General features: G+C 32.8%; 8 protein-coding genes and 1 long non-coding RNA gene across 20 annotated transcripts; 4 read left to right on the top strand and 5 right to left on the bottom strand.

Moving 5' to 3' along the window:
- The first annotated feature begins 18,237 nt into the window (after window positions 1-18,237).
- Window positions 18,238-32,846, top strand: LOC148615201 (uncharacterized). Of its 2 annotated transcripts, XM_088589873.1 has the most exons (7): window positions 18,275-19,155; window positions 19,843-19,931; window positions 25,952-26,003; window positions 28,029-28,161; window positions 28,711-28,846; window positions 29,060-29,191; window positions 32,634-32,846. In XM_088589873.1, exons 1-7 carry the CDS (start codon window positions 18,393-18,395, stop codon window positions 32,748-32,750), a joined length of 1,422 nt encoding a protein of 473 aa, XP_088445999.1. In that variant the 5' UTR covers window positions 18,275-18,392; the 3' UTR covers window positions 32,751-32,846. The 2 variants fall into 2 exon arrangements, with proteins under 2 accessions (XP_088445998.1, XP_088445999.1); XM_088589872.1 differs by having other exon boundaries at window positions 18,238-19,931.
- A 6,688-nt stretch (window positions 32,847-39,534) lies between these two features.
- LOC148615200 (large ribosomal subunit protein bL19m-like) lies at window positions 39,535-46,717 on the bottom strand. Its single transcript, XM_088589874.1, has 6 exons — window positions 46,595-46,717; window positions 45,238-45,409; window positions 43,467-43,591; window positions 42,024-42,158; window positions 41,517-41,704; window positions 39,535-39,828 (listed from the first exon to the last, which is right to left on the bottom strand). The coding sequence occupies exons 1-6, from the start codon at window positions 46,647-46,649 to the stop codon at window positions 39,562-39,564; spliced, it is 942 nt and encodes a 313-aa protein (XP_088446000.1). The 5' UTR covers window positions 46,650-46,717; the 3' UTR covers window positions 39,535-39,561.
- A 4,378-nt stretch (window positions 46,718-51,095) lies between these two features.
- LOC148615198 (serine/threonine-protein kinase 40-like) lies at window positions 51,096-69,542 on the top strand. The gene is made up of 9 exons (XM_088589870.1): window positions 51,096-51,183; window positions 54,347-54,522; window positions 55,513-55,598; window positions 56,009-56,143; window positions 57,644-57,877; window positions 58,537-58,705; window positions 64,656-64,800; window positions 65,515-65,634; window positions 67,400-69,542. The coding sequence occupies exons 2-9, from the start codon at window positions 54,420-54,422 to the stop codon at window positions 67,737-67,739; spliced, it is 1,332 nt and encodes a 443-aa protein (XP_088445996.1). The 5' UTR covers window positions 51,096-51,183; window positions 54,347-54,419; the 3' UTR covers window positions 67,740-69,542.
- On the bottom strand, window positions 63,085-63,711 carry LOC148615199 (uncharacterized). Its single transcript, XM_088589871.1, has 2 exons — window positions 63,621-63,711; window positions 63,085-63,406 (listed from the first exon to the last, which is right to left on the bottom strand). The coding sequence occupies exons 1-2, from the start codon at window positions 63,709-63,711 to the stop codon at window positions 63,108-63,110; spliced, it is 390 nt and encodes a 129-aa protein (XP_088445997.1). The 3' UTR covers window positions 63,085-63,107.
- Window positions 69,543-78,759: 9,217 nt separating the features above from the next.
- Window positions 78,760-125,988, top strand: LOC148615196 (uncharacterized). Of its 2 annotated transcripts, XM_088589867.1 has the most exons (8): window positions 78,760-78,983; window positions 94,579-94,790; window positions 107,442-107,565; window positions 110,977-111,126; window positions 112,645-112,788; window positions 120,545-120,733; window positions 121,421-121,618; window positions 122,465-125,988. In XM_088589867.1, exons 1-8 carry the CDS (start codon window positions 78,893-78,895, stop codon window positions 122,866-122,868), a joined length of 1,512 nt encoding a protein of 503 aa, XP_088445993.1. In that variant the 5' UTR covers window positions 78,760-78,892; the 3' UTR covers window positions 122,869-125,988. The 2 variants fall into 2 exon arrangements, with proteins under 2 accessions (XP_088445993.1, XP_088445994.1); XM_088589868.1 differs by lacking the exons at window positions 78,760-78,983; window positions 94,579-94,790 and adding an exon at window positions 102,527-103,360.
- On the bottom strand, window positions 107,601-109,120 carry LOC148615197 (uncharacterized). The gene is made up of 3 exons (XR_015923217.1): window positions 109,063-109,120; window positions 108,357-108,714; window positions 107,601-107,868 (listed from the first exon to the last, which is right to left on the bottom strand). It is a non-coding gene; the product is annotated as an uncharacterized LOC148615197 (long non-coding RNA).
- Window positions 125,989-126,594: 606 nt separating the features above from the next.
- LOC148615195 (cilia- and flagella-associated protein 298-like) lies at window positions 126,595-132,506 on the bottom strand. The gene is made up of 8 exons (XM_088589869.1): window positions 132,374-132,506; window positions 130,469-130,621; window positions 129,960-130,127; window positions 129,537-129,604; window positions 129,086-129,244; window positions 128,458-128,589; window positions 128,085-128,180; window positions 126,595-127,917 (listed from the first exon to the last, which is right to left on the bottom strand). The coding sequence occupies exons 2-8, from the start codon at window positions 130,605-130,607 to the stop codon at window positions 127,807-127,809; spliced, it is 873 nt and encodes a 290-aa protein (XP_088445995.1). The 5' UTR covers window positions 130,608-130,621; window positions 132,374-132,506; the 3' UTR covers window positions 126,595-127,806.
- A 116-nt stretch (window positions 132,507-132,622) lies between these two features.
- On the top strand, window positions 132,623-166,879 carry LOC148615194 (DNA helicase B-like). Its single transcript, XM_088589866.1, has 14 exons — window positions 132,623-132,742; window positions 146,015-146,234; window positions 146,442-146,724; window positions 147,057-147,184; window positions 147,917-148,086; window positions 151,475-151,860; window positions 152,618-152,758; window positions 153,947-154,629; window positions 155,086-155,158; window positions 155,597-155,842; window positions 156,187-156,292; window positions 158,548-158,706; window positions 161,455-161,655; window positions 165,790-166,879. The coding sequence occupies exons 2-14, from the start codon at window positions 146,018-146,020 to the stop codon at window positions 166,708-166,710; spliced, it is 3,714 nt and encodes a 1,237-aa protein (XP_088445992.1). The 5' UTR covers window positions 132,623-132,742; window positions 146,015-146,017; the 3' UTR covers window positions 166,711-166,879.
- Window positions 166,880-172,406: 5,527 nt separating this feature from the next.
- On the bottom strand, window positions 172,407-211,951 carry LOC148615193 (AT-rich interactive domain-containing protein 1A-like). Of its 10 annotated transcripts, XM_088589860.1 has the most exons (19): window positions 211,640-211,950; window positions 210,745-211,113; window positions 205,184-205,342; window positions 204,325-204,621; window positions 203,604-203,684; window positions 197,365-197,488; window positions 193,009-193,104; window positions 191,135-191,272; window positions 189,191-190,243; window positions 188,197-188,384; window positions 187,323-187,430; window positions 184,823-185,017; window positions 183,359-183,578; window positions 181,598-182,750; window positions 180,642-181,180; window positions 179,993-180,055; window positions 179,235-179,407; window positions 177,543-177,666; window positions 172,407-175,234 (listed from the first exon to the last, which is right to left on the bottom strand). In XM_088589860.1, the coding sequence occupies exons 2-19, from the start codon at window positions 211,102-211,104 to the stop codon at window positions 173,232-173,234; spliced, it is 7,074 nt and encodes a 2,357-aa protein (XP_088445986.1). In that variant the 5' UTR covers window positions 211,105-211,113; window positions 211,640-211,950; the 3' UTR covers window positions 172,407-173,231. The 10 variants fall into 10 exon arrangements, with proteins under 10 accessions (XP_088445986.1, XP_088445981.1, XP_088445984.1 ...); XM_088589855.1 differs by having other exon boundaries at window positions 210,745-211,951; XM_088589858.1 differs by having other exon boundaries at window positions 204,325-204,498; window positions 210,745-211,951.
- Window positions 211,952-216,890: the final 4,939 nt, after the last annotated feature.

The following is a 216,890-nucleotide window of genomic DNA, read 5'->3' as shown; positions in this document are numbered from 1 at the left end:
AATGTTCAAAGAAAATCAATGCAGCTTCCGCAAACGATATTCAACTGTTGATTGTATTTTTACATTACATTCTTTTTTTTTCAAATACTGAAATTTAAGAGAAAGAAATTGTTCTGTCCATTCGTCGATTTTGAAAGAGTAATCAAGGGAACCAAGGTTATAGTGGTAATCAAAAGAATGTAATCCAGGGACAAAGACCAGACATGGAAAACAGACATACACAACAAAGAACATAAAGTAACTAAAATCATACATACAAAGTAACAAAAGCAAATGAGCATCTCGGACTCCACTAAAAACTGGGAGTATGGACCAGGTGCACCGGTAGGGTAAGCGTCCTCTGTTTTTCTAGAAACACTTTTGAGTTTGAGACTTATATGATCGCTTAATGTTTGCCTTTTGTTATTACATATGGAGATTGAACTTTTTACTGTTATAGTGTTTTCGATATTTGCATGTCGCGTACACCCAAACTTGCTTTGAATGTGTTATGAGGATCTATCGTTTAAACCGGTTTCTTTTTCGTACTTTCAATGTTTACATGTCGCATGCACTAGATTTGACTCGTTATGGGGTAAACCATTGAACTGTATACGAAATTTTGTTTTTCTTTCCATATTTTCATTCGTGGTTTGTTTCCTTCGCCCCCTTTTTTTTTGTTTAAGTATTGTATGATGGGTTCTTTATAAGAAGAATGAACTTTTTCCTATGTTTTCAAGTTACTTACACCCAAACTTTAAGCCGTGTTATGAGGCTCTGATAGTAAATATGTTTGTTATGCTGTCGCTTACGTTTTTTGTACTCCCCCACCCTCTTTTTTGTAAGGAGGGAGTCTATTTTTTTCTTTTCTTTAGTGTAGTTGTACTATACAACTAGATACACCTATTTTTTTTCTATTTTATTTACGATTTCGTCGTTCTACGTTCTTGATGTTATTCCAAAACACATCTGGGTACCCTTAATCGGAAGTGGCCACCAACCCTTTGGACTTTGACCATTTTAACCACTGATTTTGTTTACCCTTTCCACCCCTTGCTAAAGTGTATTAGTCCGAAGCCGACGAGTTCAAGATGAGATCCGCCTCCTCATTAGCGTCGTCCTATGGATTCAAATGATTTTAATTGCAACCGATGAACCGAAACAAGTACATGAATCTTACCCTTACCCGATAAGTAACTCTAGATATAACTTTAATCAAAGGCCTCAAGCTAGACCATCAAGACCAACACCATACACAAGACCTAAGTTCAGATCTAACTTAAACCGAAACCCAACCTAGACTTATCTCTAGACCCAATCCTAACCCTAACCCTAACTTAACCATGACCATAGACAAACATCAACATCTGATCCCAACCTTAAACATAACCCTAAGCCTAACCCAACACTTAACCATAAACTTAACCTTTGCCATAGACCTGAGCCTATAACTAACGGTTGACTCTAACAATTTTCTTGACACTAGACCTTATCTGAAACTCTAACCTCAACCTGACCTGAACACTATATATAAAACCATGTGAAACCCTATACTTAATCAAACACTTTACCATATACTTAATTATAACCCTTACCCTAACCTAACACTAACCCTAACCCTTACCACTACCCCTAACCCCTAACCCTAACCCGAACATAATCACAACACTGGACAAACATCAACATCTTACCCCAACCTTAGACATAACCCAACACTTTACCATAAACTAAACCTTTGCCATAGACTTGAGCCTATAACTAACGGTTGACTCTAACAATTTTCTTGACACTAGACCTTATCTGAAACTCTAACCTCAACCTGACCTGAACACTATATATAAAACCATGTGAAACCCTATACTTAATCAAACACTTTACCATATACTTAATCATAACCCTTACCCTAACCTAACCCTAACCCTTACCACTAATCCTAACCCGAACATAATCATAACCCTGGACAAACATCAACATCTTACCCCAACCTTAAACATAACCCTAAGCCTAACCCAACACTTTACCATAAACTAAACCCTTGTCATAGACCTAAGTCTAGATCTAACTTTAACCGATACCTAACCTAGACCTATCTGTAGACCTAATCCTAACCCTAGACATTACCTTATCCCTAGACAAATACTAAGACCTGGTCCCAACCCTACACTTAATCATAAGTGTAGACATAACCCTACACCGAACTATAGATTTAAATGTAACCAAGTGAAGACCTAACCCTAGATCTATCCGTATCCTAGACGAAGACCTAACCCTAGATCTAACCGTATCCAAGACGAAGACCTAACCCTAGATCTAACCGTATCCAAGACGAAGACCTAACTCTAGATCTAACCGTATCCTAGACGAAGACCTAACCCTAGATCTAACCGTATCCAAGACGAAGACCTAACCCTAGATCTAACCGTATCCAAGACGAAGACCTAACCCTAGATCTAACCGTATCCAGGACGAAGACCTAACCCTAGATCTAACCGTATCCAAGACGAAGACCTAACCCTAGATCTAACCGTATCCAAGACGAAGACCTAACCCTAGATCTAACCGTATCCAGGACGAAGACCTAACCCTAGATCTAACCGTATCCAAGACGAAGACCTACCCTAGATCTAACCGTATCCTAGACGAAGACCTAACCCTAGATCTAACCGTATCCTAGACGAAGACCTAACCCTAGATCTAACCGTATCCAGGACGAAGACCTAACCCTAGATCTAACCGTATCCAGGACGAAGACCTAACCCTAGATCTAACCGTATCCAAGACGAAGACCTAACTCTAGATCTAACCGTATCCTAGACGAAGACCTAGCCCTAGATCTAACCGTATCCAAGACGAAGACCTAACCCTAGATCTAACCGTATCCAAGACGAAGACCTAACCCTAGATCTAACCGTATCCAGGACGAAGACCTAACCCTAGATCTAACCGTATCCAAGACGAAGACCTACCCTAGATCTAACCGTATCCTAGACGAAGACCTAACCCTAGATCTAACCGTATCCTAGACGAAGACCTAACCCTAGATCTAACCGTATCCAGGACGAAGACCTAACCCTAGATCTAACCGTATCCAGGACGAAGACCTAACCCTAGATCTAACCGTATCCAAGACGAAGACCTAGCCCTAGATCTAACCGCATCCAGGACGAAGACCTAGCCCTAGATCTAACCGTATCCAAGACGAAGACCTAACCCTAGATCTAACCGTATCCAAGACGAAGACCTTACCCTAGATCTAACCGTATCCTAGACGAAGACCTCTCTAGATCTAACCGTATCCAAGACGAAGACCTACCCTAGATCTAACCGTATCCAGGACGAAGACCTAACCCTAGATCTAACCGTATCCAGGACGAAGACCTTACCCTAGATCTAACCGTATCCAGGACGAAGACCTTACCCTAGATCTAACCGTATCCAGGACGAAGACCTAACCCTAGATCTAACCGTATCCAAGACGAAGACCTACCCTAGATCTAACCGTATCCAAGACGAAGACCTAACCCTAGATCTAACCGTATCCAGGACGAAGACCTAACCCTAGATCTAACCGTATCCAGGACGAAGACCTAACCCTAGATCTAACCGTATCCTAGACGAAGACCTATCCCTAGATCTAACCGTATCCAGGACGAAGACCTTACCCTAGATCTAACGGTATCCAGGACGAAGACCTTACCCTAGATCTAACCGTATCCAGGACGAAGACCTAACCCTAGATCTAACCGTATCCAAGACGAAGACCTAACCCTAGATCTAACCGTATCCAGGACGAAGACCTAACCCTAGATCTAACCGTATCCAAGACGAAGACCTAACCCTAGATCTAACCGTATCCAGGACGAAGACCTAACTCTAGATCTAACCGTATCCAAGACGAAGACCTAACCCTAGATCTAACCGTATCCAGGACGAAGACCTTACCCTAGATCTAACGGTATCCAGGACGAAGACCTTACCCTAGATCTAACCGTATCCAGGACGAAGACCTAACCCTAGATCTAACCGTATCCAAGACGAAGACCTAACCCTAGATCTAACCGTATCCAGGACGAAGACCTAACCCTAGATCTAACCGTATCCAAGACGAAGACCTAACCCTAGATCTAACCGTATCCAGGACGAAGACCTAACCCTAGATCTAACCGTATCCAAGACGAAGATCTAGCCCTAGATCTAACCGTATCCAGGACGAAGACCTAACCCTAGATCTAACCGTATCCTTGACGAAGACCTAACCCTAGATCTAACCGTATCCAGGACGAAGACCTAACCCTAGATCTAACCGTATCCAAGACGAAGATCTAGCCCTAGATCTAACCGTATCCAGGACGAAGACCTAACCCTAGATCTAACCGTATCCTTGACGAAGACCTAACCCTAGATCTAACCGTATCCAGGACGAAGACCTAACCCTAGATCTAACCGTATCCAAGACGAAGACCTAACCCTAGATCTAACCGTATCCAAGACGAAGATCTAGCCCTAGATCTAACCGTATCCAGGACGAAGACCTAACCCTAGATCTAACCGTATCCAGGACGAAGACCTAACCCTAGATCTAACCGTATCCTGGACGAAGACCTAACCCTAGATCTAACCGTATCCAAGACGAAGACCTAACTCTAGATCTAACCGTATCCTAGACGAAGAACTTACCCGAGATCTAACACTAAATCTTACCCTATCCCGTAACTTATAACCCTTACTATAATACTTATCCTAGCTTTTACCCTAACTCTCTTTCGTCTGGTCTTTTTATGTTTACTCAACACTAACTTTACCATAACACTATCCTAACACATTATCTAGCTTAAAACTGTGACCGTTTGTAGTTTGTTTTTTAGACTTTTGTTCTGACAATTTTTCTATTGCAAACCCTAATCTTCATCAGTCATGTCTGTTCTATGTTCTATTATCTAATTCTAACCCTTGACCCTAACTCCAATCCTAATCTTTGCTGTGGTTATTTTTGACTTTTTTATTCGATATTTTATCGATGCGTAACTAATACTTTTTATTTTTCAAATGTTTATGAGAAGTAAGATAAATAACGGAGTGTACTAGATGTACCAAAAACAATAAAGAGTAAAAGGAAAAAAATCAAGAGACTTGGGATTAGGTTAGGGTTAGAATTTCGGATAAGGTCCAGTGTCAAGAAAGTTGTTATAGTCAACCGTTAGATCTACGGTCAGGTGTATGGTAAGGATTGCGTTTATGGTTATGTGTAGATTTAGGTCTATGTTAGGTCTAGACTTTATGAAAGTCAGACCTAGAGTTTGTTGTGGGGGTTAGGGTCAGGTCTTGTTACTTGTTTAGATTCAGGGTTTGACATGGATCAGTGTTAGGAAAACAATTAGAGAGTTAGCGTACGGGTCAAAGAACTAGGGTTAGTGTTAGAGTATCGGATAAGGTCCAGTGTCAAGAAAGTTGTTAAGAGTTTAACGTTAGATCTAGGTTCGCGTTAGGCTTAGGAGTATGGGCTGCTTCTGCTCGTATTCGGGGTCATCCTTCTTGCTGCTGGTGGTTGTATATTGGAGGTATCTTTGATGCTGCTTCTATCCGCAGCTGCTCGAATATGGGCGAAAGCTTTTTGTTGTAGCTGCTAGTTTGTGTGTTATTCGCGAGGTTTATTGAGGTTTTCCAGTAACTTGTGGTATTTATCGAGAGATGTTTTTTAAGTAAAATGAATGTTTTCTCTTAGTTGTAGATATTCCTGCTTTAAAATAAAGGCTTCCTTTGTTTTCTCGGGGTTTGTTCATTTTGTTATGATGTTGCACTTTGTTATTCTTAATCAGTTTGTATGATGTTAAGAAACAAGAAGAAATATGTTTCCATATCTTTTATTACAAATAACATACAACACAAAAGAAAAGTTTGTACATAGTCACAAGTATAGTCTACATCAAATGTGTTGTACAAAATGACTTTTATGACCAAAATCGAAGGGCTGGACCTAAAAACAAGGACATAAAGTACAAGACACCCTAATAAAGTTACAAAAGATGATATTGTAAAACTTTAAATTCAATTCAAAACACTTAATTTTTTTCATATGAGAAGCCTTATTTCCCTGATAACGACCAAAGCCAAGGTTGATCAACATGGATTTCCTCAGATGAAGGAGCCCCATGGAGCCGGTTATAACTGTCGTTTGGAACTATGAAACATTGATCAAACTTGCGTGTCGCACAAAATAGTACAGTATGCCAAGAGTAAGACGGCAATCCAGAGAGTCACTGTGACAACTGTGAAAAACTAAAGTAAATTTTAAGGGAGAAGATACAATAGAAGATTTATTAAGTTGCGGTATCGAAAAACATTGTTGTGCCATGACTTTAAATGATACAATTCATTTCCCATCCGACATTACTTGCACAGAAATGGTCGATTGATTGTTGATTGTTGGGGTTTAACGTCCGAGCAGCAATATTTCAGCTATATTCAGACGATGAACATGAAATGGATGATAAAATGAATATGAAATGATGATGAAATAAAAAAGGGATGGGACACAAGGGCAACAGGGTCGACAAATTTAGATTGCCACTAGAAAAGGGAGGGATGAGTAGGGTCGGGCAATTTAGCCTCCTGTGGCGGAGCACAAAGGTTCCTACTCCTATCGAATACCACAGCAGGGTTCTTTAACGTGCAATGAACGTGGCATTTTTGCCAACTCGGTGCACCACTATGGTTTGCGGTCAGGTTTTCCGTATTATAGCCTGACAACCCCAGCATGTAACACGCCAGGGGTACCCCATTCCATCACCTGGGGCACACATCCCAGTTGCTCTGTGGGCAGAGCGCCTAGCGCCCGGCTAGGTTTCTGAGCACTATTTAGTCACCTTTTACGACAAGCTTAGCGCTGCTGCAGGCCTATTCTTTTGACACCCGGACCTGCACAGGGTCACAGAATTGGAGTGAAATTAACGATTTTAGCCGATAACAGAGGGAACATGTCAATAGAGGTGCCAAGATGTAAGTTACGCATGATTGATTCGCAGAACTCCATAAGGGGCACTGTCATACTAAAGGACTACATAGAAAGAACACCAATATATCAAGCTGAACAATTAATCCATCATTTATCATTGCACAACACGTCCTTACACCTGTAATGTATTCATAAAGCAGAATAAAAACGGTTAAAATACATTGGCTATTGAAATCACCAGTAAAATGAAAAGTTTCAAACATGTGTCTAATCCGTGAGACATCTATTCAAATTACACAATAAATTGAACATCGCAAGGAGAAAATCAAATCAAAATTTAAAATCTATTCGAACTGCCCATTCAATTTGACATTACTACACAAAGACAATGAAATTACAATTAATTTACAAAAATAATTAAAAAAAAAAACAATGAACGATAATGAAAATGCAAAAATAAAAAAAAAGCAATATAAACAAAGAAAGACAATTCTTGTCATAATACACTCCCTTTTTTATACTTACCTGTTTACAGTATACTATATAATGACACTAATTAGGACACTTAATGAGGATACATATGGAATTGGTTTCCCCCTCCCAACCTATAGGTCCCCCTTTCCTACATCAAAAGATCCCCATGTTCCCTTTATTGGTCACCCACCTCAGTCCCTTTCCGGTCACCCAAGGTCAACTTCCGGTTCCCTCCCTCTACCAGTCATTTCCGGTCCACAACCACCGGATATGACGTCATGCGCATGTGCCTTGAGGTGCACCTTCCGAGAAATACGACCTGAAATGTGCATCTATACTACTAAAGTATCTACACCTTCGATAAAATCCTGGAAGTCTGCACATCGACTATTCCAATCACCACAGAGGTAAAACATAAGTCCGTTTGGAATAGTGTAAATTTGAGACTTTACAGTCTCTAAGAATTCGTGTATATTTATAACACGGGTAGAGTTTTCTGGCGGTAGATAAACTACGCATATAAGGAAAGTGTTAAAACATATTGTTTCTTTTTTAATTGTATCCATATTATTCCGCCTGTGCTGTCCTCCACTATATGAATATCGAACTGGTCGCATATATTATCTCGTAACAAGCCCGACACCTCCTGATTCACATTTTGCTCGAACATGAATATTTCTCCGGTTATGCCCGAACCACTGTATTCGTCAACGGAAATACCATTTGCACCGGTTAAATGGGATTCAGCTATACCCACTACATCTAAATCACAATCATTTATTTACAAGATGTTAACAGGTTATATTTATCACTCATTATATCCCCATTCCAACAATTTACGTTCCAAAAGCTGCATCTTCCCTAAAAATGCCTTTCGCCTTAACCGCGGAAATTTCTGTTTCTGTTATACAAGTAATTTCATCATTGGAAAGCAATTGAAATGTAAAGATGATGTGTTTATAAAAAATAATACAATTAAGGTTATTTCCGACACAAGTTCAGGTCAATGACGGAAGACTGAGCATATTTTTGGATATATGGCACTTCATATTTTCAAACTCTTCTAAATGAATCTGATATATGCCTTTTGACTGAGCATTGCTTTAATGAAACAAATGTATCATTTTTAGATAATTTTGCAAAAGATTTTCATTTGGTATTTAGTATTGGGTCAAATCATATCAGTCATACTAAAGCTCTGATGGTACTGCAATATTGATTCGTAAGTCAATTCAAATGAAAATGTCTGATTTAAATATTGACAATGAGAGAATTTGTGGTGTAAAACTAACGTCAGAAAAGTACCAAACAGTTTGTATTTCCTGTGTCTTATTACCATCGACGAATTACAACACAGATGTGTACTTACGTTGTATAGATGAAATGTGTAAATACTATGATATGTATAGTGATGAGTGTGTTACAATTATAGGAGGTGATTGTAATATTGACTTAACTAGTAGTATTGCTAGCGCTAAGCTTAATGAGTTTTCCTTATTTTTGAAAAGTCGTAATTTGTCCTACCCCTTTACTAGAAACTAGAAAGGGGCCACTATATACCTTTAGATCAAAAGATTATAGTAAGAGAACGTTACTTGACTATATATGTTTGCCTGAGTTTATGATTAATAATGTTTTGTCTGTAGAAGTTAATTTATTTAAACTGTCCTTATGGTGTATCTGACCATTATCTTATTATTGCCTGTTGTGATATTGATCTACAAAGTAGTGCATCTGGATCAACTAAGTGTATAATCGGACATTAAAACGGTCGAAAGCAGATGACTTTGAGAGAAAAATGTATCAAACCGAAATAGACAAATTATTAAATGTTGATGTGGATAGCACAAATGTAACAGATAATGATGTAGAACAATATTCTCAAATATTTTCACAAGTACGTTACATATATCTGCGAATGCTTATATTCCTGTTGGAAAATATAAACCGTATCTATAGCCCTACTGGGAAGTAAATCGACTCAAAGATTTTCATTGCGAATAGAGAAAGGCTAGACGAATCTGGAAAGAACAAAACAAACCTCGTGATAAAAACAATCAATGTTATATGGAATGTAAAGACAAAAAGATAGAGTTTAGGAAAAGGAAACGGGCAGTAGAAAGATCGTGGCAAGAGGAGAAGTATGAAGACTTTAAGAGCACAGCCGAAATCGACATAGGAGAATTTTTCCGTACAGTACGTAAAACAAGAAAAACTAACTCTTCAACGACAAAAAATATCGTATAAGGAAAAACTGGCAACGACAGTTAATAATATTTGTACTTCTTCAGTGATTTGTATACACCTAATGATAACAATAATGATAGCGAAGATTTTTCACATTGTATAGTCTCTGAAGTGCAATCTTATATTAACAATTGCAGTAACAACTCAATTCCGGAACTAGAAACGAATATCACAACCCATGAAATTTTGAACAAGTGAACTCCCTGAAAGAGTAATTAAGGGAACCAAGGTTATAGCGGTAATCAAAAGAATGTAATCCAGGGACAAAGACCAGACATGGAAAACAGACATACACAACAAAGAACATAAAGTAACTAAAATCATACATACAAAGTAACAAAAGTAAATGAGCAACTCGGACTCCACTAAAAACTGGGAGCATGGACCAGGTGCACCGGTAGGGTAAGCGTCCTCTGCTTTTCTAGAAACACCCCCGCCGAGTTGCTCATAAAAAGTCAAGTCCGGGGTAGACAAACGAGGAAAAGAAAACTATGACCCGTTGAATAAATCAGTTTTCATGGTGCTGATGGATACACCATAATGATCCAAGAGTTCATGATGACGACCATTAAACTTCTGTAGTGATGACTTCAATCTTGTAGCAACATAACCCTCTTCCAGAAGCCTATTTGTTAGAGTTCTAGCGCGATACAAAAAGTCTGCGCAGTTTCGGCAAGCTCTGGCATAACGTATGAGTTACAAAGCCCGAACTTTTAAAGTATGGAGGGAAACAGGTGATAAAATACCTACAAACTCTTTACAATATAATACTCAAGACCGGTTACCTACCATCATATTTTCGACATGGAATGATAATATCAATTTATAAAGGAAATAACAAAGACAAAACCGTTCCTTACAGTTAGAGAGCAGTTACTCTAACATCAACTCTTGGAAAACTATTCGAAAAAATAATTCTTTCACGATTTCAAAAGCACTTAGAAACTCAGAATTGTATCATGCCTCATTTTCTTCAGTTTGGAGATGTCAAAAACCATGGCTCTATATCTGCAATATATTCTCTTACAGAATCTATTCGATATTATATTGAACGTCAGAGTACAGTCTATGCAATTTTCCTCGATAACGAAAAAGCCTTTGACCGCATTTGGCAGAACGGACTATTGTACAAATTATGGCAATTGGGAATTACAGGAAAAGTATGGAAAATAATCTTCCTTTCGTATAAAACAGCTACTGCTCATGTCCAAGCTAATGGCCTTAATGTAAAGATGATGTGTTTATAAAAATAATACAATTCAGGTAATTTCCGACACAAGTTCAGGTCAATTAAGGAAGACTTAGCATATTTTGGATATCTTGAAAATTCCCGTGGAAAGCAGTATATGGTGCTTGATATGATAAATAAATTTTGTACATTATTTTCAAATAATTTATATGGAAATTACAAATATTTAAAATAAAGACTCTTTCCTAGCAGGAGAATTGACGGTTTTAAATGTTCCATGAAATGTGACAGGAATTTGTAATTAATGGAAATGACACGAAAAAGTTCGATGTCAGTGTATCGGACACGTAATCACTATACAAATTTTATAAAAATTATAAAGACATATCTTTAATTGTGTTCAAAATAAGCAAGAATTCGCATTGATCTATATAAAATGATAAAAAAAAATCCAATATTAAAACAGTAAACCCACTATCTTATCACTAGAGAAATATGTCCATTAAAATGGTTGCATTTTTAATGGTACACTTGGATTATTATAGTGTATATCAAAATATTCTGTACTCAAACAAACAAAGAAAAACCAACTATATCGTTTCGACTTTCTATTTATCTTTGCAAAAATCTTTGCTCGAAATTGCGACCACATATTTTAACCAAAATTACGCCACCAATAAGTTAACACTGTTAAAACTAGCTAACTCAGTAATACAAATATGACAAGTACTTTGGTTTAGTTTAAACATATTTTATTTGCGTAATTATGCAAATGGGATTAGACACAAGTTAGACAAACTTATTAAGTCTTCTCCCATATACAGTGTGTAACAATACATATTGAAAGCATGCAAAAACAATACAATAAATATATAAACATAATATTGACGTGATATAAATAGCAAATATTGTGATGATGTGATGATGTATGTGGTTGTTTTAAATATACTTACAGTATCAATGATACTGATTATACAATATGGAACCTCTTAGATCCTTTTATATAATTATATACATGACTAAAAATTATTGTATTTTGCTCATCGGTAAGAGCCGGGTGACCACACGTTAAGGTACTTAAATTTACTCGACAATTTTCCGGTAACCAATTTAAATTAATAAGGTGTCTATTTCTAATATCAGAATAGTGAGGACATTCAAAGAAAAAATGATTTGAATCTTCAATGCTAGCACCACATCGGCAGGATGGATCAGTTATAATGTTAACTCTCGAGAGATCATAATTTAAAAAGGAGGCCGAACATCGTATTTGTGTTAAAATAATGTTTAATTTACGATTTCCAAACTCGAAATATTTAGGAACTCACTCTGTTGGATTTGATTTACTCCTCTTCAATTCATTTTTAAATTTACCTATAGATTCAATGTTACGAGTAGACAAATTGAGTTTATTCCATAACCGTATAGTTGATGGTAAAAACGAGTCTTGTGTCAAAGACGGTCGACAAAAAGGATGTATCAAGTCATTTCCATTACGTAAGGGGTAAACTGTTGTACTCTGAATTGTTGGTGGGATCAAATTGTATAAATATTCTGGAGCATTATTATGTTGAATACTATAGAACAACTGTAGTTTTCTTCTTTCACGTCTTTCTGCTAGAGTTTCCCATCCGATTTCACTATAAATGATTCGTGCACAAGTAAAGATTGGAAGTCCAGTTACTATTCGAGCAGCCTCTAGCTGCAATTGTTCAAGTTTATTGCAATAACCCACGCCCATATTGTCCCAAACTTCACATGCATATTCAAATAACGGTCGAATAAAAGTAAGATATAGTGATTCAAGATTCTTTCTTCCTAAACTATACTTAAGTTTCCGTAATACATTTAAATGTTTCGATACATTTTTGATTATACATTCAACATGATTATTCCATTTTGCATCGTTACTAAATGTTACACCTAAATGTTTATGCATATCTGTAACTAGTATATTTTTATCATTAAATACAAAGTTTATTTCGGGAGTTTCAATATTAGAAAACAACATAATTTCCGTTTAAAAGACATGAGCCATTTTTTGGACCAATCACTTAGCTCTCTGAGGTCATGACCAATCACTGTCTCTATGTGTGATAAGTCACAATCAGAGTAGCTCAGAGACGTGTCGTCTGCAAATAGTCTACATAAGGACAAAAGATTTTCAGCAATATCATTGATCTATATTATGAATAACAGAGGACCTAAAACTGAGCCTTCAGGCACATCAGTTGTAACGTTGCAAGGTTGTGAAGACGATTGTTTGATTACTACCCTTTGTTTTCTATTGTCTAAATAACTTTGAAACCAATTCAATAAATTTCCACATATACCATATGACTTCATTTTATGTAATAACCCATGATGCCATACTTTATCAAAAGCTTTTGAAAAATCGCAAAACACAAAACAACTTACCTCCTTATTTTCTAAAGAATTTAATATACAATTATAAATTTCTATTAGTTGATGAACTGTTGAACATTGTGGAAGAAAACCAGACTGATATTCATAAATGAGCTTATTTCTTTGTAAATGGTTAAACACATGTTTATAAGCAATGCGTTCCATCACTTTTCCAACACAACTTATCAGGGATATTGGCCTATAATTAGATGGAAGAGAATTGTCTCCTTTTTTGAAGATCGCAATTACATCTGCAATTTTCCAGCTGGTGGGAAACTTACATTGTTCTAGGGATTTCTTAAATATAATTCTTAAAGGAATTGCTACTTTTTCGGGGCATATTTTCAACATTCTATGACTTATCATGTCAGGGCCAGATGCTTTATGGGGATCTAATATTTTTATTATATCTACGATTTCAGATTCATTTATTTCAAGTTCTGTTAAGAAAATATTTGTGTTTTCTTCAAAATCAGGAAGAGGAACATTCTCGTCCTCCAGAGAGGAAATTAGACTGAAGTATTTATTATGCAAATTACTTTTATCGTCGTCTCCGTATGCGATATCACCAATATTTTCGTCATTAATAATATTTTTAAGTGGGGGTATTTCACCAGAGCCCTTATGAGATTTTATAAGCATCTTCATTATTTTCCAATAAGTTTTTGAGTTAGCAGCATTATTGAGTACAATATTATCCAAACTTTTTTCGAATTTTTCTTTTAAGTATTTTTTAAGATTATTTACTTTGTTTCTTTGCTTTTTGTATTTATTAATGTCAGTTTCTCTTTTAGTTTTTAGGGCCTTTTTACGAAATCGGTCCCTTTTTCGAATTTCCTTTCTCAGCTGACTATCAAACCACGGTTTATCATTATTGCGTATCTGAACTAATTTTGTTGGGATACTCTCCCTTGCAATACCAATAAACCTTTGGAAAAAGGTTTTACACATATCATCGACATCCTCGGTGGTAGACAAAAGTTCGTCCCAATCAACATTGTCAAGTTGTGACGAAAAATGTTCGAAATTAATATTATCATATTTTATTTTTTTTTAATGATTTTTGTACATATCTTGGACATTTTAGAAATATTATTGGGGCATCATGATCACTTATTTCTGATGGTACTTTAAGTACATCTGTTAATGAATATTGAATTGTATCACTTATTAATACTGGGTCTAGCAGTGTGCTACTGTGATCAGTCACCCTTGTCGGTTTATCAATTACATTTTTAAATTGAAGAGATTCATTGTGTCATATAATCTATTATTGTGGAGCTTAAATAAATTCGAGAAAGATCACCAGTTATCACAATATTTTCGTTAAATTGGTAACTGTGCTCTATTGAGTTGTTTAGCCTTGTCCAAAAGTCAGCGTCCGTCCATTCTGGTCGATAAATACAACAGAGTAGAAAACATTGACCTTTACCTTTTATCTCTACCCATAATATTTCGTCAATGGGGTTTTCGAGTTCACCTTTTCGAATCATCGATATACCATTCTTTACAAAGATCAGTATACCGCCACCGGTATTGTTACGATCCTTACGGGTAATATTATTAGAAAAAGAATGGAGCTGCAAGTCATCATTATTGACACTTGGATCTAAGTGAGTTTCAGTAACTGTTACTATATCAAATTCATCTGTGAAATTTTCTAGAAAGTTGACCTTATTTCACAGACTACGGATATTGTTATTGCATATGGAGAATATGGATTCGTAAACACTAGAGGTAGATCCACTTTCCGAATTTGGACCCGGGTTTGTTTCAATATTGCCAATGATAAGGACGGGTTCTAAAACAAACAACAGGAAAATAATATTAATGTTGGGACTTAAGCTTTGGAGAATGCAAAGAGAGACGACGAGAAATGAACACCTAAAATTTGTAAGTAATATTTCTGTCATAGAATAATCATTACTTTTAGAGGTATAACAAACTGTCTTAAATGAATAATCACGAAGATTGAATATGCCAATAGCCGCCCTATATTGTTCAATACAATTACCCATTTGGTCTCAGTTTAAGAAAAATACACACAAGGAGGCGGCTAAACGGCAAAAAAAAAACAATATTATGCAACCACACACATCATCAGATTTCACGAAAGTAAAATTCAAAAAAGAAATACAAATTATAACTAAACAAAAATGAAAAAACACGGTTTGCATTGTAAATAAGTGTCGTGAAGCGTTCTTGGGAATTTGGATAATATTCTAATAACATCGTCGAAAAATAAATATACTTAACTTTTACTTTTACTACGGTTTTTGTGAAGGTACATACTATGATACTTTACAGTATTAGGTCTGACTTTAAATTATTATAAGTTGTTCAAATATAAATGAAAGACGCAGTTAATGTACAATGATTAATAAATTCAAAAGAACGAAAACAAACTTTTTCTTAAATCAAAGCCACTTGATAACTATAATATATTATTCTAGTAGTTCTTTTATTTTGATATAAATATTATATATATATACTTTACACTTCACAATTGGTTATTCAACTGACCACTATTTTTTTCAAATACCCGTAACATTGTGAGACGCCCCCTAATTTGACTAAAAGAGGCCATCTAAAGGATTGAAATAAACAATATTAAACCATAAATGATAAGTTTGTTTTTGTAAGATTGAAAGCATATTATTTAGTTGAAAATTTCATAAGTAGTTGATAAGCCTAACGATAATATATGAGATTGAAGAGATTAAAAAGAGCGAGGGAGAAATACCAACTGCCATTCTCAATGTCGATTAATTGTACACGTACATTTTTGATAGGTATTCAATGACACTACTTTCGATTGTGTATTGAAATCGATCAGTATTGTACGTCTAGTCATGTAACATTGAAAAAGGGTCAAGGTCTATACTTAAAGAGAACAAAAAGAGAGAAATAAAAATAAAGTGTGCTTAAATTGTTTTATGCGAAAATTTAGTTTTGACATGCTTAATAAAATGTGTTGAAATACAAACAAACACAGATAAGATGTTCGACCTACCACTATATTTGACTATATATATAAATGTTACCCTCCACTCCCTCAGTTGTATTGACCTTCATTGACTGAAATATTTTTACTTGTTGTTAGTGCATGCATTTCAATCATGGCAGTGAGATTGTTTTATTTCGATGGTAGAGGCCGTAGTGAAATCATTAGGATTGTCCTAGCTTATGCTGGAATAGAGGTCAGTTTAACTTAAACAGTATTCAAATAGAGTGCATGTGTGTTAGCTACACAGGTAAACATACACACATTTATGTTGCGCGCAATTAATTTCCTACCGTATTCCGTATGTCGTCGTCGTCGTCCTAGGACCGGTCATTATTTATAGGCGGCGGCGGGGACTGGTGCATTTCATATTCCCATAACTGTGTTTTATCCGATATATTTATACATTTGTTACGTTTGTAATTAACAAAAAGTTGGTGTTCTATCCGAGTCAGATATAAAAAAAAACATTTGTATTCCTATCAGTATGTAAGTGTGTATCAGTGGCCGTTCATGTCAAAATAGGGATATTTCTATCGGCTTACTTTCAACACTCCACCACCACGCTTTGATCCCCCAAGATATCATGGGCCTGTCAACAACGGACAGCAAAATATTCCACCTTTCCGTGGACCGCCGAACTTCGTACCACAATTTAACACTCCTAACGGACCAAATAACCGGCCTCTGCGTCCTCAAAATGGCAGATAGGATGGCGCTCACAGGAGACGAGCTGTTCCCCCCTCTGAAGAAAAGAATGATATTAACATTTTGTTCCTGAACGTATGTGGACTGAAGTCGAAACTCAATTGTCCAGAGTTTATCGAACTAGTTAAGTCTCATGATGTAAACATTTTTGTAGAGTCAAAAACAGACGAACTTGATGTATTAAATTTGCCAAATGGCTATTTATGTAATTCAAAAATAAGAACAAATTGTAAAAGAAAATCAGGTGGAATTGTGGTGATTTATCGAGAATATCTCAAACATTTTTTGAAATTCATTAAGTCTAGTTCTAATTTTGTTCAATGGGTAATTTTTTCATCTGATATTATGAAGTTGGATAAAGATCTTCTTCTTGGTTGTATATATTTACCACCGGAAAATTCCAAATATGCATCTAGTGAAGCATTTAATGAAATTGAGGATGAGATGCTTGACATCTTAAGCAAAAATAGTTGCTGTGTTTGTACGGTTGGTGATTTTAATGCAAAAACTAGACATTTGAATGAAGTAGTAATTCCTGATGATTCTCTCTTTGATATTTTGGATGACATAGGAGATGATGATGATTTTAGATCATATATCTATGATTTTGAAGAATTGAAAAAATTATATTTTCCTCTTTCGAGATTCTCAGAAGATATTTCACCTGCTAATAATTATGGTTACAAGCTAATTGATTTTTGTAAGAGAAACAACCTCTATATTGGTAATGGTAGATTAATGGGTAATGACTATATGATTGGTCAAAAAACATGTAAAAATGTGTCTTTAATTGATTATGTTTTATTGTCCTCAAGCGCTATTCCAATTGTAAAAATGTTTAATGTATTAGAGTTCAACCCCCTTTTCTCTGATGTACACAATGCTTTAGCCCCGTGCAGGTCCGGGTGTTAAAAGAATAGGCCTGCAGTAGCGCTAAGCTTGTCGTAAAAGGCGACTAAATAGTGCTCAGAAACCTAGCCGGGGGCTAGGCGCTCTGCCCACAGAGCAACTGGGATGTGTGCCCCAGGTGGTGGAATGGGGTACCCCTGGCGTGTTACATGCTGGGGTTGTCAGGCTATAATACGGAAAACCTGACCGCAAACCATAGTGGTGCACCGTGTTGGGAAAGATGCCACGTTCCTCGCACGTTAAAGAACCCTGCTGTGGTATTCGATAGGAGTAGGAACCTTTGCGCTCCGCCACAGGAGGCTAAATTGCCCGACCTTACCCATCCCCCCCTTTTTCCATTGGCAATCAAAATTTGTCGACCCTATTGTCCTTGTGTCCCATCCTTTTTTTTTCATTTCATGTTCATTTTATCATCCATTTCATGTTCATCGTCTGAATATAGCTGAAATATTGCTGCTCGGACGTTAAACCCCAACAAACAAACAAACAAACACAATGCTTTACAATTTACTTTCCACGCAACAATGAATAATTTTACTACACATTCCAACGATACACACCACGAACAAGCTACACGAATTCTTAGGTGGAAAACAAACAAAGAAAACCGGTTTGTTGAAGTAGTGCAAGATGACATTGAGACAATCAACGAAATCAATAAAAAATTAAATGACCTGAATGACGCTGGTCAAGATGGAAAAAACATAGTCAATGATATTGTTAACTCCATTGGTGGCCTGTTCAAAAAGGCAGCGACTCATGCATTTAGCAAGAAACACAACCACAAAAAATATGCAACACACAAAACATTTCAGGTTTGGTTCAATGGAGAATGTCATGAATCACGTCAAAAATTTCACAAGGCTCGCAATCGCTACAGCTTCATCAAAAACCTACACAACAGAAATGAGCTTAAAAAAGCGAGCAAGGAATACAAGCAAAACATGAATAAAGCATACAATAACTACAAACATAAAATGGAGGCTGAACTTAGAAAAACCTCCAAAACAAATCCTAAAGGTCTGTGGAAAATATTGAATAAATTAAAGCATAACAAAACATCAGACGAGGCTAATATTTCAGTTGATACTTTGTACAATTATTTTAAATCGTTAAATGAAAATCCAAATGATGATGATGAGTTTGACATTGATCAAATGATCGATCCAAGTATTGTAAATATGTTAGATTTTGATATAACTGATGACGAGATTATTTCTGCTGTAAAAAGTTTGAAAAATTCTAAAGCAGCTGCTGAAGATGGCATTGTTAATGAATACATTAAGAGTACGTTAAATTTGATGTTACCGACTTACAATAAGCTTTTTAACTATGTATTTGATACTGGTACAATTCCTAATGCCTGGCTCACAGGAATTATTAAACCTGTCTATAAAAACAAGGGTGATAAGAATGACCTAGATAATTATAGAGCAATTTGTTTAACGTCAAACCTTGGTAAAGTTTTTACCTCTATTATGAACACTAGACTTAATACATTTGCTGATGAGTTAGAACTTATAACTCGAGCACAAGGTGGATTTCGAAAGGGATTCTCTGTTCAAGACAACACTTTTGTTTTACACTCTCTTATATCTTTGTATCTTTCTTCTGGCAGAAAACTTTTTTGTGCCTTCATAGATTTCAAGAAGGCTTTTGATACAGTTTGGAGGGTAGGATTATATCAAAAACTATTAAAATCGGGTATAGATGGGAAGATGTTCAGATTGATATATAATATGTACTCAGATATTAAGTCATGTGTTCACTATGGAGAATCAAAAACTGATTATTTTACAAGTGAAATTGGTGTACGGCAAGGGGAGAAATTATCTCCCTTTCTTTTTTCCGTTTATCTCAACGACTTAGAAAGTTATCTAGATGATAATTCTTGTTCCAATTTACAATTCCTAGATTCTGTATTTTTTGATAGACTTGGTGAATATTTGAAACTTTTCATTTTACTTTATGCAGACGATACAGTTATTTTTGCTGATACGGAAGAAGAATTACAAAACTCACTTCGAGTGTTTGAATCCTATTGTACTTCCTGGAAACTTAAGGTTAATACTAATAAAACTAAAATTGTAATTTTTTGTAATAGAAGATGTCAATGTAATTTTCATTTTACCTTATTTAATGATAATGTAGAAAAGTGTGATTCGTACACTTATCTTGGGCTATTATTCAATTTTAATGGTCGTTTTTGTAAAGCCCGGGATAAACTTATTAATCAAGCTCAAAAGGCGATGTATGCTTTATACCATAAAATACGCAACTGGCACATTCCAACAGACCTTCAACTTAGATTATTTGATGCTCTAGTTACTCCTATTCTTACTTATTCTTCGGAAGTATGGGGCTTCGAAAATCTTTCAAGCATTGAGAAAATCCATTTGCAATTTTGCAAAAAGATACTTGGGTGCGGTCTTCAACGCCAAATATTATGATATATGGAGAACTTGGAAGATACCCTCTAGAAACTAATATCAAGTTGCGTATGGTTTGTTTTTGGTATAAGCTTATGATCAATAAAAATAAGCTTTCTGGAAAATTATGTGACCTATTATATAGTTTATACGCAAACGGTAATCGTTCTTTGAAGTGGATTAGCTTCGTAAAATCTATTTTTGACAATATTGGCATGAGTGAGATATGGGATAATGTAAACTTTTATACATTGAATGCTTTAAAAGATATTGTAAAACAGCGTCTTCAAGACCAGTTTATTCAGAAGTGGTTCTCTGATACTGATAATTCCTCGAGAGGGAAATATTATTCCAATTTCAAGACTGAATTTTGTTTTGAGCCATACCTTATACGTCTTAATGAAGCAAGTAGATTATATATATGTAAGGCAAGAACTTGTAATTTAAAAATCCCTATTGAGACAGGGAGATGGAATAGAATTCCAGAAAATGAACGAATGTGTACACTCTGTGGCTCAGATATTGGAAATGAACTCCATTACATTGCTCATTGCTCAAACAACTCAGTCACTGAAATACGAAATGAGTATATACCCTCCTATTACAGAACGAATCCTACCCCACATAAGTTCTACGGTATGTTGAAGTATTGTAACATTAAAGTTTTGACTCACCTTTCTATCTTTTTGCGAAAGGTTGAAAAGATATTGTCCACATCCAGGTAATTTTCATGAATACACTGTTCCAAAACACTGACCAAAATGTTACACAAATAAATTTTCGAGAATAATATCCTTTTTTATGTAAACCCATATATATATATATACAATGCACATCATAATATTAAATTTCATGAATTCCGTTAATTTCACTGTTATACACTTCTTTCTGTGGTACTTACGCATGTACCTGTATAACGTACGGTAATAAAGCTCATTAATTAATTCATCCATTAAAGGTGTGGTACCGCCCATCATACCCCTCTAGGTCACATGACTGATGGATAAGTAATTGATAAATTAAAAAGTAGTTTAATTTTTTTTTTTACTTTTTTTATTTTTTTGTAATCGGCGTGTTGTACTCATTTCGCTTCCTTGACTAAAATACTATAGGACTTCTAATCTGATAAATATCATACTAATCAATCATGTACTTTATTGTATTGTAAATTTGTGTGAATTCATTATTTCATTTTCGCTCCTGTAGCGCTGATCAAGCGCCTGAGTGTTTTCTTGAATAAAGTTTCTGAAAGTTTCTGAAAAACAAGTACTGGCTTACTTTTCAAAAGTATCGGCTTACTTATCAAAAGTATCGGCATACTTTTCAAAAGTAAGCCGATACAAAAACTTTATGCATAGTGAAAAAAGTAACGGCATACTTTTCAAAAGTATGCCGATACTTTTGACAGAGTTTACAGAGATGTGTAGCCAATCAAATCGATCGTATCTAATGCATTTGCATTTGCGAAAGTTTACAACAAAATTCTTGATTTGCACTGTGAATGCTCATTAACTTAGTTGTTGATATAATTATTTGCTGCAACGTTTTGTATAGAATTCTTTAGTATGATTTTTCATCACGTTCAATAATCGTATTCTCCCATCTATATCTCTGTTACTTGACACTATATCTGTTGCCCGACACGTTAAAGATGACCGATACAAGACATTTTGTATACACTTTTGGCATATTACTCAAGCTCAAAACTGCATTGCACATCACAGCTTTGAACACCATTAAAACAGACACATTCTGTCATTAAAACTGCATACACATATTAAGCAAACTTTAAAATTACAAGCAGTCCATTACCTATGGACTTTTAATTTTTCGTTCCACAAACCCCCCTGGTCATATACTTTGGTTTTATTATTTTTCTTTCCATATCAATAACGCGCATCTACAGTTTATTTTTTTCTTTTCCCAAAACGACCCCCTATCAACCTTTGGCGTATTTTTTTTTAATTTCCAAATTTCTCACTTGGTTTACTGCACCTGGTCTTGCTTTTCCTCGTACGTTAAACATTTATTTTTCTTTAACTTTTTTATGATTTTTGTATATTTTGTATTATCACTTAGTTCGTTATAGTTTCATTAGTATACATATTTTTTTCTTCCTTTATTTTGTTAGGTTATCAATTTCAATCTTCTAAATTATATAATATATTTAAACTATAAATTACAATATTAAAGCGGGATAAAGGGTCGACCATACAGAGTCACTGGGGTATACACAGGTCTTTAAACTCCTATCGTCGTCATCTCTGCTACTTGAATTTGAACGAAAGCCTCGCATAGATCATTTGTGTTGGTTTTCAGAGAAAGAAGAAATTTGCGGTGACTATGTTAAGACTTTTGGATAAGGATATAAACACGATAATAGATTAAATAAAGGAGACAACATTTTATACCATTATGGTTAATTGAATTAATGCAATACATCATACATGTAGGCACCAATTATTATAGCCCTTATTGCTACTAATAAAATGAGTTAATTATTACATGTCAGCCTTACTTGACTGATTCATAATTATACAATTAATTGTTTATTGTTTGCTATTGCTTCTTTAATTTGATCTTTTTAATTATTTATAGCTGAATTTTTAACTGTCACAAGCCCAAAGTGGGCAATCGATTTTATGTACAATATATAGAGAGATTGTTTATTTAATAAAAGGAAACGCTACTAATTTTAAAGTCTTCACTAAGCATCATTAATGACCTCCTGATGGGACAGACAGTTTATAGGCAGATCCCTGGCGTTCAAGCTATCGCGTGGTTTAGGTGAGAAAATGCTCAGATGTAACGGAACATTGGATTGGTTAATATCTAAAACAAAATGTAAGGCGTTACTTTTGAAAAGTAAGCCGATACTTTTGAAAAGTGTGCCGATACTTTTTTCACTATGCATAAAGTTTTTGTATCGGCTTACTTTTGAAAAGTATGCCGATACTTTTAACAAGTAAGCCGATACTTTTGAAAAGTAAGCCGGTACTTGTTGAAAGTAAGCCGATAGAAATATGTAAGCCGATAGAAATATGTAAGCCGATAGAAATATGTAAGCCGATAGAAATATCCCTATTTTGACATGAACGGCCACTGATACCAGCCACCATATACATTTTAACCGGTCCCTAGAAGAAATGCACAAATGGCATCGATCGACCACCATCTCTTTATAATAAATTAGCAAGGCATGTGCAATTGGGGTGTGTTCCCTGAACGCCTACTGGATTAAAACAACATCTCATTAGGTATAGGGATTAAGAGGCCTCTCAAGGGGTGTGTAATTATTAATTTACCTGTAAAATTACCTGTAATTGAAAAGTAGACATTCATAATTTAATAATGTGTAGTGATGGACTCTTCATTTTAGTATAACATTTATATAATTTTCTATATCTATATATAAAATAAGAATAAAATTGTAGATTTGCAATAAACTATAATTCATAATTTCATATAAATAAATAAAAGCTAACAACATTATTCATGATGTTTAAAAAATAAAAGAAAATTTAATATTTTGCAATAATTATTTTCTGGAACTTAACAAGCTGCCTGTAATTGCTGTCTAGTGATTCGTGTTCATCATGTCAGCTTATGTGAACAGCACAAGCTCTAAAGTTGTATAAAGGGGACTGAAAAACAGCTGCTCACAATGCGATCAAAGATGTGTTTCCAGGCGTACATACTAAGGGATGTTTCTTTCATTACGCACAGGCCATCTGGAAAAAGACACAAGCCAGTGGACTACAAATACCGTACCGAGACAACAATGATGTGAAAACGTTAGTGAGACGTGCTGCTATTCTTCCTCTTATACCCATGGACGCCATTGAGGATGTTTGGTTCCAGGTTCTTGAAGACCGTGACGATGCCAACATCACACAAATAACTCAGACTTTTACAGATTATGTCACAGGGCAGTGGGTGGAAGGAGACCGAACACGTTGGAACCACTTTGGAACACAAGGACCCAGAACCAACAACAACATCGAAGGGTGGCACAGCAAAATAAAGAAGATGACGCAACAAGCCCACCCCAACATATTTACTGCAATTAAGATGTTTAAAGATGTTCAAAATGCCAACGACATCAACAGAATACAGAGAGCAGCCGGTGGAACTACCAGACCACGCGCCAAGAAATACATGAACATCGACCGCCGTCTCGCCACATTGAAGAACCGTTACCAAACAGGAATCATAGATTTAATGACATATTCTGACTCTGCTTCCGAACTTCTTCACCTTGCTTGAACATTTCTAAGAACTTAAAAAAATGTGATTCATGTTTTCATTTGTGACATTAGTGCTGTACTGTGATATCTGCTTAGAATAATTATGTTGTTACTTGTTGGAAATTCATGTTTTATATTGATATTTATATTAAATTACTTATAACATTTGGATAACATGAAATTGAAAACAGTGGAATAGTGCTGTACTGATAATGTATGTCTGTATGTCATTTATTGTTATAACTTTATGTTGTATGCTTATTTATATTTCATATGACATTTAATGAAATAAAATTGAAATCTTACATTTAGTCTTTTATAATTATAATAAAAATATATTTCATAGGTGAAAACAACAAATGTAAAATTGAAAAAATATAGCCATATTATCATCAATAAATTAATAATATTTTATTATTTATTTTATTATTTTTATATATAATTATAAAATAAATAAATTTTAATCTTTGATGATAATATTTGTATATTTTATATTTGTATATTTTATATTTGTATATTTTATATTTTTTTGGTTGTCATCTATTAGATATAGATGTGTAGAATTTGACATAAATTCACAAAAAATACATGTAACTTTAATTGTATGCCCCTTTAGATGGCCTCTTGATCCATAAAATTAATGACATGTTGTTTTATTCCAGTAGGCGTTCGGGGAATAAATCGCAATTGGCTTCATTACGTAATCGTTACAGTACACAAGTCATAACTTTTTCCCAAATGAACAACTGTTACAAATAAAGAGGACAGAGAAATCAGGAAGAAATTAACTAATCTATATTACAATCAGTATAGAGTACGTAAGTATTTTCAACTTGTTTTGTCCGTTGTTCTTCATTTTCGTTATAAAAGAGAAGGACGATTCAAATATAATTATTCCCTACTTGCGGAGCTCGGGATGCAGCCATATTTTATCCTGGTTTTGCAGAGTTACCTCCTGTAAGAGCAGGTGTAATTTCGAAGTGTCTCTTATTGATGTTCGGATTCGGATGCAGAAAAAAGAGATAACTCGAATGAAAATGGAATCCCCAGCAGACAAACACAATGGTGTTTCTAAAATTTACAGGGTGTTTTGTTGGTATGTTACATAAGGATGATTTTCATTTGTATCCCGGGTAAAGAAAATTTATGGCAGGGTCAGTAGAACGAGAAATTCCCTTTTGACATTCGAGATTTTCTAAAGTATCGTCGATATCGGATGGAAAACCTTACGTGTTCCGAATAGACACCTGCTCCAAAGGGAGATAAATGTTGACAAACTGTTGGTCCGCAAGTCGGGAATAGTAATTACTTGCATTGAAATCCTTAGACTAAAGCGGGTAAAATACAACTCTTCAATGCCGCCTATGTTTATAGGAAGTGGATGATAAAAGACGACTTTTTTTTTAGTTTGAAGAGACAGATTTTACATCAAGAGAACAATGGGAGACATTCAAGAAAGGTAAAATCAATTCATGTATAAGCGTAATTTATATGACAATCACACTCTGCGTGTTTCAACCATCCATTTGCTATAGTCTACTTTTGTATTTGCTTTTGGTCTCTCTACCAAGGACGATGATTGTGATTTACCGTCTATGTACTGGATTCCTAAACTTCACAAGAATCCATACAAACAACGTTTCATAGCTGGATCTGCAAACCTCTTTCAAAACTTTTAACTTCTATACTCACTACTGTCAAAGAGGGTCTACAGTCCTACCACAACACTTGTTACTCCCGTGGTGGTATTAATTCAATGTGGATCCTGAAAAATTCGAAAATCTTTTGGAGACAATCAGTTCAAGACTATTATCTAAATATAATAGCATTAAAACCTATGATTTTTCAACACTGTATACTTCTATTCCCCATACTCAGTTAAAATCCCGACTTAAAAACATTATACATCATTGTTTTTCCAAAAAGATGGTACACCTAGATACAAATATATAGTTCTTGGTAGAGATTCCTCATACTTTGTAAGATATAATTCCAAATCATCTTCCAAATATACAGAGGAAGATGTTTACAAAATGCTGGAATTTTTAATCCACAACATATTTGTCCAGTGTGGTGGACGTGTTTTTCAACAAACGGTCGGCATTCCAATGGGAACAAATTGTGCTCCTTTACTTGCTGACCTATTCCTTCACTCTTATGAGGCTGACTTATAGCTGATCTGATCATAAAGAAATAATAACAGCGGTACGAGTTCGAGTCCCGCGGAAGGAAGGAAAAAAAATTTGCATTGCAAATTTGGCAGTTCTAACATCGTTGGGAATATTTCAGACCTTTATATATATATATATATATATAGAGAGAGAGAGAGAGAGAGAGAGAGAAAGAGAGAGAGAATTCATGTTTCATTTATATATATATATATAGAAAGGTTTGAAAAATTCCCAACGATGTTAGAACTGTCAAATTTACGATGCAAATTTTTGGTCGTTCCCTCCGCGGGACTCGAACTCGTACCGCTGTGACATCTATGGCAACACCGCCTGCACAAAGTCCATCGCCCTAGACCACTCGGCCAGCTAGGCTATATAAAAACATAGCTTTCGCTGGCCGGGTCAGGTTTCCCTTAAATATGCCAAATGAATGACCTCAGCTTTTTTAAAAAGTTAATCTTGTCGAGATATGATCGATTGAAAGAATTGTTTTAAAGAGACATACATTGATAACTTACAACCTTGGTTCCCTTGATTACTCTTAAAGAAAAGGATGAAATCCTTAGCAGGGTTATCTGCGTATAGAACATCATGATGTCTACATATTAATTAAGTATGGTTATGATGTCCTAAAAAATGAATAGGGAGCCATGTTGGCCTATGAAGGGGAGATAAATTCTATAACAGATAATGAAATCATTAATAGAGTCATCCAGTAAAAGTTCCAAGTGAGGTCTATCGATTGTCCAAATTTGGTAATGAAATCTTGAAAGATGACGAAACAGGGCCATGACAAATAAATGTTGGAAGAAGACAAAAACAGACGAAAAACAACGTCTTTCCCAAATATTATAAGAGCATTTTACAGACTAGTCTAAATAGCGACTGGAAGAACTAGCAACTTAAAGGAATAAAATATAAAAAAAAGAAAACATGTAGAAAACATAGTAAATTCATAAACAATCGTAGTTCCACCAATAACTTGTAGCATGGGCCATGTTTACCTGCAAACAAATGTTTTCTGCAAGAACCCACCTTTCTGGCATAGTGGAAGAAAACTTAATATTTTGTACACGAGTATATTCACTCTTTGTAAAGCTATTACGCTGTACTGATTAAATCAGATTTAGACTAACCTGTACTTGAGGTGGAGATTGATACATATCATAATCGGCAACAGGTCCTAATCGACATTGTTGACTTGGCTATTGTAAGTTACTTAAACTATGATAAACTGGAATCTGTGAATATGTAAAATGTTCGCAAATGATTTCAGTGATCACGTTACAATTGTGGTCTAATCTATATTTCAGAGGGAAAGGCAACATTTAACCAGGTCCCACTACTAGAAATCGATGGTATGAACCTGTCTCAAGCCAGCGCTATAGTTAGATACATTGGAAGGAAATGCAACCTGTTTGGGAGCAATGAGAAAGAGTCAGCTATGTAAGTGGGGAAAACATAAGGTAGAAAAGTACCCAAGTTCTTTTGACTTATTTTTTTTTATTTAAGAAGGGTACGAGGGCACTTTCAGAGTTCAACATGATCTGTTAATTGACATAATCTTATCTGAATATGTTGCTACTATGAGAATCCGCAAGCGTGTCAATCGGATCCAATCGGAACTACTCGGCCATTTCCGCTGCACTAGAAAATAACGTTTTTCTTTTGTGTAACCCGTCTACCCCGGACTTGACATTTTATGAGCAACTCGGCGGTTGTTTCTAGAAAAGCAAAGGACGCTTACCCTACCGGTGCACTTGGTCCATGCTCCCAGTTTTTAGTGGATTCGAGTTGCTCATTTGCTTTTGTTACTTTGTATGTATGATTTTAGTTACTTTATGTTCTTTGTTGTGAATGTCTGTTTTCCATGTCTGGTCTTTGTCCCTGGATTACATTCTTTTGATTACCACTATAACCTTGGTTCTCTTGATTACTCTTTATATATATATATATATATATATGATATAAGTTTTTATTTTGTTTTTCTAAAAGAATTGATAGTTACTATGAGGGAACAAGAGATTTCTATAATGCAGCTTTCCTGGGCATGGGGTTTGTAGATGAAAGTGAGTGTTTACAAAACGCAAAGAACGTGTTGTTACCGAAATACTTACCAGCTTTTGAAAAGGTTTGTAAACATGTGCAGAATATGTGCACTAATATAATTCAGACAATGCTTAAAAAGCTTCAGTGTGTTCTATTTTTAACATATTTGCCTAATACCATAATTTAAAGTAGCACAGAAGACAATCACATGTTTTGTCAGTTTTTTCGTTTTTTTATTCATTATTATGATACTTATTAAACAAACCCTAATCCTCTACTTCAATATACATTGTAGATTTTACAGTCACCCTGCAAATTCCTGACCAGTGATGTGATTAATATTGCAGATTTAGGGCTCCTAGAAGCTCTGCTGGCTATTGAAGAGTTTTTAGGAATAGAATCACTGGATAGATACCCAAAATTAAAGGTAAAACAAATCTTTCAAATAGCCAATTATCAGTAAACTTCAAGAAACTCTATATGTCATACTTCAGACTCAAGTTACACATATAATGAAGTGATATATATATATATCACTACCTGTGACCTATTAAAATTTCATGGATAGTAAATAAAGATCTTGAACATTGTGTTATAGAGACACATGTTTTTTTGCTGATCTTGAACTTTGTTTTAAAAATATTAAACTAAAAGTATTTACAATCACTGTAATGAAAAGAAACTATACAATACAGGAAGAACTTGATGTTTGATGATTTCTACGACATGCAAATTCAAGTCGTGGAACAAAACACGATCTGGTGCGATCTACAGAGAATGAAGCGGAAGGGATTTTGGATAAGAGAACTCCATGTTTTACATACAAACAGAATGAATATCAAAGTACTCATATACTGGATCAATTTATATCGATCGTTTGAGTTTTTACGCCTCTATTATTCGTCATATTGCAAAAGCATGGAATGAAAGGAAGTACGGGAATTGAATTCAAACTATCTTAACAAAAGCTTATTGTTATAAATGGTTATATTAAACTTTTTGTTTTATGATTTAAATTCGCCATTCTGATTACGAAGGACATTTAAAAAACACACGCACTAAAATTTATAATGCATTGTAGCAGTGCGCCAGTTTGCGTAACATTCAGATTCGATATCGGTTTACATTGAACATCTAGATAAATGAACACGAAACTCTCCAACATAGTGCATAATTGAACTACAAACTACTTGCTGGTCATTTCCAGTTTTTTTTATATTTTCAGGTGAAATTCAATTTATCGACCCCAGGTCGAAACTTTTAAATCATTCAATATCAAGCCATAAATAATTGAAAAATGATATCCTTCGAAAGGTGTTCCTCTCAACTATCTGCATTTCTCAGTTGATAAGCTTCATAGCTCAAGTGCTACAGGCTATGTCATAGGCACCCATGTGTCATGTGAAAGCAGTTAGTTTCTGGGCAATTAGTCCAGACACACATACATTCACATAAATGATAAAGTATTCCAATATAATCACATGGGCTTGCTTCCACTATCAAATATACAGCCCGACTAATATATAACACGAAAAGGGGGATCCCAGATTTTGGGGGTAACTCGCTTCAACCCTCCCCCTAAAGAAAAAAAAACTAGAACATAGTTATTACTATTTACTGCTCTGCAACCAATCTAATAATAAACACAGGTATCACCACCAAATACTTCTTATTATATACAGCGGGCTGATAGTAGGAGCAAGCCCCTGTAATATAAATTCACCAATCATGCCTGGTGCAGAAAACATTAGTCATGCACATTTAGGGTCTTGAACACCTACTGTTCTATAACAATAACATACTCATGGCCAAAATAGCCAAATATAATGATTATTGCAAAAAGCAATAACACCAGACCAAAAATGACACAATTCCCGAGAAATGCATTGTCGAAATTCCTATGGCATCTTCTATGCAGTTTCATTTTTATTTGCCATCTCCAGTCTTCCGATTTCACGAGGCGGTAACCGTAATAAAAATTAACGATATTGTGGATGATACGCCAGGATGGTTTCGGAAGTTATGCAATCCTTTTGTAACAAAATGGTCAAAAGATGAGCGGCAAATAAAAGCCCGAAACCCCTTTCTTTATACATGTTTCTTGATCGGAACCACTGCCCTTTTTATTCGTCGGAGCCTGCATGAGATATCTGAAGACAGTGCCAGTTCTTCCAATTGGTACTCAGCATTCCTCTTTATATTCCAATTCTATTATTGAAAACTACAATCTTGCAGGGTTTCCATTCCTAGATAAACATCAAATGGTTTATTATGCGTTTGGAAATAAATATGCAACTTGAATATATCAACACTGAACGACTTGTTAATTGGCGCCAATAACTACAAATTGAAATTCATATATTAGAAATAACTACTAAGTGGACCTTACTATCTGCATGTGAACCTTAATTGGGTATACCAGTGGGACTACTTCCCTGCGGCTGTGTAAGATAATTACAGATGCTATCAGGCTTTACAAATCTAAAAGCTCTGGCGACTGCTATATAAATACTAATCTTCGATTAAATTCTTCCTGTTTTGTATAGTTTCTTTTCATCCCAGTGTTTGTAAATATTTTTTAGTTTTATATTTTACACACAAAGTGCAAGATCAGCACAAAACATGTGTCTCTATAACAATGTTCAAGATCTTTGTTTACTGTCGATAAAATTTTAATACGTCACAGGTACTCACCTAACAGGGTAGAGAGTTGTGTTCACTGATCATTTACTTTAAGGTTCAACTAAAGTCAATATCTAGGACATTCCTTAATGAAATGTTTTCATTCATAGTTTTAATAATACATTAAATTTAACACTGAAGCATTGCTAAATGCTTCTTTATATGTATATAACATACAAGCACAAATCAAACTTAGGGAAAAATATTTTATATCTTCTATATAACATTAACAACAAAAAATGTAAACAACATATTTTGAATAAATCTATAGCTGTCAAAAACAATATTTGAATTTTGAAATTCATATAGTTCTGTTCCTAAATGTATAATGCAGTGTAAGCTAGCAATAATTTGTGACAAATTGCTAGATTTGAATGAAAACTTCAATATTTTATGTTTATTGGTGTTGGTGTTAAGCTGCATCATGGTATAAAATATTGCAATTCATCAAAATTTACAGAAATGACATTTTTTTAAAGAAAATTAATGCTAGCTTGCACTGCATTATTTATTTGTAGGAACAGAACTTAATGAATTTCAGGCTTCAATTCTTGTTTTTCACAGCTGTAGGTTTATTCTAAAACATGTTGTTAACATTGTTGTTGTTTATATGATATAAGAAGTAATAACACATTCTTTCCCAAGTTTGACTTGTGTTTATGCGTTATATACATATAAGGATGTATTAAGCAATGTTTTAGTGATAAATTTAATGTATTGTCAAAACTATGAATGAAAACATTGAACATATTTTATTGCATAATGAGCAAAGGGATTGGACAGAAGTTATTTCAACTCTCCCATATTACATGAATAAGTAACTACATTAATATGTAGCATGCATCAACGATAATAACTACGCAATGTACAATTGAACAAAAAACAAAACAAACAAGTAATACAAACATACATAATAGAAAGTGTTGGATTACGGCTTCCCATTTGACATTACTTATACTCTGTAAAAATAGTATGTTCAATATTGAAATGATGGTTTCAATTTTATCGGCAGAACTAATTTTTTCAGTTTGATGAATGAAACGATATTTTCAAATGAAACGAAGGAGTATTTGTATTAGAGGTATAACCTCTGTGTTTTAATATTCTTCATCAATTTTATTCCATAGTAGTGGATAATTTGCCTACATATATAGTCAGAAATATTTAAGTGCAATATTTATTTACAGGAATATTACCAGCAGCTTAAATCAACAGATAAGATAGCATCATTTCTGAAAGGTCCAATTAGGAAAAAGAAAAATGATGAAGCTTACGTGGCTAATGTTAAAAAGATTTTGTATTAGTAGAATTTTCTTTACATTTCCCTAAAAACTCTTTTTAAATATAATACAAGCTTGGTACAAACATTCGTTTTGATCTTGTATAAACATAGCATGTGAGTATTTGTATTCTTTTTAAGTCGATAATATTGTTAGCGACTTCTTGCATTCGTAATTTCAGTACTTAATACTCGCATATGATTTGCATAAATATGTATTAATTCGCCACGTAATGCTGCAGATCCTTGCCGTGTTTACCACCATAGCGCCATAGTTCTAGCTTCATACGAGATAAAAATGTACCTCTTAAGTATCATACACGTGTGTTCTACGCTTGTACAAGACTGGGAAGTTTACATGAAATGATCGGTTAGCTTTCCAATTCAGGGGCTGAGGCTAGTTACAAGATTATATAGGTAATGTACACTAGCACGCCCCGATATTTATTAATATTCATTGCCCGCACCTTAATCTGGTTCCTAGATTGGTTCCCTGGTCAATTCCCAAAGATCGCTACAACGTGCCTTTTTTTTTTAAACATATCATACACATGTCTAATTTATGTAATATTACCCAGTTTCCGATGTAAACACGTTCGTTCGTTACAATTGATTATGTTAAGATTATATATATTATCAGGACACCGATATCTAAATATAGCCATTGCTAGTTGGTTAAATCTTGTTCCGGAGGATTGAAAACATTCGGGTCGTATCAGTTACGAAAGAGAACGCAAGAATATCAAAGGAACCAAGATTTTAGCGGAAGTCACTCGATTTTAGAGTATACCGCATTTGTACCATTTCGGATGTTGAAAGTAAGCCAAAATCAGTGACAGTGAATATTTCACGATTAGCGACTTTGAAGACTTCAGTCATTGATTTATTCCTACACTTGGCTTCCTCCATTAATGAAATCAAAGCAAATAAACAAGTAAAAAAAGAACAATAAAAAATACATTGAAAAATGGTATTTCATATGCACCCCGTACTCTAAATTCAGCAAAGTGTTAAGATAGGATCAGGATTCTCTGCTTTATAGAAACAAGCACCGAATTGCTGATGTAATAATTTCCTATGGGAAATTTTGATAGGTAGTATATGTCCATATTCGTGGTGCAAATTGACCATGCAACCATAGCGATTGAAAATTTCGTTGTGTCGGTGTCAGACTAATATCCGAAAAAGCCTTTTGGGAGATCAATAATTAGTGCTTAAATTGCTAAGTTTTTTAATTGAAATGGGTTTTAAGTAATAAAATGAGCGAAATGACAGTGTTGAATAACAAGGGAGCATATTCAGTAGTAAGTGAGTGGGTAAGTAAGTAATTTTCATTATATATACAATATAAAATGAGTAACATAAGCTTTGTAGAGCTCCTATAACTGACTGGATATTTAAAACAAAAAAGAAGAACTCTTACAAGGAGTCATCTGACAACTTTAGCCCAATACAGACTTTTGTAGGCTTTTTAATGATGATCATACCGACAATTGATATAATTCGGCTTAACCTAACGGTTTTGGAGATATATGCGCAAAACATCTGTTCTATTTTAGTAACGGCGGACATGTTTTGACGGATAAAAATACCCACATCAGTTCTATGCAGAACACCATTAGGAACATTCATACCAAGTTTGGTTCTGATTGGACTAGTAATTTCAGAGGAGAATATTGTTGAAAGAAATAACATTAAAAATAGGGAAAAAAAGTTCAGAAAGGGCAATAACTCCAACATGGCTTACTAGATTAAAACGAATATTTGGTCTGAGATAGAACACTTTAACCCTATGTCAGAATCTGGCTAAAACATAAGGTTTATGTGCGAAAAACTTCTGTCTGAACCCTATGTTCTACTTTTAGTAACAACTGCCTTATTTTTCGATGGATAAAAACACCCACGTCAACTCTATTTAGAACACCCTAAGGAACATTCATACCAAGTTTTAATTGGTCTAGTAGTTTCAGAGGAGAAGAGTTTTGAAAAATTGTTAACGACGATTGATGACGACGACGACGAATACTAAGTGGTGAAAATAGCTCACCTGGCCTGTGAGCTAACAAGATAATACAAAAATTACAACTAGACAAGTGAAATAGACACTCACAACAAAGAACGTGAAATAAACGAAGAAAAACTGAAAAAAACGGGGAACCTGGAGCATGGATCACTGGCAGGTAAACATCCTCAGCTTTTCTTAGAAACATCGGCCGAGTTGCTCATAAAATGACAAGAAAATCCAGTGTGCATCGTATGATAAATTTTACAACACTATACACTTTCTTGCAACTCTAACAGGGATAAAAACTGCTAAATATGTCCTTTACATAATTTTGTCAGTTGACAATAGCTGGTAAAAAGTTCCAACTTCCATGTTTTATATTTACTCACCAACGGTGAATGCAGACTTACCTAGTAGCCAATCGGCTTCGTCTGTCCGTCCGTCACACCTACTTGTGTAATATTTTAACTCAAAACTATTTACTCAATAATATGGAAATTTTGCAGTGTTCATATACATATTGAACACGTGTACCTCCTATTGTGGAGAAATTATTTTAGTAATCTGTAACTCAAATTGAATTCTACCAACGTAAAGTTAACTTTGCAAAAACTTTACATACATATTGAGGATGTACACCTCCTACTAAGGAGAAATTGATTAATGTATTCCTACATTTTCCAGCAGTAAATGTTATCATTGATGTATTACTTTTGGAATTTGGAAATTTGTAACCCACACTGTGTTTATTTGCTATTAGTGTTTACATACATATCGAAGATGCTTATGTGCAGACGAATATATGCCACAGGTCCAGACATGTATGTGTCTTGTTTTTATTTTATTTTATGTTATCAATCTTCGATTATTTGCCCAGGGTTATTTGATTTATTTTAACTGCACATCCCAGCAGATATTTCATTTCATTGATCTGCAGTTATTGTTTGCACAAGATTATTTGTCATCCTAGCTGTCAAGAAGATGTTTTATCAGTTGAACTGACCCTGAACTTTTTTATTAGTTCAACATTCTGAGCACGATTTTTCGTGTGCTAAGTATATGTTCCTACTCGTAGCCAACCAATCTGGACGTTTTATTATATATGTCGTGAGTGTAGTGGAAAGCATTTACTGGATTGATGTCACGTGCAACAAATATCAAAATGGGTGTCTTCTAAGATCAATTATGAACACTTAATTCAAACATTCAAGTTACATATATCAATAAATACAAGTTACATGAAAAAAAAATCATTCAAAAAACATTTTGACGAGATTCAATACTTGAAATCTTTGATTTTTCAACAAAACAAGGGACTCCAAGGAGTTGTCCAACAATTTTGACTCAAGAAGACTGGTAGGTATCATCATAAGGACCATTTCAGCGATTGAACGTTTCTTTTTATCTCTCATTGTTTTCAAGATATTGACTTAAAAAAAAGAAGTCGTATATCACATTTTTAGGGCACTAACTCTTACAAGGAGTCGACTGGCAACTTTGGTCCCTGGATACATTTGTAGGTCTTATAATAAGGATCATTTCAGCAAATGAAAGAATTTGGCTGAACTTAACGGTTCTAGAGATATAAGCGAAAAACTACTGTCTGACCCCTACGATCCATTTTAGTAACAGTACTCTTGTTTTTCGATGGATCAAAAATCCCCACATCAGATCTATGCAGGATACCCCAAGGAACATACATACCAAGTTTGGTTTCAATTGGTCGAGTAGTGTCAAAGGAGAAATTTTGAAAGAGATAACATAAAAAAATTGCCAAAAAAAGTCGAACACGTTATTAATTCCAGACTCTAATATTATTATACTTTTTAAAAAAATGCATTATATATTTTTTTTAAAACCATTAAATATAATTAATATTATGATTTTTTTTTTAAATATGTGCCTTTCGCAGGAAAAGGGGGAATTCTGACCCCAACATCATTTGCATAAAAAACAAAGAAACGAGACTATGCTCACATTTTCAGTTAGGAAAATGAAGATATGACTGGGAAAATATCAGTTTATAGCTCTTCCATTGTTATAAAGGGGAGGGATTTTGCAAAAGTTTACTCTTGTCGCCTGTGGGAAATAAATTGTACCGTTCTACCTATTCGGCAAGTTCTAACCTAATGGGAGTACGTATTTATCAATTCGGTATCGTTTTCAGTTCCAGATCTGACGTTTCTGTACTGCTGTACCATATTTTCTCTATGTGTTAAAGTTTGGGCAAAAAATTTCCAAAAATAAAGGGTTGGGGCTGTTTTATACTTTAAACAAGCGACAAAATCACTGACATGGTCTCCTGATATGAATGGTGATGATGAAAATGTTGGATAGCCATGGTTTAACTTCATTGTATGTTCCTTTACAGCAAATGTACACTAGTGGGAAAAACAGGGCATAGGGGGACCCATGCCCAAATTTTTCCCAGAGGTTCTGAAAATACTTTGAAGGCATTTCCAACATTTTACAATGCCTTAGGTACTTTTTTTAACTTGCAGCATTCATCAATATATGCTATTTTTCAGAATTTTTTTTTTTAAACAAGGTAATAAAGAAGGGTACCTTTACTTACATATAGGGCATGTTTTGCAAGGTGAGCGATTCAGGCTCTTTGAGAACACCAAAAAAATAGAGATGTCAAATGAAACAAAGTCTGCCTAAAAATTTGGGACACACTGTAAAATATAACAATCATGTAACAAGAATAAAGAGTTCCAGACTTATAAAATATCATGGCAATTCAGAACTGTCCACTTTAGTCACAGCTAAATCAAAGTGATGAGTTTTGTAGTGGTTGGTTTTCAAAGTGGGATGCAACCTGAACCCCGTGTGTGTGCGGGCCTGCAATTGCACTGTCCTGAACGAGCCCGGTTTAGAATTTTTTTTTACCTGGTTTCGATAATATGCAAGATGGTAGATAGGCACTTTGACGAAAGGTAGGTGTCTTATAAATCTTTCTGGTACAACCTTATGCAAACTTGTAAATGCTTAAAATTGTAACACACAAACAATAATGATATTCTATTTTATTAACAATACTAACATACGAACAAAAATGCCTTTAATCTCAACAGAACATCGATTGAAATCTTGTTCATTGTGAAAAAAAAAAACGAAATCAAGCGGAGGGTCGAGTATTCTTTCCATCATTTCATCTTTAAAGCGCCTTTATTTTTAACGAAACATTTGTCTACAATAATTTTATTCAGGCAAAACTAATGCCCGTATGAAAAATTAACAGTTAATTAATTACAGCTGCAGATTTATGGTGTTTACAAAATAGCCAAAGACCTGGTTTAGATTACTCAACCATTCAGTGACCTTCAGCACATTTCATTCGATATGTTCCCAGTTTAGATAAACAAAAAAGAGAGAGACCTGGTTTAGACCTTCCAGGTTCTGAGAACTTTGAAAACTTTGAAAACTTTCATTTAACTTTTTACAATGTACTGAAAGTGCAATTAATAGGGAAGAAACTGATAAAGATTCCAGCTCTATTTTAGTGGTGGAAATTGTTACACTAGACTCTGTGCGACGACAATAGATCAATTGGAAACTTCTGTTATGATTCTTATTTCCACCATATTAATTTTTGTTGTCGTGCCGATTTAGAAAACATGTTGTCACACTTAAAACCTTGAAACACTGAAATATATTTATGTGCTTTCGCGTGTAATTTTCAGTTGCGTAGTTTATATTGTCTATATTGGGAAAGAACCGGTTTGAATTTCGCGGGTAGTATATAAAGGAGATGATCACGTTTTTTCAGTTTTCGAGGTTGGGCGGTGACCACGTACATACATAGTGTAGACATATTTAAAGTATTGTGAATTATGTAATAAAGAGGTCAATTCCATTTTTATTAATCATGATATATGTTTATTTTTAGATATTTTGTAATGCCAGTGTATTTATTGGGCAGGACTATAACTTATTGTTTCTTTATTGGACGTTTTGTGGATAGATTCCGATTTTTCAGTGATGTAGTTATGGACAGTATTTCTATTCTGAATATGTTTTGTTTATGTAATTAAAATATTAAATCGACATGGTCACCGTGCCTGACGAAATCAGAAATGTGTTTTATTATTTAATTAAAAAGTGATAGAGACGTCGTAGCTTGGGTTTGGATAGTAGATTGCAGAAAATTAGCAGTTTTTCACATTAATAATTTATGTTCGGTTGAAGAAGTGAATTTAGAACATAACAGAAATTCAGTGATCTGTCTATTTTAGGCACCTACAGTACCTTTCGTCAAAATGCCCGTCCGCCATCTTGTGTTATCGAAACCAGGACAAAAAAATCTAAACCGGGTTGTTCAGGACAGTGAATTGAGGAAATGTTCTTACCTTCTTTTAGTAGATATCCATGCAAAAACCAGGCAGTAGGTTGCACATGACAAATTTTGTTATAAAAATTTTTTCATCCATTTCATATCACAGATGTCTCCTTTCTCAAAGTTGAATATTGAGTTTTGATTGACTGCAATGGTGAAGGACTATTACATAGGAAGCATTGATATTGGTTGAAAAAGATAGCTCATTAATTTTGTGAAAAATTTGGTTGCTTTGTTAAGGATTTTAAAAAGTGTTTTCTGAGCCATCCATCTTCGCTTTAAAAAAATCCTTTTACAATTTGACATACAAATGATTCAAACATTACATTGATACAAAAAAATCAGTGGGATAAAATTTACTCTGTGCCAGCCATATCATAGGATCTGCCTGATTTTTACATGGATAGTCTCTTAAGTGTTTTGATTTCTCAAACTCCATGGTTTAGCTGTTGAAAAGGAAATGAATAAAAGTTACATCTTTTATTTAATCAACTAAACTTTTTTCACTTGTCTATGTTTTGCTTCCATAGCTTTGTCTATTTTCTGTTTATTCACAAAAACTTCTTTCATGACGTCTTCCTCTTCAATGTCATTTAAAGTTTCCCGATATTGTTTCATTAAGTCATATTTCTCCCATAGTTTGGCACTTCTTTCTATTCTCTTTGCCTCTTTCTTGTTAATAAATCTTTTGATTTCTTGAAGACCTTTCACATTTTGTCTATCCCACTTTCTTTCCCATGGCCGTGGACCAAGAGGAACCTTAAATTAAACAAGAATTAATGATGATAATATTAAAGAACTCAATAGGCACAGGGCCCAAGACATCATTTCATATAAATATGGACTGGTGATTAATATGCTAACTTTAATGCCAGATTTTGCATACTATTCCAGACTGGAAAATCTGTAAAAAATAATGGCAAATAGATCCAGTTTTTTTAATCAACTGAAACACCAAGTTAGATTTAATGTGCTAGGTAAAAAAAAGATGCATTCTAAAGGAACCATGCTGATTCAACAATCATTTAAAAACTAGAAGATATGGTCCATAGGACAAAATTAACTAGACATCTCTACAGTGCAAAGGACACAAATTAACTGGCCATCTCTAAAGTGCAAAGGACACAAATTATCTGGCCATCTCTAAAGTGCAAAGGACACAAATTAACTGGCCATCTCTAAAGCGTGAAAGAACATTAAACAGGATATGGATTGGCAATGAGAAATAGAAAACTAAACAGGAAATAGGAAGAGCTGTAGCCCAACTTCGTCAAAATTTTCATGGTGGTGTGTGAGCGATTGTTTCTTTGAATATCAGTCCCAATGAGTAACTGTTACAGATACAACTTTAGATGGTTGATTGTAATTGTTATTGTTGTGCTTTCATGTAACATGAATACCACATGAATTATTCTATGAAATAAGGGACAATGTACTAGTAGAACTGTATAATGTAGCCAGCCATAGTAAGACAACTACAAACAAAAGGTCCTGATTCACCAATAAATATACTCTTTCTTATTATATCACAGACATGAACATTACTTAAAAATTTGGGATCGCCAAGTCTCTGGCTTTTGGTGACTGTTTTTCAGTATACTTGAGAAAAGCATTAATTGAAAATATCACATATTTATTGTATAAAAATACTAGTAACATGAATTAATGTTTTCACAATAAACAATGTTTCATAAATATCTGTTTCTAGTTTCTTTCGACCATATATATACACAAATTGTCTTTAATATAAACTTCAGATTATCTATTATAATCTGACTGTTACTTTCTTTCTCACCTCCCAAAAATCATGATGAGAGTTTCCCTGAGCGGCTATTCATATTATTTGTCTGTATTGTCTGTTACCCACACTATTACCATTGAGTTTTGTACAAGTGCATGTCCAACTTGTACAAAATTATCATTATGTGTTCTAAGATACATCTTAACTCATATGGAGCCTTAGATCCTTGTATCCTACTTGTTTCCCTTAACTTTCTGTTCTAAATTACCATGGAATTCCTTGTGAATCCCCTTTTGTAATTTTAAACCATGCTTCCGAGAAATGAAAGCACCTGCTATCTATGACAATGTTGTTTTTCATTTGTTTTGTGAACATATACCATTATTTTGTTTATGTTCTGTGTTTAGTGGTTAATAATAGAACACACAATAAATTGTAAACTTTGTACCGAGAAGGTATACCACCTGTTTTTGAAATTTGTATTTTCATGTCTCATGTCTTTCTATAAAATTTACTATTGAGTAGACAATGGTTTACAACCATATTTATGGACAATAGTTAAAGTTATGCCTAAAGGTGGGTTATGAAAATACAAGACCACTCCTGTTGTAATGGTAAAAGGCTTTTTTAGTTCTTGTTTTTTGTGGTCAGAAATAAGTTCATATATAAAGTGAAATGTTTCTAATAATTCTGTGATAAGAAATACCTTGATTTTATTCAGTGGTACCACACTGCCTTTAGGTAGATGTATTGGTTCCATATCAAATGGTATTGTACTGTATTCTGCAGGACAATCTCGCAGATAAAATAATTCATCATCTAATCTCTTCTCTAACTTTAAAACCTCAATGTTCTGTAATAGTGGGTTGTACATTTCATACCGTATTTCTACACCTAAAACAATAATAACAGACTTGTATATATTTACAATCAAAGCTCATAAAAGGTTTTATACATCATAAAAAATGTTGGACTGATGTACATGATAATCTCATTTCCTTATATTGGCATTTAAAGTCCCGTAACTCTGAAAGAAAATTGGAAAATGATAATTGTAATTATTTGTGCAGAGTACGCTTGGATATTACATTCCTGTACAGAGCAAGTTCTACACACTTGTAAACCCTGTATTCTTCTGCATTATTGATCATATTTTTGGTTATTCACCTTTTTCTAATTACTTATTCTGTAAACAATTAATCATAATCAGTACCATTTCCAACAATATGATTCCTAAGTGTGAAACTGGTCCTCAGTCCATCATTTTCTCTGTGTATACATATACCAACAAATCTGGTGGATCTAGCCGGCGCATTTTGATCAGCCACTGTTACAGCTAATATACTACCTACAAACAAATCAGTCAGTTCAGTGGCAGTTGTAGCATTTTATTGTGTGTTATAATAAGCCAAGTGCTTTAGGTCTAAATTGGCATATTACATGTACCTGCATTACAAATCTGTAGTCCTTTTCACAAAAGTTTATAAGTGTAAAGTAAAATCAGTTGTAAGTCATGACTCTACAATACTTTAATCTATTATGACGTTATAAGTATAAAATGAGTTGTAAGTTACAATACTTTAATCTTTTATGATGTCAGAACTGACTACTAGTTTTACAGGCGCGTAGCTGCCGCTTTTTTGCCTGCACTTAATTTTGCCAATTTTTATTTTTTTTGGAGATAAAATACATCCAGGAGAGGCATAAATGATGCTCTAAAACGCTATCTCTGCGGAGCTTCAGGGGAGGGGGGGCTTCGTCCCCCTGGACCCCCTACCAGGGCTCTGCCCTGGACCTGTTGGGGGCCTTAAGCGGCCCCCAGACTCCCTGCGGTAATTTTGCCTACACTTCAATTTGGCCTCAGCTATGCGCCTGTTTTACAATTACAAACTTTTGTGGAAAGGACTGCTGGATGATAATGAGAAAGCACAAAGATATAAAAGATCAGTTAATTATACCTCCAATCAATGAGCTGGTGGTATTTTGGAATCACCTTACCTTTTCATAATTTCTGCCTATAGTAAGCGTAGACAGAAGGTGGAAAATAAATACTTCCTTTACCACAACAACTGCTCCACCAAATCTGAAAAAATCTAATTTCTGTTTTTGGAAAGGTTTGTTTCAGGTTAATGCCCGGTATTTCAGATTTTGAATTCAACTAAGACAGAACATTTTAATTTAAAATTTGTTTTTAACAATGGTTTCAATCTTTTTTACCTTCTAGGTTTTATTCTAATTTAATGTACTTCAGGTCTTTGAAAAAATAATAAGCAAATGATCAATGTTAGACATATGACGAGGTAATTTAGGATGTCTCAGATAAATTTTTTTCTATTTACCAACATCACAGTAACATTTCACTCCACAATGCTCGCCATTTCGTGCAACATGTAGGCTACATCATGTCATAAACATGAAGAAACTGGTCTGATTACAATCAAAATAGTTCAATGAGACTCCATTTTATCATTGTTTTACTACAGGCAGGCCATTTGTCATTATTTTACCCTGCTCTTTCATTTTGGGTAAAATAAGGCAACATAAATGGCCAACCCATGGTAAAACAGCAATAAATGACCAACCCATGGTAAAACAGCAATAAAATGAAGACTATAAAGATGTCAGACAACAAGTTTGAATGGTACACGTAACTTACCAACATAAAACTCGGGTATTTCCAAAACAGATCTTCTCTTGTACATATCTTTTCTTTCTAACAACTCCCTAATTCTGTCTCTGTGTTCATATGTTGTGGTTGGTAAAAATTCTGGGTAAACATACCTACATAATATCCATGATAACTTCATGGGTTAATCAATAGATCTTCAACAATAAGACTTAGTTTCAAACTATACAATTTTTCATGAGTAACTCCATTACACACCTATCAATCTATATGTACATGTATTACTAATTAGTTACACAAATTTTACAATTTCTGTGGGCATTTAAATTCATGATTTGACTGACACAAAAAGAGAACAAAAATTGGTACAACAGGCCACATAAAATTTTATTTGTTTTTACAAAATCTACAAAAAGACTGGATTGTCAGCATTTTAATTGCAATTACAGACAATTGATCAAGGAATCACACTTTTTTGGTAAGAGATAAAAGACAATAACACATGGACAGTAAATGTGAACTGCACCACAATGACCCTTGACCTGCATATCCACATTATTGTACTTAAATTTGACTACATATCTAGAAACTGAGGCCAAATAAAACAAGAGGCTCCCAGGAGCCTGAATCACTCATCTTGTTAAATTTAAATTTTTGCCTTTCAAGAGCAATAACTCCAACAAGTTGTCAGACAACTTTGACTCCATTTGATTAATTGGAGACTTTTGTAAGCCTTATAATAAGGATAATTTCAGCAATTGAAAGCTATTGGCTAAACATAACAGATTTGGAGATGTATGCAAAATCTGCTGTCTGACCCTATTGTTCTATTTTTAGAAACAGCAGCCATGCTATTTCAGCGATCAAAAATCACCATTTCGCTAAGGATACCCTATAAAACAAAAATGTCAACTTTCATTGAATTTTGCAGAATAGTTTCCGAGGAGAAGATTTTTTAAAGTAATAACATCAAAAACAGCAAAAAAATGTCCAAATGGGCAATAAGTGATGGCAATAGCTCACCTAGCCGTAGGCCAGGTGAGCTAAAAAATTAATATGTGTGGTTCCGGTCACCTCATTGAATTAAATAGGGTTAGTAGGTTGGAAAATTAATTTATTTCTATCTTATTTTTTTGAACAGTTCAAGAAGTTGGCTTGAAATGACACTAAATCCTGCATGAGTGTTCAATGAGAACCTTACTTACAACAACTGATCACTAGACAATCATCACAAACAGGAATGAAACATTTTACAGCTTTCAGTCATCTCATGGCTGCAGCTAGCCATTGTTTTATGTTGTTTACTATTGTAACTACCCAGCCCGGTCCTGAGAAGTTACAAAAAAATATCAGGATTACCTGAAGTGGGTATGGTCAGTCATCTTTTAATTGATTTATTATTTTTTTCCATTTTGGAAAAACAAGTCTTGGGTTGGGGTAAAAACTAGGGTTAGTCAGGTGACTGGAACCACTAATTTTTTTTAATTTGCCTAAGTGTGTATAACAGTGACATGCCAAGTTGGGGTATAGCAATTTAGTTTATCCCCAGAAAAAAGTCCAGTTTTTAAATGAATTATTTATTTCATGGGAGAAAATTAACTTCAACCTTATCCCATACTAAAATATTTTAGTGGTGAGGGTGATTTTCTGTGTCATACAAATCTCTATAATAAAATATTTATTTCTTCTATGAGATACTTTTTTCATAAATACATTGTTACTTTGATATTAAAATATTAAAATATTTCAGCAAATTTGTCTTTTTTGATATGAGGTTCAATAACCTTACAAAAACATTTACTTGTAATCTCTTGGAACCATTACTGTATCATCCTCACTAGTATGGATTTGTTCCGGTTGCTGTGACAAGACTGATGTTCTGTGTTTATCTATTAACCAGCCCCATATAGCATTCTGTTGATTTTTCAGTTTCTTGGCCGGCCTTATTGATGATGTATGTACAGAACATTTTGCTGTAAAATATCCAATGGATGTAGTTTTACAGTAGGTTAGTCAATGCCTTAAATATAAACATGTATATATTTTGACAAAATTGTTATTATCATTTCACAATAAGGTACATTACATCTTGCAATAATAAATCCCTCATTTAAAGCAACTTGGACTGATTTTTTTTTATAGTACTGCATTTTCTATAGTTCAAACTGCTGGACCAACTGCTAAGATATTAGTAACCAAAAAATGTCAACTCCAGGAGCAAAACTCATTTTTTTAATGTATGTAAATTGACCACATCATACTATTCCAATAGGATTTTTATGATTTTTTTTTAGAAAACATAGTGCACTTTTCAAATTCAAAATATTTCAAACTGACTAAAAATATGATTGTGTTTGGCTCAGGCATTGATGCCAAAAAAGTAATCAACCTTGAGTAACCCATGGTTTAATGTCATGAACATCTGGAGGTACCTTTCAGTAGTATAGAAGGGTAAAGTACCTGGTACCGCCTCTTAATGAAAGGCCTGCAGACAAATGTATCTGTTCTTAATCATAGTTCAATTATGGATTCATTTTTCTGTATACTGAAGCCATATTTGTTACAAACATTTCATTTTTTTAAGTGAAAAACCTTGTTTTGTTGACATTTTTAGGTGTTATATATTGTCAGTGACCGTACATATGTATCATCAATAAATATACTGTCTGTACATTTTAATTGGTCATACATTGTTGAAGTCACACAAGTCGCCAAAATCTATAAAGACTTTAGGCATCATTGCTCTTATAATTAGAGGCTTAATTATTGACAATGCCTCTCTAACTAAGATTATCCTGCCTCATATTAGGTAATGATCCAGTCATAATGATGCAGAAAAAGTGCAAGCAGTTATATGTTTTGAAGTGATATACTACAGACTCAAATAGATGTAGTGAATTAGAGTTCTTATTAAAGAAGACACACTGTACAGTCCCTATCCCCAAATGCAAAATCCAACCAAGATTGCACGGTTTGAGAAAATACGAACTAAACCTTGATCAGAATTAAGATCGGCTCATACAAATGTATTTTGCAATGCAAGGTGACCTGACCCTGGGTAGCAGATCTCTTTTGAACGCTCTTATCACAAGAGAGTGTGCCAAGAGCAGCAAGACAAGTCAATGTTTAAACAATTTGGATAAAATAAAAGTCATTACATGTTTTAAGCTGGTTTACAATGCATCTACAAAGAGTTCCAGGGACAAAATTCATGCTTGCTTTTTACTTTTTCAGGAAATCTTTGTTAACTGGACGCTTATTGATAGTATAAATTAACTCACTGAGGTCTCGAACTCATGCCCAAAAGTTGACATTCGCATTATGATACAATAAATAAAATAAAATAAAATAAAATAAAATAAAATAAAATAAATATCTGTGTAATTATGAAAATCCTTGCCAATATGGACAAAAACAAAGTAGTCAAAACGAACAGACATCTGCACATGTGACACTTTTTTTGTGTAATTATGAAAATCTGATACACTTTATTAATAAGTGAATTGATGGGCAAATATGAACAAATTATAACCTGGACAGTGGAGGATCCAGATGGGTGCAAGGGGTTGGCACGACCCTTTTAATGGAAGAGTAATCAAGGGAACCGAGGTTATAGCGGTAATCAAAAGAATGTAATCCAGGGACAAAGACCAGACATGGAAAACAGACATACACAACAAAGAACATGAAGTAAATAAAATCATACATACAAAGTAACAAAAGCAAATGAGCAGCTCGGACTCTACTAAAAAGTTTGTCATTTTCGTGTGTAAAATTGACAAAAATGGCAAATAATGTCCTAGCAGACCCCCCCCCCCTCTGAGAAACCTCGGCTGGCACCCTTCTTTTCAAAGTGTCTGGATCCGGCCCTGCTGGAACCCCTTTTTATCAATTTAGATCGAAGATCAGAATTGATATAGCAGTCGCCAGAGCCTTTAGATTTGTAAAGCCTGATAGCATCTGCAGTTATCGTACACTACCACAGGAAAATAGTCCCATTGGCATACCCCACTTATGTTCAAATGCAGATAGTTAGGCCCATTTTATAGGTATTTCTAATACATAAAATTCAATTTTATGTTATTTACGCCCATAAACAAACCCAATAAACAACTTTATCTGCGAATTAAATATGCTGATTACTTTGGTTTGTATTAACCATGATCCAATTAAAAATAGTTGACCTCTATCCTCTTTTTAGTACCTGTTCATTTCTATGCATTTACCCGAATAAACCAGTCGTTCAGTGTCGATATATTCAAGTTGCTTATTTATTTTTAGAAGCATAAAAACATATTATGCTTTGCTAGAAATGAAAACCCTGCGAGATTATAAATAGTTATCAATCATATAATTGAAATATAAAGAGCAATGCTGAGCTGAGTACCAATTGGAAGAGCTGTATTCATGTATTTCATGCAGGCCCTGGCGGATAAAAGGGGCAGTGGTTATGATGAAGAAACTTATATAAAGATAGGGGTTTCACAAAAAGGTAGCATAACCCCCAAAACTATCCTGACGTATTTTATTACGATTACCGCCTCGTGACATCAGAAGCCCTGATCTGACAAGTGAAAATAAAAATTTGCACAGGCGATGCCATAGAAATTTCGATTGTGCATTTCTTCGGAATTGTGTCATTTTTTTTGTCTAGTTTATTGGTATTTGCAAAAAAACATTCTATCTGGCTATTTTAGCCATGTGCATGCTATTATAATACAGCTATAGGTGCTCCAGGGCCTTAAAAGTGCATGGCAAATGTTTCCGGCACCAGACACGATTGGTGAAATATATTCTAAAACTTTATCGTTAATGTTAAAGTATGTGATTCTGGAACTAAATGTCCAGTGCTTTTACATGACACACATGCGTCTATTGAATAACTTGTAGCACTAGAGCTATAAAGCTTATCAACTGAGAAATGTAGCTAGTTTAGGGGAACATGTATTTAAGGATATGATTTATTTCAGTGATTGTGGCTTAATTTTGAATGATTTAACAGTTTCGATCTGGAGGTCGATAAATTTAATTTTTGTCATCTTTCCTCCTTGAATAACTTCTGCTTCGTTTGATTTTCATAAAAGGACACGACACAATATATGAATTGAAAAAGGCCATTTATTATAAAATGACAAAAACTATACTCGGCGTCACATAAATAACATACTGTTAAAATTTGAATAAAAATATTTTCTACGACTTTATTGACACCTACCGTCGTTTAAATTGTCTTAATTGACTTGCTCATTCGTTTAGCCAAACGGCTTCTCCCTAAACAAGTCGCTTACTAGCTTAAATCATGCGTAACAAATCCTTACGGGAAAATCCCATACTAATATCCGCCATGTTGGTTCTACGGGACGTTTTGTTTACAAACAACGTTCGTAAGTTCCCGTCGAACTCCGGTAACAATCGTCTTCTTGATCAACTTCTCGGTATTGTACGTTGTTCGCGTAAAATAAATCCGAGATATCCGAAATAACGCCGAAATGCATTCTTGGTTCTTCGGTTTTTGGACAAACCATTTAAACGTAAACAACATCTCCTAGCAACCCGATCACTGTAAACATGGCCGACTTTTTACAATGTAAATATTGGCACCGAGAATTAAAATCTGACCGGAATTTAACGATTCAATGTTTAGGGAGAAGCCGTTTGGCTAAACGAATGAGCAAGTCATTTATGACAATTTAAACGACGGTAGGTGTCAATAAAGTCGTAGAAAATATTTTTATTCAAATTTTAACAGTATGTTATTTATGTGACGCCGAGTATAAGTATTAACAGGACATCAGCAAAACACAACTATATATACGGCGATTTACAATAAGTCTAGAATAACCTGAATTGTAAAAATACTGAAAGTACATAACTAACCCATGAATAATATCTGAGCAGAAAATCAAAGGTGAGGGGCAGATAAATTGAATATCGACCTGAAAATAAAAAAAAAAACTGGAAATTGCCAACTAGTAGTTTGTACTTCAAATATGCACCATGTCGGAGAGTTTTGTGTTTATTCGTCTAGGTGTTCCATGGAAACCGATATCGAACTTGAATATTACGCAAACTGGCGCACTGCTACGATGCATCAAGAATTTTGGTGTGTGTGTGTGGTTTTTAAATGTACTTCGTAATCAGAATGGTGAAATTAGAGTTCAATATTAACTATTTATAACAATAAGCATGTGTCACGTTTGAATTCGATCCCCGCACTATCCATTTATCTCATATTTTTGCAATTTGACGATTATTTTAGGCGTAAAAATTCAAACGATCGATATAAATTGATTCAGTACATGAGTACTTTGATTAATTGTCTGGATCGGTACCCCTTTTTCTTAAATTTCTAGATATGCCCCTTATCTATTTAGTCATTTGAAATTAAACCAGGGATTAATCTGATAAACACTCAACCAGTGGCGGATCCAGGTGGGGTCGGGGTCGCCCCTCCCCCCCCTTAGAGAAAAATTGTAATGCTAGTTAGACTAAAAAGTACAATATTTGAAGGGCATTTTTATAAATTCCATAACTTTGATTGAACTTACCACGCCTTCAGAAGTCATATCCCATACATCTATTGACTTGTACCAACTCAACTTTTCATAACAAAATATAGATGAGATAAAACCTTTCTGCAAAAGATTCTAAAGTACTTTGAACATTGTCTCGATCATGTCCCACGTTGACAAACCAGTAAATTCCAATGCAAAGAAAGAATCTCCTATCTTCAGCCGACGAATATTATTATTGAAGCTAAGTGAGAATTAAAATTCAATTCTATTTCTATTAAGAGATCGCGTTCCACATCCAAATACATGACAATTTTAGTGTTTTATCTGATAATGAAAAAACAAATATTTTGCTCAACAGAGGGGCTGATCCAGACACTTTGAAAAGGAGGAATGCCAGCCACGGTTCCTTAGAAAATGAGGTAGTTACGATAACGTAACCCTCCATCCACATGTGATGCCGCGAGGGAACGCATGTGGATGGAGGGCTACGTTTATCTTAACTAAAAAAGGTGTACTAGGACATTATTTGCCATTTTCAGTGTCGATTTTACACATGAAAATGACAAAAGTTTCAATAAAAAGGAGGCCTGCCAACCCCCTGCACCCCCGGATCAGCCACAGCAACAACTCAGAATTTCATGATATGGTTGCCAAAACCTGCTTTGATATTTTAAGTTGGAAAACCTTTTGATATTCTTAAATATAGAAGTTTGTTTGTTGTCGTGATAAATGTATATATAATTCTAAAGTCTCTTGTATTTCTTAATATATTGGCACTTGTAATTTTTGTTAATATAATTGTATATGTCATGTTTTACATGCGATAAAAAGATTGAATGTGAATGAAAATTTCTATTGAGCTATTCCAGTTCAATAAGGTCAGAATATTATCCTTATTTCCTTATTTCCAATGCAGTGTTCTAGGATTCCCCTATGGAAATAACCATTTTAAAGTCAACAAAACAAACTATATTAAGTTGGAAATCCCAACATTCAAACTGGTATTTCAAACTTTAAAGATGACAATGGGCAAATTTAATATACAAAGAGGGCAAGAAAACACAAATAAGTTTTCATTAGTTATCGGGAACGCGGAAAGGTGTGCAATACCTTATCTAGTACTACCTTTGATTAGAAGAAAACACTTTCGTGACTGAGACTAACAATTTACTTCCGGTTAAAAAAATTAGCAGTCAATCGACATGGGCTTAATATTGTAACATCAAATACTGGTATGAGAAGAAAAAAATATAACACTGAAATATCCTTCGTCAATAACTAGTTTGATTATAATTTTATAATTATTTTATATATGGATAAGATTTCTATATAAACCGTCTTTTCACTAGCCGTGACAAGGTCCGGTAGTCAGAATTTCCTCTGACCCTGCAACACTCCTCTTTTTTATTTGGATATTGATATGTCGGGTTGGGGTCAATACCATGTGCCATACAAAAAGTTGGAGATTCAGCGGTACCACAAAGTACCGCCCTTCAACCGCTTGTAACGACTTTCAAGTTTAAATTGTGCATGTCACACCTACCTAGTTCAAATCCGGAATCATTTTCCTGTATGCTGATACCAATTTTGCAACAAAATTTACATTTTTTTATTGAAGTTTCAATCAATTTCCACGAGAGACCCTGTTTTGTTGAAATTCAGACTAAACGTCTGGGTGCACCAACTTTATATACAATGTACACTGGTCAAGGAGTAGTTCTCGCCAGAAAGTAAATTTTGCCACCCAAATTTTTGTCCTCTCCTGTGAAACAAGGTTCATGTCCAAAATTTGAGACAAAACTTCTAACAGATTGCTGATGTTTTGCTTAAAAAAATGAGGTATTATACAACAGTTTTCAATGCGGAATAAAATTCACATTTGCGAGAAGTGCTTCTCTCTTTAAAATGGCAAGATCTACTCTTACCAGTAGTGTAGTCCAAATACTTATGCAGTCTTGGGAGGTGATTTTTTTTTGCTTAGTTGCCTCCCTTTGTGAGACATAAACATAAGTTTAAATACTGTAAATGCCTCACTGAACATCATGATTACATTGTATTTGGACTACAACTAGTGTTGACTGTCATAAGATACATGTACATTGTAACATGTTTTGCTTTTTCTACTTGTAAGCAGTGTGTAAAATTATCCTTCAAGCTGATTCAGACTCGCTGAAATTTATATTATTTGCCCCAGATTTTATTAGTTGTATAGATGAGACAGGTGCATATTCATTTCTTGAAAATTTTGCCTGGCCTTAGAAGATGACTGTTTTCAAACTACAATGAAACCTAAATGACCACACTTAAAGTTGGTATGGCCTGGAATCTATATATATTTTCACTTTCATTTTTTGAAAATTGTTTTTACTGCCTTGATTCAGTAGAATGAGCCAAATTATGCTTCCTTTCAAATTGAAACTGACATTTTTGTGTTTGTTAAAAAGTTTAGTAGATTGCTTAATGTGATGCGTCAAAGACTATCGGTTTAATTAATTTTTTCATTAAGGTTTTCTAGGCTCAAGGATTAAAATTAAAGAGAGTTTGAGGTTTATGCCTTACTTAATCATGAAAATGAACTTAAAGCTTGTACATGCTTGATTTTGTAGACAAAATGACATGTTCTTAAAAAGTTTGCACCTTTCAGACTGCATTTGATATATTGTAATTACTAAGTATTATCTTGAATTACCAAAAAAAATTAAAAAAGATTGAAAAAGGAAGTAAATATAGCTATTCTTAGTTCAAACATAGCGTAAATAGTCAAATATACTGCACTCATGTTGGAATGGTTCTTTAACACTTAAGTCTGACCTGAGTGAAACTCGGGTGTTACAGTGACAAAGTGTTCAACATCCAGCTTTCAGCTAGCCAATACTGATCAATTGTATCATGTAATGGTTGTAAAATTCAACAATGTATAATCTGTTACTGTTTCTCAGGTGTACATTTTGTATATCCTCTCTTAATTTGAAGCACTCCTGTTAGGATAAGAATTTAGTCATTGTATACTCATAAAAATTTGGCATCTATTTTTTTTTATTCGTACATGTTTATCATTTGTTGATGTGTTATTTTTTATGTAATATGTACTTAAGAATTTCAGACAAGCCCTTAATCGGGACTGCCAACAATGTCGGTAATGGTCCAAACAAGAACGAGATGTCGATCTTGTTCAGTTGTGTTTTACTACTAATATGCTTCCAGTTAACTCTGAGACATTTTTTGTTTTAAGTATGTTTCAAGTACAACCTATATATATCTTTATTTTAATGATAACTTTTGTCAGATGATTTAATTGATGCTGATTGATGTTTCAGGGATGATTTTTTCCACTCTTTAGTGGAATTTTGCTATTTCAAATCAGGATTTTACCGTTATGATTCTTTTTTTAACTGTATGTTTACTTCTGATTTTGCCAATTTCTGCTTTGTTTGTAGACCTCGTATAATCATCCCTGATGTTTACTCCCATATAAAAACAATCCCTTGACGAACGTCGCACATGGTGATCTATTTTAAGAAATTTTAATAAACACATTGTATACAATGTTGCAGATGTGTGTCTGGTCATCAAATGCACTTTAATTAATTGTAATATATACATGTATCTCAATACGGTACAGCTATGAAGTATATTAATCAACAATCAGTATCTATTTTACGACTTTCTTATCACGTTATATTTGTCAATTGTTAATACCACTGCTTATCATCATAAGCGCTGTTTTATTGTGCCAACGGCTTGGATTCAAATATTGACTTGTATCACGAGTGTATAATTTGGCAATTGGATTAAGAATTTTTACAAATCCCCTGGACATCCTGTTGTGATTTTTTCAGGGGTCCCCAATGAATTTTGGAGATCAGGGACCCGGGAGCTCAGGTCCTTGAGAACAATACCAACGTTCATATTGTCAGCAGAAATCATTGAAATTTACTTCACCATGCTGGGTAAATTTGACACCCAGGTCAGTGATTTTCCTTGTACAATTAACAACCGGAAAATATGATGTCCCAGCTGGGTGGGTGTAACATTCATATTTCACCAAGAAAAAATCACTGACAAGGTCTTTCACCGACTAACATGTATTTAAAAATTCTGACTTGAGTGTTAGAGAAACAAATGTCTCTGAGTGTACTGTATATATTCAGGTTACATTTCAGAAATAATGATGCTAGTATTTGATATATGATTCAGGTAGAATTTGTAGAATGTTTTAATGAAAGAACTTTTTTCTTTAGAAATGAACTTGTTCTGGGCCTTTCATTCTTAAGAGCAATGTGTAATTAAGACTCCTGAGACCAGGAATAGTTTGCAGTAACATACAGATTGTAAATACATGTAAATGTACATGAAACATTATGACCTTACACTAATTATAAGTTCCTTTTTCAGGATTGACCTAATGAAACAAATTCTGATCACAATGATGAACACAACCATAATTCAAATATGATGGCATCAAATAATGAAAAGGTCCTTAGGACTCTCCTCCTTAAACCAGCCAAACAAGGTGCCTAGAGTTACTGCACCAATCAGTGAAGTTAGAAAAGCTGGACCTTATTTACTGGGTAAAATATTATAACTGAGTAGAAGTTCTGACTCCAATTTATTTTAGTATTGGCCCTTTTCCATGAATATTAAAATATGGTCGAAGAATGATACAGACTGGAATTTATTCATAGAATATGTTTAAATGTTTGAGCTACATGTAAGGTTTATCAACTTACATGTAAATGCTCGTTTCTTTTTTCCTGCTATTAAATTATCTTATTTTACGATTTTTTAGATTGCTACTGGTTGATTTAAACCTGTTTTATTGTCAATCAGACTCAATATAGAAAACAACACTTAAATATGATGTTATTACAAATACAAAGTAATTTTAGAAAATTTATAATCAAAACCATGTTTTATAACCAAATGCATGTACATGTAAATATTGAAAAGGAAAATATTTTTTGTTGTTGAAGCTGAATATAAGCTAAAACCATAAAAACAGATTTACGAAATTCTAAAATGTGTGAAGAACTTCAATTAGATACTGGTACTATGAACATAGAATATAAGTTGATTTTCCCCACCCTTGAATTTTTGTCTGTGGTGATCCCTGCATTTATCACTATCCCAAGTCCTTAGCCATGATGCTGCTTGGTTTAGTTTAGGTCATGTTTTACTCATTTTTTAAAATTCACAAAACAATACATGTACCTAATGATTATCAATAGTGATACATTTTTGCATTTGTATCTAAAGTATTTTTCACTCACATGGTTTAGAAGTTGTTTGATTATTACATTAGTAGGCTCTTTTTAACAAAAGATCAAGAATATACCATGATAAAGCAATTTTTTTACCTTCCAAATTCAAGGAATTTAAATATAAAGCATGAATATCTAAGAAACTTTGAAGTAATTCAACTTGAATAAGTTAAATCATTTTCTAGCTTTTCCACCCTGACTGATAAATCAACATGTTAGGCAGTTGTGTATGATTTGTAGGTTGGATTGTTCTATGGCTACAAGTTAAAAAGTTTATATTTTATTTACATATCTTTATAGGACCAAGACAAGGATCTTCCCCAGTTAGAAGTATTGTACAGTGTCTAGCAAGGAAAGATGGAACTGACAAGTTTTATACTATTAAGGTATTAAATTATAGCTTTTTCAATTGACCTTGTTGTTCAAAACTTTGGATATTTTCTTGCAACTTTTGTTTTATACTTTGCTTTGTTAAAAAGCTAATAAGCTGTGTTTATACATATGTATATATATATGACTATTCTAAATATCTTTTTTTTTATTGGTAATATAAATATTAGCATTACATGCATTTTGAACATTTTTACAGATTGTTAAGGGAGATACTGAATTGTTTAGTTCATATAACAAGATACACAAAATACTTACATATACCACATGGTCTTCAACTTTGAACCCAGACATGTTACATAGATTGATATATTGAGATCACCAACCCAACAGTTCATCAATTCTTAACCTGTAAATACCTTGTATTATGAAAAATTAATATAAGATCTGTTTATTTTTGTTCTAGATTTTGACTCTGTCTGATCCTGGTGAAGAGACACAAGATGACCGACAAGGAAAGATGTTATTACATACAGAGTACTCCCTCCTGTCCTTACTTCATAATCAAGATGGCGTAGTACACCATCATGGACTGTTCAAGGTCAAATATATTAACTGTTTATATAGAAATGTTTTCTTGTCATTTGTTTATAAGGTTTTTATATGCCTGGCTGTCTAGACAGGACATATTATGGTATGCAGATGTCTGTCCAACCATCCTTCACACTTGGCACAATAACTCTAAAAACTGCAATCAATTTTTGTTTAACTTTGGTGAATTGTTTCTGTCTATGGCTGCAGAGTCTCTTTCAATTTTATAAATTTCAGCCTTTTTGTTTTTGAGTTTGGCATTATTTTGTACAAAATTGAGGTGATTTTATTTTTGCAAACTATAACTCAAAAACCCTTGCAGCAACATGTGAATTTTTTATTTGTATTGATGTATATTTTTGTTAATTTACGATTTCATGATTTTAGAGTAATGGCACATTGTTCATATAAAGAGGGTTTAACATTTTTTGAACTATAAAATAGTGGTTGCACCCATTTTCACGAACCTTTAGAAAATATTTTATTACTATTTACATGCAGGAAAATAGAGGAAATCCTTACACCACTGCAGGCTCACAGGCTGCAACTGGCCTGAAAACAACATTGTATACAGGTAGAGCAAAATAGTTGCCCCTATATGCTCCAGCAACATAAAAGAGAATTGAAAGTAAAAACAAAACAATACATAAGAAACAATAAATTTCTAACTTTGGACAGATGCAAATAAAACCTGTTTAATCCCTTCTTCCCACCCTATACGTAAGTGTTGTTTTGGACATTAACAGCAGTATGAAGTTAACAAAAAGTATTACGATATTTCATACCAGTTATACCAAGGCCTTGGGTGATTACTTCTATTGAAACTTTAACATTATTCAGTATGACACTGTTGACATTGACAATCAGTTATTTTTTAGAATCACAAAAAGAGATAGAAACACAATATTAATATTAATAGGATAATTAATCGGAAAGAGTGAATAACCAAAGTATTATCATAAGTGTCAAAGAACTCCTAGATTTAATGAATGTGCAGAACTTGTTCTTCGCACAAGTTAAATCCTCAAGTATTTTTGGCACAAGTGGTCATATTTTGGTTATTCCTGATAACCAATTGATTATCCTATTTATTACATGTATATAGATTTTCTTCATAATTTATCGATGTTTTCAACATGAATCTCAAATTTTGTGATTGGCAGATTGATATCAAAGTTGTGACGTTTTGGCAGGAGAAAGTCCGAGAGTGAAATTACCAAATTTATTTCACAGTGTCAGGCCTTTCATTAAGAGGTGGTACCAGGTACTTTTACCCTTCTAAACTAATGAAAGGTACCTCCAGAATTTTAAAATTTCATACATTTTTATTAAACAAAATGATGAAAAGTACCTCCTACAAAACCAAAGGTACCTGCATTGCAAAAAAATAATGAAACCCCTGCAGTGTGAATTATCAAAGTTCATTACACTGGGGACATTCAATAAAACACTGCTATCCATATAATAAATGTATATCATAAGTCATGAATATTTCCCCTTTATTTCCCAGGATGAAGCATTAGAAGACAGAGAAGTGTCTCGTCATTACCCAGGTCAGTCAGTACCAAGGACACGGAAACGACTCTGTCTTGTTTTGGATTGCCTCGTTCATCATGACTTTAGTTCAGATAATCAAGATCTGGTCAATCTACAACATTATGTGATTAAAGAGAAGAAGCTGTCAGAGAAAGAAGCCATTGTTATATTCCTTGACATAGTCAGGGTGGTTGATTGTTTACATAAGGTAAGGATTAGCTGTATTGTAAAGAGTTAAATGACAAGGACTCACTTGTGCAAAAACCTTGATAAAGCAAGTATTATAAAATGTAATGTTTGTTTTACACATCAGAAACATTGAAGAAAAGTATTGCTATCTTAATATTAGGTATAAACTATTTTTTTTCTTAAAGAACAAAAACAAAAAACAAACACAAAATCATCGATGATAATTATACTCAGTGGGCAGACAATATACAAAACAAAAGTACCATAGAGGCAACACAAGGGTAAAAATTGAAACACACATCAGGAACATTAAAGAAAATTATTGCTATCTAAATATCGGGTATAAACTATTTTTTTTCTTAAAAAACAAAAACGAAATCATCGATGGGGTAAATTCGTTACATAGTGATGGAGTGGTCGTGTACGGAATTTACTCTGGTCAATAGATTCCATACCTGGCTTGGCTACGCCTCACCGGGTATGAGATATACTGACCAGGGTAAATTCCATACACAGTCACTAAATCACTATGTAACTAATAATACTTAACAATGCAAAAACACCTAGTATGCATTTAACATCTTAACAGCTTCTTATATCCATTTAATATCTTACCAGCTTATAATAATATCCATTTAGTTTCTTAGCAGCTGAGATATGAGTTGTTTTATCATTCAGAAAAATCTGGTACATCGTGATCTGAAGCTAGGGAATATGGTACTTAATAAAAGAACTAAAAGAATTACTATAACAAATTTCTGTTTGGGGAAGCTGTTAGTGTCAGAAAGTGACCCCCTGAAAGACCAAAGAGGTAGCCCAGCCTACATCAGTCCAGATGTTCTAAGTGGTAGGTTTATATTTCTGTAAGTGTCAGATAGTGACCCCCTCAAAGACTAAAGAGGTAGTCCAGCCTACATCAGTCCAGATGTTCTAAGTGGTAGGTTTATATATCTGTTAGTGTCAGAAAGCAACCCCCTCAAAGACCAAAGAGGTAGCCCAGCCTACATCAGTCCAGACGTTCAAAGTGGTAGGTTTACATTTCTGTTAGTGTCAGAAAGTGACCCTCTCAAATACCAAAGAGGTAGCCCAGCCTGGATCAGTGGAAGGCTTAAGCAGTACAATACAGTTAGGTCATTCCTGAAAATTTGGTCTGATTTTGTTGAAATAAAGCTGTTTTGAGGAAGTCCACACAGAAATTTCTAGTGTTTTGTCATAAAAAAGTGCATATTTTTGAAATCTTTGGTGTGTGGAGGTTCAAGTCATTTATAAGTAATTTAGTGATTATTGTTATCCAGTAGCCATGGTAACATACTGAAAAAAAATATTACTGAGTTTTAGTACAAATCAGGGGTGCCTTTCCAAAACTAAAAGCCAATTACTATGTTTTATAAAATATCAGGCACTTAGACACTACCACAGGATGAAAGCATGCATGGAGCAGGTGGAAAAAGGGTAAAAATAATATGACCTTTTTTGATTCATTCTGTCACAATTTTAGTTCCAAATGTTCGTGAGAAATAAGGTATTTTGAAAATCAGCCATCTAATGCAGAGGAGAGAACCTAATATGGCAGGACACTGAAAAGTTCCAAATACCATTCTTCCTTTAAATTACACCTTTTTACCATTACACATATTAAATCTGTCTATATATAAATGCTTAACTACATTCAAACAATATATCCACCAAAATTCAACTTTTAATTTTAGGTTTTACAAAATTTGACGGGGGTAATTTAGTGTGCGAAACAGTGCGCCTTAATGTAACTGTATAGTACACCCATAGTTTTTAAAAATATATTAATTTGTATTTTTCACGGTTTCTGAAAAGTCAACATGTTGACGGGTATTAATTTTCGTGGTTCTCATGCAGGGTTGAAGAAATGAAGTTTTTTTATAGTCTCCACCTACATATTTTATAATAGACTTTGCTTATGATAACCGCACATGGATTTATTATTATTATAAATTCATACTTGATTGCATTGAATGATACAACCCTTACACAAAACTATGTTTCTATTCAAAATTGTGGAAACCTTGATTAGAACAGTCAAAAGACTTGGTAATGTGAATATATTTTCACTGGTACTTATTTTCACATTCTTGAGGCAACCGTGGAAATAGCGAAAATTAATACATTTACAGTATATAGGTTACATCTGTTGTCTGAACTATTTTCTTCGCAGCATGCAGCATTTTTATGAAACTTTGTGGGATGTAATATAACCACGTGGAGATGTGCATTCTGGCAGGAGTTAATGTTTGGACAAAAATTGTAGAAATGACGGCTGTTGAAATTAGGCATTTTTCAGCTAAACTTGATATCATTAATGTCTTGTCTGCAACTCCTCCTCAACTACTTGTAGGATTGTAATTAAACTTTCTGTGGTGTGAGAATACCATATTGGAATGTGCATATTGTCCAGGAAGTTTTGCTTCAGCAAAAGTTGTAGAAATGACAGCCATTTGAACGTAGGCATTTTTCAGTAAAACTTGGTCTGATCATTGTCCACAACTCCTCCTTTATGACTTGCTGGGTTGTTATGAAAGTCAATGAAGGTTAGATTACCATATTTGGATGTGCATGTTGTCAGGAATTTATGCTTTGGCAAAAATTGAAAAAAGACGGTTGTTGGCATTTTTCAGCAAAACTTGGTCTCGTGTTGTCCACAACTCTTCCTTAACAACTTGCAGGAAACAAAGTAAGGTGTTAAACAACAATTTTTGGATGTGCATATTATCAGGAATTTATGTTTAAAGTAAATTTGCAGTCACATTCTGTCATTGTGTTGTTAAAAAAAAAATTGTACTGATTGTGGTTTGGTGTTTTAGAAACGGTGGCAAAATTGTGTGTCAAAAGTACTTAGTTTGTCCCTCATAAAAATTGTGTCCAATATGAATTGTGCATCCACATTGGTCCCTTAATGTACAGGGTTTAAAAGACTGTGGGGGGTATTAATCTTGTTAGGGGCAATATCTAGTGATAGTAACATTCAAATTAGATGTACTTAAAACTGCAATGCTAATGTTTCAATAAATTAAGTTAGAAGTATTATGATAATAATAATAAAACTTCATTTCTAGAGGATAACACAATTAGTCTACAACTAGTCTTCCCTGAGACTCTTATACAAAACAAAATTATTTATAAGTAAATTACAATTCTACAATATGAGTATATAGTCGTAAGTGCTTGCAACCCAAGTTTTCATTTAATATCATGGTACGTGTAAATACAGCTGAATTATTTATAATATTATTTAATATATTCCTAAAAAGACTTATTTTGCACTTTTTATTAGCTCACCTAGTCAAATGCCATATGAGCTATTGCCATCACTTTGCGTCTGTCGTCATCAGTCGTCATTAACAATTATACAAAACTCTTCTCCTCTGAAACTACTTGACTGATTAGAACTAAACTTGGTATAAATGTTCCTTGGGGTATCCTGCATAGAACTGATGTTGGGATTTTTTATTTGTCAAAAGACACGGCCGCCGTTACTAAAAATAGAACATAGGGGTCAGACAGTAGGTTTTGCATATATCTCCAAAACTGTTAGGTTTAGCTAAATTCTGACAAAGTAAAAGTGTTTAGTATGATGAGATCTATTTCTTGTCAAATTTTAGTTTTAATCCGTTTAGCCATGTTGGAATTATTGCCGTTTTTCAACGATTTTTGCAATTTTTAATGTTATTTCTTTTGAAAAATCTCCTCCTCTGATACTACTTAACCAATTGAAACCAAACTTGGTATGAATGTGCCTAGGGGTATCCTGCATAGAACTGATGTTGAGATTTTTGATTCGTCAAAAAACATGGCCGCATTACTAAAAGTAGAACATAGTGGTCAGACAGTAGTTTTTCGCATATATCTCCAAAACCGTTAGGTTTAGGCAAATTCTTTCAATAGCTGAAACGATCCTTATTATTAGGTCTACAAAAGTCTTCAGGGATAAAAATTGTCTGATGACTCCTTGTAAGAGTTATTGCCCTTGAAAGGGGAAAAATAACTTTTTTTAGCAGTTTTCTGTCAGTATCTTAAAAACTATGATAGATTAAAAGAAATTTCCAATCGTTGTAATGATCCTTGTGATAAGCTTTATACCAAAGACTTCTTGAGTCAAAATTGTTGGACAATTTCTTGTTAAATTCATTGCCTTTGAAAGGCAAAATTCAACCAGGTGGGCAATAAAGAAGTTTCATTTGGGGAGGTATTCTAAAAAGAAGGACCAGAGTAAATAAAAGTATGTCTAAATAGTTTTGTCTTAGGTTTAGGAATAAAAACAGCATTTCACTGCATTTCATGAATAGTATGGAATAAATTTAAAAATAATACATCGCATAAAATTTGGATATTTTTTAAATAGCTCTCTTCAGTTATTTTATGGATAAGTGATGGAAACCTGCTACTATTCAATTTAGTTTCATAATGATAACTGTATGTTAGATATTCCCTAAAAATAAAAGAAATTAACATCTTCAATGCCCATAATCAAAATGATTATAAATGTAATTATTGTTTGGTTGGGAGAATTATTGTAAGTATTTACAGCTTGTCAACAGTGTTCACTTTGATCTTTCAATCAATTAATTATTATAATTATTAATATTAATTGTAATGTGATTGGTCTTAAGTTAAGTACTAAGGGAAATAATTAGTGATTAATATATTAGTTTTTATTGCCCATAATTAGTTATAATATCTAATTACTACTATATACAACAAATTTAGGTGATCTGATTCTGATATGCCATGTAAACTTTAGATTGTCTCATATTTAATATATAATGATTCTTTACAAAAGAGAGGATGAGGCGAGGATGTGAAAAACTAAGAAATGCATTATTCAAAAGTATATCAATATCAAGTTTATGTATATATTTTTATATATATCTACAATTGAGACTTATTTCATGTATATGTTTGTGGAATTTACAAAGGCATAACACAATCAGTGGAGTTGTACTACATTATGTGGAATCGTTGTGTTGTATGACATACATATAGTTTATGTTGTAGTATGTCACATTCCTTGATGATTGTAGTATGTCACATTCCTTGATGATGCATTGGTACTGTGATGTGATTTTGGTCTTTTTTGGGTGATTACTCTTTGATACATCAGAATAAAACAGTAATTTAAAATCGACATTTATTTAGCACTATGACAATACAATTTGAATACATTTATAACATAAAAAAACAACATTTAGCACTTTGAGATGACAGTATACAATTAGACACTAAGCTGTCCGGGAGTAGGAGCAGTAAAACTCTGTTATAGATGTTGCCATGGTATCTGTCTCTGCTGGTATAGCTGGAGTTGGTATGTCTTCAGGTTGTGGTTGGTAATGGTCTTGTGTTTGTAGAATCAAGGAAGACAACTCTTGTATTTCTTGCCATTTCTTGGTTTTCAGTTTGTTGTAGACCTTCTTCATACCAGTAACAACAGATTTCTGTGTCTGTAAACGTACACTGTGACCTTGATGTCCTTCCATGTTGGCACTGAAGATCTGCTGGTCTAGGCGCTGTATCCTGGTTTCTGAAAAATAATTGGAATTATTAATATACATAACATTTTCACTGTTTAATATTTAAAAAAAATTAAGTGAATAATTCAACATATTACAATTGAATTTCTAAACTTTATTGTCAATTAACTGAATGCAATTTGTTCGAAAAAATATTTATGGTACATGCAAGCAATGATATTATTTTAACAATCTTTCACTTTTAATACTTGTACCATTACTTACCTATGAAAGTGAGTTCTTTGACTGCATTGTCATAAGTAACCAACAATGACTTGAGGTCTTTAGCATAGGATAATATGTTACTGAGTTCCATTGCTAGTGCTAATGTGTAGATGTGTAGACTTCAATTTCAAGGAAGGTTATGACCAAAGACCCAGACCTGACCTCTATTTATGGCAAAACTCCCACTGGTGGCTTGTCCAAGCTGAGACCAATTATTAGTAATAATTGAACAGATCAAAAGAACATCAAAGGATTATTTAACTGTTGCTAATTTCTTTGATCTTGATCATTAATTTATATTTATAAGTAAACTGTTAAACAAACAATTTAATTTGATTTTTTTCTAATTAGTAAGAATGTTAATTGCATGGTCTCCTTTAAGTCTAAGCACTGATTGGCTATTGTCCCAATGACCAGTTTTTACAATTGGGTGACAAGCTGAGAAATACAAAATTTTAATGTTAGTTTTCTCCATTTATGTTTTAAGTGATTTGGTAGTATATTTGTTCAGTATGTAGTATTTTCATTTCCATTTTTGCTTTTAACTTACTTTTAAATTTTCATGTTGATATGAAAAGAACATTGAAATTTTTTTTCACTAATTGTACATTAACTTTTTATCAAATTATGAGAAAATTTTAAAATCTTAATATTTTTCATCAACCATAAAAAGGTAATATCCATTTACTTACACAGAAAATGCATGATTTGTCTTGAATGGTGTTACTAGTTTAATTACAAAGTTAAATATTGCAATGAGGTGATTTTTCGTTTTCATTCCATATCTTATGCTTTCACAGTATAATATCTTGCTAATCCTATCTAGTGACTTTGGATGCCCTGTCTACCTAATGTTTAATGTTATTATTTCAGGTAAACTCAAGGCATATGGGTATTCAGTTTTGTTCTGTTCCCCTAGTCTTTACATGATTTTCACATAATTTATATATTCCTTGTCAATATAACCAAATAAATATGGGAGATTTGTTTTTTTGTGCTGTTCACCTTATCATGTTTTTATTTATATATTTTCAGGTAAACCCTATTTAGGAAAACCCAGTGACATGTGGGCATTAGGTGTTGTTCTATTCACCATGTTGTATGGCCAGTTCCCATTTTATGACAGTCAACCTCAGGAACTATTCAGGAAAATCAAGGCTGCAGAATTTACTATGCCAAGGTAACATAATCAAGGGGAGACTACTCTTTCTTTGTGGCCAACTTTATACTAATGTAATGACTCATGGAAGTTCACTTTCATAATTTTGCTAGGCATGTACATGCAATCTACGACGAACATGAAATATAAAATTAAGTATAAACATTTGAAAAACAAATACATCATAGCTTACGTAACTTGATATCATAGACAATATTTATATTGACAACATCACAATTAATTTGTTCTTGACCATACCATTGCAGTTTTCTCCCTTACCATATATAGTTGCAGCATGCTTGAAGCTGGATATTTTTTTTGTTCTTTGATAATGATTCATTATGATGTTAGTGTATCTGGAAATTTATATTCAATGATGCTATGGTAAACACAATACAAAACTAAATGTAAAATCTGATAACTTAAGAAACACCAGTATATTCATATTGCAATGGAAGATTAAGGATTGGCATGCTGTAAAACCTAGATTTAATCCACCATTTTGTTTGATATGCCTGTACAAAGTCAGGACCATTGTAGTACCAGCTACTTCAGTGATGTAATATCTTTTTGTCAGATTTAATTTAAACTTAACTTCACTGCGGATTGGATTAGTGTTCAGTAATTTTATTGTTACCGTTATTTAGGGCAGTTGATTTTAGAATTTCTAGTCTCAACTGTGAAACCATAATAATCAGTTTCTCACAAAGAAGGACTTCACTTTTTGTATTTCAGTGATGGTAGAGTATCTGAGGATTCCAAGTTTATTATCAATAACCTTTTGACCTTGAACTCTGAGAAGAGGTTGACAGCAACGGAGGTGATGGAACACATACAGTCACTTGTAAACAAATGGTAGTATATTTTTTGTTCAATTTGAAATTTAATTTAATTTCATTGTGTCCATTTTCTTCATAAATGTTTCCTATTGTCATGGCAAAAAAAAGTCATACATCTTCCATTAGGTGCTATACAAACAGCTTTCATTTTGCACTTTTGTTTGCCTGATGCTATCAGCTGAAACTGGGGAACTCTTCATAGGATTGACATGAAATTAAGTATGCAGCTTTGTTGTGATGAATTGTCAACCATTTATAACTTCTTGTAAACCATGTTAATATAGACATCCATGAACAGTCCTATGGGCATACCTTTTCTGGTTTTTGCTAATATTCATTACAGCAGTGTCCACAATGCAAACATCATGACTAAAAAATCAGGATTAGATCATCAATCAAAGTAAATATCATTAAGCAAAATAAATGCCAGAAGAAAGGAAATAATTGTTTATTAAAAAAAAAACTACTGTAGAAAGTACATGTAACGTATGCAAATTTGGTTTGAACCAATAAAAATACTTGGCACAGCCTCACTGTTTTTCCTGCAGTTCTAGGCCGTTATATGTATATCAGTTTTATGTCAAGTATTTTTACATCCAGGATTGCAAAGATAATACTTCAATGAATGATTTAGTCAGGTTATTGTTGGTAGATAGGTGGCTATTACAGTAAATAGAGAACAGTTTTAAATATTCTCTTTAAAAAAAACATTTTTCAACTTTTAAGTTGATGAGAAGTATAAGTTTGTTTTAAAGATGTATATTCAGATTAGGAAAAAAGCACAGAGTGATGATTTTATATGACATTGTCATATTCTTTCATAAATGTTAAGGCCCTGTGTGAGTGTGGTTGGCAAATGAATAGGCATGCAGCAGCACTAAGCTTGTCAAAAAGACGACTAAATAGTGCTCAGAACCCTGGCCGGGGGCTAGGGTTGTCTGCGCACAGGGCAACTTGGTTGTGTGCCCCAGGTGTTAGAATGAGGCAACCCTGGCTTGTTACATGCTGGGGTCATCAGGCCATAAAACATAAAACCTGACTGCAAACCATAGTGGTGCAAAGTGTTGGGAAAGATGCCATGTTCCTCTTACATTAAAGATCCCTGCTGTGGTAATTGATAGGAGTAGGAACCTTTGCACTCCGCTGCATGAGGCTAAATTACCCGACCCTACCCCCTCTCCCTATTTCCAGTGGCAATCTCACTTTGTCGATCCTATTATCCTTGTGTTCTATCCCATATTTTATTTCATCATTTCATGTTCATTTTATCATCTATTTTGTGTTCATCGCCCAAATATAGCTGAAATATTGCTGTTTAGTTGTTTAACACCAACAATCAATTAATCAGTTGAATTATTCTAAATGTTAAGCAGCAGTCATCAAATATCTTCGATTGCCAGTTTGATTGACAACTTTTGTTTTCCTCAACATGTGATTGCAGATTAGCCATTATTACAAATTGATGCAATCAATATTTTGTAATCAAAACATTTTCAACAGAAGACAGAGAAAACTGGGTTTGATAGGCTGTTTGAAAGTTCAAAGGTCTACAAAACCAGAAGTACACAATAAAAAATTGACTTGATTTTGTTCATGTAAAGCATGAAAAAGATGCTGAGATGTAATGAAATTTATTGTAGATAAAAACATAATTTTCCTGGAAATCATTACGTAAGTCGAAGTGGATGGTAAGTCAAGGCTGCAACTTAACAAAAAAAAATATTTGTATACAAATTAATAATGAAGTCTGCAGTTAAAAGTCAGTATGTCAATATTTGTAGGCGAGCTATGTCTTGTTCTACTGGCCCTCTACAGGTGGTACCTGATATAGATGATGATAATACCGGTGACAATAAAACTGATGACAGTGGAGAAAGTTCTAACGAACTCTTATCAGACATTCCACCCATGGATGCGGACAGACATTCTACTCCTAACTTCTCTGATGTAGTTCATGGCTTAGCTGACAGTAACAGACAACCAAAGATTAAGTCACCAGCACGTAGACGTAGACATCTGTCATCTAACCCTCCAATACACAGGATGAGTGACGATGCACAACCCCTGACTCCTACAGAACTGATGGCTCACAGACAGCTACTTATACAACACAGAACATAGGATTGAGAAATAGATACTGTATGTCACTTCGAAACTTTACCTCATTTCTGCCAGAAACTTTGTGTAAATGCTTGTATTTTATGTCTTCAAACAATATGAAAAAATGGAATGAATTTCCATGATTATTTTCTTATAACTTTTACATTACAAACAAGAAGTTTGTGCATTCAAGATGCACAATCTGTTAATTTAATACTTGAAGTGCATAAAACTAAGCTATAACTTAAAGGAACATGAATAATTTATATTTAATACATTTTTTAAGTGTTATCATATTATAATTTTATTATTGCCAAAGTCCTATATGTTAACAATCATCATTGTATCATCTTGCAATATGTAATGTAAGATTACATGATTCTCATGCTTGTTCTTCTGCTTCTACCTATCCAAACTTTCCACGTCTTTTTCCCCGACACCATTATGTTATCCTTGGCAGATTAATCTACCATCACCCAATGGAAAAAAATCCTTTTTTTCTTCCGACTATATGTGTAGTTAAAATTTTTGAAAGTAGAAAAAGGAATATTAAACTTTGGAGCACAATAAATGATAACTTAATTGACAATATTGATGTTTTTTTTAAAGAATCAATGTTAAAATGATAGTTAAGCCAGTTAATATTGTTAACTCCCCTTTTTGTTATTGTTGGCTTTTGTGTAGGGCATTTGTCTTTGGCAAGTGCTATATTATTTATTTTCTGTGATAGTGTGGAAATAAAAACAAACTTTATATAGGGCTTTATTCTAAATGTATATATTGTTTAATCATTGAATGTAGAGAAAAAAAGATTTTTATTGTAATAGTTACTATATGTACTACAGATTTGTGTGTCATTGTCAAAGAGTATTTCCAAAGACCCTCGTTTTTTTTTCATGCCCCGCCATTTTCCATGAGAACTTACATGAAAATTCTGCTATGCCAAAATGATTTGTAATAACCTTCACTATACATTTTTGTGATTCATACTTTGATTTTTTTTATCAAACCATTTGGAATTCATCTTTTGTATCATATTAATTTATCTCATTGCCATTTGTGTAGCTACCAGGGGTTGGGAAGGCAATGGGCCATTTGACCTTTCTGGCTAGAAATGGCCCTTCCATCTGAAAGAAAATAATATAGTCTCTTAAATAATGGCACTTTCAAGTTCTGAATATCTTTGAAAATCCTGAAAATGGTCCCCTTTGAAGTATATACCATTGTAAAAAGATCATGTCTTTTATATGAAAGCTTTCTTGTCAGCATGCACTTGAGTGTAATTTTTAATCATGATAAATTTAAGTGTTTTATTCACCTAGGTTTACTTTTCATTTACTAATTTTCTGGTATCCTTGAAGTCAGAAAACACTGATACTATACGGGGTCATTATCATACTGTATGATGTCTACCTTGACTAACTAGGCTGTAAACACTGGTACTATACAGGGTCATTATCATACTGTATGATGTCTGCCTTGACTAACCAAGCTGTAAACACTGGTACTATACAGGGTCATTATCATACTGTATGATGTCTACCTTGACTAACTAGGCTGTAAACACTGGTACTATACAGGGTCATTATCATACTGTATGATGTCTACCTTGACTAACTAGGCTGTGAACACTGGTACTATACAGGGTCATTATCATACTATATGATGTCTGTCTTGACTAACTAGGCTGTAAACACTTTAATCAGGATGATTGTTATGTTATTTCTCATTATTTTCAACATCATATGTATCCTTTATAATCTTGTTAAACATTGGTAACAATAGCATTGTACATTCTGAAATAAATGAAATGTTTGTTATGAACCCTTGAAGGTTGTATACGATCATGTGTGATCAATTCCAATTGTTTTTTTACAGCATTTGTAGTTCGCTTGAGCTTTTTTTCATGAACAAAATAAATATAAAATACCACCATATATCGCATAATTATTTAGTGTATGCTATGAATTGTATTCTTTCTGTTCAACTTTAAAAATTTTATTTGATAATCAACACACCTTTTTGTAAATCTAGTAAATATTTTCCATGCACTGAATTCATTAACACAAACAGTGATATCTTATTTTCTATATTTCAAAACCTTTGTAGTTTCTTCTTACAAAACCAAATCTGTGATTTTGTTTTGATAGGCCACTTGGTATCAATTTTCTGGTTCTTAGATCATCCTCACTTTTTTCAAACACACAAATAATTATTTTTCTTTTATTGAATGTGTAAAATGTTCCCTGTTTTTTTATGTGAATTATACTATTTTTCTATGATGGTTCATTTATTTATTACCTTTACCCTCATCAAAACTTTCTATTAATAAAACTGAAGACCAGATGAAAAATGAGGATATTCTAAATTTAAGGTTTTCCCATACTCTGATCAATATCTAGGACATTTAGCTTTGTTTTCATTAAAATGTATTGGATGGAGCTGTGAAATTTATCAGAAATTATTAAAAGTATACACAATACATGCACATAGTTCTCTATGAGAAATGTGCTCTGTAAAAACATAAAAAATGATTACAAACTATTTTAAATAAAAAGGAAAATGATGAGTTTAAATCTTAGATATTGACTGGATTATGGAAGACCCTTTTAAAATCTGTATTGGAATGGTACCAGGGCAGATGTCACCCTCTGTTGGAATGGTAACAGGACAGTTGTTGCCCTCTGTTGGCATGGTACCAGGGCAGTTGTCGCCCTCTGTTGGAATGGTACCAGGGCAGTTGTCACCATAAATAGTCCAAGAATCAGATAATTAATATGGCCTTGTTTTGTTGTTGTTAGTCCTTGTGATATTGTCCAGTAGATGTGTTGTGAAGTTTCAAATGTTTAAATTTTATTGTTTTGCATGCATCAATCATTATAGTTTTATCTACATTATTTTGTAACCCATTTTTTCTGATGGAAATATTATAGATACCACATATAGTGAGTGAACCAGATTTTTATCAAGTGAAGTCAGTCAACATACACAATCAGTTATATAATTTAAAAGTTAATATTATTTTTCTATCGTGGAGATAGTTTCAGTTGACCATAAACAAAGAGTAAATAAGATCAGTGCCTTCTCACTTAAGTCTGCACTTATATTTTATGTTTACTTAAGTATATTGTAGATAGCTGAGTCTCTCATGTATGAATTAACATCTTTGAAAGGGATATTTTTTGCTATTACCCAGTTTCCAGTACTATCATTAAGATATTAGCTTAGCCACTACAAAGACGTTTTGCCATATTGTAATATCAAATAAAATCACAGAAATAAAAGATTAAAAAAACGTTACATCATAAATAAGTTTGTATAACATTCATCCTGTAATTTTTAATGATTTCATATGAATCTTAAGAAAATGTGTTTTCTCCTGTAAGGAATGTAAGGCAACATGATTCTATGAACTAAATGTTTTAAGTTGTCTTAATCAATAGAAACCATGAAGGTAATAAAATTGTTGACAAATGTGGCAACTATTTTCCTAATAGAAATATGCCTTCCCTTTAATTTTGTTCATCTTGAAATCCAGTTTTGATATTACACATGCATGAACTGCAGACAGTTCAAAAAAAGATTTTGTAAGCATAGTATCCATATTTGGTTGACAAAGTTTATTTTCAAATGAAAGGGAAAAAATGAACTTAAAAAAATATATTGTCATAAATACTTCTGTTCCCTTTTAACTGTGTATATATTTACTACCTCGATTACTTTGAATTTAAATAAATATTAGTCAGAAGGAGAGACTCTGTTATCTGCAATGGACTTAAACATGTCTGATTGCTGTTCTGTTAAAAAGATGTACTGTTGTCTGGTTTGTAAAGACTTTCTGATGTCTGATAATTGTAGGTGTATATTGCCATATTGTAATGTCAGAATTGTATTCCCCTAATACCTCATACAAAATCTCCTTATACCTATTCATATGAATATTACTCTAGGAAAGATTTTTTTACATTATTAATAAGATATTATGTACTAAGTACATAATTCAAATATTGTTTAAGATGTAAATGGAAATATCTCTTAATATCTCAATCACAATTTTCTGTTAGTATTTTCTTTTTCTCTTTTTGCAAAATGGAAAGTTATTAGAATTTTATAAAAGTTTAGTGGTTAGTAAATGGTTGACACAAATCATGTACTTAGATATACTTCACAGAAAGTAGGCCATTCAATATAATTTCTCAGATACCTCTTGAAAAGTTCTATAGCACAAGATAAAATTACTTATTTCTTTATCAAAAATACTTAGAAATTAGAAAATTACTGTTAATTAGTAAGCAAGTAAGCAAGTTTGTAAAAAGTCATCTTCATACTCGTTCATTATAAAATCAGATGTGAACTAATGATAGTACTGCATAAAATAAAAAGGACTTCAGCAAAAAATTATTTTGAATGGCCTTCAAAGTAGAAAACTATCTGTAGAAATTTGATATGTTACCATTAAAAGTGCTCATAACTGTCATTTACTAGTATTTGTTTTATTTCCATGGAAACTGTTAGATAGCCATTTTCTTTTTGTTATCATTTAGTTCCTATAGACACCTTGAAAGATTTAAGGCAAAGCTATAGCAAGAAGAAGCACAAATAAATTCTTTTCTTAAAAAACAATAACTTGAGTACAATTTTATGGATCTCTTTGAAATTGAAGCACAAGATGCCATACCATAACTGGAAGGCTGGACTGATTTTTGGGGTGGTGACATAAACTGTTTAGGAATTAGGACCCAGAAATGACCAGAAATAGTATTTGCCTACTGTCTCAATAATTACTTTAGTGAAAGTATATTAATGTCTTTGAAATTTTTAACAAGGTGTCATACACAAAAAAATTGTGGGTTTGTTCCTTTAACCATTTATAGGGGACTTTACCTGGTTCTGAGAAAAATATGAGTCAAGTGTATGAATTTCGATGAAATTATACTGCAAGAAAGGAAGATATTGATGGATTGAAAAGGTTTTTGGCTCCAGATTTTTCCGAATAAGAAGCAGAAAAGGTTAAGAAATTAATGTTTTCTTCTGCTGTGTATAAACTTTTCTGCAGTCATCTCAAGCTGTGCCCTCCAAACCATTTTACTATTATTGCAGTTAGTGTCATTTTTTGTCAATGATAATCAGTATATAAACCAGAATTGATTATCTCCCTTGGACAACATCAACTTTCTTTTAAAATATTTTCATTTTTCACACTACAGATCCCACATTACAAATCTATTTTTGATATATGCTTTCAGAATTGTATCCAGGTTGTTTGGAATCATAACAAAATGTGTAATGTTTCAGTCAGACACATAATTCATAAATGGGAAGATAAAGAGAATAAGTACTTCCTTAAGATTCAGCATCAGTATGTATTTGTTGGTAAGAGTTCTAGGACAACTTTGATTATTCCTTTTGCCTGTATTCTGTCAAAACTGAGGGAATTTCACATTTTTACTTGCTACTTTAACATGGATGACAGAACAGTAAATTGGTTAAGGACTAAAACTTCATTAAGAGGATTAAAGTTTATAAAAAAAACCTATTATGGAGTTCCTGTACTTATTCTTATTCTTGAAAAAGAAAGAAGATATGGTAATTTTTTAACTGTTTTGTTCATAATGAAATAAACAGGAAAACATAGGTGCAAATAACTCCAATACCTTAAGGTTTAGCCAAATTCTGATAAGATAAAAGTGTTCAGTATGGCTAGTTCTATCAAAACTCAAATTTTCGTTTTAATCTGTCCAACCATGCAAGAGTAATTGCCCTTTTTCTACATTTTTTTTATTGCTGTTTTTAATGATTTTTCTTTCAAAAATCTTCTCCTCAGACATTACTTGACCAATTTGAACCAAATTTGGTATGAAAGTTCCTTAGGGTAATCTGCATCAAAATGACGTGGGGATTTTAGATCCGTTGAAAAACATGGCCACCATTACTAAAAATAGAACAAAAGGGTCGGACAGAAGTTTTTGGCATATATCTCCAAATTTGTTAGGTTTAGCCAAATTTTGACAGCATCAAGGTGTTCAGCATGATAAGATCTATCACTGGTCAAAATTTTTTTTCAATCTGTTAAGGTATGTCAGAGTTATTGCCCTTTTTTGACATTTTATCCCTATTCTAAAAGTTATTTTCTTCAAAAATCTTCCCGTCTGAAACTACCAGACCAATTAGAACCAAACTTTGTTGGAATATCTTAGACTGTTCTGCATAGATCTGATGTGGGTATCTTCGATCAGTCGAAAAACATGGCCCCTGTAACTAAAAGTAGAATAAAGGGGGTATCAGAAGTTTTTCTCATACATCTACTAAACCATTAGTTTTAGCCAATTTTTTCAATGTTCCTTGTAATAAGGCCTACAAAAGTCTACAAGAATCAAAGTTGTCAGACAACTCCTTGTTAGAGTTATTGCCCTTGAAAGGTAAAAAATTTATATTATTTTACAGCTTTCAGTCAATATCTTTAAAACTGTGATAGGTAGAAACTTACAATTGCTGAAATGATCCTTAAGATAAGGTCTACTAAAGTCTGCATCGTATCAAAATTGTCAGATGACTCCTTGTTTGTTATTGCCCTTGAGATGCAAAAAATAATGTTTTGAGCAGTTTTCAGCCAATATCTTGGAAACTGTAATAGATATAAAGAAACAAAAATTTCAACTGCTAAAATGATCCTTAAGATAAGTCCTACCAGGTCTTTTTGAGTCAAAATTGTCAGACAACTCCTTGTTAGACTTACAGCCCTTCGAAGGCAAACATTAAACCTGGTGAGGGATTCCGTCTCCTTGCATCCTCTTGTTATCTAACCATATCTGTAGAAATTAGCTGTTTGACATACAGAAGGGGTCTATTCTCTTTACAATAAGTGGAATACAACTGCCTCATCATATCAAATATAGTTCTATATTTTTGATTTCTTAGTGATTTTATCAAATACCAACCACTTCTATGCCACATTGAACTAACTACAAAATCCTTATGGCTTCCACACACAGTGTCATACATACTACTACATATTAATTTGTTCAATGCAACATGAAATAATTTCTTTTCATGTTGAGTTATATCAATATCGCTTGAGTTGATTTTATTTCAATTAGTAAATATTTGATCTTCATTGTACAATGGTTGTTCCTGTGTTTGCATCACCTGATGACAATAAAACAATTGATGTTCTTGCTAAAGTATTACTAAACAGGTTTAATAATGTGGAAATTTTAATATGATGCATGCATCCAATAGTCTCAAATTCCCTTAATAAAAAGGAGTTTATTCTTGGCATTTCATTCTTTAAGTGTGACTAATAATGAAATATATCTATTTATTTCAATTTTAAGTGTTACACTATTGCTTATATTTTTCTCACAATGATATAACTGTTATAAATTTGTCCAACCTTAAATGCTTTTGAATAATTAATAGGATAAAAATCAAAAAAGCAAATTTTATTCATTTTGCATTTAACAACAAGTTTTTGAGCAAATAGGAGCCCCTAAGCAACTTCTTTATTTTTACTGGTACTTGCAAATTGAGATATTATAAATCCCAATGGAATTGTATTTCCCATGTTGTTGATTGAGAAGGCCTGAAAGATATAGTATGCATTAATAAAACAAAAAGAATTATAGCACCTGACTTTATGATATTGATATATGGGCTTGCTAAGATAAAACTGGGGCCTCCTTGGTTTGAGTTGTACTGGTAGAAATTATCTCAATGCACTGGTTGCTTTTAAGCTCATCTGAACAAAAGGTCACTTTGCATCAATTGCCGCCAGCCATCAAAATCTTTTCTTTAAAAAACTTCTCCTCTGAAACCACTCTGGGGATTATTTGGGCATCAGCATCCTTGAGGTATGTGCTGGAAAATTGTCAACTTTTGACAGTAGAAAATAAAGAGGTTGCATAGGGGCTCCCATTTGCTCAAAATCAATATTATAAAGTCTGGTGCCAAAGTTTCTATTTTTAGGCCACAAGGGGTCAAATAACCTTTTTCTACATATATCTCAAAACTATGAGAAATACAGACTGTCAAATGCGACCTTTTTTATTTCAGATTGAAGATCCATTTGGTCCAAGCTCTATGAAAACACTTTATGGGATTTATTGGCCTTGGAAGGTCATGCATTACGGTTCTTGCGGTGTTTAGCTTATTACTTTAAAACCATAATATATGGAAAGAAACTTTCATTGTTGAAATTATCCTTATGCAAAGGTCAACAAAAGGATTGTTGAAGTTGTAAGATGACTGCTTATTAGATTTATTGCTGTGAAAAAACAAAAATGAAAAATTTTGAAGAGGTTTTCTTATTATTTTAAAACCTTATTAGATAGAAAAAAAACTTTTAACTGAAGAAATGATCCTTACAGCAAGGCCTACAAGACCTAAAAGGGTTCAAGGTGTATGCGATCCCTTATTAGACTTACTGCATTGCTGTAAAGATATATATATATAAAAAAAAAAAACAGGACATTTTTTACCAGGTGAGCAAATCATTCTCTTTAGTGCTTTGATTTTTGTCATATTTTTCTGTTACCTTTTTTCCCCATCACAGATTATAATTGCTCTTTGTTAACACTAGGCCAGCCGTTATTGAAATGCATTGTATCTTTTCTTGTTAACAGTAAGAAGTGTCCCTTTAGAAGTCTAGGTTTCACAATGAGTGGTTAATGTATATTCAATAAGGATAAACAATGCTTGGCGTGTGAATTTGTTTTGTTAAAAATAATGAAAGCAGTGATGGATCAAGAGATTTGACATGAAAGAGGCCTAAATTTCATCTAGAAAATGTGAAAAGCTGGGTATGCATCAGATTCACGTGTTAATAAACAAAGGAGTTAATTCACTAACTCTAGTTTTAGGCCTACTATTTTGCTGAAGTTTCAGCTTACATCTGTACTATTTGAAATTTTCTATTTGCCTATTTTAAAACTAAAACATTATCTGAATACTAATATACAGAAAATACAAGCTATTGTATCATAATTAAGTCACAAGATGAGCACAACGCTACATCTTTTCCAAGGATTTTCACAAAAATGAGAGGATTAGGGGTAGTTTTTAATCCAAAAATGTAGAGCGCAAGCTATGAACAACATTTTTGTCAGGAGTTGTGAACAGTGATGGTACAGAAGACTATTTTTGTATAAATATCAAAGAGTTTGATAAATGTGCTCTATATTTTCTACATAAAAATGTCTCATGTAATAAGCTATTTTAACACAATTTGGTTTAATTTTCTAATTTTACTTTATTTTCATCTACAACTTAAGCGCATCACAGGCATTTACAGCAACATACATGCCAACCCTACCACTTTAGGTGTTAGTCTACCGATTTCATGGTGTTTCTACCGCCTACCAACTTAAAAACTTTCCTATTGATTTCAAAAATGATAACCGATTTTTTATTCATCTTTATTTAATTCAACTCAACGTTATGTTCGAGTCCATAATGTGACGAATTTGCCATTACTGGGGGAGTTTAATAAAGGGCAGTGAAACACATGTCCGACATAGTATATACTCCAACCTTTTCATTGGCAATTTAAATACATATGCACCAATTAAAAAAGTTTATTGGGATGCTAAATTTTGAACTTGGGAAAATCCCTGATACAATACAAAGATGGGGGATGAAGCCCCAGAAATGGAAGTCCTAGTTATGAAGCGTTATAACAATACACTCAAGTCCTCATGGACCAATGAACAGTTCTTATATTCTGTTCTTTTCAAAATATGCCCATCAGAATGCAGCATTTTTCTTCATTGTAAAAAAAATCGGGGAAATGGGCAAATATTATGAACAAATGGTAAATTTTCACTCCCCTTATTAGGTGTCTTTTATCCTCCAAAATCTGCCCAGGATGCAGCATTTTTGGTTCCAAAAAAGGTTGGCAAGTATGCAGCAATGAAACTTTGTTTTTAGCTAAGGCATATTTTAAACTAGTGAATTATGCATTTATCAAATTCATTTGAAACATTTAGTTTTTGGGGCTGATTTTGACATTTTCTTAACATACTACTTTGCTGAAGTAAGTATTTTTCATGTTGTAACATAAAACAATTAACAACACTTTTTTAAATTTTCAGTTTCATACAGGTGTCCATTTCACAAAGCTAATACATGACTTCTGTACACATATTGGTTTGTTGAGGATTTATGTATACCTAAGTCTCACAAGATCTTTTATGATGCAATATACAAAATCAATGAGTTTAATACCTATTTCTTTTTTATTTTTACCAAAATTTAGTACATGTAAGCTGTTACTTTTTTGTTTGTTTGTTTGTTTTTTTTTTTTTGACAATTTTGTTTTTTGCTGATTACTTGTGGGGCCAGAAAGTGATATTTTTAGGGTATAAGTTTACACCAGACTGCTATTAACTTCGTTCCCAGATAATGTTTTAGATTCAAATTCTAGTTGATGTTTTGAAAACAACTGCTTTATTATTTCAAGAAAATAGTTTTTTTCATGGATGAACCTACGTCCTCATGATTTCAATGTGGTATGGTACCACCCCATTGGCAGCCCCCTCCATTTGGTATTTACACAGGGAAAAGAAAAAAATGTCTAATTAAGCAAAATAATAATAGAATGAACCCATACACATGTAACATTCATTTGAACGTTCTACATAGCTGAGAAACTGCATAAATTAAATTCCAACAACTATATACTGGTAGTAGCTATAAAATCATAGATACAAATCTATGCTAAAACAGATAAAACAGATATTTCGCATTTAAGTTGTAAATTTTTTCATATTATCATTTTAAATGTTTAAACTTCTAGAGTAATCAACAATTGGTTGTTACACTCAGAAAATACCTTTTCATTTCATCATGTCATAACGCTATAGTGCGTTTGTGTATAAACTACGACGTTACGCTTCCCCGTAATTTGAAGCCCCGCCCACCTGAGTGACCACATGTGGATTTTTACCTTGACGTCACTTTGTCAATTTTCCTGAACTTTAAAGCATGGTCCGGTAAACATAATTTTAAAAATATGTCTTATATGTAAAATGATGGATTTTAGAAAATTCACGGGATGACAGTGTTTCTCAACATGTTTGGGATTAGTATAAAGTATTTTCATAAACAGAAAATTGAAAAGAATGGCGATGCACTGCAGTTAAAGTGGTTTTACAGTGTAACAACTGCTGGGTGAAGACATGACCCCGATACATCCAATACACAGGAATTTATATCGTATATTTTTTACGATGGTGTTTATTTTTTGGAGATATACCGCCTCTCAGTCAGGTAAGCTAACATTATAACACAGAAACATTAGAAAGAGCTAAATTCTAATTTATATTTATTTATGTTTAAAGCTTTAAAGATCATCAATTATACACATTTATTTGTGGTTAAAAGATCAAAGAAACTTGAACAATAAGGATGTAACAAGATTGAAACTTATAAGTCCATGTTTGAACCTCTGCTTTTAGTAAAAAAATAAAAATAGACATGAAAAAAAGTGTTTGACAAATATTGGCATAGTACAACTAAACAAATACTTAATTGTACATTACATTCGTATTTTACACTTGGTATATTACTGGGTTTATTTTCTACGCATATGAACACCTGCAATTGAAGCTTTGATCAACCCTTTGATGTCCATAGGAGGAAAGACTATACATATTTTGATATTTAATTTAAATTTTGTTTCCTCTAAACTATAAAGAACATTAAAGTATTTAAGAGGACTAGTCACTAACTTTAAATACCCTGATTCCTTAAAAAGTCATACCATAAGTTAATTATGTTACAGCTGTTGAAATATTCTTTTACAGGACATTAAAACCTCATTAACTCTAACCCTAATCATCTTACAATAGTATTATTGTCATTAATATCATCTGTTATTTTTGGAAATATTGATTTACATCAGTTTTGACACTATCATAAATGAAGCTATTTAATTAACTGTCAAATATGTATCAAGTTTTCAACACAGAAATTAATTTACCAGCCTCTTTGCTATTATTGTTATATCTCATAAAATAGAAATGCTTATTAGAAAAGAATTACCAAAAAGTGGATCTTGTAGGTCCACCGACTGACCACTAACTTCAAAACTTATAAAACCAACACATGAACACTGAAAAGGAGGGATGCCAGCAGAAATTCCTCAGAAAGTGGGTGTGTGCTAGGACATTATTTGCCATTTTTTGTCAACTTTACACAAGAAAATGACAAATTTTCCAATAAAAAGGAGGGGTGCCAACCCCTTGCACCCCCTGGATCCATCACTAACATGTCTCATTAAATAAACCATATGCCTAGCTTACACTAGGAAACTGGAGGTAAAAGTATGTGGTATATCCAAGGCTTTAAAATAATGATTGTTTCACAATTATTTTTCTTCCGGAAAATTATTTCAATTGTTACTTAATAGAAACTAATGTTGTAGTCAGATCTTTTTATTAAATAATTTATTTGGTGATAGCATTGTAACAAATCAAATTGACAAATACTCAAGAAACTTTATTTTCATTAAGTTTAATTATTTTGTCTGATTTTTACAATTTTGGCCAGACAAGGGAGTCTATTTGGACAATAATGATTTGTTATGATGTACTCAAGACTGTTAATCCCTTTGATCCTGTGAAACCCAATTAAATAGCCTACCCTTATAAACTTAATAGGCAGTGTTATGTGTTTGTGACTGTTGATGTAACCTCTAGTAGCTTTTGTATAATAAATTGTCCAAGATTTACATTTGGTAGATCAAGCATAGCCAGAATGAAAGGAGCATGTCTTAATGTGCCATACAGTTTTATGATAATGTTATTTTGATAAGAAGATGTATATTTGTAAATATAATGTGACCATACTAAAATACCCATGGTTTATTGAATAGTTGAGCTTTTTAACTTTATTGTGCTTTCAATTGTAAACTTTACAGAATTTGATTTTCTTGTTTGAATGAGTAAGGAGCATGGAATGTTCAGCTCGATATTTTTAAAAGAATATTTTATTTGGTGAAAAATACTTATAAATAACTTCCAGAAATTAAAAGTTAAAAAAAAATGCTGCATTTAAAATAATTTAAATTATGGGGTGGGGGGGGGGGGAATGCTAGGTGGTCTATTGCTCTTCAAATTTTTCTGAATTTCTGATGACTTCTTGTATTATGTGTAAATGCTGTATAGAGTTGTTGGTCCTTGTTATTTGAGATGGGTCACTATTGTTATGCTTTAAAGCTACTGGCTTATTTATAATACTTAGATCCACATGTTTAAAAGTTTTCTAACTGCTCCAATTTAATATTCATTAAGATGACTAACTGCATAAACTATGGTTGGTTTTCTCAGACCTTAAGATTACTGTAATATTCAAAAGGGTGCAAGATGATTGAGTGGTTATAGAATTAATCATTAAATCACTAGTTCTGTCACCCCTGTGTGTTCAAGCAAATCAAATGGCAAAGAAAATCCAGAGATGATCTTCTGTGGTTCACTCAGAACTTTTGGCCAGTCTTTTATCACTAAACCTGAAGACTGTTTGGCCTGACTTGACAGTAAAAATTTTAAAACACTCTATCCCATATAGTTTGACTTCTGATTTTTCTCTTGGGACAAATTTTGTTATTTTGCATATATATGTAACTTAGTCGGTATTTTAACACCATTAAAATCCATTGGTCTGCAAACTTTGTTTTTCATTGGCATTTGGAAATCTATATGATTATTTTAAGTTGTTTGCCTGCCTAACCATGTTTGGGACAATTAATGTTTGTTCATAGAACCCCTCACAGTTTATTATACCCCTTGCAAACAGAGTTTTGGGGGTAAATGCAATGTAGGAATTACTCAATCCGACGGTTCATCCATCCGTCTGTCCATTTTTCTTGTAAGCGCAACTCCTAAACTGCTCAAGGGATTTTGATGAAATTTTATAAGAAGGTTGGGTATCATATGCAGATGTGCATGAAAATAATTCCTGTTGTAGGAATTCAAAGAGAGGTAATCCAAATTCAAGGTTGGGTATCATATGCAGATGTGCATGAAGGAATATAATTACTGTTCAATAATGCCAAAGGGAGATAATCCAGCAAGCGTTTTACATTAAGTCAGTTTGAAATGGGAGTTATTCTCTTTGTGAACTTCCTCATGGTATTTCAATTTAAACATAAACTGCCCAAAGTTGGTCTGGTAAAAAATTGGAAACAACCATTTAGTAGCCTTTATTGACACAGTAAAGATTTGGCTTTTTAAAGGTAAAAGAACTCATATAGTATATTTAAGTTCCAAACATAAAGTTAGATGGGTATCATAGATTTATGTAGGTTACGAAACAAGCCCTAGATTTGGTTTTTCCTCATTTTATGAATGATTTGAGTTATTTACCAAAGTTAAGTACATATCTGAATTGATATTATCGAAATGTATGGGAAATCAATACTTTATCGATAAATACCTTTGAATATAACACTATAATGTGTATTGGGTTAAGGATTAAAGTCCCAAGAATGTTGTATATTCATCTGATAAATGGGATTAAGTGACCACTGTAAACATTTGTGGTCAAACACATGGACATGCTGATAAATTCTTTGACAGATTACAATGAAATGTGACACAAATGTACAACATATATATACCTACAGTCTACTTTAGCTCAGTATAGGTAATTTTCATATAATTACTTTTTTTTCAAATTCTTATTTGAAAATATTCAAGTTGAATTGCCCTGTGTATCCCTGTGACTGGTAGCATTGAAAAGATCTTTGAGATTTTGAGGATCTGTTGAGTGTCAAGACCTACCTATTGGTCATTTATATTGATATTGTACTGCCTGTGACAGGGTTGTATGCTAATTTTTATAATTTTAAGAAAAGGAAAGTATCTGAAAAGTAGAGGGTTACTACAATGTAATATCATTCTATCTTCTTTGTAGTTGTCACAAATTAAAATTTTAAAGTAATTAATTTTAATTTTAAGAACAGAAACACAGTATCATGACTGCACATTACAGGACATTTTATACCTGCATTGAATTTAAAATGAAAACTTTTTGAATAATGAAGATATTGAAAATTAAGTCAATAGTATGTGTACTGTTTCCTCCTAAGGTTGATTCTCAATAGCATTGTAGATTTGTGACAGATATGAAAATCCATCTTAAAGATTGAAATACTTTAAGATTCAATAATCATTTTGTAAGGTAAAAGGTGCAATACTCTGTATGAAGTAGACATTTTGATACTATTTCACTGACAATTTAAGAATTTTAAAAGCTAATAAGTTCTAACTTCAATGCATGAGAAAAAATTGGCATGAATTTCAATTATAGGTATACATTAAATCTGTTGAAAACACATATAAAGTAATTTGTGGCTGTTTTTCGTGTCTTTTGTACCTGAAATAGAAAGTGTAATTGATATTTGTTCATGAAGAGCTTTTGATAGGTTTGGATTATGGCGACATGTGTTTGTTGACTTTTCCTGTATATAGTTGAAATTGAAAGTTTGTTTCATGATAAATCATTTCAAATGTATATTGAGATTTTTACTTCCTTTTATTTTTGTTGTTGACACCCATAATAGACTGATTATTATACTTGAAGATCTGTAGGCACTGAAAATTATCAAGTATACCTTTATTGTAAATATGGCAGTTTCTGTCACAGTTTCTGTATGTCCCTTCAATTGAACTAACAAATTTTGAAGTAGTCACCATCTGGCATTAGCATTTTAAGTTTCACTCACTCAAACATTTAGGGCTTCTCATGAAATTGAGGAAACTCTATTAGATATTATAGTTAAGTAAAGATGTGGGGGAATGTCCATCTATACTGTTACTAAAATAAACTAGTTGTCATAGGCGTAGTTGTTGTCCATGTCATTGTTGTTGTTAACATTTTCTTCAAACATCTTCTCCGAGACCACTGGAAAGAATTCCATGAAAGCTGGTGTGTTTCTTCCTTAGAGTATCCTGCACAAAGTTATGCTTAATTTTTTATCCATAGAAAAATATGGCTTCCTTTACTAAAAATAGAACATAGGGGACAATAATTTTTCACATATATCTCAAAAACCTTTTAGCAAATTTCTAACATTGGGGTAAAAGTGTTCCCAAATTTTTGGGAAAATATGAAGCCCCATGTTGGAATGTTGGAGTCAATGAAAATTGAAATGATTGTTCCTTATGGTATTCTGCAGACAGCAGTTTTTTTTTACATATGATTCCAAATTGTTAGGGTTAGCCAAATTCTGGTGGAGTAAAAAGGTTCGGCATGATGAAATCTATCTGTAGCCAAATTTTCGTGAAAATCTGTGTTGGAACTAAAAGCCTTTTGTTCAAGGTTTTTTGCTATAGTTTTAATTTTAGAAAATCATCTGCGAAACTTCAGGATAGAATTCAGTGAAAGTTGATATCTTGTATTTTTTCGATTTGAATTTTTATCCAAAAAGAACTATGGCTGCTTTCTAAAAAAAATAGATTGTGCCTATTTAAGCCAGCTGAGTGATTTGGGCTCTTTCTATTCTTTACTTTGGTTATCTCCCTTGTCAGGACAATAGGTTTATTTTTTAAGATATGTCTTTACACCCTTTTTTCCTTTTTTTCACCCTTTATATACATGTACTAAAAACTGACTTTTTTTTAATGTTAAGAAGTACATTTCTATATATAGATGTATACAGAAGAATGGTTTTTGAGTTCTGCATCATATTATTGTACTGAAATACTTTCAAAGTATTCTTACAGAAAAAAAAACATATTTATTATAAAGCCTTTAGAAGGCAGTTGAAGTAACCAGGTGTCTTACAATACCATAAAACAGTCAATGTGGTGGGGCAGAATAGATCACCTTGGCTTATACCTTTGATCTACATAAAGTTGCCAGAAGCCTGGTAATAATTAGCCAGAAGTCAACCAGAAATAAAGATATAATTTGATTTGATGATGTATTGAACCTGTCATTGGTCATTTTATTAGTATTTCTTTCAAGTGGAAAATTCTGTCATCTACAAACTAAATCAGGAATGTAATGTCTTACCTTGTTTATACACATTGCTAAATGAATTTCATTTACTTTACTGTTGAATATACTCAGAGAAGTAATTCTAATCCAAAATTTGGAAATGTAAAAAAAAAATAAGAGTGTTTGATGACACTGTTTGACTTGACACAGGATACTGAACTAAGTATCTAATTCTTTAGTCAATATGATTGTAAAAATTAATTGCCTTCTTCAATAGAACCATGTTTGGATAACAGTAAATTGAATTTTTTTGCAGGAATAATACAAAAGGAAATAAAAGAGCATATGACCTTCAATTGTCCAGTGTAGCAATATATATTTTATACATTATGGTTCTGATTTCTATCTGTTGGTTTTAAAAAAACGTGATATTAGCATATTCTCTTTTTACATAAGATTTAATGTCGCAAGTGGTGTTGTTTATGTATAGGAAAAAAATCATGAAGATAAAGACATATTTTACTTAAGAAAAGATCAAAGCTGCTTTGGATAATGTTGATTTTGATCGTGAAAAACGATACTGAAATTTTATCCTGTCGAGATGTTTAGAGCAAATCTTCACATCCTGTTTAGAGTCGATGGAAGGACTGAATTGTCAGTTTTAATTCATTAAAACTTATTACGTTCTTATCAGATCTTAATAGGGGCTTACTAAGTATAGCCCGAGCAGTTGTCATTGTAGGGGGTGTTTAAACTTTGATATTTTCGGAATGTTAGGCCAAAGTTTAGTCATATCTATAATTAAACCACTTTCTTCATATATTGCATATCTAAGTTTTGATCCAGTTGCATACTGTGAGTTGTCAAAATGTTTTAAAAAAGAAATAATTTAGAAAATATAATTTTCATTTAAAGGTTATTGAGATAAAATGCTTATGATATCATAGTATTGTGTTGTCTAGATTAGAAAAATTGTAAACTGGTACTTCAGGTTCAAATTTATAGGGGAAAACTAGTTGAGAACATCCAACTTTAAAGTGATGAAACCACTTTTATGGCCCTAAACAACAAGTATACTACATGTATATAAGTATATGTATGAATGTAGACAACATTGGTGATCAATACTTTATCAGTACTAAATTGGATGTATTTACTATATTAATTTTAAGTTTCATGCAGAAGGTGTATGGTACCTGTAACACCCAGTCCAGAGACAGAATTCTTTATAGCCCTTTAACATGCAGTGAACCAATAGTCCTCAATATTATTGAAAATAGATGCACAATCTATGACAGGTCTAATTATCACATAGGAAAACTTATAGCCTTTTAATTCCTAAATTTATGAGCTTTTTTTTACCTGTACAGAATACCATATTTATCTGCATACTTGATCAAAGAAAATAGTCCAAACAAGTGTATGTGTTATGTAATGGAACGTTTAAGGGTGACAAACTAATGATTCGAACAAAAAGTAACTGTTCTCTTTGTATTGTAACAAGTGAATGGGAAAAGTTTCACATGGAATTCTATATGGAATGTTTAGGGGATTAATTGATAAAACATCTCTTTCAGTTCTTTAAATTCAATATGATTGCCCACCATGACAAATGTAGTAGTGTCTCTTTCTCATCTTTATTTGATTTAGTTCTTTAGAGCTTATTGAATTTGGTTTAGTAAGGGTGTCATCAATTGTATTATAATAGGACAGAGACATGCCTTAGCCCTGCTGGTTTCTGTCCCAAAGGAGCTTAGGCCAACAAAAATAATAGTCTTGTTTCCTGCTACCACCAAGAAAAAAAATAGGGTAGGGAAGTTATTTTATTTTTCAAAAATATTTTACATTGTGGGGAAATAATCTAGACTTTAACAGTGCTTGAGCCAAAATGGCCATTATATGTTTAGGGTAGGTAGCAGGAAACAGATTTTTTTTTGCCTTAACAACTGTCGCTGGTACTAACTTAATTGATGATGATTTATTGCTCATATATGCATGTCCATTATAATGGTTATAATACCACATGCATTCTGTATTTTTGTAGAATTGATGATAGACAATGACTAAGGTTTTGTACATTCATGTAAATTTAATGTTCCATTTTTTCTCATGGTCACAATGTCTGTGTTTTACATGGTTATAAACACTTTTTATTGCCATTTCTTGTGAAAACAAATGTTACTGGATCATGTCTACTGTTGTAGTTCAACATGTTCTACTAATGCTGTAGATAAATAGAGCTGTAAAGAGAAAACTGCTGCAGGGGAGTGTAATGGACACCTGGCTATGTCAGCTCAATCACAGATTAAATTGTGAGCCAGTGTAACATACCTATAATACAAAATTGTGACTTGTGAACTGTTTCACCAATATATAAAAACTTCATTTTGAAGTATACATATTTCCTTGAGAAGAAAATGGGCTGAAATAACATGGGTTCTTGCTTGAAGAGAGTTTTCAATAAAAATATGGATGCTGTGCAATAAAGTAAAATCATAAAAACTAGAGAGCAAAAGTACCCAGTTATCTTAAAATTGTGTAGATCATCTGTGTAAGGAAGGTTAGTTTCAGGCTTCAGTAAGCAGCTGTTACTGCATTGCAGTAGTTGCTGTAATTGGTGGTATTTTTGTTTCCTATATTAAAGAAGCCAAAAGTTCAAAATCATATCAGTAGGACAACCATCTCTTAATACTATAATGGCTTTAGGATATGATAGGCTGGTATAACCATCTTACCACTCAAAGTTATTTGTGGTAATGGTGGTTTACCTAACCCAAAAATGGTTTATTTACTGGTAAACCACAAAGATAAGTATCTTTGCTTCAGACTTAACACATATTCTTGTGAAATTACAAATGTCCTCTTCCTAGTATATTTTATAGAGATAATTTTTGATATGAGATAGTACAACATTTAGACATCAATCTTCATGGGACAACCTTATCTGTTTTATGGTGATTTTAGATCCTTTTTATTGAGACTGCGGAAGGTAGAAGTCTGTAAACTGACCACACTCTCAATAGCTTGTATCAGAAATAATTTATCTGAATTATTAAGGTAATAGACTTAGTTTATTGGGATTTTGTAGAATAGAATTTGAATATAATAGGATGATAGTCCCTTTAGTGAAGAGGTACCTTGATTTGATGGTAGTGTAATTACTAGGAATTCAATTACCTGTTATAAAATTTGTACCTTTTGAGGAGTACCTTGAGTAATAAAACTTAAATTGCTATGACCCAGTAGTCAGTAAAGGCTTTAGACATTCCAAAGTACCAGGTGTCTATAGCTGAGAAGTCACTTAGTAAAGATGTAAATACCGGAGTTTTGAAAAAGATGTGCACCAACATACAGAAGTTTCTCATCTCATTTCATTCAAGTCTATTACCCATTTTATAACCTGAATCAGGAATAAATATAATAACTTGTCCACATGATATATTTTGGGAATATGAACATTTGTTTATGTTAGATATTATCTGATCAACTGAAATAAATCTTCAATGAAAGGGAACAATCTTAGATAATCCAGTCCAATGAATTTATAATTCTCTAAATCCCTATGTCTCCTAAAATCATTAAATAGACATTGGACATTAAGGTGTTATATAACTTTATTTACTCTCCATTTTAAAGTAGATTAGGACTAAATGGTAGTGGTCTGAGTGTTTAGAAATACCCTATGGTCAATACTGCTATGGCATAATGAGTAAATATTATAAAGTCTTGATAAAATATAAACCTCATTAGTAGTAAGCCCCTTTCATTCTTCCATTGTAATGGGTCTACTGCACTGGTCTACTACTACTATCCCAAGACTGTTAACCCCATGCTTGTATATGGGTCTTTGGTCAGTTTCTCATGTATTAAATAAAGGGATTAATTCTAGCCCATTTACTTACTTAAAATGGCAATTTTGAAATATTGGATCAATTAAATGTCCACATTTAGTCATTAACTTTCAATCTCCAGTCATATATATAGGTATGGGTTTAATTCATGATCTTATGATAATATTTGTGATAAAGCCCATACACCTGGTCATATAAGCCCTTGAAGAGACATTTTGTAGTGATTTATATATTAAAGCTAGGTCTATAACCATAGTGTAAATAGAACCTCTGCAGTAAGTGTGGGGATATTTTAGTCAATTTCACACAGCTAACAGTCCTTAAAAGGGAAAGAAAAACAAGTTATATATACATTTTGGAAAATGTGTCTTGGATACTTTTGAGACAACATCTATGCATCTTTGTAATATGATCCTAAGTATTTCACATTTACAATGGTTTTCTTCTATCTCCTGTTCCTTCCTGTTCTTACAATTTTGAAGTTGAAGGAAATGTAGAGTTCAGATGCAAAAACTTTTTTATCATTCACACTGACTGCCATATTTTCCATTTCTCAAATGTTGGCCTTCTTTTGAAATATAACTCTATTAGTTTTACCAGTCATGTATTAACTGTTCAATTAAAAATGTAAACATGGCACCAGCTGTTAGAAGGTGGTATATTGCTGACTGGAGGTGGTACATTAGTGTCAAGAGGTGGTTAAATATTGTCTAGAGGTGTTGTTGTCATGAGTCTAATAGCAGGTGTATCAGGCAAAGGAAATGAAAGTGAAGATTTATTTTGAACTCCTGATGGACACAAAGGGATAGATGTGGAAAATTCTCAACTTTTTTGTTGAATACGGTAGTACTATTTGATAACTTACCAGCTTTTACCATGGCAGCCATATATGAATTATTTTGAAATGTTTAGTAGACATGCTGTATGAACGAGTTGTATATAAGTATTAAAGTAAGCATGTTGTTATTAGGTCTCAGCTGGTGGTAACAAGGATGTGAAAGCCCCAGGTCAGTATGGACAGGCATGACATATTTAATTGATTTCTAGATGACCATTTATGTCCTATAAGCATACATCATCTGTATAGTACAGGTATTTTGATATGGAACATAAATATTTCTTTTTTATCCTAATATAGAAATATGACTTTTCATAGGGATTGAATTTCAGATTTTTTTCCACTAGCTAAATTTAGCAAGTACTGAAAATATACACACGCTAAATTTGAAGTTTTTTGGATTATTTCTGGACTTTACATATAAGACATATAGAATTCCACTAGCAAATTTTAGCAAGTGGAAATAATTTCTAGTAGCAAAATTGAATTTCAACCTGCATTTAGCAAGTATTTCCCCTTAAATTCGATCATTGTTTCACCACAAAGAATTGCAACTTGGTACAAGAAAAAAAAACAACAAAAAAAACACTTCTCCTATTAACATATTTTAGTGTAACTATGAATCAGTAGAGATTTAGAAATAAATTATATTTGTCACATATTTTAGGACTAATGTTGTTTTCCAAGGGTGGGCTAAGAATTGGAGAAAAAATATTTTTACATGATATCTTAACTTTTTACATTTTCTACCCCAATCCTCACATTGTCTTTCCTCACTTTGCTTGGATTATAATTCTATTTACGCTGCTCTAATCTGAAAACATGGATCGCTCCTGCATTGTCATTGATATCTTTAAATTCATAAATTTGAACAATATGGGAAACTTAAATTTTGATTTTTTTTTATAAAACTTATCTTTTTGACATATGCCATTGTTACAGTAGTGTGAATAATTCCTGATAAAGACAATGTTTACTGACTACTTCTAAATGATAAGGGTCATCTGGAGAGTTGATTGTGTGTTTATATTGTGTAGGTGTTGGATCTTGTTGATTACATCAAAGAGTCTTTTAAAGTGACAACATTTTATCAATGGTTGATTTCATTGTAAGATATGGCTGTGTACTCTGCAGCAAACTTTGATTTAGTTACTGTTACGACTGTTGGTGACTGGAATTGACTGGACAATAAGGTGCTTGCCACCAAGACATTATTTTGCATTTAAGGGAATTTTGATCTGATAATATAAATGATAAGGATCAATAAAAATGAAAACAAGCCAACAAGAAAAAAAATGAAACTAGCTACTGTAGTAAATTTGGTATGAAAAGAAAGAAACAAAATAAATTTCACTCACATTTCAATTTTACAAGAATAGATGTTGATTGCATTAATGTAGCACATTTGATTTAGTTTTATTCTTTATGTTTCCTTTTAGTTGTTATTTGTTCTATGAAATTAAGATTATTGGAAATGGTTTAATTCCTGGAGCTTTGGGATATAAATAGAGCACACCTCACATATTGGTAGTTAACATCTTTTAAATAGTGCTAAATTCCTATTTTGATGCTCAGTGGGCCAGATGCAAACAGTCCTGTTCAGTCCTCATTGAAATTCTCCAAAATGTACAGATGTATAATTATAGTTTATTTGAATGAAGATCACAATCATGTTGTATTAAACTGTGGGACTTTTTTGACTGCTTGGTTTACTTTAGTATGTACCTCATTCATTTTGGCAACCGAAAAATTTAATATAAGGTTTAAATTAAAGCTCCTTCCATGTCATAATGACATTAGTAGGAATTTGGACCTGTTTATTTGTGTGCAATAAAAGTCTGTTGGTAGTGGTTGATGATATAAATAGAATGGGTGGATGGATTGACTTCAATGAAATTGTTTTTAAACATTGACATTGTTTACCAATTAATGTTAATTAATGACTTGTTTACATGATGTTTAAATGGCATGTATATAATTTCACAGTGTTCTAATGTGTCTCTTGAAAGGTTTAAAAATTCTACTTAGATTTTATATTAGTATTCATTACCATCATGCGATCTTTGATCATTTTTATTGTTTATACAATTTGAAATGAGATGCTATACATTTACAGAGGATCATCATCTTATTTCTACCCAGCATTATTGTAAAACACACATTCCTGAATATTTTTTTTTTAAATCATGTGAAAACAATCTTTCTTTTTATTTCTGCTGTAAAGTAACTGTATGAAACACTGACCTGGTCCACAATATTTTCAGAAAGGTCTTGAATTGCCATCTCTTGCCTTGCTTACTATAAACACTTATAATAGAAATTACAGAGAGTCCATCATAAACTCCTATACAGTCAGATATCCTGTACTGATCTTATTACAAGAGTTAGGATACTTTGTCACATCAAACTGATAATGTACCTGGGTAAGCTTGTTTCTTTGAAAATAACTGCTGAAGGCAACACTACACCATTATTGTGATAAGTGGGAAGAACAGACTCCACCTAAGGTTAGATACCAATGTTAACATGGCTTTGCCCTGAATATCTAATTAAAAAATTACCATAATACTGGCTTAATGATAGCTTTAAATGTAAAAAGGTCAAAAGTACCCATTTCACTTATTTGAATAAAACGGATGTCCATGTGAAGTGGGAAGAATTTTGATGCTACACTTTTAGTTTTTTATTGCCTCGTAAAATCTTTTTTTTCTCTGTAATTGTAGAGATAGACTTTGGAATTTCCTTACAAGGCTGTGGGTGTTCTTTTTATACTGCATTCTTTACAAAATTGTAGGTGTTCACTGTCAAAATCTCTGGACTGAATTTCACCTAAATGTGTCATTCACAAAGTAAACATTTCCACTAATTTAGAAAACTGTCAGAATTTCAACCAGTTTCTTTAATTAACTGACAAGTACAAGAAAGCGCCTGTTACATAATAGGAGGCTTTACTTTTTGTGCACTTTTAACATGAAATTGACTCTACTAAATATATGATTTGGCAAGAGTTGAATTGTTATGTGTTGAATAGATTTTCTTGTTAATATTTCTCTACTCAAACAATTTAAGCTATATTGTTCATTTATATGATTATTATTTATTTTATTTTATTTTTTTTGGTAACATATATAACTATTGAATGAAGTGACAACTTGCTGAAATTCCTTCTATCAGTGTAATGATTATATTGATGATATGATCACAGATATTTTGGTAATTGACTTTATTTTTCAGAATTTCTTTTTTCCTGATTAAGAATTAAGTCTATGTTAACTTGATTTGTTCAGTTCATACATGAATGTTGAATTTATTAGCTCAGTGCAAGGGAGGCTCCCAGATTTATAGTTAAAAATAGATACTTGTATTTGTAGTGCTCTGTGTTTGTATTTATTATTTTTTGACATGAATTTTTTTCTCAACTAATTTGTTTGTAATAATGTGGATTTTTGTAACCTTCATGCTATTATAATTGAGTTGCACCCTACTTTTAAAGAAGTTCATATATCATTCAACTATTTTTTAACACATTACAGCCCTTACTTTTTAATACTGAAAATTATATTCATGTATCCAAAAATCTGAGTGATATAATCAAAACTGTAGAATATTATCTGGAATCAATTGAATTATCTGCCCCTTGACCACCAGAAACTGTGCTTATTTCGATCTGTCTGAATTCTTTCTAACAGAGTTAGAAATAGTAGCCTGCCTGCCAGCCCGCGACGATATATTTTTGGCAGGGCTGGCTAATTTTAGCAAAAGTGCATATAGCCATATAGTAAATATATTGAAAAATTGTATTCAGGACTGGCTAGAAGTTGATTGAGTTTCCTACCCTGCTTTCTAATGGAAGTGTATCCCTTCTAAAGAGATTTTGATGGCATGGAGCCATGGACATTATATATTATATTAAACTGACCTGTTTTCAAAATTACCTTATTACTTAGCTCTGCCTCCATAGAACTTTTTATGGTGTTTAAACATTTTTGAGACTTGAATGATTTTTTATAGAATTGTATTAAAACAGATGCATATTTAAGCAGGAGTCTAAGCAGCTAGGCCAACAAATGAAGTAATTTGAAAAGTGTGTTGTTCATATTTTGTGAGAATCATTATACAGTGCATTGTGAATTGTGTTATATTCCATTTTAGCAGTTAAATATTTATATAACTTACAGAAATCTTTATTTCAATGAAGAAATCCATTCATTTTTTTCGAAATTGTAAATGAAATAATTAGTAAAACAAAAGAGTTAAACATTATGTATATTTGTACTTGTTCTTTTTTTTTTAAATCCATATTTGGAAAACTTTTGTTATAAGTAATTTCTAGTTTAGTCTTCAATCTACTATACATATTTACATAGTGTATATTGTAACTGTATTTTCCCTTCATGAAAATCCCCAGTGTAATTGTAAATTTACCTTTAAAACATTGTGACAACTGTTGAACCCATAGAACTGATTACATCTAGTAAGATGATACATGGTATGGTAATGATAGGCTCTGGTTACAGTTGAACCATTTACTGTTGTGTGCCCAAACAGATTAGTCGTTCAAGAGAGGAATTTGTATGGATCTTCTGATTATTTTGGCGACAAAAAAGAACAAATATTTTTTTTTTTGAAATTTAGGACAAAGCGATGATAAGATAGAAAAAAAATATTATGATATATTAATTCTTCACTATTTTGTATTTAATTTGATATTTCATATTAAATTTAATATTTTGCTGACAAGTGTTAGAAAACAATAAATAGATAACACTTTTTTTCCTGACCTTTGATACTTGGTTTCTCCTGTCATGCAAGCATGCTCACGAAAGTTCTCCTACAAATAATATTTTCAATAGATTAAGTTACTTAACGGTGAAATGTTTTCACTACTTTTTCTCTTATTACAGCCAGTGAAGTATAGATTTATGTATTTTTCTATGTTGTATTACGTGATGGGAAATTATCCTTATGGCAATGATGGTTCACACTTGTTTGTAATAACAATGCTCGGTTTTCATCTCTGGCGTCAATCAGATCTTATTACTTTACTTGTTTCATTCTAATATTTATTTTGTCAGTAAATAACAAAAAAGGCTGATTTGGCCCAAATTTAAATTTATCTTCAGCCTGGACAATTAAAAAAAAAACAATATACAAACTAAAAAATAGCACCCAGCTTTCTGTCATACCAGTCTCATTGAACTATGCATTAGATGTTTCATATTTTTTATTTCAGGTCTTTTAACTAGTACTTTACATAATTTTGAAGTTTATGCCTGTGATGGGGAAATGTTAAAAATCAAGTGTCCACACAACACCATGATAAGTATCCAGTTCTCTCAGTATGGCAGACAAGTACCCAGTCACCAGCAGTGCCCAGTAGAGAGGACAGACAATAATCTTTGGATACAGGAAGATACAAACTGTCTGGCCTCTACCTCACTCAGGGTAGGTATACAAACTTGTCTTCTACCTCATTTAGGGTAGGTATACAAACTTATCTTCTACCTTATTTCACTCAAGGTATATAATACAAACTTATCTTCTATCTCTTGTCAGCTGCAGGCTGCCCTGTGGTGTGAGGGTTTCATCATCATTCATTGGAGACCCATGGGTGTCCTTGAGTTGACATCCTGTTGAGGTTGTTTGTCTCTTTGATGTATTCATGGTATTTATTCTTGTAATGTTCACTTTCAACATTGTCGTCAACACTGTAGGCTTTGAAGAAAATTATCTTGTTATCTGAGGTTTCCTCTCTCTGCAGCTACTCATCACATCCACTTGATGCTTCCACAAAGCTCTCTTTGGAAAAAAAATATTATAGCATACAATTTCAAACCTGGGCAAAGCTTTTTTGGGAAAAAAATATCATAGCATACAATTTCAGACCTGCGCAAAGCTTTTTTGGAAAAAAATATCATAGCATACAATTTCAGACCTGGGCAAAGCTTTTTTGGAAAACAAATATATCCTAGAATACAATGTCAGACCTGGGCAACATCAACTTCCTGTTTAATGACTTTTCTTATATCCTATTACATTGTGTTACATGTCCAGCTGATGTTCAATCTTGGCTCTATGTATTTGAATTATTCTTTACATGATTACTTTAGTCTGTCAGGTTGGGATGTTATTTCAATCAATGCAAGTTATGCACTTGATTAACTTCAATATTGGTGAAATAAAAAATGCAGAAAATTTGAAGAGTTCTTTGAGACCTTAGTTGTCTATTTTATCTATCTACTCAGCATACTGAATGTTGTCTTGTATGTTTCAAGAATGATGTATGATATAGGATATTTCAGTTCAAATTACTTCATTAAAATTTTGAGAAATTTAATTGAAATTTCTACCATTACATAACAATTTTATATGTAAATTGATATAATACTATTTTGATATTTTGTCAACATGAATTCCTGAACTGCAAAAAGGAATTTATCATCCGTTTGAAATTTTTGTCAACAAAAATACTTGAAGTTGTTTGTATTAGATGATCGTTATTCCTATTCTGTAGAAGTTTTTAGCAGACCTTAGTACAGCCTTGACAGATGATGAAGGGTGGTATTATTATGACACAGAATTATTACAATTTTCATATGAAATAATTTATGAAGTTAGATTAGATCAAAAGATCAGTGTTATTAAATGGAATTAGGATGGTACTGGGCTCGTGGAGTTGGTTCTCTGTCATATTTGTTGTAATACCCAGTTTTCCAGGGTCATGGCTCATTTAAGAATGACCCATTGAAACATGAGATTGGGTTGTCATTAAGTGTTTGGTATGAAACATGAGATTGGGTTGTCATTAAGTGGGAAAAGATATCACTCCTTTGTGCTCTTGTGTGAAAGGTTATATTGTCACAAGTGAGGAGATAAAATGTTATGAAAATGTAAAATTACTGATTAAAAGGATGGTTTTAAGTTTTTCTAGGATGTTAATTAGACAAAGGTGAAAGTCTGGGCCCTATGCCTCATATGGATTGTAACTGGGAAGTTTCCACATCAGAGAAAAAACCAAGGATGCTTTCAATGTTATATCTGAGGAATGTTCAAATGGAAATTTTTATTACCTTGAATAAACATAATAAAACTCTATAAAGATTTCTCCCAAGCACTCCAAACTGATCTTTTAATAGGTCTATAACTGCTGTGTAGCCCTGGTGTAAATAAATTGCCTCACTTCAAACTTGGTTTTCTCACTCTGGCTCTTAACAGTTCTAAAACTGGTATGTAGTCCTGTTGTAAATAAATTGCCTCACTTCAAACTTGGTTTTCTCACTCTGGCTGATAAATGATACTTCACTTTTAAAAAGACACAATTTATTTTTATATTGATTTAAAAAAAAACAGATCTAGAGTAAAGATTCTAAAAGGAACTTAGTTGAAGGTTACATGTTTGGTATTACTACTGTAGTTGTGTTGTATTTAATATTGTCTAATGACAATGAATGGATGTAATATGGTGTGAGCCTCTTAAAGTATTTCTACTATGTCCAAACAATTCATTGACAGATAAAAAAGAGAGAGCTTTTTGAAACAAGTATGCCATTAAAAATTTTATAATGAAGTTATTTATTTGTAGTCCCAACACTGTGAAGTTACTTTCATGTTAGGTAATATATTTCATGTTCAAATAGTCAATTTGAAATATTGGTGTTTTTTTTTTTCATTGCAAATATTAAGAAAGTCATGGAAGTATTTTCCCACACCTGGAAGAAATAGTTTGACATATATTATTGTTGTATTTGATGATTGATGTATTTGTCATTATAATCTGCTGTATTGAATTAAATTGTTGTAAATCACTTAATAGCTGTAAGTTCCTGCTGATGAAAAGAGAATTTTGTGTATATGATATAAAGATAGGAGATGTGGTATGATTGCCAATGGGACAATCATCCACCAAAAGCCAAGCAACGAACAATTACTTCTACAGCTCACCACACGGTCTTCAATGATAGGCAATACCCATACCATAAAACTTCTACAGGTCACCACACGGTCTTCAATGATGGGCAATACCCATACAAGAAAGCAAGCTGTAAAAGGCCTCAATGAATGTGAAACTATTCATTAAAGACAAAATATTGACTTAATCCATAGAAAAAAAAACGTAAAATGAATAACAATGAACTTTAAAAAAAACAATGACAAACAATGGACTATAATGTTTGGTTTATGGAGACTATCAATTGATTTTGAGGAAGGGTTAGGTTGGCAGTTTTTCTGAATAAATATTTTGGCTTGAAAAGGATTGTCAATTATTGTTCTGGTCTCCACTAACTAAAACATAATAAAAATATCTAAAATGGACTATCTAGCCATATAGCATTTGAAAATAAATTTACTGATTCACAATTTTTTGAAAATAGATATTCTTCTACAACCAAAGCTGCTAGGCACCCATTAGAATCAAATGGCCTTCCCCAATTAGGTAAAGTTGTAAGGGTAGTGGAAGGATAAGTGAATAAAGAAAGGAGAAGTATTGTAGGTGTGAAGGTAGTGGAAGGACAAGTGAATGAAGTGTGTGTGAGGGTGTTGGGAGGACAAATGAAGAAAAAAGAGAAGTATTCTATGTGTTGGGGAGATTGAAGTATAAGTGAATAAAGAAAGGAGAAGTATCATAGGTGTGAGGGTGGTGGAAGGACCAGTCAATAAGGAAAGGAGAAGTATTGTATGTGTGAGGCTAGTGGAATGACAAGTGAATAAAGGAAGAAGAAGTGTTGTAGGTGGTAGGGTGGTGGAAGGACAATTGAATGAAGATGAGAAGTATTTTATATGTATGGGAGATTAAAGTATAAGTGAAACAAGAAGGGAGAAGTATTGTAGAAGTGAGGGTGGTGGAAGGACCAATACATGAAGGAAGGAGAAGTATCCTAGGTGTGAGGATGGTGAAAGGACAAAAGAGTAATGATAGGAGAAGGATCCTAGGTGTGAGGATGGTGAAAGGATATAAGGGTAATGAAAGGAGAAGTATCCTAAGTGTGAGGATTGTGAAAGGATATAAGAGTAATGAAAGGAGAAGAATCCTAGGTGTGAGGATGGTTGAAGGACAAATAATTGAAGAAAAGAGAAATATTTTAAATGTGAGGGTGGTGGAAGGACAAAAGAGTAATGAATTGAGAAGTATCTTAGGTGTGAGGGTGGTGGAGGGACAAAAGAGTCATGAAAGAAGTATCCTAGGTGTGAGGGGTGGAGGATAAGAAAGCAATGAAAGGGAAGTATTCAGGTAAGATGGTGGTTGAGGGACAAGAGAGTAATGAAAGGAGAAGTATCCTAGGTGTGTGTGTGGTGGGGAGGAGATGGAGTGACAAGAAAGCAATGAAGGGAAAGTGTCCTAGGTGTGATGGTGATGGAGGGAGAATAGAGTACAAATATGAGAGGGTATGAGAAGAGTCTGTTAAGGCAAATCTGAAAACAAACTATTGGTATCAAAACAAAAAGCAGTAGGTGTATTAGCAATCCTGTTTTCCTATGTACTGTTTCTGTCCTCTCTTGCATTTGATATTAAATTTTGCAATCTGGTTGTTTACGAATTACTGCACCTGTTACCTTTACATAGAAGAATTTTTTTATGTTGGATGTTAGACATACTTTTGATAAAAGTGCAATACATATCTCTGGCTGTCAAATTAAATCATCCTATTCTGTACAATCTATTAATTTCCTCTATGTTTTAAGTCATGTTTAGGTCAATGAGGTCAAACTTGGGGTACACCTTGATCCTGAGGTCATGTGATCTTAATACCATTTGTTTTAGTACAGTATTTATGCACAAGGTTTATTGAGGGTGTTACCATGAACTCAGCGACCTTTGTTAACTATTAGTGTTGTAAAAAATTGGAGTTGTCTGTTGTTTTGCCACATGCATAAGGTATTTTAATGATTTTTTTTCTTATACAGTGAAATCTATCAGAACTTTTGGATCCATTTAGACAGTTGTTTGGTTTACTAAGGAACTTTGAAAAGTATCTGGTTTATACAGGTTTTCAGATTAGTCAAGGTTTGGTTGAGAAATGTCTCACTGTACTATCAGTTTTAGATGGATAGTTTTAGTTTTATTGTAAAATAAAAACAGTATTTACAAGCATTGAATAAATCTCCTCAAGTTGTGAGCTATAATCTGGTTATAAACATGTTTGGGTATAGGAATAGCTCTTTGTGTCTGTCTGTCTGATAATTTCTTTACATTTTAGTCTAGTTGTATTTTTTTTTAATTATTTACTTCATTAAAATGAAATTTAGCATTCCATTTAGTTGTGCATAATACAGGATAACTATTTCCAGTGCTTGATATAGGGGATTTACATGTTGAGAAATTGGATTGCATTTCAAAATTCATTCAATAGATTTTGATGAAACTTTTGATAGATTTTGATGAAACTTTTGATAGATTTTTATGAAACTTTATGCCACAAAAATAAAGTATTATATGTTGATGTTTTGATGATTCTTTTCACCCATTTATAAAAAAAATGGGATTGTGTGGATAAATAAAAATAATGTGGTTGAATATTTGCATGAGTAGTTAATTGGATATGCTTACATGATTTATTTTTCAAGTTGGCCTAGGCATATCAATTTTCTAGGCAAATATGATAAATTATCTGTTTTCTGTCCTTGACTTATCCTATATGGTTTTGAAAGATGTTTGAGGGGACTTTCTTGTTTCTAGTGTTGATAATTTTAAAAAGAATCAGCATTTATTTCACAGAAATTGATAGCAATAAACAAATATTTACAGAAGAAATTGTAATAATTGTTTTCTTTAGTACTTGGGTAAGTACAAGAAGGGAAACTAACAATATTTTACATTTTTTACCCTAGTTTTATTGTTTGTTTTTCTTCATTTAGCTTTTTTTACTAAAAATGCACATCATACTTTAATAATTATATAATATAATTCCAAGCTAATTAACACCAGTCAAAGAAAGTAATTAAGGAAAGTATTCCAATATTAATATTCTGACCAGCATCTTAATATCACATGCTTTGGTGGAAAGGAAATTGAAATAGACAACCTCTGATTACAGAAGAATCATTAGGGCTGAAAAATCCTTAGCTTGGGAATTCCAGATATATTATTCTCCTGAAGGAAAAAAATGAGTGCTTAAAAACAGACAGTTTGAAAATGGCATAGTAGATTTGTATTTCAGTAATCGAGTCAGTAATTATAGATTTTCTATAGTATGTACATGGAGCTGTGAAAAAAAATAAAGTTACATAAACCAAACCAAATCTTTCTGTTCAATGTTTTGCATAGTCTATAATCATGTGATCTTTTTTTATGAAATACAAAAAAACATAGTTGCAAAAAAATGTAAATAAATCTGATCAGAAAATTCTGCTAAGTACAGTTAGTGTTTATAATTATGTGAGTAAACACCCACACTACTACAATGTCAGGGTAGCAGGTACAGGGTCATATCAATAGGTATCAACAATATTATTATTGACTCACTTTGTAAACAAGTGTATCATTTCATAGCCTAACTAATTGCTTATTAAATGAATCTACTGAAAATCACAAGGTTTTATGCTTCATTTCCTTTAAAATTTTGATTTTTTTTTTCAGCAGAAAAATATGGTTTCATAACAAAGTGGCATTTATGATCCTTCAGAGTAATTTTGTCCACTTTCTAGTATTTTTTCCTAAATTTATCAAACACCTGACAAAGATAATCTAATGATCTAGATAATATTAAAGAGCTTAAGGGTGATTTGAGGTTATTGATTATAAAACAAAAAATACAGATAAAATGAAATGTGACATTTTTTATTCATACCTTCTGTCAATTATAATAGGAGAGGAATAAAAAAATGGTTTACAAAACTTGGTGAACTATTCCTGTTGTGAAGTAATTGTTTTCTATAATAGGATTGACTTGATAAGCAAATGTTTTAAATTACATTTTGTTATCTTCCGTTAAGGATTTTACATTACTATTCTTGCCTTGGGTGCCATTGTCACTTAAACTGACCACAAGTTGAATGTTTTCACTTAAAGGAGACAAGAGAATTAACATGGCTCCACTATGTATAAAAAATAAAATACTATTTGACTGTGTTTTTTTGAGTGATTTTATTAAATTCTTATCAGAACATATAAGACCTTGAGTAGTGTTTGGATCACATCTACATTAAGAACTGGTCTTATATGGGTTTCCCATTCTACATAGTTTTATCACTTACTACACAAAAAAGGACATTTAAATCTGTGTGAGTTTTTATGAATGGACTTTTGATACATGGACAGGAAGTCATTTATCCCAGGACATTCCACTGGGTCTGGTTATAATTAATCTGGCGAGGGTGTGAATCAAGGTGAAGGATGGTCAGAGGTGTGTAATTATCTTGGGCATGACAAGGGAATTAACACCTTCTGCTATGTTCTTTGGATCATCTTTCAGGACACAGAGGATCACAGGTTAAATGAAAGGTCATCTGACTCTGGATGGATCAGAGTGCTGTACATGGTTTTGTTTCCCAACAGATGATTTTATGTTAGATGCAGTGAGTAATACATGTATTACATGTATGACATTCATCACTTGTCATAAGCAGCCATACAAACTCCAGGAGATGTCCTATGCGTGCTAAATACAGTCATAATCAGTTATAACTTCAGGACACAGATATGTTGTGCCAGAGTTTTTACTTGAGGAGGGATTATTGAATAGTAATGCATTGGTTTGAACTATTACATTACCACTGTAATTAACTCAAAGGCAATTAATTGTAAAGTAAATGGACAATTAATTGTGAAGGTGATTTATACCTTATCTTAGACTAGAGGAGATTAATTATCAAGATTCTTGTAATTTAATGACACATTCAGACAACAGTATTACTTTAACTGATATTTAAAGTACATTTCTATGATCTAATTTCAACCATTTTTTCTTTGTTGAATGAATTGTTTCATTGAATAGATATGCCTGCTTTCATGTAATGGACATGAAAAATATATAGATCATGCAATCCTGTTACACATTCTGACGTGCATTACTGAGGAATCAATAGCAGAATTTTTTTTGCTGGAAAAGATTAATGTGTGTTCAAAGGAGCTTGAGAAAGTGACAATTTTGTGAGTCAGATTCTGTATTGAAATTCCATAATATTAGCATTTGACATGAGAGATATCATTCCAGAGCTAATAGTGTTGTCTGTCAGTACTGGCTGTGGCAGAGGATTGTGATTCTCCGATACAGTTATAATATTGAGTTAAGTTGAACGGTTAATGTGAGCATGCAGGTACTTTTTAAAGCTGCTGAAATTATTTGCAACCTTTTTTTAAAAAAACAGAGGACAGATTTTAAATTGAAGAAAAATGTGAGGATTTTGAATATGGATTAACCATCTATTTGTGGCTCTCTAATTTTTATACATGAATTGTTAATGATACAGTTTTCTCCTGACTTTAATTATAGATTTTTCAATGCAGATGGTCCAGGTTTTATGATCTTGAAAAATATTTTTACCTTTGGTTACCTTGGTTACTAAAGTCATTCATTAATTGATTTGATCACCCATAATAACTGGTGACATTGACATTGGACATAATATTAAAATTCTGTTCCGATTTAAAAACTACTAAGTGTCTGCATAAATGATTGATTTCAACACAAAGGAAACTTAACAGATCAGAAAAAGCTTTGCTGAGTACCTAATGGCCATGTAAACAATTCAAGAAAACGGCATGTTTATAGAACACTGATTTGGTTTGTCTGTCTATGATGACTTCAAGTTGTGCAAGATTATAAACAAGGATTATCTTCTAATCATTGGTATTATTGCAAGGGTTACAATGTAGCCAATCCAGCATGATGTTTTTGAAGGAGTTCTGATTCTTTTAATAGAATGTTACTATAATTAGAAGGTGAATTTTCAACAGCATGTAAAATGAATATTCTTTAATCAATGACAGTTTAGAGATAAGTGGTTTTTTAAGAAGGATGGTTGATAAAATCTGGGATTATGTCGTCAAATGGCTTGTGTTTACCTTAATCGTACAGGTATGTACAGTTCTCTGTGTTTGTATTAGTCTTTAAAATTCTTCACTTTCTTTAAGTTTATTTGAAAATTGTATAAAGCACTCTGTAGGACATTGTAAATACTGGGTTCAAATAGGGTTAAATACCACCCTATACTGTGGAAGCTAATTATGATAAAAGGTTGTTCTTAGAAGTTCTGACTTATTTTACTTTTAAATTGCAACACTGACTGGGAGATGGAGTACATGTAGCATGAAAAGTTATCAACTGTCTTATCATTTTACCTTTTGCTTTATATGAAAAATGGATAATGAATATTTATCATTAGAAAGAGTGCATTCATTTAGCAAATGATATTTAACTGATTAAAGTAGAATATTTATAATTACTGTACATATTTATGCACTTGTGGCCCTCTATCCTAGTGAATTAACATTCCTGCCAGACAATAAATAAACTTGCCTGGTCAGTCTATCAGATAACCTCTTGTCAGTGTCTCTTTCCAGATGGTAGTTACCTTCATGTTAGAGTCACCATTCAGTTTCAGGATTAAATGTTTCTGGCAGGGGAATGACCATTCTGTCTATTATAGTGTCAAAATGATATGCTTTATGCTAATTGGTGAAATTAGATGAGCATAACAAAGAGAGTATGGTCTGTCTTAACCTTGAACTTTCTGATTGTTCAGCAACCCTTTAAAATGATTTGAGATTCTTAGTATGTAACAAAAGGGAATATAGCACATCTACCTACTGAAAAAAAAAAATCACCAACAATCTTCTTCGGAATGTTTGCAAATTGTTAATAAAATTTGGGCTGAAATTCATCCAGAAAGTTTTATTTGAAGCTTCAGTACTTTGCTAAGTGTTTTATTTAATTTGTATTTAATGTTCCTCTCAGATAACTTCAGTCTGGAAATGGTTCCACAAGATTCAGATCAAATTTTCAAAATTGTTTTCATAATTCCTAGTATGTACACAAACTTTAGAGTAAACCCAGTAGGAATTGAAACTCATGGAAGTATAGTAAAACACCACCTATAACATAACTGGACCTGCATGATCATCCTATATATTTCTGTGCATAAATATCTTTCATAAATGCATAGACACTAACCGAGTAGAATAATTTTAGTAGATGCAACAAATTATCTTAAGTACTTGTATGTGCATGTGCTTAAAATAGCATATACTGCTGAAAAAAATGGCCAGGTTCAAAAGATAAATGAATTGTATTAAATATTGATCAAATTTTCCATAATAAGAGGTACACATCTTCAATATGTATGGTTAAGTTCATCATGCGATTGTGTTGAAATAAATTTGCCAGATTTCTCCATAATAGCATCTGTAAAGCATATATAGTCACTCTGCAAAGCTTGTATAATCAGTACTTTTTTTAGTTATAAATTAGACAAAGCAAGTACCCCCAAGCTTGAAGGACATACAGGCTGACGATGATGATGAACTTTATTCTCATATACTACATATTACATAGTTAAAAAGACATATATACACAACAATGTATATATTATATGACAGATGGACTGATGGAAGAACAGAGTGAAGAACCACTCCTAGACTTGCTTTCACCATTGGTGTTGCTGGTTATAGTTTCATACATACTCACTAAAGGAAATTTTTTGTTGTATATCATTCTGAGATATTTCCTTCTTGATACAGACTTTCAGGTTAAGGTATTTGTGCATATATTTCTTGTGTATTTATTTCGTAATAGTAAAGTTCTGGTCATGTGTTTGTTTTGATTTTACTAGGGGTAAATTCTATATTCATGTTCCACTTAGTTCAAGCCAAATAGGTAGGGGAAAGAGGGGGCATTAGCAACAGGTGCTTGTGTCCTTGCACATACTCTTTACAAGCATTGAGTTTTTTAACTTGATATTTTTCAATTCTTTTTGACATGATCCATTTATATTGCCAGATTTTCACATTATTTATGTGCATTTTTAAAAGTTTTCTCTCTTTTTTTTTGACATTATACCCGCTGGTATCACAACAGGAAAAAGTCTGCATCATTTAGAAGCATAATTCATAGTTAGTGTGAGTCAAAATTTTAAATTCCCTGAAGATTTAAAGTTTCATGTAAAATGATCATGGCTGTTTTTCTTCAATTAAGAATTATAAACCTAAAGCTATAAGCAGTTCCTGACTACAGAAATGTTACATTTATATAAATAGAAAACAACCACTGTACCATGGAATAATCTATACCACAGAGTTTAAATTTAAAACATACTCTTGTGCTCCCACTGTATATAAGATATGCCCTTTACTTCAGTAGAGTGAACACAAATCTGCAAGAATTATTTTCTTGATCCTGTAAAAGAGCTTAAAGTCATACCAAATCAATACTTCTTATAAACAAGCATAAAACTTAACTGCACCTTATGTGAAATGACTTTGTATTTGTGTAGGAATTCTTTTCTAATGAATAATATTCAATATGTTCACACTTAATTTAACTAATTTAGCCATATTATATATTTTCTCTAAGTAGTGTTACCTTTAATTTGCAGCTATCTGCACCTGTTTTGTAGTAATACATACCTTAGGTTTACAGTGGTATATGGTAGCTGAGGTTTTTACTGTTATCTTTAAATCTTATTCATCAAGTTTTAATGAAAAGGACTTAATTTGGCCTTTTATGTGATGTTTATTATATATGTTTACAGAGTTGACACATTTTTCTCCTGGGTGTGGGAGAGCTCCCACAGAACAAACTTGAATTTCAAGGCTGACCCTTAGTTTTGATACTTGGGTATATATTTTTTTGCACTAAGATACATTAACTAGATTTATATTTTGCAATTTCTACTTTATACATCTGGGAGGAATGCTGAGATTTCTATCTCTAGACTGGAGATTTACCTAAATGATTTGACTTGTGTCAAGTTATGATGTTTTTAACCACTTAAGCATGCACAATTTCAACAGATATGATAATTTGATATCAGATAAAGCTCTATAATATATCCCTGAGGATTTATGCATCAATTTTTCTTATCAGAAATGAGTTTTGCCGACTTTACTATATTTTCTTTAATGCATACCAATGTATCACATTGCTACATAAAGTTAAATTTTGGTGGTCCATTTGTAAAATGAAGATTATAGTTTCATTTTTGATTGTTTGATTTGGTTTTGTCAATTATAATTCCTTGCTTAAAAACATAGTTGGTACACCACAATACAATACATAATTGAATACCTTCTATGCATGCATTCCACTGAATTCGATATAAACAATGTGTTTCCTCGACACTTGTACCCTACAGTGGACACCATATAACCACTGTTTGATCACACATTCGTGTCACCCTTTTGATCTCAATAATTCCAGGTATTTCTCCAGGTGATATTGTTTACTTTATTGTTTCAATTAAGGCAGATCTGACAAATCTCTTTTGTCAAGTTGTATAAATATTTTCATCTACGTATGTTGTGTCTTCAGACATTGATGTGTGTTTGTGTGCGGTACTATATGTCTGTACTATATTTCTATGATATTTCCTACGTCTTGAATTGTTTCCTAGGTTTTATAGCAAGATACAAGAGATTTAGACATCATTATCTTAACCTAAACCTTAGTTTGTTCTGGAGATTTAGCAGGTGCCTGACAAAGCTACATTTTGTCACAGAATTTTGAGCATTATGATCTTAGTCCAAGTCTTTACTATAATTGTCTCAGATGTTGTTCAAAGAATGTAAGCTGGTTCTAACTTACCAGCTTTATGCCTTTGGGCTACAAGTATACTTAAGTGCTTTGATAAGTTAAGATCAAAATATTGAATAGATGGTTTCTATGATGTATTATAAGGCTTCCAATTTATATTCAAGAACTGTTTAGAGAAAATTGAATTTACTTCATGGTGCCACATGGAATTTGATAATATATCACAATTTACCACATAAAATCTGTTTCTTCAGTTCCAGTAGGATTAAAGTCAATCAAAAGATTAATCCACAGGATTTATATAAGTCAAGATGAGGCTGCTACTCTATTATCTTGTGGGAAGTTTATGATGTTGATTTAACTTTAAAATTTTGACAGCGCTTTATTTATTGTTTTATATATTTTTCAGGTTTTATTTGATTCATGTCAAAATAAACGGAGTTGCCAAGTTCTCGCCAGTACCTCAACCTTCAGACAAGATCCATGTCCGTTTACCTCCAAGTACTTAAAGGTCAAATACAAATGTAGTCCTAGTAAGTATAACTTATATAGTCAGGTCTGGTTTACAAATTATTGATTGTTAAAAATCAGATTATGGTAATAGTTCTTTGAACTTTCTTCTAAACTTTTTTCTCTTATCTAAACTTTTAATATAAGATACATTGTCTGCTAGAATATTTTGGTTTAGAGATTGGTTCTAAGTGAATACAACTTGCATTATACTTTTATTCAGTTGGCTGATGGCACAGCAAGTTCTTTTCTAGCTCATCCTCTTGTGATTGCTGATCATGTGACCAATCCTCGAAAATTCTGGCGCCATGATGTGGAACCTGTATCTGTATAGAAAATGGTTTTATGTTATGAAATAAAGATGCATGTGTCATGATGTTTTCTCATGGTTCATACATTTGACCTCTATTCCGTATACATGATTCCCCAATCTTAGTTGGCATGGCAGGTATTCAGCCTGGAGAAATGGTTAGAAATTTAATTTTCCTAGGACTAATGCATTTGACTGTATTTGTTGTATGTCTTTATCGGTAATTAGTACTAACTCATCCTCTATTATAAAATCAGGATTTTCATGATTACATGTAGACAATGATTCTGTTGTTGCATAATTTATAAAAATCCATATTTCCCAATTCTAAGTTTAGGAATTGACTTCATCAGAAGTTGTTTACCAGAACTTTGGTTCATTAAGTATCATCAGGTGTTAGCTCATCACCAGCCTTTAAATCCACCAGCTTTAGGTGATTCCTGTATCTTTACAGATTCCAACAAAACCAAAAACTGACTTTAAAAATCTCCCCTGTATATGTACCTGAGTCTTCCCAGTACATGTGACTGAGTCTCCCCAGTATATGTGCCTGAGATCAGTAGATGTATAAAAATCACCCCAGTATATGTGCCTGAGATCAGTAGATGTATTACCTGTAGTAACAAGACAGATGCTGTACTATTATTACCCATCCTCTAAAATGATGTGATTTCCATATCTATACAGACAATAATGCTATTGAGAAGCCATTAAATGTATAATAATTATATCATCTGGTTGTTCTATGGTTCTTTGATATCCTTGTTACATAATCTTCTCCAAATCTTTCTCCATCTGCTACCATGTTTTATTTAGATAGTCCTTCAAATGGCTTCAGCAAATGGATAGTGGAAATTGGAACCTATGAAATTTGATGTTTATTATCAGTGAATGACCTATTCTTTAAGTTGCAAATGCTAATTTAGAGCGACAAATGTCTTCTGTTACTCTTTTATGGCTTTTAATGTTCTATAATGGCAAAAACTACTTTTGAAACTCTTCTGGTTAAGATGTGCTGTAACACATATTTTACAGGATATGTTCAGATTTAGATAGGGTCACAAAATATAGGATTGTACAAGATGAATTTTAAAGACATCAACAAATTAAGAGATGATGTTTTCTGGTGTGCACCAAGTATGGCAACCTAAGCCCCATATATTTACTAGATAATTGATTGTTTAATTGAGCAACAAAACATTGTACTTACATTCCCCTTACCCTACAGTTTTACTTTATCAACTATTATAGCATCAAGCCCTATTGACTTATTCCGGAATGAGTCAGTTTTTCTCTGAAGCCAAACAATAAAAGTTGTAACTGTAAACAACCTCCTTTGTAATGTTAGGAAGCCAACCTGTTAAGTAATTAGTAGTAATTACCAGAATACATTTGTAATCATTAGGGACTTATTGATCAGAATATTCTCTGTCTGGTTTCATTATAATGTCATTGGGTTAGTTGACTGAACTCTGGATGGCTTTATACCATGGTATGTCTGATAACTGATGTGGTAGACTTCCAGTCTTATGTAGCTTGGAAACATTTGTCTATTAAATGATCTTTTTAGCAGCACTTACTAATTTTTTGTTGATCCAAGTTGTAGGACAATTTTTTTTATAATAGATTTTATCATGCGACACAAAACTTGGCACTTTTTTGTTGCCATTGGTATCTATGCTGAAAACCATAAAAAATTGAATGAAACTTTCAGTTGACAATGACCTTTACAGCTAGGCCAGAATTCCATTACTGTTAGAAGTTGGTAAAACTCCAGTTGGAGTTATTGTTCTTAATTTTTCAATTTTCACTTGATATGCACAGAAAAAATTGTACCATATGTTTTCATATGTTTTTAAACATATGAAAACATATGTTTAGGACCAGTATGGTAAAATATGTTTCTGTGCTTTTAAAACATGAAATCATATGAAAACCATACTCTGTTCAAGTGTGAAATTCTATTGAAAGCATGTAAATATCATATGCCTTTTATTTAATTGTTTTTCATGAATTACATGTAGTTGTAAGTCAGAAACAGGTTTTTCATATGTTTTCATGGTGGTCCTAAACATATGAAAAACATATGGTAAACATGTGTTGCAATTTTTCCTAAGTAAATTGGCAATCAAAACAGGACAATGGGAAACAGAGATTATCCACATACACAATGTAGACATGAATACATCTAGGCTTATTGTCTTTCTTGGAGTAAAATTTTAGTAGTGATAGCTTTTGCCTCTGATAATTGTCTCAGATGTGTGGGTTAGGCATTCAGTTGAAGGGTGTTTCCACGAAGTCAATTCATTGTCAATGGAAGGCTGTTTCTTTCAAATACTTTGTTTGCTACCGGGCAGAATGATATGATATATGATTCGTACTATTCTTATTAGGTATGAATATTAGATTCAATTCTCAGAAGAAAAGGCTTGTTGAAAAAACCACTTGTGATAGCTTGTTCTAGACTTAATGATTGAGGAAGTGGGAAGATGTCACTGCTTACATTGTCTGAGTATAGCAGCTGTGATATAACTATTTTGATGGATCCGCTGGCACTAAAATCTCTTTAGATGATCTGAGATTGTACAATTGTTTACTATTGTTACTAATTACAAACAAATAAAGAAGATGAGTAGCTTCTGTTTGGATATCTATTGGTTTATGGTATTAGCTAATTTAAGGTGATTACTGTTTGATGTACAAGTGGAATTCTTATGATTTTGGCTCAGTGATACAGAGTTGTCTAATTATCTGTCATTCGTTAACAGTAATTAATAAGTTGGCAGACATTAAAATCAGGATTGGATTTTTGGAATGGAATGTATTGAACTTATTCTGTGCCATACCAAGTTGTCTCATTTTACACTAAGTTCCCATCTGAAACTTAGAAGTTTTAAGAGGCTGTTAGACTTATGTCCTTTTGGTTACCATGGTTACTAGGTTGTTTAAATTTCATATTGTTACCATCTGAGTTAGTAGATTTGGAAGAAAAACAAAATAACATGATTTCTGATTTATTTGTCTCACTTCCTACTTTACACTGAAATGAAAAAAAAAATCAATATGGATCCAAGTTATTTATCAAAGACAATCTTCTGACTTTGTGTTTGTTTGTATTTTGTAGGTGATTTTCAGAATGTAACAGTATGTGAAAATGATCAGCTAAATATTCGCTGCGATCAGAAGTCTCGGAGAATTGCAATATACTCTGTGTTGTTTGGAAGAGCAACAACTAATACACCAAAGTGCTTAAAGAATGGTTATGGCTATGCAGGTATGTATTGTGGTTAATAACTAACTGACACACCATCAATTTTCTAAGAATGTACATGTACATGTACTTTGAAAACACTTCCTTGTTTTGAGTATAAGTGAAGACAAAAAGGGTTAGTACTATGAAATTTCATTCAGACTAACAAAGTCTTAACACTTACAAGGTATCTACAGATTTTTTTGACAAAATTTGAACAATTATCAGGTGAAGCATTGTAAAATCTGATGTAACTTGAAGATTTAACACTGATATGGCTTATTCATTGTGTATCGCTATAGGTCACTATAGAAAAGTTCAGGATCCTAACAAATCTTGAGTAGTATTTAGCTCTCAACACAGAACCGTTATTAAAAGGTACTACACAGCAGTTATGTACTGTATACATAACTTGCAATAGATTTTAAATTTTCAGCAGAAATTAAGCTGGGTGTTAAGTTGGATACCACTGTTTACAAACACTGTCATAAATATTATTCATATCAGTATTGCATAACATTAAAACTATTTATCTGTATATTATCTCACAGCCTTTCAGTTTATATCAATAGTTATCTAATGATTATGTTAGAGTGATTGACAGTTTGGGATTTTAAATGTTAAATTCTATCAATAAAGGTTAAATAGGTTATCATTTTTTAGAAATAATAATACTGTTAAGAGGTTATTTAGATGCCTGAACTGTATGTGTTTATATTGACGGCCAAAACGACACCTTAGGAATAATTTAATGTGCATGACATGTCTTCATAGTTTTCTTAATCACATTTAAAATGATGATGAATTAACAATTAATTAATTGACCTACTATAACTTAACAAATGTTTTCTTCACTTAGGGTAATAACCCATTTATCAAGTCTTGTTAAAGTTGTTGATGGAAGGAGAATTTATTATGATCTCTGACTATTCCATCATGTTGATATAGCCTATCTTCAGGGAATATTGCCAACCATGCTGATGTCCTTGAAACAGAGAGACAAACAATCTCTTTATTGTCTGTCTTGCAGCATCTTTTAACTACATGAAGGAAAAAAATCTAAGTAATGAAAACATAGAACAAGATAAATGTAATACCTGCCATTATCTGGTATAAACCAACATTCATTATCATCTATTTCATAATATATAACAAGTGACTATTATATTGACTAGTACAGTTGTTGAAATAGACCTCATGAAATGCATGTGAAATGACCATCAATGAAATTTGCAGGAATTAACATAAAAAAATTCTGTGATTTTAAAGTGAAATTTACTTCTCATGCCCTATATTCATATGAAAATTTCACTTGGAATTCATGTGAAGGGTGAATTCACACAAGTTCCATGTGAACACTGTCACCAAATATATTGCCTGATTTATGTGAAATTGACACATCATTGAATTCAAAAGTACCCTAAAATGAAAAGTGCTACTGGTTCAAAAGACTGATTCAACAGAGTTACAGAAAATCTTTGCTTAAAACTGTGGCAGTCCTTTTGAGTTGTAATATTTATAGGTCTTATTCATGTATTTCAGACTGTAAGTCCTCAACGGCAACAGAAGAAGTAATGAAGAGATGTCATGGACGTAACCACTGTGTGATAGAAGCTGAGGAATATGTGTTTGGAAATCCATGTCCTCCTGGTGTACAAAAATATCTCTCAATATCCTATACATGTGGTAGGTACCATATTCATGTATTCATACAAAACTGTCCCTCCTTATTTAATGAAGTTATGCAGAAACCAAAAAACAATACCGTAAGTAAGTATCAATTTTGGTGGTTTTGGCAAAATTTGAAAATTTTTCAAGGTCATGGATTTTATTTGAATGTTGATGTGTGTAAATATATCCCTTGTTAGAAATAAAGATGTGGCTTGACCTAGCTAAACATACCATGAATAATGGTACTCCATGAACAACATCACAGTAAAACTTCTCCAAATCTCAGAAGAAAAATCCTTGAAATTATACTAACATTAGCTGGGATCATGAAATGTAGGTTCATTGAAAGTGTACTCAACTTTATTTTTCAAGCTTGCATGTTTTGGTATTTACTTTATTTATTTTGTGTTTAGAAGGAGATATGGGTTGTAATTACAAGTTGACAAGGGCAAAGTGACATTAAAGTAAACACCACAAAATTCATGGACTCAACATGCAGTAAACATAATAATTATAGCAGACAATAAATATGCTTTAAAGGATCCCATGAAATTATGGGAGCTGATTCAATTACAAAACATCTCACTATTGAATTATTGTTCAGTTATGTGGAATCACCCTCATTAAGTCAGAAAGTTCTCCATTGATATAATTCAAAAATCAGTAGCATGCTTACATGATATTTGTTTTCAGGTTAAATTCCAGACTTTTTATAAGTCTACCATTAGTCCTTAAAAAAGGGCCATATTACACAGGCAGATTTATTTCAGGTGATTTTCATGTGAATTTCACATGATTTTCACCTGAATTGAGCAAATTAACTAAGTGACAGAGTTCACGTGAAGTTTGGGTGAATGGAGCCTTCACATGAAATTCGTGTTTAGTGAATTTCTCATGAAAATCATGTTAATTTCATGTGAATTTCACATGAATTTCATGTGAAGCTTGATTAACATGAATTTCACGTGAAAAATATTTGCCTGTGTAAGAATGTAGTTGAGTTCATACAGACCTTTCTTTCAAAATTACATGTTACATTTAAATTGACTTAAAAAAAAGCAGAACTGTTTTATGAATAACCAAATTAAAGCCGAACAGGGAACATAAAACATGAACTGACACATCAGCTGATACTGTGATTACCAAATGCTTTGTACATGGGTCGGTATAAATAAATTCTGATCACATAAAAAGTAAGACGGCCTTCATTTGTGATTCAAATTATGTTTCATTGAAATTCTTATTGCCTAGGCTTACTGGTGATGTATGGGAAATTCCTGGTATAGGGACGTTCCAGGATCTTATCTAAATTTATCGTACATCTAATGATAATTTTGTTTGGTTAAACTTATTAAAATTTGAAATGATTCATGCACCCCAGTCTCTTGGTACTTTTTTATTTAGGACATTTAAATTTTATTTAGGTACAGAAGTGTGACTTAAGTAGCCAGAATTTCATTGTTGTTATAAATGTTTCTGCACATACATTATGTATGAGAACAGAAATAAAGTGAAGGCCTGAATATAGTCAGCAACTCAAATAAATAACAAAACTTGCTTGTAAAGTTCACATAAGGTCTCCTGTTGTTGAAAAGCACTGAATAACTCTTTACAAGAATGAGAAATAGTCATGTTTAATTATAGATTATATACAAATTATATATAAACTAAAAAAAGATAAGTGTTTTTGTACCAATGAAGAATTATCCAGCAATAAAACATTTCCTCTTTCCTTCAATGAAACCTTTACCCAATTAGTTCCCTATACGCCTTCAAAGGAACCCCAACCAGTTAGTGATTACAAATATTCCCAATACACTTCAAAGGAACCCTTACCCAGTTAGTTATTACAAATATTCCCTCTATACCCTCAAAGACATTATATACTTTAGCAATCTTGGAAAGAATTTCTAATGTCTCAATGATTCATGAGGATAATCTTGAAGAAAAGTACATTAATATGCATTGTAAATTTATGTAAATTATGGCAAATGCATTATGTTTTTGTAGTGTATCATAAAAGTACAGATATAATTATATTCTCTTTATGGCATTTTTAAGACATATGCCTTAACTACTGTTTTTTTTTCTATATACCTTTAAAGAAAAAAAAGACATAGAGATAGACCTTTACAAACTCTGGATTCTTATTGATGTCAGAAACATTTAGCCTTTGTAATTTTGATTTGTAACATCTGGTATGAAATATATGTATCTAAACAAAACTTTTGACATTTCTAAGGCAAAAAATGCGGATTGTTAATTAACAGATGATAGATGCACATATTTTATAATGCTACAACTAATTCACTGAAACTTTAATACTTTACTTAAGGCTATGTGAATGAATCAGGAGCAGATTCAGGTGGGGCCTGGGGGGGGGGGGCCCTTAAATTTGCAAACATGGGTTGTCAAGGATAGATTTAGGCGGTTTTAGGTTGTAACTTTGAAAGATGTCTACATTGCACCACTCTAGAAGAATATTTCAAAAATTTAACTTCAAAACATTTTTCGCCAAAATTTTAACTGTGCACCCTCCTAATCTAAAATCCTCCATACACCCCTGTGAATACATAACTAACATTTCATAGTATTACAGTCTCCTTATTTATCAACATGATGTATTGATTTGTTAAAACCAAATTGTATGCTATCATAATCTTTTGGTTCAAATGTTGATTCTACTAGGGTAAGGCACTGTGGTAAAGAACAATAACTGGTATGGCCATTCTCTGCAAAAACCATTGTAAGAAATAGTCTAGCAAATGTCTTGTTACAAAAATCTGTAAGATTCACTATTTAAATGTAAGGACGTCTTTTTTTATCCACTTTGAGTGATATAGTAATTACCAACATGTAATCATTTGCATGCACTAAGTGTACAAAGTCCTATAAAGATAAACTAATTTAACACATTATGTTTAGAAAGTTTTCCACCTACACATGTGATTGGAACCATCTGGTGTTTATAAATCAGCAGGACACTTGACATTACACTGGCAAAAAATATGTTCATTTTTATTTTTTTTTCTTTAATAACCTGCAGATTAATGCACATAATCTGTCACATTATGGCAGATCCATTTGACTTTCTCCATATTGTCAGTTTTTTGTTTTGTTTTTGTTAAAGGGATATATTCCATTTAATGATAGCGAAAGGAAGGGGTTTCAGGCTACTACTGCTCCAGTTTTTCCCTTATGTGCATGAAATTAACAAATTTTTTAAACAAAAATGGGAGCTCAAACACTGAAATCCCTTAAGACAGTAGTTGTGCATATTATCAGGAAATTACAATCCACTAATTTTTGTAGGAGTTATGCCCCTTGGAAGTTAGAAATTGCCAAAAATCCTCATTAATTACCTTGTCAGCAGAACTCCTCTGAAACTGTGGAACTGAATTTTACGAAACATGGCTTGTAGCAAGAACATCATATTTAACTGTGCATTTCACCAGGAAGCTTTGATCCTCTACTTTTTGCAAAAGTTATCCCCCTTTGATCTGAGAAATTTGCCAAAAATCCTCATTAATTAACAGGCCTGCAGCAGCGCTAAGCTTGTCGTAAAAGGCGACTGAATAGTGCTTAGAATCCTAGCCAGGGGCTAAGGCATTCTGCCCACAGAGCAACTGGGATGTGTGCCCCAGGTGGTGGAATGGGGTACCCCTGGTGTGTTACATGCTGGGGTTGTTAGGCTATAATACAGAAAACCTCACGGCAAACCATAGTAGTGCACCGTGTTGGGAAAGATGCCACATTCCTCGCACGTTAGAGAACCCTACTGTGGTATTTTCCCGGAGTAGGAACCATAGGGCTCCGCCACAGGAGGCTAAATTGCCCGACCCTACCCACCTCTCCCTATTTCCAGTGGCAATAAAAATTTGTCAACCCCATTGTCCTTGTGTCCCATCCCTTTTTCATTTCATCATCATTTCATGTTCATTTTATCACAATTTCATGTGCATCGTCTGAATATAGCTGAAATATTGCTGCTCAGACGTTACACCCCAACAAACAAACAAACAAACTGAAACTTTAGAACCAAATTTTACAAAACATGGTATGTAGCAAGAACATCATATTTAATTGAGCATTGAACCAGGAAATTTTGATCCATTACTTTTTGTAGAAGTTTTGTTCCTTTGAACTGGGAAATTTGCCAAAAATCCTTATTAATTACCTTCTCAACACAACTCCTCTGAAACTACTAAACCAAATTTTATGAAACATGGTACGTTGGAGGAACATCACTGGGAAATTTTGATCCACTAATTTTTGTAGAAGTTTTGCCCCTTTGAACTTAGAGATTTGTCAAAAATCCTCATAAATTACCTTAACAGCCTTTAAAACTATTGAACCAAATTTAACGAAATATTAAGAACATCGTGCATATTACCAGGAAATTTTGATCCCCCAATTCTTGTAGTTGTGGCCCTTTGAACTTAGATTAGTTAGTTATGTATTCACAGGGGTGTATGCAGGATTTTAGATTAGGAGGGTGCACAGTTAAAATTTGCCAAAAATCCTCATTAATTACCTTATCAGTGGAACTCTTCTGAAACTATTGAACCAAATTATATGAAACATGGTATACAGTAAGAACATTATATGTAGCTGTGCGGATTAGCAGGAAAGTTTTATGCCCCTTTGAACTGAGAAATTTGTGTGCCATTTGAACTTAGTACTTTGTCAAAAATTCTCATAATTACCTTGTCAGTTCAAATTCTCTGAATTAGTCAGAATAACTTTTCTGCAGCCTCTCAACTGAATTTTATGAAGCTGTTCTGTGGACATGATGGACACTGCAAGTGGATTCAGTCTGCAGGATGAGGGAGACATATGTTTCTGCAGACAAAAGCAAACATTAATTTCATTATATAGTTCTTTGGAGGTAATATTAGCAATATTTACTGATAAAAATGATATTTTAACAATTTTTAAGCAGCAAGAAGTGCTTACAACATCAATGAGAGGTTGAACTGACAATGTCATTCCTGTATGCTCCCTGTAATTAAGGTTTTGAATATTAGGTCTTATTAGATAAAATTCTATTGCAAATGTCTTTAAAGTTCTATAACCACTTTCATTCTGGTAAGAATCATATGCCATGTCAAACATTTAATTACAATCCAAGTTCTGAGCTGAATCATTTTGTATTCATATTGACACCAACTGTTTAGAGTTTGCAGTGGTATCAAGCTTGACTTATGAAGCATTATATTGGTAACTGTAAACATATGAGAGCCAAGTGACGCATTCAGCTTCTTGTTACAAGTTATGTATAATATTGGTCCTATTAAAGCATTGTCCTTTTATGTGTAGAATTTGAAAGGAGATTGTTTCAGTAAATCTGCTGTAAGAAAAATAAGGTTTTGTTTTTATCTCTGATATAAACTAACATCAGACAAACTACATATGCTTTAATATTCTTTAATGTTATACAAAAGCTTCAGTCTTTCGAGAGTTTTCACCACAGATTGACCCTAAGTAAGAGATCTACAATGTGTGTGTCCCTGTCCCCAGGCTTCCACCTCGCATCAGGGCTGGAAAATCCCATTTAGATTCTACCTTTAATTTTATTAGTTCTCATTCAAGTCTACCTTTTGATGGAATTAGAAGTGTGTATGTAATTGAAATGTATTTTAAAATCAGATAAGTAATGAGGTATGTTTCAGATGGGGTAACAAGCTCAGTGATTGAACATTTTTTTTTTTGAACTTGTTTTTTTTTAACCTTTAAAAGAAAAGACCACCTGGTGTGAAATGACAGGTATAAAGTGACTTGAGATCAAATTTGTTTGACAAATAGTATTTCTAAGATGTATTTCAGCAATATAGCTTTGTACTCATTCATTGTTGGTTTAAATTCTTATGAAAAAATGACAAAAAACAGGAAGACGCTCCAAGGACAAGGTCTTAATTAGAGGTGTAGTGTAACTATGATTTATCATTTAATGTACGATATATGACACAAGGATGCCATTTATAATGGTGCCAAATATCACAAGCTTAGGCAAAGAATTTTAAGGGATTTTTTTTGTCTTATTTATGAATATGTTTTTGTCTAAGTAGGGATATTTTGATCTTGTTTATCTAGCCTGGTATTTGTAGGGACTTTTGTAATACATGTACATGTATTAATGGATTCAATATTTGTTATTGTGAAAAGTTTCTTTGATTTATGGGCTGTTTGATGTATGGATTTCTTTTTACCATAATCTTACATGTCAATATTAAGGCAGCATTTTGTTTGAAACAAAGTTTAGTTTTTCTGTTCAGATCTCCTACTGGGGATACCATACTTTACATGTACTTTTGATTCAATATATATTCTTTAATTATACACCTGTATTATATACAAACCTGATTTTTGTCCACTTTAAAGTGCAATCACACTTTTCCCAATATAGATTTTACCCATATTTTTTTACTGTACATTTACTTCGTGTACATGTAATACCCAAATCTGTTTTGTTTGATTGCATGGTAATCCCTAAACTAATGACTATTTGACTGTGATAATTTTGAAAAAAAAATCAATATCTGGTTACTTTTCAAAAATATGACAGATAGTATATAATTCACATATATTTATTGGTGTTGTTATATTATCCAGATATTAGTTTCATACCTTATTATTTCATACTTCTTGTAAAATTTGATTTTGTTAATAATCTGGTAGTTTTTTTTTTGTTTTTGTTTTTTCTTCAGATTAACACGTTTCCTTGTTCAATGTAATTATCTTACTATACCCGCCACTTGCAAAGTGTGGGTATATAGTGATGGGGGTCAGTCCTTCTGTCCGCACTCCCTTTCCGTTACACAGAGGGGTACCCATTTCATATCTGTTACTCCTCCTACACCACTGAATGGAATTTAATGAAACTTTTATAGAGCCTTTATATTATATGTTCCCGTTGTGCACCTCCAGGGCCTATTGTTTTACCCTCATCCATCGATCCTGCAGGTTGATACATAATAACTCAAAAAAGCTTGTACAAATTGAATTGAAACTTCAAGAAAGTGTATACAGTTTGTACATCCCTTGTGGAAAAATCCTTTATTTTGAAAAATTTTAATTGTTTAGTTTTTGAGTTAGTGTAAGTTATTCATAACAGGGGGTTCAAGTTCTTAATAACTGAAAAACACTTCCAACAATTAAAATAAAACTATGGGGAAGTTTATATATCCTGAGTGAGAAGCTCCCTATAACTTCATTTTAAAAATTCCAATTTTTCATTTGAAAACATATACGGCAACTTGTGTGATTACATATTCCCATTGTGTACCTCCTATTTTAGAGTTTGATCCAAACCAATTTGGGGGTTTCACATAGCAACATTTGTGAATATGGGGACATGAAGTTCTTATCTCTTATATGTAACTCCTACTACACCTCTGAATGGAATTGTAACATGAAACAGAATAACAGAATCCTAATATAGTACTAAATATGTCCATCTTTTATTTAAGATTGTGTTCTGAAGTTTTTTTAGGTCTCACATCAGTAAACATTAAATGTATAATTCTCTGACATTGGGGATACTCCATATCTTATCCCTAACCCCTTCTTCTACACAACTGAATTTAATTTAATAAAACTTTCAGAGAGTCTTTATTACATATTGCCATTGTGCACCCTCTATCATAGATCTTGGTCTAAATCAATTTGGAGGTCAAAAGATGCATGTTATCAAGTAGGGGAGTTGGGGTATCAATTTACTGAGCATTACTAACAATTCTTTTAGTTTTAATTTGGTCTTATTTCATTGTAGTGCCAAAGAAGATTTTAAAAGATAGACTGAGACACCATGGGAAGAATGGATTTCATAGAAAAAAGAAACGGAAGAAAAAGCCTGACAAGGAAGAGACAAGTTCTATCATTCCACTATTAACTTCTTCTGCTGTATATAAAGTGCTAAACACTCCTTCTCCAGTAGATAATAGTAACATGTATCCTGCTGGTAGGTCTATCACATTTGGCTAATTTATCAAAAAAGTAAATTTTTCTGAATTTTTTACAATGAAAATGATTTACTTTTGTCCTTGTTCAAAACAAGATGAGAATGAACAAAGGTGATTTGTTTTTACAAAATTCTGAAGTTCCAGAATTATTGTTTGATGTTTGTGTAGGGAGACAATCAAACTTGATGTTTTACATGTTAAAATGTGATAAACAACATCTACTGAATTTCTCAATGAAATTTATAGGAAGGTTAGGCATCATATGTAGATGTGCAGAAAGGTAGATAAATTTTGTGCAATATTATCCAACTGATCAATCTAATTGAAAGCCAAACTCGCAGCTCCAGTTTTCTGTTATGTCATGTATGAGATAACAGAAAACTGGGAGCTTAAAGAGATCAGCTTTTAATTAGAATGACAACTGATGGGATTAAAAAGGTAAAAATTAGATTGAAGCAGAGAGTATCCTTTTCTAAGCTTGTTCACAGTACTTCTAGAAAGCAAACTAAATTTAGGCCAGAAAAGCTGTAAAAGATGTTCAGTATATAAAATTCTTAGCAACAATCTTTTTAGATATTCTTATTTGTCATTGTAAGTTCACTGAAGTCTGGTTTTATAGATTTTTTGTTTTCGGTTGTTTCCTATGATAGAACCCTTAAAAGAATTGTTTGAACATGCATTTTCAGATGATGCCAAGCAGGACTTGGTCAGGAAAGGAGAACTACAAGAAAATCCAGACAAATCATCTAAAGGGGAGGTAACTAAGGAGAAATCCAACAATTCCACAGTGCTATGTGTAAATACTACGTCAAAAGTTAGTCAGGGAAAAGATGGTGCTATCGGGTTGGTTGTTGACTGGTTCAACTCTTTTTATTTTCTTTCTCGTAAGTAACTTTGAAACTGTGTTACTTGAAGTTCATATTTGAGGAGTATTATGTTTGTAGCATATCTGTTAACCCTCCCTCTGTGGAAGGGAGATTCCCTCTTTTTGTGTCAATCTCCCTCTTTGAAAAAGTCTCCTACATGAGACACAAATCTTCCTCTTTCACAAATTTCTCCCCCAAAATCTCTCTCTCAGCAGAAATATTGCATAAATTATGCTCTAAATGACTTATTAAATTGATATAAATACAATGTTTACATAAAATAATAACCATTGAGAAACAATCATCCAATCATTAAACTTTTTGTTGTATTTTTACTCAGATTTTGATTAGAAATCCTTATTAGGTTACAGAGATTATCATAGAATTTATGTCTTTGTCTCTTTGTTATTGGATCTTTAGGAAAATTGTCCCTTTTTTTCTGCGAAAAATGTCGTCAAGCTAAATCTCCCTCTTAGGAAAGAGTGAGATGTACCTCTCTGAGCATTCAAAAGGTTAACAGGTATGGTGTAGGAAAAGGAACAAATTTAATATGTAATACACATGAAAGATGTTTAAACAGAAGACAAAAGAAAGTATGATGACTCTCTTCTCTGAAAATGGAAAATCATTAAAGATGTTATCTTTTGCAGTGCTAGGGTAAAAACTGGCACTCATTCCTCAAAAGATATTATTGATATTTCCAAAATAATGTATCTTGTACAGCTGTAATGGAAGCTTCTACAAACAAAAACAGTAACGAACAATTTATCCCTAAATTTAAGTCTAAAATTAAGTATATGGAAAACAGACAACCATAAGTTTTATGGATTTAAACTTGTGAAGCCATGTTTTTATTCATTTCAGAAAATGAAGAGAAAGCAATCCTGTATCTTGTTATAGGAGTAAGTTTTGGGGTCATTTGTCTCTTGATAGTGGTTGTGATAAAATTGATAATCAGAAATAGACTTCAGCGAAAAAGTAAATTAGATGTGACAGATCCTGTACATAGCAATCCACCACCTCCTGCCAATCATACGGAAGTTCCCACAATGTCTAGATCTGATTCTGTTGATCGGATAGAAGTAGTTAGATTTGAACCAAGAGGAACATTTAGAAATGGTGATCGCTACCGTCCTCATAGTATGAGAAATATTGACAGCGATGATCCATTTGATATGACTATGGATCAAGGATCACCGTTTCAAAGGAGAGGGACCTTATTAAGTCTTGATCAAAATGATAGGGTGATAAACAATTACTACGGTTAGGTCATATGATGTGTCATATGATGTAGTCAAATGATATTAAGGTGCTCTTCTGTATTACATGTGTTTGTACAGTGGACTTCATTTACAGTCTTATCAAAGGGAGATAATCAAGGACTCATATGAACTATTTTGTTTTTGCTATTCAAAATTTGTCAAAGTAACTATTTTGAGAACCTGTTCTGTTGTGATAAAACCTAATGTTAGTCAGATCTTCAATGATTTATAATAATAGTAAAATATTGTTTGTTTGTAGACTGCATGATATATAGATTTATCTTGGTCATCATTAAGAGGAGTTAACAAAAAAATAAAGTGAAGTGGTTATTCAAGGTTTGACCATTTTTACAACAACAATTAGTTTTCCACATTATTGAACAACTTTAAACTGTTAATTTAGTCTTCTGTGCGTGTGCAGTCGTTATTAGGGTTCCAAGCTGTGTGCAATGGTCACGTGTAACTGCATATTCCAAATGAATTACAATGTATTGGGTTATCTGACAATGTTAAATGTGCAGTGTGTATGTTTGCTGTGTACTGCTGATTATATGTTTGATGAGTGTTTGTGTGCTTAGTGTGTTAGCTGTGTTGATGTGAGTGTGGTCTTATACAAGCTGTCCTAATGTGTGTGTGTGTTGTTTTGCATGAATGTACACCAGTACAGTTTTAGTACCAAGACATTGCAACAATGATTCAACATTGCTTGGTGTAAATATACATTTCATTTTTAAATGATAGTTGTGCTACAATTCTTTCATTGTGCAAAGGCATTGTATATGCTACCCACATTAACCTTTATCAGTACCACACAGTACATTTTTTTGTACTTTTCTTAAGTGTCAGTCTCTGTAAGAATCAGGCAGTGGGTGAAATATATTATCAAAAAACTCACCATTTTGAAAGTTTAATTCCACTATTTGCACCATCAGAAACAAGGAAAAAAAACTATATTTTCCATATCATTTTGGTAAATTGAGTTATAATTTTATTAAAATGCACTGAAAATTATTATTTCAAGAGCAGATAACTCTATCAAAAACCTCATTTTTCTAATATTCCATTAAAAAAATTTCCAAGCAAATCCAGTGATGCAGTTATCTAGTAATGGTCTTTCTTAACAGGTAGAAATAGAAAGCATCCTTGAGTGAAATTATATTGTCAGATCGGTGGGATTTTGGCATGCATGTTTCTGATTTTTTTCCAATTTTAGGGGTGGAAATCAGTAAAGTGATTGAACAGTTCCCAAAAATAAAGTTATACATGAAACACTATAGATAATTTTCCAAATTTTGCAATGCATTGTTATCAGCTGGATTTAGTGGTGCATTTTCTTATAAGACTTAATACCATGATTCGAGATTCAGAAAAACCTGAAGTTTAAGTATTTTGAGACTGTATGCCAGGTCTACCTCTGCATCTGTATCTTAAATAATTTAATACTTGTATAATTAACTGCTGATATTGTTACACCCATTACCTCATACAGCCAAGTACAACGAATCTGGGAGCATATTAGAATGTTTATATATCTGTAATGCTATAAAAAAGTTGAAGTCCTTGGTTGTGAATTTGAGGTCCTTATGTTGAATATTGTATTTTAGGAAAATTCACTTCTGGTTAATATTTTTATCAATATTGAAGCGTTGCAGGTTCACCAAACTATCATAGTCCTATTTGAATGTTACTGTGCTATTTGTGTACATGTGTATTGAATGCAAACAAATTTTTATTTGAATATGGCAGCATTTTTATTATGTATCTCATTGCCATCCACTTTCACAAAGGTTTGAATATATAAATGTTGTGTTATGATTTTTTTTCAATATGCAGTATTCAATATTTTATGAAAATCTGCTTTAAAAATAATCAAAAGTTGACATGATTGAAAGAGTAGGAAGAATATAATATTTTAATTATAAAAGGTCTTCCATTCAATTTTTTATAATTCAGTGTATTTCAACTTTTTTTTTTTATTGTGAACAACCATTTTTATAAGTTTGTACTTTTTGTATGTGATGTTGATTCTGCTATATACACTACTTTTAACTGGGCACACAAGTTTTAGTTCTCTTCTAGTCATTGAGTATGAAGAGTTAGTGCCCTTTAGCTTGTAAATATATTGTACAGAATTTTAATTTATATTTATATATTCAAAGATGCAATATACATTGTATATGTTTTTATACTATAAATTCATTACTTTTATTCAAGCTTCATTTTATATAAGTATTCATTTGTTCCACATGCTTTGTTCATTATTAAGTGGTAAATGTAATATTCTGTTAATATTTTGTTTCCTATCTGAAACACTGCTAATGGGTAACTGTGGTATACTGAGTTTTAATATTGTATTTAAGAGTTCCAACATATACAGCTTATATTAAAAGATACTGATGCAATTTTTTTAATATGTCTTTTTGCTTTTAATTGTATATCTGCAACTTTACAAAACTAACTTCATCAGCAGTTTACATGGAAAGTTCTTTTGTGGGAAAAAATTGTAACTCATTATTAACTATAATCATTACAGGAACCATCCATTATCTCGCATATCATGTGTTCATCCAAACCACGGGTATTTTTTGTGCTGAGCAGCTTTTATATAGTACTAATGACTGGGTCATGTATAATGCATTATTATAATATTAATGGTACAGACTCATTATTTTTATCTCACTTGAAAACCAAGTTTTATAATGCTTCGGAATGGTTGTTTGCATGAAAATTTAACATACTCACATAATACAAATTTGGGTTGTTTTTATCATAGAGATCAATGAAACATCTAAAATAAGATCAACAAATTTTATGAAATGACCTTATATTTTTAACCAACTTTTTTTTTAAAGAACAAGTAATGAACTTTGCATGGTCTTACTGCATTTTTGTAATTTAAGCATTATGTGTTATTGTATGCAATTTAAGTGAGTCATGTGATCTAACAATTTTAATACTGCTTTAATTGTACAAGTTTTTATGGTTGTCCATTTACTTAGATGATTTTTTATGGCTGTCATGTTTTATACATTTATGAATGAAATTAAAGACTAGGGCCATTTTATATTTTTTCATGTTGTATATGGATGGAAGTTGTTGAGCAATTATTAAAAATCATCAAAGATGTATCATCTTTTTTTTGTGTACCTCTAAGTCATATGAATCTGATTATATTCTATATGGGTAATATATGCCAGGCAATTCCACCATTTGATTGGTCTGCTTGACAGGTGATATGTGTACCATTTGATTGGTCTGCTTGACAGGTGATATGTGTATCATTTGATTGGTCTACTTGACAGGTAATATGTGTGAAATCCAAGAAAAGTAATATCTTACATCATGTTATCTTGATGTGTTAACAATGTGCATCATTGACATGAGAAACAATTTGTAATGGAAATACAAAAACATTACCATAACAGAAGAAAACAGCTTATTTGAAGACAATCCATAAGTTCTGAGCATATTCAAAGAGGATATGGTCTCATTTTCTCTGTGAAGATCCCAAATAACATAACATCTTAGTGCTTTCTATAGTTGCTGATCACTACCAATAATTGAACTATGCTTTCTCTTTATTTGATCATGATGGATATGAAAGAGATGCACTGATATAACTAACCGAAAAATGAAGTGCTACAGACATAATGAACATTTTCATCCCATGTTAATCTCAAAGAGACTTTATGATGTTGAAAGACAGAGCTTATTAAGTTTAAATATGAAAAAAACGTCTTCATCTGCATTTTATCTACTCTACTTTACATGAAGTACATTTTAATTCTTAATATACATAATAAAATAAAAAAATAATACAATAGATAAATATTAAAGACAATTCACATTTCATACAAGTAACCAATATTAAAAGAACAATGCAAATCTGTCAACTTTTGTGTCAATAAAGCAACGGCATTGTGGTAATGAGACTTAAAATCATCTAGTTATTATAAGAGTATATAACAAGGGCAGTTGGAATAGAGCTTGAATTCAGAATCCAGTTGTTCAAAACAATTATCCACTGGATCTATACAAATTCTCCTGAAAGAAGCAACTGGACTGATTATTTAAACATGGATAATATATATGGTGATAGGGCATCTTTGAATACCAACTTTGAATGGTACTATTTATGGCTCTAGCCAGAAGATGGCTTGAAACTTTTCTACTGTGTAATATAATGAGTTACCATAAATAGATAACATAGAACCTGCTGTGAAAATATTTATCTTGGTGGGGTACCAATTATATGTGGATTTCGTTGTTGACTCAAACCACAAAATTAAAACTGCTAATGAAATACATATTCTCCGTTTATTTGTACTGTGGGAAATATCAAGCCACGAATTAAAGAATCAACATACCACAAAAACAATTTGTCTGCAATCCATGAAAATTGATATCCAAGAATTAAAGTATTTTCACAGTATTGAAATATTTGACAAACAAATGATGATCATCACTATTATTACATCTAACTGCACCAAACAAAATGAAAGTGAATACCATCCATACAAAAAACAGTAATATTTCAGTCTCTCTGCTTCTACATGAACAAACTAACATTAATGTCTTCCAAAAAATAAAACAAAATTAAGTATTTGTTGATTAGAATATAGTTTTCTTTAAGACAATTGTCCATTACCAAGGGAAATATTTAACTTATCACGAAGGTCGTTCAAATAAATGCACCTTAAAATCTTCCCAATAACAAACAACAGCATTAGTAACTTTTTTTTACCAAAGTAAAATTGTTCTTGTATTCCTACAAAAATATCATCATATGCTTAACTACTTGTTAATCATATCACTTTCAAATTTCACATGAAAGTCTGCCTTATTGAATACTGACTTAAATGTAGATTGTAACACATTAATCACCAAGTTCAGACCTATGAACACATGCGGATGGTTTTTGTTTGACAAAGAAATGTAACTGGATTATCTAGGTCCCCATTTAATGTTATTAAGTCCATGAAAGTTCCTTTTAAGTTGTCCACCATCAGCCCAATCTTGGTTCATATAGGCATCTTCATTTTCTGCTTCTAATTTCTGAAATAAAGAAATATATGTATAAGTGTACCTAAAGAAATACATTCACATACAAATCTAACAACATTTCCGGGAGCCTGGAAATTAAGTATGCATAAGTTCTACAAAATTAGCAACTGTATATTTTTTCTGATATATTATAACCCTCATTCTGAATAATAACCAACCTTAAATTCTTCTTGTTTCTTGTAATAATGAGCCATCATCTGTTTTTGTTCATCCTCACTAACAACTGGTTCCCTGCCAGGTGCTCCCTGTCCCCTCTGTAATCAAACAATTGTGGTTTATTGTAATATATCAATGACTGTAATTATTTGTCTAGTGTAAACTATCTCAAGAACATTTTCATTTTTTAAATGCACCAAAAACTTGATAACTAGTGCATATTAATAAGAATATATCATTAAACAATTAAAAATTTCAGTTAGTTAGTCATAACATAACAATGCTATACCAAAGTATCATCTAAAGCATATTCATATAGCTACTTCAAAAAAAATTAAGAGATTATGGAAGCAAAATATTTGACAAAAGACTTGCCTTTTGTATTTTAGCAATTATTTTTGTCTTTTCATTCTTTCCAACAAAATCTCTCAGTTTCTTTCCTCTCAACATTTCCTTCCCTGAGAACCAAATAGAAGCATTATCCTCTTCAATCACTTCCAAAGAAGCCTATAAAGAAAAAAATATAAATGTATATATTATTTTAAAGTATGAAATCAGCAAAAATAATTATCTCCCCTGAACTATGGTTTTTTTCAATTTTTGGTGTAGTTTTAAAACTACATCAACTTTGAATTGTTTCAACAAATGCCATAACAGACTACTCATTTGCATTATTTGTAAAAACATTATGTCGTATAATGGTATAAAACTGTCATCTGCAGACATCCTGTGTCCATTATGTGGATTTTTTTTAAATGCCATACCTCAGAAGAAAGGCTGACTGGGATGACTTCAGGGATTGTGGCTGGAATCATTTATGAATAATGGGATGAAAAATTTCATTCTGTGTCAAATACCCAATCACAATCAAAATTCAGAGCTATATCAAGCATTAATGGTGTGTCCATATTTGCCCCAAATGTTCATGATTCAACCTCTGCAGTTATATCAAGCTGTGCCATGTGAAGCATTTCATTTTCATATCAATCTAGTAAACTATTACCTGTGTCCCTGACAAATCTTCTTCATTGTCAAACTCATGTTTTATTCTGTCATGGGGAGGTAACCCCATCGGATATACAATCATCACAGCTCCACGCAAAATATCTAGAGCTTCTTTTACAGTGACCTGAGTAACACAAATGTCTGCCTGTACCTTTTTCTGAAGAGAAACAATCAAATATATTTTCCTTAACAGTTATCAACTAAACTGTTTTTAAAAGTAAAAGAATATAATGTACAGTATAGTCTTCATTTTTATACATGTTTATCTGTTTTTAAAATGCTCCAATGCTAAAGACTTCGGTTTTACAAGAATTTGTTTTGGCAAAAAGTAGTTAGTTGCTGTCCATCACTGGCTCACCCATGATTAGCTTTTATTTCAATTCTTATAGTTTTAGGCTTCTATAAACAATATTCCTTTATCTGAAAAAATAATATGGATTGAATTTTACCTTTGATATCATATCCTTGGCTTCACTGATTGTCTTATTTAGCATATCTTGCATATTCTTCTGAGGAGCTAAAAATTGAAGTAAGGGATTATTGAAACTTTGTTTAAAATCATGCTATCAAACATTTAGAACCTCAGTAAATGTATTTAAGATAAATTGTAAATAAAGCAATTGTTTATTTGCAATTGTTTAACTATTCTCTACAAAACAACTGAATCAAATGACGAAAGTAAATTGTTGTCCTCAAGTTTAATCAAGTTCATTATACTTTTTAAGAAACTGCATACCAGTGAGTTTAAGATTTTCTTTGCCATTTGAATCCTACCATTTCAATCATTAACCTATTAACCAAATATACATGTACATGTAGGTATATGTATTTATATTGCTTGTGATACATGTATCTTTAAAAAAAAGTTTTACCTCTGCCATTCCTAATTGTGAGAGTATCTTTACATTCTACAAAACCACCACTTGGAATACATTTCTCTCCCCATTCATCTTTTAATTTTAATTCTACCAACTGTTCCTCTGTCAATCCCTGCATATTTGGAGGGAGAGTGACTCCATGTTTTGCAAGTTCCTCCATTTCTAGTTACAGAAAATAAACAGTTTGGAGAATTTGATTTGAACAAGCACATAGAGTCATTTATATTACATCTTACTTCCGAAAGAACAATGGCCAAAATAAATGCAGTGCTATAAAATTAGTGTTGTTTTTTTTTAGAAAGAGAATGAATGAAAAACAAAACTGAAGAAATTTTTACAAAGTATAATTGTGATCAATATTCTTTTTGCCTTCAAATGAAAATCCTATCACATGTATTTCAAACATATGCTTCCATGGATTTAAATCAAAAGATAAAAAAATGTTTCTCATTGTGTCTATTATAATCTTGTAGAAATACAAGTAGTTATTATCACCTACACACCTGCACAGATTCTATGGACTTTAAGTCTTCCATTGTAAATAGCTGCCACATCTTTCAACAGGTCATCAATTGGCAGTTCCACTGTTGTCTCATACAAAAACTGACTTTCATCTCCCTTTTTGATGTGTAACTTTACCATTTTCAAATTGGCCTCTGTAACCAAACAATACAACAGAGTTCATGATCTTTTTTCAAAAGTCTTAAATGTGAGGTACTCCATCTCAAATGTTCAAAATGAGTACAAAAAGGTACATGTTTTTTTTCATTTTGTAAGAACTTGTTAGATTTCCACAGCATTTTGATCTTTTACAATGTTTCATTAATTACAGGTTTTGATTAAAATACCTAAATCAAGAATTCCCTTTGCTAAAAGATGCATATATATTATATGCTTATAGTAAATCAATGCATAATGAGAACAAATTATAATGGTATTCTATGCAATTCATGGTAGATAATTTGAAGATTAACATCAACAGTTAAGATTTTGGACAATATAAATTAAAAGGGTTTTTCACTAGTACTATTTTGAATAAGTACAGAAGCATGTGGTTTGTATAGAAGTCCAATCTTGAGGACTGAAAATGACATATATTTTAAACTCAAACAGCACTTTGGCTTTGAAAATTTTCTATCAAAAATAATAAATTTTAAATTCAGAAGATCTATTTGTAAAACACAGATTATATCACAAATTTATGATTGAAATTATTAAAGAGAAATGAATGTTTTTGTATAAAATGCAACTCTGGAGAAATATAAGATGAAGTCCATTAATAATCACCTGTAACAAATTCCATCTTACAATGAAAGTTTTGTTTGATTTTATTGGAAATGAAGTTAAAAACTTCAATAATCTTGATGAACAAAAATTTATCTGAAAATCCAAACTCTAAATGCAGTTAGAGAATTTATCTATTATTCTTCTTTAATACATTAAACATGTACATGTATATGTACCTTTCATACTAGATTTGTATTTAGTATTATTATGTGTTCCTTTCTTATATGTATTAATGTATCTTTTCCTCCATAAATGTATACTCATGTAGCCCCTTGTGGGCCCATTAATTTGGAGTATGAAATATGTTCTATGCTCCATGTTTAAAGTAAAGGAAAGTAAATTTATTGATGTTAGCAACAGACTGCTCTCTTTTAAAAACACAAAAATACATAATAAGCAAGCAAAGATCGCTTTTAAATGTATAGAAATCTGTCTAAATATGACTACATCGCAGTCTATTGAAACTTTAGAAATAGTAAAAAACGCTGCCTAGACAAATTATTTAAAAGAGGTCTGTGTTATTGATTTGGAACAACTTTGACATTTACAAAATGGCTACTTCTGGTTTAAGAGCTTATGATAAATCCTTGCATTCTATGCCAAACCTGAAACTTTTTTGACCTATAATAGTTTACAAATTTTAGAAATGTCCTTTGCTGGTTCCCACTGATGAAAGTATCCTGATCACACTCAGCAGAAGTGTTACACGTAAATTGCATTGAAAATTAAGGGAACATAGTACTTTTTATGCTTCCGACTTCACTTGCAATAAAGACCAATGTCTTCTTAATATTAAGGAAGACCATAAGAATCTACACATGTAGATCCTTTGTCAAAACATGAATGGCTCAAAATCTTTCTGTCAGAATTGACATACATGTATGCAGTTTGGGTGTGATTGATTCGACTTTTAATGCAGATGCACATCATGTGTTACATTCTTTTAATCGAGACATTAACTATAACAAAACATAACGATAAAGTTTAATATGATCTGAATGCAAAAAGTTCCGTCTCTCGTAGGACAAAACACATTTTATGCAGAAAAGAAAGGCAAAAAACAAGAAAGTTGAAAGTAAATCTTTAAAAATTACACAAATCCTAAAATACTATCAACTTACAAAAATGAAACAGCTAAATAATGTGTGTTCGAATCCTACTTAAGCTACAGCCTACGACCTGAATGGATTTTAGGAATATTCTGGAGAAAACAAATCCAAACAAGCAAGTTGCCAGATGTAAACAAAACAGTTTCGCACTTACTGATTTCGTTTCTTAGGATAATATTTTCTGGTATTTAAAATAAAATTAAAAAAAAAAAGAATTAAAATTTTCCTATTTGATGCATTATTAATTCTTCGACATTTACTATTTTTATTATTTCTTTTTTTTTACGAAGATAAGCCCGCAGTCCGAAGTTGTCAACATCCGGTGTAAATGGAAAGTATTTGCAATTTTTAGAAGAGACAAGTCTTTTGTCAACACAAGAAGTAAGCATATCCAGGAATTTCCATATCAAATACCTGTTATGAACTTTCTTAAGGGTGATGGATAGACCCCCAAAAGCTCTAAAATATTGTGACTTGACTTTATCAGGCGGGTGTTTCTAGAAAAGCAGAGGACGCTTACCCTACCGGTGCACCTGGTCCATGCTTCCAGTTTTTAGTGGATATTAACAAAATGACCATACCTACCAGTGATTTTAATTTCTCTAGAGCTGTGGACCTATGGTCAAGTTTAGGGAAGAGAGAAATTTCTTTTGGTATAATTTAGACAGTACTGTCTGACAGAATTTATCATTGTTGATTATTAATTTCAATGTTGTAGCTTGTGCTATTAAATATATCTCATTCAACCTTATTATACTTCCTTTGGCAATTTATTTTCTGCATAAAAGGACACGCGCCATGATGAAAATTTGTCCAACCAGAGAGAATGCCATGTGTTCATTTTGATCCGTGGAGATCCCTGAATTTTTAGATATTTTTAGCAATACCTTGAACCAAAACAAAAAAACAAGCTAAAACAGAGTTGAGCATATCAGCAGTAGGTGACGATCACTGGAAGTACATACAACATTACAGTTGGGGAAGTCGATGCACTTTTCAATATACGAAAAAAGTGTGCAGTATTGAAAACAAATTTATAGCCCATCCTGTTTGAGTGCAAGATATATGACAACATACAAATGTATCTATAAATGTTGTCTCCCCAGTATTTTATCATCATTTTTTCTTATGATCATTGAACAAAAACAAAAAAAAAATCCATTCAGCTATTGACCTCAACATTGGCCCTACAACTTGATATTCTTCCTTTGTGCAGGGTTTTCAGTGTTTACTTTGGTCTCACTAACCACTTCCGGGTCAAATGGCCACCTCCCTATGTAGTACCAAAATCACACTGAACCTAGACATTTGCATTGTAAGTGCATTATTTGTGTGTATTATGATTAAAAGTAGTCAAAATGAAGCTGAGAATGTGTACTTTAAAATCATATATGTAATTAACTACAAAAGTGTATGAATATTGTTTACATGTGTGAGTAATTTGCCTCCATGCTGTCAGCAGAACAGGTAAAAATGTGAATTTTCAGTATTATTTATTCAAGTAAATTTTGTGAATAATTTCTATCATCGTACCATTAGCATAAAGATTTTGGCAGCCTTATTTTCCAAGCTTCGCAACAGTATGCAACTTTAAGATGTCATTTGTCCTGGGAATTCACAGTGAGACTTTGAAAATTACTTTTTTAACATGCAAAGTAATGGAAACGTTAGAAGTGGTTAGTGAGACCTTTGTATTTTTCACCTGGTCACCTCCTCATGACAAGTAAGAAGTAGTTCCCACATCCTCAACTTCTTGTTCTGGTCCCACTCAATCCTAGATCCTGACCTTTTAACTCTTTACTCCTCTCTTGACATTTTTTATGCATTGAGCCATGCTTGGCACACTTTCTAGTAAATTATTCTCTGATCATTGTAAAAGATGTTTTATTTATTTTTGTGTTCCATTCTCTCAGCTGCCCTTCTTACCATCATCCGAGCATCATTTTTTACCAAATGTAGTTTCTCGATCATGTGATTGTAGTTTATTATTCCCATTTTTCCGTCCTCATAAACTCCCTTTGCCACCTTTAGTATGAGGTCCCACATTAACGGTATATGATTTCAGGTCTCCCACACTTCTATTTCATGTGTTTTTGTCCACATACTCAGTGATGGCAACTACACTTAGGGTAGGAGCTTGATATTTTTTGCAACTTATTAAAGTTCATAATCTCATTCTTAATTTTCAACCGAAATTACAACAATATTAAGTATGACTTAGGCAAAGAATTTTGTTATGTCCAACCCATTATGATGGGGGCATGCAGTGTTCGGATCCGTCTGTCCATCTGTTTCTACAAACCCTGGTTATAAATCTAACGTTTTAATTTTCTTTTCCATGAGAAAAGTGTGCATAAAGTCTTTTATCTGTACCATGTATGTCTTGGCACAACTTTAAGAATTAGTTTATTTCAAGAAATACACAGTCACTAATATGGGTCAATGCAAAACAAATAATGCACACATATCATATCTAAGTGCATTGTTTATTTACTGTGTCCAAAAAAAAATCCCTAAGTACCTACCTGGATTTTTCAGTTAAATTCAGAGCTACTTTTCTCATGTTTAAAGATAAAATTATGTTTTAAAATTAATTTATAAGAATTGCCTATGATAAAAATTTTGTCTATTGAAAAATAACATAAATTTTCCATGTGCATATTTTGTTTATTGCACTTCGCGCAAATATGCACATGGAAAATTTGTTATTTTTCAATAGACAAAATTTTTATCATAGCCAATTCTTAAGTAAAAAAGGCTGATATTTAACCATAAAAGCTTTTTGGCTTATTTCCTATAGGGTCCTTTATAGCACTTAAGGCTAAACAATAAAAATGAACAATGTAACCTACACAAAATTTAGGCATGCTTAGTTAAATATAGAAGCTTTATTAATAAATGTATATAGTGAAGTCACTTATAAAATTTTTCTTCATTTGGTCAAAAAGATAATTTTGACACCAGTTTTGAAATTGTTAATATTTTTTGTCTTTTTTTAATAAAGAAATTTCTATAGAAACATACATGTATACTTGATTAACCTCTTTCCGGTGATCAAAATGTTAAGCCTTTTATAAAAATTAAGAATCAACAAATGATGGACATTTCTTGTTTCTATACAAATAGCCTGGATATTCATCTAAATGTTAAACCTTTGATAAAAATTCAGAATCCACAAATGATGGACATGTCTTGTTTCTATACACGTAGGCTGGATATTTATATAATATGGAGTAGGCATTACCTAAATCAGCGAGCACTGTGAGCTTTACTTTATTATTTTAGTTACTTTATGTCCTTTTTTTGTTTTTTTTTGGTCTGTTTCCCATGTCTGGTCTTTTCCCTGGATTACATTATTTTGATTTCTTCTAGAATCTTGGTACCCTTGATTACTCTCACCATTTGTGTACCATCTGTGCAAGACTTGTAAAAAAATAAAGGACATTACAAAAAGGAGGAAAGTGAGGGGGTTGGATGAGAATTTTTGTTTCACAAATGCAATATTTTTATTTATATTTCAGCAGCAAACAATTCAATATTTTCATTTGAAAATATCCTTTGTTAAATAAAATGGGGGGAAATTTTTCAATAAATGAGTAACTTGAAGAAAAAATGTTTTTTTCCAAATCCCAATCACATCCCCTTTTTTCCCTTGCTTTCAAAATAGTTGATGACTTTGCCATACTTAATGATTTTTAAACCCTCCAGAGCATCTCTTGCAACATCCATTTCAGTTTTAGCTGGTCAGATCAATTTGTACAGATACTGGAAATATTACAGTTCTCTACAGATGGTGGGAATATTTTACACGTATCATGTGACATAAACAAAATTCAGACGCAACACTGACAGCTGCAAATTCTAAACAAGAAAATGATTGCTTTTCCTATCTTAGAAAAGCTATGCTTCAATTTGGATAATACAATCAGAGTTGTATTTTTTCCAAGGCAGGTTAGGTTCTTGACAATGGCAACAGTGGAGCAGTGGAGATACATGTACGTACATGTACATACACGTTTTTCCCAAACTTTTTAAAAACATTATATTCACTTCTTTTAATAAGTAAAAAAATTGTAAAAAGACTCAGAAATGATGAATTTATTATTACTGAAATGTAATCTTAACCTGTATATTTTTAATTGTTTGATTTAAGGAAGCGATAAACTTTCTCCGTAAGGACAGTCATTTTTAGCTCACCTGGCCAAAGGCAATGTGAGCTATTGCCATAACTAGGTGTCCATCGTCTTCCATCGTCGTTGTCGTTTACAATTTTTCAAAACTCTTCTCCTCTGAAACTACCTGACCAATTTGAACCAAACTTGGTAGGAATGTTCCTTGGGGTATCCTGCATAGAACTGATGTGGGATTTTTTATCTTGAAAAACATGGCCGCCAGTACTAAAAATAGAATGTAGAGGCCAGACAGTAGTTTTTCGCATATATCTCCAGATCAGTTAGGTTTAGCCAAATTCTGACGCAGGGTAAAAGTTTCAGCATGATGAGATCTATCTGCGGTCAAATTTTCATTTTAATCTGTGAAGCCATGTAGGAGTTATTGCCCTTTTTCAACGTTTTTTGCTATTTTTAATGTCATTTCTTGCAAAACTCTTCTCCTCTGACACCACTTGACCAATTGGAACCAAACTTACTGTGAATGTTCTTTGGGGTATTGTGCATAGAACTGATATGCTGATTTTTGATCCGTCAAAAACCATGGCTGCCGTTACTAAATGTAGAACATAGGGGTCATACATTAGTTTTTTCGCACCTTTTTGCTATTTTGAATGTTATTTCTTTCAAAAATCTTCTCCTCTGACACCACCAGACCAATTGGAACAGAACTTGGTATGAATGTCTCTTGGGGTATCCTGCATAGAACTGGTGTGATGATTTTTGATCCGTTGAAAAACATGGCCACCATTACTAAAAATAGAAAATAGGGGTTAGGCAGTAGTTTTTCGCATTCATCTCGAAAACCATTAGGTTTAGCTGAATTCTTATGGGGTAAAAGTGTTCAGCATGATGAGATCTGTTGAAATGAATGAGATCTGTGGTCAAAATTTGGTGAAAATCTGTTGACCCATGTTGGAGTTATTGCCCTTTTTGTACGTTTTTTGCTGTTTTGAATGTTATTACTTTAAAAAATCTTCTCCTCAGAAACTACTGTACAGAATTCAATGAAAGTTGGTATTTTTGTTTTAAAGGGCATTCGTAACAAAATGACAGTTTGGATTTTTGATCTGTTATAAAGCATGGCAGCTGTTACTAAAAATTGAACATTGTGGTCAGACAGCAGATTTTTGCATATACCTCCAAAACGGTTAGATTTAACCAATATCTGACATGAATAAAATTATTTAGCATGAAGAGATCTAGCTGTGGTCAAATTTTAGTGAAAATTTGTTGACCCATGTTAGAGTTATTGCCCTTTTTAGACTTTTTTTCTGTTTTATGATGTTATCAATTTAAAAAATCTTCTCCTCAGAAACTGCTCTACAGAATTCAATGAAAGTTGACATTTTTGTTTTATAGAGTATCCTTAACGAATTGACAGATTTTTGATCGCTGAAAAAACATGGCTCTGTTTCTAAAAATAGAACAATGAGGTCAGACAGCAGATTTTTGCATACATCTCCAAATCTGTTAGGTTTAGCCAATAGCTTTCAATTGCTGAAATGATCCTTATTATAAGGCTTACAAATGTGTCCAATTAATCAAATGGAGTCAAAATTGTCTGACAACTCCTTGTTAGAGTTATTGCCCTTAAAAGGCAAAAATTTAACAAGGTGAGCGATTCAGGCTCCTGGGAGCCTTTTGTTTGTTACTTCCAGGACATGAATTTTTTGGTTAGTATATAAGGGAACCATAAGGGAAATTAAGAAGTACATGTAATAACCGTAGAGCTCACACCGCTTTGCGGTGTTCACTATAAATGTTGAAGAAAACTATTGTGATTACAGTACTTAATGAATGAATGAATGAATGAATGACAAAGATTACTGGTCTCCATTATTCAATCAATAGTAACTAGTATGACAATTGTTTGTTAAACAATTGATAGGTCTTTCCCTTGAAAACTATTTCTTTGAAATTTTCAGGTAAAGACATTTAGTTTGATACATAACATGCTACCTTCTACAAAAGTTTGTTGTTTTTTGCAGTTCGTAACCTAGTCAAATGCAATTGTCGATGTTTCCAATACTATTTTTGTAATGTAAACTTGATGACCTTTCATTAGATATACAACAACCCTACTTTCATTGATCTTTAGAATTTTGCACTTATTAACCCCAACTGGGTTCTTCTTCTGTATAAAAAAAATTGATATTTGAGATGTGCAAGTTATGACCTTTAATTTGATATGCAATAACCTAACTATATAAACAACTTTAATTTTGCGCTCATTGACCTTATCCGACTCATTTTTTTTTGGGACAAACCATCGATATTTCAGATGTACACTTTAAGGCCTTTCATTTGGTATGCAACAACATTACCTTCTTAGAATTTTAATTTTTTGCACTTAATGACCCTTCTCTTCGAACATGTATTACTTATCGAGGTTGAAACTCTGATTTTTTAAGTGTACTCATTTAGACCTTCAAAATGATATATCACATGACCCCCTTCGACAAAGTTGAAAAAATGGTGCAATATCAAATCTATAAATAGGTATTGGTGACATATATAAAACCATTGGAAAATATGAAAATTTTGTGTTGTTGTAGAATTGTTGGTTTTTTACATTGGTTCTTGGTATTTTTCAAACAGTTGTACTTGAGCAAATCTTTCATTCTGTGTACTGATCATTTATGGGTCTATTGTGAATTTTAAAATATATACCCTTGCTCTGAAAAACTAAAATTTCAATAGATCCAAAACGAGACTAGATATCTCAAATCTGAAAACTGTACGATAACCTACATAACATATGCAACAAATTACAAAACAATATGGGCAATTCTGGAGCTCATTTTGAGCCCAATAATTATTGGAATATGATGCAATAACAAATTCCAGAACCGGAAGTCATAGAGACATGAAACTACCACCATATATCTTAGGATTACCTGACCTTGAAAAAACTGACAAGGTAAAGGTCATACATTTATGTCAAGGTCAAAAACAGGATTCTGCAAAACATTAAAATTGTCGTAACTTTTGAACAGACAGTCTGACAGTTGTAAATTTTGTCTCAAAATGTAGGGCTTATCGAGAGGGTCATTTCATACGCTGTATGTATGCACTTATCTCTTAATATTAAGGCCTGTAGTTCGCAGTGAGAAGGCTTTCTAGCACTCTATGACCTTTGACCTTGGATGCAAATATAATGTCACATGGACCAAAGATCATTGATGAAGGTCCCATGTTTCTACAAATTCCGGTTCTCAAAATATAAATTTTAAAAACTTAAGTATGATATTTCAAGGAATATAACTCCTGTATGGTTTGATAATAAAATACATGTTTATGTTCATTCATTAGGTCTTCTTCGTGTGTACAAGAAACAGTTTTTAGATTGATTCTATCTCTTATGGTTTTCAAGATTTGAGGGATTGAAGGAAATTGTTTTAAGGGGACATAACTCTTAAAGATGATAATGAAATCCTTAGCAGGGTCATTTCCTGATTGAACATTGTGACATCTACATGTTCACCAAATATGGTCATGAAAAACTGAAAAATGAGTTTGGGAACCATGTTGAAAAAAAAATGCCAATAAAATGGAGATAACTTCTACAATGGATAATGGAATTCTTCACAAGGTCATCTGGTGAAAGTTCTTAATGAACTCTATCGATGGTCCAAATTTGGTAACGATATCTTAAAAGATGAATAGAGGAGACCATGTTTTTTTTTTAAATTTTGCAAATAACGAAAGAATAAAAAAAAAAACATTAGAAAAACAATAAGGTCTTTCCCTTGTGGGGAAAGCCCTTAACAATATCGTCTTTCCCATGTAGGGAAAGCCCTTAATCATAAATTTATATTTGAATGCATACATGTAATTGTATAATGATTTTAATGGTGTACAGGTAATCACAAATTTTATAAAAAGAATATACCATATATATCCACACAAACAGGCAAAAAATTAGAATTTATGATAAGGTATACACTGGGAAAAGGTTAAACCAGTTTAACTGGAAAGTGATAATCCTTTCGAACTATTATAAGACAGGTAAAACCTGGAACTTCCCTAAAGACACACAAGTTAATGTGGAAACTGAACTGGCCTATAGTGAAGTTTACTTGTAATTGTGAATAAATATATGTTAAAAAAAAAAAAAAAATGAAATTAACTGGCCCATTTGGAAAGATGTTTGACTTTGACTATGAAGTTTGCTTGCAGTGATGTCATTAGCTCACCTTGCCCATTAGGCCATGTGAGCTTTTGTCATCTCTTGGCATTCATCGTCATTGTTGTCATCCTTGGTGTTGTCCACATTGTCTTTGTCTGACATCAGTCGGTAGCTTTTCTTTAAAAATCTTCTCCTCTGAAACCACTGGACAAAGTTTGATGATAGTTGGTGACAATCATCCTTGACATGACTACTAAAAAAAAATTATATCCATTATGGTCCCTCGGCAATAAACATGGCCACTGTCACTAAAATAGAATGCAGGGGTATCACCACATATTTCTACAGTCCCCTGCTTTTATAAAAGACTAGGGACAAAAAACATAACAATAAGAGGCTCTCAAGAGCCTGAATACCTCAACTGGTTTAATAGAGGACAAATTCCTCATAATTGTAATCAATACAAATTTAACCTATAAGTTAGAAGTACAGAGAGACTGATTATGGTCTGAAAGGAAGTTAACCTTAAGGTAAAACAGAGCAAGAATCTTTTTTAGTTTCATATCTTTTACAGCATGAACTGTTTATAGCTCGTGTCTTAAGGTTTTGTTAATTATGAAGGAGATAAATCCTAGTTGTAATACTGTAAAAAGGCATTATTTTTTTTAAATATCAATATATCCAACTTCGTCCTCTTACAGGTTACACCTGCCTCATATTAGCTTAAAAAGTTGAATACATGCAAAAACTAAGAATGGTCAAACGCCTTTGACCAAATTTGCACAAGTGATATTTGTCATGATACTGGACATTTTGCTATTAACATTAATTATCATTCTACTCATGAATAATATTGGAAAAAGTGGGAAACTCATTAAAAATGCAATCAACTGATTTTTCTCAAATTTGCACCAACTATAGATCTTTAAATAATTCATATTTTTTACAATTTACATTCATCATCAATCTGCTATTGTTTTGTTAACAACAGACAAAAATTAGAAAAATGGTAAAAAATGACACTTTCTAGGCCACACATGTAACTCCAAAAAGTATCAACAAATTTTTCTGAAATTTGTACCAAACATAGATACTGAAATACTGCACATTTTATAAAGTTACATTAATCATCAACTGCTTTCATTTTCTAAATAATAGGCAAAAACTGATAAAAACATAAAAAATGACACTTTCAAGAACCATAATACCAAGAAGGGTCAACAAATTTTTTAAAATTGCACTAAAAAATAGACATTGACATACTAAACATTTTATCATTCACGTTAATCATCAATCTGATTTCGTTATCTAAATAACAGGCAAATTTGGAAAAACGTCAAAAGTGACAGTTTCAGGAACTATAAATCAAAGAATATGCAGGGCTAGCTGTTTTATTTTTCAAATACATACATGTTGTATCATAGTCAAGACCTCGTGTTGTGTCACTTTATAACAGGGCGTAAAAACGAGGCGTTTTCCATTGCAAGATTCTAATTTTCCAGTGTCTGTTACATATATAAATCATGTCACAAAGCAGCTGCGCCACGAAAATGCGACGTTAATATTTAGCGTAATTTACAACACATGTACATGTAAATAACCAAAAACTGTCAAAAAGGGTAAATTCAGCATAAAAGGGCAATAACTCCAAAATTGGTAAATCGGTTATCTTAAAATGTTCATAGATGAGCTGTTCAAGCCAAAGAGCCATTTGGGTTGTCAGGTCAATCAGTCCCAGGTTGACCTGTCCCCAAATGATCTATACCATAGTACATCTGGTCCCAAAATGTCTTAAATAGGTTTGCATGCAAATTAAAAAGCATATGATTTAATGAGAGCTACACGGGCAAATTCACATGAAATTAACATGATTTTCATGTGAAATTAGCTAAACACGAATTTCGTGTGAATTTCACATGAAGGCTCCATTCACCCGAATTTCACGTGAACTCTGACACTTAGTTTATTTGCTCAATTCATGTGAAAATCGTGAAATTCATGTGAAAATCATGTGAAATAATTTTGCCTGTGTAGTTGAGATTTCTGAAGTAAATTATCAAAGGTGAAAATAAAACTAGCATTTAGGCACATATCTCAATGTGTGTATGTTCTATTGGTGGTTCTTGATTTAGGAACAGGGTATCAGTTTAAACATATAGGGAGTGACCAAAAATTTGCATCGCAAATTTGACAGTTCTAACATCGTTGGGAATTTTTCAGACCTTTCTATACGTTTATGTATCTTCCCTGTATCAATTTGATCCGATGGAGCAGTGTAGCGAATAGTCGTCACATTCTGAGACGTTTATATATATATATATTTTAAACTAATAATAATGCTAATGTTGATGTGCTCACCTTTTTATTGCTTTTTTCTGTCTATGACCCGTAACTAACAATCAAGGAGGGGCATTTTAACTTTATACTGTCTGTCTGTCTGTCTGTTTTTAGATAGGGATACAATGTTTGTCTGTGTACATTCATTTCCTACAGCTTTGGAGATATAGCTAAGATTAGAAATTTTGTAGATTGTTTATATGTTTATCAGAGGTGTCATGGCTTACATGTATGTCAATTTTACACAGATTGAATGCTTCATGAATCATTGGTGTAAAAATTATATTATCTAGTTTTCAGGCCTTCTTTTGACAGATATTGTTTGCAATGCACTGTCCATTTTCTACGTGTTAACATTAACTTAAAAATGTCTTCGGGAATTTTTACGACTTCTTTTTATATGTACTGAGTTGGTTTAGATGAGTTAGAAGGAAGCTTCCTTTCATTTTAAACTCGCGTGGCCAAAGGCGCTTATGCCATCACTTGGCATCCGTCGTCATTGTTTGGACAAATTTTCGAAAATCTTCTCCTCTGCTACTAGACTGACATCATGTAAACTTGACATGATTGTTCCTTAGAGTATTTTGAACAAAATGATCTTTGGGATTTATGATCCATGAAAAAAACATGGCCACCGTGAGCAATTTTTTTGCAAGTGACTCAAAAACCGTTGCCTTTAACTAAATTCTGGCAGAGGGTAATATTGTTCAGCATCAAGAGACAAACCTGTGCCAGATTTTCTAAACAATTTGTCAACTGATGTAGTAGTTAGGCCCCTGAAACATCTTTTTGGGTATTTTTAACATGAACAACTTTGAAAATCTTCGTCTCAACAACCATTTAACAGAATTCATTGAAAGTTTGCAATTGTTTCTTAGGGTATCCCACACAAAATGATATTAGGGATTTTTGATCCATGAAAATACATGGCCTCTGATATTAAAAAAAGAACACAGGGGTCAGAAGGCAGTTTGTTTGCAAATAACTAAAAAGTTGTTGCCTTTAGCAAAACTCTGGCAGGGTTATATTGTTCAGCACCATGAGACGGACCAGTGCAGAAATTATGAAAATAATTATCATTTGATGTAGGAATTACTGCCGATGAAACAGTTTTTTTTTGCCTTTTTTTTGCATGTGCAGCTTTGAAAATCTTTTTCTTTAGAAGCATTGTACAGATTTCAATGAAAGTTGGCATATTTGTTCCTTAGGGTATCCTACACAAAATAAATATTGGGATTTTTTATCTGTGAAAAAAACATGGCCCCCATTACTAAAAATAGAACATAGGGGTCAGAATGCACTTTGTGCAAATGACTCAAGAAATTTTTGCCTTTAGCAAAATTTTTGCAGTAGTAATATTGTCGAAATTCTTAATTTTTTTTTCCACATGTACAACTTTGAAAATCTTGTTATTAAAAACCATTTAAGATCATGTAATGAAAATAAACATATTTGTTCTTTAGTGTATTGTGCTTGAAATGACTTGTAATTTTTAATTTGTGAGTAGAAATGGTTGCCTATACTAAAAGCCAAACGTAGGTGTCAGAAGACAGTTTTTTAAATATGATTCAAAAACTGTTGCCTTTAGCAAAATTCTGGTTCAGGTCATAAAAATGTTATTAAAAGCGTTTCCTGTATTTGGCAATTCAGTTAAATTTAACTATCTCTTTCCTCCAGTTTTTCAAATGAGTAAATGGTAAACCAGGTGGCTGATTCAGGCTCTCTTGAGCCTGTAGTTGAAATTTTTTCCCAATTATGTTTCACAGTTATTGGACTTTATACACAGAAAAGGGGGATTGGCATACCATGTGCCTTAGTACAGCAACATTTCAAGAAATAATTAGAAGGGCTAATTACCCCTATATGTAACTGTAACATTTCATCATCAATATGTCAAACAAACTTGCAACAATTGTCTACATGTCCTTTTTTCAGCTGGTTCATGCATTGGCTATTATAAACTGATGTCAAACTTTTTTATCAAAAGAAAGAGTTTTGAACTGCTTAATGACTAGTACTACAAAAATTGATACAAGCAAAATACTTTATAAATGAATTTGTGAATGTTGACACCTTTTATGATGTTCAGTAAATATTATATGATATATACCATGTGAACATTTTTATTGAATTCTAAGAAAAAAAAAATCTGGTTATTCTGAAATTGAAGTGAAAACAAAAATAAACAGTAAGCTGAAGGAACTGAAAAATCAATCTAATCCATTTGATTTAATTGATCAGATTTTATACAGAAATGAATGATTGCTTTGTTAAATGTGAAGATTTAAGTTCATTATTCACAAAATATCAAATAATCCTATTAGCATAAAGTAATGATTAGTGTCCCCAAAGGTAGTGGGAAATATTAATGTTTTTGTTCTAACTTTTATAATTCTTTTTTCCTATATACTTTTGGGTGTGTATCTTTTCAAATATGGCCAAACAAATTTGAACAAAACTAGGCACAAAAATGAATTAGTAAATCATTAGTACTTAATTTATTTGTAAACTATGTGTGGTGAAGACAAAAAAACATGCCAAAACAAAACAAATAGTTGTTGAGAGTAGTAAAATTACTTTATCTGACAGTAGTTGGTCTATTAAATCTTTTAACATCCATAAATATATTATATCTCAATGCAAAGTACTTGTAGTGAAATCAACAATTGGTGACAATGAACATGTTCAAACACATTGTATGCATGATTGCTTTAATCCTATTAATTTTCTTATACAATTATCTGTGATAAATAAAATATGATGTGTTGTTTAATGCAGGTATTTAAAACTGAGGTACTTTGTAGAGGTAACATTTTGATAGCACTGATCATGGAGGTGTGGTTCACATATCTTCAAATAAATTAGCAACAATTGTGTGATATATTAACTATGTGCATGAATTCATTTCTACAGTTATAATTATAACATAAAAAGGCATATTGTTTCAGATTTTTTTTTGTAATTATATACTTACACAGTTAAGAAAGTTAAAGAAACATTTTTTGTCTTTTTCAGGACATGCCATATACAAGAGGTAGGGAAAGAGAGAGAAATGTTGAGCACTTCTGTCACATGGTTTGTGGCTTCTTCATGCAGGATGAGGTATGCGAGGCTGATGAAGGCGAGGATGTGGAGGAAGATGATGATGACATTCAGTTCCTCAATTATTATGAGATGAATGGTGTTGGCCAGGGAAAGCAGCTGTATGAAGGAAAGAAAATGAGGAAATGTGAAGGTATGGTATTTGACCAATACTGCCTGTAAGTATTGACAATTCTGTAGCCAATGTATGGTGTGTTTTATATATTGTTATATGATCTTATAGTTATTTTTCCAATTTAATGATTGATTATCATTTATAATATATATTTATGTAATGCAGTCTTGTTTACTATACTTCTGTTGACATTTACATGAAAAGTTTGTTCCATTTATATTTCAGGAATTCTAAAGGATCTTGACAGGCCAAATATGGAAAATAAAGTAGCTGCTCCTTTTCATTTCACAGACCCATGGTGGAAGATTTGTATCCTGAGGACTAGGTTTACTAAGGGAGAAAGAACTAGATTCCCTAAAGATACAACAAGTTTAACATATAGGATAAGGAAGGATGATAAAGTAGTGAGAGATAAACTAGTCAATATGTTCCTAACTATGACATTGGTAAACAGTCCTAATGACAATGATGCACGTGCATACATTGACGAGTTCTTACAGTTTATAGAGTAAATATTCAATGTTAACAATGTATACAATTTAGTAAGAAGCAGATATCACTGCCAAAAAATATGATAAAAATGTTATTGTTGTAAAGCAATGTATTGACAAAATCGTCGGTCAAATGAAATTGTATAGAATCTGATCTTCACAAGTCACCATAAAGATATGGCACTAATGAAATAAAATATACAATGTTGGGCATTTAAAATCAACATAGAAGCCTAAATTAATGCTTAACCACAGTATACTAGTTTCGGTTCTTTATTTCTCCTTGCCTTTTTATGGTTGTCTATAGCAGTATATCCAGGATTATTTTATTTTATTTTTCACATTTTAGATGTAGTGGAAATAAACCAAATTTAAAGTTTGAGAACCTTGAAGGGCTACTGGATGACTTTTCTGTATTTTTGCCTGAAGACAGAAAATTTTCTGCTGAGAGGGTTATTAGGGCACTCAGTACTCCAGGTAAGTACCTTGACCTCAGCAATTTATAGGAAATTCAATATCCCAGGTAAATACCTTAACCTGAACAGTTTATAAGGCACTCAATACCTGTGGTGGTCAGATTAACTTGAAAAAATCATGGAGCATTCAATGCCTCAGGTGGGTAGCTTCACCTAAACAGTTTTTAGGTCATTCAATACCCCAGATGGGTAGCTTCACTTGAAAAGTTTATAGGGCACTCAATACCCCGGGTGAGTAGATTAACTTGAACAGTTTATAGGGCACTCAGTACCCCGGGTGAGTAGATTAACTTGAACAGTTTATAAAGCTTACTTTTCCAGTTTAAATATTGAAATAATGGGTTATGTTATTTTTTATACCCTGTTCATATACTAATCCTTATACTGAATTTTTGCCTGCAGCACTTTTTGTTCTTATGTGATTAACAGACAATTTCAGTCTTTGACACATTGCTTTGGACCATAAAATACAGTTTAATTTTGTGTATTTACATTTAGTGTGCAAGTGTTGTGACTCTTTCTCACATAAACAAAAATCGCAATGTAGGGTTACTCAGGTAAGTGAGATCACCAGATCAACTTTGATTACACAGTATAAAATTTTAGAAAGAACAAAATTTGTTATTCAAAGTTTTTAAAGCTATAAATTCATACAATAGAAAAGTGATTTAAGATAACAAGAAAAGCTATATTGTCCATTGTATATGAATTTTAAAATTTTTTTCTGTTTCAGAATGGTTTGCCATTTCTAAAGCCTTGAAATACCCAAAGTTAGTGGAACATTTATCGCAGTTGTTACCTAATCAGTTTAAATCTATTATGGAGACATCAGATAATGATTCACTGTTCACAGATCTTAATAAAGCTCTGGATATCAAACCATGGGTTTTTGGGTATAAACAGGTTAGCCTTTTCTTACTACTAATTACATACATCTAGGCCATCTTGTATTGTAAACATACAATCTAGACATTTTTTAAAATTACTAGTGAGAATACAAGAAATTGACAACTTCAGATAGTGTAATACTGATGATTGAAAGACAACTTCAAATACTGTAACACTGATGATTGAAAGACAACTTGTTATTTCAATGCATTTCTTTTTTTTAAGATAAAAAATTATTCCCAATCTGTGTGGGTGAGATCAAAGATTAAAATGACTATAACATGAGAAATAAACTAAACTGAAGCAATGGTTATCCCTAGTCTTACTTATATCATTTCTAAAAAAAATTGAAGGACAAAAACTGAATTGGGAGATTTTTCTATTGTAACATGGATGTATGACTGGGAATCAGGAGATTCTTCTTCTGTTGTAACATGGAGGTATGTCTGGGAACAGGGAGATTCTTCTATTGTAACATGGAAGTATGTCTGGGAACCAGGGCATTTTTCTATTGTAACATGGAGGTATGTCTTGAAACCAGGAGATTCTTCCATTGTAACATGGAGGTATGTGTGGGAACCAAGAGATTCTTCTATTGTAATATGGAGATATGTCTGGGAACCAGGAGATTCATCTGTTGTAACATGGAGGTATGTCTGGGAATTGGGAGATTCTTCTATTGTAATATTGTGGTGTGTCTGGGAACATGGAGGTATGTCTGGGAACCGGGAGATTCTTCTATTGTAATATTGTGGTATGTCAGGGAACTAGGAGATTCTTTTTCTATTGTAACATAGAGGTATGTCTGGGAACCGTGAGATTCTTCTATTGTATCATGGAGGTATGTCTGGGAACCAGGAGGGAGGTATGTCTGGAAACTAGGAGATTCTTCTTCTGTTGTAACATGGAGGTATGTCTTGGAACCAGGAGATTCTTCTATTGTATCATGGAGGTATGTCTGGCAACCGGGAGGGAGGTATGTCTGGAAACCAGGAGATTCTTCTTCTATTGTAACATGGAGGTATGTCTGGGAACCGGGAGATTCATCTATTGTATCATGGAGGTATGTCTGGGAACCAGGAGATTCTTCTATTGTATCATGGAGGAATGTCTGGGAACCGGGAGGGAGGTATGTCTGGAAACCAGGAGATTCTTCTTCTATTGTAACATGGAGGTATGTTTGGGAACCGGGAGATTCTTCTATTGTAACATGGAGGTATGTCTGGGAACCAGGAGATTCTTCTATTGTAACATGGAGGTATGTCTTGGAACCATGAGATTCTTCTATTGTATCATGGAGGTATGTCTGGGAACCAGGAGGGAGGTATGTCTGGAAACTAGGAGATTCTTCTTCTGTTGTAACATGGAGGTATGTCTGGGAACCGGGAGATTCTTCTATTGTAACATGGAGGTATGTCTTGGAACCAGGAGATTCTTCTATTGTATCATGGAGGTATGTCTGGCAACCGGGAGGGAGGTATGTCTGGAAACCAGGAGATTCTTCTTCTATTGTAACATGGAGGTATGTCTGGGAACCGGGAGATTCATCTATTGTATCATGGAGGTATGTCTTGGAACCAGGAGATTCTTCTATTGTATCATGGAGGAATGTCTGGGAACTGGGAGGGAGGTATGTCTGGAAACCAGGAGATTCTTCTTCTATTGTAACATGGAGGTATGTCTGGGAACCGGGAGATTCTTCTATTGTAACATGGAGGTATGTCTGGGAACCAGGAGATTCTTCTATTGTAACATGAAGGTATATCTGGGAACCGGGAGATTCTTCTATTGTAACATGGAGGTATGTCTTGGAACCAGGAGATTCTTCTATTGTATCATGGAGGTATGTCTGGCAACCGGGAGGGAGGTATGTCTGGAAACCAGGAGATTCTTCTTCTATTGTACTATGGAGGTATGTCTGAAAACCAGGAGATTCTTCCATTGTAACATGGAGGTATGTCTGGGAACCAGTAGATTCTTGTTCTATTGTAACTTGGAGGTATATCTGGGAACCAGGAGATTCTTCTATTGTAACCTGGAGATATGTCTGGGAACCAGGAGATTCTTCTATTGTAACCTGGAGGTATGTCTGGGAACCAGTAGATTCTTGTTCTATTGTAACTTGGAGGTATGTCTGGGAACCGGGAGATTTTTCTATTGTAACATGGAGATATGTCTGGGAACCGGGAGATTCTTCTATTGTATCATGGAGGTATGTCTGGGAACCAGGAGATTCTTCTATTGTAACATGGAGGTATGTCTGGGAACCAGGAGATTCTTCTATTGTATCATGGAGGTATGTCTGGGAACCGGGAGGGAGGTATGTCTGGAAACCAGGAGATTCTTCTTCTATTGTAACATGGAGGTATGTTTGGGAACCGGGAGATTCTTCTATTGTAACATGGAGGTATGTCTGGGAACCAGGAGATTCTTCTATTGTAACATGAAGGTATATCTGGGAACTGGGAGATTCTTCTATGGTAACATGGAGGTATGTCTTGGAACCATGAGATTCTTGTTCTATTGTACTATGGAGGTATGTCTGAAAACCAGGAGATTCTTCCATTGTAACATGGAGGTATGTCTGGGAACCAGTAGATTCTTGTTCTATTGTAACTTGGAGGTATGTCTGGGAACCGGGAGATTCTTCTATTGTAACTTGGAGGTATGTCTGGGAACCAGGAGATTCTTCTATTGTAACCTGGAGATATGTCTGGGAACCAGGAGATTCTTCTATTGTAACCTGGAGATATGTCTGGGAACTAGGAGATTCTTGTTCTATTGTAACATGGAGGTATGTCTGGGAACCAGGAGATTTTTCTATTGTAACATGGAGGTATGTCTGGGAACCGGGAGATTCTTCTATTGTAACATGGAGGTATTTATGGGAACCGGGAGATTCTTCTAATGTAACCTGGAGATATGTCTGGGAACCAGGAGATTCTTCTATTGTAACCTGGAGATATGTCTGGGAACTAGGATATTCTTGTTCTATTGTAACATGGAGGTATGTCTGGGAACCAGGAGATTTTTCTATTGTAACATAGAGGTATGTCTGGGAACCGGGAGATTCTTCTATTGTAACATGGAGGTATGTCTGGGAACCGGGAGATTCTTCTATTGTAACATGGAGGTATGTCTGGGAACCGGGAGATTCTTCTATTGTAACATAGAGGTATGTCTGGGAATATGGAGATTTTTCTGTTGTAACATGGAGGTATGTCTGGAACCGGGAAATTCTTCTATTGTAACATGGAGGTATGTCAGGCTGAGAATTATGAATATTAATGACAACTTCACAAGTCAAGGCCAGTTTTTACTAGATTTGGATGCTCTCTACTGGCTTGTGTTCAAAACTGCTCACTTTACCTTGTCTGATATTCATATTGATCCTTTTTTATAGCTGTTGTTCAAGGACTATGATTTAACTGGTTGTGAAGCTTCCTTACTGTCAATACAGAGAGCAGATATCTTCAATAAAATGGAGCAAGTTCATAAGGATGCTTTGGTGATATATGACTTCTTAAAAAATGATTCCAGAAAAAACGGACATACACAAATCTCATTAGTTAAACTTAAACAAAACATGCAAGAGGAATGTCCACAGTTTGATGAAGCTCTTAAGTTTTTGAAACGGAACAAAATCACCAAAGAGATTGAGATTAATCAAGATGCCAAGATTTGTTTACAGCAGTTATGGAATTATGAGCGTAAAATTTCAGAGGGAATCAGCCTTTTATTTGAGAAGCAATTATCAGATCCCTGGGAATTAGATGTTGATATGGAGAGGTGAGTTTGTTGTTTGTTTTATTGTATATTACTAATTTATCTTCCTTCGAAATTAATGTACTTTTTTAACATCAAGGTCCATTTTTTTCTGAAATATTTGCATGGATTATGTCCCTGTAGGTGAAACCTGATTATCTATAATAGCAGTACTAACTGTCAGTGGTGTAGGTTTAACTAGAAAGAAAAGCAACATACATTCAATACATGATTTCCTGTTACAAATTGACATTTTTGACATGATTGGGTTAGTACATGCTAATGTCTTGTCTATTACTGCAAGGTTTCTCTATCATATTGATATTTTGCAACAATGATGTTAACCTTCCTTAGATACAAGGTAAGATTGGACCATATCGTGACCTAGTTTCTTAACTAAATGTGTCATCCTGTTTAAATAAAGGAAACTATTATTATCATACTCCTGCTCCTTTGTAGCGGGGGTATACTGTTTTATCCATGTTCGTGTTTCTGTCAGTTACATGTTTTTATGTCACAGTTTTCTTAGCAACTGCTCATCACAGTGGCTTGAATTTTTTTTAAATGCATTCTTCCTTTAGGTATGCCATATGGTGGGATCCAATTTTGGAAAAATTATGCAACAACTTCTTTTTTTGCCGAGGACTTCGTTTATTTTCTTTTTATGGTGATTGAAAGTGGGGGTAGCATTAGTGAGCTATTACTCACAGATTTTTTGTTATTATTATTATTAAGATTTATTATTTTTTATGAGTATAATACATATAATTGACCTTTACAGTGAAGAATTTGACCAGATCCGTGGAGATCGAGAACAGTATGAAGCAGCTAACAAGTTACTAATGTATCCTGTGGTTGTCATCTCTGGTAAAGGGGGATGTGGTAAAACTACTGTTGTCACCAAAGTCCTCTCTCATCAATGGTAAATATGAGTTATTCCCCTTCCTTTTATTCATTTCCTATCTCTATAAACCATTTCAGTTCTGTCTCATCAATGTTAAATATGAGTTATTCCCCTTCTTTTTATTCATTTCCTTTCTATAAACCATTTCATGTTAGAAGCTGGGTAGTTGATTAGCATGCTTAATTAAGGTAGTACTATACACATGGGATTGGGGTGCACTGTTTCGTACACAAAACTGACCTGGTCTAATTTTGTAAAATTTAAAAATAAAGGATGAAACTTGGTGGAAATGTTGATTGTGGGTAGTAGACCATTGTGGGTAGTAGACCATTCGTACATAAATAGATGCAGTACTTGTGAAGGTAAAGAGGTGTAAACTGCATGTTTTAAGCTATCCAGAAAGATTCAGGTCCTTGCCGGATTGGGTTCTCTTCCCTGCACCAACTGGCAGTAAAACAAAAATGCAAAATTTCGCACAAACTTTAAAAATTAAAATCATGAACAAATGAGCAGAAAAAGGTACACTTTTATTTGTTTTTTTTACAATAATACCATGCCCGCTTACTTATTCTGTCATTTTTAAAGTGCCTGATATTTTAAAAAACCTGTTTTTTGACAATAAATTTTGGGAAGGCACCGAAAATTTGTTATGAAAACTGATATATATTTTTATTATGTTACCATGGCTACAGATTTTCATGACAAAATAGAAAAGAATATCTATCTATTTTACATGGATCTCCATAATATAAGATTTTGAAAAATATATACTTTTTACAGGAAAAAATTGTTGGATTTGCTTGTTTAAGTGTCTCAGTATAGCTTTATTTCCACAAATTGTCATGAAATTGTCTACAGTGACCTATCTACATAGTGGAACCTAATAGACAAGAGAAAAAATCTTTTGTTCTACCCTGAGCACTACAATGCAGAAGTATATGTCACACATGCTCACCGACTTTTCTGCACTTAACACAATAAGATGTATCAAAAGTTGTGTAAAGGATGTTGATAAAAATTATTTAGCCAAAGGCAAAATAATACAAAAGGTCTTTAACATTAATATATATTTCAAGACAGTATTATTATTTTAGTAATTACAACAAAGTGGAGTTATTTTCATCTTGCTTATCCAAGAATGCTAGATACCCGGCAGATATTTAATAAACACAGATTGTTTTACAGTTTAACTAACTTTTTTTTCAGTGATAAAGTTGAGGAGGATAAGCATCAGGCAAAGGTGGATGTTGATTTTGATGAATGTAGATTTTCCCAGAAAAGAAGACTTGAACTTGATGACCCAGAGTTTCCAGACTCTGGAGTTTTTAATGGTTGCCAGAATCCAGATGAAAATCCAGTTGATATAGCCACCAGTGATGAACCAGTTATTGTTTATACTGCACCAACAGGGAAAGCTGCCAATCTCCTTGGCAGGCGGGCAAAAACAACTGGGTACACCTTACATCAAATTATATGGAGCTATCGTTTCTATATAACAAAGGCTCTAAAGGAAAATCCTGAGGCAAAATGGAAGTTTAGACATGTTAAAACATTGGTGGTTGATGAGTGCAGTATGGTTGCTGTATCAACATTTTCAACCCTTTTGACAACACTTCTGGAAAATGCTAAACTGCGTAAAATAGTGTTACTAGGTGATGTAAGGCAGTTACCATCTATCGAACCTGGTAACTTTCTGGCTGATGTGTACAAAACTTTGATACCAGTAGATGCATTAATGGAGTTGATGACAAACCATAGAGCTGAATCAAACCTTATTTTTAATAATGCCACAGCTATTTCCCTCAATCAATATCCTTTGTTTTCTACAGAACACAAGTTTGTTTTGCATGAAGTTGTACAATCAGAAGACACAGATATGCATGATGTTGGTATGTATCATTGTTTGTCTTTTTAAACTTGATTATATAAATAATCTAAAATTGTGGATCACTGAATGTTCTTTCTAGCTGTTTTAATTGCATTTACAACGTTCTGCAAGGGGAAGAACTTCATTGTGGTGACGAATAAGAAAACAAATTGCTGTGTTTTTTTTAAATTAATTTATAAACATTTGCTCTATGATTCCTACAATTTTGTAAGGATGATTTGTTCCTATACCCAGCCAGTAAAGAATGTATCCGATACATATGGTTTCTGTTATTATATATGAAATTAAGATAAGTTTTGAATCTCTGGATCTTTTTAATGTTTGATATGTTCTTAGAAATTTATGAAAAATATGTCATTGACAGAAGAACATTTAGACAAGCATCAGAGTCATATTTTCTTGGCTATATTTGACATTACTACTCTTATATTTATATTTATGTTTAAAATTGTTGTAGTTGTCCAGAGAATTTTAAAGAGCCAGGAATGTTTGAAGGACGATACAAGGTCACAGTTCATCACATTTACAAAGTATAAAATTAAATTGTTGTTTGAATTATATTTACCAGTATTTAAATAAAAATCTTTTATGTAATTGCTTCAAGAAAAGTGTTCTCACATTATGACATTATAAGTGCTATTGTATCATGAGACAAGGAATTTAAAAAAAAGAAACTGATTGAAAGCAAGAAATAACCCACATAATAGTTTGTAGGGTTTACTAAAAGTCGGACTGAAGTTGTCAGGGCCAATCCAAAAAAGCCCATATACATGTATACTTATCAAAAATGTGTGCATTAAATATACATTTGTATAGAAATTGCATTATGCATCAATTTTATCATTTTCAGGTACTTGAGTCATCTTTGAACAGATATATATATTTTACAATTTTTTTCATCAACTCATATCTTCTAAGATACTAGCAGCTTGAGGCAGCTAATGATGTGAAAAATTATTTACTTTCAGCAAAAATTGTGAAATGATCAATGAGCATGCCTGCAAATTTTATAATAAACACCCTTGCAAAAACCACAAGAACCAAATAGACTTGAGGATTAACGATAAAATCTGTTTAAAGAAGAATGGACTGGTGATGGTTTATGAGCAGGATGCACATGGACAGATTGATCATAAGTATTTAGAAGGAGAATTAGAACCAGACCAAGCAGCAGATGTGATGGAGGTTACATTGATGTCACAAACATTGAAAGAGTAAGTTTATAGTGTTATTGTATGTTAATTGTACGTTACAGTTCTGTTTTATTTGTTGATTATATTTCTAGTTTGTTCGATTAGAAATACTGAGACTGCTAAATTTCATATCAAATGCACTAACCACAGACAAAATGTTTCAGTGTATGTTTACATTTCTGTATATTTGGTGTTGTATTTTTGTCAGATGTCACTGAATTCTTAAGTATCCAGTCAATTAAGGAAATGAATATAATTTTCAATGAAGTTATAGAATTTAAAAAAAAACTGTTTATATTTTAAGTAGAAATATTGAACTACTAGTATTATTGTATTAATTTATATTATTTACTTTTAAATTTCAGAACCACAATGAATCAAACAGCTAACATATCAGGTGATTGTGAGAAAAACAAGAAAACACAGGCTACAGTTAGGCTTTGTAATGGAGAAATATACTTCATCAAAGATGTAAGTTCATACAACCTAACCTTTAGGTAACATATATGTTATAACTAAGTAAAATGCTTTCAGAGATTTTCTCAGGTAGAGTTTGAAACTAAATCAAAATCACTGACAGAGGTGTTACCTTATTGTTAGAGGCTTGTATTAACTTATGATGTTAACTCAAATACAACGGCTAGTACTAACTCTAGGTGTTAATTCATTGACAGAGGCTAGTATTAACTTTAAATGTTAACTCATTGACAGAGACTAGGATTAACTCTAGGTGTTAACTCATGGACAGAGGCTGGTACTAACTCTAGGCACTTAATTCATTGACAGATGCTAGTATTAACTCTAGGTGTTAACTCATTGACAAAGGCTAGTACTAACTCTAGGTAATAACTCAAAAACAAAGACTAGTACTAACTCTAGGTGTTAACTCATTTACAGAGGTTAGTATTAACTCTAGGCATTAACTAATTGACAGAGGTGTTAACTCATTGACAAAGGCTAGTACTAACTCTAGGTAATAACTCAGTAACAAAGACTAGTACTTACTCTAGGTGTTAACTCATTGACAGAGGCTAGTATTAACTTTAGGTGTTAACTCATTGACAGAGGTTAGTACAGTCAAACCTGTCTTATGTGACCCTTCAAGGGAGTAGGTAAAAAAAGTCACATAAGACAGGTGGTCACTTAATACAGGTTTGACATCTAGGATTTTTTAAATACATTGTACATTAAATAAAAATAAATTCTTTATTTTAACGATTATAAGAATCTGTCACTTAAATTAAAAACAAATAAAAACAATCCAATTTTAGTAAGTTCTAAGTAAAAAGTCAATCTAATCTAAAACAATTTTAAAAACTAAAAAACATTATTAACATGATAAAGTTTTTTTTTAGTTTCTCTCAGCTGCAAAAAAATCTGTTTTTTAATTGCCTCTACTTTTTGTTCTAACATTAAAACTTTTCTTTTCGTCGCCATTTTCGTATCTAATGTAAACTGTTTTCAACTAATTGTTATTCATACGTCAGTATTTATTTCCGTGAGTTTCCGGATATTTTCGTAAATTTGACGGAATTTTTTGTTTTAAAATTACTTTATTTCCGGTTTTCGAACACTTCCGCTAAAATCAAAAGGTCGCGTAAGTCAGGATTTTTAACCATTTAGACATGAATAATATGGTCGCTAGTCGCGTTACGCAGGGAGTCGCTTAATACAGATAAAAATAATAGAAAAATGAATTGGGGGGACCTAAATTAGGTCGCATAAAACAGGTGGTCGCTGAATACAGGTGGTCGTTAACACAGGTTTGACTGTATTAACTTAAGGTGTTAACTCAGTGACAAAGGCTAGTACTAACTCAAGGTGTTGATACACAGATGGAGGCTAGTATTAACTCTTGGCATTAACTTAACAGAGGCTAGTATTAAATTACAGTGTTAACTCAATGACAATGGCTAGTACATGTACTAACTCTAGGTGTTAACTCAATGACAATGGCTAGTACATGTACTAACTCTAGGTGTTAACTCATGGACAGAGGCTAGTATTAACTCAAGGTGTTAACTCAGTGACAAAGGCTAGTACTAACTCAAGGCGTTGATACACAGATGGAGGCTAGTATTAACTCTTGGCATTAACTCCTTGACACTCTAGGTGTTAACACATTGACAGAGGCTAGTATTAGCTCTAAGTGTTTACTCATTGACAGCATCTAGTATTAACTCTAGGCATTAACTCATTGACAGCATCTAGTATTAACTCTAGGGCATGGATCTGGAAACGGTCAAAAATGACGGTCATTGACTGACAAATTTTGTCTAGGCATTATCTCATTGACAGCAGCTAGTATTAACTCTAGGTGCTTATGTCACACTATAAACAGAAAATTATAACTGTGGAGTCAAAGTGCAAGAGTGGAAGGAAATAATTTATATTATTGATTATATTAATTGATTTGTTATATAATGAAAGATTAATTTTTTTTGTGTTTAAGTATTCACTTGCAATTGATAAGTTTTATTTTTGATGATTCAATTTTGGTCCCCTTTATTTATAGACAACATTACAATTGTGAGAACACTATTATACAGATTTCTTTTGACAATATGATATCCCACTGACTCTAACTTTACTGTGAGTGATTGAACTTCCCACCAGAAGTATCACCATCATCACATCTTTACCTGATGGGTTTTCAGCAGCACTGGTGATAAATTATGTCTGAACCCTCAAAGTACTTATGAATTTTTTTGTTGTCATTTGAATAGGAAAAGAACATTATTGACAATAGAGGAAAACAAATGCGCTATTTAAAGATCTCTGATGAAGATAAGGATTGCCCTAGAGAGTTTTGGGTCAACTACAAAGAAGTGATGAGGAAATGTAAAATTAAACATTCATGGGCCAGGACAATTCATACATTCCAGGTAAGAGAGGGAGACAATTCATACATTCCAGGTAAGAAAGGGGGACAATTCATACATTCCAGGTAAGAGAGGTAGACTATTCATACATTCCGGGTAAGAGAGGGGGGTTAATCATACACTCCAGGTAAGAGAGGGAAACAATTCATACATTTCAGATAAGAGAGGGAGACAATTCATACATTGCAGGTGATAGAGGGAGACAATTCATACATTCCAGGTAAGAGAGGGGGATTATTCATACATTCCAGGTAAGAGAGGGGCATTATTCAACTTAAAATTTTGGGAAAAAAAACTTATATTTTATACTAAGAATACATAAAAATTTTACAATGTCTTAAATGGTTAATCTCACACCATAATTATCTGGAGGCTTGTTTCCAGAAGATTTTTTTTTTTTATAATAAACACAAAGTGGTACACACCTGTTAAGCTTTTTAAGTCAATTATTTCTTTAACAAAATATTTTAGTAGCATAAGAGCAACATGAGTAAGTCTATAACTCAGTACTTGTACCAAACTTAATGTGCAAATCATGGAAATATCTATTCTATGGGACTGCAGAAATGATCTTTTTTATCAGCAATAACTTCTTTAGACATTAGATTATCATTTGATAAAGTGATACCAGTAAGTAGTTGATGGGTCTTTAGATTTTCTAGTCGTTTCAAATAAGTTCTCATTTTTTTCAACAAATAATTTGGTTCATTGTTGTCTTTGCTCAATTTTACTGATGGCTTCATGATAATAATTTAAACAAAAAACTTCAAACTTTACATAATAATTTTGTATCATAAAATACAGATTATTTTCAATTTTCAGGACAACCCATTTGTAGTTCTCAAATTGTTTTGTCTATTTTTCATTCCCCTTTTTAGGTCAACTGGCCAAAGGCCATGTGAGCTATTGCCATCACTTGGCGTCCGTCGTCGTAGTTGTTGTCTGTAGTCGTCATCGTTGTTAACAATTTTTCAAAACTCTTCTCCTCTGACTCAACTTTACTAATTGGAATCAAACTTGGTATGAATGTTCCTCGGGATATTCTGCATAGAACTGATGAACATAGAACATAATGGTCAGACAGTAGTTCACATATATCTCCAAAACCGATAGTTTTAGCCAAATTCTGACAGGAGTTAAAGTGTTCACCATGATAAGATCTATCTGAGGTCAAATTTTCCTTTTAATCTTTTAAGCCATGTTGGAGTGATTGCCCTTTTTCGATGTTTTTTGCTATTTTTAATGTCATTTCTTTCAAAACTTCTCCTCTGACACAACTTGACCAATTGGGACCAAACTTGGTATGAATATTCCTTGGAGTATCAAGCATGTGGGGATGTTTGATCTGTCAAAAAACATGGCAGCCATTACTAAAAATAGAACATGGTGGTCAGACAGTAGTTTTTGGCATATATCTCAAAAACTGTTAGGTTAAGCCAAATTCTGTCTGGGTAAAAGTGTTCAGCATGATGAGACCTATCTGTGGTCAAATTTTCATTTTAATTTGTTAAGCCGTGTTGGAGTTATTGCCCGTTTTTTGCTATTTTTAATGCCATTTCTTTCAAAATCTTCTCCTCTGACACTACTCGACCAATTGGAACCAAACTTGGTATGAATGATTTTTGGGGTATCGTGCATAGAACTGGTGTGGGCATTTTTGTTCTGTCAAAAGACATGGCCGCTGTTACTAAAAAAAGAAATACGGGTTTGACAGTAGTTTTTTCACATATATTTCCAAAACTGTCAGGTTTAGCCAATTTCAGACATGGGTAAAAGTGTTCAGCATGATGAGATCTCTCTGTGGTGAAATTTTCATTTTAATCAGTGAAGCCATGTTGGAGTAATTGCCAGTGGTGAGACAAAAGTTTTTCGCATATATATCCAAAACCATACGGTTTAGCCAAATTCTTTCAAATTTTGAAATGATCCTTTTTATAAGGCCTACAAAAGTTTCTAGGGATCAAAGGTCTCACTTACCACTTCCAACATTTCCATTACTTTATACATTAAAAAGTAATTTCCAAAGTTTCACTGTTAATTCCCAGGACAAATGACATCTTAAAGTTGCATACCAATTTCAAAATCATTATGCTAATGGTATGATGATAGTAGAAATTCTTCACAAAATTTACTTGAATAAATAAAACTGAAAATCCACAATTTTACCTATTCTGCTAACTTACAGCATGGGGGCAAATAACTCGCACATGGTAAACAATATTCTTACACTTTTGTAGTAAATTACATATATGATTTTAAAGTACACATTCTCAGCTTTATTTTGACTACTTTTATTCAGAATACACACAAATAATGCACTTACAATGCATGTCTTTGGTTAGTCTAGGTTCAGTGTGTTTTTGGTACTACATAGGGGGTGGCCATTTGACTCGGAAGTGGTTAGTGAGACCGAAGTTGTCAGATGACTTCTTGTAAGAGTTAATGCCCTTGAAAGGTAAAAATGACTTTCTTTTACAGTTTTCAGCCAATATCTTGAAAACTATGATAGATAGATGGAAACATTTAATTGCTGAAATGATCCTTATAAGTCCTTCCAAAGTCTTTTTGAGTCAAATTTGTTGGACAACTCCTTGTTAAATTTATTGCCTTGAAAGGCAGAATTTAACTAGGTGAGTGATTCAGGCTCCTTGGAGCCTCTTGTTATGATTTTTTGGGGGTATTTTGTTGCCCTGCAATATGGTGGGGTATTTTTTAATGCGTCATTACATACTCTATTTTTTTTTATTTCAGGGATCTGAATGTGAGAACCTGGTCTATGTTGTAGGATTCTGTTCATTCCTTCAGAACTGGCAGCATGTGTATACAGCAGTGACCAGAGGGAAAAAAGAGGTTCACATCATAGGAACTAAACTACACTTACGTAAAGCCATCTTAAAAGATCCTATTCCAAGGAATACAACACTACAACATCAACTCACAGAGATGATAAATGTAATATATTTAAGTTTGTAACGCAGCAAAAGTGTAATTGTGTATTCATATCAGGATCTTTTAATTGTCATAGGCATAATGCCCCAGATAATACTGTCTCAACTTGATATTGTACATAAACTATTTCTTCGATTAAAGCAAATCAAGACAAGTCACAATCAAAACTGGAAGAAATGTGACACACAAATCTCTCAACTATCAATCCATCGGACATAAATCTCTCAACTATCAATCCATAGGACATAAATCCCTCAACTATCAATCCATAGAACACAAATCCCTCAACTATTAATCCATAAGACATAAATCTCTCAACTATCAATCCATAGGACACAAATCCCTCAACTATCATTCCATTGGACACAGGAAATTGATGTGTGACCAACATATAACATATGATACAGCCCATCAACCTGAATTTAAACACTAGACACAATTAAAACTAAAAGAAATATGTCTATATGTTACAAATTCACCAAATTTCAAAGAAACATTCACAAGACACAAGACACCAGATATGAAACTGTGTCAAAAAGTCTTACATACAGTACAATTATACTGAAAATTCAAACCCAATTTGAGTGCTTTCTGGGGATTTTTCAATTTGAATTTCATATTATTCCTGTGGAATATGTCAAAATTTGATCAACAGTGATTTTCAGGCTATCTGAAAATACAACAAAAAAGTTATACATAATGTATATGGTACAACCGATTATGCTGAATACTGTTTGAATTGTTATGGTATATCCATCTGCAGTATTAGGACCGATTTGTTCAATGTGTCATAGTTTTCCTTTCCTCCTTTGCCTCTTCCGGAATTTAACTTTATGAGCAACTGGGTGGGGGGGGTGCTTACCCTCATGGTGCACCTGGTTCATGCTCCCGGTTCTTCATGGAGTCCGAGTGTTTCATTTAATTTTGTTTCTTTCTACATATTTTTTGGTTATTTTTTCCTGTCTTGTCTTTGTCCCTGGATTGCATTCTTTTGATTTCCGCTGTAATCTTGGGTTGCCTGAATATAGCTGAAATATTGCTGCTCAGGCGTTAAACCCCAACAATCAATCCCTTGATTACTCTTTCAAATTCCATGAAAGGTTGCAGTGTTTTATAACTTATTCAACCAAATTTTACAAAAGTCTTAAACAGCTAAATATTATGGTAAACAAGAAATTGATTGGCTTACACATAGTACAACCCAGTAAACTGAAAACCAAGCTACAATCCCATCAAGGATTGCTGAGATTTTTGCAAAAAAATATTAACAAAACCTTTAATAGGCAACAAAACTTCTATGGCAAACATGAAGCTGCTCTCTTACTGAGCTGAAGATTTACCCACAGAACAACCCATCAAACTAAAGGTGAATCCCAAATATTAATAAATTCCATTAAAGATTGCTGAGATTTTTCCAAACATTAATGAAACCCTGAAAAAGCAAAACAAAAAAGCCAAACAGAAGAAGGTACAAGATCAAACTGAAAAACAATTCATCAGTCTTAAGAGGTATATTGAACTTCAAATCAGTCTAATGAAAGATTGCTTATGCAAAGGAACATTTGCAAAACCAAAAAAAGCAACATAAATTGAATGCTGACATTGATGTGCTGCTGTTAAGCAGAAAAACTCATAAAAAGTACAAGCCATTATGCTGAAGTTAACACCTTCCTTTTATGGATTATGCTACAAAACATTACTTATCAATTGTAAAATTCATCTGGGGCTGAGCCAAAAGGCATATACATAGTACATGTACATATCTTTAAACTAAAGCTTAATTCAAAATTACAAGTTGTTCCCATAAAGGGTTAATAAGATTTTTGCAACATATATTTTTGAAATACTAAAAAATTCCTCAAGCTGTATCTGCATACTAATTTTCGTGTCAACCCCATGAAGATTTGCTGAGGTTGCTGCAAGCAAATGATCACAAAATTCTTAAAAAGCAACAAAAATGTAATGTCTGCCATGGATCTGCTTTCTGGATGAGCTAAAATTGTGTACACATAGTAAAGTCAGTCTAGCTTAAGATACATACCTAACTGTAAGAGTTGCTTAGAATGTTGTAAATGGGAAATTTCAAAACCAAAAAGGAACACAAACAGGAAAGTGATATAAGAGTAAGCTGACTAGCTTGTACACTGTTCAATTTGTGAAGGCCTAAGCTGTATACCGACTTTTAAGTGATTGACCTAAAATATGATGAAAAATATTATTACAGACAAGAAGTAAACATTTACATCCCAATAAGCTGAAGCTGTATTCTAATTTTTTTAATTGTTCCTATAAGGGGTTGCTGAGGTTTTTGACGTACTTAACATGACCCATAAAAAATCTATGGAAATGATAAGGCAGACAAGTTATTGAGTAACCATGCCAACAGCTTACACATGGTGTAGCCCATTAAACTTAAGCTTCATACTAAATTTCAAATCATTTCCATGTAATGTTGCCACAAGATTTTACAAAACCCTAAAAAAGCAACAACACAATAGATCAATAGAAAAATGTTTGGCTTACACACATTACAGGTTTCTTTGATGTATTTTTTACAAAAATGTACTGATCACCTAAATATTAAATAAAACTACAGCAAACAGGAATGAGTTGTGCGACCCATCAAGTGTTACCTGCATTTGAACTATTTGTTGCAACTTCAGGTTCATTTGTTACATTATTAGTACAATATACCAGTAATTTTTCTTAGCTTAACGTGCACCAACTTCACTGTTCACCACATCAATTATGTTGCTATCTAGGGTTTCTCAATTTTTTGCCCCATACTGTGAAAGTGTTATTGTTTGAGGGGTATCAATTTTCATGGTTTTCATGGGTTTGGTTAACCATGAAATTTGGTTACCAACAAAAAGCAAATTTTCCCATTCGCTTGTTCGATAGAGTTTCAAATCCACGAATTCAAGAATCCACAAACTGATATTTTTCCCTTAAACCTCGGAAATTGGTACCCATGAATAAAAGTACCTTCAAGTAAATCTAGGCAACTTTTCATGGGAATGAATTGAATTGAGCTTGATTCAGCAGTGTTCAGTGTTTAAGCTTTTTGATATGGTGACACATCAACATCCTGTTTGTCTTAACACTTTTGTAGCTTTTTTTTAGGGTTTCATATATTTTGCAACTTTTCAAGGGAGTGATGTGATATTGGGTATGCAGTTTCAGATCATTGGCTGCTTCATGCTTTACCTAGTATACCTCTGGCAAATTGGTTTTGGGGTATATAGGAATTGCCCCATCTGTCCACATTTTTTGTAATTTAATCCTCCTAAACCCTCAAGGTATTTTGAAGAAATTTAATAGGTAATGTGGCATCAAATGTAGATTTGCATGAAGGAACATAGTTACTGTCTGGGGACTTAAAAGGGAGATAATCTAACTTAAGGGTTTTCAATGAAACTTTGTAGGAAGGTTAGACATCATATGTAGATGTGTATTCAAGGAATATAATTACTGTTTGGGGACTGCAAAGGGAGAGTTGAACTTACAGGTTATACATTTGACTACATTTGAAGTGGGGGTATTCTCCTTGTGAGCTTGCTGTGCACAGTATTTCCAATTGTAAAGTTTAAAACTTAAAAACCCTTCATGAAAATTTTATGAAATTTTGTGTGCAGTTGGAACTTAATTGTTAGCATTCCAATTTTTTTGGGTTGCTTTTTAAAGATTTTATTTCATTTTTGCATCATAAAACTTAACAACCTATTAAAGTGATGTATGCAACTTTAGCATAGCAGGTTGTACCATGTTTAAGCTTTTTGTGCCTGGTCATGATATGCATCAGCTTGCTATTTGCTGTGTTTTTTCTTAATAATGTTTTGTCATCAAAAGTACTAAAACCCATCAGCAAAAAATAGAAACCTAATTTAGAAAAAAGTTAAAGGGTGGAAAATATCATTAAACGAAGCAATTTATAGCACTTCAGTGTGCTTCATAAGTCTTAACATGAAAAAAACTTAATTGCATGAACTGCATTCTGATCAATTACTCAATTCATATCATTATGGAGGAGTGAATGGTGATTTAAATCATTTGACCATTTCTTATATTAAGCTCTGTAAATTTAATTTGTCATTTGCTACATCTCAGTAAGAATTGGATATTAATTTTCTTTTGCAGGTAGATGAAGTGAAGAAAAAGCTCTTACATGAAAGAGATGATGAATCTGTGGCCAAATCATTCAATTCTGGTCTACATCAGTTCACATCTTTAAAGAACAAGAAATTACAGAATTCTCTTGACAAATACATAGACAGTTCAAAGCCATCAACATCTACTCCTCTCTTCAAAGACATCGACAGTTCAAAGCCATCAACATCTACTCCTCTCTTCAAAGACATCGACTATTCAAAGCCATCAACATCTACTCCTCTCTTCAAAGATATCGACAGTTCAAAGCCATCAACATCTACTCCTCTCTTCAAAGACATCGACTGTTCAAAGCCATCAACATCTACTCCTCTCTACAAAGACATCGACAGTTCAAAGCCATCAACATCTACTCCTCTCTTCAATAGAAATGGGTTTCAGAATTTACAGAGAAAATCTGTGTTAGGATGCATCAGAGACTCTACTAGGGACCAACCTAACTCCCCTTTCTCTGACAGTCAGTGGTCAGATTATGGGGATGAGACATACATAGAGGCTGCTCTGATGGTACAGGAAGTTCAAACTGCTAATCAAGACACTTTTGATGAATTTGACTCAATAGAAATGTCTGAAAATTCTCAGCTAGAAAGTGATCTGACAGCTGCTTGTAATATTCTTGAAGCATCATTTGCAAAGAAAGAGGAAGATCAAACCAAACTAGAAAATGACAATAATAGACATACTGCTTCGTTTGATAGGTTAAATAGTTCCAAGGGCAGTAACTCTTTTCCTGGTTCTAGTGATATAGAAGAATTTGATAGTTTTACTTTATCACTACCAAAGAATGGAAGTAAATTCTTTAAATCAGTCACTCCAAAGAAACAAAGAATTGCTCCCTACCCTGCAGTTTCACCCACACGGAAAATGTTGACTCAGTTATCATTTAAATGATTAGATATTATTTTGCTCTGTTGATTCAAACTGTGTACATAAAATAGAACCACCTTACCCTTGAGTTTGGATGACATCAGGTGATTGATTCAATCGTACATCAGTTTTAATTCTCTTTATATATGGTTATAGGAGGCTTTGTACTTCCAATAAATCTGATTTTTTTTTTCAAGGAAATTTATTTTTTTATCACCTAATCACTTGATAAAGCAGCAAAGTATATTATACAGACCATTTTGATACTGTTTTACAGATTGTAGGTTTATTGTTCTGATCTGTAGATTTGTCCCTATAACAGTACCTTGTTAGATTGTTTGTTACCATTAAAATGAATATCTGATTTCCACAGAGATTCACGTTAGATTGTTTGTTACCATTAAAATGAATATCTCATTTCCACAGAAATTCACGTTAGATTGTTTGTTACCATTAAAATGAATATCCGATTTCCACAGAGATTCACGTTGGATTGTTTGTTACCTTTAAAATGAACATCTGATTTCCAGAGAGATTCAGGTTTTATATTTCTAACTTAAAAAAGTACAAATTCAGCCCATTTCAGGTTGAATTTTTTTTTGGTTTTTTTTTTTTTTTTTGTTACTTTTAAATATTATGTTGTTTTTTTTCATATATTTTAGCAAAAATCAAACATATTTTTATTTTTCATATCATTCTTAAAAAATAGTTTATTACAGGTATATTTTTGGTACTATTGAGTATTGATATATACTTTATGCAATGTATAAATATTGTGTTCTATATGAGTAATGTGGTCATATTTTTATGGTTTTTGTTTATATAAAACTTTTTTTTTAAAGACGAGCGTTGCTTTAATATGAAAAATATATGATATATAATGAATGATGCTTCAGTACTTCAGTACTACAACCATTTTTTCTTTGGCTGTATGGCCCAATACTGGTAATGAACTGGAGTAAGACAAAAAAGTAGTACTGGTCAGGCACTAAATTCCAACTGATACTTGGATGTCATGCAAGAATATCAGTAACATTAATTATTCAGAGTGAAGTGTATTAGAGACTTTAAAATCTTTGGAATGCTTGACAAAAAGATGGATAAAATAAAATATATACTTAAAAGAATTATTTTAGATGCCAGTTTCAAGGGTTGTTTTGGTGTTCTAGGGGACATTTAGGCATTACCTCGTGGTTTGGAAAAATGAATCCAACTTCATGCCCCGATATTTCAAGTGGAGTATGCACATTGTACCAAAAAGATCTCATTTTTTCATGGTACAGGTTTCAAAACATAGACAAATATTTAGAAAATTTCAACACCTTATCAGTTTGATAAAATAAATAATGGGTAATGATTGTTTTTTTTTGTAAATTGTTTTTTGCACTGATGTGACAGCTGATGTACCGTATATTCACACTGCAATGGGAGAGGAAGATTAAGTGTGCTGTAATACCTAGATTTAGCCCACCATTTCTTTTGAAACCTACACCAAGTCAGGAACATTGCGGTATCAGCAGCTCCAGTGGTGTAATATCTATTTTGCCAGATTTTTTTGGACTTGACTTGATTATGGATCGAATTAGTGTTTGGTTACTTACCCCTATTTCCTGCTGCCAGCACTAAGATTTATGATAAAAGAGAGAACTTTAATTTTAATATCATAAATTTTCCTTACCTGTGTGGCAATATAATTTCATCTCCTGCATATGGTGTTTATATTTCACATTTAATTTGCTACGCTAGAGCAAGTACTAACTATTCTGATATCCTTGAACACCATAAATATCTGTGTAACATACTCCTGAATCTGAGGTACGAGGAAATGTTATTCAAAAGGTCCCTTGTCTAATTTTTGGGGGGTTTTTGATCCTTGAGGATCAAAATACCTTATTTTAACAGTTTGTGTCAGAATTTTCCCTACTGTTTCTGAACAATGCACAGAATGTAGTCCATATGTAATTCCTTTTATGTCAATTTAATCTCTTTCAAAATCTTTAAATATGTTTCAGGCAATTATTCAGATTAATAATATTCTGTTATTGCTTCAAATAAGACTAAGATCTAGACTTTAAAACATATAAAGATTTGAGGGAATTATTTTCTAATTTTGGCCTTGAAAGATGTTTAGTTAAAAGTTAGCTTTTTCGAAATTTTGGTTTTTATTGCCAAGTGTCAAGAAGCATTAGATGTATTGTGTTGAACATGTTTAGTTCTATTTAACACACTTATCTTTCTTATTCTGTATCCTTTCATCAATATTTTATAATTGATAAACAGGAAGTGAAGAGTAGTAATTTTAACCAAATAAAATAGCATATATTTAGGAAATTATTTTCTTAAGCTAAGTTTTTTAATGTAATTGTGAATTAATCACCACCGGTATATTCACATTGTAATAGAAGAGGGAGGTTTAGTGCACTGCAAAACTTATATTTAACCCAGCATTTCGTTTGAAATGACTGTAGCAATTCAGGACCATTGCGATACCAACTGCTTCGGTGATGCCAGATTTCTTTTCACTTGACTCAATTATGGATCAGATTAGTGTTTGGTAATTTTGTTGTTACCTTTATTTCCTGCTACCAGCAAGAGAATAATAGAGTAGGTAGGTAGGTAGGGAAATTACTTCATTTTATAAAACATATTACATGGAGTTAATGGGGAAACAATCTAGACTTAGAGCTGGATCCAGAATGGTCATAGGTAGGTAGGGTAGCAGGAAGCAACATTTTTTTTTTGCCTAAGAATCTGAAAGCAGTGATACCAAGTAAAATACAAGGCATCATTACTGCCATTTGTCTTTATCACCACTGAGCAGCTTTATAGGTCACCAAAAATAGAGAGCCAAATGTTCATATATAACAACTGCTTGTTAAGTAATATTCAATTTAGTGATGCTAGATAGTTGTTCAAAACTAACATACATTCCAAATAATTGGCTTAACAAATAAAAAGCTTCTTTAAGTGCTTCATGATAAGACTGCAGCATGTTAACTCTGTTCACTTGGGGCAAGTGTGGACACAATACTTTTTGACACGAAATATAGGGACTTTGATATAGTTCATTATGGACACAGCAACTGGTTTGGAAGTAAAATCCTGCCAGAGATGTAAATCTGATTGAAAAGCATTTTCATGTGGAATCCAATAAAAAGAATTCAAAATTGGACCAAAACAAAAAACAAATCAAAAATGATACTCCGAGTGTTACACACTTCTGCCCCTTAAAAAACCAGGCAGTTTTGTGGCACCTTCTGGTAGAATTAAAGAGATTCATTCACTTTTACTAAAGTTATTGTCTAGACATAACGAAAATGCTTGTTTCTGGCTCCTTATTCTTAACTTCCAAAATAAAGCCAAGTTTGACCATTGTAGAATAATATTAAAGACATCCATGAGCTTTTGCAGAGTTCTTTGAAATGCTCGTTTTTTTTTTATTCTAAAATTAGTTGGGATCATAACCCCAAAAATAAATACTAACCTTCTGTCATTTAGAACCTTATTACAAGATTATATAAAGATTAATTAATATTATAAGTGATTGCATAAAAAACCAAGTGTCTACAATGACCGCAAAATTTTAAGATGTATAAAAATTGACAGTATAGGCTTTATTATTCTATAATCAAACAACCACTAGTGTGCTGGAGAAGGCTTTCATATGCAGCTAAGGTTACTGCATGTAACGAAAGAATACATACATTTAAGTGTCTTACAGAGACAGGGGTAATAGTGATTGTAATCACTAATCAGATGTAATAGATGACATGTCTTCAAGTAATCAATAATCAGCCGAAAATCTGATATCATAAACTAATTTTATCAATTACTTTTCAAAATACCCTGTAATTCTGATTATCTAATTACATTATGATTACAATGGAAATATGGAAGCCTCAAATGGTATCTATAGATAATGCATTATGTCAACAACAAAAATGAGTAAAATGATTGTTAATATGTGTAAATTTTTCATTTGTTGTTTCTTCTTTTTTTGTGAAGGTATTACAAAATGTTAATTCAATACCAAAAAGTAAAAAAATCTAATTATTTTAATGAAAAAATTTTATGCAGAGCTATCAAAAGATCCTATACAATTGTTTTAATAAATTTTATAAGAAGTACAATAGTAAAAACCAAGGGTGTTATGGCTATTTTCTTTTATATTCAAATATCCCCAAGGGCATAACTGTTTATGAAACAAGTGCAATGGTTTTAAAATTCGAGTGAAAGTCACAAATTATTATATTGAACTTGTATATATATTATAGATCTATGGTGTTTAATGAATTGGTGAAGGTTGATGTTCTACTATAAAAATAATATTACCTTTTAAATTCAAAGAATTTAAGGCCTTATGAAAAATACAAGTAACAAACAAAATGTTAAAAACCTTTCAATTAATTCAGTTATTTGCTAATTCATCGTAATCATGATAACTTGCCAATGTAATCAGTAATTTAATCATACATTTGATAAAGTAATTGTAATCTTATCAATGACATTGAAAGTAATCAGACCCATCTCTGGTGTCTTATTGGAAGTAATTTCCCAAATATTCCTATGCAGTGCAAGTAAAAATTCCTTCTTTTTGTGGTTAATTTTAAAGGTTGTCCCAACACCAAATATTTATGGTTGGCGATGACGATAGCACCATAGTTATACAATCATTTTTTTATTTTTGTGGTCCTTAACCTGTCAAGATTTGTACATGTAAAATACATGCACATGTATATAAACATTTCAAACCAACTAAAGTAGTCAAGTCTGCCAATTCATTTAAAAAAGTGGTTGAGGTGTTGTCAACAAATTTCAGTAAGACGAGTTAACCTTCTGCTTATTATAAAAGCTTCATTATTATTATAAGCCTACAATAAAATCCAACTTCAGGGTATTATGTAAGCACAACTCCTACGTGCGTTTTGGGTTGTACACGGAAAAACAATGGGGGCATTTATCATTACGATTTTTTTTTAGATGCTTTAATCTTACACCAAGCATTGCATTAACTCCACTTCTTTCAAAACTAGCTATTTCTTCGTTGGTCATGAAGATTTCCATTCATATTAGTCTTAACCTTTCCACATTTAGTCTTACTCGTCTCTTTTCTCATTTGCTTTTGTTACTTTGTTTGTAAGACTTTAGTTACTTTATGTTCTTTGTTGTTTATGTCCGTTTTCCATGTCTGGTCTTTGTCCCTGGACTACATCCTTTTAATTACCGCTATAACCTTGATTCCCTTGATTACTGGATTGCTTAGGAGCCCAATTAGCAAGCAGTGATTCATATATTTTTCATTACATGTATTACAGTAGTGCTGTTTAGACGATTCTCCTCATAGTCATGGTTGGTAGATATTAAGAAGCACTTTCCTATTTTTTGTTTTTGTTTCTTTTGTAAGTTTTTTTTTATAATTCATTCATCTTTCCATGTCTATGTATGGTAAAAATGATTTCCAGATTTGCAGAATCTCCTGATTGAAACAACTTGCATTTACAGCTACAAGAACATATACATGTTTTTGTGCCACTTTAATGTATCAGTTTATCAACAGTATATCATGATTTTCTTTAAGTAATGAGTAGTGTCCACTGTTAATATACAAGTACATGTACTGATATATGTGTAAACTCTGGAATTTGTTTACTGAACTGACATATCTGTGAATATTTTTAAATTGGTAAGGTGCTATGACAATTCCTCAAGAAACAAAGTACTGACAAATTATTTACATTTATTTGGATCATAGTCACATAAATGTATAAAGCTTCTGCACAATGAAAGTATGAAATATACACATGTTTGACATATGCGTGTTATGTGTGCTATGTACACGTGTTTGACATATGTGCGATCATTGCACAAGAGATGTGCAAATTTTTCAATTCAACAATTGTGACACTATAATAGATATAGAATTAAAGATATACAAGATAAATTAATAATGAGATGGATAAATCAATAAATTCAATGATTTTCACAACAACACACTTTCCATTGAAAAAAAAAATCACAACTACACACATACACAAGAAACTAATTATTGTCATCCTTTTCCAAACCAGTGTAAATGTTAAACCGTTTTATCAGGAATTCTATTATGACTACTTGAAACTTAATCAATATAGATAAATTCATCAGCAACCAGTGCACTTTGTTCATTTAGTAATAAAAATTTCAATTAATTTAGTAGCGACTGAAAAGATGACAGATTTAAAATCAAACAAAATGCTTTAATAATAATAATAATATCTTATAATGTACATATCAACTAAAATTTCTTAACAGGCTGCCAGTTATCACATTTCTCTGTTCAACATAAAAATGATTTCATTTAAATGGCAGTAAATCATGAAAAATTACTATGAAAATGGAACGTCAGGAGCAGGTGAAAAACCATGTACACATGCTCCAGATAACATGATATATATATTACACAAAACAGTTCCCATAGGAATGACAACAGTCATAATAAATATACAATGTTAATCTACTGAACACTTTGTGTTTAATTTCTATACAAAAGAATCAAAGACAAATCGCTATGACTGAAACATATCTTCTTCTCTGCAACAATTAAACAAAACATTTGACAAAATTTGTGCCACATACTGATCTAAGATTTGAGACATAACGAGTGAAAGAATCCTTTGTTGATGATGAGTGAACACCGATTTATTTTCTGGCACCATAGCCATGTGTAACAAGATGGTTGCAGCACGTCTTAACATATCCAAGCTAGTGCCCATCATTTCTGGATTGTCCCTCAGCATGTTGATACCATGCATGTTGGCAACTTGCATGGCTTTGTGTTCAGCCATCTCTAAGAAGTCTAAAAGCAATGAAACTGCTGGATGTTGCATTGCAATTGCACGAGCAGCACTAGTATCACCTTGTACAAGTTCAGCTAAAAGCACAATAGCAAATTCCATTATCACTGGCTCACTTTTATTAGCTAAAGCCTTGACTAAGTTTCCCAACAGTGAAACAATTCTACTATAAGGAGGAGTAGCAAGTAGTAAGTCAACATTTGCTTCATGAATACATAGTTTTGACATGGCCTCGAAGACTAACCGTTGTGGTGAGAGGACGGATGAGGTGGATGAGGGAAATGGATCAGTGGCACAAGATGACGGACAAACTGCCCAATGTAACAATCCATCTAAAATCGGCAAACAGATTTCTTCTGGATAAATAGCTAACTCTAGATGACTTGCAATATTTGCGAAGACGACAAGAACATTTTCTCTCATTAAAGTCAAGTACTGCCACCACCATTCATCTTCACTTTGTGATAGATGACTGTCTGTGAGCTCTTCAAGTTCATTTTCATCCCGATCAAATTTGCGACGCGTGGTGTTACGAGGTAGATGGTGATGATGTAATGTCAACAATTTTCCCAGAGTAAACATCAGTCCTGCATGTTTTGAAATTTCTACAAGATTTCCCTGAACACATGACAGACTACGGAAAATGTTCGAAAGACATACACACTTACGACCAAGTTCGTCCTGACTGAAACATGTGGTATATAATGGATGTTCATCCTTTTGATAGGACTCATCCTCTAGTTCAGTAACTTTCCTTTTGTTTTGTGCAGTTGGAGTACTGGTATTCAACTCTTCCTCTGAACTTCCTCCTTTTTCCTCTTTGATTTCTTGTTTACTGACTGAATCATAACTTTCATCCTTAGTGTCTTGTTCAATTGGGTGGTTATTGTCTTCACAACCATTGCTCCGACCCTTATCCACCTCATCTGTTGTAAGTTCATCTTTGATTTCCAAGTCCTTTCCACATCCATCATCAACAGGTTCCTTTTTTATGAGCACTTTGGTGCATTCATGTTCACAGTTTTGTTCTACTTTGAGATCATTAAGTTCACATTTACATGTATTTGATTCAGATAAGATTTCTGATTTTACATCCACTTTGCTATCTAGAAGACTATTTTCATTTTCATCACAATCATCCTTTCCAATATATTCCTCTTTCAGCTCCATTGGCCTCCTCAAGAATAGTTTTTTGCAGACTTCATTTTCATTTTTATTCCCAAAAATGGGAACAATATGTATACTAGTGTCGCCACCCCCTAACTGCCAATGCCCAAACTTGCAACTGTAACCAGAATACACATCCCATCTCTTAGTATCAGAGGGTCCAAGATCGTCACTGTCCTCAATTTTGACAGTCTTTCCTTTGCGGGAAACAGTGGTGTAGTCAGAGAATACTCCTTCTACTTTCACTTTAGCACCATTGTCAATAGACTCATTCTTGTCCTTGTCAGAATTTATGGAATCAAAAGATTCATTGTACTGATCGCACATGCCTCTTTCAGCTTCCTCAAAAGTTTCTCCAAACATTTCTATAAGACATCGCCTAAAATGTTCTAGAAGTGCTTCTACCAAGCCAGGCAAATGGGTCAAATTAAAATAACCAAGTGTAGAATCATCAAACAGCAAAATATTTAAAGTATCTATGGCCCAGGTACTTTCAGCAAGCAGACCAGATTTCAATGCCATCATAATCCTCCATGCTTCAACTGGTCCTAAAAAGAATCAGACAAAATCTATTAATAACAACAAGTCATTCAATTTACAAACAATATGGAGAACAAGATTTTGACAAAAAACAATAAAGAGATACATAATTGCAATTTTTTTCTTAAGACAACATAAAAGACAAAAACCTGTTAGTGGAATTTGGATGTAACATGTTAATAAATCAGAGCTTCAATTATCTAGTTTAAAATTCAAATCAATAATATCTTAGTTAACACAGAAAATGACAACACTGAGACAAAGCACTACATTAAAATGAAGCTCCCCTTTTTTAGACCAAAACAATTGGTCAGGAATACCCGGTATATGACATCAAGGGTTTCATATTTGATTTCTCATCTGGTTCAATAAGAGTAGTCTGCACACAATATACATTATACATGTATGTGCCTTTGTTATATTGTTAGTTGTATTGATACATAGTATTTTAGTTTTTGATGAAATATTAATATACAGAAATGATGTTTGTTAATGTGACAACATAGACATGACAGAGAACAACAAGGCAAAGCTAAAAGGAAAACAGCACTGGGCTTAAAATGATGATTTTATATAGGTTTGGGAACCCTCTAGTGGTATCCTTACCATACAGTTTAATCCCAATTACATTCTTCCAGGATCAATTTTCAAAACTTCAAAAGTACAAACCATTAGCATTAGTAGCCTTGATTGTAATCATTATTTCATTAAATATTAATTTTTTAATAGCTTCATGCGCAAGAAAGTAAAAACTCCCATTAACAAATTGGATAGTAGCTTTTCCTAGAAAGATTGCTTACAGCTTAATGATAATTTTTTTTCTCTTTCTTTCTTTCTTTTTTTTTTTTGTCAAATGCTTTCCCAAAATTTATCAGATAACAAACTGTATGTTCATCAAACAAGCCCTGAAAAAAAGCATCCTGACAAAAAGCCACTAACTACCACAAATATCTTGTGATACCTCTAAAGTGTACTTGCTTGTTTCCAAGGGCCGAATTATAGATCTTGGAATGCTTGAAGAAAATAGAAATTTATAGTTAACATCTGCATCCTAAAAGCCCCCTTTTCTGCAGGGTTTTGATTGTGACTAAGCACTTTTCAGACTTTTCTCAAATTTTGGTCAAATTAATTAAATAAATATATATTTATATATAATTGTATCTGGCTGATTTAAATTTTTAAAACAGAAACTTAAGGTTTTTGAGAACAAAAATGTAGAAACAAGCAGAGTTGCCTGAAAAACAGAAGTGGTTGAGAAAAAGGTCAAGCAAGTACACTTGCTAGCAGTTAAAAGGTCAAAGTTAAAAGGTGACAAGGGGGCTTATAGATGTATTCCTCTGACACAGTGCAATACTTATGAGCAACAGGAAGTTCTCAACCTATTGTAATCAACATGAAGCAACACAATTTAATCAAGATTCATACTGCTATTTTTTTTTTCAAATAACAGACAAAACATCTATAGTGATTTCAAATGAAAATACCTATTTGCGAATTTAATTAGCATCTGCTGTTGTCAATACATTTAACATAAATGATTTGATATTCAGATATTTACAATAGGTTGATTTTGTTCTTTATACTCATATAACTATGAACATGATGTTGAAACAAACATTGGCAGTAAACTATGTGATCATTTTTAATAATACTTCTATGTTTTCATAATTTTATTGTGAAAGCACTGACTTATTTCATGAAGCAGTGCACATGTATACTGAATCAAGATTGATTGAAAATATGTTTGGTTTTCCAAAATATTTTTGGCTAATATAATAATCACATATTCTGCTGCAAACAGTAATAGTATTCTTTTATACACAATACAAATCTACATACAACTGCAACAACTAACAAATGTCTAATGATCCCTGGTGAAATAAGCCTTCCATTTCCAAATTTAAAGGGCTCTAATTTGATTTTTTTCTATGTCTACGAGGTGTTGCAAATGCAAAAATACTATAACGCATGCTTTTCCTTGCACCTAATCAAAACCAAATTTCCACTACAAAAGATTTAGCATATGCTGAGTGATGGAATGAATTTTGTAAATGCAAATCAATAAGCAAAGCAGATATTTCTCTGTTTAAGATTTTAGACCAGTTGGTAAAAACACTTTCAAGAAGATATTTCAAATTCCTTGACATTTTACTTCACTATACTAATCGGCTGATCAATGTTCTATCGAAGCGCTAAGACTAAAAAAAGATTCAAATTTTTTTTTTTTTTTAATTTGGCTAGCATTACAAGAAACATCTGCCTCAACTTAATGTAATTTCAATGCCCTGAATCCCATTATTCTATGCAAGTACCTACCAACATCATTTTTCGACAGACGTTTTCTCTTGGCTAGGACAGGTGTCATTGCTTCTATGCTCTCTGGTGGAAACATCATCTCTTTCTTTTGTAAATGTGAGTTGGGTGGCATGCTCATAGTTTTCTGTAAAAATGTTTTAATTGATTGATTGAAATTGTATTTGCTGTGGCAGATTCAGGACTAGAATATCTGATTGAACAGACCCTGCACTGTACTTGTCAACATGCTGACCCAGATTTATATTGTGCTGCCTCAAAGAACCAATAGCCACAAGTAGGCCTGCCATACTACTTGCGCATATCATTCCAAACCAAACCCAGCCATTCGCTACTCTACATCTATATGTCGGAGACTATCAATTTTAAGTTTTTGGAGAGATTTGGTCAGGGATCAAACCCATGACCTCCTACACTTATGAATTCAGTGGGCAAGTTTACTGTTATTTGCAAATCCTATCCAAGTGATATTTTAATTACCAATATAGCATGTTTGTTTATTCTACCAATAACATGGACAGCACAAAGCATTACATCTTCTTACCATGCACAAAAAATTAGTGTTTCTTTTTTTCAACATTAATAGCCGATGTTTTTTTGGTTTTTTTGTTTTTTTTGTTTTTTTTGTTTTTGTTTTTTTTTTTTGTTTACATAAATAGTAGCACAATGAAATCAACCTTTGACCGTAAAACCTTTTATACAGTCAAACCTCGATGTGTCAAACTCTGATTAGTCAAAATCTCAGATAACTCGAACTAATTACAAAGTCCCAGCAAAACTACCCTTACTCCAATGCAATTTTACCTCGGATGTCTCGAACTCAGATGAATCGAAACCTCGGATAACTCAATCAGTCCCCTCCACAAGATTTCAAGATTAATTAACCCTGATGTCTCAAAGCCAACTAATTAGTCGAAAAACTGATTGCTTTATTACTTATTGCAAACCGTGATCGAAGTGTATTTAAAAACAATTAGCGTGGCTTTTTAAATTACTCTGTTGACACTCTTTATGGTTTGATTTGTTTACTATAGTAATTTAAAATTGTGCTTGTTGTTAAAAGAAACGTATTTTATAAATAACACGTCGGAATTTACACTAACAGTGATATCGGATATTTTGATATTTTGAAAAAATATTTTAAAAATACAGATGAATTGTAATGGTATCTGACTATTTAATGAAACATCAAACAGACGATAGCCAGGGTAATACTATTTCAACGACTACATTCGTTTCGCTAGTGAATTTGAAATTTTATCATAATATTGCAGAGCACATGGTTTGACGATACTCCTGATTGTGAATCAAACAGAGCAGCATGTTATGAACTAGGACGTTTTTGATATAGCAAATAAAAAGAAAATTTCACTAAAACACTCAATACCGTTCAGTATTTCAAACATGATATACAGCAAACAAAAAAAATATATTCCGATATGAAACGCATGACTTTACAAAGTATCGTGTAAAGTGAAGTAAATGTACATGTACAAGCTAAACAAATGATGTAAATACAGAAACAATCATGGATCATGGACGAATAGTATTTCCGGTTTATCCACGACCTCAGATTACTCGAACCTCGGATAACTCGAACATATCTGCATGGTCCCTTCGACTTAACGAGGTTTGACTGTAGTTGACAAGGGTGACAAAAAATAAAAATTCTAGAGTAAGTCTGAAAATATATACCTGCATCCTCTGAGGAGACATGTGCTTATCTCTGTTGGGCGACATCCTCATATGAGACCGCGGATACGGACTAGACATTGACATCCCTCCTTGTGGTCCAAAGTTAGGGTTCATGTGTTGGCCTGGGTATCGAGGGCCCATTGGAGACCACTGGGCATTATTCCTTCTGGCATCTGTAATGAATGTCAAAATTAACCTGCTATGTAATGTGGAGATTAATGTTAGCACATGATTTGTTAATTTCATTATTTAAGTTCTCTATTCTCTAATAATGTTGTCACTAGAAATTAAACACAATGCCAAATTACCACTGTGATTTATTAGTTGTCAAGTGAAATTTCTGTATTTGTACAAAAATACTAGACAACTAGTGTGATAGCTGCTAAAGAAGCTGACCAACAAGTATATAATAGTGAAAGAGTATACAGAGGAAATAAAATGACAAAATTCATGCTTTTTCTAAGTCTCTATATTCCTAATTTGAAAAGGTTAAGGTGGAAAAAAACTTAACAGGAATATACATGTAACAACTAAAACTGTAAAAATATGTATTTACACCAGCTATATAAAAGTTATACTTGTTAATTATTCCATTTGAAATAGTAATTAATGACTGTATTAAAATAAGGGGTAGACTTTAACCACAAATAAACCATCACTACAATAATTTTCACACAACACACGATAAAGCACTGAAAGGGTATATATACATATATAAAAGTTATCTAGAGTATTCTACTGACACTCAAGAGACCTACCGAAGTTATGATTCTCCATCATTCCTTCACCTTGATAATACATAGCACTGGGATAATAACCACCTAACAGAAAAAATACCAACTCCAAAATGTAGTATTTTTATGATAAAATCCCCCCATTCTTTTTATTTCAATTTAAATATGATTAAAATTTATATAAAAAAGACCTTATGATGTGGACATGGTTAAAAAAATCAGGACAGAAATAATTGGCAAAATAGAAAGTATTAATATAATTTAAAAAATCATCTGAATTCAATACAGCAGAAATCCTCTTGAAAATGAGAGAAAGTCACCCAAGATATAATATAACTGAATTTAACACATTTTTAATTAAGGGTTAAAATGAAAGTCTTTAAGATAATGATAAAGACAAATCAAAATTGTCTTACTTTAAGTGAACTAGTTACATCATATTGTTCACAGAATTAAATTCACACAATTCTATCTCATGCAGTAGTACATCAAAATGATTAAAATCAATGCCCTTCAATGGAAAATAGAAAAATTAAAAAACCTAAAAAGATTGTTCAGGAACAGTTTTAACAATGGAAAATTGGTTATATTAGCATTAAAGGGCAATGATTGGGTACTAATTGTTAACATTCACAACTATTCAGCATTTTTCGGGAAATATTCAAAAACTTACCATCATATGATTCAGGGTATCTTTTGTTTGGGGTGTTGTACATTGAGCTACCACTCATGTCTTGAGACACTGGTGGTCTAGGGCCAGAGTACGGCCCTTGTGGGTAACTTGGATAGTCCTGCCCCATCATAGGTTTATTGTTGTACCCTCCATAGCCTTGTTGTTGGGGTCCAGATTGTTGTTGCTGATCACCATATGGACCTCCCTGTAGCTGCTGACCACTATATGCCCGATTACCATATGCTGTGTCCATACCATGAGAAGAAGGTACTGGCTGGTTTCCACTGTAGACTCTTTGACTATGCATAGGGTCTATGCTTTGTGATGAAGGTGGTACTTGTGATTGTTGGGCCATTAACCTCTGTGACATTATTGGGTCCAATGACTGGCCCATGGAGGCCTTGGTCTGCATGCTTGGGAAATTCTGATTCATTGGTTCCATAGGTTGAGATGTTGTGGATTGTGACTGCATTGGTGGTGCAGGCTGTCCAGATGTGAACTGTGAGGAGGTAACTGATGGAGAACTAGTTAATTCCAATCTAGAACATAACAAATAAATGCATGTATAAGTTAATAGAAGATACATGTATATATTTCACCATCTTTTGTCATTGGTTAAAAAGCATGAGTTGTCCCTGTGATTAAAGAAAGATCTCAAAAAGACCTATCAACTTTCTACTATGACTAATCATTAAATTATAGTGACTTTTCCAAAAAAGACCCCTTTTCCCTGTACTTTACTATTTTTCATTTCCTGTGAAAATGAGGGGAAAAAGGACTGAATACTAGGGTTAAAATTTCTTTTGAAATGCTGATTCTGCACTACCCTTGTCACAATATCACTATATTATCTTGTAAGTACAATTTTCATCCATTGTTAGTATAACAACTCTGGTAAATCAAATCTTTTATTCATTTACCATTCTAAAACAGAAAAGTATTAACAAAATACGTACCTATCCGGTTGAGAAAACTGTTCACCAAATGGGAATTGACGTCCTGCAGTTGACATCTGAGGCAAACTGTTCATGTTAGCAGTACTTGTAGTACTGAGGGTTGATGATGATGATGTAGCTGACATGCTCATTTCTACCGGTGGAGTACCTGCTGAAGGTGCAGTGGAGTCAGGCATTGATTTAGTAGGCTCCGCAATAAATGAATCAGTAGGTTGGGATGTTGGTGGTGTTGGTGTGTCTGACATGGACTTGTTTGGCTGGCTTACATTAGGGAAGCTCTGCTGTTGCATTCCAGGACGGTTAAAAGATCCACTCATTGTACTACTTGGTGGAACTGTCTGACCAGGCATACCTTGTGAAGGCATGCTGTTTGGTGGTTGCTGTGGCATTCCTGAGAAGTTAGGCATTGGTGAGTTTGTACCTCTTTGTTGTCGTGAGTATGGTTCATCAGCAAATGGATCTTGACAGCTAACACTGTCACTCTTGCCAGACTTTGACATCATTGTAGAGTTTGGTCCACCAGACATCATTGGGTTGCTTGGCATTGGTCCAGACATTATGTTAGAATTATTTGACAAAGAGCCCTGTGGCATCATGGATCCTCCTGACATCATATTTGGATTGGCAATCTGACCAGATGGTATCATGTTAGGGTTGTTAGGCATTGGGCCTGACATCTGACTATTAGGCATACCTCCAGATGACATGGGGTTATTTGGCATTCCAGATGCCATTGGATTACTTCCCATTCCTGAAGCCATGGGATTGTTCTGCATGGACATCATGTGTGGATTGTTCTGCATGCCACCCATATTTTGTTGTGCCATCATTTGATTTCCCATCATACCTGGTCCACCATGGGATTGGTTCTGCATCATTGGGTATGGCTTATTTCCCATCATTGGCCCTTGCATATTTCCACCACCCATCATATTATGCATTGGACCATGTCCATGTGGCATACCAGAATTCATACCAGGCATCATGTTGTTCATCATGCTGTTTGGAGGAATCATTCCACCTCCCATTGGTCCCATCTGGGGGTCAGAGTTCATATAGTTGGGATTCATATTGTGAGGGTAGCCATCCATTCCCTGGTTACTGTTGGGAGTGCTTGGTGGTCGGAATGCATCCTGAGAACCTTGGGAATTAGCTGCAATGTATGAATGCATTGTTTTCAATGGAAAGCTTATACACACTTAAAAAATATTGTTGCTACCATAGCAAACGTTTTTTACCTTAAGAGTTGAATAAAGGTAAGGTCACATTACCAGAAAGTACTGCAGTATTTGTATTTGTACAGACATTATTTATATTTGTGGGATCATTGTTTTCTATGCACCTGCAATTGCACTACTTGACGTTTAAAAATAAATTGGCAGAGGTTTCATTAACAACCGGCTACTGTCATAGTGGTTTCCCGAAGAATTTGTGAAGGCATGGTTATTTAAGTAAAAATCTGCAAAAAACATCCTTCACCCTAGTATGGTGGGCACATTGTAAAATTCATGATGCAGGCAGCATGGTGCTAGAAGATGAAGGCATGGTGCAGGGCCATGCTAAATTGGTCTAGGGAAACCTCTATATCAAAATGTAGACAGTTCAAAAAGTGGAAACGGATGGTTCAAAATCACAATGGGCCCCATTCCCCCTTTGATATATTTTGAAAGTGTAGACGGTCCACTTTCTCCATTAAGCCTATTCACTGTAAAGGTAATGAAAGCCCTGAATTCAAGGATAAAAAATAATTTCAATGTTTACCTGGTGATGGGGCTCTTCCTTTTTTCTGTTCTCGTTTCTGTTGAAGCTGAGCTTCTATTTGAGCAAGTACAGGTTGTGGGTCCATTCCTCCCCGATCAAACTGACATTCATAGGCAAATAGGTATTTGATGTAATTTTTCTTCAGTGTAAAGGCAGCACTTGCAGATGAGCCAATGTTTAGGAAGCCACAAATTTCCTTCCATTTCTTTGTCTTTGTAACCTAAAAAATCACAGAAATATTTACCAAAAACTGTTAATATAATGTAAAATGTCTACTGTACATGAACCAGCTACATATAAAGAGATTCATACAGAAGCCCAGTTTTCTCATTGCCTGTTAGAAGTTACATGATACAGAGATATTGTTGGCCTTTTTACTATGATCTTTTTTAAGTTAGGAAATTTTGAATAATCCACAACTTGAATTTGTAGTTAAAATGATTAATTTCATGACTTATGTCCAAAAAAAAAGATGCATCATACAGTATTGATCGATGCAATTTTGAACCAAAAAATCCTAACTTTCAACTACCAATTGAGAAATAAATTATCTATTTGAGATTATTCTTTAGCCTTTTTTGGACCAATTGAGAAACTTTCATCGGGGGAAACATCCTAATTTCAGAGGTTAACAATATCAAGTGTAATGGGAGATATATCAATTTATCTTCCAAAATAGCCAACCACGTTAGGTATGTTCCAACATTAAAATTCAAATAATTCCTAAATCAAGCAGCAAATTCTGTTACTGGCAGAGTTTAGAATTTTACAAGTCCCAAGAATTTGTGCTATTCAGTTCTATTAGTTGCCTCATTCAAACAGACATTGAGTCAATTTGTCTGAAACTCTAGCCTAATGGAGTCATCATTATAACACAACTTTTCATTCCAAAAACTAAGGAACCGTTTGCTTTACCTTTCATACAAGTTAAAATAATGATGCAAGTTAACATCCAATTTGAATTGAAGTTTAATACATAATATTCTTTTTTATCAGCACGGAGGATTTTTCTAACCTACCTCTTACATGCATCACTGAATTAATACTTTTTAGAGATCCAGGGGATGGTGTGGATGTTAGGTGTGTTTCTATCCTATCTCTTGCATGACTACTCTCTAACAGAATTAAGTAGCACTCCAGCTAAGAATCATGCAAAATGTGATTCATTGGTAAAAAGCCTACTTATTTTTATTTTAGATTACAATATAATCTATTGTATTTTCAAGGTTGATTATCTCCTAAGAGCAGGCTGATTTGAATGAATAATTATAAATTTCATAGTATAGACCCATAGAACAACTTAATTACAAAAATAAAAATATATAGCCTTTTATGGGGTGTATCACATTTCTAAAATTTTGCATGATTCTTACCAAGACTGTTATTTAATGATATAGTTTGAAGAGATCAAGGGGAGTTTTACAGATTGTGGGTGTGGATGTCAAGGGTGTGTTTCTAACCTACCTCTTGCATGCCTCCCCTCTCCCGGACTTGATGATATAGTTTGTACAGATCCAGGGGAGTTTTACTGATAGAAGGTGTAGATGTTAAAGGTGTATTCTTCTCATCCAAGAACATAAACAGTTGGTCAAGGAAGAATCTACGATCTGGCTCATTTCCCATCTCATACATCTTTTGTATGTCACCATAACCACCCTTCTGCAAATAGACAAAGTATGTGGTGAGAAAATTTTTGCAATTAGTTGTATAGATAATTTGTACAATTACCAATGTTCACTTCAATCAGTTGGTGATTCATATACCAGTTCATCCTTTCACTAAACAAATATCTTTTTAATCTTACATCATTCTCTCTGATTAATAATACATTTTCTAATATACATTTTTTTAATTAAAAAAAAATCTCAATCTTAAATAATAACAAGTTTCAACAAAACACAAAAATACAGCTATTAGTAAGATCTGTTTAGTACATGTACTTGCATATATCAACATGCGTATGTTTACATTTTAAAATGACTTCAATGCTTACAATGAGAGAACCAGTTTGAGTGTATTGTATACATGTGAACAAATGAACGTATTACAAATGATTCAACTTTTTAGTAAGGTTAAACAAACTATCTTTTTGTAATTCTCCATTTAACTTCGATTTAAATGAAACAAGGTAAATCAGTAATTCTCTGGACAACACAAATCCTATCTTTTTTTCAATTGTACATCTTGATTGTCAGTTACATATTCTGCCAATAGCTAATTTCAGTAATAGGATAAATTATGTAAAACATTCCTATACAATGTAATAGAATTACAACAACACCTGAGGGGGGAAAGTGTGGAAATTACTTTATCAGAACATAACTTTACTAAGTACTATCTATAGAATTAGAATTATGCTAGAATCATTTCTAGAACTACACTGACCTGCTTTGAAAAAAATATTATTTTGGAACTGAAATTTAGGGAGTATCTCTAAAAGGTCAAATGGATTGCATATTCACTTAAATCACTAACCAAATGAACATCTAGTTGGAGATGTTTTTAAAAAGTTCTCTTTTTTTTTCTTCAATTTAATGGTATGGTATGCATCTAGATTCTATAAATTGGTAAAGTTAATACTGGCTCAAGAGAAATCAGTAAGTGTTTAATTTTATTTCATGGATTCTGTGTGATTAAAGCTTCCTCATAGTGTGAAAGTTCTTCAATTTATGGATACCAATTTCATGGACTAGGGAAGAAACACAAGTTCATGGATTCTCAAATTAGTAGTTATCTGGTTTTCAGTATACACATCAATGGAAATCTCCTTTCGTTTGGGAACCAAACTTCTTGGTTTGGCCTATCTACAAAAACCACAAAAATTGGTACCCCACGATCAACAGTACTTTCACAGTACTGAAAATTGTTAAAAATTTATTTCACACCCACTTTAATCAAACAAATTAAAAATATCGACAAATATCCAGTTAAGAACATCATTCTCAGGCTTTTTTTTTTCTTCTTCATTTCGAAATGGATATATGTTCACTAAAAATCATTCATGTTTTAATTTCTATTTATACAAGTAATAAACAATAGAATGTGCCATTTAGCCTCATTCAAATAGTTAGTCTACTTGTCTGAAACTCTAGCCTAGAAATGGTCATCATAATGACACATTTTCAAATCTCAGACAATATTGTTCTGAGAAAACTCACAGATCCTTTCTGTAAATTCACAATACGAGCCAGATTCAGACTTGCAAGTACAAAAAAGTTTATGAAAAGTTTTAGCTGTTTCATTAGTCTTTGAACATGAGAAAGATGAAAAAATGTAACAAAAATACAACATTTATAACAAAACAAAACATACAATATTGACTAATGTCATTCAATATAAGAATACCAGGTTGTTACATGACAAAATGCAGTTAATCATCTTATACTGCGTTTACCTAAAGAAAATATTCAGATTAGGAAACAGAGTTAAGATGAATTCCATATACCAGCTATAATTTTATTTCAACAGTTATACTATTTATGAATTATATTGGCAATACCAAAAAAAAAACCTAAATAGATAAAAAAATTACTATGTTTTCTGAAAGGCATCTTAACTCTGGGTAGTTTTTATTTACATAAATATAAAATAAGCGAACAAAAAAAGCTACTGAAATGGAATCAAATATAAGAACAAACAAAAGGGTTTACACAAATCAAAATAAAATAATTGAAAGAAGGATAGTAACAAAAATCCCTAGGTTTGTTTCTGCAACCCCTATAACAAGCCAAGAATGAATATATATACATATTCCGTACACCAAGTCTGAAATCATTGCAACCATATGAAGCTAAGTCACAAGCGTTTTCTAAGTGCAGAACGATACAATATAACATGTAACAAGTGCCGAAGTCACCTGTCTAACTGAAGTGCAGGGTGGACGAGGAGCGCCATTACACCAGGAATTTGACACATGACAAAATAACAACCCACATATTTACACCACGCCCAGCGACCGACTTACTGAAGACGTCCACGGCGTTGGACTGTTGACATTATCTAATTCCTCCAGGTACGACGAGGTACTGGCTCCCCCTGGTGAGGGTGCTGATGTTTGTGAAGACAAACCCTCCTATTCAAAATGAACACATACCTCCATTTATTTTTAAAACTTCTTGTACTTAAATTTTGTCCAATTTTAAAGGAGACTAGTGCCATCATGCAAGTCAAAACAATAATGGATATTTGAAAAATCAAATTGTTACTTGCTCCAGAAGTCCTTTATTTTAATACACAATTATATAAACTGTGTAGTCATTAACATATTTATACCTCTAGCATCTAACCTAAGTATTATCTACATTCTATTTTAGCTGTACAAAAAAGTAAGCAGCTAACTGAATAAAAAACACAGTTCGATACATTGATTTTCTTTTTTTCCAAATAAAGGAAAAATTTGTACATCAGTTCACTAATGCAGCAGGTGGAACATCTCTTCTTGTTAAAGAAAAAAATCAACTAAACTACAAAATCACAAGAGGAACACATTTTGAATGGCAACATCTTGGTGTAGCTACATTTGAAATAAAATTGAACAAAAATAACATTTAAGCTTATTTTACAAATTATGAAATATACACAGATATATATATAACATAAAATATATATGTATTTATACCTAGTCTACAAATGTCATTTCTCGCAGAGATCTGTGATGCTTTCATCTGAAATATTTCTTTTTCTCAAAAAATTCATATACAAATATATACAACTTGTATATTCAAATTGCTGATGCAAAAACAAATGTTAATTTAAGGATTTCATCAAGACGCACAACAGAGGTCATCAAGAATGACTTTGGTAGTGTTTAAAACTGAACATCTTGACTCTTTACTAACCTTCTTTTTCTTCTCTGCAGGTGTTGATGGCTGACTTTGTTGACTTTCTATCTGTGGCATAATATGAGGCATTGGGACACAATTCTGAGGAGGAATGTGGTTGTGGTGACTGTCCATCATAGGTGGACCAGGCTGTGAAATACTCGTCACAGGACTTGTGATGCTTTGTGTAACCATGAATTCTGATTCTAAAATGCAAAAAATTTCCTTTACATAAATAATTTATCCAACTGCAAAACCTTGATCAACCCACTGTAGAGATTACATCATAACACAATGAAAGCAAGTGCAGTGTTTGTTTTGGGGAGAGTTCACCAATATCTAAACAAGACGAACTCCCTAACACTAATTGTGACCTTCAACTAAATTTTGACAGTGAGTTGGAGAGTTAATACACCAATGAACTCCTTTAAAAGAGTTTCTAATTCATAACTCAATAAAATGTTTTCAGTTAATTTCTTTTGAATGTAGGAACTTTTGAAACCATGACATGTATTTGAAAACAAAAACCTGTCAAAAATAATTCAACTAAATCAGTCAGCCAATAAAAATTGACATAACAAAAAAATACCTAATATTGAATACAGAAATGATATGATATCAAAACTACTCTACATGTGATCTAACTGACTAATGCCCCTAGTATTTTGTTCTATGCATATAGTACCTACATCATAATCTCCATCTTTTACACTAAGTGTTTAAATTAAATCAATGAACAGTTCAGTACATGTTATGTTAACAAGCATTACAAATGCAAGATGTATACACATCTTTGTGTAATGCCTAACCTTCATACAAAGTTTGGACAAATAGCTTACAGTGACACTTGCAAGGTACATTCACAAAATGGACAGATGGACTAACATTATGGTTTTAATACATATTTACTGAGTACAAGTTAAGATAATTGTTAAAGCTAAAGAAAAATTACCAACTAAATATTCAAGTTCACAGCAACAGACTAACCAAGTTGATAGTTCAAGGTTTTTACCTGTGTTATTTGTGGTGGCAGTAGTGGTAATTGGCTGTTCATTCTTGGGTGATGGAGGAAATCCAGTTTGTTCTGAGGGCCGAGAAACCATTCTATTCCTATTAGAGTCACTATCATCAGCAATTAGACCAGCTAATTCTGAAATAGGTTTCTTTGTCTCTGAACTAGACGAGGCCTGTGAACTCTGATCTGGTGTACTACTTCTAGGTCCATTTTCTAGTGTTGGCTCACTCATATTTGTGTCTGAGTTAGAATCGGGTATGATGCCAGAATTTATAGCACTAGTTGGCATGTCTACATTGTTTTCCGCAACAGGAATTGATGAATTTGACAGTGTTGAGCTACATGAGTTTGAATCTTGTTGCATACTTTGTTTTTCTGATGTAACATGAGATGACGAAGGCGGCATGTTTTCAGATGTGGCAGGTAAATGAGATGAGGGTTGCGACGATCGACTGGAGTCACTTACATTACTGTCCATATCACCGTTATTTGGCATGCTATTATGCGACTGTCCAAAAGTAGGCACTGGAGATTGAGATTTAGGAAGAGGACTTGTAGAATTGGGAATATTGTTCATTTGCTGTCCAAATGAAGAACCATGATTCATGTTTGGAGGCGTGAACATACGATGTGGTGATGTCATATTGGATCTGTGTGGAGGAGGACGACCAGAGGCCGCTGCTGCAGCCAAGGCAGCTTGTGCTGCAGCATGTGCACCTTTGACAGGTGTAGATGTCTGCATGTTAGAGGGTTGTTGACCCCCTGCTGACATAGGTGCCATTGAGTTCATTGCACTAGTAGGTGGTCCACTGGGTTGTCCCTGAGGACCGGAGTTCATATGATTATAATTTCCATACTGATTATTCATATTCCCTTGTCCATACATGTAATTGGAATTACTCATGCTTCTGTTCATTGGCATGTTTCCACCATACATATTGTTATTTCCACTCGGCATCGGTGGCTGACCAGGTCCGTTATACATTGTCTGTGAATAATTCTGCATTCCTGAATTTGGAGTCATGCCCATTCCTTGCCTATTTGGATAGCCTGGAAAAAAAAAGTAAGGAAGTTGATGACCAGAAATCAGCACTTAACTATTTTTAGACTGAACTTCAAAGGTTTAATAAGTATAAAAATGGTTAATTTAAACAAAAACAAAAAATAACAAGTTTTAAAACAGATTCTATTTTGAATTGTCTTCCAAAGGATAACTAACTATCAAGTATACACCAGTACATCAGTTGACTACATGACCTTGGACTCTTTATAAACAAGCTTTCAATCACATTTTCTAAGATGAACTAAAAATTTCTAAAATTGCTGACAATATTCTGTTACATTTTTTATAAATTTTATCATTTCTTCCATTAAACCACAAAAAACCCATTGTGTTTTCAAAACATAGCAGTAAACATGACTATAGAATATAACAATCGATAATTCACCATCAAATACCAGGAGACAGACATGATTAAGGATAACAGAAAATCCAATACTTCTACCCAATGTTACTATCAGCAGTGAATATTGACTATGAACCTCCAGTCTAGCTTATTGTAGTGAACAAAAAATGTTTACAGAGAACAATGTTCAGGATGTTGCACATTTAGAAAAATTCACTTTTTTATTATTATTTTTTTTTTTATTATTATTTTTTTTTTTTTTTTTTTTTTTTCAGAAAATTTTAAGAGACACTAAGCAAAATATTTGTTTCCAATTCAAACTTTCAACCAGATAACCTTGGCAGTCATTGCAATTCATGATAAAGTTCTATGTATATGTCTTCATCCATATGATCTAAAATCTTCCATTAATTTTAGTTTAAATATATCTGTATATATCTTTTGAAAGAAAATTTCCTTATCTTTGGCTTCCATGAATTCATCAGGTCTGATATGAATACAAGGTTGAGGCTGGTTATGAGACAGAACAACTTACCAGACTGTGGATATTGATTATTGTATGGGGGATAATTTCCCATTGGTCCACCCATGTTGTTTGGTGGCATTTTACCACCTGGGCCAAAATTCATGTGATTGGGGCCCATTGGAGGTGGCATCATTTGTTGACTGTACCCTGTAAAGAAATTAAGACAGATTTTGTATACATCTGATTCACTTCTTTTATTTGTTTGCTACTTACAGTACCTGAACGGATCCGCACAACAGTTTGATGGATCGATGACCGTTGACCGATTGATTGCAGACAGATCATTAATCGATAAACGGTGACCGATCTGATCACAGTTGTGTTATGTAAAATGACAGATGATCTGTTAAAAATAAAACAAATGTAAAATAAAAGTAAAAATTGATGTTTAAACCTACTGCATTATGTAAATATGTGTAAAATTGACAAAGAAAACAACAAAAACCTTAAAAATACATTGACCGCTCTGTGGTCACCTGATGCGATCACCAATTGAATGGATCGGTTTGACGGATCAATGACTGGCCGAAAACTGATCGATGATTATGACCGATTGTAATTTTTGTTGCATGGATCGGTTCAGGTACTGCATTATGGTTAAGTCGATCCGCCTGTAAGTCTGACCCTCCTTTTCAGTCTAAAATTTCTGGAACCTAGCCTTGACCTGCTTATAAATCTGACCAATTTCTGAGAGCTGCATTGCTAACATTTCTTAATTACAATGAGTTTACCTGTTTGTTTTGATAACTCCAATAAATGTTGAAATAAATAATTACAAGCCAGAATCGTTTTTTATAGTAGAAAGTAATTAAATTCTTGACACACCATGTGAATTGTTTTCATATGACTATTTTTTAATTCATTCTAATTTTGGTAAAACTAATAACCCAAATTAAAATCATATAGTGAACAAAAAAGAATAAAACAGAAAGCTAATGATACTCTAACAACTCATTTCTGAAATCTTTCATTAAGTTAAGAGATTTTATCTTAAATAGAAAGAAATTAATAAAAATAATTGTCATTACCAACTAAAATATTGTTTACTTTTGTCACGAATTATGGTACCTTATAAGATCATGTTTCTATCACACTTATGCATCTTTGGCTATAGTATACGAGTGTACACAGGTAAAAAATCAATATACAAAATGGATGAGTGGGAAATACAAATAAAATCATTGATGGCCAGTATTGTGGCAAAACAAAGACTAAACAGTAAATATTCTTGTTTTAGCTGTAAAAAGTAGAAGATCATGACAGATTTCATAGAAAAAGTTTACAATTTAACATTGGGGTAAATGGTCAGGCTGTTCAATGTTGGTGTCACACTCATGTCAATTATCAAGCTTTTGACATTTTCAAGCTGAAAATTGTATTTCATAAGTTAGATCTTGTCTATAGGTAAGAACCCTTCCCAGCAGTTACAAATTTAGTCCCCATAAAGCGAATATATACAGTAACTTATACTTAAAAAATGAAGCATTGTGTAAAGTAATCCTAACAGCAAATGCGAAATCAAGCAAATCAAGTAATGACCGTTTTAATCAAAAAGTACCCAAGCAGTACTATGTTATTAAAAAAAAATGAATAAAGATTTTACTAAAGCAAGAATTTATATTTACAGATACAAATCATACACAAATTTGAATTTAGTGTGTTAAACAAGAATAGTGAAACTTTAAAATGGCAAATCTAAACAATATATCTCACTTAAAAAGATATCATTACACAAATTAACATACAAGTACTTATTTATTTTAAATAGTGCTAATGCTATATCAATGATAAAAGCTCTAATTTATTTTAAATCCTTCTAAAAATAGATTGTATAACATATAGTGTAATATGTAACCTAGAGTTATCTTTCTTGGTATATGTACCTTGTGTAGCCATTGGTGACTGATTCATGTGAGCATTTTGTCCTTCTAACTGTTGAGAAGAGGGGCGTGGCTGCATTGGACTTCCAACAGCATTACCTGAAACCAAAACAATGTTAACTACAGTTGAGCTCATTCAAAAAGACATTACTTTACAATTACTCAATTACATCAATTCTAAAATATGTGTTCAAAAAATTCTTCTACCAAAACAATCACAGGCGAAGGTTTCTAATTCAAACTACTAAACTTTTTCCATCAATTTTTTTTTTCTTTTAAATATAGTTTAAACAGAATTATCTGATCTAGAACTTCAGTACATACAATTTTGTTTTCCTCAATACATCTGAAATTTACAACCTATATCGCTACAGTATTTCCTAATGCCATAGAAGAGATAGCCTGGGAAGTGACATCATATTTTTCAATAATCCTGTAGGTCTCAAATTTGTAGACCAACTTTTTTGCTAATTTTGCAACCATGAAAAAGAGTGGCCACAAATACTGTGGTTTCATTTTTATTCATTGAGTACTTATTTTCATGGTTTTCGTGGGTTGTCAGTGATTTTATTCCTCATTTTAAAAGCAGCCCCAACCCTTTATTTTAGGAAAATTTTTGCTGTATTTTCCCCTTTTCACGAATTGGGCATATATGGTACAGGGGACAGAAACGCATCATTTGCCAATCCTGAACTGAAAACCGATTCCAAACAGACAAATATGTACTCCCAATATTCATTACTCAGCTTTATCTCTGAATCGGTCAAGTGACACAGGGAAGAAGCCATAACCAATGATCCACATACTGTCACTTTTAATAGTTTACTTAAACGAAATATCAATTGTTTACTATCCTCCTATAGCCTTGGACTACCTGAGTTATGTAATGTCAGTAAACTAAAGTGAATCCTAAGAGTGACATTCGGTATTTTTGTCTTTCCACTAATAGCGGTTGTCCCTAAAAGTGAACTTCCATAAACTCAAGGCTTAACCACTTTCCATTTATCATACAACTAGCAATTTCACCTCAAGTTTTCATTCCCAAGAATTCAGACTTGCAGTAACTTCTACTCATACTCTTGAAAATGAAAATGGGATTCTTGATTTCCTGAGGGATATAACATACCTATTTCATTCATAACTTATGCTTTAAGTCACTAAGGCCTTTCAATAATCTGTGGGAAAACACAGTCTTCAAAACAAAAGTTCATGGATTCTTGAATTAGTGGTTTTAATGTTTTCAGTATACACATCAATGGGAATCTCTTATTCATTGGGAACTAAATTTAGGTTTGGTCTACCCACAAAAACCACGAAAACTGGTACCCTACAAACAATAGTTCTTTCACAGTAAATGAAACCTCATAATGTCCCTTCATTATGGCATACATGTCATTAAAGATTGTTAAGAAAATAAATATTACCGCAAGTGCTTAAATATATAATAATTCAAAAGGACTCTTAAAGAACAGATGTTACTGTTCTTCAAAACTAAGTCAATTCACTTTTTCACACATTAAATAGAGTGTTAAAGACCCAAGAAGGCAGTAAATGATTCTTCACAGTTATGCTGTCTTTGAGAAATTCCACACTAAATGTGAACAATTCTACCCTACATTTTGAATGATTTTCTCCTTTTTTTAGGTCCTGAGCTCAGAACCAAGAGTTCAAAAAAGAGCTTTTATCTATAACTCTTTCAAAGACTATCTGTGCACAAGGTGCAAGGACAGAAATCAAGTACAAAATGAAACTCTATTCACCATTTGATACTTTAATCTAATTTTCTGTTCATGCAATCTAATCTCAACCTGTTTATTACCTGTCATTCAATTGTTTATTAATGGATGATGAACATGGTTTAGTACTGCTTCATCATTCTGCACTTAAGAAACCTCATAATGGAATTTTTATGAGGTCTGTTAAAGCACTTTGCATTTAACTATCATAAAAAGTGAACTGATCCAATAAACTTGAAATAATTACAACAAACCACTTCATTAAATGCCTTGCATTGATTTTTTTATGCAATTATTATGCTGCATTAGGTGAAAAAATTCTTTGAGATGCTGGGGCTTATCAGCTTATATAATAGGAAGTCATTGAAATAATTACTAAAGACATGTGGTTTTTTAATTGAATTTTTTATCTGTCAAGGTTGATAAATTAATCTTCGTGTGAATTTATTACATGTATGTCTTGGCTGAAGTCTCTCTGATGTCATTCATGATGTATGTAAACAAACAATAAATCATTTAACAGGTGTTTGTTCTATAGGATCATGACCTTCATTTACTTAGCAACACTTTATTGTCTATAATTAGCTTTAGGGGGAAACCAATTTATCTAATGATAATAGATGATGGGAAATCCCCTAACTTTTAAAATAATTCTTTTTAGTACTTATCACCTTAGGTAAACAATAAACCAGATGTTTCCTACTTAAGATTTACTATGTAAAATCTCCCATTGTGAAATATATAAGTTCTACACCTGATTGACTTATAGATTATGAATAGGTCAGCATGTAAGATTTCTTTAAATGACTTGGTTGAAAAAAACGTCCTTTTGTTCAACTTTCTATTGATGGTTTGACCTTTGTAGTAATTCATTTCCTACAAGTTGTGACCTTGATAGATAACAGTATAATTAATACCCTATTTGGCACAATATACATTCTTTGAGATGAGAGACATGATAACCTTGTGACCTAACCACACGCCCCCACTATAAACAACTTTTTATTCATATCGGGTTACGTCTTAGATATTGTTTCCAATTTTAATTCATGCATCAGGTGTCACATATTGAATGACATGAATATTGAATTGAAATATTGTAAAGATTACATACAAATATGTTATACAATGTACTATCATATATTGAGATTATAGGACACAGTGAAGGTAAGTTTATCATTTACTTCTGATGATTATAATTCTATTGGTGTTAAGAGATCTAGTCACCTATTTTGTACTCATCAATCTCTGACTTTTCTAGTTTACATACAGATATACCAGTAAAGGCGGTGTCTAACTACTAAGTCAAACTTGGCACCAAAGTGTTTATCATCAAGTAATGAATTTTAAACACAAACTTGCCTGTAATAACTTAGTCAATGACCAGAAACCAGCAACGATATTTGTAAGGTCATAAAAGTGAGGAAATACTTTAGTATGACCAGATCAAGAAAATATATTCCTAGAAATAATTATCAGCAACAAGCCGGAGCTCATGGTACATATATGTGGATTCCAGGACGAATCCCCCCTTCAAAAAAAAAAAAAACACTCAAACTTCTTCAATGCACCAAAATTGTGTAAAATTAAGATTAGAGTTGTTTCCCTTCATTCTAGGGTATAACAATATATAAATTCTTTCCAAATGTGATGCCTGTACTGTGGGAAGAAAATAAATGGAATATTTTCCATAAGAAAATGAAGAACCTCATTTGAACATCCAGTAGGTCACATCATTTGAAAACCTGTACAATATCATATTTCCATGGATAAGTGCAAAGGTGCTATCTTTTATATATCCACAGCAATGAACTAATTTTTATAATTTTATGACATTTGATACGAGTCTTACAATTCTGTACACCTTTTCTTTTCTTTTTTTTCAGCCAGACAAAAATCCTTTGAAATCAGTAACATGCACATACTAAGTGGTCAATTATTAACATTAAGTTTTTCTCATAGATTTTATATTTTGACTTCACAAACTGAAAAATCTTAGTTTAGTATTATAGGAGTTAAAAATTAAAATATGAATTTGAAACAAATCAGAATCTGAGCTAAAAAACTTTAAAGACAAGACAGTGGTCTAGAATTTGTTTCAATAATATTTCCAGCATTATAAATTTTACAATTTTACACAAGTCCTCTGTCAACATTTAATGCAGAAAAGTTCACACAATATATAGGGATTTTCACAAAAAGATGCAAAAATGTGATTTTTCCATGACTTACAAAACAGAAGAGCGAGTTATGTTAAGGGGACAGGTTAACAAGCCACTACAACATTCCATATCGTATGCTCAGAGAAATGCATTTTGTAGTTTCGACTATATAAATCACATGTTAACCTATGGTGAACAAGGCTTCACTCTTCCTCACACCTTTATTATAACTAAGCTAATAAGGTGTAACTATTCCTTCCACTTACTTAACTGTGAACTTATCATTTCCGAAGTGTCATCACAACATGGGCAGAACTAGTAATATGAAACTTGTAATGCTAACTAATTTACTACTTCCACCTAATACACTTTCAACTTCTAAAAATGCCATGATAATGTTAACTTTTAACATTTAACATAGTTGTCAATGAGGAAAAGCTGTCCCTTGAACTTTGACATACCTGGTAATGATGCTGGAGTATTTGACCTAGACCCTGAGGATCCTACGGGGGATGGGGTTGGTCTCAGGGCTGATACAGCTGGGTGTTGGACACCATCTGCTCCTTGTTCTTCAGACTGTGTTTCCTGAAAAAAAATAACCTTTATTACAAAACCAAATTAATCATTTACATATCCCCGTTTCAAAAGTATCAAGAGCAGGGATATAAATTTAAAGCTAATATAAATTCACTTAAACCTCTACATGAAAATTGAAAAATTTTATTGATAAAGAAAAACAAAAAAATAACTACAATACCAACTACTTGACTTAATTACTCCAAAACGTTCAAAATAAAACAATGATATAATTATATATTCACCAAATTTGTATCAGTTTTAACCACTTTACACGATGTACCTTTTTTCCTCAACATTTCTATGATATATTACTATTTTTTTTTTATTATTAACAATAGAACTAGTTAGAGAAGTAAATTGAAATGTTATACTTCACTACAGTTCTTAATTTCTCAGAGAAGTATACTGGTAATAAAAAAATCTCACTACTTCAATCTATTCTCAGAATTCCCCTTGATTGCCCCACTCAAAGTTTCTCTGGAACCAATTATTGATTGTTAAAGTCTGTTAACTTTCTTAATTTGATGTTTTTCCTTTTTTTATATACAACAGTTCTCTTAATTTACAGAATAAACAGATTTTTTTTTAAGGATAAAAATTCTTTAGCAGGTCAAGAAGTACACCTATTTCATAACTCAAAACACAAACAATTCACTTAAAAAGATTCTATCTGATTAAAAGTCCACCTCATCCCAATTATGATTAAATTAAATACAATTTCAAATAACCCTATGTGAAAAGACAAAAATTTACCTAAGCGCTGGAATTATACAAGTCCAATATATCTCAGCTTTGACTATGTGTTACCTGTGTTTTTCCCTATGTGTCAACTATGAATAATGTATACACAGGTTCAGACAAAGACTGGCTGAAAATCAATTGTGAGAAATTCCCTATTTCAGTCAATATGACATGTCCATATTTTACATTATCCTCAGAAACTTACTATTTAGTTTCAGAACATTAAGAATTGTTTATTTAATAGTAAAATGCATTAAAATAAAGATGTTTTTCAAACTAATAATAAAATCTGAAACAGACTATAATATGGGCTTATCAAAGGCTTGATATGAAGCACACAATACCTTGTATTTCCAGCTATGTTACCTGTGTTGTACAGATCGTTCAGGTAGAACATGAAATAAAAGGTCTGTAGTCTAGGCCTAACAGACCAGTTATACAGAGAAATTTTATGATATAATTTAAAAGGCCTTTTAAACAGGTAATGGGTATGGGAAAATTGCTCAATATCTCAGAACATATTTTAGTCCAATGCCAGCTTATTGATTTTTGGTGTCATAAATTAATCATTTTGTTTTTTTTAACAGAAATGATTAACTATTTATTCTTATCAATACTTGATTAACAATTAATATTAAAATACTTACAAATACTTAATAAGTAACTATGGCATCTCAGTGGATTTTTTTTAATCATTAGGAGTAATTGTCCATTAAAGTAAAAAACTCATCCTACAAGTACTTTACATTATCTCTTTTAACTTTACTTTTCATTAATACTGCAGATTAAATTCTTAATTACATACATATCTTCATTTAACATCATAATTTGCTTTAAGCTTGAGATTTTACCTCCTATAACAGATTGTAGCCAGCATCTGTTGACTAAACTATATTGATCAGAAACTGATCTGGAGCCACCTGAGAAAAGGTCAATTGTGTACTGACCAATGGATAGCACTATATCATGCACTCGTTCATCTTTTTCATTACCATAACAATAAGGTATTTAATGCTGTGTTTTAGTGAAATAAAGGTGGAAACAAATTGTTTGGGTGGATTGTACACCATATATGTAGTATAGATTAAACCTTCTTAATATCAACTAGAATCTTAACTCACTTGACTTCTTTACTTTCCAAGTTCTCATAGTACAACAAATTTTAGTTCAAAATCATCCAGAAAATTAGTAAGGCAATTGAATATTCATACTAACTGACCAACAGATCCTATTTGCTTAACAAGTAGATGAATGTTTATGATTGTATGGTCATCTAGAAAACTACTATTGGGGTGTGGAGTGTAGTTCCTAAAGGGAGAGAATGACTATAGTCATAATAACATCAATAAGACAGTTATATGTACATCAAACTGTATTGCTATGTTTAATTTTGATAAACCTAGAATGGTATACAGTGTTGTAGACTTATTTGTTTATGTAACAGCTGTGAAACAGATAAAGACAATTCAACTGTTCAAAGAAACATGCTGGGGTTCAAGTGAAATAAGAACATTTAGATTTGTTATATGGACATTGTATACTAAGCATGCTCTTTGAATACTCTGCAGTTGCATGAAAGAGTCTATTCTATGTCTTAATAAGTAGTTTTTATAAAAAACTATATTTACAAGATTTAACAGTAGCACTAACTTCACTCCCAGTTTTGATATTTTGAATTCATTTAATCTTATATAGATTTGGAGTGGGCTACAGAAAATCATACAATACGATTTTCGTTACTATATTCTCTTTCTCAATGAGTGATAAACAACTTTTGACAATCATTTTTTTTTCAAATAAATGTACAATGTAACTAGCTTTGAAAGATTTCATTAACATGGCTATAATTTTACTGGCCTGAACCTTTAATAACTTTGCAGTGTTCTAGGATTCCACTTTCCTGTCACCCAGGGCGAGTGCAATTTAGATGTTGGAGCATTGTTAAAAAATGTACCACTTTCCCTTTGGCAAGTAGAAAATTTGAAGTTTTGAAAGATTTGTGAAATTGAAAAGCTAACTTCAAGTGGGGGAAAGTAAATCTTCTTGTTGAGGCTCCCTATGGCAACCTTAAATTAAAAAAACCTATAACACATCGCCTGAATAATTTTCTACTTCATAATTTTTTAATGTATTATTTAAGCACATGATTCTACAATATAAAGCTAAAAAAAAAAACATGGATTAAAAAAAAAACTGGAAAGCATGACATACCAGTGAACACTTCAACTCCATTATGAGACCAACTTTCAAAAAGTCAGAAAACATTATATATCTAGCAAGTAGAGTTTGAATTTGACCCCAAAAAAAAAAAGAAAGGAAGAAAAAAAGGCAGAAAATATAACTCTCCTTAGAAAAAAAAATCAAGTTGTTTGGAGGAGTTACTTTTTTTCTCTAATAACAGGATTACCCAAAAACTTTAAAACCTGGGTAAATACAACTTAAAACATAACTAATGGTCATAGTTAAATAAGTGAACAAGTTCATTTAAGATAATTGCTACCAACTTTAGACAAAATTCATTTCCAAGATTACTGAGCCAAATGTTTCATTACCAAGACAAATGAGATTTCTGATTATTACCAACTAAAAGCAGAGATATATATCAACAAGTTAAATAAGCAGCTGTATAGACTAATCAACCAGCTGATACTCCCAGCTACTTTCACTTTAACCCATCACAGGTGGAATTGTAATTAGCACATGGCATTTTCACTGAAGGCCATAAATAAGAAATTTTCAAAATCAATACCACTATGATAATACTATAAGTATATTTTTCCTAACAAGGATATTGTAGGCAAAATAAATTTTTTTACTGAATTCAACTGGGCAAAAACAAAGGATTTTTTTTTCAAAACTAATTTCTCATAATTAACAGTTTTTGATCAGTGAATACTAATTAATTCAAATTCCTTACGACAAAAAAATTCAATTTTTATTACAGATTACATAACCAGACTTTTTAATGCAAAGCAATGTTAAAAACAGACATTTAAAACAAATTTACCTGTACTGTTCCCCTATACAACAACCAGAGCTTGTATGTTCAGCTGTGTATGCCGCCTGAATAAAGGATTCCAAAAATATCTCCTCTACACAATCAATACACGAAAAACAGTTGGGAGACCATGTGATGTAGCATATACCAGGAATGTTTTCATTTTTTTTCACTAACTTTTTTTTCCCCATGTAAATACTTAAAATTAATAAATTTAAATAATAATGTTAAAATTCTAAGTAATACTTTGCAAAATGATTTCTAACACTACAAAATCTTACCCCTTTTCTCTAACAATGGACTGGTCCAAAATTTCTTTCAACTTTCAAAAGCTTGTATTCAGGCAAGAAGGGACGCAATACAATCTTCTAGCATTTATCAAACCTCAGTCAATTATGGGCTCGGCCCTGTAGGGCTCTAGTGTCAGAATACGTATAGCCTATAGTCTATTCCAAAAAAGTTTAAAGTAATCTCCTTTGTTCAACACAAAGAGAGATGAAAAGAAGAATTTAATTACCTTAGCCTTATTATTCCTTATCAGAAATAGAACTTAGAAGATTAAAAGATGTTAATTTTGGATAGTCTAAATCAATTTGATTTCAATGTCCCTGTGTTCATCAAACTTATAACTCATTAAACAAAGGAAATCAATATCACTTAATTTTATCATCATTAAAATCAAATTATTTTTTGCACTTGTCACCATATATATTTGAAATGTCTTTTTTTGATAAACATTACTTCATGCAGTTAACATTGAAGACTGACGGTGGGAAGAACTGAAGAAAAACACATGAAATTGCTGTATTGGTTAAGATAAACAACAGCTTTAACTTGAAGGGGAGAAAATCAATACTACCAGCTGAATGTGTGGTATCGAGGCTTGGTTATCAGCAAGATGTGTAGTTTGTTCAATAAATTCTCCACACGTTATATACAGGCTTTGAATTTTACTATGAAAACCAAAATTCTCATACTGAATTTGACTGTACTAATGCACATACTATTTCTTAATGAATATGTCTGTCAAATGAAGACAAAACTGATACTATATAATTGATTTTAGTTCAGTGGTAATTAATAAAGTTGACATTATTGATCTAGATAATTCAATTGCTTCAAGGATAAAATCTTCTTTTTCAAAACAAATTTGAATAAAACAATCTCTCTTCAATAATCTATACTGAAATTATCTTCAAGACATATCACCAAAAATAATCAGAGAATTTTAATGTTGTTTTTAATTTCATTAAAGAATTAACAGACTTTTTAAATGTAAAAGGTTTAGTGCCTAATTTACAAAACTAAAGAGATCAGAATTGATAAAACAATAAGATTAAGTGTAATCACATATTACAATACAAGACTAAATACTTATTGCCTTACAGTTTTCCCCAGAAAGGGAGGGGGGGGTGATGACAAACAAAGGAAGATCTATAACCATACAAACAGATGTCATTCTAAATGAAAAAAGTGAATTGTCAAATAAGGAGCTGACTTCACATAGTCCTGGTAAATAAGATAATTGATAAAGGGTGGACTATCAAAATCCATACTACATGAATTGGACACAAATTTAAGCTTAAATTAGTTTTAACTCACTTGAAAAAACCAGTACAATATAGCAAAATCTAAAAGACAATATTGCCAGATTGTTGTGTCGCTGATTAGAAAAAAAAACCCAACAACAGAGAGCCAGGAGACCATTTTCTTACATCAACCTTTTACATCAATTTTATAAATTTATACCATAAAATGATCAATACAGAAAATTATTTTTTTGCTGGTAAAAAGGCACCTTAATCTTAGTTTTTTTCTCAATCCAAACCCAACAAAGCCAGGTGTGGTAGGTAAGTTGTGTAATATTTTATCGTTTGTAAGGAAACAATGCCAGTTAATCTTGCAAGCTACACAATTGCAAATTTAATAAAATAATATTTGATTTAGTTACCAGTTCTGACATTGGTCTTTATAGACCAATAGAAATCAAACAAAAATTTTATTTTAAGGCCTAAGGTATATCTATAGAGTAGAAGTACTGAGTACATACTTCTGCAGACATAGAGACTACCATTCCTAGGATACAATGTTCTAAGATTTCAAAATCTAGTCATCCAATGAAAGTGAATGAGGCAGTCATTTTCAGGTTGGACTTTTTCCTTTCCAAAGAGAAACTTTCATTTTAATCTTTCCCATTGAAACATAAGTTCAACATTCCTACAGCACTGTAACAAATACTGGTTAAATTACTGTTTTGGCACCTTCTATCATTTTCAGAAAAAAGCCCAGTTTTATGCTTTGCCTAGCAGTTAAAATTATTAGGAGAGCACAGGCATACACAAAATTATTGATAAGACACAAAATATAAATCTTAGAACTTACCCCTGGCATTAATTCATTGTCATCCCCATTCCGTTTATTTGTGTTACTATTGTTAGTACCACTCCAACTAGAATTACTCCCCTGAAAAAAAGGATACTAAAATAAGTATACAGAGCCATTTCACAGCTACTAGGCAAAATATGATGGACAGTCCCTGCTCTCCTTGGTATGAAAATGTGAAATAACTTATCTATATGTTTACATTGATATGTTTCTTGTAGAAAGAAATACTTAAAATTCCTGCAGCATAATCACTTATTTTTCAAAATTTGTGACAAGTTTGACCTTAGTGCCATGACTGATCCTGCCCTAAACCAACAGTTCATGCACTGTTTAACCATTTGGATAGAAATTGGACTCTTTCTGCACCTAATTTTGGATTTTTCATATTTTTTTTTCCAAAATAAGCCCTAAGCTTTTCTTAATCAAAATAATTTGTGTTTACCAACTTCTCTTGCATAAAAGGCATTATTATATGAAATACTTGTAAAAATGAATGCGTTAATGCAAATATATTTTTGTATCAAATATAAGACTGGAAGATAAAGGTATACATTATCACAGGTACTGAAAACTACAATTCATTACAATCTTCCAAATTTTAATCTAGTCATCCATGATAAAAAATGTTGTAGTCTTGAACATATGTTAATTCTAGAAATCCATTCTTCAATATGTTACCATATAAGGAAGATCTTGATGTTGGAAGTATGTTACTTACAGCTGGGCTAGGTTGCTGACTGGTGGGTTGGAGCCCTGAACTTGGTGGTGTCTGTGAGGTCTGTTGTCTGGATGGAGTTGGTGAAAGAGCTGGTGGCTGTGAGTTAGATGAATCTGATGGAGCTGGAGAAATTCTTGATGAAGGTGGTGGTGGCGTAGGTCCTCCTGGTGTATGCTGTCGAGATGGATTATGAGGCATATACGATTGAGAAGACGGAGGAAGATACTGTTGAGATGGCGTAGAACCATATCCGCACTGGTCGGAGGATGGTTGCTGATGACCATATTGTGGCGCCATCTATGCACAATAAAAGTGCTTAGATTGTACTTGTTACAATATACCAGAATTTAAAATTTCAATGAAAAAAATTCTGATGTAGATTCCTATAGCACCATGTTATAACATGAAGTATTTTACCATGACCATTAAAGTAAATTACGTAGAGAATCTCCCATCATGCCAACACCAACTGATGCTTACTTCAATCATTCTATAACCCACATACAAAGCTAACTAACTTTAAAATATTTAACAAAAAAACAACAAACAAAAAAAAAACAAAGTACATTCAGAATGTCACAAGGTTTGAAGTCAAGACAGAAAATATCACAGCAATCTGAAAAGGGTGAATTGTGATGTTATGTCAAGATGTTCAAAACTGATGCCATTCTGTTACTTGGGACATCATTGTCCATTTGACATACAAATGTACATGTAACATAGTCACTGGAAATAACCAATAATTTTCAGTATCATGAGAGGAGCCAGAAATATCAGGCAGCAGGAACAAAAAACAACAAACTTGAAAAGGTTGCCATTTAAACATACTTAATAAAATAAACAGTTCTAAAAACATTACCTGGTTGTTGTAACCAGCACTTGGCTGCTGTCTAGCTGGTGTAGAGCTCATACCAAACCGGGAGTTGGGGGAAAACTGGCCAGGCCCATATTGATTTCCAGCCATCATTGGATAATTAGGTGAGAAACTGGATCTCTGCTGGCTCCCATCAGGACCTCCCTATCAACAAACCAGACAAGGGACAAAGTATTTTAGTACAGATATACACTAGAATATCAACATGCAGACTTAATTATTGGTCCTACAGCTGAAATATAGAGGTATCCTAAAAATAATCTTCCAAAGGCCAAATACATTTTAAAAACACTGGCAAATATATTAAGGACCTGTTAACCAAAACACTTTGTAAGATGACTGTTAATGAAGCTAGACAGGTCTTCAGATTTTCTTCAACACGACCAGAGGATTAATTTAGTTACTAAGAGTTGTCATGTATACCCCCTCTCTGCTAGACATAAACTTGAATAGGACAAAGAAACAAGAGGCTCCCGGGAGCCTGAATTGCTCACCTGGTTCAAGTTAGTCTTTCAAGGGTAATAAATTTAACAAGATGTCCAACAATTTTGACTCAAGAAGACTTGTCATAAGGATCATTTCAGCAAATGAAAGTTTCTTTCTATCTATTATAGGTTTCAAGATATTGGCTGAAAACCAAAAAAAAAATCATCTTTCAAGGGCAATAACTCTTATAAGGAGTTACCTGACAACTTCGATCCCTGAATACTTTTGAAGGCCTTATAATAAGGATCATTTCAGCAATTGAAAGAGTTTGGCTAAACCTAACGGTTTTGAGATAAATGCGAAAAACTATTGTCTGACCCCTATGTTCTATTTTCAGTAATGGGGCCATGTTTTTTGATGGATCAAAATTCCCCACATCAATTCTATGCAGGATATCACAAGGAACATTCATACCAAGTTCGGTTTCAATTGGTCAAGTAGTGTCAGGGGAGATTTTTGAAAGAAACACCATTAAAAATACCAAAAATTGTTGAAAAAGGGCAACAATTCCAACACGGCTAAACGGATTATAATCAAAATATGACCAGAGATAGATCTCATCATGCAAAACACTTTCACTGTACATCAGAATTTAGCTAAACCTAACGGTTTTGGAGATATGTTTAAAAATCTACTGTCTGACCCCTATGTTCTATTTTAGTAATGGCGGCCAAGTTTTTCGATGAATCAAAAATCCCCAGACAAATTCTATGCAGGATACCCCAAGAAACATTCATACCAAATTTGGTTTCAATTGGTCAAGTAGTGTAAGAGGAGATTTTTGAGAGAAATAACATTAAAAATAGCATAATCTTTGAAAAAGGGCAACAACTCCAACATGGCTGAACGGATTAAAACCAAAACTTAATCAGATAGATCTCATCATGCTGAACACTTTTATTTCAGTTAGAATTTAGCTAAATCTAAAGGTTTTGGAGATACATGTGAAAAACTACTGTCTGACCCCTATGTTCTATTTTTAGTAATGGCGGCTATGTTTTTCGACAAATCAAAAATTCCCATACCAGTACTATGCAAGATATCCCAAGGGACATTTATACCAAGTTTGGTTCTAATCAGTCAAGTAGTAACAGAGGAGAAAAGTTTTATACAATTGTTAACGAGGACGGACGACAACAACGGACGCCCAGTGATAGCACTAGCTCAGATGGCCTGTGGCCTGGTGAGCTAAAAATTACTTGTGCTTAAAAAAAAAATGAAAATGATGGGTAGCAAAACTAACTCAATTTTTTCAGAAGTTCTTGCCAGCTTTGTTTTGGACACTTTCATAATGCTTGTCAAAATAGCAAAAAATCTTTAGGGTAAGCACAAAAAAAATAGTGTTGGTAGGATTAGTGGAAACATGGAAATTTATTTTTAGACTTTAGGTTTTTTGCAGCTGACATTATAACTATCATTCACATGTGCTGAAAAATTCAAAGTTCTACAAAAAAAGGTAAATATATGACAGCAACCAAAACAGCCTGCGACATACATGTATTCCCCTATCACTATAAAGCAATATATACTAAATCAAACACATCAAGTACATATGTAAGTATATGTGGTTGCCAGGATAGAGACTAAATTTAGACAGACAGAATGATGCACATGGTGTTTCCAACATTTTCCTTGTACACTGCACTACAAGAAATAAAACGAAGAAAAATATTGACCCTATTGTTTATAGGGAATGTTATTGTCAACAGAAATATTTTTAATTAAAGGGAGACACAACTTTTCATGTACCTTTAGGGCTTTTTTATTATTCACTTTGTCATTAAAAAAAACACTAACTGCAAAACATAACACTTCATGCAGTATTCAACTAAAAATGCATAGACTTAAAGTAATGAAGTAATAAGAAACAAATATAAAAAAGATCAAGGATGAAAATCACCAGTACAGGGTAACTACAAAACATATATATCACCAATGTACTGAAAAGTTTACTTTTACCACATACAAAGGGCCTGTAATCTTATTGCCTCAATGTCATAATAAATATTGGAAAACTAACAAAGCCAGTCACTTAACTGGAACATATCAGTTTCTATTATCTTGAATGACAATAATCTCCAAAGCTATTTACACACTGTAGTAAGTTGACATCCTTCGATGACCAATCAAATTCACACAAAAGCACATGGCTAATTAACATAATCTGTATGTAGTGCCGAAGTTCATTCAGGTACAGGTAATAGAATATTTACCACTTAATCAAAAACAAATTACAGGTACTATGTCTGGGGTTTATTTGATTTATTTACTTTCACTTTCAATGACATTTTGAAAAGAATAATAAAATGTACATTTACTTGAGTAATATTGCTGCCTTATACAATGCAGCAACTCCATAAATAAAGCCTAACAATGGAGAAAGATACATGCATGACCATTTTAAACAATTAAGATTAACTTAACTTTGAAACTAATATGGTAACTTACAGATACATTCTACACTGTACAGACCTTTCAAAACAATAATATAACTGACATTCTTTCAAAATAAAAATTATAGATTCCCTTTGATACATTCCAAGAAATTATGTTTTGGAACAAATTCTTATATAAAATTTAAAAATTTAAGAAGGATTGATCCAAAAACATCACACATTTTTTAATATTTAATCAGAGACCAAGAAAGCATCTAATGCCAGAACAACTAAATAAATTAAAAACTTGTTATTTTTGTTAGTCTAAATAACTCCTTACATGTACTTTTCAAGACCTAACAAAATCAAAGACACTAATCCTCAAATATTCTCTGTCACTAATTTTGGCTTACTTTCAAATCCAAAATGGCACAAATGCAATATTCTCTAAAAGAAGGTAACTTCCACTAAAATCTTGGTTCCCTTCAAATGATTGCATACTCTTTCGTAACTGTGATGACCTGAATGTTTTCAGTTACCTGGAACCAGCTTAAACAATTGGAAATGGCTATACATAGATTTCAGGGTCCTGATAATATATACATGTATGACATATACTTAGTCAATTGTAAAGGACCCCTGTATTTTGAATTGGAAACTAAGTAATGTTACATAAATTCAATGCTAACCGATCTTTGCATCTTTTAATGTAAACTATATGTTAGAGGTACTTTGGTAGCGATCTTTAGGTCACTTATGATATTGACCAGGGAACCAGATTAGGAACCCAATTAAACAACTGGCAATGAATACCCACAGATATCAGGGCCGTGCTAATGTATTTGACCTATATAGTCTTGTAACAAGCTCCTGTACCTGAATCGGAAACTGGGTAATGTCCAATGCTAACCTATCATTTCATGTAAACTTCCCATTCTCATACAAGCAAGAAACACAGGTAGAACACACATGTATGATATTTCAGAAGTACATTTTTATCTCGTATTAAGCTAGAACTATGACACTATGGTGGTAAATATGGCACAGATCTGGAGCATTACATGGAGTATTAATATATAATTATGCAAATCATATATGAATATAAAGTACTGAAATAACGAGTGCAAGAAGTCACTAACAATATTAGCAACTTAAAAAGCTTCACTACATGCTTTGAAAAATTGCAGAAAGCAAATTTAGCTTTCAAAAATAAATTCAGAACTCGAGTTCAAATTGTGTGTTAAAGAAAAAAAGACTGAGAACAGAACTGACAGAAAATTCTTTTTTTCTTCATGCATTTGGATGTCACCTTCTGTTTTGCAGAATTTTGCAAAATTGTAAATATAGTTATTAAAAGAACTGTATTGGTAAAATCAGGTTTACAAAGGTGAAATTCAGCTACATAGAGAAAGAAAGGCCAAATAAAAAGTATGAGTGGTTCCAGTCCCCAAACAGATCCTAGCTGTGGTCAGGAGACAAATTAAAGCCAAAAATTCAAAGCCTGTCAATGTTTCATTCCTGTTTGTGATGATTGTCTAGTGATCACTTGTTGTTAAAATATTTTCAATGAACACTTAAGCTTAAATCTTTTTCTGGACATAGCGACATTTCAAGCAGACCTCACGGGTTGATTAAAAAAATAATGAATTACGGACCTACCAACCCTATTCTATTTAAACAAGTGACAAGCGATCTACACATATTTTTTTTTATTTGGCCAAATCATAGTAAGGTTAGAGGAATCAAGTTACGAAATCCTAATAAAAAAATCCAAAATTTCAATTTCAACTCTGGGAAAAAGTCTGTATTAATTTTAAATTGGACATTAAAACAGATCACAATACTAAATTTTGTCAATTACAAAAAAAAACTTTCTTACAAAATAGAAGGATTGTCTCAAATAAACCAAGGCAAGACATTATCACATCATATAATAGTTATAAACCTTGTGGCATAACTTCAATTTACTTTAGTTATTGTTTGAACAGCAAGAAAATGCTTGTATCTGATCCCTAAATCCAAAATGGTGCAAGTCACAACTCCCAAAATCAGCACATTTATCATTATCAAATATTTGAGTATGAAGACCACTAAAGTACAAGAATATCTTAACTAATCTTCAACATAACAGCCTTGTGAACTGCTAGAACGATTCAAATATATTCTAATTTCAATTTCATTAATTGTACTACTGCACCATTATAAACCTAACCAACCATAAACATGTACACACAAATCAAACAACTGTCAACAGTGGGTTACTTTCATTTTCTTGGATAATATTCAACATTTTAGGGGAATTCCAACTTCTCTGCTTTTATTATCAACACAAATAGATTATCCTAGCACAGAGATTAATTGATTGTTTTATGGTCTTACCAGCCAATCAGATAAAGGTCAATCATGTTAACATTGTGCCTCCAAATTCAAAATTGATTTTTTACTCATGCAATAAAATAATGCAGAAGTAAACATCAGTAAAATGCATGCATCATTTGACATGATCATTTTAAAGATATATACAAAGGATTGTAAAAGCACTACAGGAAAAGTTAATTATGTAACCAGATTGATAAGATTATTTACAACTCTGGCGGGCAATACAAACATGATCAATAGATTAATGTCACATGGTTGTTAATGACTTCCCAAAGTCAAAGTGAAAGTAGATAAAATTGTTCTTACCTGGCCCCTGTAGGGAGTTCCTGGACCTTGTGGAAAGTTGCCTGGTTGTCGATTACCACTCCAACCTTGCTGCATGTTGTAAGGGGAACCTTGTGACTGTATGTCAGGTCCCCCTTTTTGATGAAAACCACCATACTCATTCCCATGCATTCGTCCAGGTGTGTTTGGGGTCTGGAGTAATTGGTTTAGTGTTGGAGTAGGTCCAGACTGCTGAGAGATGCTTTGTCCTGACATCATAGATCTTGGTCCTTGTGGGTAGTTCTGTGGAATTCCAGGGCCCCCTGGTCCCATCTGAGGTCTCATGGGCATCATATTTGACTTGGCATTTCCTGGGTGACCACTCTTCATGCCAGGCTGCATATAACCAGCCTGAAAAGTATTTTGATTTACCATTTCTGAACTTCCTGTCATTCCGCCATGTTGATCGCCTGGGTTAAAGTTTTCACGATTGTAGGGATTGTACCCCTGCATTTGGCCTGGATGCATCATGGGGTTCATTCTACCGTAACTGTCAACCCCCATCATCTGTTCCCTAGATGATGGGGGAAAGTTATTCATATCATTCATGTTAGGCCCTTCCATTTGATTAAAGTATTCGCCTTGTTCATTGCTCATGTTTTGTTGGCCTCCATCTTGAAACGAGTCCATTGTATTTCCCCGTAAATTCTTCGGCGATTTGAGCTTCTTGCTCTTTACTTGTCTATTTTGCCCTTTACCAGGGCCAACATTTTCCATACTTCGACTTACCGAAAAGTTCTTGGCCCTCCGGTTAGCTCCAGTTGTTTCAATTTCCTGTCTTTGTTGCACACACTGAAAAGTTTCTTCAACATAATTCTATTTACCCACCCTTCTAGAGCGAGAAATTGACCGTGACATCTATGAATAATCAACTCACATGTTCCTGGAGACTTTTCTTGTACAGCGATGCGTCCTTTAATTGTCAATAAACACGCATGTATTGAATAGGAGGCAGATTGCAGTAGGGACAAATCTTAGTCAGATGGCAGCATGGTCTTATCAAACAGTGTATTATGTTGTTCTCTTCAATAAGCGGGAATATCTGACGAGTGTAGCGATTCATACGCCTCTATAGGGACTTAGAATTTATTGCTTATAACTCATACTTTTACTTTTCAATAAGTACCAATCGTTTCCTGTGTCAAATTATACGTTCTTAACTCGGAGCATGACTTCTATCAAATTCGGGAATTCTTTTGCGTAAATTGTCCACTGAGCGCAGATATACAAATATTGAGTTGTGAAGCGTCCGAGGCATTTCTTTTCAACACAGCTTGTTCAATTAGCTGTTCTTTTAACCCCCCTCGTGCAAGTTGTGAAAAAAATCGATTATGAAATTTATGGGTATATAATTCATTATTTCATTTCAAAAATCTACGATGAAATTGCTGTTCATACTTAAATTTGCTATTTTTCAGCTATTTTTACAAATCAGGTATGTTGGAAAGACACTTTAACCTTTACCCCAGGGAGATGAATGGAATAGCTTTTCATTGCCTGAAGGCTTACTATTGACGTCAATCAGACGGGAAAATCTGATATTATTGAGCATGCAAATGTATCTGTTTTCATTTTTTCCTTGACAGTATTGGTGCATAGATCGCATGTGGTTGTTTATTGACTAAGATTTTTCAAACTTAACTGAAACGAAAGAAAATGAGAATCTTTAGCAAAATTTGTAACTTGGGTGAATTTTTAGCGAAACTAAGAGATAAAATTCATATCTGAAGAATGAGCTAAGCTGTTCCCGTTATAAAACATCCTCCCGTCGCAAGTAACGGTGAAATACCACGAAAGGGGAATAAGTCACTATTTCTAACCATACCTTTTCAAATGCGAGACAGTACTGATATTACATGTTCTTACAGAGTACCTATGTTTTCATGTAATTTGAAACCGGATGTGTTCTATAAATGATTGAAGTGATAGTTTTACTTTATAGAAATAGAAATATTTGATTAGCTGAATCACATGGCCCGATTAATCAATTTTGATTACAAATTTCTTATAAAACAAGAAGTTTGTGGGACTCGTCAAAATCTCCCGAGTCCCACAAACAATTCCGGATTCCACTTCGAATAAGTATATTAAACTAGGAATTTTTACAAGCCTACAACCACAGTAATGAACTAGGGCAACAACCATTTGATTTTCTGGGTATTTTCAATAGATGTTTTTCTGGGACAAACTTTTTTACTTGTATTTTTTTTCAGGGTCTATCAGAAACAATTTTTTCACCATCTACTGAATTTTTTTTTGTCATACTCACCACTGCATACCAAGCATGATTTTTTTTTTGGTCATATTTTCAAATACAAATACAAATATTTTATTGGTTCAAACTCGGATATAAGAAATGGTTAAGGCCCATTATATGCAAAGATATATGAAACTTTGAAACTTTGTTATTTTATTAAACGCCTACACAATGTATATTCAATGGCGTTGTACAATGCAAAAAATAAAAATATGAACATACAACAGAGCAACTGTACAAAACATATATATACTTATACCAATAATAAAACTGGCATCTTACACTGTTAACTTACAACTATTTTAGCGCAGAATAATGAAAAATAATCTTCAAAATACAGTGACTTTAATTGACTTTTGAAAATATCAACAGATTTGGAATTTCTTATGCTAACTGGTAACTCATTCCATAATTTAGGACCGATAGTACAAAAACTTCTATCTGAAAATGATTTCTTCTTGTTAAAAGGAATAACGTAACAACCTACAGAAGACTCTGATGACCTTAGTGTACGTTTAGACACTTGAGGAGACAATAAACTAATTAAATATGAGGGTGCATTACCAACAGAACAATTGTACATGTATGTTAATATTCTAAAACTGATTCGAGCTTTTACTGGCAGCCAATGTAAATCATATAGAGCATGTTTAGAACTCTCATACTTTGAGCGATTCAATACCAATTTGGCGCACATGTTTTGAATGCGTTGAAGTTTTAACAATTCGTTCTGAGAAATACCATACAAAATAAAATTGCAATAATCCAAATGTGAAACAACTAAAGATAACACTAGAGTTTCCGTGGCTTCTTTTGACAAATATTTTCGAATACTTTTTATCTTGAAAAAAATTATCATGGCTGTTCTACATTTCCTTTTTATATGTTATTTGAAATTTAGAGCGTCATCCAAAAAAGCACCCAGATATCTGATACAGTTTTCTGACTTAATTTTTTCGCCACAAATAGAAATTTCTTTAGTAGAACACTTGCCAAGTTGTGACCGGCTCCCGAAAAGAATAAATTCTGTTTTTGAATTGTTCATCTTTAGCTTAGTAACTGATGGAGGCACTATGTCAAATATTGTCCCTGGGTCAGATATAGCCATGGACCAAAACAACTTCCCTGAGGAACACTACAGTCTAATTCCCGTTGTGATGAACGACCGACTTTACAGTAACTCTACAACTGCGAGGTCTCGGATAGGAATCAACCCATTGGAGTGCCGCTCCGCAGACGCCATACTGGCGTTCAAGAGCATTCAATAGAATACTGAGAAATATGAAATAATTATAATAAAGTTTTCCTTAGAAGGCATTTAGATGTGAAGGAGGAAGACACTTTAAGAACAGGAAGAGAGTTGCAAATTTTATTTTGAAACATATTTGTCTGTGTATTATATTCACTACAACTAAATAAAAAGTGTATTTCATCTTCAATGTTTTCACTATTATAAACTGGACATAATCTATTATTTCTAGGAATGTTCAAATGTCTTCCTTTTTTAATCATTAAATGATGTGCACTAATTCTAAGTTTGCACAGATAAGATCTATCAGATAAACAAGATAATTTGTCTACGTAAGCTGGTCTTATACCCATTTCATAGACTCTTTGGAAAAATGACAATTTGGAAGAGCTATATATTATGGGATTTTGTTCTTGGATACACTGGTCAATAATTCTTTGTTTGATTTGCTCCAAGTGTAGCTTAAGCAAGTTTTGTTGATTTATTAAATAACTATATCCCAGGGAGTTTAGTAATCCTTCAATTTGTTTTGTCCATAAATTTGACAATCTGGTTGTATTATATAGTTCATATATTAGAGTGTTTTGATCAGATAAAATGTGATTTAAATACCCAATAGCTGCAATGTTTATTTTACTTTTCTGGGGAAGTCTACCCAGTTCAGCTCTACAAGCATCACTGGGGGCTTTACAGTGGACCCTTAATATCTCTTTAATAAATTTGATATGTATTTTTTTCAAATGGGTCAGAATCTTTCAAAGATACACCAAAACCCCAAATTTTACTACAATATAATAGAGTGTGAGAAATAAGTGAATTAAATAATTTTTCCAGGAGTCTACAAGGGTTATTCATACCCACAATTTTTCTAATTTTATATAATGCTTTTCTTGCTTTTTCAGTTAGTGAATTTATAGCTAAATTAAAATTACCGTTATGTTTCATAGTGATGCCCAAGTAGTTATAGTGTGACACAGTTTCAATATTCAAATTATTATATAGGAATGTATTTTTATGACTTTTCCCATTTGAATTAAACACTATAACTTTAGATTTATCAGTGTTAACATGAGGATTCCATGAATCACAATATGTATATAATTTGTTTAGACAATTTTGTAGCCCTGATTGGCTCTCAGACAATAATACAATATCATCAGCATATAACAGTATATTTATAAAAGAGTCTGGATCCAAACTGGGTTGGTTAAGATGTTTTACTAAGCCGTCAATAAAGAAATTAAACAGAAGAGGACTCAACACGTCACCTTGTTTAACACGGCGTTCAGAGGGAAATGTTGAGCTGAGTCCATTTAAAAATTTTGTTTTATATGATGTGTTAGAGTACATTGAAAATAAAATTTTAAATATATATCCAGGAGAATTGTTTTTTAAACAAACTTTTTTCTTTCCAGTGATAAGTCAAATAATCACGAAAATTGAATTGCAGATCTTGACCTTTTTTCCTATTTAGCCCTCGAGAGTTTGTACCTGTTCATACTTTTTCTTAAAGGAGACGTGACACAAAAAAATTATTAAAGCATTAAAAACAATATCACAGAACATTACTTCGAGATAATTGAGTCTTACAGGAAATGTCTCCTTTTGTCAAACTATTTAAAGAACACTAATTATTGAAATTTCTTCGAAGTATGTAAAGAAAAAGGGGGAGTCTTTATGTGACAACCTTTCAAAATATTAAAAAAATGAGGAATGCCTATCGGAGATCAGAATTGTTAGCAGTCACCTGAGCGTAGATTTGTAAAACCTATTCTGAGTCCCTGTAATTATCTCTTACATCGCTGCAGGAAAATAGTACTGTCGGGAAACCTGAAATAAACCTCTTTAAGATTAGAATGAAAATACTTAGGCTTCTCATCTTCAATATTATTGTTACTTCGACATGTATCATTAAAACAAAGACTATTTTCACATAAAATACCTTCATATCCAATAGTCTCTATTCGTAATGGTACAAAGCCGCAGCAAAATTTAGAAAAAAAAACACTTCCGAACCGGGCAGGAATTTGACATTTTAAATATTTTTCTGCACCAAATTCATGTTTAAAAATTCTATATGTTCGCAGAATACTGCGACTATTTATATTTAAATCATGATGCCATTTATTTTTAAAGATATCAAAATCTATATCTTCAAGCTTTTTATAGAGCTTTTATCAAAAATAAAGTCAGTATTACAAAAATGGTTAACATTCAACACTCTAAATTTACTATGGACTCTAAAGTTCCACTTTTTTATTCGATTGATACAATGTCTGTTAGCCCGCAGAAAAAAAAACTTTCTTGTTCAATCTGTCATTACACAATTTTGTAAATCGTAACTACATTCTAAAGATACATGACCATGGTTTCACTATGCAAGGCTTCCAGCCCATATCACCATATTATGCAAGATTTGGGGTATATTTATAATGACCATTCTATTTGCAGGATGCAGTGACTGAATAGAACAATTGATAGATCTAATATAAAACTAGGTTTATCAAGATTTATTTGTAATTAACAGTGCTGTAGGTGCTCCGGGGAACTTAAAAGTGCTCGACTATGGTGTTTCCCTCAACAAAACTAATCGATGAGATCATATTCTAAGAATTTCACGTA

This window comes from Perna viridis, chromosome 6, assembly GCF_037379345.1.
Source record: "Perna viridis isolate PV_CMFRI_1.1 ecotype Kerala chromosome 6, ASM3737934v1, whole genome shotgun sequence".
Taxonomy (NCBI): domain Eukaryota; kingdom Metazoa; phylum Mollusca; class Bivalvia; order Mytilida; family Mytilidae; genus Perna; species Perna viridis.
The sequence above is the reverse complement of the archived record's forward strand: the minus strand, read 5'-3'. Positions and strand labels throughout refer to the sequence as shown.

What these genes read in the sequence shown, in the direction of transcription:
- LOC148615201 (XM_088589872.1), top strand. Translation starts at nt 18,393, where the DNA reads ATGAATAATTTTACTACACATTCCAACGATACACACCACGAACAAGCT. An exon ending in GTACTTCCTGGAAACTTAAG is followed by an intron (nt 19,932 to 25,951) that starts GTTAATACTAAT and finishes CTTTTTTTTTAG; the next exon opens with TTTGAAGAGACAGATTTTAC. An exon ending in ATGGGAGACATTCAAGAAAG is followed by an intron (nt 26,004 to 28,028) that starts GTAAAATCAATT and finishes TCTATATTTCAG; the next exon opens with AGGGAAAGGCAACATTTAAC.
- LOC148615200 (XM_088589874.1), bottom strand. Translation starts at nt 46,649, where the DNA reads ATGAATTTTGTCCCTGGAACTCTTTGTAGATGCATTGTAAACCAGCTT. An exon ending in ATGGTTCCAAGAGATTACAA is followed by an intron (nt 43,592 to 45,237) that starts GTAAATGTTTTT and finishes GATATTATGTAG; the next exon opens with GTATGTTTACCCAGAATTTT. An exon ending in AATACCCGAGTTTTATGTTG is followed by an intron (nt 42,159 to 43,466) that starts GTAAGTTACGTG and finishes ATTTGTTTGTAG; the next exon opens with GTAGTATATTAGCTGTAACA.
- LOC148615198 (XM_088589870.1), top strand. Translation starts at nt 54,420, where the DNA reads ATGAAAAGGTCCTTAGGACTCTCCTCCTTAAACCAGCCAAACAAGGTG. An exon ending in ACAAGTTTTATACTATTAAG is followed by an intron (nt 55,599 to 56,008) that starts GTATTAAATTAT and finishes TTTTTGTTCTAG; the next exon opens with ATTTTGACTCTGTCTGATCC. An exon ending in ACCATCATGGACTGTTCAAG is followed by an intron (nt 56,144 to 57,643) that starts GTCAAATATATT and finishes TTTATTTCCCAG; the next exon opens with GATGAAGCATTAGAAGACAG.
- LOC148615199 (XM_088589871.1), bottom strand. Translation starts at nt 63,711, where the DNA reads ATGGAACTCAGTAACATATTATCCTATGCTAAAGACCTCAAGTCATTG. An exon ending in CAAAGAACTCACTTTCATAG is followed by an intron (nt 63,407 to 63,620) that starts GTAAGTAATGGT and finishes ATTATTTTTCAG; the next exon opens with AAACCAGGATACAGCGCCTA.
- LOC148615196 (XM_088589867.1), top strand. Translation starts at nt 78,893, where the DNA reads ATGACCCCGATACATCCAATACACAGGAATTTATATCGTATATTTTTT. An exon ending in GAATGGTTATGGCTATGCAG is followed by an intron (nt 111,127 to 112,644) that starts GTATGTATTGTG and finishes CATGTATTTCAG; the next exon opens with ACTGTAAGTCCTCAACGGCA. An exon ending in TAGTAACATGTATCCTGCTG is followed by an intron (nt 120,734 to 121,420) that starts GTAGGTCTATCA and finishes ATGCATTTTCAG; the next exon opens with ATGATGCCAAGCAGGACTTG.
- LOC148615195 (XM_088589869.1), bottom strand. Translation starts at nt 130,607, where the DNA reads ATGGTAAAGTTACACATCAAAAAGGGAGATGAAAGTCAGTTTTTGTAT. An exon ending in AAGATTTGTCAGGGACACAG is followed by an intron (nt 128,590 to 129,085) that starts GTAATAGTTTAC and finishes TTTTCTTTATAG; the next exon opens with GCTTCTTTGGAAGTGATTGA. An exon ending in AGAAACAAGAAGAATTTAAG is followed by an intron (nt 127,918 to 128,084) that starts GTTGGTTATTAT and finishes TCTTTATTTCAG; the next exon opens with AAATTAGAAGCAGAAAATGA.
- LOC148615194 (XM_088589866.1), top strand. Translation starts at nt 146,018, where the DNA reads ATGCCATATACAAGAGGTAGGGAAAGAGAGAGAAATGTTGAGCACTTC. An exon ending in CAGTTCATCACATTTACAAA is followed by an intron (nt 155,159 to 155,596) that starts GTATAAAATTAA and finishes ATTTACTTTCAG; the next exon opens with CAAAAATTGTGAAATGATCA. An exon ending in ATGTCACAAACATTGAAAGA is followed by an intron (nt 155,843 to 156,186) that starts GTAAGTTTATAG and finishes TTTAAATTTCAG; the next exon opens with AACCACAATGAATCAAACAG.
- LOC148615193 (XM_088589855.1), bottom strand. Translation starts at nt 211,479, where the DNA reads ATGGAAAATGTTGGCCCTGGTAAAGGGCAAAATAGACAAGTAAAGAGC. An exon ending in AGAGGGGAGGCATGCAAGAG is followed by an intron (nt 183,579 to 184,822) that starts GTAGGTTAGAAA and finishes GTGATTTTTTAG; the next exon opens with GTTACAAAGACAAAGAAATG. An exon ending in CAGTTTTCTCAACCGGATAG is followed by an intron (nt 181,181 to 181,597) that starts GTACGTATTTTG and finishes GTTATGTTCTAG; the next exon opens with ATTGGAATTAACTAGTTCTC.